Genomic DNA, 277,638 nt, shown 5'->3' with positions numbered 1-277,638 from the left:
TCTAAGAGTCGATTCCCCATAACTAAAAGTCAAATAGTTCCTGTTTCCACAATTATTTGAAAGATGAGAGTGCACATCCTACCTTTGGGTCTTCACCTCTGCTTTTGTATTGATCGTTGCTCACGTTTATGCCAAAATGATAAAAATTTTCCCAGAGATTTTTGAAGTTTTTCTGAGCATTGATTTCTGTCATTCTTCTTGTGTTCCGAAAATCTATTATTCTTGTACCATTTCCAGGGATAAATTTGCTAAAGCTTGCACGTGAAATTAGGAAAACCTTCTCATCATTGCCCTTTGTCCGTCTTTGTGCAATATCATGTTTGCAATTGTCTTTAGAAGTAGGTCCTACACTGATGTTGGAATCTTTCCTTTTCTAACTGCAATTCATGCCTCAATTTGCAACACTTTGACATTTCTAGCTATATGTAGGAAAGCAGCTCTATGTTTGTGTGATTATAGACATTTTAGCAGTAAGAAGGATCGGGGCGCTACTCTGAAGCAATATATGTGTTATACACAAAAAAGTAGTTGTGATATATATGCACTACATTGGAGTTTTTTGGGTTACTTGTATTTTATGCATGCTACTCGTGTGTAGAGGGAGAACATTTTTTTTTTCCTGGTCATGATCAATTAATTCTGGACCTGGCCTCTGGTGTGTACTTTTTAGGCTGTGGGCATGAACTTTGTGTTAGATGTGCACTCTATCTTTGCTCGACAAGCAACATTCCTTCCGAATTGCTGGGTCCACCTGGTTCTATTCCTTGCCCGCTTTGCAGACATGGTATTGTCTCTTTCAGTAGACTGCCTGGTACCCCTGCAAAGGAAAGTAAATTGCATCTATCTCTGGGCTTATGTACGCCTTGCATGCTACATCCACGAGAACAGGAGCAGTCAACACCTTCTGGGTCACAGGATATCAGAAAGAACCGTGTAGTTGCTGTTTCATCAGATCTTTTCTGTCCTGTTATGTACGCCTTGCATGCTACATCCACGAGAACAGGAGCAGTCAACACCTTCTGGGTCACAGGATATCAGAAAGAACCGTGTAGTTGCTGTTTCATCAGATCTTTTCTGTCCTGTCACTTGTAGTCCATTTCCTTCAGTTGCTATTCCTTTGTGTACATGCAATGATGGGCCTTGCCCTAATTTTGAAGCTGGAGAAAATCAAACGCAAGGAGATTCTCCTACTCCCTCACAATCCGCATCAGTTGATTCAGACAAATTGGAGGCTGTGAGATTGGGAAAGGCAACCTGTTCAAGCATGTTTTGGGGCAGAAGGAGCTGCAGCAGGGAGCATCGATGTAATGCAGAAATTAACGCTTGACTGGTTGATGACACCTGCCTTCTTCTCTGGCAATAAAATTTTGATTGTAGGATAGCGGTTCATCGTGGCAGCAAGGATGGATGTCGTCAAATCTCAAAACACTGATTCTTCTAAAATGTGTGGTTGTGGCCTCTATACCTTGTCAAGTTCGAGCTAGTCAGTCTGGCTTCATAATTTGTTATTGCCGTGGTTGTAAATGTAGATCCTTGGTTTTTTTTTTTTTTTTTTTTTTTTGGGGTGGGGTTGCCCCAAGTTTCCTGATTGAAGCATTGGAAAAAATGCGAGAGCCAGCAAAGATGTACCCATGTATTTTGGGAATTATGTGAAGGATGGTACTTCAGAAAATGTGTAAACTACAACAGAGAAGATTGGGAGTTTATATGTATCGTCAGAGATTGCCAGTCATCTTGGTTATAAACGTGCTTTCATCAACTGTATTGAACTAGTCTGCCCTGTTGGCCAAGTTAATAAGTATCTTCTGCTTGTGCTGTTGAAGTTGGCAGAGTTGTTCACCATGGATCTTCGGTCTTAGCAGCGGAGAATTGTCGATCAAGGGATTTCTGGCAATAGTATACATATATATATATATAAAAATAGAAAGCCTGCTGTAACCTTTTAACAAATAATGCTCTTAGGTAGCAAGCTCCAAATGGGAGGAACAAGTTCTTGCAGATAACATTAGGTGAAAACATTCCAAATTAATGACCAGATGGGAACGTACGCTGCCAATGAAATATATACCAGATGCAGTTTCCTACAGTGACGCTTAGATTGAGCTCGTCTTTTTCGTTAATGCGTTGAACAAAGATTTGGTACGTAGGGGACCACATTGCAATTTTTTTTTTTTTTTTTTTTTGGAGGAACCACAATACTGCAACTCCAATTAAGTTGCAGAGATCCCGATGATCATCCCAATGGTGATGGTAGTCTTTTCCCACATGTAAATAGCATATCAATAGTTGTGCATTAATAAGGGGAAGGGAGTTCAGTTGAATGATGGTAATAACAAAGCGCTAAAGGTGAGGATGACTTTTGTTAATTGGTACTATTACTGTAGTAGAAACGTGTAGAAAATCTGACACGCAAATTCTTCTTCAACAATAAGTACTCCCAGTGATACTTCCCCAGTGAGTGGAAAGGTTTATGTATATATATTATATATGTAGCATAGGAGCATGGCCGATGGAATAACATAAGATAATTTGCCCGCTGACTCTGAGGGAGAGGGGGGGGGGGGGGGGCCTTCAAATGAAGCTCTGCTGCTTCATCTCATCTTCTGTCTTGCTGCTGTTTCTCTTTGGGCGTTGGTAGAGAGAGCCACGGGTGTTCCCAACGCCATGCTTTCAGCCGAGCTTCTGGTATTGGAATGGCTTAGTTAGCTGGTGGCTTCACCGCCTGGCGGCCTTCTGCTTGTACAGGATAAACACATAGCGTATGGGGATCCGATGCGGGCGTTAGGGTGCTCGTAGCTCGCGATTTTCTCTTCCTGTTGTAGTTGTGTTGTTGGTCAATCATGCAAGTTAAACTAGTTAACTTACCTACCTATAACTACCTCTCCCGCCTCTATTGAGCCATCAGTACGGATAAAAGAGCAAAGGACTGATCTGGCAAAATGTTGGTTTGAAAAAAGTACCAAAGAGGTGTCAGCTGGTTCCAGGGGATGTCCAGGTTGACAATCCTAAAAATAAAGAGAGATCGATGCATGTAAAGCACTACACATAAAATAAGGAAGTTATATATATTGTTCGAAATGAAGAGAGAGAGAGAGAGAAAAAGAACTGTGAAATAAAAACGTTACTAACCAATGAAGATGTTCCCTCAAATATGGATCACTAGGGCCAGGAACATCGGGGTCGGTCATGATCTTTAAGAAATGCACAAAAGAGGCAAGAAAGATCAGAAACAAATAAGAGAGCACAATGCAGCTAGCTAGGACACATACGTAAGGAAAATGGGGGGGCATAAGAAGGACATATACGTACGAGGGTAAAAGCATCACGCATGTCTTGGCCACCAACCTCCACCCGAGGTTTAGCAACAATGACAGCAGGCATGAGCTCGTGCCCGTTGCACACTTGCTTGTTCCCATTGTAAGTAATGTTCATTTTCACGCTTGGAGTGAAGTTATCTACCACCTCTCCTATAACTCTCCCCACAGCAAGCGGTTCCAGGAGCCTCGACATGTCGAAGCTAGCAGAAAACGAAGTAGTACTGCTAATTAAAAGTAGACAGACTATATAAGGTATGTCGATCGCGAGTCTTTACCATGATCCTGTGGCCTTTTATAGATGAATGACGCACTTGAATGTGGAGGGCTTGGCTTACAAGTTTTCAAGATTCCGGCACATTTTAGCATTCCATGAATAGTTGTGCAAATTCTATATATAGCAAAAGAAAAAAGGGATTGAGTTTTTATATACGGCTCAAAATGAAACAACTTTCGAATTCAGACAAAGTCTTGTTTAAAATGGAAAGCCGAGTACCGCCTACAATTAATTTTGTTGCTTCAACAGTTCCCCGGTTCCACTCAGAGTTTGAACTCCTTTTTATTATTGTCATTGATAGATGATGCATCATTGATAAAATGGTCGGGGCCTCCTGCAGAGAATCTATGATGGCTTCAGCTTATTGGCTCAATTGGAATGAAGAATACTTGCTTTTTTTTTCTCTGATTTTAATACAATATCATGGACAAATGGGAATTAGGCTTTTGTGGTGCTTCTCTCAATACACCTGACCGGAAAACCCAAAAAAATATCTTATCAACAACTTCGGAAGGTGCACTTAACTCTTCATTCGATTAAGACAGGCCGAAGAGAGCAACTACACTGAGGCATTCCCTTGGAATTCTAGATTTTATTAGCATTAACATCTAATAATGTGCTAATCATCATCATGACTAGGTGATCCAATTCCTGTTAGCTTCATGAGATTCTTTGTTATAACCAATAAACTCATGATACTTAGGTTGTTGCCAAGTCAAACCAAGGAAATCGCGTGCCACCGTACAATAAAAAATCTATGCTCCACAACTCTAGTGCATCGCTTTGAGGGAAGCCATTCCTCTTTCAGACAATATGTATTCACGTACACATCGCAGATGGTTTTAAAGATCATCAAGAATCTTCCGTGATTGTATAGTAGGAGTACTTGTTTGCTTGGAATTGTTGTTTTGTAAGTCAAATTTGGATAACTATTTAAACTAGCTCTCAGAACCCCAAGGATATATATTTCTGCGCACTTGCATGCTTTAAATTCACTCGTAACTATTTGGTGATGACCAGAAAAATTTTGTTTAATGCTTATATCTTCAACCATCACACTAGTTTCAGGTGTAAATGTATAATTTTATAGTAGTAGTAACGTATTTTGTAATTTATGTGCGACTCTTTCTTTGTATTTTGGTGGAAAGAATATTGTAGTGAAAATAAATCGTGCTTGAAACAGGTGGTTAGCCACCGTATTGCTAATATTAATAAAAGATCACAAATTAGACTTGTTCATGTAACGCCTTGAAAAGTTTTGAGCAAGCCTTCAACTCCGAATAAGAGTCAAACTCTACGAGCGCCCCTATATATGCAGATTCAGATTAACAAATTTTTGTTCCTTTCCTCGAGAGCGGAGGCGCGGTTGTAGCTTCCTACCACCGCCCGGCACCCGACCGTTCTTTATGTAACATTGAACGAACATTACTTGTCATTTGCGAGTGCCTGAATTCTACCTTTGTTCAAGATCGATGCAGGGCCATTTTTAGTTTTTTACGCGTTTACTACTTTACATAATACTAGTTGAGAAATCAGGGTCCAAGTGTAAATTCCATGGGTATATGTGTTGTCTACAAATCACATCGTATATTCAATCAACAACCACGACAAAGCTTGCAAATCGTTTTCCTGGGAATTTTCACGACAGAGAAAGCACCCGGTGCCCATTATACAATGAGTCGCATATGCAGCATTAGCGATTGCCATGTGTCGTTGCGCACTAGAAAGGAATCCAAATTGCGGAGGTTTTATGCGAATCGCTGGCGGCCAACGAGGCTGAGCAAGAAGCTGTTATGTTGTTCTTCTTCTTCACCGGCTTGGTGGACATGTTTGGATCGGAGATTATTTGAAATAATTTTTTTTTAAAAATATTGATATATATGAAATAAAAAAATGATTGAAAAATATATTAATAATACAAGTAAATCATTAATTAATGTGTGTAAATAAGATGCAAGCAATCCCGGAGACTGCCTGCGTGTCGAAACAATGAATAGACACGTAAACTGCTGTCAAATCTGGCTACGACTTTAGTCGTGTAGAAGCACTTCCAACGCGCCTGACTTTGAAGTGGGGCGCCCGATTAGAATAGAAGCTCTTCGTCTCTAGTGTTAATCACAGCCCGCACATCCTCACTAGTGTTACTACGATGCTTATTTACAATTCATTCGTTCCTATAAAATTAAAAAGATTATACGAGTAAATTAACCATTGTAGATTAAATTATACGTATAAAGGAAAGTTCAAATCAATTACAATTAAATTAGGTACTACAAACAATTAAACAAAAAATTAACTATTTTCTATGTTACACATGCTAGATACTATTTCATACGCAGAGATATCTCAATTATTGTAGACAATTGTGAATTGATGAGTTGTAATATGTTAAATTTCAAATGAAATTTTATGGCATTATTTGATCATATTTTACGCTTTGCTAAAATCAGCCCTTAAATTGAGCTGATTCACTGCAACCCTTTCCTATTTTCAATAGTTTAACTTTGTGTTAAAAATACTTTCTCTCCTAACATTTATTTTTTGTTGCACTTTCCCTTTTTGACTAATGGCCTACACGGACAATTTATCAAAAAAGACATTAATGACCTCAAAATAACAATCAATAGAAACAACACTCAAAAAGAAGATTTTTTTTTTTTTTGTGGGATTCAGAAGAATGTTCTTAAAAATGGGATCCAACCACTTAAGAAAATCACATGCTTGGTGTCCAATTAATGGGTCTTTCTATCATTTTTTTTTCTTCAAACAGTCGGAAGAAACACACACACATTAATGGGTCTTTCTATCATGCTTTGTGCATTTTTGGCCCACAAACTCAATTGCATTAACAATTTACCTTACGTGTCGACTTCTTATGTCAGAAGACTTCCTACATCTACTATATTGGATAATTTAAGAAACTTCCCCTAAAGTTTCTGATTATTTCAGGAAGCTCCTCTCTAGTTTAAAAAATTATACTTGCCTCTCCTATAATTAGCATTTCAGTAACAATATAGATCTAATATGTTAAATTTGTCTTCAAAAATTCTAAAATACCTCTTCATTACTTAAAAAGGTGAAAAACTCACTAATAAACTTCTTCTACGTTGTAACTATTGTAAACAACATAACCATCATTCTAACGAACTCAATAAATCAATTTAACTTAATATCTATATTCTCACAAATTTGACAGTTTACTGCTGTCGCCCCAGAGTTCCCTATGCAAATCAACTATGACAATTAAAGTTTGCATTCAACCTAACCTTTATCCCATTTTTTCTACTTAAATTCAGTGTTTGAATTGACCAATGTCGCTTTTCAAATTCAATCTAAATGGCCGCAATATTGTTGATGCTAAAATAATCTCACCCACTAAGAATACCAACGTGAAGCAACCAAAAACAACACTAGAAACCACTTCTCATGTCTCTAGGCAAATCTAATTGCAATTTTTATATTCCAAAATTCTTTTTTATCCAACTGGTATAATAACGTAACCTTTCTCAATTTATGTTCCCTTTTTAGCTATCACTTTTGTTTTCTCATATGTACTATGTATTACCGCCATCTTTTTCATCTTCATTTAGTATGACAACAAATCTAATTCGGCAACTTGTCATTTGGCAATTTCAATTCAATAATACTTACAAAAAAAGGAAAACAGAAAAAAGGAGAGAGGATCTATTTCCATAATAATGAGGATTCGAGATATATTAAATAATTATGTAGATGGCAATTGTAAAAAAATAATGGATTATGAGATGTAGGAAGAAAATGGTAGGAGAGGGAGTCGAAAAGAAAGAATAAGAGTTTATTTTATGTGGTAGCTGTTGTTTTAGAATGAAAAACTAATTATAGTTGTAGGTTTTTTTTCGTAGCAATTATTTTTAAATGAAGGATATTATAGTTAGTTTACTACATGAAGGGAGGTTACTGTAATTATTCAAGCCTAAAAGGAGGTGAGTGAAATTGTTAGAAATCTCAGGGAGGTTTTTGAAATTATCCCCTACTGTATATAGGTGCTGTCGGACGATGCCTACAAACGAATCCGTTCTTCGCCAATTGCATTTAGCTGTAGCCTGTAAGTACAGTAGTCTACAGCAGAAGTGGCCGATGGGTCCCCGCCCCATCTCCATGGTCCATATGCGACGGTGTCTGATTCAACCAACCTGCGTCTCGGGTTCCCTGTTATCCAATTCTTTTCAGTGTTCTAGAAAGAAAAAGATAACAAGAACGTTCAATTAATTTAATAGAACATTTTTTTGTCTTCAAAATGTGCCGTATTTAAACACAGAAACATGAATAGCACAAACTTCTCTTTTTTTCTTTTCTTTTCTTTTGTTTCCAATTTGCACGTCGTTTTAAGTTGGAGATTGGAATCGCGTGCAAAGCTGTCTCCAAATTCTTTGTCAAGCACTAAGCAGTCAGTCCTAATCACGTGAGTTGACTCGCGTTGGGCATTGACACGTTTCACCACTCAACTCGTTTTACTTTTGAGTCAAATGGATCATGTGTCCTCTTCCTAGACGTTCGACAGCCAGCAACTATGCATCGAGCACCAAATAGCTGTACAGAAGTGTGATTTTCAAAATGCATCTCCGAAATTCTCTTCCTCGGTCGAAGGTAGTTACTATTTGCAACCTTTACTTGTATCTCGCAATGCTTGTACTTATATTATTCTCCCGTACAACTGTCAGTAAAAAAGGGCGGACATGAGTTCAATTCATTTGCTGGTGAGTGATGACACGTAAAGGTCTAGTTTGTCAGCTCAGGAGAGAGAAAAAGGAATTGAGCGAAATTTTTAGCGGAATGAAATAGTAGTTTGCCCAAATATCAAAAGTCCTTTGGCTTGTAAAAAAAAAAAAAAAAGAAATAGTAGTTTGCCGGGGTCGGCTTGGCTGGTGCTGGGGTTGATTCATTAGGTCCTGGCATTGTATGGTTGTGTTTCGATCCTTTCTACCGTCTTGTGTATTTTGTTGGCAGGTGCACAGGCACAGGAAAATTAGTTCGAAAGAATACTTTCTGTGATGACAAAAAAAAAATAAAAATTGGAGTAGTTATTCATTGCTTGAAATCGAGACACATATGGAAAGAAAAGATTCTGTAACAAGTTATCTCACGTAAGAGCCATTTTTGTTTGGGATCCATCTCACCCTTTCAAGAACAAAGTTGATGCTACTACTATTTTGAAAAAGTGCGATCAAACCGTTTTCCTTCCTTCGCTTTCTTCTCGCTCTTGGGAAGAAAAGTTTCAAGCTTCGGACAGACCTTAAACCCCTTCTATTCCTCCTTTTTCTTTCTTGCTTTGTGTCCCAAACAAAAAGGAAGGATCCAACTTGCTTTCATGATCCATTTTATTTTCTCTCCAAATTCCCCCCCCCCCCCCCCCCTAAATAGATTAAAGAGCTGTCTACTGAATTCATGTTTCAAATTACCCCTCTTCAAGTTTTTCATTATTACAAGGATGCTCTGTTCTTTTCATTCTTATCGTTTTTGTATAAATTTCGACCTTTTTTTTCTTTTTTTGGCTACAATTGTTCATTTGCAGCTATACAATTTCCGACATCAAGGAGTGGGTGATAATGTGCCTTGGGCCGATGAGGCCCCCATCAACTGCCCAAATGGTAAGTCTTGGGTCATTGGGCACTGCATGCACTATGAACAAGAATGTACTGGACTTAGTCCGTCGAGGGATGTGAGTTGCTATGTTTTCTGGACTGGGCCTCACTCGAATTGGAACAAAAGTGTTTCAGTGGCTGAACCCTCTCTGTGGGCCTTAAATGCTAAGGCCCTCAAACAGATAAAGTTTTTTTTTTTATTTTTTTATTTATGGTTCCTGTTAGACCATACAGCTGGAAATAGTCCATCCTCCACAATCGGGCACAAGTAACAATCCAGTTGCCGCCCAAAGATTTAGCTCAAGACGAGGAGGCGCTCGTTGTGGGAAATTGTGCTTCTAATATCATATACACGTATCTAAGGTCCTGTTTGATAATTTAATTCAATATTTAAATTTAATGAATTCAAATTTTAACAGGTTTAAATGCGTTTGATAAAAAAAAATTGTGTATTTGAATTAATTAAATGGTACTGAATTTTCTAGACAAAATTTGCTCTAAAAAAGAAGTTCTAAATTATTCACTTATTATTTAATGTGATATATACTCAAATATATTAATAATTCAATAACTTAAATAAATTCAATATATATTTAATGTATATTTAAATTGAACATCTGAATTAATTAAATGATATATATTTAATGTATCATTTAATAGTTACTTATCACTTAATATGATATATACTCAAATGTATCAACAATTCAAAAACTTAAATGAATTCAAATTTCAAAGTTAGATTTCAAATCCCAATTTGATCATATGCATCCTTCTAAGAGGTTTATGTTAAGAAATTATATGCATATATAGGATCAAGAAAAGTAGGTGTAGTAGTAAAGGCAAGCTTGGGTCTCTGCTGGGATGGGAGCACTCCTCTCATCGATCACCACCAATTAGTCATCATTATTGCCACTTTGCCTTCATTCCTAAACAGGAACGGTATTAAGATGACATAACGAAAGCAAAGCATCAGCTCATGAGAAACAAGAAACCAGCGCGGTGGTGGGGTGGGTTCTGTGTAGTGTAGTAAGTGCGGGCACTGCTAACAACTCAATAGGGTTAAAAGTAGCAATTGCTTCCCTTGGTTATGCAGAGTCATATTCACAACTCACAATCCTTCTACGTACATTTTCTGTTTTCAGTAAAATGTATTGAAGTAAATTTCTCCAAGAAATTAAACACCATGCTGTTTCTGTAAAATTTGCCACATTCTAGCACTGTTTCATCGAAGGCTGGAATCAGCTCACTGACGGACCAAATTAAGTACCAAAAAAAACCCAAGTGTGGTAATCACTCCAAACCCCATTTCATTTATTTAATATTATTACAGGGCAAGATACAATAGGGGACATCATGGACAAACAGCTATCGTCTCTCCACAGCTGTTACACTGCCACTTAATTGACAAGCGAAGTTTTACTGAGACATTGATACACTAAAATTGATGGAGTACTGTATTTCTGATTGTGATGTGGGCTGCTAATTACAACAAATGGCGAGTATTACAGGAGGATTGTTGACTTGGATACTAATGCATTGCTTGGATACAATACTATTAGCCCTCTGAACATACAGAATTCGTTCAATTTCTTTCTCCTTTAATGAATGCCCTAGTACTATGCTCTCCCTGGGAAAGAGATGAGATGAGAATTTGCTACCGTTAGTAGAATTTTAGTCCCCTGAAGTGTAGAATTGCCTGAATAAGAATCAAATAAAAAACAAAAGAGAACTCACACAGGGTGAAACAATTATGCCATAGCCATTGTTCAACTGATTTCCTTATGAACAATGAAGTATTGCTTCCAAAAGAGGGGGAAGAGAAGGGAAAACTAAGGGCCTTCCCCCATTCCCTTACGTAAGCAACGGTTGAGCATTCATATTGGGATTATCAAGCAAGGTCCTAAACTCCTATATGACAAGAAAAAACGTCCAAGAGGATAAGAAAAGTGACATGGGGAAGCAGTTTACAACTTTGTAATTTTGTGAGTGAGGCCATGGATGCCCCGGTGGAAAAGAATTCCGAATCTTTTTGTTTGTTTCCTATGGAGAGACAGCGGGTGCTATCAGGCCCGCCAGGCCCTTTCTAATGTTACTCTCTCGTCGTCCCGTCAAAAATCTCTACCCCCAGACCCTAGTGAAGTATTTCAATCGAAGGACAGAAATACCACTACGTACAAGTCCGAGTATCTAGGTGCAAATGAATCTAATTTAATCAAATAATCACAAATTTGATCAGTTAAACTAAAGGTTGAACTCGCGTTAATCGAATTAGAACTCAAGTTGGAGTAGCTTGAGCTGCTTGATGAGTCGAATTTGAGTCTAATATGTAAAGTTCGAAAGTTTGTCGAGTTTAATCGATCTCAATTGAGTTTCACACACACGCGCATATATTATTTGTTAGTATGAAATGTCAAATTTGTCTATTGTTTAAAATTATAAAAAAAATATAAATTATAGTATTTCCTAAATTCAGTTAGACACGATTTGCATGAATTCGTGTAAGGGAAAACAAAATTGTGGTCAAATTTGAGCTCAAACTGAGTTCGAGTTCAAATCCAAACTTTTTAAGTCAACTTGACTCAATTGTACCCTTTCAGGAGTAGCCTGTTAACCATCGCTTCTCATTTTCTTCATAATCTATTTGCATCCAGTTCTCAGGGCCTTTTCGTCAAACCAGATGCTGTTCCTAGACTGAAATTCGTATGTAGTATTAGTATTTAGTACTTAATGCATGGTGTACACCTCTATAAAGCTGTTATTGAGTCGAATTGAATTTGAATAGTGCATTTCGAGCTCAAACATTTGAGTTCGAACTCGTCGAGTTTGAATTCGAGCTCAAATTCAATCGATTCTAATCAAGCTTTCAAATTAGTTTTTTAGTAAATTTCATAATTTTATAATAAATAATTAAAATTTATGTTATAAATATGCTACTTGATGAGACTTAACGAGTCCTTGAGTTTTAATTTTTTTCTATTCAAACTCTGAATTATTTTATAAAATGGCTCCAACTTGAACTCGAAAATTTGATCAAACTACGAAGCGGTCTCGAGTAATTTGATTAATTTGCACCCTGCGCCGCGGGTATGAAGCATGGGCTTGGGGACTTGGAGCTGGTATTGTCCGAGAAAATCGAATCCTCTCCTTTCTTCTTCAGAGTTCAGATGTATGCGTGGTGGGCCCCAAAAATCTCCTAGCCCCCCACATTGCACCCGAAATGTTGGTAATCGAAAAGCCATTTGAAATTCCTCGTCACCCCGACTCTCTTCCTCTTCCCAATAACAAATTTGCATTTCTTCATCTCTCTCTCTCCCTCTCTCTCTCTTGCCATCTATGTGTTAAAGGAAAGACTGCAAAAAATAAGTAGTGAAGCGGACAGTCATCTCGTCTGGGAGTTCATTTACAGCAGCATCAGCCAGCCTCATGTTAAGATTGTGACCCCCCTGCCCTGCGCCTGCCACTTTTTCATTATTATTCTTCTCTCTACATGCCACCAACAACAGCAATGACCTTCGCCTTCAGGCTTCTGGGCTCTGTTTCCCTCCTCTTGCACCTCAGTTTCTTGGGCTCCAGAGCCATTGTACAGCAAACAGAGCTTGACCCTGACACATTAAGCTTAATTTCTTTCAAGGATTCTCTTGAAAATCCGCAGCTTTTGACTTCATGGACACTTGCCACTTCACATTGTCGTTGGCAGGGTGTGTATTGCCAAAACGGCCGAGTTATCTCTCTCGTTCTTCCGGATTGCTCGCTCAGAGGACCACTATCTCTCTCCATTTTCAACCTCACCAGCCTCATTGTACTTGACTTCTCGTCCAACTTGTTCTACGGAGAAATCTTACCCCAAATTGCTTCGCTTCAGAGGCTCAAAGTCTTAGACTTTGGCGGTAATCTGTTGTTCGGCGAGTTACCAAGCCAACTGGGTGAGTTGACTCGTCTTGAAGTCCTCACCCTCGGTCCCAACCTCTTCACTGGTGTCATTCCGCCGGAGCTCGGAAACTTGGCCAAGCTTCGTTCTCTGGACCTCTCCGGCAATGCACTCACAGGGAATATCCCAACCCAGATTGCCAATCGATCCCGCCTGCAAGTATTAGCCATTGGCAATAACCTTCTCTCAGGTTCTCTTTCACCAACTCTCTTCTCAAATCTTCAGTCTTTAACCTCTTTAGACGTTTCAAACAACTCTCTCTCCGGCCACATTCCCCCGGAAATTGGCAGGCTAACAAACCTCACGGACCTTTACCTCGGCATCAACCATTTTTCCGGTGAGTTACCGCCAGAAATCGGTGAACTTTTCAACCTTCAAATTTTCTTTTCACCCTCTTGTTCTTTCAGCGGGCCATTGCCCGAAACGTTCTCCAAGCTTAGGTCCTTGAGTAAGCTTGATCTTTCCTACAACCCTTTAAAGTCTTCAATCCCAAAATCGATAGGGAAGCTTCTAAATTTGTCTATAATAAACTTAGTCTACACCGAGCTGAATGGTTCAATACCCCCTGAACTTGGAAACTGCAGAAAATTTGAAAACTTTAATGCTTTCTTTCAACTCACTCTCCGGGCCTTTGCCAGAAGAGCTTGCAGAATTGAGCATGGTCTCATTTGCGGCGGAAAAGAATCAGCTTTCTGGTCCTTTACCTTCTTGGCTTGGCAGATGGACTCAGATTGATGCTCTCTTACTCTCGAATAATCATTTTTCGGGGAAAATTCCGGCTGAGATTGGGAATTGTACAATGCTTACTCACATTAGTCTTAGTAATAATTTGTTGACAGGCCGAATTCCAGGTGAACTTTGCAATGCTGTTGCGCTTTTGGAGATTGATCTTGATAGCAATTTTCTTACTGGGACCATTGAAGATGCTTTTGTCGAGTGTACTAATCTAACTCAGCTGATTTTGGTGGATAATCAAATTGTGGGCTCAATACCAGACTATCTTTCACGGCTTCCTCTAATGGTTCTTGAATTGGATTCCAATAACCTTACGGGTCCTATTCCGGTGAGTTTGTGGAATTCTATGAATCTGATGGAATTCTCTGCAGCAAACAATTTCTTAGAGGGCACTCTTCCAGGGGAAATTGGTAATGCAATTTCACTTCAGAGGCTTGTTCTAGCTAACAATCAGTTAAAAGGATTCATTCCAAGGGAGATTGGAAACTTAACTGCTCTCTCTGTCTTGAATTTCAATTCCAATTTGCTTGATGGGAGGATTCCCAGTGAGATTGGGAATTGCACTGCTCTTACGACATTGGACTTAGGTAGAAACAGGATTAATGGTTCAATTCCGGAGGATTTAGCTGATTTGCCTCAACTTCAATGCTTGGTTCTTTCTTACAATGATCTTTCTGGGATTATTCCTATGAAAAAGTCCAAGTATTTCCATCATGTTAGTATTCCAGATTCGAGCTTTGTTCAGCACCATGGAGTTTATGATCTGTCAAACAATATGTTGTCTGGTTCTATACCTGCAGAACTTGGAAACTGTGTGGTTTTGGTGGACCTTTTGCTCAGCAACAACATCCTCTCTGGCGAGATTCCCAGATCGCTTGCTGGTTTGACGAATCTCACAACTTTAGATTTATCTGGGAATTTACTTACAGGTAGTATTCCTGAGGAATTTGGTGAGTCGCTGAAGTTACAGGGCTTCTATCTCGGGAATAATCAGCTCACAGGAGAAATTCCTGAAAGCCTTGGTCAATTGAGTGGACTGGTCAAGCTAAATTTGACTGGTAATAAGCTATCCGGTTCGGTGCCTTCCAGTTTTGGGGATTTGAATGGGCTTACTCACTTGGACTTGAGCTCAAATGAGCTCAATGGTGAGCTTCCTTCATCCATTTCGGAAATGGTAGACCTTGTGGGCCTGTATGCTCAGAAAAATAGTCTTACAGGTCATTTGGACAGTCTTTTATCTAACTCCATGCAGTGGAGAATAGAAATCCTGAATTTAAGTGATAATCACCTTGATGGTCTGCTCCCAAGATCAATTGGGAGTATGTCGTATCTGACATCATTAGATCTTCACAGAAATGATTTTACTGGAGAAATACCCTCCGAGCTTGGCAATCTCCTGCAACTTGAGGATTTGGATCTCTCAAGCAACAAACTTTCTGGGCAAATTCCTGAAAGAATATGTGGGTTAGGCAATTTGATTTCTGCGAATTTCACAGACAATAGATTGGTGGGCCCTGTCCCTGAAAATGGAATTTGCCAAAATCGATCAAAACTTTTGCTTGATGGGAACAAGGATCTGTGTGGAGGAACTGCGAGCCTCGAATGCCATATCAAAAGGTTTGGGAGGAGATGGCCACTGCTAAATATTTGGGCGCTGGTAACAGTTATTGTCATAGCTATGTTAATTGCTCTTTCTGTGGCTGTTGTGCGACAGGCATGGATTAATAGGAGTACCAGGAAAAATGATCCAGAGTATGCTGAGGATAGCAAATTGAATAGTTCTACAGATCAGCATCTATGTTTCTTGAGTAGCAGCCGATCAAAAGAGCCTCTAAGCATTAACATTGCTATGTTTGAGCAGCCGCTCCTCAAACTGACAATAGTTGATATTCTTGAAGCCACCAACAACTTTTGCAAGACTAATATAATTGGTGATGGTGGGTTTGGAACCGTTTACAAAGCAACATTGCCTTGTGGAAAGATAGTGGCAGTTAAGAAGCTCAACGAAAATAAAACACAGGGTCAACGGGAATTTTTGGCAGAAATGGAGACTTTAGGAAAGGTAAAGCATCGAAATCTGGTGCCATTACTTGGGTACTGCTCTTATGGCGAGGAAAAGGTGCTTGTCTATGAGTATATGAGCAATGGCAGCTTAGACCTTTGGCTGAGAAATCGAAGTGGGACTCTTGAGTTGCTAGATTGGAAGAAACGCTACAAAATTGCTGTAGGTGCTGCACGGGGGATAGCATTTCTTCATCATGGTTTTACTCCTCACATAATTCACAGGGATATTAAAGCCAGTAATATCCTACTCAATGAAGATTTTGAGCCGAAAGTTGCAGATTTTGGTTTAGCAAGATTGATCAGCGCGTATGAGACTCATGTAAGTACCGATGTTGCTGGTACATTTGGGTATATTCCTCCAGAGTACGGCCAGAGCTGGAAGTCAACAACAAGGGGGGACGTTTATAGCTTCGGTGTGATTTTGCTTGAATTGGTTACGGGGAAGGAGCCAACAGGGCCTGATTTCAAGGACATTGAAGGCGGGAATTTGGTCGGTTGGGTTTTCATGAAAATCAGAAGTGGTCAGGCTGCAGAAGTCCTTGACCCGGTGGCGCTTGACGCAGATTCAAAGCAAATGATGCTTCAGACTTTGCAGATTGCTGCATCATGCCTGTCTGATAATCCTACAAAACGTCCTACAATGCTTCATGTGGTGAAATTCTTGAAAGGTATTAAAGAAGAGTAGATATGTGTTTAGTTGTTCTTCATGTGTTGGGATTACTTGTTATCATAACATACTTCGTACTGTAGTACAGTTACTGATCTTAATGAAGCTCGGGTAGTGATCTTTCCAATGTGCTCAGAAAATCCCAATAAATTTGTAGCCCTGAAGGCCTTAGTTATCAACTTGATTATCTCATGCTACTGCAAGAAGCACGCCGAATTCTGAACTTCTGATTTCCTGTCTAATCTGATGACAATGGTTGCTGCTCGTTACAATTGGGCGCTTTCCTGTCGCTACCATTTGGGACCACTCCACTAGAAAAGTCCCTCATTCTTAATCTACAATTCTTTGTTGCGGGTATTTACATGGCAAACGTAAAGAATCCATCCAACCGGTTTTCTGCAATCTGCAGTTCTTCTACTTGTATAAATATTTGAACAGCGATCCGGCCAGCGTCCATGGTCCACAAAACTTGTTAATTTCCTGAACTTTGGCTTCCATAGAATGTTGTCCAATGTTAATTTGTGAACAATAATATGATTTAGAGGGAATCTAGTCTCCAATACCATGTGCGAGTATATATATATATAAGTACGCATCTCCTAAATCCAAAAGTCGATCGTTTAATATGCCTGTCTGTTTTCAAGAAAGTAGAAAATGCTGCTCCATCTATAGCGTGCATCACTAAAAGGAAACCAAAAGGACTCTGAGCTGCTGCAAAGCTTCATTTTCAGATTCTATGATCCAACTTTTTCAATAATGGGCAATCTCAGGTTTTTTAAAGCGTAAATTCCCATATGTTCCACTGTTGTCTTTTTTTTTTTTTTTGGTGGTTTCAAGAGCTGCATGTTTAGTACCCATATCCATCGTTGATTTTAAATCTAGGATACAGGATATGCTGTAGCATTATGGTATAATAACCCTTCAAGTGCTTCCATCATTTTATTCATTCATGGCTTTCGTATCTAAAGTATACATTCATTTAGATTTTATGAGATATGCTAATTGTGCAGCGTCCAGCGAGTATGAAGTTTAGAAGTTACACGTATTGCTTTGAGCTCATGGCCTGTGAACTGGTTAGTTCGAAGGCCGTGCAAAGTTGCAATAAGCTTTTTTTTTCTTGAAAACAAATTTTTTTTTTTTTGGCTTTCCTCTAGATTGCTCACAAGCAAAACAATAAACCGGAACCAACAAAAACCCTGTTTTGAAAGAAAATAATGATACCGTAGCGGCGAAAAATTTTTAGGAAACTCCGAGATGATGCTCCGTTATATTTTCCCGCTTGACCTCAATTTAGCATTTCTTGTAACCGCGAGGAGCTCTCAATTAGAGGTGTCAAAATGGGCGGAATTTGCTTGGGTTTAATATGGAATCGAGTCATATGGGTTTGGGCCCAACCTTACCCATATGTGTTTTGGGACTAATTTGGACGGGATCACTTTGGGATGGGTTTAGATTGATCCCGCCCAATACCCAAATCTATTTTCTATATATATTTTTTCCTTTAATTCATTTTGAATTTTTATATAACTTTAATATTTTTTATTTATTAAAATTTCTTTTAGTTTTATTAAATAAACATGCAAGTGCTTTATACTCAGGATCCCACCAAAAATTGGATTAACAAATAAAGAAAAAGATAGATATAATACAGGCATATTCCAACATATATCAAGATGGCCAAGGCACTTAAGGTGTTGAATATTTATCCTCGTCATTATCCAAGGATGACAGGTCTAAACTGACTGAAATACTGGAAATTCTTGTGGATAATGACTAGGAAGACTACTAGATTATATTCGCTGGTATGACTATAACAATTGTTAAAGATAATTTTTGAATCTAAGACTCCGTTTGGATTGGCTATATTTTCAGAAAACAAATTTTTTAAATACAATGTTACAGTAATATACAATAACTCAAAAAATATCTCATCCATATTAGTATATCAAATATTTCAAAAAAAATTATAGTAAAAATTTTTCATATACACTGCGACAATAAAATATTTCAAAAATACCCCAAAAAATAGCTAATCCAAACAGAGCCCTTGCTATTTGAGCCAAATGGGTACCCAAGTATTTTCCAAAATTTTCCATCAATTAATGGGTACAATTGGGATTTGTCCCATTTTAAACCCACTATCAAATTCCAGTACCCATCCCGCCCAAAGTTCCTATGGGCATGGGTAACCCATTGAGACTTGGGACAAATTGCCACCTCTACTCTCAATCTAATAACAGGTAATTAAGGTTGGAACTCTAGGTTTTGAGTTTAAATCCTCTCATCTTTTATTTGTTTTTCAAATCTCGCGGCTCCTTTGTTAAAAAATTTTTTTTTAAAAAAAAGGTAAGAAAAAACATTTCTTGTAACCAAAAGGAAGAGAGAAAAAATCATATAAATAGCACTTCACATATTGGCTTTCTAACTTTTATATCTTTCACATACTAAAATGATGATTTTTAGTCCATAATCCCTCACATATTGGTTTTGTACTTTTTATATTTCTCACATATGAGATAATGATTTTTCATCTTTTACAAATTCAAAGCGCACATTTTTAGTTTCTCGTCTCAATTGGACTTATATTCTTGATAAAAAAAAAAAAAACATGTGTAATTTATGCCTCATAAATTTTAAGGACAAAATATTCAAAAATTGCATGGAAAAATGAAAAGAGTAGTACCACACGCTTCTTTCTTCTGTGCCTTATTTTCCTAATCAAGAATGTGACACCAACCATGGCTACCTTTGCCCACTGTGCAAGCGATGCTGCGGTTGGCCGCCGTCATTTTTCGTTAAAAAATTTTACCGAAATTCAAATCCTCACTTCTTCTTTTTTTTTTTTTTTTTCGTAGAATATGATTTCAATATTAGTTTTTGCAAACATATGTGGGTAAAACTAAAAGAATAAATAGTGGTAGGTACGATTGCAACAATATGTTTTCTATCAACTTTATTGTTTTAGAAAAGCTAATATCAAAATCAGATTCTATGCAAAAAATAAATAAATGAAGAGTTGAATTTTTGTGATATTTTGCTATTGAAAATGGTAGCGATTGACAGGAGACCGACCACCAGAACAGCTATGGGAGGCAGCCATGGCTACTGCCACATTCTTGATTAAGACTATAGGACGAAAAAGAAACAAATATGATGAATGTTTCTCCCTTTTTTTCTTTACAATATTTCAATTTGGCCCCTGAAGTTTGTGAGGCATGAGATGCACGTGATTTTTTTTTTTTTTTTGGCAAGAATATAAGTATAAACGAGTCAAAAGACTAAAAATGAGCATTTTTCATTTATGAGGGACACAAAATCATCATTTCAAATTCAAATTTTGCATAGTTATCACTCATCCAATGGTGACAGTGTATACTCTGTCAGTGTAAAAAAGATTAATCCTTCATTATATGTAAAGGATGTAAAAGGTACAAAGTCAATATGTTAGTATCAAAAAATTATCATTTAATACAATGATGGACATAATAGGTACATAGCCAATATGTGAGAGATTATTTGTATGATTTCTCTGGGGAAAAGGAATTTCTCTTGTACTAGACATTGGCATGTTAATCCAACAGGAAAGAAACGATCTCCTTCCATTTCCGTTGCTTTGCCCAAAATGTCCGCGGATTATATTTCTTTTTACGCTAAGGGTGGTGCGTTTGATAAAATTGAAATCTGAAAACTGAAATCTGAAGTATGAATCCATTAAAATATTGAATTGTTAATTTTTAAATCTAATAGATTTGAATTTATATCACATTCAGTGATAAGTGAATAACTTATCATTTAATTTTAGGAGTAAATTTGTCTAGAAAATTCAGTATCACTTACTTAATTCAAATGTTTAATTTTTTATTATCAAATGCGTTTGAACATGTTAAGATTTGAATCCATTAAGTTTAAGTGTTGAATTGTATTATCAAACAGGTCTAAAACTTAAAACTTCAATAACTGTAAAAAAAAAAAAAAAAAAGTCCAAAATCACTCAAATTTCACAATTAATTTTATGTACACCAGTAACAAACAGAGCGGTTTGCTTCAGATTTCAACACACCCCGACTTGACATTTTTTAAACATATTGTAACTGGAATCCCAAGCGACTGTTTTGTAGAAGGAAGTTGACAAATCTATATGGTAATAAACAGTAAGAATGTCCAAACTCTTAATCACGGAGCAGAGTTTCCTTCTTCCATAACCAAATACTGCAGGTCCAATCAAAGATAATTCTCACTCGACAAAGAATTTCGAGAAAACCGTTTGGATCTGTAGTTTGAAGTGCGTTTCATTTATTCTTGAAGTTGACACAGTTAAATTGTTGACAATGAAACAACACTAACCAATGATAACATCCCTTGGTGATTAAATACAGTAGAACAAGCATCAGAATAATAATAACAAATCTCTACTTCCACTCCGTCGTTTATTGACACTTTTTCGAACTTTTGGATATTTACGAAATTAAAAGATAAAATCTCTTGCTCTTTATCATTATGATCAAAATGGGCATCAGACAGCGGTGGAGTACTCGCGTTGGCATCCGTTGATCAAATCGTAACCAACAAAAATAGGTACTTGCCAACGTCACCGTTTGAAAAGTCGTCTGTAAAAGCCCGACGCATCATTTGGCAGCTTCGACACGAAAATGGACCAGAAGTTGAGCAAGCTTGGACCTTCACTACTTTTCCATGGTACTGCAACTGAATGGTGATTCAGGTCTGACAAGTGAAAATTACACTCTCTGACAAATCCCAATTTTTATTGCCACAACAATTTCTGACAAAGTGTGATACATAAAATTACACTTTCAAGTCAAAATTACATTTGAATTTAAAAATGGTAGCATTTTGTCCAAAAGGTACCTGTGAAAATAAAATCTGAACACTGCTGCTCCCCGCGTACTGAAGGGTTACCAGTAGGGCTGTCAACGGGCCGGGTCCGGGCCGGAATTCATTATTCCGGACCCGGACCCGAATTACTATGCCGGACCCGGACCCGACCCGTTTACCCGACGGGTCTTTTATTCTATGTTCCGGATCCGGGTCTACCCGAACAAATTTAGCAAAATTTATAATTTCTAATAAAAATGAAAAAAAAATATATTTGTAAACTAATTTTTAACTAATGCAAAGAAAAAACCAAATAAGAAAAGAAATCAAATTAACTTTATTAAAATACATCACTCTAATCAAATTATATTGATAAATATATATTTAAAATTATTAATTCATTTATATCCGGATCCGGGTCTAATACGGGCCGGAATACTATATTCCGTATCCGACCCGTTTTTTTGTTTGACAAAACGGATCCGGATCCGGATCCGGAAAACGGAATTAAATCCCTACCCATACCCGCAATAATTTCACGGATCCGGTCCGAATCCGGGTCTAGACCCGACCCGTTGACAGGCCTAGTTACCAGCCTGATGAAATTAAATACACCCAGAGCCTCGTAGTTTGCATGGTCGGAGCTAGAAACTAAAGCCTTGATTGGATTGTGATTTTCTTTTACTTTTTTTTGTAAACACTTGTTTGGATTGTGATTTTCTTTTACTTTTTTTTGTAAACACATTCTTTACCGCTCTACAAATATTTAATTTCTGTCCATTTCTCATTCACTATTGCATGATAATGGTAAATATCCCTTTTTTTTTTGAAGAAATACTAATGATAAATATCCTAGCTTCAAGTTGCCCTAAAGGGGAAGGCAAAAAGTACTCCTAAAGTTATAGTACTAAAGTACAAATTGTTTTTTTTTTGACCTAGAATATAAACTTCATAAAAAAAAAAGCACCCCAAAAAACTAAAAAGAAGAAAAGTAGTATTAGAAGGCAAATGACAATCCAAGAGAAGCTTCCTGAGAATGGTCCCCCACAACTATAATCCAACCTTGATCAACGCACAAGATCCGTTTATCACGTGCCTGACCCGGGACCAACAAATTCCCACCAAGTCTGGTGTCCGCCCGAGTTCAACCTATCTACTACTGACAGCTAATAATTCCAACTAATTCCTAATTACTTGATCACACACCTCTGATTTTGAATGCGGCACTGTCTAAGCCAGTGCGTTTGCTGATCATCACCATTACTATTCTCATCATCTATCGGCTCTGATTTAACGTCTGCAGTTCCAGGTTGCTGCAGCTGCAACTCCTTATCGTGCTCAGCAGCCGCAGCTTCTCCATTTTCTCTCCCGCGTTTCACACCAATGGACACCCCAAATATCCTAGCGCCAGCTTCGTCCACTGCCATCCGGTCCTCCTCACCACATTCCGTGGTTGCTCCGGATTCATCGAAAATCGGCTTAGGTGGCAACAAGTCCAGCGCCTTCAGCGCCTGGCAGCTGCTACCTTCCGCCTTACTATTGGCAGTGGCTCCGTTGCTATGGTTGGAATAATTTGACATCAAGACATAAACATTGCTACACATACTTTTCATATGGGACAACTCTTTGTTGAGCTGCATGTTCTCTTTCCGCAACCGCTCGTTCTCCCCAATTAGCTCGGCTGTGCTTCCGCCAGCCGTTGCCGTCTCACGAAACCCCGAAGGAGATGACGTGGAAGAGACGACTTGCTCTTCGCCTGAATCCGTAGGGGACACCGTTCGAGGAGGCGGAATGGCAGAAACAGCAGCAGCAGCCGTCGGTACTGCCACCGGAGATATTATAGCCCCAGCAACGGGAGGTGCCGCCAGCTTCCGCCGCTGTATATCACACAATAAGCCTTTCTCACCCCTCCGAAAACAATCGTTCGAGAATTCCCATCGATCAGGTACAACCTTCCGAAATCCCTGAAGGACGACGATATAAAGCCAGATTAGAACATCAAACTTCCAAAAAATCAATTCTGGTCACCTCAGGACGAATGAAACTTACATATGTATTGAGCTGGCGAACAAAGCTAGAGAAATTATTGTGTTTAAAATATTTAGGGAGTAAATCTCTGGCAAATTCAGTTGGATTCCAGACGATGAAGGCAGATCCGTCCTCGTTCCAAGAGATGACATCGTCGATGGTGCGGTCGTCAACCAGCTGGTATGTCTTGGTCAAAAAAGGCGTCGGAAGAGATCTTGGCGCGTCTCCGGGAGGCGGAGGCGTAGTCGTCGATTCCCCACCGTTCCGCTCCACCGGCGGTGGAGCCATCGCTCTTAAACCTAACAAAAATTCATGGAAAATCAGTTAAAAATGTAAATTTAACAGAATCTCCCTCCCAACAAAAATAATGAAAAGAAACGGAAGTTATAATATCGGATAAACGTACGAATATCGATACGAGTAAAACTAACTGCGGCAGATCTGATGGGAAGGTCTGAGGAAAAATGGTAATTCTAGAAGGTTCGTATGGAAGAAATACAGGGAGGATGGAAATGGAAAGAGAAAGAGAGTACAGAAGAAGATAAGAGAGAGAAAGTGGAAGGAAAGTTCAAGAATCGAAAAAACGGGAAAGAGAAAATACAAACAAAAAAAAAGGAGAGTGGATTGAAAAAAAAAAAGGTGAAAGCATAAAAGAAAGAACGAGAAGCTCTGCTCTACGGCTTTCCGTTTTCGAGAAGTTTCGGTCTGATTTTTGGTGGCACTTGGCATTTTGTATGAGGGGTCCGCAGGAGTCATTTTATTTCTGGAGGAAATTTCTTCCACTAGAAAATCATGAAATTTTATTTAGAATAATGACTGTAGCACTTTTTGTGATGTGATGTATGTGAGATAAAAAGATGATTGAGAATATAAAATGGTGGATTGAAAAATGTGTTTATGATGCAAGGGAAATAATATTTGGAATAAGTTGACTACATTATCTCACATATCACATATTCTAAATATATTTCTCTTGCATAATAAACACATTTTTCAATTCACATTTTTATATTTTTAACTACCTTTTTATCTCACATACATCATATCATAAAAAGTGCTACAGTAATTATTCCAAATAATATTTCAAATAATACCATATCCAAACAAACATGCTACCAGTGCAATCAAGGAAATTGCTCCACTAATTCTATAAGAGTCCGATTATTATTTAGAATAATTACTATAGTATTTTTATATTATGATGTATATGAGATAAAAAAGTATTTATAAATATAAAAAAATAGATTGAAAAATGTGTTTATAATGTAAATGAAATATTATTTAGGATAATTCAGCAATCCAAACACAATTGTGTCTCTTGATGGATTGATTTTGAAGAAACCCATGTGTTAACCTATTGGAAAAAAAATAATTAATAATTTTGATAGTTCAAATTTGCTAAATAATATTTGGTTTGTATCATAAACACATTTTTCAATACTACTTTTTATATTTTCAATCACTTTTTATCTTACATATATCACACCATAAAAATGCTACAATAATTATTTTAAATAATACTCTATCCAAACACGTACAATGTTGGAGTGTTTGGATAGCTAAAATATGTCAAATAATATTTCGCTTGCACCATAAACATATTTCCCAACTCACCATTTTATATTCCCAATTACTTTTTTATTTCACATATATCACATCACAAAAAGTGCTACAGTAATTATTCCAAATAATATTTCAAATAATACTCTATCCAAACTTCATGAAGGGCATGAATGCAATTACATGCGCTCAAACAATTAATTGCATGTTAATAACCAGTATCCAATTAGAAAAATCATAATTCCGTACTTTTTCTGGATGTCATTCTAGCGTCAAATGTTTGAGAAATTGAACTTTTGCAAAGCCGCGTCCATCTCAGTTGTTGTTTCTCGTGCAAAATTTTAGTTAAATAGAAAATTCCTCTTTGGTGTTTGGTCTTTTACCAATCAAAATTTTCATTAAAAATGAGGGTTTAAAACTATGAATTATTCTTATACATACTGTCAGTGTATACACTATCATCATTAAATATATATTACACGTGTAAAATTTGAATTTAAAATCTAAAATTCACTCATATATTATTCATTCAATCGTGATAATATATACACTGATAGCGTAAATAAAATTTACTCTTAAATTATCGGAGGTGACAAGTTGGCACATTTTTATAATAAGTACAATTTGTTCTCTGACAAATTTCTTTTAGCGCAATTTGATCCAACTCTTAGCACACAAGAACTCAAGTGCCACGACAAAACCAGTAATTTGGCTAAAAAGAAATCAATTATAATAAGTACAATCAATTTGTCAAAGAGTAAAAGGTGCATAATTTTGGAGCTGGTACGTTGTTGAAAAAGTTGGCAGACAAATTCTCTTTCAAAAGGGCGGGTTTCTCTTACCTGAGTTATTACTAATTGGCCCATATTAAATTGGTAAGCTATAAACGTCCTTAAACAGACTTAAGAACCAAATAATGACATTTAACAAACTGATGCAGTATCAGTTTGATTAGATGCCACTAATTCGGTTTTGAAAATAACACCATGGTCCATGTTGTTTTTTTAGATGCCTGCATCTGGTCGAGATAGATTTCCACAAACGGACATTAGATGCTTATAAATTTCTAGCACGTCTATTATATGTATCATTGGGAAAAGCACACCCTATGAGTGTGTAAATTGAGAAAAAATTAAGTTCTTTTTTTTAGGCCAAGGGAAGATATTAGGTTTTATTTTTTTGTTCCAAAAGAAAAAGAGGTTATGATTTTTTTATTTTTTTTATTTTTTACAGACAAGCAAAAAAATAGAAGTTATTGGAAGTGGAGGTAACTAGAAAATAATAAATTTGAATAATTATCTTTAGTAAATCCCTACTTTTATGAGGCTAAAATAAAAAAAAAATCAAAATATGACACAAAATTTTAATACCAAATCCCCTTCTCATGGCTTATATATAGAAAGATACGAAGAAAATAAGAAAAGCTAATCCATATGCACTTTCTCAAGTTCCACTTTGATAACAAATTCTCTTTTGTTTTCAGTAGAATTCATGCGAGAAATGAAATCTCTTTTTTTCCAATAAGAAGAAGAAAAATATTGGGAATCTATTTCTGTTATATGACGTTGTTTTTGTAATTATTTACATTTAAAGTACAAGTGGAGGAGGAGATGTGAAGATTGATTCAAAGTATTCACACTTGATTATGTCTCTACTAATTCCAAAGAATGTATAAAATTTTGCCCAGTAAATATTCTCAGCAAAATTGCAGCAACAATCTGGCATAATCATTATTAAAAGCTAAAACTAACTTCATAAAAGAGTGATGGATCAAACGTGAATAAATGTTAATTTTAAAAAGAGTGAATGGCTGAAATGGTCGCTCAACTATTCAAAATGTCATCCTTTAGTCATCAAACTTTTTTTGTGATAAAAAAGGTCACTAAACTCACATAAATGCAATAGCGGAGTTATTTTACCCATTTTTAGTGGTGAATCATTAGGTTACAAGGGAATGTGGAGTGAAGGAATATTTTTAAGGGGGTAAAAATGTCCAAAAAAAATGACAAATCTGTTTCTTCCTCGCAAGCATTGTCCTTAATCTACAAGTTCATTGATTCCTTCTTTCATTGACCAATTTAGAATATCTTTATTTGTCCTAACACTTCCAGAAACAACTAAATCTTTGCCCAGAAAATTTCTAGTTCCCCACTCAATTCTTGGATCGGCGTTTCTGGTGATATTCTACGATGGAGAGCAGGAAATCAACATTGGAGACATTCGTGTCCAACCAATGTTGGAATTCAAGACATTCCAGAAGATGATCAGCCAGAAGATCGGAATCTCTCCCAACCAAAGCTCCATTTTTCTCGTCCACCACGGTTCCCTGCTTAAAGAACGCCGGAAGACCCCCATCAAAGGGAAAGTGAATTTTGCCTTGATCATTCGGCAGGAGGACTGCTTCTTTCTTGTCATCTTGAAGAGGTCAAGAAAGTCTAGGAACCGGAAGTTGAGGCCAACGGCGTTGATTTTTGAGAAGGGTCTTGGTCAAATATTAAGAAATCCCAATTCCCAAATAGTAGTGGTTAAAAAAAAAAGAAAAATATATAGAGTTTACCTCAAACCCACATCTCGGAACCACCTTTCAAGCAGCCCTCTAGGATTGAATCATTGAATTAGTAGAACCATTACTGCTTTCTTCTCTCAAGTACCAACCTCAAAATCTCAGAATCATGGGAAATTCAGGCCGGCACTAACAAGACCCAGAAAAAGGGAAAAAGCAAAAGAAACAATAGAAACAACAAAACCCAATAACAATACTAACAATAATTAAGTCAGAACAGATAAACTAAAATGTGGAGGTTATTAGGTGACTCCATTGAAGAAGCAGATCCTCATCAAACTCAACAAAAGATTGCAGATTTCGTCTCCTGGGCCATTCTCCCCCCAGACCGTCCTCAAAGAAAGAAAGAAAGCAAAGAAAGAAAAAAAGAAACTTTTTTTCCCTCTCATTCTAGTCCTACTAGTCCTAATAGAGATAGAAAGAAAAAGAAAGAATGAATGAAAAGAAAAGATTTTAGCAGCAAGTTCGTGTTTTCTTTCTCAAAACTAGGAAACAGAAATGGAAATGGAAATTAAACGCGCCGGCTTGCGAGGAAAAAATAGGGGTTATTATCACTTTACGCCCTTAAACTACATAACTATTAACAGTTTATCCTTTAACGTTATCTTTTAGTCACTCCATAGATAATTCAACTTAACATGTTAAGAAATTTTGAACAAAAATACCCTTTTATTCTATAACATTACTACACTGTTATTATTACTTTATTCATTTAAATTATAATGATATAATCGATTTAATTCCTAACATTATTTTTTTAGCATTTTACTTCATCGTTAATCTAACTATTATGGTCAAAAATTTTTAAATATATTTACCGTTATATATATAATTAAAAATAAAATTTAGAATGATTATTCTTCTTTTTTTTTCACTTTAAGAGATCCAAAAATATAAAAATATAAAAATTTCTCAAATTTATTTTTTCACACTTTTTAATACTATGAAAAGAAAAAGAGATAGGAAAGAAGGAGACAGAAAATTAGATTTTGTAAAGAAAACAAAGTCTAATATTATCGTATTAATTTAAGGTTGTTGGGATTAGGATTGAAATCTGGTGGTAAAGTGAAATAATTTTAAAATAATAAAAGTATTTAATTCTTTCTTATTTGTATTTTCTAAAAAAGAATTGAGCTCTCTCTCTCTCTCTATCTCCCTCTCCCTTTCAAATTTTTTTTTTTTAATATTAATAAGATTGTCAAAAAGAAATAAATTAATATTTTGACTTTTTTTTCTTGATACTAAAGAGGAGAAGAGCCACTCTAAATTTTTTATTATTTTTATTATATAAAGAGGAGAGTACTTTCTTTTAAAGTTTTTTAACTTGTTAAGTTGGTTTAATGGTGGGATAAATTGCCTAAAAAATAACTCTATCGGGTAAATTGATATTGAGACTATAATTTATGGGGGTAAAATGATAATAACTTTAAGGGCTAAACTTGTCTTTTTACTTTAATTAACAAATTTCGTTAAGTTTGACCGTTACTTTTAAGAGTAAAGTGACTAAAAGATAGCGTTAAAAGGGAAATTGATAGTGATACCGAACGTTAATGGGGTAAAATAATAATAACCCAAGAAATAGGTTTGCCATATTTTGTTAGACATTTTTGCCCCCTTAAAAATATGCCTTCACTCCACGTTGCCTTGTAATCGGATGATTCACCGCAAAAAATCGGTAAAATGACTCCGTTGGCACGTTTATGTGAGTTTAGTGCTCTTTTAGGCCATAAAAAAAAGTTAGGTACTAAAAGGTGCTATTTTGAATAGTTAAATGACCATTTTGGCCGTTCACTCTTTTAAAAATTCTATGGGAAGCAGAAAGTTACAATACATATCACACATTCGCTTTCCACGAGAGCAGAGAGGAGACAGGGTGTTGGTCAAAACTTGAGTACTGACTGATAATAAGTTGCTTTCATCTTTTCCGATATGAGACGTACTTTTCATACTTTTCAGATGGTCATAACAGATGAGATGAGATGATATGTAATAATAATGGGGGTGTTTGGATAGTACAAAGAGTAACTGGAAAATCATATTCACCCAAATCAGACAGACTTTTCAGATGGCAATAACAGACGAGATGAGATGAGATGATATATGGCAAAGAGCTACGTGACATTCACCCCCAATCTAACTCCATCCAAAATATTTGCTATGTCTACAACTTGAAGCTGTCCATCCACCACGTATCTACACTAATAAAGCAAATGAATATCTTCAATTTCCTTCCAAAAGTTGTGTCTCGAAATACATAATCCACAGCGGTAATTTCAGAAGCTTCTCCTGAAGTTTGTGACAATATCATATGATATTTATGAATGTTGAGAAATCTCACATACCCCCTTATTTTTAACTTTTTATAATTTTATCAATCCATCTAAAAAATATGATTTAAAAGCTCATTTTGGGAGAGATAAAATATTTCTATTCCAAAATTTCTCTTTTCTTGTCGACCTTTAATTTTCATAACAAACCAATTTAAATCCTTCAGAATTATAACATATTAATGAGGTTGAAAGATCTTTTGCAATTTTTAAAGTCATCAATCAAGAAATGCAAAAGAAGAACTATTATAATTAGAAAAATAAAATTTGTGCGCTGAAAATACCTTGAATAAGTATCTTAGCATGTTGTTAGTAATTTCTCTCTCTCTTGTTTTCAAGTCGTCAATTTTGGACAAAAAGTTAGAACATTAAAAAATTTTAAACAATTTATAAAATTCTAAATTCATTCAAAAAATACTTTGTAATAAAGAAAGTTTACTTTTACATTTTTTAAAACACGTCAAGTGAGTCTGTTTCTAATATTGCCATATGAAAAAATTTAGAAAGTTTAAAATTCTTAAATTTGTAAAACTCTTCAAATTAACTAAAACACCTTATAACGTACAAAATTAATTTTTTTGACTTTAATCACCTCAAACATACTCTAAAATAGTAATATTTTGTACCTTCAAAACACCAACTAATATAATTTATTCTATTAGAATTATGCTTTCACACTATTTCTCTTTATTTTCAGGCTTTTAGTAATGTATGTTTACTTTTGGAAGAAAATAGGATAACACAAGGGCAATTTTGGCATGAAAACATTTTCTCTCTCCAAATTTGAGTTTTTTAATAATACATTTTTGAAATAGATTGATAATGTTACAACAGTTGAAAATAAAAGAGGTGGTAAGATTTCTCAAAATTTAGGGGTATCAAGTGATATTGTCACAAACCTCAAGGGAGGTTTCTGAAATTATCCCCAATCTAAGCCTAAGATGCTTCCCATCTCTCTCTTTCCCTTCCAATTCTTCTTCATATCGTGCATCCGTGCACAGGCACAAGCAGGACGACTGATACATCACTTGCCTACACAGAGCATCACATTCCATGCTTCACGCAGATTGGCATTTAGCTAGACTGCCGGGAAATCTCCCCTATTAAAGATGTTTTACAGTGCAAAAATCTCGTGTTTCAAAGTACAAAATTCATAGGTGCTGGTCCTCGTTGGTCCGTAGGTCCAGTTGAACCTCCCCGTAGTTAGATTTGGATAAAGTAAGAGTAGGGATATAACGATTGACCAAAAAAAAAAAAGAGTACAAAATTGGAGTTGAGAAGACAACAGAAAATTAATTGTGTTTGGATTGCATTTTTCGTCATTTTTCATGAAAAAATTACTGTAGCGATTTGATATATGCGAGAAAAAAAGGTGATAGGGAAATGTGATCACGGAAAACGACAATGGGTTTGTTTGGATACCTCAATTATCCCAAATAATATTTTGCTTGCATCATAGACACATTTTCCAACCCACCTTTTTATATTTCCAACCACCTTTTTATCTCACATACATCACATCACAAAAATGCTACAGTAATTATTTCAAATAATTAATATTTTCCGACAGAAACAAGCAATCCAAACAAGGCAATTTAGCACTCCAAATCAAGCCTTCAGAATGCTAAAGAGAATATTGAGAAAAAAAAATAAAGTCCATTACATTGCTTAAGTTCAGAGTGTTGCAGTTCAATTATTAACACACATGACACAGCAATTTAGCAATTGCTGATACGACATCCTCAAATTACTAATGAGCGGATAGTGTACAGAAACTAGAAAAAGAAAATCCTAAAATTTAGACCACTATTCAACATAGCAAAAAGTAGAGGAACAACAATTGGCAAATCCAATTCCCTCGTAGAGATAAGGAAAATACATGACAACTTCATCTATCATTTTTGCACGTAGCGTCAACTCAGTTTCTAGATTACTCTAGCACTTCCTTACTATGATAACGTTTCATGAGACTAATTATGTCCCCCAATCCAGACACAAAAATAGTCCAAGTAGGAAAGGTTATCCCATTCCATGATGGTGGCTGGTTATGAACACACGTCTACATTAACATAAAACATAATAATGAATCCCCTCTATTTGCACCCATTCCTAGTTTCTCTATGCTGTATCCAAGCTTATCACATGAACTGAACTACCATCTAAATCACCTACAAGCAGGGAGAAGAACTACCCAGACCTGAGATATCTTTTTGTTCTGACACAGAAGTCTGCCACTGGGAAGGATAACAGGATATGGTGGCACAGAGGCCAGACATGCACTGCAGAAAACCTCCCCAGTTTGTGGTCATTCGCTGTGGCGCGACAATACCAATCATATCCTGCACTCCAAGTCGTATTGAAACACCAATATTCACAAACTTATTCCTGAAACTCCTATGGCACCAGTCACAATGCCTCTACTTGTTTCCTCAGTCCAAGGCTTCTCATAATCCAGTAGAAGGAAAAGTACTGAAGAGTGGCTTTGAATAAAATTAAAAACCAAACTAAGTGTAGAAACTCGCCATATCTGGAACAGTTTCTGTATCATGCAATATGTCCGATTCAGTGGGTTCCTGGCTATTAGAAGGCAATAATAATGTGGAAACGGGTGCAGTATTTTAGCTTGTCCAGAAGCAAAACAGAAGCCTTATAGGAGTAATGAGGCAAGGCAAGCAAAGAAGGCAAATACTCAGAAAATCTCCACTTTCACGGACAATAGAAGTTCATTAAGGCTGTGGTTTAAGCAGTTAACTAATCCCACTTCATGTAGGAAACTAAAGGCCGAACACACATGCAGTAACTATATCCCCAATATCACAAGTACCAAAAGGCCAAGAAGCAAAGAAATCAGCATTATGTGATTATACCTTGTGCACGAAATTGGGATCAATAGCTTTGGGAACAGTTGAGCATGATTATTCAACATTGTGAATGGCTATGTAAACATGAAAGAGACTTATTGGAGGGTAAAAGTCAATTAGAGCATTAACTCCATGTGCAGCACATGGGTATAAAGATCAATATAAATATTTACCTATGATTAACATCTATTAACTTTAACAATAAGAACAGCAACCAAAAGAAGGCTAAGAAAAAGAGGTACTTTAACCTGTAATGGTACATTATTCAAAGGCCAACACTCTACATTTCCCTTTAATGACTTCAACACAGCTAAGAATAATTGTTTCTTCCACTCACCAGTCAACTTCTTAAAGCTAAAACAGTTGAAAAACCTACTTCTAAGCCCATGTTGCCATTAACAAACATTACGTAAATATATTACTGTAAGTCAGATAAGGATCAGATTCAAGAACCTCTAGCTTGCTAAAGCATTACCATAGTAGGACTATAAAAAATTTACCCTCACAATGCCGAGATCATAACCCCAAATCAACCATAATTAGTTATCACTTGAACATTAACATGAAGAAGAATATCAGAAGCAAGCGAATTTTCAATCCTAAATTATTTAAGAAAATTATGCATTGTCAAAGATGTCTTGCCTCATTGAATTACCCAAGCGGAGTGAAATAAAATACAAACTGGCATTATGAAGAATGTTGCAAATAAAACCTGTGAAAAATGTTACAGCTTGCCAGAAAATTGCAACTCATCAATGCAGAATGACAAGGCCATGGTTTTAATACAATACATGTTTCTACAAAGCTGTCCTCAATCTAAAAATAAGTAAGATTATGAATAAAACCTGTTAGAAATGTTAATGCTCATTGGAAAATTGTAACTAGTCAACGCAGAATGAGAGGGCCATGGTTTTCATATAACAATTGTTGCTACAAACTCTCCTTAGTCGACCAATCACATGGCTGCATATGAAACCAGAAAACAATCAACTCTGTCCTCAAGGAACAGACACAAAGCACACCAATGAAGAGCAGGGATTGTCAAGAAACGAACAGGAAACCACGCCTATAAAGAGTAAGGCTCACTGACGTAAATATAGCCCAAACAAAAGTTATCCACCAAGCCAGAAACAAGGCCATTTCTTTGACCAAAGCAGAGCAAGGCAGTAGATTACATGGCAACTTGAAATCTGCCAGCAAGTTAACATCAATATGGGATAATCCAAGAAGGAGAAGTGCAATCGCGGCAGGCGCAAAGAACTGCAGAACTACAAGAAACATGTAATGGTTGTGCAAGAAAACTTTTGCCCTGCTATAATCCAAGTCAGGGACCTTACTGGCATGCAATCTCTGGTACCAACACAGTACCGCTTCATTTAAAAACATCTGCACATTTGGCCGCAAAGACAAAATTTGCAAAATACCAGAACTGAACATGCACCAAACCCTGAACTTGTAGAAATCTGATCGCAACATGCCCAATCTACCTATCAACTCCTCAGTATATCTGTTCCTACCATTGGAATGAAGCCCTTTGATTCCATCAGATTTATCGCAGACGAGGAGTTCAATAAACGGGCCAACCCAAAGCGTGGAAGTGAATACAACTAACAAGTAATTGCCATAAAGAAGCATTCTTCCAAACCATCCACAGGAAATTATGGACAAATTAGAACGAATCTGATCAGTTCCAAGCCAAAAGGCACGAGCATTCCTCGTAGCTGGGATGTAAAAGAGACCCACAATGCAGCCCATTAGAACAGCAATAAAGAACTTCCCAAATCCGTCCAACGATTCAAAATCAAAATCAAGACCCCAACCGGGAACCATCTCCAAAACAATCGCGAGGCCCCAGAAAAACCCAAGAACCCCAAATACAAGACTCAACAGCCTCTCTGACCTTTTAGAAGCTGATCGCTCAAATGAAAGCTTGGCAATCAAAATTAACAATCTACATACCCCAACAATTCCTAACAAAATCGGGATCACGGACCCATTTTCTAAAATCCCAGAATCTTTTGATACTCTTAAAAATCTGTGAAGCAGCAAGCAAGAAATGGCAACCAGACTGGAATTAAAAGCACTACTAAACTGGGTATAATAAACCCTTGTTTGTAAGTGATCATCATTGAGCTTTAGCCTAAAGATCTGAGCTTTATTCTCATCAAACTCAAATTTATCTTTGGATTTTTTTCTGGGTTTGTGTTCAGAGTCGAAAGTACCTGGCCGCCGAATCGCAGCTCTGATACCTCCTCCGCCACGAGAAGAGTTACTGTTAGGGGGAGCGACATCATCTGGATGGACATAGGTGTGGAGGCCATAGAGAAAAAAAGCAGGGATCTTGAGGAAGGAGAGAAAAACCGTGAGGGAAAGACAAAGTGTGGCATGGAGAATGAGATTGCTGGATGACAAATAAAGCATGATTTGATTTTGTATTTCTGACCTTTTCTATGCACAGTGGCTAAATGCAAGTGAAATTGCGTCTAGTAGCAAAGCAGTAATCTAGCACCAGAATATTCCATAAACGAGGACAAACTGTAGAAGATTTCAAATGAAAGGGCGTTGGCCGTTCAGATGAGGAAGTTGCAATTAAGGACGGGCGTTAACAGTTAATTTGGATTGGTCAGTATCCTGGCTTTTTATTGATGAGATTTTGGGCACTTGGGAACAAATCTCTGCGTTAGACAATGGCGCCTATGGGAGGCGCTCAGACGATTCCTGAATGGGTTGGGCGAAATCAGAACTCCTCTCACATTGTCCCGACTCAGCTCAACTCCTTCAAATTCACGTTAATTGACTTGAGATTCGGGTATCACCCTCAATTTTTTCCTAATTCCTCATTTTCCCTTGTATAGTTTTGAACCAACCTGCCCAAGACAATTAAACTGAGTTTCAACCTATAAGACCCAACACTTTTTTGTTAAAATTCTAACAATGGTGAACTGGTATTCAAAAATAGATAGCTTATTATCTATTTTTTAGAGACACATTTTGTCTTGAAAATTTAGTATCACTTAATTAGTTCAGATATTCAATTTTTTGTTGTTAAACGAACGTGAACAGGATCTGAATTTATTAAATTTAAGTGCTGAATTGAATTATCAAATACAGTCTAAGTCCAAATATAATTTGTTTATCTTTTAAACTTTATTCCAGTTAAACTCAATTTTGAACATCAATGAATCAAGAAAGAGAGCCACCCAATCTCTTATTAATTAATAATCAAAATAGGAGTGTGTGTGGATAGTAGATTATTTGGAATAATTTTTGACAAAAAAAATACTGTAATACTTTTTTGATGTGATATATGCGAGATAAAAAAAATGGTTGAAAAATATGTTGATGATGTAAGTAAATAAAATTTGCCAAATAATCTCGATCTAAACAAACCCTCCAACAACATGTTATACCATTAAAACATCAAGCCAAATGCAAAAAATGTTTGGCTTGATTAGATATGTTTACATCTTAATCGTTCAATTACCATATTACCACTGTGAGGTTCTGATTCATTTTTTTTTTATCCTAATTGGTTTTGTTTTGCACTAGGTAATACTAAGCAACCCAATTAAAAAAAAAAAGGCTTTGATTTTGTTTTGTGACTAGGCCTTAACTTGTGCTCGCGACATGCAGGAGCCTGTTGCGCTTTTGCCAGAGACAAATTTTCACGACATCCAATCTTCCTTCGCACGCCCGACTAGTAAATTCATCATTGTCGTGAAAGTCATCTGTTATTTAATTGTTTCTAGTTTAATTAGATAGATTTACTTGTGAGATGCGAGCAACAAGTGTGTACAAGGAAAAAATTTTAAGCACCTGGTGAAATAAATAATTTTGGCAAAAATATTTTGCAATTAAAACAAGAAAAGAAATTAACACGCACATACATGTGTATGCAAAAACACGTCGCCGTCGGGAGGATTTTGCCTAATAATTAAGGTTGATATTTCGAAATTTAGAGGTTTTGATTGATGATTTCCCTACATTCTTCATGCTTTTGAAATTCCATTCATTCCTATTAGAAAAAGAATTAAAAAGAAAAAAAAAATTGTCTCACAAGGCATCACGGCGATGCAATTAGTTTCGAGACGCTGATGAGGCCATGTCATTGCGTGTAGGCTTGTCAACGGGTCGGGTCTAGATCCGAATCCGGACCGGATCCGTGAAATTATTGCGGGTATGGGTAGGGATTTAATTCCGTTATCTGGATCCTGATCCGGATTCGGATCCGTTTTGTCAAACAAAAAAACGGGTCGGATACGGAATATAATATTTCGACCCGTATTAGACCTGGATCGGGATATAAATGAATTAATAATTTAAAAAATATATATTTATCAATATAATTTGATTAGGGTGATGTATTTTAGTAAAGTCAATTTGATTTCTTTTCTTATTTGGTTTTTTCTTTGCATTAGTTAGAAATTAGTTTACAAATATATGTTTTTCTCATTTTTATTAGAAATTTTAAATTTTGCTAAATTTGTTTGGGTAGACCGGACCCGGATCCGGGACCCGCCGGATCCGGATCCGGAACATAGAATAAAAGACCCGTCGAATAAACGGGTCGGATCCGGGTGCGATATAGTAATTTCGGGTCCGGGTCCGGAATAATGAATTCCGGCCCGAACCCGACCGTTGACAGCCCTAATTGCGTGTCTATACCGATCAAAAGATCTGAAGCCCACAGTCAATCCAATGGGCAATGACAATGATCTGCATTTATGAAGTCGGACAGTCATAGGGTTTTCTTTTGAAATGGACACGGACCCGACCAAGATTTACGGCTCACTACTGCATATTAAAGCCCATAACCAACGATTCCAGGCAATCTATTTCCATTTTCCAGACCCTTCGTCCGCACCAAACGTGGGGTTAGTTAAACAACGAATTGCAACATTTCATAATTTTCAATTAAGGCCTTATTTAATAACTCAATTCACCACTTAAATTTAATGGATTCAGATCTTAATATGTTTAGATGCGTTGATACCGAAAAATTGAATATCTGAACAAAACTTGCTCCAAAAAATAAGTGATAAACTATTTATTCATCATTTGATGGGATACACACTTAAATGTATCAGATTTACGACTTAATAATTTAATAACTCAGTGGATTCAAATTTCAGTTTTATCAGATGCACCCTAAGATTATATAAATAATGCTAATACTCCATGATTAGACAAAAACTTCGTGATTAAAATATAGAGTCCAAAACATAAATAAAGAGAGGAAGAGATCGGCTTACAAGGATACTGGAGTAGGGTATGTGTAAAAGATGAAATCAGAAATTCCGAAGGAAATGAATGGGGTAGGAGGAAGCATTCATCACTGTGTTCTTTATGCGCTTTCGTGTCCGCAGAAACAGCAGACTGATGTTGATGTCACGCAGAGCATAAACTTTATTGTATTCCAGTTTTGGGGAGAGGAATAGGGCGGTGTTAGGGCGGTTGCGTAAATTGGGATTGAAAGCGTGGTCAAATAGGTAACGCGGAACAAAAAATCAAAAGCCACGATGACAGTCCAAATAAGAAGATATACAAAAGTGATCAGATTTTTTTGTTTTATAGCTTTGCAGTGTCCATAATTTAATTCAATCCCACAGGTCTCTGTGCTTGAGAAAAGATTCTCCCATGATATTGAACGACATAACCTCACCAAAATATCTCCTCCTTCCCCACCCAGAATTTAATCCCCGGCCTTGAGATATTTTTCACTCACCGGCTCTCCTGTACGCTATGCTATGCGCCTCGCTCCCATACCCTCACCAGCCGTCGTGAGCTCCACATCCTTGCTCCTTTTCATTCATTATAAATAAATATATAAAGACTGGCGGCTGTGGGGCACAGCACAAGGCGTTGAAAACCACTTGAGCTCTAAATCAAAATAATTCAGAATTTTCTAATAGTGGATCTTTCAAGAGAAAAATTTCTAGATAATGTATATTATACCTGACATGATTATTACGTGCTTATTCATGCTACTATTTTCGATCTCTTTTTTTTTGCGATGGCGAAGAGAAATATTAGGTTCCTTCACAAAAAGAATGATAAAAAGGGAAAAATATGTCAAACGATCTATGAAATAAAAGTACTGTATATATTTCGGCAATATCTACTTATCAGAAAATTTGACGTATTGAAGAAGGAAAAAAAAGGTGATAATTTTTCACCCAAATATATTTACTTACATCATCATTACAATTTTCAATACACTTTTTAATCTTTTCAATTATTTTTTTATCTCACATACATCATATCATAAAGAGTGCTATAGTAAAAATATCTCAAATAATTTACGATCCAAACACATTCATTCATTGTTGATTACGCGATACAGTAACAACTTTTGGATATTTAATGGAACAGCATTAGGATTTAGGCGAGATGAGCGAGCGGAAGGGAGCACGTGGCAGTCAGAAACAGTGAGAGAGAGTGTCTCTCGTTCGTTGGTCGACTAAAAATTATGCCAGCTTGGCTTCATCAGGTTGCTCTATAAAAGCCCGTACGACTCTCCATACCCATGTTATCATGTTTCTAGACTTATGACTTCCCTCCAACTCTCGCCCAACACAAGGACATAATAATACTACTACTGCTGCGGATTAGGACATTCACATCTGTTTTTTTAGGAATTTCTGGGGGAAACACAGCCAAGTCCAAGTCCAAGTCCAAGTCCATCGAAAACTAAAAAGCTTTTTTTTTTTTTTCTTTTCCGGCGAAGTTGTGATGGATATGGATGATAGCAATACTGCTACTAGGAAGAACAACGGTAGTAGTTGTGGAGGAGGATCGCCGAGTTGGTGGTGGACAGACGAGAGGCACGTACGTTTCTTGAACTCGATTGAGGCTTCCTTCGTCCGAGCCATGTTTGACCACAACAATAATGCCAGCAACCGTCGTCAGTGTCACAGCCTGCGCCTTGATCGCCCGTTACCTGACTGTTTTGACTCCACCCTAGATGTGGGGAAGGATAGACGACGGAGGCATTCTATTTCTACCTCAGGTATAATAATATAATTAATAGTAATTAATTATATTACTCCCCAGTTTTTCTTATATGTTTGATAGTATAGCAGTAGTATAATATCGCCGCTACTACTAACTAGTAACTACTACTTGCCAAGGAGGATAGACTCGAATGTAGTTTCTGTTCTGTTCTGTTCGGCGTAGACCCACATAATATGGTCGGACATTGTTGTCATAATTTACAATAATGATATGATGAAAAGTGTAAGTGGTACTGGTGGGTGGGTAAGAGTAAGATGATCGGGAGGCTTGTGAAAAACCACCATGTATTTCTGGCGCTGCAGCTTCTCTCGCTTTCTTTCTGCATTGTATTATTGATTCCCCCCGTTTGGCTAGAATTGTGACGTTTTACTGGCCATCCAAACAAAACACCTGCCTCATCAAAATGATGATATGTAATTGCAAACTACCGAATATGCCTCCCAGATATTTTGCTTCGCTTTTTCACTGTAGAATATGTATTTTTCCTCTCTCTCTTTTTTTTCTATTATTCTGGGTTCTGGAGAAATTACTACTATGATTTACATATAAAAAACATGTTGGTTTTGCTATCAAACGTGACAGATGCTGCGGAGTACTCATCCAGTGTAAGGACAGACAAGAAAAGTAGACGATTATCTTCACATGATCAGGTTTGCGCTGCTACTTTTATAGCTAGCTGTGGGAAAATACTGCTGATTTTTTCTTTTTTTTTTTTTAATAATTAGAGCAGCCATCCATCATCAGATGAGATGGTCCTTGATCTCCTCATCTTCTTCTTAATTGGGTGACTACTAATGGATGGATTGATTAATGATGGATGGGAGTGTCCTCGCAGGTGGTCCCGCAGCTGGAAGGTGATGATGATGGAATTAAAGATGAGAAAGAGAAAGAGGTGTAATAACCGTAAACGACCACCGGCACCGGCTGGAGGAATTCAGATTTATCCTCCTTCCGCCCCGACCCACTTTTATCTTCTAAGACTACTATTAATAGTAGTAGTAGTATTATTTAGTGACTTTTGTGCCCCGCTCTTTTTTTTATTTTATTTTTTTATTTATAAAAAAAATGTTTGTCATGTATATAATCAGTTCCTTCCAAGACTAGCATGAGTATCTTGCAGGATGCAGAAGACCAAAATCCTTTACTAGCGTTTTGTCCAAATTCGCTCATGGAATGGCATTTTGAGACTATCTGTCGTAGGCGCCCTGATACGTTATAGAAAACCCATGCCCTGATGGATGGATGGAACAATGACATCGAAATTCATATGGGTTCATGGGACAAAACAACAAACACCAAGTTGTAAAAAGTTGGAACTGTACTAATTGGTTTCAATACAGACCTTTTGAACATGAGACATGCAAAAAGCTGGCCCCCTTACGCTAGAATGAATGTCCAATCGACAGCGTTGATCTTGGAAGAAATCCTTTTCCTTCTGCAATGGCATCATTTTAGATCTTACCTGTAACGCAATGGATGGATTAACACGCAAGAGGCGAAGGGGTTAGCTGTTGACAAGCGGGCTTACGGTTTCTTTTTTCCTACTTAAATTTCTTCTCCAGTTTCCGGCCGGCGACATTGGGCCTTAACTATTCACATGCTGATTGTGTTTGGCATGATCTAAGTGCTAAACTCCGATGCTTGGACCCGCATGGAAACAAGTCTTATCTGTTCTGCTTCTGCGTCAGACTTTTACAATTCTGGACTCTTCCACCTGAGCTCCACCATTCATGTCAGCTCGTATATTGCAAAATTTACTACTGGCAGTGGCACACCTTTTTCTTTATCAGACTTCTGTCTACGACACTGCAATGACGAATTGCACCGAGCAATATCCTGTCGTCTTTGGAGCAAAAACTTGTGTAGAACGGTCTACAAGTCCACCCAAAGATCAAGTGGTATACATTGTGCCGCATCATCAACATTAATTAAAATGATGAGGCCCAGGCCCTCCAATGTTCTCTCTCAGTTCTTCTTTCAGTACGATGAAAATTCCATTTGCAGCAACATTCCAAATTAAGAAGGTTTCATTCCGCTTTCTTCCTCGATTTGCATTTTTCTTTTCCTTTTAACTTTGAGAACCGAAAGTACCCTTTGAATCAAATATCAAAGGGCTATGATCCGAGAGTCTTGTCGAACCAGGCAATCCGGTATTTCAACTTCAACCCTTCGATGCTTAAACTGATTGAACTCAAAATGGTTAGCAAGCTTAACTGAACTCAAAGCGCTAGGAACATTTTGACCTGAAACATTGTGCTCACCAAGCATCATGTTTTCAGCAACTGTTACAAGATTATTCCCTCATTCACCAGAGGAAGTCTGTCAAAAGATCCTACATATTAAAAATGCTTATATACATCTCAAAGGAAGAAAGCACACGTTCCAGATCAAAGCAGATCCGAGAATTGCAACAAAACCACCTCAATGAAAAAAAGAAATAAACATTTCCTGTAAATGTTTGTAAATGTTTGTAACATCAACTAAGTTCCATTGGCAGGCTTTGATGGTCCAGTGGCATCATTGTCCCCTTCTATCTCTATGTCTTTGACTCCATCAGCCAAGGCTGATGGGTCATTCTTACCCTTTCTCTCACCATTTTCATCCTCATCTTCAGATGCATCTTCAAGCAAAGAGCCCTTTCTTCGCAATTCCTTCACTTTGCGGAACTCGTCATAATGAGCCCGTCTGTGCTCCCGAAAGGTCCTGCTTCTTTCTGAATCAGAATCTGATGCATTTGTAGCAAATCATCTCTTAGAATCATATGGAACTGTATTGAAGAATTTATTCAAACAACAAAAATAAACATTAAGAGAGAAAATTATCATCCCCTTGAGTACTGCTAGCAGTAGCCTCAAACAGTGCAGCTGTCGTGTTGATCCAGAAAGAATTCTAACTGGTTTACCTATTTCATAAAAAGTGACTTTCCCAACAAAAAGCAAGCTTTACTTAAATTTCCACAAACAAAATTTTAATTTGAGAAACTACACAAATTTTGATGAAAATACAATTGGGCATTGATTGGAGATACACCTTCATCTTGATCCATGGCATCTGCTTCATCCTCAGATGATGTCCAGCCTGAGCGTCTTGAAGTAGTTTTACTGGAAGAAGCCATGTCATTCAATGCAAAACATATTGCTTCTGCATTCACTGGATCAGCAGCCAACCCATCATCAAAGCTACCTCCTCGTATAGGAGACAATGATCCTAACATGATAAAATGTTGACAAAGAACCAATTAAAAAAGCAACTGACAAGTAACGCAGCCAGTTGTCTCTTTTCTGGGGTGACGAACATCACTAATACTCAACTTGCATGTCATGCAAGATAAATCATGAGCTTAGCAATAAGTCATATTCACACCAAATACAGGAACAAAAAGTTTCTAGATAATTGCAAATGAGAAAACCACTTCAAGTTGGTCACAAGGGCAGTGAGATAAATAGCTTAGCGGCGATTGACATTTATTCCATGATTGAAGCTTAAGATTGACAGATAACGAATTTTGACAGTTCAGGCACAATTTAGTCCTCCAAACACCATTTTCCTGAAAGTAAGCCCACTGATTTAACAATCTTATCCACTTACTGCCCTTTATGGTCAACTACCACGAATGTGTAAACCTAACATACCCTTAGAGACCTCTTAGGAGAAAACAGAAAAGAAATGGGGAGGGAGGGAGGGAGGGACGGGGACAGAGAGAGGGAGGGACGAGAAGAAGAAGAAGAAGCATTGAAAGAAGCAAGAATACTCAAACAAACGTACCATCATCATCAATCATAGGATGATATGGCGTCTTTGGTTCTGTAATCTTCTGTCTTACAGGCTTATTTGCTTCAATCTCCCCAAGATTGGCTTCATCCCATCTCACACGTCCCCTGGCACCAGAATGAACATGCTCAGATCACGATATATCTTGTTTAATATTTGAGAGACGTCCAAATGATGCAGACTTTCTCTTGGACAGTCATGAATACAATTCTAAAAACATTAAAAATCAGAATGGAGAAAAGTAAATGAACAGAATAGTCAATTCTTTGCCAACAGTACGCCAACAACAAGAAAACCTCCAAAAGAGTTATGTATGATCATATTCATTAGCCAGACTAGTACTACTTCTTTAACATAAGTTTCTGTTCGTCATGCACATTTGACCAAACTCAATTGATTGAACACAGCTCCATACCGTACAAAACTCAATAACAGGCTTGAAATATGTGCAATCAACTCAAGGAAAATAACTCGCCACTTGAAATTGAATGGGAGAGGAACAACAAAAGAATTATGAAATCTATCTTTAGAGATTTCAAGCCTCAATCATGGTGATATTTGTAAGCATAAAATGCAGCCAATAAGTAAAAGATATAGGAACCCCAGTAAGCAGAAAGCATACGGAAGGGGGAATTACCTCATTTCCGCAGTCAAAAGGAAATCTTGTACAAATCCCAGCACGGGTTCAACAGTTGACCGTCAAACAGCTAGCAGTGAACAGCAAAACAAATCTGGTAATAAGCTTTTTTGGCTCAAACAAGTAAAATTTCCTCCAAATTAGAAGTTCTGTAGCAAGTACAGACAAATTCAGATTTTAATCTCCATCCACATCAAGGGACCATAACAACATTTTCAGGCTACGGTAAAACATTTTTAGAACTCGGCTATTCTATTAGATGAAAAATGACTAATCACAAACGAAGCCCTAATGGTTACTTATAAATGGAACCAGAACCCCCGCCCCCCCAAAAAAAAAAAGCTAAAGAACTACTTACCAAACAAGATAATTTATTCAAAATCAAGAACAGACAACAAAGAATATCCGATTAAGCACTTCTTACGAAACATTCAATTCATTGACAATTTTCATTCAATGTTCAGGGGCCCAGGTGCATGAAATTCGGAACTTCCCGATATTGCGAGAGGTTCGCCAAAGTGAAAAAAGAAATAACCAAGCTTATGGCATGGCAATGCAGGGGGGCGGTTGGAAAAAAAAATGGAAGAAGGAGAAGACAGAGATCGTACCTTTGAAAAGATGAAGGAATGGTAGCTGTTCCCTTGCTTCCTCTTGCGAAAACGTATTTATGTCAATTGTTTGAGGAAAGCTGCTTGTTCTACGATTCCTTTAATACCCCTGCCACTTAGGTGTATTAGCAAATCGCCCTCAACATCGCCCCATCACGACCGACATCATCCTGGGCTTTTCTTTTTACTCAAACGAATGTCCTGATTTAAGTTGCTGCAATAATTTGCAAGCCTTTTTGTATAAGAGATCCGATTAATATTTTCCTTACTTTTAAATTTTTTTATTTCAACACTGCCACACACACACATATATAATTATTTTTAATTGTGTAATATGCATGTATTTAATGGTGTTCATTTAAAAAAGAAACTAGCATTCTTAACATTGACCAAAGAGTTGGACGGATGAAAGGAAGCTAGTATCCCTTTTTTACTAGGATTGGAAATTTGACAAGAACTAATTATTTTTAAATTGTACATGCATCAACTTTTGTTTTTAAGTAAGAAATCCCAGCTACTTGACTTAATCATTCTCTCAAGTTTTAATTCCATTTATTTACTATTTATATCATATATTCATATGTAACGAGAGGGGAAGGAAAAAAAAAAGAAGAAATGAACACAATTGAGTAAGTTTGACTAACTCCGGATGGAAAGAAATAGAAGAAATGGAAATAAAGAAAGATTGACTTTGTTTCATGCACTTAATTAATTAAATGTAACTAGTTAGTGTGTTTGGATCGAAGATTATTTCACTTTATTTACACACATTGATTTACTAGCATCATCAAAACATTTTTCAATCACCTTTTTATCTCACATATATTATCTCAAAAAAAGTGCTACAGTAAAAAAATCTCAAATAATTTACAATCCCAACACACTCAGTATGGCTGCTAGGCTAGTGGGAGCGGGGGCCTACCTATATACTCATATTAGAATTTTGTTAACGTAATTAAGGAAGTTTGGAATTGCGGTTGTTTATTCAAAAATACTTCACCAATAGAATTTTTAATAAAAACACTTATTAAATACTTAAATATTTAAAATAAATTGTTTGAATACATAGTTGAATAAGTATTTATTGTATTAAATAATATGTAATATAAAATATTAAAATATATTTATCTCTTTATTTAATTCATAATATAAGATAAAATAATTAAATTTAATATTTTATTTTTTAAAACATAAAAGCTATTCTAATAATATTTTTAACGCTAAAAAGTTAACTCTAATTTTACAGAACCAAATGCCTCAAAAGTTTTTGTAACATCCAAAAGCGTTTTTTCACCGAAAGTACCGCGATGTCAAACGAGGGTGAAAGAAGATGACGTGCAGCGCACTCTGTTCCACTCAATACGGGTCTGGGTCAAACGTCAAAACTCCGAGTGTTCGAGATTGGCAATTTGGCAGTTGGCACAAACCAGGGAGGGCATTGTGGGAAATAGACATGAAAAGCAACATGAACGCGAGAACAATGGGCCGAGAAAATTATTATGAACAAAATTCCGTAATAAGCAACAAAACCGGTGGGGGATTTGAAGCTCTTCAAACAAGAAGGGAAAGGGGTTATTAAAGAAATTAAAAATCGAGCTGAAAGAAAATTCCCAGATAGCTCTATTTGATTTGCAATCTCGCTCATTCTTCTTTTCCGCATACAGTAAGAACATCTTCTTCTCTTGTGCAGTAGTATTATAGTAATTGATTCTTTGATCCTTGATCTGGAGCTTTTTTTTTTCTTTCTGTTTTCGGTTTATTGAATTTCAAGTATTTTATCAGTAAATAAGTAGTGGGGTTATTTTGTATCGAGTGTTCCGGATTCAAGATCTTGTTTTCCAGTCGCATTAGTTATTGAGCCTTTGTCGGTTCTGTATCACAGGCCTGGGGAAGATCAGGTCCTTAAACTCAGGGGAAGATTCATCAACTTAACTACGAAAAACTGAGATATACTGATTTTTTTCTCCCTATTTTCTTCGAAGGATATATCTAACCTAGATTGGTGGAATATATTGTGGCGAGGTTAGTGTGAGCATATACATATTGATGGCGTTTTGGACCCATCTGCTGTTAATTGTTGCTCAATATGGAATACAGATATGAATTTCATTGGAGGCAGCTATAATTGGGATTCCAGCTCTTTGCCGCTACACACACAGCATCTCGCAATATTTCTTTTATATCTCATAACTTTCTAATGATTTAATTCTTTGAAACTAGTGATCTCACTGACATTTAAGTTGTTCTAGGAGATATGCGAAATGCTTACTCCTTCATGGTACTGAATGGTGGGTTGAAGCAAATTGTGTTTCTTTCAAGTTTTCTGCCTTGGGTCTCTTTTTTTCTCTGTGTCTCTATGAACTCTTTCATTCGCAATTGATGCAGGAAAAAGAGTCTTACAGAAATAATTATAAAATAAAAATTTTGCCAATCAGCATGTTTTTCCCTTTCCTTTCTCTTGCTGACACCTGTTTGTCTATTTCTCATCCTTTTTTTTTAATTATTGGTTATTGTATCGATATCTTCCTTCTCTGTCTCAGGATATTTTTATTGATGGCTAGAAAATGAAGTTATCTGGAACCTACTGAGAGTTGAGTAGAATGCTTGATAGAGACAATATAACAAGTCAGAGATGTTTTCATTGTTTTATGGACTTTGGAAGTACATGTTCAGCAAAACAGAGTTTCATGTTCTTATTCTTGGAATTGACAAGGCTGGGAAAACGGTAATATCCTAACTAGTTTTCTTGCTTGTTGCATGCAGCTTAATTTTATACCTCTTGAATTCTTTATTTTTCTAATGCTACATAACGTTAAGCAAGCTAAGTTTTTCCATCTTACAACTGCACTTTGCATTTCTTCCACCTTTACATTTTTGTGATTGTATATTACCAGATTTCTTGAAGTTGAAAAAGTTGCCTCTGACTTCTACACTAAGCATCAGTGAGAAGTGTCTTGTTTATATTTTGTTTAAATGCAAAGGGAACTTCATTATGTTTTAAGAATTTTACCATAAATGTGCCTGAGTTGCCTTCTCCTCTGTGCTCTCCTATTCATTTATTAATACGCATGGACAATGTCTGCTTGTACTTTTGATGCAGTTTTACCCATACGAATTACTATGGATCAGTCTTATGAAATTATGTCTGATTATTATTAGTATTACTATTTATCTTTGATATGTTTAGACACTACTGGAGAAACTGAAGTCCCAATATTCAAATTTGGAAGGCCTTCCTCCTGATCGTATTGTTCCAACGGTGGGACTTAATATTGGTCGAGTTGAAGTTTCAAACACAAAACTTGTCTTTTGGGACCTGGGAGGACAGGTATTGAAACATAAGTTTCTGGTCTTCAATTGCATTAGTTTTCAGGCAAATGTGTATTCCACATTTTGAAATTTCTGTCTAGTAATAATAGAAGCTAGTTCTGTAGCACATCTCGCTAACTAAATAAAAAGCTATAACTGTGACAGTATTATCACTGTTGTCCCTGTGTGATGTTGCAAAACAGACTAATTGTCTTAAAATCTCCTTCTGCTGTATGATTATTAGGGAAAACATCTTTTCCCGTTGTTTTTGAACCATCATTTCTGGCATATAAAAGCCCTTTCTACTTAAACCACTTTGTGAGGTCCGTGAACTTGCCGTCTTTCAAACTGAGGAATTGGGTACTGATGTGTGATTGTCATGTTACATCAGCCTGGTCTTCGATCAATTTGGGAGAAATATTATGAGGAGGCACATGCAGTAGTATACGTTGTTGATGCTGCCTGTCCTTCACGGTTTGAAGATTCTAAGTCAGCACTTGGTAAGCAGTGTAGATCAAGTTAAATTAGTGAAATGTAACTTTTTGCATGTCATCATTACCATTTGTCGCTTGAGTTAGGATCTTCATTTTATGTTCTAATGTGCTCTGCTTCGTGCACAATGTGATGAACAGAAAAGGTTCTTAGGCATGAAGATTTGCAAGGAGCCCCACTTCTCATATTAGCAAACAAGCAGGTATTACTGTTTTTCACACCTTTATGCCTTTGTATAACCTCATTTGCAAAATGAAGAAAAGAACACGAAATATTGTTCACAAAAACTTTTTTCCCTCCTCCTTTGTGATGTACGTGTTACTGTATAGAGAATTAGTGCTGCATCACATTACCAATATATTTGTTGTTATGGGCTTTCCAAACATTCTTATTTCCTTTCTTTGATAATTGAAAAGGACGGAAAGGATGTTCTCGGTTCTTTCCTATGTGGAATGTTCTTTGCTCATTTGGTCGTAACCTGTGATATAAACATTTTGAATGCGCAAAAAGATAAATATTTATGATGATCTCTTTGTATATTCTTCCTTCACTTGATTAGTTGTGAAAGAAATTGAGGCATCTTGTACAATTACCAAAAGGTTTGCTATCAGTTCTCTTGTTCTTTGAAGCAATTGTTGCTAATTAAGATGCAAGATCTGCATTGCAGGATCTTGCGCAGGCAGTAACAGCTGAAGAAGTTGCGCGGTATCTAGATCTCAAGAAATTGGATGAACGAGTTTATACTTTTCAAGCTGTTTCTGCATATGATGGGTAAGTATAAACTGCTGGATTTAATTGTCCTAGAGTCCCAATTGGAAGCTTTGTGCTGCTTGTGGTGACGTACAAGAAAATGTGTACTTCGTGTGCTTCTTGTACATTAAAGGTTCTCATTCTAGAGTTCGTCATTGATTACAGGACAGGGATTAAAGAAAGCGTAGACTGGCTAGTAGATGTCATGGAGAGAAGTAAGAGAACTGAAATGTTAAGAGCTCGTGCTAGCGTAGGAATTTCTGGCCCTGCATAGAGATTAATTCTACCATTACAATTTATTTTAGCAATGTTTTGTAACTTAAGTAAATAGGGATTCAGCTCGGATCCTTCAGGGATTCGAGCTGGTCCTCACCAATTGATACATCTCCATTGCAAGCTGCAAATTCTTCTTGATGGAAGTTCCCATTCGCCTGGAATTTTGCTTCTTATTGTTCGTAAGAATGGCATACATGATTGTTGTGAAATTAGCTGTAAAACAACCCTACTTTTCTATACAGAATTGCTTCATCTGGGCTTTTACGGTTTTTTAACGATACTTTGCTATTGGTGTACCTGTCTGCGTTTAATTGGTGTCTAGTGTTGCTGTTTATGCTTTTCCTCTTTATTGGAATCCTCGGTGGCACCTGATAGTGCAAGTTGTATTTTGGTGGATTGAACTGTTATGCTTTCCTCTTTATTGGAATCCTCGGTGGCACCTGATAGTGCAAGTTGTATTTTGGTGGATTGAATTTGAAAGAGAGGTATCAATTGGACTTTTCGAGCTCTTGCTAAAGCTCGGCTTATAAATTATATGAATTTTTGGATTTCGAACTTTAGGGACTGTTTGATTTAGGAGTTTTGGTACTTGGAATTACAATAATTCCAATACTGTGCTCTTGGTCCAGTGTAATAGGAATTGACCAAAATCCTTATTAGTGGGGGAATTATTCCATTTTCCTTTCCAATTCCAAAGCAAGAACCAGGCGCCCCCTTAGAGTTTCAAGCTCATGTTAAAAAGTTCAAGTTCAATTCATATTATCATTTGAGTTTTAAGTTCAAATCGGGTTTGATGAAAATTCATAATTATATATAATATATATTTTATAATTATAAATTTATTTATGAATTATTAATATTTTATGTTGTATTATGGAGTGCTAACCAATCCGAGTGTTTACCGCCCCACTTTTTAAATTATTAAAGTCGCCAAAAAATAGAAATACATAATTTCTGGCTTATTCTTATAAAATTTGATCTGATCAAATGAATTTGTAAGAACACCCAAACCACCATGCACTTCATCCCAAACCCCCAACTTATCATGGAGGATTCTTGATAGTATATTTTATCAACAGAGATTTTATACTCAACCCAAGATGGATACTAGAATTCGAAACGATTAGTGTGGGCTCGAGGATTAATTTTATACTCAACGAAACATCAATACTAGATTTCAAAACAAATAGTATGGGCTCGAGGGAAAATAGGAAGTAATTATAGAGCAGAGCATCTTTCTTTTTGTTTTTATCATTTAATTCGCTTCATCGTATTCGTAATTTATATCTCTTTCCTTATATCAAACGGTATAAAAAAAAAAATGTACCATCCCAAACAGAAACCAGTTTATGACAAGAGAATGAACAGTTTCTGTGATGATCAAGAAGGAAGTTACATAAGCACTAGAGGATTGAAACTGAACTTTTGCCACTAACTACTCTTTTTTTTTTTCAAGTGCTTCTCAAGAAGGCAACAGGAAAATCAAATTCCCTCGCTTCTCCACGAGAGCGCAAAGCAGGATACGATGGTAATTCAGGCAAAGGTATATCCACAATTTGGCGCAAGGGAACTTGGCGTACTGATTTTTCCCATGGCAACAGTTTGAGGTCCTGAATTTAGCACCGAAGCATATGAGGAAAGAAATGTCAAACACTTTATTCCGTTGAATAGATTGATCTAGAATTCTGAGTTGGGCAATATTAGATAATGCAAGTTTGATTTATTACCAGAGATGAGCGCCTTTGGTCTGGTCTTGAACAATATCTTGTGGCGAATAATTCCAATGACAGCCAATTGTACCCTTGAATTTGACGGAGAAGCAATATCCCCTCCACTATCCTTCTCTTCCTCTCCCTCTCCTTCAACCACATCCTCATCTGAGACTCTAGTTTTCTTCAACACCAAAATAGGCTTCTTCAGGGGCACCTTCGTCCCCGTCAACTCGTGGTACCCTACTGTAAACGTGTAACTTTCCTACAAACCCCACCGAAACAAGTTTCACAGATATGCTACGAGAAGCGAGGGAAAAAAAAAGAAGAGAAAAATTCAGAAAATCGTCATGGTTAAAAATGAAGGCTGACTGGCCAGAAAAGGAATTAATTAATTGAAAAGGGAAACGGTGGGGAATTGGCAAACCTGAGACGAGGGTCGGCAGAGAAGGCCGATATGGAGATTGCGGAGGCGATCTTGAAAGGAGGGCTGGGCCTCAACCACGCCTTGGAGTTCCAGAATTGCCCATTCCGGGCAATTGCCTTGACCGCAGCTGCACTTCACCTTTATCTGCATCCCCCGTGCGATTACCCAACGGATGAATTGAATTCAAGCAGTGGGGGTGGATTTTTTTTTTGGGCTGTCAAAAAATGGCAGGTTGAAGGAGTAGTAACGAGGAAAGGTTGGAGGACAGACGGCTAGTGACCAGTGAGAGAAAATTAGGAGGGAAAACAATATGGATTTGGCGGCAAAAGGGCGGGCCATCCATCGATCTGGAACATCTTCTCTCAGCGGAAACAAAGGGATAATTTCGCAAAGCTCCCTTGAGTTTCGAACAATTTTTGCTTTTGGCACACTTTACGTGTGTACTATTTTTGAATGTGTACAGACAAAAGGATATATATATATATATATGTGTATATAAGAGTAATAATCATTTGGAGACATTTATTTGATGAATTTGAAGTCTTGCATGCGGGAGCAACAATCACTTGGCATAGTTGTGGAGAAAGGTTGAAATTTTTAAGAAAAAGTTGATTGAATAGAGAATAATCACAAAAGACTATTAACAAATGATTTGGAATGTTAAAACAAATATGTGATGTACTAGATGAACATCTAGGTATATAGAGACTTTATTATTGTAGAGATATCACATAGCATTTGAAAAATTATAAGTTTTTATTGGGATTGGGAGATCCTTTAAGAAAATTTATTTTATAATTTGGACAAAAAATGTAAAAAATGCACAACTTATGAATAATTTACAAAACATGTAAAATCATTCACAATAATATATAAATGACTTTTACTTTTCCCATCTTGAGAGAATTTCAAATTAATTTTTTTAGCCATCTCAAATAAGTTATAAATACAATTTTAAACACTTTTCCTTTTTCTTTTTAATTTCCAAGCTAGCCATATGGATAAAAAAAAGCAAAATGCTAAATAATTTATAAATTTTCTTAAATTGACTCAAAATAGCTTACATAAAAGGAAATATTTCTTTATTTGGTAACCTAAAAGATACCTAATTAACATATCAAACAAATAAAGGTGGATCTAACATTAAAGTTTTAAAATCATAATCAACCCTCTAAATTGCAACACCTTAGTAAAAGAAATCTACCCTTCCATCAAAATATTGATCCACTATTATATTTCCAAATAATTGAATCCTAAAGAAAACCAAAAAAATTCTTTTTCTAGTTTGAAAACATTGTAGATAAAAGTTTCTTTTTTTTTTGTATACATCTTCATACTTTTGTCTTTGCTTTTTACTTTTGATTAGTATACTTTTTATTTCGTAATAGTGAGGCAACCAAAGGGCAACGTTGGGGATAAACTATGTTCTCTTTCTTAAAATGAGTATTTTAATAGTATATTTTGAATTGGGTTTAAATATTACAAATATTTGAAAATAAAGGAGCTAACTGAAATTTTGAAACCTCAAAATGTTAAGTGATATTGTTAGAGGCTTCTGAAATTATCCCTATAACAAATGCCAAGGAATGGCTCTTCTTTTGTCCTTTTTACTCTTTTTGTTCTACATCTTTAATTTCTTGTTTACGTCACGAGTTCCTTATATGGTGTTTTTCTTGTTTATTTCACTTATTTTCCTTGACGAGTACCCTACCGGACGCGCAGTTGAACGTACAAATTCCTCTCACGTAGCAATTGATTTGAAGGAGAGCTTTAAAATTACTACACAAAACGCTTAACACACGATAATGAGCTTGGCTGAATACCATGGCGACATAACCACTATCTCAGTTATGGTAGATAGAAGTTTTCTCTAACGTCCTCTCCCGGGAAGGAGAGAAAATTGAAGATACAACAGTTATCAGGAAAGAAGAGAGCAACAGATTGTTTGTACAACTAAAGCTTTTCCAAGGTCACAACAGTCAACAACACAATGATCTACACATGCAAAGCAAGAGACCCTCCACATGATGCATCTAAGGTCTAAAGACACTTAACCATAACTACAGACCCAAGGGGCATGGCAAACGACATGACCCCCAACCTACCTCTACACAGACCCATTTAACTAAAGACGGACTAAACTAGAAGCCTTCAAAGCCTTTGCTTATGAACGGGGAACTCTGCTACACTAGAATGCCTAGATGAAACACTGGCATGGCTAACTCCAGCTGACATAGAATTATTTGTTAAGCCACTCTCTATGGTTTCTGATGAGTTATGTGGTGGCTGCCGCTGTATGGTCTCCATATTTGTATCAATCTCACCAGTTAGCGTCTTCACCGCAAACTCAAAGCATGGGTCTGACCATATGTCCTTAGAAGGCGAGTCCATACAGGAACCAGGAACTGCATCAGGCAAATTTGATGAAGACCCCTGATTCATAGAAACCTTGGTCTCATCTCCTATTGGTATTGCACCCATAAGAGTTTTGATGGCAAATTCAATGCATGGATCCTGGCACAAATCCTTCAGACAAATCCCAAGAGGCGCTTCTGGCTTCTCATCACCCTTACAATCAGCAACCCCCAGCTTCACAAGCTCTTCTGGGAAAGTAACATCTCTGGGAGGCAAAGCATCAACGCTGTCTTGCTTACTATCAGCAGCTTCGGTCCCAGTTGTCACCCTTTCAACTTGTTCCTGTACATCAGCTAAGTTGTCACCTTTGTCAGCACAATTGACTTCTGTCTCAGTCATCTGTCTTCCTGCAGCTCGACGAACTCGAGTATGTGAATTTGACTCCAGTGAGAGATTAACTCTAACGCCAGCAAGTCTTTTTGAAGTTCTGCGAGGCAAATCAGCCCCCTTCTTGTCATTCAATTTTCTCTTCTTGCGGTTGGTTGCTTGCAAACCAATTCCTGTATGTGAATTTTCAACAAGGACCTCAGTTACAGTAGTACTTTCAGAAGAGCTTTCCTTCTTTTCTCTCTCTTTTAACTTATTGGCCTCTGGCAGGTTATCATTATCGATAGCAGCAGTTTCTGCAGGATCAGCACGTTCCAAAAGAAACATATGGTTAAGCAGATGCAGCAAACGAGCTTCACATATTAAAGTGTCATAAAGACATCTATTTAACTGCTACACATACACAGCTGTTTTTCTAATAGCAAAGGTGGTGCATGCTTAATGGTGTATTTTACTCCACCCGTCCCCCCAACTCCCCACCAAAAATTAGAAAATAATAGTCAGAAAGCATTTGCACTACTTTAACTTAAAAGAGTAATGGACCATAAGAGGAGAGTCTACATGTCCACAATCAACAGATAACTCAGAAATTTTATACAGTCGGCGTTGCCAACTGTGAAACAAAAAGGAATGTGAAGCACCTGATTTCTGAATTTCATTCCCAATAAACTGTTTCTCTGCTTTGCTGTCAGCTGTTCTCTTCTCTTCAATTTCAACAGAAGACTGAGGCAAAGAAATACCACAAACTTATGACCATTTTCAAGAATTCACGCATCACTAAGGAAGAAGAAGAAAAAGAGCAATAAAGGTTTCACAAGGGGACGCTATTTTGAGAAATAATGCACTTTGTATGACAGTTTGATCTGTTATTATCCCCTACAGAAGGGAAGAGATCAAAAGTTGCTGCGATTTCTGAAGCTACAAATATACAGTGTGTTAAAAGATGTAATGAAGATCAAAATTCATCCACCATCGAACAGCTAGATAACCAAAGAAACACCACCAAATAGGGAAGCAGATGGATCCAAAACATCATTAAGCCCATAAATCAAAAGAAAATGTAGCCTTTTACTACCCATAAAAATTTTATAAGAAACACGTAAAATAAAAAATTAATCACCAAAAAAAACTCAGAGAGCTCTCCTGAGCATTTTACCATTAAAAGCAAGGAACCATTAAAAAGACAGCTCAGTTGGAGCCAAAATAGTGGAATGCAGAAAATAAATGCACCAGAACTTTAAAAGTGCTTTCTCTGCAACTGAAACCTCTTGCACCTAAGTGCGACTTTCAGTTATATAATCATTTACATCAATTTTCTCGGCTTGTGCTCTCAAGGAAACTAGCTAATTGTCTCATCAAACGGCATCTGTCTCTCCAATTCAAATGAACAAAGGTTTAATCCAGTAAAGAAAAGTACAGGAAAAGAAAGGGAGCAACTCACTGGTAAAGAATTATCTCTTGACTCCAGGTTGATAGAGCTTTGTTCATTGGCCTTTGATGCCAGCCCTACCATCTTTCCAGTATCCAGGTAGCGGAAAACTTCCTTCATAGAGCGGAAGAGATGACCACTTTCAGGATCAATGTAGTACTGGAGAAGTTAAGCATCAATGACAGTCAATACAATTCCCAGCATGAGTATAACTGAATACATATTAAGCCAAGAGTCAAGACTCAACAATGTCAAGAATAGCAAATATACCCGAGTATCTCAACAAGTTGAGTTGTTTAAGTCTATAGTAACTAATAAATATTGACAACCATCACAGCAACATTTCAAGCCAAGCATTTGACGTTGAAAAGGAGAGAGAGAAAGTTACTGGAGACACAGTACCGGATCTCTCCTGATTTTATTACCCTTCTGCGTAACTCTTGTTTCTTTGATCCAGCCTGCAGGTAATCCTTCTACAGCTTCCTCCTTCACAACAAACTAAATTTGGTAACAGTCAAAAACCTTGCTAAAATGGAGTAGTAGACTTAATAAGATCCATTAAATTTTAAGAAACAAGAAACAAAAACAGGGCAATAACGGTTTTACAAACTTTTATTGCAGGACGGCTGCTGATGCTTTTGTTCTGAGTCTCCTCATGTACAGGTTGGCTGACTCTGACATCCTTGAGATAGCGAAGAACTTCAGGCTTGGAATAGAATTTTCGTTCATTTGAGGGATCAACATAACACTGGAATAGATCAATACCACTATTTTCAGTATAATATAAAAGTTAAAAAGGAAAAAAAAAAAAGAAGCAAAATCTCTGATGGTTCTCTCTTTCAAAGATTCATCAGTTAAAACAGAGAAAATTTCTGCTATCATTAGGAAGAAAAAATAAATGGGACAAGTTTCATGCCAAGTAAGATCCTTATGAACTCAAAAATTTAGAATATAAAGTTCATAGAGCCATTAATGCAATAACCAAAACAAATAATCTTCATAGCTTGACATCTCAAGAGGAATTAATAATCAATAACCAACTCAGTTTTGATAACTGAAACTTTTAGCTCTGCCTTCCCTTTGTCCCTCCTCCTTCGAAACTGAGTAATCAGTTTACGCTTGTCTCCATTTCTATCATATGCTCTATATCTATCCTCACTCTTATAAATGGCAACTCAAAAGATTCCAAGACATGCCTGCAACTGGAAATTTCTTTGCTTACCATAGATAATGTAGCGCCTACTATAGCTTACATGGAAAAACGTGATTTCTAGGTTTTAAGTTGGGTGATCCTCAGAAATTGAAAATGACGGGCATGGTTTGCCACCCTTATGAATTGTCATGCTGTTTTTTGGTACAAATTAGCAATAGGTGAATCTGTTAGATACAGTGGGGCCTCGGGAATTTCGAACCAACGGCAATGTATTTCCAACGGTAACTGTAGCACTACATTAGGAGAAGCTCATGGGACACATGCTCGGGTTATCCTTTCAAGTAACACCACGAAGGAATTTCTCCTAAAGAAAGAGTATGTGAATGTTCAAAAGGGCAAAAGGAAATCCCTAACCTAGAACACTCAACACATGCATTGACTTCTGTCTTATGATATAACGAGTCATTAAACCAAAGCAGATTCCAGGCAAAGTAGATCCCTAATAATAATCTTTTCTGGAATAGAACTGCACCAAGACGCAGTAGCTCCAAACTTGGAGCTGTGAAAATACAAGTAACAAGCAGCTTTAGAACAAGAAAGCAAAGGCTAAACGCATGATACATGCAGCATTCCATCCCATAAATGATCTCTGTTTTTTTTTTCTTTCTTTTTCCGCCCCTCGTTCTGGTCATTGAATATAACGCATTTTGGGTACAAAATCTTTTCGATTGATTCTGCTGGCAAAATTTCCCTTTGGAACTTGCTGCAAACTCCTAGCCTATATTCTTGGTTTAGATTTCAACTTAAATGGAAGAACCGCCCAACTCAACAATTTAAATCTCGCTACATTGGTATAGGTAGGGCTATAAATCCATTAACTTGCACATGCAATCAGAGGCTTCAAGCAATCGTGGTTTTCTCTAACATGCAAGGAGGATCAAGCCACATTTGCACCAACTAATTCATCAGATTGATCAAATCAAAGCAGTAGGAGCCTAGGAGGGCTTAAATAACAAAATTGTACTATTTGTTATGTAGAAACAAATGTTTTTAAAAAAGAAAGGTCCAGAATTGCAGCAAACAGGCAGAATTATCAAAACCCCAATTTGGTGAACATATCAAGGCCAAGACAAAAAATGAACAAAAGAAAAAATGTGAAATATATATATATAAAGGCCCTTTTTTTTTGTTTTGTTTTTGTGGGGGGGGGCGGGGAGAGGGAGGTGTGGAAGCAGGTAAAACTTGAAGCCAGGTAGAGTAGTAGAAACCTTGTCTTTCTTTCCAGTCTTGCGGACTCTAACGTCGACCTTCCAACCAGCAGGGAGCCAGTCATCGGACGACTTCTCGTGCCCCATTCACCGGAATCTCCACCTCTCCTCCTGCAGTCCCCCAAAAACTGAAGAATGTTAACCAAAACTAAAAACCACCAAGAAAAAAAATAAAGGAAAAGAACCTCCCTAACCTCTCCTGCGCAGCGGTAATTGCAAAGGGAGGAACATCTACTTAGACGTATGAAGCGAAGAGTGTGATTATTATTATATATATATGGTGGGTCGGTGGGTATTATTGTGGGTTTCCACACAAATTACGATGGGGTGGGGGAGGGAAGGAGGCTGAGCTGGGCGATTCCCACTATCTTGTCTTCTTTTCTCTCGTCACAATCTCTCTCAGACACACTCGAATTGTAACTGAAACTAAAGCAGCAGCGGTGGAGTGATGCGAGCGGCTAAAGATGGCGAGGAGAGCGTGATGGCGTGGGGAGGGACCGTCTTTTAGTTCGTGTGGGCGGGTTGGGCGGGGGTGTCTGGGTTTGGGGTTTTGCAACTTGCAAATTTAACAAATGGAAGGTGTTCCCAGCCACGTGTTCCCAACCTTTGTCTGTTGCAAGTGCTCCCGCAAAACCCCCCAGACACATCAAACGTGTCTGTCAAGTGTCAAAACTCAAAACCCCCCAGTAAAACACATTATTAAGTCCTCCTGCTTTTGTTTCACTTCTAAGTTCTAAGTAGTGGAAACATTAACAAGTACCAAGTACTCCCTCACTCGTGCTTTGTTGTGCGTGCTTATCCTTCTGGGAGCTCCTCTTTCTTTTTTCACGCCTTCTCCACTCATGGCCCCTTTATCCTATTCCTTTCCTTGTATCCACTAGATTCAACAAGTTACCTGTTGGAGTAGTGCTTCATTACAAAAATATATATAGATTTAAAATGTGTACTGGAGTATTATCAAAATTAAGCGGTAGTCATTGATAAGGAACAACAACAACCCCCCAAAAGTAAAAAGTTAGTTAACTAATAGACTGCAATAGTTCAATTAGTTAATTGGGTATATTTTCTAAAGATTGAATTATCGCCAGGACTCGTTATCGTTGAGCAAGCACATTGAATTACAGGCCAATCGCGTCCAGAAAACAAGAATTTGCCTGACAGCCCGCCCAATAGACCATATAAATTAAGAAAAAATTAAAATAAAAGCTGAGTTGGTTGTAATTTTGTAGGATCTTGTGTATTGTAACTATTGTTGTGTGTGACACCTGGGATGCAGCTGCTGCTTCTTCAGTCTTGAGCCGAGAGCCCAGAGGAGCTTTATGAATTTCGGCTTTCTTAGTCCCAACTTCTCCTACGTCTTCTTCAACCCTTCCAACATGACTTCCAATACTACATTGCACAAAGGACGGATCGTACGCTGTAGTTCTGCACAGCTACTAGCCTATCTCTGATCTCTCCCAATTTCGAAATCCTACTTACAAGCCAAGTTCATGGTGGATTCTACACATATTATATATATACTTGAACTTGTGTTTTCGCAAGTTTTAGCCGTTGCATGAATTAGTACTTCATGCATAATTTGCTGTTAAAAAGTATTCGTCTATGCGAGAGAGAGCCTAGCTAATTAATTCACAAGTCTCTCTTAAAATTAGACTAGGCATCATGAGTCAGGACAAATGAATTAGGAAACCACTTAATTCCTAAACATGCATGATGCATGGCCTTTTGATATCCAATAACTCTTAATTTGTGCTTTCCATTTTGCTTCCATCAGTAATATTACTACTGTTGCTCCAGAAACGGAATTAGGTGATGTACGTGGACAAGTTATATAGAGCCCCCAGTAAAACCATGCATCTCCCTTGCTTTTTGTGAACTCAATAATATTTCTTTACATACTCATAATTAAGTAAAGTTTCTGCTTCAACTCAATAATCATTGAACAATCAATCACCTAGAGATTCTGTATCATCATAGTATATACAGCAATAAAAATGTCCATGGATGACAATAGAGCAAGGCCATCCGACTATTGCTTTCATGACTCAAATCTGAACACAACAAATATTAATTGTTCAAAACAAATTCATCTGGCATATGTATATATATTTATCCTCCACCAAATCTTCTGATTTTCCGCACGGCGCAAAAAGTATAAATACCCTAGCTACTTCTCTGGTATATATATATATATATGTATGAAGCATGTATATAATCACTCATCAAAGTATAAAATCTTTGATCTACTACAGTATAGTTTGGGTAGCTGACTTTCAAAACTAAGAACCGGAATATATATTCAGAGAGACCGCAAACAACGGAGTACTTGTCAAGCGTCTAATCTAATGGCTAGCACACCTTTTGAAACTTGTGAACATATATATATATATGCGCTGTTGTTAACGAAGGATCGCCAGTATGTGATATCCCTCAGAGTAGTGGATTTCGATGTAGAAGGGTGGCTGAGGAGGTGAATATTATGGATCTTTTGAGTCGAATAACCTTATGATCAGTTGTGAAGAGGGTTTGGTCCGCAGGGAACAAGGCGGCGGGAGACCACGTGAATCTCCTTCTTCTTGTCATCTGCATACTCGGGAATAACTCCAAAGTGCCTGAAAAATGTGGCCAGGAATTTGGTTCTGATACGTCTGGTTTCTGCTTCTTCTTTATCTTCATGTGCTGGAAAATCCCGGCTGCATCGGCAACCAGATGACAGCAGCAGCAGCATCAAAACAAGGAGGATCAAAGTCAAACAAGCACGACGACTTTGCATTGTGGTTACTCTTTCAGACTGGAGACCTGAGATGAGAGTACTGCTTATAATTAATTAAACCTTACAAGCTAGCTTTGGGGAGGAGTTTGTTAGTTAGGCAATTAACGATTGCAGACTAGAAGTTCAATTTATAGGATAAGAGCCAGCTTGCGGTGATCATGAACAGCTGCCACGTAACTATTATATCAGCCAGCAAATGCGGAATATTTAACTATGGTATCAAAGTCAAAACGTATTAACTATTTCAGAAATATTCAGGGAGAGCTGAGATCTCCAAAACAGGATGACACGTTATTTTATGGGAGGATTGAGAGGGATATATATATATATGTCCGGGTCCATAGAATTGTACTAGTAGCAGAGTATTTGTCATAGGTCGAAAGATATTCTGACAATTCAACGGACGGTGAGAAAGATACGAGGAGGAGGAAGAAGGGTAAAGAAAAAAAAATGGGAAGAAATGAAATGGTCATTAACGCACGGCTTACGGCTATATACATAGCCTGCAGGTTTTATGAAAGTCCACTACTACTAGAGCTAGACGTACGTGCACCGCTGACCTCGCTCCCCGCCTATTATTTTGTATTATAAATTATTAAAGAACAAGAAATTTATCGCAAGTCTTCTCCCCAAACGCTTAAGCATGATGCCACTATTGCGGTTCGATAGTCACAGCATCTCATCCCATTCTTTATTTATGGTTGCAATGCAGACATAAAACAATTGCTGGATCCGATCCTTTTCTGCCCTATTTTTCAGACTTTGTGCGCCTCCCCCATGTTATAACAAGCCCGGTTCCATTACCATTCCTAGGAGAATGAGATAGATAGGTAGGCGTTGTGTAAGATGGAAAGCAAGTCCTAATATATATATATGATTTGCCAACCATTTGAAGCGGAGCCGACCTGATGTCATCTTGCAGGCTTCTCCCTCACCTTACTCCATCACATAATAACCAATATACTAGCAAATCTAATATTCCTAGTTTTTGTTTCTTGTGTTCTGTTTTTTTTTTTTACCCCTTATTTTTTGCAACTGACAGTTCGACTTGATACAACTTCAACATCTTCTTTTTTTGCCCTTTTGGTACTGTAGAGGAGCAAATTCACCTGAGCCACGTGTCAGTTCGGACATGGTGACCTGTCAGTTCGGCCAGACTAGCTCGAACATGAAGGATGCTAGCTCGCGCATGGTTGTCGCCTCCCCGCTGGATGGGGCTGGTGGGCCGCGGCCTCCGAATCTTTCGGAGCTAGCCGATGGAGCCCTAGAAGGACTCCCTCTCCAGCCGGACTTCTAATCCTATAAGGAAATTACTACCCACAAGCCTATAAATACAGCACCACAAGGCAACACAAGGTACGCCATCAACAGTACTTCCCACTGTTACTTTATTCTCAAGCTCTTGCTGACTTGACCGTCGGAGCTGCTCCGGGAAACTAGCCCCTCTGTTCATTTTTCACTGCAGATAGCTCGTTCGGCTTCTCCCCATCAGCTCGGCCACCCTCTGTTCAGCTCAGATCGCGTTTTTGGCAGTCGCATCAGGTATATTTTCATGATGTTGTAATCCATGGTGGGCGCCATTTGGTCACACTGTAATGTAATATCCTGACTTGCTAAGGTTAGGGCGTTCCGGTCATCTTGTGAATCAGTTCCAACTTCCAACACTAAACATGGGAAATAAAAAGGAAAGAAAGAGTCAACGAAACTCCATAACCTTAAAGACAATCTGTCCTTGAAAGTTGTTTGAAATGAAATCCAACACAGAAACACAACGAAATATCCTCGGCGATGCTCAAATTGTCCAAACTTTATTCCTACGGATCATTACGGTAGAAATAGCTTGTCGCGAGGAATAAAGCTCTGTTGACTTGCCCCTTGAGTTGCCTGGCAGGCTTAATCCACCTGGTGCGCAGTCCCAGCCACCCCAAAAAAAAAAGGGTTAATTCCACTTTGTCCCCCCAAACTTTGGACGATTACACACTTCAATTCCTAAACTTTAAAATGGGACACTTAAGTCCCTAAACTTATAAATACCTCCCACTTAAGAAAAATTGTTAACAAATCCTGAATGCCGTTGGTGGTCGAAGTGTCCCATTTTATAAGGGTTTAGGGATTTAAGTATCACATTTTATAAGTTTAGGGACTTAAGTGGGAGGTATTTATAAGTTTAGGGACTTAAGTGTCCCATTTTAAAGTTTAGGGACTGAAGTGGGTAATCGTCCAAAGTTTGGGGGGACAAAGTGGTATTAACCCAAAAAAAAGGGTCATGCTTAACAATCTACTTCCTTCGCTATGTCCACCAATGAAATCATGACATGACAAAGCAACGGATGGGTACAAATATGAAAATTCCTAAAATCAAGAGAGTAAACTATCTTTTCTTTTGTCGTATAGTACGACATTTTCCTTTTCCATGTTACACGAACAATAGGTTAGAAATCAGAATAATGCTTATTTAGCATTTTCCTTTTTTTTTGTTTTATCTACTAGGAGGTTAGGAGCTAGCCTCACATTGCAAGACTGACATGTCAGCAGGATTTGCATACAATATAATAACTTTTCATGTCGTACAAGATTCCTAGTCTTGTCTTTCAATTCCCACCTACTTAAGTAGACGTATTATTGTAGAGTTATTAAAAGGTCAGATTTGGAGAACTCTTTTATTTCCAACGCTTCCACCTTGCCCTTTCTTTTCACAGCCGTCTCAGTACCAGCGGCATTTGCGTATATCAATTGCCAAACGCATCCAGTTTCTATCCAGAAATATGTAAACAACGCAGCTAATGAGGCTTTCTTGCCCCAGTGAATTGTGGACTAGTCGCAACCATCAGCTTCTTTATCTATAGATGGGATATCCACCCGTCGTATAATTTGCTCATACGACTGCAGGAAGAGAGACTTCAGAAATAAGATTCCATGCGTTTACAGCTTTCTGTCTAATTTGGACACAGTTGCTGTAATAAGAGTTCCAAAGTCCAAAGACAGCAAATTAAGTAGCAATGAACACAGCTTCAAGTTTGCACGTCTTAAGTTGATTGTGATGTATGATATGACGTCTTAAGTTGATTGTGATGTATGATATGACTACAAGCAAGCACCAAATTTAATTACTGCGGCTCAAAGTGGAAGAGAGGCTTATTCGCTTGTGGAGCTTGAAAACCACTTGGCCATGGGAAAAACATCATCATCCCCTGTGAAGTGGATTTGTCCTGCCCCACGGGGAGCAATGTGGTGTGTGAATTGTGACCGACCTTGTTGCTGAATGTGCAGGAATAGGGTTGCAAACAAATCAAACCGCTCACAAGTGACTCGAGTCAAAGCTCAACTCGGAGCTAGCCAAATCGAACTCAAGGTCAAAATATTAAACTCGTTAGTTCGCGACCTGAGTATATATATTATTTATTTTTTAAAAAATAAAATAATTATTTTTTATTTTTTTCAAGCTTGAGCTCGATTTTAAATTGGCGGTTCGTCGAGTTCGAACTTGATAAAATTAAGTTAAGACTCGGCTCGATTATCCCAAAACTCGACTCGATGACTCGGCTTGTTTGCATCCCTATGCAGGAGCTGTTCGACTCTTCAACCCAAATGCGCCTATAACACTTTCATTCGATCACTAGCTTCAGCAGCAGCCCAACCCAGGGCCTAATATTATTCAGAGAGCTTGAATTGAAGAGCTTCCAAGCTCCATCGCCACTGGAAACCCGTTGATGTTAAACTTGATAGGATAAGCCCCCTCACCATAGTCAAATTAAAGGAGTGGATCATCAGAGACCAGGATGGACACAGCAGCATTATCGCTAGAGATGAGATCATGAGGACACTGATTGAAGAGAGAGGAGGAGGTAGATGAATGTCAGAAGAATCAATCGTACTGACATCTGACGCTGACATGAGACTTCCATTTTCCCATTCATTCATCTACTTCTTCTATTAATAATGCGCCCATTTTTGCACCGCAGACGTGCATGGCAATCATATACTACACATTCCTGATAGTCGTCGGCGCGGAGTAGCGTTCCGGGCTTGGTACAAACTATGCAAAATTACCATAATATGCCATAAATGCACCAAACCAATCATAATTTGTGAGAAATGATATCAATACTCTTCGGAAAATCTCACACACCCCATAAACTTCATCTAATGCAAAAAAAAAAAGGGGAAAGAGTGCTTGAAATTTTTTGAGGATTGATAATATCATGTCCCTAATTTTTTCTCGTGCTGTCCAAAAAATCAAGGAGCCCTCATATGTAAGTTTTGTTAAATTGGTGGGTTATCTACCACACCGCAGTCCTCCAAGCACTGAAATGGCAGTCTAAAGAAGTTTGTCACAAAGGCCCATCGTAATAGATTCGACCAATTTCAGGACTGGTCCTGTAACACATAAAAGAGTTTAAAATTTTTACAAAGCTATACGAGCCCAATTGGAGTTTCTGATGAGCCCAAGACATTTCGCTGTTAGGGCTTTGCATGACAAACCTCGACGTCTTGAAAGGATGAAATTCTTCTCATTACCGATCACCGCCAGAAATCCACATGAATTTCAACTTCCAACATATCCAAAGTGAGCTGAACAAGCAAAGATATGTAAGTTCAAAATGGGCAACTCAGGATTCAGGTGTATTCTGCCTGATTATTATCTTAATACAACAAACTAGACATCCAGGTTTGAATGTAAGGAGCATCCTACTAGGAAATGTTTGCAAAACAGGATAACAAGTTGATACAACATGTAAACCTCTTCTTCTACACATTTATAGAAACTGGAATCCCTTAGCTGCCCATTCAGGCCTCGGTAATGCGCCGCCGCACTTACTCTTTTTTGTCAGCATCACCATCAGTTTTGCTTTCAACAGCTTCTGCAGCAGCACTTTCTGATGGACGTCCCTCTGTGGCCTCTGCAACATCACGATCAGAAGCTTCTGCAGGCTTCTTATCATCAGTTGTAGCCTCACTGGTACTTTCTGCAGCTTCACCATTCGCTACGTCATCACTCACAGGCACGGTCTTCTTCACAGTTCCTACTTTCACGTACTTGCTCATGAACTTGTACTCCCAATCTTGCAAGGCCTCGAGCTCAAATACACCAAGGTCAGAGATATCACCAGTGAGATCCTTTTCATCAAAAGACATCTTTGCAAGGGCTTTACTAGCATCCTTTCCTGCAAAAAGATGATAAGGTCCACCAGGTCCATAGAAAACCCTGCCAACAGAAAAGTATCCATGAAAAGGAGTATCCGTTATAATGCTTTTTGTACTGATATGACTTTGATGACATCTAACATAACACTAGAGAAGATAATAACAATAATTTTGGAGCATACGAATGAGAAAGTTGGTGATCTAATCTTAATTAAGGAGATTAGCAGATGTGAAAAAAAAAATAAAAGATCAGAGTATATTCAACAGAAATTCCTCCGTTGGAATCTTTTATGAGTAGGGTGCAACTGGAACAGAAAGGGAGAAGGGTGGATTCAAGTGCAAAAGAAAGAGACAGGCAGCCATCAGATGAACTAAATTGGCTAACAAATCAAGTAAACTAGTATGCAGTCTTCACATGCATTTTTCCAGCTAAAAACTTGATGTAAGGATACAAGAGAATATCACTTCATGTAGGTATGATGGCAGTAGATAACTCTCAATACTTCGTCTCATCAATGGAATTTCTCAAGATGATGGTAGCCCTGGCATGTTTTAATTAGCTGGTTCTACATTCGGTAAACACATCAAGAAGTCAAAACCCAGCCAAAAACCAAATCTACTCCCTTCTCTTTAATATCACAAAGTCTTTGTCACATTGTACATTAAGAAAAGAAAACAGTAAATCAACTGAAAGATAAAATCATTGGAACGGCAATGCTCCGTTTGGACGCTTAGAAGACAGTTCGTTAACGATGAGAAAGCTCTTTGTACCCAAATACCAAGACATAAAAGAAAACCATGCAATACACAATAATATTGCAGAAGCTTTTCCGGACAGCCAGAAAGTTGGGGATGTGAACGTAAGGATATACCAAAAAAGTACCCTAAGCAACACAAGATCCAGATTTCGAATAACGCATCCCAATATCCAGATTTCGAATATCATAAGATCAAATACGTGACAAGTATTTTAAAAACCTATACCAATGGCACAAAAAAGAACGCGTGAAAACAACTTAAAGATGTTAGGAAAACCACTCAAAGGAAGTTCAGGAATTTCATGTCCCACAGGCAGACAATCACCGATGAGTGATAAAAGAGTCACATAAGCAAAATTTCTCCTTTCAGTTGCCCTCCCGTACCCTTTTATTTTTCTTTTGACAATTTCTATCTAGTTAGAAGGCCGAACAAAGTTCGTGCTTCATCTCTTAGGACTAGTCAATTTAAATCAGAGTGAGTGCACGAATGAAGCGGATCAATTTGACGAGGAACAGTACAAAGAAAGCAAAAGAGAATCCCAGAAAAGTGAAAACCTCTATCTAAAGAATCATCACATATATGACCATTCCAAAGTGAACTGAAAATCAGTGCAAGATTTAGAAAAATCAACCGTAAAGCTTCAACCTTTTTCATACCGAGAAAGCAACAAAGCCAAAAGAACTTTAACATCAAGAAGAATTGATTCAAACATGCGAGGTCAACCCCAACCCCCCCAAAAACATCCCCAAAAAAAAAAAAACACTTTACGAGAGAGAATCGGGAAGCAACAGAGACCTTAAACCCTGCAGAAAAGATGAAACAGAAAAATACCTGCTCTGAGAGACATCATAGATCTGACCCTTGATTGCCATGAGCAAAGGCTTCTTGGGATCAGCCCCATCATACTGCTTCAACACCTCCTCGGTGACCTCTCCCAGCTGAACTGGAGGGGGCAAAGGCTCCACCTGCTCCTCAAACTCCCTAGGCCTGGGGTGATGACCCTGATCAGACGACCCAAATAATCCCGAGACCAAGTAATAAACGGCAAGACCCAGCGCAACCACTGTAAAGAAAGTTGCTGGGGAGAGGCCAGTGTATGTGACGATCGATTCTTTGAGGGTCTCCCATAGTTGCAGGGCCATGGTCTTCGGTCGGATAGGATTTTGACAGAGAACAAAGAAAATATCTTCACCAGGAATTGGGCTATAGAACAGAACTGATTAATATTTGTAGTGTGTATTGCTTTTTAATATTCTCAACAAATTAATTTTTATTGAAAAAAATGGGGGAAATTTTGCAGGTTCAGTCAAGTGTTTAATTATTTTCCAAATAAGAAAAAGAAAAACATTTAGTCCCATATATCACCTGGCTGGCATAGCTAAAGGGCCAAAAGATTTTCAGTTTCGATCAGGACAAATTAACAGGTAATACTACTAGTATTACCCTTTTTTCGGGTATAAATACGAGTATACTGCTACTATAAAGTATAAACACTGCAGCTGCTGCTATTAATTGCCCATTAATGTTATATATTTACGATTTCTCTCTTTTGCCCTGGGTAGGTGGTTGGGTCGACCTACTATTTTTGTGTCTTTTTCTTAGGGGATAATATCAAAACCTTACCTAAAATTTCTCTTAATATCACCTGATACCTCTAAAGTTTTAAAAATATCACTTACTTCCCTTACTTTTCTTATTTGTGCAACAAAATTTTAAAAATTCTAAAATACCCATTTACTTGCTAATTAAAAATATTCCTAAACCACTTTGTTTACTTCAACAAAACCATCACTTAAAAAATAATTTCTAATAGTACTGCCACATCATAATGCTATATAACCCATAAAGATATAAATTTAAAAAATAAAAAAGATATTTGCAGAGCAATACAATTACACCAATTTAATTCTATATACTCGAAATCAATTTCTTATGGACTTTATATATTTTTTTTCCAACTTCTACTCAACCCATGCTCGAACCTTTAAATTGTAAGGATCATTATAAAAATCAGCTCAAAATAAGTAAATAAATCATACCCCATTCTATTACACTCATAAAAAGTAAAAAGATAGACAAAAGTCAATTTATTATAATTTATAAATGAAATATTGCATTATTTTGTAGTGAAAGACGCGAAAGGGAATAGTTTCATTCTAGGGAGTAATAATAATATGTTTGGTAAGTACAATGAGAACGTATTATTCCACATATGTCTGTCACCTTTTCCTTTTTCAAAATTTCCCCTTTCTTTTCTTGTGTTGCAACAATTTCGCAAAAGAATTTCATAAAAAGAGAAATTAACTTGATGTGTGATATTGGTTGAAACCTCAAGACATTAGAGAGGTCCAAATTCTGAAATCCCACCCACCTCCTGCTATAAAAAATTTGATAATAACATGTCATGGGTGATGTAGGTAGGAAGCATCCAAGCAGAATAAAATCCTTCACTCTTTTAATTTATTTATTTTTCTGCTATATTTTCACTTTTTTTTCTTTTATTTATTTGAATACACGACAGAGGAAAGTTGTGAGATTCCACGTCCTAGACATAAATTAATTAGCTGTGATATTTTTATTTTGTTTTCTTGTACCAAACGGTAGGAAAAAATTTGTCATAGGCTACTAGGGTAAATTATGGTCATACATTACTTACCCATGAGAACAAACTAAATGTTCCGGTATCCTACCTAAATTATTACTTAACCTTCCATTCTTTAATCATAGTACTCCCTTCGTCCCACTTTGATAGTCCTGTTTCCTTTTTCGTCTGTCCCAAATTATAGTTCACTTTCCAATTGAAGAATGTAGTTGTATTTTAATTTTTCTCAAATACCCTTATTCAATGTAAGTTGTTGTTACTATAAACCTATCCCATTTAATGAGAGTTGATTCTTTTTTTACCATCAATTCAAGTTCCCATAAGGTTGTACTCTAATTAATGTGAGGGTATTTTAGGAAAATAGTTACCTAAATTGATTGTTCTAATAAAATTAATTACTTTTTATTAAACTTTGTAAAAAAAGTATCAAAACTATCAAAATGGGACGAAAGGAGTATTTGATTTCCTCGACAAGCATTACAATCATCGTTGTGATATGTTAAACTAGAAAAGAGAGACACGTTTAACAAAGTTACAAATGTAGCGTACGTCACGGGGCCCAAATTAAAAAACATACAAATGCATGCGATTCACGATCTTATTTGCTTCTTCTACCATCTATCTGCAGTCTGAGTAGCCGGTCAATCAATTGGTGGACCAGTCCCCAGCCCTCGGAAGGGAACGCCGGTCATCCTGTCCTGTTCTCCGTGGCGGCCACAAATAGTCGTTGCAATGACAGGCGGATCAGCACCAGCAACCCAGCGGCCACCACTGAGGGAATTTCATTTTCACAGCAAATGAATCCAAGAGTTGATTAAATCAAATTCGAGTTTCAATTCAAATTCAAAAATATTTAATTCGTTGATTCGTGAATCGGTTCGATTATATATATATATATATATATATATATTTAATAATAAAATTATATATATGTCTAATATTTTATTATTTATTTAAAAAATTATTATTTATTTATTTTTTAAAAATAAAAATAAATGTTTTTATCTTTTTAAAGTCGAGCTTGAATTGTTAAGTAAGTCGAAAGTTAGTTCGATTAAACCAAATTTCAAATATATATATATATATATATATTTATTCTTATGAGGTAGCAGTTTTTTTTTTTGGGAGCAAAGTAGCAGTTTTACTGAAAATTAGTCAATTGTTCTTTGAGTTATAATTTAGATTTGTCATAATTTTGTGTAAATTTGTTGTTGAATGTGGGTAAATATCAACTGTTTTCATTTCTAAATATATTGACATATCCAAAATGACAAAATTTTGTGCCTATTAAGCGTTTGAGAAAATGTTTAAACCAAGTTTTAAAGCCATTGATGTTGGCGTAAGAATTTTAAACTTTGACAGCTAAAATTATTTGTCATCCAGTTATCAAGTCATAATTGGTGATTGAGCAACTTATAAGTAATCCTACAAGTTAGTGAATGACCATCATGATCACAGCCAACAAAGATGTTTACCATAAATTGACAAGGATACAACAAAATTAATTGAAGAAATGCCTGAATTTGGACGTCCATGCCCTCACCTATTCCCACGGACCCCATCCAATCCCAATGGAGCAAGCCAAAAAAAAAAAGATGTATACCACCGACCTTGAGAAGGGAATATAGAAAGTTCATTCCCATTTGTCTGATACCTAAAAAGAGCAGAAGTGCCGGCTACCATCTGCCAAAACAGAATCGAGACGAGGCACTACTATTTTTTTCCACCAAGCAGCTGTACTGTCTTTTTTTATTTTTCCCTTTCTCCCTTGAAGGCTGTGTGTTTGATAAAATTTTAGGGTGCGTTTGGTAAATTTGAAATTTGAATTCTAAATCCATTAAATTATTAAATATTAAATCTAATACATTTGAGTACATATCAAATTCACTGATAAGTAAATAACTTATCACTTAATTTTGGGAACAAATTTTATCTAAAAAATTCATTGCCATTTAATTAATTCAGATGTTCAATTTTTAGTTATTAAACGGCCTGAATATATTAAGATCTAATTCCATTAAATTTAAGTGCTAAATTAAGGCCTTGCTTGGATTGCTGTTTTTCGTAGAAAAATTTCTTCATTTTCCGTGAACACATTTTCCTATTACCTTTTTTCCTCACATACATCAAATCGCTACAGTAATTTTTTCATGAAAAATGACGAAAAATGTAATCCAAACGGGACCTAACTTATCAAACAGGGCCTTAATCTGCTACTGCATTCTAGAATAGGAAAAGCAGTACAAATAGTTCAAACACCCTTGCATAGAACGATGCACAGGAATAACAAAACCCAATGCACGGATGCAGCACCTGCATTACAAGCGGCCTTAGCAAATGAACACTGGTTAGGCCTAAAAAAAAGTCAGATATCGATAAACTCAGGGGCTAGGGAGTGTTTTACCCCTACTGGGGTAGGGATGGAGTGAAAGAGCTAAGTAACATGTTTAGACATGAAGCCCTGCAGACTTCAATAGACACAACATGAGGTATACATTTAGTACGAAGTTAAAAACACGATCTGAACATGAGAAAAACGAAATATCTATGTACAAGGGTGATACAGATCAGTACAACTTTTCTCTTCTTAGAAGTTCACCTGGAAAACCAGCTCTCACAGCAGACTGCTACACGGTCAGATGATGCATCCGTATCCAGTGATTGGATAGATGGCTTATACAAGTTTATTTATATGATTTATTCAAATATGTCGCAAAACTACAGCAAGGCATCCCTAATCTGACCTACTTCTCAGAGTGCCATATATAGTCAGATGGCAAGAGATTTCACCTCATCTACTTTCCAGAGCTCCTCTTCATACTTGTACCACCTTATCAGCCCTTCATCATTTCTAGTGCGTTGACACATAATGCATGACTGATTCATGCAGGTTATAAAATTGCGTAACCTAGAAGCCTTCTGCAGAATTAACTCGTCAATTTGACTGACAACCTTTTTCGGTGCAGGAGGTGTAGGAACTTCAATAAGTAGGCAATGGGAGATGTTGAGCACTTCTAATTGTTGTAAGCCATCCAGAAGTATGATCAGGGCATCCCTAACTAGTATTGAGCACCGAAGACTGAGGACTTTCAAATTTGGAACAAATGTGACTAGCGACGATGCAAAGAAAATATCACAGGGACCCATAATTTTGAGTTCGGAGAACTTCTTGCAGTTCTTCCCAATTTCCTCCATGAGATATGGGGGATTTGCTATACTAGGCATCGTTAGTGACTCAAGATCTTTCCACATACGAACTGCCTTACAGATTCCGGTCTTTTTTATTCTATTCCAAGCAGGCATAACAAGGCGTTTAAGACGAGGGCACCTACAACACAGGATGTGACTACATTAGACATGTCAGATGTGCAAATTTTAATAGAAGTAAGGTTCAGTGAAACTTCTTAGCTAGATAGCCCTATTGCTCTGATGAGATCTGTTACAGTGAAGAATTCCACCAGATGTATTCTTAAGGAGAATCCCCAGTCCAAGTGACTCACGAGGAATTCATATACAAAGGCAACAGAACTTGAAACCATAATAGTGACATTGTTATGGCATAAAAGGAATTTAGTACCACTAAAAAGCATAGGATGCGCAAAGCAAAGGATCGACTTGGGGCAAGTTTTCATTTCAGAACTAATTTTACATTTTGAAAGAGCAGCCTAACATATGTCTGCTTGCAAGCCGATGATTTCTACCTAATATGGTTTCTACCCATTATCTCATCCTTCACCCTATCCTTAGCTTTCATAATCTTCTTTCAACTCGTGTCTGCCTCCTTTGTGCCTGTTCTAAACTAAGAAAGAATTTTGACCTTTCTGGTGGTTTTCTAAACAAAAACCAATATGCAGTACCCTCATACTTTTCTGTCTCAACAGATAAAGGCTGAAAGAAATTTGACTTTCCGGAAACATAAGATACTTCACCTTACATTCAAATCAGAGCATAATTCTCCAATCACTAAAATAATGTTTGCTAAGGATGTAAAGAGCAATGAAATCATCAAGGCAAGAAATTATGAATAATAAACTAGCATATTGGTGAACCAGGGTATTATATTCTAAAGAATAGCAATTATTTGGATTATACCTTTCAGCAGCATAGGTCAATTGATCATCACTGACATATAGATTGTAATGGAAAATCAAAGTCAGTATATTTCCACGACTGAGGTTCAAGGCAATCTTCAAAACTCGGGTTAACGTTCTATCAGACCGACCGTCCACGTACACATAAGGCTCTAAGGGAATCTTGATGAAATTAGACTTCAGCATTGACAGATCAAGCATTTTCCACAGCAGAGGGTCACATGCAGCTAGGCGCCATGTGCTACAAACTTGACCAATCCCAGAGGTCAACTGGACAATGTCAAATGTCTGAAATATCATCACGAGTATATCTATGTCCAGGTCCTCCCATCTCCTCACATCAAGCTCCCCATCTTCCATTTTTCAAATTTGTCAAAATTGTTTCAGTGGCGTACTAGCATATTACTGGATCAAAGACAAAGAAAAGACAGTTAAACGGTACCTAGTGCTGTCATTTTACCCTGAATCTTTAAAAAAGAAACCAATCCACAACATTTTTATCGAAGATATTCCAAAAATTAGACAAATGCAGCTTGTTGTCACTAATGCAAGAATTACAGAGGTTCTTCAAATATTTAGCACACAACGTTAAGATTAACGCATAGAGAGATGAGAACTACCAGGAAATCAGATTTACCAGCAGCCAAGCACTCAATTAAATTGAAATGTTATAACGATTCTTACCTCCGAATATTTAGAAAGATTCACATGCCGCATTAAATTTGCACAGTGGTCCTTTATGACGCGTTACAGTAGTCTCTTCAAATCTTTCTGATCCTCTTTCATGTCCATCAAAAAAATTTACAAAATCTTGGTGATCAATATTTCCGGAGAGAGGGTTCAAATGGTGGAGCAGTGACTACAAAAAAGCAAAAATCAGGAAGTGCTGATGATCACCTGAATCAAGGAAAATCAAGAACCAGCATAAATAAGTTAATCTTTACATGAGAAATGCTTTTCCGATTCCATGTATCGTTCACAAATGATTCAAATTCGCTTTGCTCCCAATCATCATATAGAAAAAAAATTATAGCCACCACCGATATCCTAATTGAAGAAAAACCGATAGCATGTCAAAACTATAATTCCTCAAAGAAGGATCTGTCACTGATTAAGCTAGATGCATGATAATTCCCACAACAAAAAAATTCAAGCACAACTGAACCCAACCAAAATCAAGAAAGACAGTTACATGCATCAGACATTTTCAGCTGTCAAGAATCTCATACATTTGCAGAAGAAGAGTTCTCAATCAAGTTTCTCCGCGATCTAATCTTCAAGAACAGATCCAGGAAAACAATTCAATTCTGTAACAAGCATTGATAGAGGAGAGAATACTTCTACTAATGAAAAAGTGAAGAAGAAAAGAAGTGAGAGCAGAGGAATAGCAATACCTTTCATCAAAGCATTTGAATCTTGGCTGCACCAGGGGTGATGTCGAAATTTCTTTTGTGTCCGAGAACGCACTGACCAGTTGGTGTGAATGGTGAACCACAGTGGGAACGGTGACGAGGAGAGAGCACGTGAAATTACCTGTCAAAGCCTAGACTTTTTAACGAACCAAAGTGTGTTTGAGGATTATTTGTCAAATTTTATTTATTTATAAGATTAATTTTATATACACTAGTAATATACACACTTAGTGTGTTTGGATTGAGAAGATTTGAAATAAAATAATTTATTTCATAAATTTTAATCACTTTTTTATCTTCTCAATTATCTTTTCATTTCACATACATCACATCATAAAAAGTGTTCCAGTAATTATCTCAAATAAATTATCTAAATAAACTCATATCCTAACAAACTGACTATCACCGTTAGATATATGACACATATATAAAATTCAAATTTAAAATTCAAAATTTGTTCACATATCATCCATCCAATCGTATTAGTGTATGCACTGACGGTGTATATAAAATTTACTCTTATTTATATATTTCATTTCAAAAAAAATATAATATTATAGTATATTTTTTAAAATATTATCTCAAATAATTTACTATCCAAATACACCCAATTTTCACTCTTCATGAGAATGATTACGTGTCAACTCAACGCTTCATTCTCTTTATCCGCATTTCCTTTCTTAATTTTTTACAATACATTTTAGGGTATTTTTCAAGTCTAAACAAGTATGGCAGTAGACAAAATATATAATAAGGGTGTGTAAGTAACTTAAAAAAGCGTTTAAATGCCATTGTCCCATCTGAAAATTGAAAGATAATACTGGACATCTACTTGTTTGGTACATTTATAGAAAGATAATATATTAAATGATGGTGATAATTTTAAACGTTTAATAGTTGTCTTACCTTATTTTTTTGTATATTTATCTGGTGCCTTAAGGACAATCAAATTAAAAGGAAAAACTTTTTGACACGTAGATTAGGACATCATGTTAACAAATGGAATTCGAAAAAATAAAGAAAGATACCTGAAACAGCAGCTCGAAGGTTTTTTGGAAAAAGATTGATGTACGATCTTCATAAAATCCTATTAAATGTAATTTTGAATATATGATGCTTTTTTTTATTAGATTCACCCGGTTTAGAATCCAAAAATTAGGTCGAAGATGATGATAAGTCCCAATAGTTGTGTTGATTTTGCCAAAGCCAATATAAAATTTAATTAATTTACTACACGTATATTTCTCCTATTTTTTTTATTCAAACAATGAATAATAAAAGATGCACTAGTTTGCTTTCAAATTAATTTGGATGTTGTTATTCAGACAAATTTGTTTTGGTCCGCTGTGATTAATGATGCCGTGAAAGATCAAGAAATGGATAAACTCCGTGGCAGGTAGCTCAGGCAGTCATGCTTTGCGAGTTTGTAATGTTTGTTGGGTGGAAAATTCAAGTTTGTTGCTGGTCAATTGGTGACTCGGTATCACTTAAGTCACTTTTTTTTTTTTTTTTTTTTTTTAAGGGAACGGAAGACAAAGGAAAGGAAATAGACAGATAAAATTTTCGATGTTTGGATTAGATTTTGAGAAAAGACAGGAAAGGACAAGGAGGGAAAAAAAGAGATAATATCCAATTATTTTTTTATTAGTTTGATTTTGCATTCAAAAGTGGGCGGAAATGGAGGAAAAACACATTAAGAGGTTAATGAAAATTTTAAAATTTTCTAAAAACCTAACATATGTTTATAAATTAGACTTTCAAATTATGAATAAAAAAGTAACTAATAGTTTCATTTCATTCCCTTTTGCAATCCAACATGATACATTATTGACTTTGATTTCTTTTATTCTCCTTTCTTCTCTTTTACACTAGAACCTCTCATTTCCTTTATTGTTTTTTTCCTTCAATCCAAACGGCATCTTGAATTTATGCAAAGTTTTATTCTATTTGGACAAAAATGAAAAGAAAAAGAAAATATCTTAGACTTGCGATCATGTTTTCTTGGTTTCTTTTCAAAATGCCGTCTTACATGTTCTTTTTCTTTTATCAATTACTATATATATGAATTTCCATGTGGAAAGGCATCAAAACAGTGTGTTTTGATTGTAAATTATTTGAGATAATTTTTCAAAAAAGTATTGTAGCATTTTATTTTTTTTTATATGATGTATGTAAGATAAAAAGATGATTGGAAAATGTGTTGATGATACAAGCAAATTAGTGTGTGTAAATAAGGTGTAATAATTTACAATCCAAATAGTTTTTTCAGTAACTTGATAAAAAATACAAAAATGTGCTTAATATTATACTATTCTTGTATATTTTAGCATAATTTGGAACCATTTAGATGAAAATGATAATAAAAAATTGTTTAACACATAAAAAAGTATTTTCTATAGTTAAATTTTTAAAAATTAACGTACATTAATCCCCAAAACACATTTGATTCTCAAACATAGCAGTTTTTTTCAAAAAAAAAAAAAGTAAATTCAGTGGGAATAACTTCTAGAAAACTTTTGAGGTGTTTTGAAATCTGCTGGTTTGAGAAGCGAAACCAATCCGACTCATAATTTTGGATAGGCTTGATTTCAAATAAAAAAATGTACTTCACAAATTTCAATCACCTTCTTATCTTTCCAATCACCTTCTTATCTCACATACATCACATCACAAAAAGTACTACAGTAATTATCTCAAATAAATCATCCAAATAAACTCTTATCCAAACAAACTTAGGTGGCGTTTGGTTCGTACATCGGTATCGGATTCGGATTCAGAATCGGATATCCTGGGTTTGGAATGAGGTCATTCATTCCAATACATTTGTTTGGTTCAAGTACCTGGAATGTGTATCATTACTATAGTTGATGTTTGGTTCATCGACTCTTTTCGGAATGGAATATAATAAATATATTATAAATCTCATCGTAAATGATAGTTACTGGCTCTTTGTAAATGGGATACAAGAAATTTTCACTAATTAAATATATTAGTATAAATGTATTAGTAAATTTAATCTAACTAATTAATAATTTCTATTAGTCAACATGTGCAATTATTAGTATAATTGATAATATTAATTATATTACATAAATTAATATACATTATATAATACATATAAATAATAATAATATTATTATAAGTTTGTAACTAATTAAATTAAATATTATATATAATTAAATTAAATATATAAATGCTATAATATAAATATAACTATATAATTACATAATACATACAAATTAATTGTACTAATATTTTATATAAATATAATGCATATTAATATTAGATATAGTTATTATTATATATTATTATGTTTAAAATAATAAATACAATTATAATTATATAATTTATTAATATTATATATATGTATATATTATAATTATATGCAAATATAATAAGCATTTATAAATATACATATATATTATAAATATATTATTATATAATATTAATAAATTTATAATATATATTATATAAATATAATTATATTTAATTAAATAATTATAATATATATTTATATAATATATTAGTATTATAATAAAATATTATAATAATAAAATATTATATATATGTAAATATTATAATATGTACATATATATAATATATATAAATATTAATTATACTAAATAATATGTAATCGGTAAAGAAATCTTGGAATCACACTTGGGTTTTGGACAAAACCCACCCTTCTACTAAGGAATGGAGAGACACCAAATTTTTAGAAATCATTCCAAGATTTCAATTCCCATTCCAGTGAACCAAACATCAATTATGGATTTCATTCCATTCCTTCATTCGTATTGATACCCTTTTCCGATACCCTGTATTCGTATTGATTGAACTAGCTTTAGTTAGGGCTAAAACGGAAAATCCCCTGCAACAGAGTTTAGACTCCGTAGCTAACACCTGACAGTCCGACCAGACTCCAGATTCCACACATCAGTATTACCGCACTTCCCCAACCCCGCTACCCCCCAAGCCCACCAAAAAAAAGGTCCATATCCATACAGCCCTTTTGGATCTCAATTCTCCGTAAAGAAATCCTCCTCCTACACACTCCGTGTGATTCACACTACAGCTAAGGACTAGGCAGAGTGCGGAAATGGCCGGCGGAGGAGATCACCACCACGTTGATGGGGCCCACGGGCACGGCGGAGCGGGCGACTTTAGGACCAAAGTCTGGAGCATGCCTGGTGGGCCTTACTGCCGCCCCAAGCACTGGAAGCGCAATACTGCCATCGCCATGGCTGGCGTCTTCCTCCTTTGTATCCCCATCGCCATGATTTCGGTCGAGCTTGAGGTCGCTTCATTTACCTTCTTACCCCTCCCCCCATTCATCTCCCCTCTGCCCCAAAATGCACACTTTTCCGTTTTATTAGTATGATTTAGGTTTGGAGAATGTGTTATTAGTATATGATGAATTTGTTAATGGAAGTCGTGAATTGGCATTGTTTTATTTACTATGGTGAAGATATGATTATTCTTGGTTAGAATTAGGTTTCAATTGAGGATGTATAATTCAACAAAACATTTCAATATTATTCTAAATCTATGACTGCTGCTCCGTTTTTGAATACGGAATGAAATTCTTAAACTGAACAGCTTTGGCCAAATAAGCTACAAAAAGGTTTTTATCAATTTTGAATAACGTTGGGCTGATTGAACTTACTAAAGATGTCTTCTTATGTTTTGAACTGCTGATACGTTGAGAAATGCTGTGTGAGTTTCGCTATGCTACTCCATTATGTTTTAACAGCTAATTGCTGTTCCTACTGAAAGTGACTGGTTATGTCACTTGATTCATTGCAAGTTAAGTTGGGAGGTATTTTAGGTTCAATCTGCAAGAGATGAACTTGTCATGCTGGAAAGTTAGTATGATACTTGTCTGAGGAAAGTCATTTGGCAGTTGATACGTGCAGCAGATTGAGTACCTTCTGTAGATTGGGTGATTTGTTCTCTATGGTTTTCATTTTACTCAGCCTTGGAATTTGGATGTCTTGGATATTGTTCTACTGAATTTTCCTCTACTGGATATTGCAACCTCACGGTCAAAGCATCTTTCAAATATTTTTTGCCCACCGCCTTTAAATTGGATTTCATATTAAGTGACTTTGAGGACTATCTTAAGTTTTTCTTCTTTTCCACTCTTCCTTTTGTCTCCATTTTCTTATTCTTTCTTCTTCTTCTTTTTGGGGTGGGTCCAAGGGGGTTGGAGAGACTGAGGATCAGGCCTATTGCTTCCATCTCCTCTCTCTCTCGGATGATCATTTGTTCAAGAATAATCATGGTTGTAGATCCTATCAAATTCACATACACACTTGACCAAATTTCGTTTTTAAGCCTCTTAAGTTCAGCCTTAGACAAGTATAATTTATTTGGAAATGTAAACCAGTATCAGTTTTCAGCATATAGAGATTTTGTCCAGTTTTAAGTGTGCTATTCATTTCTGGTTTGAAGACCAAGTGCAAGCTGCCAAAGGACTTTCAGTTTCTGTCATGAAAGCGTTTTATTTTTTTTCAGAACTTCTTGGTGGACTCGGCTACAATTAACCTACTGTAAACATTTTATGTTGACAGTTTACAGATGATTTTGCATGCTAATGGGATGTCCATACCATGTTTGTGTTTGTTGTCTTTTAACATTATTTTTCTTCTTTTGGATTATGACTCCCTTCACTAGGATGGAAGATGCTAATGTGTCATTTATCAGCGTTACAGGCACAATTATGTGTTGATAATGTAGATTGACTTCCCTTGACAAAGTAGATGTACCCATCCATACATGTTTTCGTTTGCCTTAGCATACTGATAATTTATTGCTTTACTTGCAGCAACGGCCGCATATGCCTGTTCGCCCAATTCCATCTCAGCTTTGGTGCAAGAACTTCGGGAAAAAGGACTACTAAATTGATGAATTGTAATAGTTTGATAGTGATGACTACAGTATTGTGCTCTGAAGCCAGGAACAAGCTTGCTTTCTGTAATAGACTCTGAATTTCTGGGTAATTCTTGGATGTTTCTTGTTCTGAAAGAGTGGATATGACATTCAGTATGATTGATTGAATAAGAAGAATGACTCTGGGGTACTTTCTGTGTATTTGGAGTTTTACTTGGTGATAAGACTTCACGTTTTATTGATTTATGCTGGATTTATAGCAGAGAGTAGCATTTCGTGATTTCGAACCTGGAGTGAACGAAAATGAAGCTTTAGTACCTGATATTTGCGGTTTTACGGGATAATCAGCTGAGTACTAGACACAGCTCATTAAGTGGATATGTTATTGTAGCCTCATTTAGGCGGTTCCTATTTCCCTTCCCTTGTAAATGGGACCTTTTCAGTTTTCACAAAGTTTCACACTGTCACCTGATGCTATTGTAAATGGTACGGTCATTCCCGCGCTGCTGACGATAAGGTCACTTGTTGTTTTATGTTACGGAATACTTATTTTTGGGACCGAATAAAAAAAAAAGAGAGAGAATACTTATTTTATTTTCACAGAAATATAATGGAAAAAGCGTATTAGTACTTTTTTTAAACAGTTTTTCGGTGTTTATAAGAACTAATGTATGTGGCCGGAGAATCATATACTACTACTTTGCCTTGATCCTTCAGTTATAAAGGACCTCGCTTAGTTCATTCTTGTCAGTCACCATTAAACATTTACATTTCGAGAAGCGAACCAACGTGCGGATGCGGATGGCTAGCTAAGTTGGGTATGGAACTTTCTGATGATTTTGTTTCGATTATTGCTCATTTGTAGTTTGCTAGAATAAGATGTTGGAGGGCCTCTCGCGGTCTCGTTTTGTAATTGATATTCGTTTTCTATAATATATGCTTCGTATGGATTAATATTTTTCTATAATATTATAGTATTATTTATGAAATTTTTTTTAATATAATTAATTTTTGAAATATTTTTAAAATTTAAAATTTTATTGAAATATGTTATAAAATATTTAAAAAAAAGGTCACTACTCACCGGCACCTACCAACCCTCCCCTCCTCCCTCCTCCCTCCTCCCTCCTCCACCTCCATTGCCACCACCGTCCCTCTTCTCTTGCCCCTAAGAGGGAGGAGAAAAGGTTATAGAATTTGTTTTTCTTTTTAATTCCTTTTGTGTTTTTGTAAGTTATATTTGATATGGTGTAATATTTTTATATACAATATTCTAGTAATATATATTCCAAAAAATAACTATCCATACATATTTCAAATACAATTGGAAAAAACAACAAATAAAAAAAAAATCAACCATCCACCACCACCCACCGCCCCTCACCTCCTTCCTCTTCCGCTCTCCTTTTCTTTCTTCCTCCTAAACCATCCTAGACCTCTCTTCCCCTCCCTTCTTGGTGGCGGCCAACTTCACAACAAAATGAGGAAAGGAGGGGTGAGGAAGAAAGGGAGGGGAGAAAGAGGGAAGAGGAAGGAGGCGGAGAGAGAGAGAGAAAGAAGAGAGGAAGAGAAACAAGGTGGAAGCAGTGGGAGGAGGGAGAGAGAGGAAAAAGGAGGAGAGAGATGGTGGTGGGCTGGTGGCGAAGGACCCGAAGGTGATGGTGGTTATTTTTTCATTTTTAAAAAATATTACAATAACATTTAAGATTTTAAAAACACACAAATAAACAATTTAAGTAACAATTTTTTATTGTTATAGTAAAACTTTTGAAAAACACCCAAAACAATTGGAATATTGTAATATTTTATATACAATATTCTAGTAATATATATTCCAAAAAATAACTATCCATACATATTTCAAATACAATTGGAAAAAACAACAAATAAAAAAAAAATCAACCATCCACCACCACCCACCGCCCCTCACCTCCTTCCTCTTCCTCTTCCTCTTCCTCTCTCTTTTTCTTTCTTCCTCCTAAACCATCCTAGACCTCTCTTCCCCTCCCTTCTTGGTGGCGGCCAACTTCATAACAAAATGAGGAAAGGAGGGTTGAGGAAGAAAGAGGGAAGAGGAAGGAGGCGGAGAGAGAGAGAGAAAGGAGAGAGGAAGAGAAACAAGGTGGAAGCAGTGGGAGGAGGGAGAGAGATGGTGGTGGGCTGGTGGCGAAAGACCCAAAGGTGATGGTGGTTATTTTTTCATTTTTAAAAAATATTACAATAACATTTAAGATTTTAAAAACACACAAATAAACAATTTAAGTAACAATTTTTTATTGTTATAGTAAAACTTTTGAAAAACACCCAAAAACATTGCAGTTAAATTTTTGAAAAATACCCACAAAAATAAATCCAAATCGAAGCAGAGCAACTAGTCGCCACTGTTTTCCGTTAGTATAATGCCGAAGCCAGCGTTATAGTCTAATAGTCTTGTCTCTCACATTCAAAATCTCCCCCTCCCAGTGAGACCATCCCCAGTTAAGAAAGGAATTTCCAGGAGAGGGTTGTTTATTTGTTAAAGATCCCCTGATGCTACTCGGGAAAAGCAACGGCTACTGCACTTCATATTGAATTTAAGCTTGAAAATTCCATTGTTGAAGAAGCTTCTACTCTCTCCCGTGAGTGTGTAAAATTGAGCTCTATCCGCGACTACGGTTTTCTCCTCCTCCTGGAGGGAACAGGGGCCATATATGGGGGTGAAAAATCTATGGGACATCTTAGAATCTTGCAAGAAAATTCTCCCTCTTCACCATCTCCAGTAAGTTCTTTTTACTGACTACGAACATATGACCGAGCCTCTTCTGCTAATATTTCTGACAACCCATTTGTAATTTCATTTTTTCTGGAGGGGGATTGTTCTTGAGTTTTGATATGTTGCTGCTTACTACTACTGACACTACATGTTAATTTGAAGGAACAAGAGGGTGTGCATAGATCTGTCATGCTGGATGGTCCAACTTCAGAATGTGAACAGAACCCACTGTGCTATGACCAGCAAACTCTATCTCCAGTGTCTCTTCCACCGCCTCCGAGCCCTCATTGCTTTAAATTGTAGTCTCATTTTTGTTAGTGGTACTATAATTATACAATCATTACTCCTCCTCCTCCTATGATTTCTTTCTTCTTGTAAAATTTGTCCTTTGTAATCGCAAATAATTTTCATAAAGATTAAAGATCGATCCTTTCTTACGTTACATCCCATTTCTTGGTGAAATTTGGCCCCAGATTTTGGAATTGTATGTAGTAGTATTTTTCTCCTGATATCTGCTTAAGCACCTGTACTAATGAGGGTGCCAGAATAATCTGATTGCAAGTTTGATCTCAATTATTTAGAACTTAGTATGCTAGTGATTCATCTATACCTTCTAACGGATTGCATGGGGAACAAGGGTTCAGCATGCAGTCGTTAATAAGGTTTATTATTTTTACATATTACCTACTGAAGGAAGACACTTCCTCACTGAAGAGTGTGCAGCATATGAAATCGCCTCAGCATGAGTATGCAATTAGATAGCTCTCAGTAGATGCTGGAAATTTATTGCGAGTCTTGTTAGGCTGCATTCTGCAAGACTACGGATTTATTCTGCCAAATTGCTTATCCAACAGACTTGCATCTTTTTGTCGTTTTATGACTGCATTTGAAAATTACAAGTTTTATTCCCCTGACTGTGTGAACCATGTTATTGTACTGTATGGATAGGATTTCCCCAAGTACTTAAAAGTTGTAAAGAACTCTGATGCTCAAAATTTTTCTGACAGATGGGTCTATTCCTTCAATCAAATTATCTGCATATAGACGGCGATTAAATGTTGGGAGTGAGGTACCATCTTCGTAGTTAACCTCAACACTTCTTTGCTTCCATTATGCTTACCAAGCAACTGTTTGCATTGTACTTTATGATGGATTTTGCAAATTCAGGTAAATGCGGAGGAAACAAATCCTAAAATAGTATCGTCACTAAGAAGGAACATGGGCTCTGAGTTTTCATGCATGATAAAGGAGGCTAAAAGTCTTGGCAAGGCACTTGGAATTCCTTGCTTAGATGGGTAAACTCTATTCTCCTACTTAAGTGCTATTTATCTTGGATGTAGCATTGAAGTTAGAATGTAGATGGTAAGATTAATCATCAAATCCATACTTGTCGTCTTCTTTAGGGTTTTGTAATTATTTTTTATTTCTATGCCTTCTGTTGGGTCCACCATCTAGTTGTGACTTGCGAGATCTTTAGAACATTATTATATCTAACTTTGAAAATCTTCTTGAGCTGAAGTAAAAATGGTCGATATAATTTTTGGGGTCTTGAAATAGGGAATAAACAGAGATCTACTCATAATATGATCAGATACATATATTTTTCTGTTGTAACTCTTCAAAGTTAATAGCAACTAGTGTGTTTTTCTAATGGCTGCCTGCTGACTTCCAGGGTAGAGGAGGCTGAAGCTCAATGTGCATTGCTAAACTCGGAATCATTATGTGTAAGTGGTGGGCATCATTTCTTTTCTTTACCTTTTCTTCCCTTCCATTCAGTGCGTGTTTGGGGGTAAATGCAACATAGGATCTTTAAACACCATCCCTCCGAATGTGTTTCTCCTACCACAGTCATCACTTTTACCTGTAATGACATTTTCTTAACCATCAGAAATAGTCATCATTATTGAGTTGCTGTGGTAATCCAGTTTCTTATGATGATTCTAGGATGCATGTTTCACTTCAGATTCTGATGCTTTCCTGTTTGGTGCTAGAACTGTGTATAGAGATATTTGTCTTGGTAAGTATTTTGGATCTTTTTTCTGGGATAAGCCTTAATCTCCCTTAATGAGTCATTATACTAACATTACAGAATATTTTCCTGTGTTTAGGCGAAGGTGGTTATGTTGTTTGTTATGAAATGGCTGATATTGAGAGGAATCTTGGCTTTGGGAGGAATTCCTTGGTACTTTTTTACTTCTTGTTTACATTATTGGTGAAATGATGCTTTGAATCATGCTACTTCTTGTACCTAAGCCTTTGAGTTTGAGGTGTTTCAGTTTAAAACAAAATTGTGATAATTAGTGATGATAAAAATGAAACACTAGGATTTAAGATGGGAATTACCATTGTCTTGAGAAGAAACTTTCTATTCTTGTAAATGAACTGTTTTGCTAAGCTGCAATTGGAATGATATGAAGACTTTATTGTTAAGTAAAGCTTCATTTTTCCCCCCCAACAGGGAGGAAAACTATTTTAATCAGCACACTCTATGTTGAGTTAAAATGACTGGACTCTCAGATTTTATGTTTTCTTTTTTTATAGGAAGGTTTTCTTCTAGACAAAGGTTGTGCATGATTTTTTATGTATTCTGTTGTAAATGGCTGACAAAATTTTTCTGATTTCTTAGCCAGCTGCATCTTCTTTTACGACTACTTTTGGTTTAAAATCTTACTTTTTATGGGCTGCAGGTTATTATGATTTTGTATTGTATTCTTAGACTTCCCTATTAACAAGTTTGGTCTCATCTTCAGATTACTTTGGCTGTTCTTCTTGGTAGTGATTACTCCCAAGGGGTGTATGGTCTCGGTCAGGTAAGCCTGAAAAGTTATTTAATGACAAAAGTCGGAGCGTCTATATCTTCCTGAACTCAATATATTTTTGCTGATATACAAGTAATATAAATAAATATGAATTCTTATCTATGCCTGAAATAGGAGTCAGCTTGTCAGATCGTTAAGTCAGTTGGTGACAGTGCTGTTCTTCACAGAATTGCATTGGAGGGGATATCATTTGCACAGAAGCCAAAAGTTTCAAAAAAAAAGGCGCGCAGTTTGAGTGCAAATCATGAAAGGGATGCTAATGGTGAGTCAAAAGAAAGCTACACTTTGTCTGTATTCAAAGACGGTCAATCCTTGACTTATATATTATGTAATATTTTTTGACTTGTTGGAAATTAACATTTATTTCAAAGAATCATCTGTATACATCTTGCATGAATCTCTTTTCCTTGTTAATTTGGATGTAGAAGCCACACTTCAACTGATGTTATTGCTTTTTCTGTAAGATGAATGAATGATATTGAATGAGGACATAATCAGTAGATTCTCGACTATAAATGCTTCCTGAAGTCATATTTGATGGCATCCTTTGATCCTGCAGACTCTATGTCTTACTGCAATAACTTGTGCAAAAATTTGTTATGCCTTAAAATATCAGTTACTGGAGATTTTCATGGTTGTCTGGCAATATAATTTGTAACTTAAAGGTTTTCATTAATAAGCTATTTTCGAATAGGGGCTGATTCCAATTTCCAAAAGAATACTGAGTTCATGGAAGTGATCAATGCCTATTTGAAGCCAAAGTGCCACCCACCTGACTCTGATGCTGTGTATAGGTACTGTTCCATGATCCTGGCTTGTTACTCAGTTTTGCTTATTGCTGTTGAAGTTGTGCGCGTTTTTGTGCCATTTAATTATTTGACCATCATACCCTAGACTTTTCCTGATATTAAGTGTTTGACGATCTTTATCAAAAGTGAGTCAAGAAAGACCAAAGTTCTGCTTCCTTCATTTCTTTCTTACAGGGTACTGGCTATTTATCCATTTAATCGCCACCAACTTCAGCAGATATGTGCCCAGTTTTTTGATTGGCCTCCTGAGAAGACAGGTTTTTTTAAATAATATTTAAACATAAGTGTGCTCATCTATGTGCGTATGTGAATGTCTTTGTTGCTCTTATGGATGCAACTATGAAGATCCCAAGCATTCATGCAATTTGGTTTCTCTTAATCCTGCTTGGTTTGACTGGGATATCACTAGTGGACTCCTATGAACACGCCTCAACACTGTCATCTTAGTTACCATTGTTATCCTGTATCAAATCCGGTTGTAGTTTGTTTAACAGTCAAAATCTTCTATCCGTTATTTAAAGTTGAATATTGTTTAGACATCAGTCACCAAAACTCCACAGGTATTTTATTTAAAGTTCCGAATTAGATTAATGTTGTTCTAAACATAGCACTGGAAATAATATCTTAATGCAGGTTTAGCATTAGCTTCTGAACCTAATTTTGGCATAATGTAGCAGCACTATTAAACTTCCTTTGTCTTCCTTTTTTTTTTATTTGGCTGTGGTACAACATGCATGCCATTGAGCTTTGCTTTCTTTTTCACCACTGAAACATATCTCATTTTGTTTCTTAGATGAGTACATTCTTCCGAAGATAGCTGAAAGAGACCTAAGGCGATATGCTAGTTTACGTTCCACTTCATCAAACCTTGGAGTCAAAGTTTCAATGGATGAGGTATTATTTTCTTTAGGTTTTTATGGGGTTCATGCTTCTTTATGCCAATGATTACTGGATTAATTTTTGTTAATTAATTGTATTAGATGATAGAATGCTAGTGCTGTAGTGCTACTTGGATCTTCCCGACCTTTTCTTCCCTTGGAATTGGATTTATTTAGTGAGCACTATGGTCCTCAACATGAACCTTCTCTCTCTTTGAAGTACAGATGCCAGTGAAGTGTCCTATATCAAGTATTATCAAGCAAAGAAAGCTTCAAGGGAGAGATTGCTTTGAGGTTTCATGGGAAGAAGTGCATGGACTAAATGCATCTGTTGTACCGGCTGATCTAGTAGAAAGGTACAGGAGTTCCTTTGTTAGCAGCTCATAAGTGGTTTCATTGTATAAATGTCCATCATAATGTGTCATCGTTCTTGAGTTTTGGTGAACTTAAGTGGGAAGAGTGGTTGCTCCAAAAAAAAAGGAAAAGAGAAAAAAGGTGGGGTATAGTGTTTACGTATGAATGTTTTTTAGTCTCTCATTTTAGTCCCCCTCTCCCATATACACATACAGGGTGCGAATTAGGAAAAACATCTTTGACAAGTGTATTTGTTAGATGTAGAAAAGATTTACAATCATTGGGCTAGTGCTGACTGATTTACAAAGAGAGTTTCAATTTTTAATGGGTATTCAAATCTTCTACAGATCCTCACGACATCGAATCCTAGCTTGCCAGTAATGCCCAGATGCCCCGTAATGCAACCATCTGCAATAGTCTCCTACTCTTAGCTGACAAGAATATCCATGACAACCAGGCGACCTAATTCATCTGATTTTCCAGCCCTTTGTCATATCATACATGCTTCACTCCTTGAAGATAAACATTGACTTTCACCCTGCATTTGTTAGATAGTCAGAAACCTGTTTACCAATTTATAATTTCTTATTGAGTATATACATAGCCTGATTGTCCTATAGAGCACATAGAACTTCAATGAATAAGCACTTCTGTTGCCCTATCTGGTGGGGAAGGAGAGTAATCATGCATCAGTTTCGCCTTCCTTCAACTTTACAGTTACTCTCCTCTCCTCCCTTGTGTTCCCTGCTACTTTTCCTACTGTTGTTGTGCGATGACAGGATCATTGCAATGACTTTGTTCTCTTCTTCCTTCCTACAGAGCCTGTCCTGAAAAGATAGTGGAATTCCAGGAGAGAAAAGCTCAAGGAAAGAAAAGAAGTCATTGCGTATCTAGACCAAAGAAACTTGGAAACATGCCATCAGCAGAGGAAATTGATCTTAAGCTTCAAAAGCTGCTACTTGACATAGAAAATGAGAGCAAAACCACCAGAGGTGCCAGCTTATCAGGACGATCCAAACTGGAGAAAACTAGTGCTTTAATCCAAGCTGATCTTGCGATCCAAGAACTGCACCTTGAGGACAAGTTGGAGAAAGAGGCTGATTCTGTTACTACTACGGGGTGCAAGTCAGTCGCTCCAGGTCCTGGTGGAACTGAGGTCATTGATCTAATGAGCCCTTTGCCAGTGTCTGCTCCAAGTTCGACACGTCAAGGTGCAAATGTGGAGTGCATCGACTTAATTGAGTTGAGCGAGTCAGAAACCGAAATCTCTCCTGATCATGCAAGAAAAGCTAGAGATTTAAGGTTGTTTATAGCTAGTATTAAAGATGATTGACCTATGAATACAAGAAAAGGAAAATTAATAATGTCTAGATGAGGGGTTCTTGTAAGGGAAAACACGGTGGGCTGAGAAGTTAGAAAAAGAAAACACCTTTCATGTATGCATAATTGCTATTTGTGTGGGGAAGTTAGGAATTTTAGATGTAGAAATGATAAGATGTAACATCATACTGGTCGTACGAGGGATCTGATCTTGCTTTCTCAAACATATTCGCATGGGATAAGACACTTTCTTGTATGAAAATTTCCTATTTGTGTGGGAGATTAGGAATTTTAGATGTAGAAACGTTAAGATGTTACATGAATTGATGATCAAAATCGCATCGCTCATTTTTCATGCCAATTTTTTTTTTCGATTAACGCAGTGAGACAAGTTGTCGACAGGTTTAGAGAAAAAGTGGTTAGATAGAGAGTCCAAATGTTGAAAACTATAGCAAATGAAAATAGTAGAATTGTAAATAGGAAAAATGGCTAATTTCGTCCCTGTACTTTTATACTTGTGTCGATTTAGTCCCTTTATTTTATTCTTGGCCAATTAGATACCTTAACTTAAAGGGAAAATCGCCAATTTAGTCCCTAAACTTTTTTTTTCCGTCAATTTAGTCCCTATACATTATTTATAGCCAATTTAATCCCTAAACTTATATTTCGATTCCAATCAAGGAACTTAGCGGCGGCGCCACCTCATAATTTCCATCGGCTTCCAGATCTAGGAACCCAGAAGGGGTATTTTAGGGACTTCCATATTTTTCATATTTCCCTTTGACTTTCATCTTATTTCTATATGGTCTTCACCTTCAACGACACCTCCCTCTCCTCTATCACATCAGAGCGTCTACTCCGGGCTATGCAGAGCGTCTACTCCGTCCTCTGCTCCCTCAACCTCCAGGACAAGGTCTCCATCACCACTGCCCACTCCCTCGCCGTCCTCCAGACCTCCTACCTCCCCTTCGCCTGCAGGTTCCACCCGGACCTCACCCCCTGCTTGACTGCCATCCTCAACTTCCATCTCAAGACCGGCTCCCCTTTCCTCATCAATGCCTACCCCTACTTCGCCTACAAGGCCAACCCCAAGCAGGTCCCTCTGGAGTTCGTCCTTTTCCAGCCCAACTCCGGGATCGTCGATCCCGCCACCCCTACTGTATTTATTCCAGTGTAAACAATTATAATAAACCCCAGTTTCCTCGAAACTTTGTAAAAAAATTAAAGAATTTCCATCTTTGCCTCCTCATCATCGGGATGAATTATGCAGAGTTATCTCCTTCAAAAGCTTGTTAAAGTGCTGGGAAGAAGATCAATGGGGTGCGTGCCATAGCTGCTTTGGCATTGTATAATGTATAGTTCTAATATATAGTATATCCAAAGCCTTACTCATCATTACGCACCACATACAATTTGTCTGGTGCTCAGCGAAGAAGGGCCGGCTTAGATTATGGGCGCACCAACTACGAATGCTTTGCAAAGTTGAATTCCTTCAGGATTCCGCTATAGGAAACCCGCAAGCGGGTTTCAGGCTATTTAACAAATTACTTAAAAAAAAAAATTTTTTTTTACATGCAAGCTGCGTTGAGTTGCACATGCCCATCGGAGGGCCCTAGGATGCCCAGCAAACCTCCCCTCTCATCCTCACCCTTCAGGTGAGGGTTTGAGAGTATGTGTTTGATATAAATAGAACAGAAACGCAGCTTTTAGTCATTTTACATAAGGGGGAAACCCGCAAGCGGGTTTCAGGCAGGCTATTTAACAAATTACTTAAAAAAAAAAAAATTTACATGCAAGCTGCGTTCTTCAAAAGGGTATTTTCGTCTATTCACTCAGGAAACCCGCAAGCGGGTTTCAGGCAGGCTATTTAACAAATTACTTAAAAAAAAAAAAAATTTACATGCAAGCTGCGTTCTTCAAAAGGGTATTTTCGAGACCGGCTGGCCCTCCAAGGGGGACACCGACGAGGCCGGAGCCACTCCGGAGAATGCCAAGAAGTACAACGGCAACCTCATCAACAAGCTGGTGTGCGGGAAGAAGGGGACGCCCATGAGGCCCAACGCCGACTTGAACATCTATGTCTTCGCCCTTTTCAACGAGAACATGAAGTCCAGCCCAACCTCCGAGAGGAACTACGGCCTCTTCAAGCCGGATGACTCCTCGGCCTACTACATTGGCTTCAACAGCACCGGTCTCCTTTCCACTTCCTCCAATACCTCCACTACTCCTAGTAGTACTGGTAGTAGCAGCAGCAGCAGTAGTAGTGTTCCTCTTGGCTCCTCCTCCTCCTCCGGTAGCACCACTTCTTCCACAGCAGTAGTAGTATCATAAGATGAAAGTCAAAGAGAAATATGAAAAATATGGAAGTCCCTAAAATACCCCTTTTGGGTTCCTAGATTTGGAAGCCGATGGAAATTATGCGGTGGCGCCGCCGCTAAGCTCCTTGATTGGAATCGAAATATAAGTTTAGGGATTAAATTGGCTATAAATAATGTATAGGGACTAAATTGACGGAAAAAAAAAGTTTAAGGACTAAATTGGCGATTTTCCCTAACTTAAAATGCAAGTGCAATTGAGGCCCTTTGCGGCGGCGCCGCCAGAAAATATCAAGCGAGCGTGAAATTGACCACATAATAAGGGTTACTTTTGGAACATCACTTATGAGACTCTAAGAAAGCCAAATAAAATCATACGGTAGCAGAATTAAACTCTGAAATCATACCAAATTGAAAGAGACTTATGTAGAAAACAATTAGAGTTATAATCCAAGAGATATTTGGGCAAAATTCCAGTGATTGATGATGGACAAGAAAGAGGAGGCCGATGGGATTGCAACAACAGACAAAATGGGGTGCGAATCGAGCATGAAAGGCAATTTCGATGAAGGTTGCAGAAAAAAATGGTGAGAAGGAGGAGGAGCAGCAGCAACAGCTCAGATTTGGGGATGACAGGCTCTTGCGATTGGGAGTGGTGGGTGGGTCAGAGAGCAAACCATTGGGTACGAGGTTGGCAATCCATTTGTTTGCAGCCTCAGTATAGTGCACTCCGTCCCAGCTGATGATTCCCCCGGGCTCTGCACAGGAACCTCCGTACACTTCACCGCCGTTCACAATCCCTTTGTTCCTGCACCACACATCATTCTCCAACCCATGAATGCCGCAGCAGACCTTCGAAGCCTCCTCAAATCCTGTCTTGTCTTTTCCAATTTCAGTTTACTCTTCTTTAGTACTCCTTCCTAATTCGATTGGTCCTAGCTACTATACCCCCCATATGTATATATATATGCATCATCTGATATGCTTGGGTTTTTCACTTGTAATGTCCACTGGGGATCCCCCCTTTCACTTGTAATGATGGACAAAATTCCAGTTTGGTATGATTTCAGAGTTTAATTCTGCTACGTATGATTTTATTTGGCTTTCTTAGAGTCCCATAAGTGATGTTCCAAAAGTAACCCTTATTATGTGGTCAATTTCCCGCCCGCTTGATATTTTCTGGTGGTGCCGCCACAAAGGGCCTCAATTGAACTTGCATTTTAAGTTAAGGTATCTAATTGGCCAAGAATAAAATAAAGGGACTAAATCGACACAAGTATAAAAATATAGGGACGAAATTGGCCATTTTCCCTTGTAAATAAATATAGAAATGACATATATCCCGCGCACTTCCCGAGTGGGATTCAAACATTTCTTAGGCATTGATCAGTGATCGATTCTCAGATGGAGCTTGAAGTCATGGGTAGACCAAACCAGCTACAGTAGTGGATGGTCAAAGATTCAAGAATGAAATACTATTTGTTTCAGAAATATCATCTGCAGTCTATGAATCGGGGCCCCTTGGGAAAATTTCATTGGTGATATTGTTCGTCATATGTCACTATCGATACTATAATACAAGTACCCACTCGTAATGATAGCCACTTTCGCACTACATAGCTGATGATATTAGGTAATCTCGAAGCATATATACATACAATTGGCGAATATTTCAGCAGGCCCAGATGCCAAATTGCTCAACAGTGATATTACAACATCAGCAGTCAGAGCTGCGGACTTTTTAATCCATGAATCGTCAAGCAAAGCGAGAGGTTGACCAATAAGCATCAGAATTCTGATAGGAGAAAGGAATGCTGCTTGTATCAGTTGAACCAACAACAGAGGGAGAGAGAGATCTTCAGAATCTCTTTTGGAAAATCCGATGCCAGCCAGGCCCAGAGCAGGTTGAGGAAAGAGGAAAAGTTAGGCCTAGACAGCTTACAATGGATGATTGAGTTTGTGGCAGCATCCATGCAGCTGGGAGTGGTAAACAAGAACTTGCGATTGGCTACAGGAGAAAGCTGATTGGGGCCCAAATCAGATAACAGGATTGCTTGACGGCACTTTATCTGCTACTGCTGGATGTGGATGCCCAGCAAGCCTTACAGCCAAGTCCAAAAGAGTTCCATGACGGCTTGTATGATTGAGATGACATTGGGCAATTTGATGTCGGATGGCAAAAACTTCCACATGAGTCGCAAGTAATCCCCCTAAAAGTGGATTTTCGGAAGGGGCAGGCGTATTCTCTGTGTCCTTGCTCCTTGCCGGTATTGCATGTATTCTTGTCCTTGTAAGTTCCCTCCAATCTGGCAAGCTCGGCTAGTTGAGCTCTTTTATGAACATTGACTCCATCAGCAAAAGGAATCAGAAGCTTCTCTATCATTGCTACTGCAGCATCCAAGGATCTTTTATTATCAGCTTCCACACGGACATGCAAATCTTCATTGCCAGCTTGTCCTCGTTTCTCCAAAGCTTTTAGAGCACCTTTGCCCCTCAAGTAAATTTTTGCACCAGTTTCCTTCTCCATTTTCTTCTGTGTATTTCCTCGTGGACCAATTATAAGACCAATAAAATTGTATGTTGGATACTTTTTCACTGGAACGTAAAGTTTCTTAAAAAGCTTAGTAAGCTTTGGCTTCAAAGGACTTTTAAATGTAGGGTTCTTCTCTACTAACTTGGAGATAATAAGTGTACGCTCATCTGAAAGTCTTCTGCGCAGCCTCACCTCACGTGTATTTATTCTTATGCCAAGGTTGTTGTACATAGGCTCTGGGGAAGGAGATCTTTCTTCCTCGGGCCTATCATCCTGAACGTCTGAGCTTTGGAGCTTGCTATTTATCTCCACAAGTTGCATTTTCAAATCGTTAATCTCTGGATCCAATTCAGACTCTTTGCACTTGTTATAAAATTCAGAAAGATGCATGGGACCAAGCAATTTTATCTGAGCATCATCAACATCCCATCTGGTTTTCCTTCTTTTATTAGTTCCATCACTTTCACCTATTTCACATGATTGTTCAGAAGCCAAGCGAGTACGCCTCCATTTTCCAGAACTCCCAGCACGCTCCTCCAGCAGATTACTTTCACTACCATTCCGTGTACTCTTCAAAGCTCCAGTTCGAGAACTCCCAGCACGCTCCTCCAGCAGATTACTTTCACTACTGTTCTGTGGACTCTTCAAAGCTCCATTCCCAATCTCAGAGTCTCTTATAGCATCCGTAAAATCTGATTCACATTTAATATCTCCCTGGCTCCGAAACTTCTGTTGTAATTGATCAGATGGCTTAAGTGCCTCTACATTCAATGCCCTCTTTTTTTGGTTCAAGCAGCCATGATCATCCCCATAAAGGTTGGAGAAGGACTTGAGCCTGTGCTGTTGTGAAGCGTTTTCACTTTGATCCTCAATCAGTTCAGTAACATCTTTATCATGGCATGATAGTAAGGGAATAAAAGATTGCCCCAGAGATTTTGTCTCTGTTCTGTTGCAGAATTCATCTTTTGTATCCCATTCAGGTTCCTCCCCAACAATATTATCCTTCCCGAGAGAAAGTTCTGTTGTTAGTCCATGAATTGGTTGCACATCAAGTTCTGGAGATGGAGGAAAAGATGCCATTGGAAGTTTGAATGTTGTCTATGCACTCAAATGATCCTCTAAATCTTGGTCTGGATCCTCTTCAAATTCCTGATCATCTCAGATCATCTTTAGATTGTAAAATTTAGCCGAAATTGCCCTTCGGGAAAAAAGCGAATTTCAGAATCAGCTCGTTTTAATCACTCAGCGCTAAGTTCAATTTGCTCTATTTGTCGGCTACAAAAGCGCAGATCATTTGGCCGGACCTGCAATTTTGTGGACAGGAAGTATGCATCACTGCCTTAAGTCCAACTGAACAATCATCACAATCATTTTCTATTTTGGGTGGGGGAAGGGTAGAGCAATCAATCACATGGGAATCAACCAAAATTATCATCTAGATTGCATCAAAAAGGAAATGAGACATCAGTAGATAATACAATCACAGTACAAGAAATCCAAAATCTGACAAGAATTAAAAGCAATGTGATTTAAAAAAAAAAAATTATCATGCTTGGTCAAGAAGTCCTTTCGCAGACAACAAGAAACATCAACCATCATCAAATTACAGTAGAAGCAAAACACCGGGGAAGCAAGCCCAAATAGCCTCATAATATGTACTAGTAACATCTAGAAGTTAAAGAAATACCAGAATCATTAGAACTTGGTTTTAGCCATTCATCTCTTCACGTGTTTTCCTAGTCCCTCATCAAGAAACAAGAGAAAAAGTAGAATTAAGAGTCCGAGCTCTCTCTCTATAGATGAGCAGACAAGACAATGGGCTTTAGACAAGTAATCATGGATCCACGCAATTTATTTCAGATATACTATTTCATATAATTCGAATCAAATACAACGCGCAGGACACGCTCACCAGTCACCAATGCCGTGGAATCAATAGGAGTTTGATGGTTCCAAAGGAAGGAGGAAAAAGGCCCAGTCCCCTTCACTCCTCAATCGCCGTTAACACGCTTGATCGCCCTTACACCGTCGTTTTTCGGCTGTTTGTCAATTGTCGTCAGCTATATGCAGAATGGGTTCGAATTTATATTCCATTTGGTAGTGTTATGGTAGATGTCGACCAGGGGCGGTATGTCATGTAGGGAGGAGCAGTTAGTAACTAACTAGTTTCTGCAGAAGCTAGTTGCCGGCTTTCTTTCTGAGTTTAATTGGGATTAGGTTTAATTAATCTTTTTCTCATAATTAAATATAAATTTGAAGTTCTATGGATGGATTAACTTATTCTCGAGGAGGTTTGTATGTCTGATTGATAAACAAGCCTAATGTAATTATGTTTAGTTTAAAACTGAAATCCTTTCCCAAAATTCAACAATAAAAGTGAATGCTTTCTCTTTTTTTTTTTTTTTCATTTTAGAAATAATAAAATTATGTAGTTCAATTGGCAAAAATTAGTCAATTGAACTAAAATGTGCTTAGAAATTAAAAACATTTAGAACTACATTTTCTTTTATCCAAACTTTAAGAACTAAAATCACACATGCTCCAAACATTTGGGACCAAACTATAATTCTCTCAAACTTGCATTAAACTAAGACTAGTTTTACTTTTTATGTTTTTAAGACAAATTATTCCGCACCCTTCATGGACTAGTGCCTTGTACCATCAGCCTTGAATCTGGTATCTGGGTGTAAGAGTTTAAGATGAAAGAGCGTAGACTTAGGCTCTCACAGCATAGAAATCCTCTTTTAACTGGGCCAAAATGCAGAAATAACTCATCAGTTACATGGGGAATTAAAAGACAACGGACAGCACCCAAGCAAGGATTCCAGGCAACCGCAATTGCAAAGACTATTGCGGATTAAACAATAGATAACTCGCAAAACAATAACTTCGGTACACATTCATCTGTTTATCCACTCAAGTGCAAGTCTTTTCGCAAGGTTCAAAATTTGGAACCTTTCTGCATCATCACTTTCTCCTGAAACTGCAAGGTTCAAGTATGGAAAGAACTCCCTCCAAGCATCGCAAAATACTCTTAAGCTTTCGATCTTTCCAGTATCCAAGGAATCAACAGGATTCAAGATACTCTCTTCTCTTTCTTCATCTTCTCTCGCCTTTGCTTTATCGCTTAAATTCATTTCACTTTCTGTGGCACATTTCATCACCAGCCTTTCTCTCTCTCTGTTGCATACTGCTGCTTCCAATCTTGTAGCCATTTCAATGGCTCGTCCAATACAGGACGATGGCAGCTGCAATAGAAAAATGGCACGCCAATTATTCTTACATGAGAATATGTTAAGGATCTAAACCAACCCCAGCATTCAGCCGGTATGGCTTATTGAAAAGAGAGGAACAAGAAGATTATACTACCAACGACTTTGCTCTTTGTGTCCCTTTGCCAAACAAGATATGCAACTACTATTGACAAGCAACAAAAGGAAAAACATCTTTCCAGACGTTTCAGTATTGACTATAAAATTTTTATAATCTTAGTACCAAATTCTGCCACTGAAAAGTCAGTTTTAAGTGTTATTCACCGATCTGGCAAGCCACTAACCTCTGCAAGCTGAGCTACCTTGAAGCCAAAGCTCCTTTCTGAAACACCAGGCACAAGTTTGTAAAGGTAAGTGATATGTTCTTGATTCATGCCATCCATAGTCAAGTTAGAGTCTAAACCCAGTTGATCATCTTTCTGCGAAGTCAGATATGAAACATGATATGCTGCCACGGAGTCTGGAAATTCATTCTTGATATCAGCTATCTTAGGGTAATGGGTGACAAATAGGACCATACATCTTATATTCTCAAGAAGATATTGCAATGTAGCATAGGCAATTGCTACACCATCATGTGTACTTGTCCCTCTGCCAAGCTCATCGATAATAACCAGCGAGCGGGTCGTGCAATTCCGCAGTATGAGAGAAGCTTCACTCAGTTCTTCCAAAAAGGTACTTCTTCCTCGTTGAATACTGTCAGAAGCTCCTATTCGAGTATAAATACTATCTACCACATGCAGCTTTGCAGATAGTGCTGGTACAAAGGAACCGACCTATGAGGATGAGAGCAAATTTTGGTTAAAGCAGTAATGTTAAAGTTCTCTTTATCACCACGAGATTCAGCAAAACAAATCTTCAATTTGTAATAGAGAGTGGGAGTTTCTTTGATTCTTCAAAGTTTAATAGCGGATAAGTTATTAACATTCAAGGGAATGTAAAGGAAAAACTATAATCATCATTTCATCTGAGTGTACAATTTGTAAAGTGGGTATCTCCAGAAAAAGAAAATAGACTATGACCTACAGCAAATACACTTTACCCAGCAGTCAAGTCACAGAATATAGAACTAAACAGAAACATAATTCTTGTGCCTCCAACACCCATATCTCATGCGTTACCAAGTTGAAACAAGCCCCATAATGTCTTAAATTAAACTTCTTGACCAGAAAGATCAGAATTAAAGCTTGAAAAAAACTTCATGAATGGCAATGATTTGGAAAACCAGCTTGTTACTTGGCAAAAAAGAACCATGGAAATTAATAAAGTACTGAAAGTTGCTTCTACCTGAGCCATGATAGCAATCAGAGAAACTTGGCGAATATAGCAGCTTTTTCCACCCATGTTTGGTCCAGTAATAATTTGACAGTACTCTCCTTCAGCATGCAAATTTGTATCATTTGGGACAAAATTATCTTGTAATACGGTCTCCATAACCTGGTAGAATTGGAAGACACTATAATATTATATTTTATAGATTAAAGTAAGCAAGTGTGAGACTATGAATCATATCATGTATTAAGGATATCTATGACGCAAATATATTGAGACAAAGAAACAAAATGGATTAATCAATAATAAATGATTGATAAAACAGGAAGGAGCAAAAAATATTTGCAAAATGTGCGTGCAAACAAAAAAAGAAGAAGATGAAGAAGGAATGTCAACTCTGTTATTTCAGAAGAGCTGACAAAACACTGCACATACCAAAGTGCAAAAAAGGACGGTGATAAACACAAAAATCTAATGAAATTAAAAAAGAATCACGGGCTATAAGATGATTGAGCAACATAGTGAGGCAGTGCTGTTAAATCTGACTAGCTGCAAGCAAAGCAGAACAGATATCAGATGGAACATAGGCAAAGAATTCCATAAGCTCAAGTTCATAGACTATACAGATCATAGAGAAAATCAGGATTCTCCAAACTGAGTTCAACATGTAATGCAAAACAATCAAAAGTACGTACAGGATGACGGCCAGAAGATATCTGTATCTGAACTGGCTCATTATCATTGACAAAGACTGGACGAACATAATTCTGCAGCAGACAGGTTGAGAAGGTTACAAACATCAAAAATTTTAAAAGATTATGAGCACTTCAAAATAGTATCCAATAGCAAACCTTATTCCTCGAAAGAATGGAAAGTGAATGCAGGCAATCCAAGGCAGCTAGAGCGTGGACAGCCTCTTGGAACTCAGCATAATATCCACCAAAGGCCTTCAAGAAACCCTCCCAAGCAGCTTGGCAAACAAGAGTAAGCTCCTCTTTTGCCAAGGATAACTGGTCCAAAGCCATCAAAACCTCAGGAGGGTGATAGCGAGTTGTTTTTTTGGTACTATTTACCTTCACCCAATTTAGAGGCGCCTTCACGGTTAGTGGCAACTGCAGTCGATGTTAAATATAAGTAGGGAATTCAAACTGGTGCTCTAAAACAGCATAACAGTTCAAGATTAGACAAATGAGTTTAAATCCTTGATTGAATGAAAAGATACGTATACCTCAAAATATATTACATGGAATACTAATATCTTCATCTAATAGTCAACCAATTATTATGCCGAGGAACAATTTACTTCAGTCCCTGATTACTTCACACAAGAGGTAATAGAAAAGTGCAACATCAAGTAGAATCAAGAATATAGAAAACCAAGAATAGGTCGCTATAGAAAAAAAAAATTCAGAATGAGCTGCTATATCTCATCATACCTTTAACAAATAGCAACTATGAAATATTCCAATGCAAAACTTTCTCATAATTCAGACATCCAGTTACTATTCTGAGCTTTTGAAAGGTCAATGTGGATCAATTTACATCAAAGTACCTCTATCAAATGAGTAATACCAGCTACACTCGTGAACATCAAACTGCGATCTTGCACTTGTTTACGATAAATGCTAATCATCGAATCTAAGTTCTCATTAGCCAACTGAACTTTTTGCCTTGCTTCGGCAACCTGGGGACAAACAGATCATCGAAAGAAGACAAATATCAATAAAGCAACATCACCTAAGAAAGTAAAACATCAAGATTTTGCGCATAAGACAGAACTCTTCATTGGAAACCTCTGGGAATTGTCCATCAGAGATGATGAATAAATTGTGAAGATCTTTTTGATCAGCAGCTTCTTTATTGAGCCCAGACAATAGTTTTGCAGCCGTACCAAGGATACTTGATGATGAAGCCGCCATTATTAACTTCCCCAGCAGGGGCGAGTGAACTGTTGTCTGCAAATTCTTGTATTCCATCTCCTCCTGACCATGAAGTTGCTGAAGCTGCTTCCCAGCAAGTAGAATAGCTTGAATGACAGCTATAAACTGTTAATCCGGTAACCGAGGAAATTACATCAAATGCTGTCTACAAGAGTTCTACTGAAAGCAAATATTGGACTACATGTATAACTTATAAAACTAAGTTGACTCATAATAATTTATTAAATCTTTATCTGATTATTTAAAATGAATAACACTTATATGTGATTCAACAAGAGGCTTTGAACAGGAATGCATATGATTTCGTTCAAGCACTTAGACAAGCCACTAAGTTCAACAAATTTACTAATTCAGGAATGTCCAAGATCAATGAAAGTTCTAGAGTCCATGCATTTTTCACTGAATCAAGGTCCAGAGATCAAAACCACCTTCCCCCTTGATCCCTCCTATTCAAGAACAGAAGAATATCAGAAAACATTTCAAGAATCAAAACAGTCAGTAACACTTCGAGAGAGCGAAAATAAAATGCAAACTTATTTGTTATCATGTTCTCCAGGAGAGAGAATTAGATTGGGCTTCACGAGAAGTCCTTGTAAGGTATCATTTGGATTACAAAGTGTCACTAATCAATGTAATCTGCACAGACATGGTGCAACAGCTAAACGAGAAGTGAATAAACAAAAGCATGAGAAGAGTGCTCATATACAGTAAGCTACAAAGGTTTCTCCATAAAGACTACACATCGAAATGCTAGACAAGCTAATCTGTTTTAATACCTCTGCTGCTTTGGCTGTTCGATGGAATATTCTTGTTATCCCACGTTGAATATCAGGTGATCTAGCCAAAGAGGTCAATACCGAAGAAAGAATATCATGAACTTCAGGCTGCATAGTAATGATATCGGATTCTTCACCGTCACTTTCACAATTACTAGAAGCTTTAAAAGCCCCCATAGATTCCACAATCTCAGAAACTGCATCAAGACGAGCATATATCATGCTTCTATCGCATAAAGGATGAGCCACCTGTGCCAGAAAAGGACTTGACTTGATCATGCGCTGACATTTGTCTTCATATGTATATATCAGTGAAAATAAATAGATCATGGATGATGCAGATCTATTTTTGTAGAGAAGACAGAATACTGAAAACATTAAATAGAGAATAATTGCTGCATACCCAATGCCTAAGAAGCCTTGAACCAAATATTGTAAGAGTATGATTCATACACTGCAGCAAGGTGCCAGACTCTGAACCGTCAGCATTATTCTTCAGAACCTACAAGGAGGCATTGCATCAATAAGAAGCTTCCTGTCTACATATTAAAGAGTCTTTTTCTCACACTTCCTGAAATACTTCGATTAGATTATGGGCACTCCTATCCACATGCTATTGCATTTTCCCTTAAATACTCTAATAGCACACCATGTGTTTGAACGTGATGTCATCTCAATATTACTTACAGGGCACATGCATGTTAGTAATAATGACAACCAGCAACTAGCATGGAAGATTGATAGCACTTATGAACCCTCTGAAAAACTAACAACTTGGTCTGACACTGACTTCATTAATTATCAAGTCATTTGAAATATCACCAATTACCTCCAGTTGTTGAAGTGCATTGCCAGTAAGGGTCATCTCCAATTTGGTAGATAGAGGCCGGAATGAAGCTTCCAAGCAGAGAACTCCTTCAAGACCAAATTGCTTGAGATGACGAATGGTTAGACCTAATGCTTGGATTACCAAATCAGGCAGTGCCATAATTCCCTATGGATTGAAGCAAAATTTAGTGGCAGGAGAAAGGGTAAACATAATAAATTAGATGTAGCAGTGATTTTCTTTCCATTCGTGGACCAAACAAGAATTTCATGACATGCATATTACTCACCCAACAAGCCTAATCAGCAATAATACTTGGTATGGGTTAATAGCTCATTAAGTATCTGAGAGTAATAAAAGATGATCAAACCTCAAATGGAGAGCAGTTGCTGTCATTTTCTTTGGCCTCTACATCTCCCTTGTGATGGGAATCTCCTAGCTTATTTCCAGTCATCCCCTCAAACAGAGACATCACTTCAGCAAGTGCACCACCTTCTGTGAAGCAATCTCGTGAGGTATGTTCAACACGGATATTTGAGGCCGGTCCAGCATATGCTACGAGCAACTACAATAACAAGATTTCATTCCAGTGACCAATTGACGTGATTGAAGTAGGAAATACAAGAGGGACAGATAGATGAAAGTTAGAGTAATATCTGTTCAAAGTGAAACATAATAAGCGCTGCAATCATAGTTAAATACTGGCAAACTAGACAACACTTAATTTAGTAAGATGCATCTCATTCAAGAAAGTACCACTAGTAAATGGGGTGAGAAATTAGAGACAGAAAGGAAACATATTTAGAATTAGGTACACTACTTGCATGTTTTGAAAATGAAGGCACGATCAAACAGGATTATGTTTCTATAGTAATAGAAATGCTTGTGAGAGACGAGATTCATGCCCTTAAAGAGTTAACAGCAGAAAGAGAGAAAATCCCACCACATAGAAGTACAAGACTTTCAGCACATGCATTTTCTTTTCCGTACAACTTCAACTGCAAGTAAGATTACCTTCTCAGTCTGCTTCGATAGTGGTTTCCCCAGAAGTAACTCAGCAGGAGACAAGTTTAAAACCATAGACTCCAGACCACTTCTCAAAAAATTATCACTGAACTCCCCATACAAGACATCCCCAGTCGAAATTTCAACTCCAATAACGCCAATTTTCACGTCAACCCCACTCTCAAGGGCAGCCTTCACAATCTCAACCTCCTGCTCCACAACGCAAACCAAATAATTATTACATGAACTACACCCCTCCTCACCACCACCCAAATCTTCGGCAGCCTCCAAGGTGGCCTTGGTGTACAATGCTGATAATCCGCGGCAAAAGGGTCCCAGTTTATTGGTCCCATGAGCCTTAATTGCTGCAGTTTCAGTCTGTTTCACCACGCCAACTTTGTACCCTGCACTCACAAGCCTCCGCACGTGGACATTCAGCCGAAAAGTGGGTATACTTGCAGTCAAGAAATTATGATCCATATGAGCATAAATCCCCAAAATCCTTGCAGCATTCTCCGCATCTTCACCAAAAAACCTATATTTATACCCGACTTCGACCATCAACAGGACATCGGGGTACTTGGCCTTGAGCTCCACCACTTGCTGCTCCAATGGGGTGTACTTCGGATTCACAATCGGCTGATTCTTGGAGGTCTCTAAAAGCTCTTGAGAGGGTTCCAGGAGTTTCTTTAAAAACTTTTCGTGAAGAGTAGGATTGGAGAGAGGGGGTATAGGATTATGGGTGTGGGGTGAAAGTTTGGGTTTTTTGGAGGGTTTAGGGAAAAGGGATTGTGGGGTGTGACCAGATGATGCTGGAGATTGAGAGAGGAGCCGGGAAGTCCTAAGGCGTTTGGCGGGTGAAAATGAGACGGTGGACAAAACTTTCGGAGGTGGGGTTGGCGGTGGTTGTGATTGGGAGGGGGACGCCAAAGATGAGGATGATGATGGATCGTTGGGAAAGGAAGAATCTTCTTGGGTTTTGGGTTTGGGTGCAAAGAAACGAGAAATTACTTGTTGCTTCTGCTTCCCCATGGCGACAGCCCCCTCAAAGCTCCCGGCGGGGTGTGTGGAGTGGCATCAAGTGTGGGTGCGGTTTTTGGCGGTTTGGAGCGCGGGGGAAATTGTGTACCATGTACTCTACGGGTGCCTTGCCGCCTCGGTACAGGATTCTTAAATTTTTCAACGGGAACTTTTTTTTTTTTTCTTTTTTTTGGATGGAGAATCGAGTAGTCTTACATTAATCACAAATGATGAAACTTTACCGGCTACTTATGTCGGATTTAATGATTTAGATCACTCCAAAGTCCAAACTACACCACCAGGCGGAACCATCTCTTCCTCGAGGGAACGAGGAACGAGATCCCAATAGACATGCCCAAACCAGTCCATATGATTTTCCATTGTGGAATTTGTGGATCAAATCTGTTGTTTGCATCGGTGCAGAGGTTTGTTGGAATCTTCGAATTGCAAGTAGGATTGCATTTTATATTTTGTTTAGTTATCGACTCACCAAAATGAACATGATTTTTTCACATGCTTGTGAACTCTATAAAATATATAATAAAAAAGTCTTTGATAGTTGGAGGTGTAAAGGATATGGAGATGAATGGGAACATTAAAAATTATTATAATTTTTTTATACACTGATAATGTATATATCATCACTACTATTTGATGCATGACAACTCATTTAAATTTAAAAATTAATATCTAATTTTGCTCATGTATTATATATTTAATCGTAATAATATATACTCAAAAAATTAATAATAATGGTTAGCAAAGGACATGGACATGGGCAGTTTGCCACAGACAGCCCACCACAGGTAGAAGGATTGATAGTGCAACGTTAATGGGCTTTCCTTTCAAGAGATGCTTGAAGACTGGGGGCTTTTTTTTGTGATCCGGAACAATTCAATTTGAAAATTCCTGTAACTTGGCCCTTGTGGTAGTGTACTTTTTCGTTTTATATCCACTGGACCCAGGATGCAGGATCAAATCCTACTGCCTCGGATGGGCTTTTTCTATTCAGTTTTGATATGCTGATTTGGTTTAGGATTATATTTAAATGAAAGTGTATATAGATTTATTCCCATATTCTTTTTGTTATTTGTGTTTTGTTTTCTTCTGATAAATGTTAATATCTTTGAAGTCAGCTTATGATATATGAAGAACCTTGAAACGACGTGGATACGGAAGAAGAGAGTACTTTATGATGTAGAATTGGAGGTGCAGGAAGCAATTTTATAGTAAGGGCAAAATATGTAATTACATTTTGAGAAATTTCAACAGCCATGAGTTATCTTGAATTGATGGTATAATGCCCTAGCAGAACTTTCAAATATCTCTTAAGACCATTATAATAATCAATTTTTGTAAGGTGTGGATGTTCACAATAGTGAAGGGATCTCTTTCCTCGGACGCTATGTGACAGGATTAATAAAATTCGATGGAGAATTTTTTTTCTTTAATTTCTTTAAGAAAGAGTGCAATGATTTGTTTTTTTTTTTTTTTGAAGAAAACGTTCTTTTGGTGGGTTCTTGGAAGAAACACGATGGTTTCATTTCTTTAAGAAATAAAGCAATGATTTGTACCTTCGAAGAAAGCGTGCGATGGGGTAGGCTAGTATATATGACCTACTTAACCACCAGCTCTTGGGCTAGTATATACGACCTACTGAACCCTTGCTTCCCACCAAAATGTCACTCTTGTGGCTCTGCTTCAAATCCAGTGCACTCGTCTGGTCCGGTTGTGGTTCTGTTCCCATCGGTCCCCATAGGTTCAGTTGAGCCTCCCCCGTAAATAGAGTAGGAGTATAAATTTTAGTGCTACTTAAAAAATTCAAATATTATATTTTTTATTATCTTTAACACGTTTGAATATATTAAAATTTGTAACCATTAGATGTAAGTGTTTAATTAAATTAACAAACAGGACTTTTTTCTCTCATTGTCTCTACTATTTAGTGCAATGACGATTTTGAAATTTCTTGGTATGTAATGTATGGCACAAATACGGCTCATCTAGACGTATTAATTACTCTATTTTTGGTTTATAAACGAAATTACATGATTCGCCTCCTGCACCATATTAAAATGTACAATCGGAGGAATATTGTCTAGCGATTTTTTTTTTTAAATACTGTAGACTAATATGATAAGTCTCAGTCCCACCATGACTTATACGTTTAACATCTGTCTTTTATTTTATAAAGTTTATTTATTTATTTTTTGGATAAGGTAGGTGAAAGGTTACTCATGTTTATACAGCCATAATAATAGCACTGTAGATATGACTATGTATATTTTTTTGGTAGACATAATGCATTGAATACAATATGTGAAATCTATTGGGAAAAAATGATTTATAATTTTCTCTGACTCAAATGTGATTGGTTGTTTTGGTGCGTTGACAAAAGGCTTGGCTTAGACCACGTAATTCAGTGCCTGTAATCAACCTGTATCCACAGCATTTGGTCTATTGAATTGAGGCACAAAAGCAACCACCATTTCATTTCTCCCTCCTCCACTTGCGTAAAAAATAGCGTCAATAAATACAATCCCCCTCGTAACATACACCCTCCGCCAATTTGAGTCTCAACCACAAAATGTGCCATAATTTCCATATTTAATTTCATACTTACACCAAGAAAAGATTTGTAGGTTTTGAAGACATTTCCGGTATTGAGGAATTGAACGATATGACCAAACAGCATAGTTGTCAAAATCGCGATCCGGATTGTAGGATCGTACGATCCTACGATCCGGATAACCAAAATCGATCCGGATCGTTTTCAGAGTCGTAAATCATATTAATCTATGTAGGATCGTGTAAGATCGTACGATCCTACACTTTTTTGTAAATTTGTGAAATACGAAGCTCCATTTTGCAAGTAAATGAAAATATTTGTGGTATATTTGTAATTTATCAAAGAATTGCAGCCTTTAATTGCAATTAGGAGCTTTTGGTAGGATCTTACGATCCTACGATCCGATTCTGTGAAACTAAAATCGATCCTACGTAGGATCCCGATTTTACAAACCTTGCCAAACAGGCTTAATTGGGCTTTGCATAGTTTTAATTTCACACTTCCGCTGAACTGATGTATGCTATCGAATAAATGTATTCATTCTTTTTCAAAAAAAAAAAAAAAGTATTCATTTAACAGGCGTAATTGGAGTTGCATAGTTTGGCTCTTGAATCTTGATCATCATATATCTGATCTTCTTCTGTCTGGACATATCACATTGTTGTCTTTTTTTTTTTTTTTTATGGTAATGATAACATTTTTATAATCCAATCTATCATAATCTAAGGGAGAGGAGAGCCTAAATAGCCTAAAGAAATTGTATATAAGGGGACATAATCTATCATAATCTAGAAAGGAAGGGGAGTTTAAAGAGACTATATATAAAGGATTAGTAAATATAATAACCTATTAGATCAAAGAAATGTTATGATGCTTTTTTAAAAAATGTTCATTATAGGTGCAATTCGAACCTCTGCCGACCTTAGTTCTTGTTCTTTGGCGACCGAATCAAAGCTCGGTGGTTACATATCACATTGTTGTCGCTACAAAGATGATGTGGAGAGATGTGTGTAACATATTAACAAAACATATTTCGAGTTTTGGGCCACAAAATTGGCAACAAAAGAATGTCTGAAAATGGCAGTATTGTAAATACATTCGGTAGAAAAGGGTCATTAGAACAGAAGAACAGCGGCTGGTATTTTCATGAGAAGGTGGACGAAAATGAAATGTGCAAGCAGACTATCTTATCCTTCTTAATACCCACCCTGATCATTGCAGCAGCCGGAAACCTAAGCAAGAAGAATCCCACAGGATGATTTTGATTGGCTGCGAACTACAAATGAAAAAGTCCAACAACACTTCCACCACAAGACCAACATTCAAAGATCTCAATCACTCATTCATATGAATGGGAAATGAAAAACTTGTCATCCCACTGCTCTCCCCTCCAAAACCAACGACAGCTGCCGAATCCCCGAACCCCAGGATCAAGACAAGAAGAAGAAAAAGAAAGAAAAGAACAAGACGACGTCGAAAATCATTTACATGAAGTGGAGGATGATAGTGAAGCCAGGTGCGAGTGGGATTTCAATCTCGCCACCGTTGTTTCTTCTTCCAGCTCCTCCTCCTCGATCGGCGGAGCTGCTTCCGATACACTGGGAGTCATAGAATTTGACCCTTGTGATCGGTTATTGGCCACCGGCGGCATCTCAAGAAAAATTCGTATATACCGCACCGCGTCTTTGTTGCCCCACGAAGGATTAAGTTCGTCGTATGAACAAGTTGCGACGGCCGCGCTAGACCACGCCAATGCATGCGACTTCTACATTTGTACCCCGGCTAAGCTTAGCAGCCTCCGGTGGAAACCGGGGTCGGGCGGAGGTGTGCTGGGGTCGGCGGACTACGACGGGGTAGTAATGGAGTATGACCTGGAGAGAAGGTTGCCGGTGTTCGAGCGGGACGAACATGGGGGCAGGCGGGTATGGAGCATGGACTACTCCCCCTCTGATCCAGTGGTGGGTGCGTCAGGGTCGGACGATGGCACCATGCAGGTGTGGGACCCACGGTGCGAGGGAGGGGAGTGCTTGGGGGTGGTGCAGCCCAGCGCGGGGAGGAGCCCAGTGTGTTGCGTGGAATTCAATCCATTCGGTGGCTGCCTGGTCGCCGCAGGATGTGCTGACCGAAGGGTGTACGGTTACGATGTGAGGAGGATGGGGGACCCGGTCCTGGTTTTAGACGGGCATCAGAGATCCGTGACCTACATCAGATTCCTGGATCGCCACACAATGGTGACAGCCGGCATTGATGGGTGCTTGAAGACGTGGCACACTGCAGATCATCGGCTTATTCGGACGTACACGGGACACGTCAACGCCAGGAGATTCGTCGGGTTATCCGTTTGGAGGGGCGGCGGGCTGCTTAGCTGTGGCTCCGAGGACAATCAAGTTGTTGTCTACGATAAGAGATGGGGCTCGCCTGTTTGGGTCAAGAGATTCGAGCCATCCTCTGCTGGAGCTCCGGCTCCAGGTCGAGCTGAATATTCCGGGGGGGAATATTGCGAGCCTACAGGTGCAGGGTTTGTGAGCAGCGTATGCTGGAGGCAAATGGGAGAAGACCAATGCACACTCGTCGCCGGCGGCTCAGACGGGGTCCTGCAAGTTTTTAGCGGTAGCAGAAGAAGAATAAGCCAATAATAAGGTGATTCTTCTTATAGAGTATTACTCCTACGAATTGACTCGTGTTTCTAACGTCCGCTAATTACTTCTCACACAAGATGCTAATGCGATGTTTTTTGTAGTAGAATATTTACATCAAACTCAGCAAATCTTGAGGGGTATATCGTGCTATTGTCTTCGTGATGATTTTTATGCTGAATATACAGTCTTAATTCTTGATGTATTTTACGTGCTCATTTCCTTCTACCAATATACTTGACAACAATATTGATCCAGACTCCATACCTGATTCTTTATTAGCAATATACGGTGATCCATACTTTGATCCAAACAAATGCTTCCAACTTACAGTGAAACCTCCCTCCCGCCCGGTGTAAGTTTCATGCACATTAATTAGCACAATCCCACAAGAAGCTCTACGTACGCTTGCTCATTGAAATGAAAAAATCTCCCCAAATTTCAGCAGCATTACGGTGACAAGCGTGCCTGCAGCTAACGGGAGTCTGCACAGAATTTGATGCAATTGTTGCCTTCTTTTCACTGAGTGGTTATAGTGGACTAGGATCCATTTTATTAATTCTGGCTTCATAAAATACCCGCTAGAAATATTTTCCTTCAAACAATAATATTATGTCTACGACTTTTTATGCGATGTGGCTGGTAAAAAAAGAAACACTACAATGTACATGGCTTAGGTGATTTTTTCGAATGCATTAACAGCATCATAACCAACGGCCTTTTGGGCGGTTGGCCACCACCATAGATTTTAAATCTTTATGGGGGTAAGAGATTAAGGGTTCACCTCTCATCAATATACTACTATATGTGATTTCATTTAAATCCATACAAGTTCATAGTGCACTCATCAACTCCGATAGTGATTCAGTTCTCGTTAGTTTCTCTAGTCCTATTGGATCTCTTCAACCCTATGTAGGTTAGAGTAGAAGTAGGAGTAAACTAGATTATATATCTGTTGCTATCTGAAAAAAAAAAAAAAAAATCTCAAGGACAAGAATAATGTGGAATTTAATCATATGATTTTTTGTCCTAAAGGTAACTCTGATGTTTGAGAAAGCAGAAGTATGATTTTTGGTTCTAAAGGTAATTCTGATGTTTGAGAAAGCAGAAGTATGTTAAATGTAACAAGCACATTGATATGTATGAACATATATACAAATGAGCGCTTTAGTAGGATTAATTATACTCAGTTTATAAGGTTAACGACTAACGAGAGAAACAACTGACTTATTCTTTCCTGTTTAGCATTTTCTTCGGTTACTTCAGGTTCAAGGAGAAAGATAGGCTTCTCAAAAAGTAAACAATGTGGAAAAAATAGATAACCACTGCAGAAGAGCACATTAATTGCTGGCACTAAAGATGCGACCATTTATTATCCAAAAAAAAAAAAAACATGGAATTGTTTCCATCGAAATTTTGATGCTCTCTTAACTCTAGCCCAAGCAGTTACATAGTCAAATTTGAGTATGGAATAGTAAAATTCAAATTATATGAGCTTGACTTAATCTCCACTTGATCAAAATTTATTTAAATTAGGTTTAAAAAACAAATAAACTGAGTTTATGCACAATTTCAAACTCGTTAAATTAAAAAAGTAAAAAAGAAAAAGTTCTCATGCTTTATATATGTAGAGATGTCTTAAGATTAATTCTAAGCATTATCCGTCAATCGAATGGATATAACGTTTCCTTGTGGAAAGATTAATCTTAAGGATTATCCTTAATTCATTGTATGGCAATGCAAATTAACCAGTATAGAATTAGACTACAAATTTTTTTTCATTATGAGCACGACTACTAGTGATATTGAATTAGCTAGCTTCACTATTCCAAATGACATGCAACATTATTTTATATCATAATCACTAAGTGAAAAATCCAGAGGTGTTTGGTTGGAATTCAGGAATTGGAATTGTAATGGAAATGGTATAAACTTCACCATCTGTATGGATTTTTGTTGTTCCATCGAGTTTCAATAATCAGTCTGAAACCCAGGTTTTCACAGTTTTTTTTTTTTTCTATAAAATGTTTTAGATACTGATATGCTAAACTATTATAAGTTCAAGAACCAGTGACTTGGATGTATCTATAAACCAAGCACCACCTTTGTTTGCAGTAGAATGTCGTGATTTTAGGATGTACTACATATTATGAGCTTAACCTCTACATTAAAACCCTACATTCCTCACTTTCCATGCACCCTTATCCATCACCTTATCCTACAACGTGTGGTAAAGCTATTCACTGTCAAATATCATGAAACTCTCTTTTATTTTTTTTTATTTTTTAAAGGTATCATGAAACTTGAAAAAGGAATGATGTTCTACATCCACTAGTTGTATCTTGAGAGCAAAAATTGATTCAAAAAGTTGCTCACGTCGGCTACTATATGCCAAGTTTAGAGGTCTTGTTTACCCGTGTTCCTCCATTTATAGTATCGATAATGTTTTAGAAGGAGACATGCAATTCTCATAATCGGCTTTTGTGGGCTTTTAGCACCCTTCCCCATAATATAGAGATTTTGATCGCCGTAAAATAAAAAAAAATAAAAAAAAATAAAAAAGAAAAAAAGGAAAAGTGATTTATCTCGTGGAGCAGTCAATAGAAGTCCTTGGTCTGATCCTCCCAATGGCAAGTGCAATTTTATGGCAAGAGAAGGAAGGGGATTTTATGGCAAGTGCAATTTTATCATATCCATAAATGAAAGCCAAAACCTGAGAATGTCCAAGAGCGCACCCAAAAAAAAAAAAAAAAAAAAGAATTTAAAAATAAAAAAACCCCCATGTATGGGCCAATGATATCCACCTGGGTCTGGCTTAGGCCCTCTTAGGTATTGGGACCCAAGTTATGACTAAAGCGGCCATTATAATTCTGGTCCGACATCCAACCCAAAGCCCAAGACACAAAACACTTTTTTTTTTGGTGAAAACACACAAAACACTTTGAGATGCTTCGACAAGACACCGCCTGCAAATTCCGGAGAGGGAAAAGATTTTGTGATATGTCCTAAGCAGTAGAAGTGGACTTGTTATAATCTCTGCAGAGCCAAAAGAGAAGAGGAAAAAGCAGGGCAAGGGCTGTCAGCCGGGGGACGGGGAGAGAGAGAGATAGAGGGAGATCGAGAGAAAATGGTGACGTCATCGGTGGTGAACACGTACCCGCTGTCTAGTTACACCTTCGGGACAAAGGAGCCGAAGATGGAGAAAGACACCTCCGTTGCCGATCGCCTTGCTCGCATGAAAGTCAAGTACGTCTCTGCTCTCTCTTTCTGATTTCTCCGATCCATTTTGTACGTTTCCTTTGTTTTTTGTTTGATTCATGCGATTTATCAAAGAAAAACCCTAGTTAAACCTCGTCTTAGCTTAATTCTTATTTATGCAGTCTAAAACCCTAGATCACGTACCAGCATCTTACTTTCTTCCCTTTTTCCTGGTGCAGTTATATGAAGGAGGGCATGAGGACTAGCGTAGAAGGAATTTTACTGGTAAACATTTTTACTCGTACTGCCTTTTTAATTCTCCCCTTTTCTGGTTATATATGGTTGCCGCTTTACTCAATTTGCAAGGAACTGAGCAAATCTTTGATGCTGATTACTATAGCTAAGCTTTTTGCTTGCAAATGTATCGGATAATATGGATAATCATATGAGAAAGAGAGGTTTCCCATTCTAGGTTTTCCCTGAGAGGGTCGGGTCCCGAGTTCTCTATAGATGAGTTTCAAATACATATGTTCGGGTAAACAGCTTTTCGTTTGACTGTTAGGAAGTTTGAATTTAATTTTGACCCAGACATGTAAATAGCATGGAAATTAATATGATTTGAGCATGAATTTATTTGTAACCTAGTACTAACCCGTGAATTTAATATCCTAAGTTGCTTTTTTCATGTTGCACTCTTTGTGGTAATCTGTTGACCTGCTTCTTCTAGTATCATGCTGTGTATGATTGCGTCAAAAATATTGCTGCCCTAGGTTCTTTGACCTGCTTCACCACTCTCTCTGTTTTTTGTCAAACAAATTCCATTCCTTGACTCTTCAAGTTGAATGTGCTCCTCTGTGAACTAACTATAATGCTCCTTTTCTGCTGAATTCAATGCATGTAAAACGTTTACCGTCCAATAACTTGTTTATGTATCTTTTTTTTATTTGAAACTCGTAAACAAACCCTCCAACCCTCCCTTCCCTCCCCCCCCCCCCCCCCCGGGGAAAAAAAAAAGGGAAAAAAAACCAAAGCCAAAAAAAAAAAAGAACTCATGCTGTATGAAGTAGTGGTTGGTGTTGTCTTTATTGCATAGCATGATTGATATTCTGGGTAAAAGTTTGACATTATTACAACCTGTGGTGCTTTTACTGACTTTCGATGCCAGCGAATAGTTGGTCTGATTTGTTGTGCCCATTTTTTTGTACTTTAATGATGAGAATCCCTATGAATTAGTAGTTATTTTTGATAGGTAAACCATATTGTTATGTTAAATAATAGCTTTTGATGGCTGTGACTAACAGGTACAAGAGCACAATCATCCACACATTCTTCTTCTTCAAATTGGTAATACTTTCTGCAAACTTCCTGGTGGGCGGCTGAAGCCTGGAGAGAATGGTATTAGCCTTTAGCTTCTTCTTCCTCCTTTTTTTTTCAAGTATATAATGATAATTAATGGGCCTTTAATCCTGTAATGTACCCCCAAAAAAATTGTATAACCGATATGGTAGTATTATTAAAATGATTGTTTTTTATCTGTCTATATTATTTATTATAGCAATTTTTGTCACTCTGAGCATGATGATAGACCCTTCTACTTGTCTATTCGAATGGTTTTGAAATTTGAGCTAAAGTCCTAGAAGCACCCCCGTTGGATCTGAACAGTACCATTAATTGTTACTTTATTGAACTTGAAGAACTTGTTAATGTGCGATGCAAGTCCAACTCTTAGAGATGATGGACAATATTCTGAAATGGACATGCCATAGAGGACTATTGAAACTTCATTCATGCTTATTGTTAAAATTGCAGAAATCGAGGGCTTGAAGCGGAAACTGTCGAGCAAACTTGCTGCTAATTCAGCAGCTCTTCAGCCAGATTGGCAGGTATTTGTTCCTTCACTTTCCCTTTTTGTTCTTGACCTACTTGATTGTGAGGCTGTCCTTAAATCTTTAAATTAGTATATTGTTCAAGAACAGTGTGTGTGGGAAACACTGCCAAATTTGCATGAGAGGTTGCCCAGAGATGAGGAAAAAAAAGTATGTAAAAGAAGAATATAGACTCAAGCCACAGTTTAGTATTTTGACACTTCAAATCTCTCATTACTCGATAGAGATTTGATTTTTTTTTTTCTTCACCTTTCTTTGTACTTATTTACTTTTTTTTGAATGATTTGCCTACTTCATGTGCAACATTTCATTTCAGATTGGTGAATGTGTGGCCATATGGTGGAGACCGAATTTTGAAACAATAATGTATCCATACTGCCCTCCCCACATAACAAAACCTAAGGTAAGTTGGTTTAGCCAACATGTTTCCTTAATCTATGCCTTAGTCTTTTGTTTGCAGTGATCATTTTGCTTACCTATTCCTGGCTTTGCAGGAATGTAAAAAGCTTTTCCTTGTTCACCTTTCCGAAAGAGAGTATTTTGCTGTTCCAAAGAACTTGAAACTTCTTGCAGTTCCATTGTTCGAACTCTATGACAATGTTCAGGTATAAAAGAGAGAGAGTTATATTGTAGTATGGAAGCCATTTCTATTGGATTACCGTGAGCCCACCTTGTTTCTTTCTGATTTATCAAAGCTCTGTGCATATATGGAGGAGCTGATTGACTCATTTTTGTAATTAGTTTTTTGTGGTTACGCTTATATCGAAATATACATATCTTTAGGTGCACGTGCTTTTTAGATTTGCCTTAATATAATTTTCACAGTTGTTATTTTTCAATTGATGACAGAGATATGGGCCTGTGATCTCCACTATCCCACAACAGCTGTCTAGATTCCAGTTCAACATGATCCATCCTTGATATACATGTTGATATGCAGGTTGCCAGTTTGCTGTGACTGAAGCATGTCCGACTTGATGGTATGATCCATCCTCAGTTGGGCCCAAACTCTATTAATCTCTCATGGATATTTAAGTCATTTCCCGTTTTAAGATACTCTGGACCTGCTTCTTAGATGTAATGTAGCAGCATTTGATCAAATCATAACATGGTGAATCAAAGACTATCTGGTTAAGAGGCCGTTTCCTTTGGGCTTCATTTGACAATTTCCAGACATCATTTTTTATGTTTTGTATTTTCACTGTGTTTGCCTATTGATATTTGTTATTGTGCTTGATGGATGTAAGTGGACCCATTATGGTGGAGGTTCACGGTAGTTCCCTCTGGTGTTAACCTGATTGTAAAGTATGGCTAGAGTAGATATTCAGACGCCAAATTCCTGGTTGAATCTGAAAATCTTTTTATTTATTCTCTCCTGGAAAGGAAGTCCCTCGATGTAAACCACCTTTGACCCCCACAAATAGTCTTCGGATAGGTGCCATATTGCAGTTCATATGTATTGAATAGTTTCAGCTTATTTGTAGTACCATAACGATTGTTTTCGGAAGGTTGTTATTACTCTCCTGTTCTGCTTATGGTTCTCTGTTTCTGTTCTTCACTCCTGAACTCTTCAAGTAATGGGCAAACAAAAGTAACTGGCTTTCATTCATTAACATCAGCCAGAACCAGTGGCAGCACTTCAGTAGCAGGAGCATGTTGTGTCGGTATCAGAAGGCCTCATTCAACTGTTATGAATATAACCAGTTGTTTTTATATGGCAAACCGGCCAAGTGCGGGATAAGAGCTAAAGCCTTCGAACATGAGGGACTGAATGCGCACTTCAATTGGTCGTCCGCTTGTAGTGGCTTCAGATGAATAATGGCTCAAGACTGCTTTAGATGAATAATGTGCACTTCCGTAACATTTTATTTTCTACATCCTGCAATGTATCATCATTTTTTATCTTTATTTGGGTACAAAAGAGGGCCAGAGGCCCGTTAGATAGAAACAAAACGCGGCGTTGCTACACCAGCTTCGTCATGATTCAGGAACCCTCTCAGACTCTCCGCCGGATCTTCAAACATGTTAGATCAGCATACTTTTAAGTCCCAACTTTGCCATCCAATAGCAGAGACATTTTTGTTTGTTGGAGAAAACATTCCCAAGTCTTTTGAGTCCAAAGCTTCACCTGTTGAACTAGATTGTTCTTGCGGGCTGTTTTCGTCTGCATCCTTTGTTAGGCTTAAAAGCTCACTTGGGACTTGGGAATCAGATTCTAAGACAATCCTCTGTGCTATTATGATCTGCACCCCTTGCTAGATTTCGGCTCACTTGGTAACCAGATTCTAAAACAAGGTTCCTCCATCACCTGCGCCACACTAATTGTAAGCCATGAATTGGCCCTCCAAAGTTCGGCAACTATGTTGGTGGCAAACCCAAAAAACTCCTTTCTATCATCCCATGAAGTAGAAGCATTACAATTCAGCAGGGTCCGAGACCTTGTAACCTAAAATTTGGCAATGGTCTTTTTTTTGTCCGAAGGGGACCAGGGCTTCTCTCTTGCAGTGAAGCTTTTGCTTGTATGCCACTTTACTCGTAATGTTAGGCTCTAAATTACAAGATCCTAACCAAGCTAAAACACACATCTTGGAATAAATGGAAGACATCAATTTATTAGGACCTAACCAATTTATTAGGATGCTAATACAAGATCCTAACCAATTTATTAGGACCACCCCGATCAAAAAAGGAAGACGCCATTGCAATGCTGAGCAACTGTTACAAGTCGGTATCACCATTGATTACTAAATTGCTGATCCCTGTTGTCTTCCACATGTTCTGCTCCTCCATCTTTTCTCTTGCATTAAAGGCCTCCAACCACTGACCTGCTGATGCATGAATATTTGATACAGTCACATAGACTCCGGATTCATTTGACTCCAACTTGTCAGCATTACAACTTGTAATACTCTCTGCTAACTTTAGGTCGCCTCTTAACTTGCAACCACCCAACAGTGCACCCCAGATAGCAACATCAGGTTTGAAGGGCATCTCCTTCAATAGAACCAATGCTTCCTCGAGCTGGCCCCTTCGGCACAGTAAGTCTACCAGACAACCATAGTGTTCAAGCTTTGGACTAACCCTAAACTGCCTATCCATGCTATGAAAAATATTCTGGCCTTCTTCCACTAAACCTCCATGACTACAAGCAAATAACACACTGGTAAATGTGAAGTCATTTGGCTTCAATCCCCTTTGTTGCATCAAATAAAAGATTTTGACGGCATCTTCTACTCTTCCATGAACAGCCAGAGACTTGATCATAACGTTAAAACAGAAAACATCCTTGTTCCCTGTTTTAAAAAAGATTGTAAATGCTTTATCAATATCTCCACAGTTGGCATACATTTCTACAAGGGCAGTCCCAACAATAACAGCTGCATTACCCCAATCTGTTATACAGGAGTGCACCATTCTGCCAAAATCCAGAGCATTTAGGTGAGAACAAGCAGAGAGAGCTGAAACAAATGTAAATCCATCTGCTACCACACCTTGTTTACGCATATGCTCAAAAAGGCGCAATGCATCCTGAAATTGTTTATTCTGTGCGTAGCTCGAAATCATACAGTTCCAAGAAACCAGATTCTTCTCGGGCATCATCTCGAAAATCTTTCTTGCTGTTTGGAGATCTCCAGCAGCAGCATATGCCTTGATCATTGTAGTCCAGGACACCACATTCTTCTCTGGCATCTGCATAAATAAATCTCTCGCATTTGCTACGTCCCCAGTTTTAGCATAACCTGAAATCATCGAATTCCATGAAACGACATCCCTTTCACTCATCTGATCAAAGAACTCTCTCGCACATTCAACGTCACCAAATTTCACACACCCAGAAATGAATCTGTTGCACAATTCTGCTGGAACTCCACAAATTCCGTCTAAAGTCCTCCTAGCATTATTTAACATTTCTTTTTTCGGAAAACCCATATCAGAAGAATCACATGTATCTGCATAGAAACTAAAAAGAGCATAAGCAGCCGAAAGCACGAGCTGGAACCCAGTCTTTATAATCTGACAGTGCATTTTTTGGCCTAATCTAAACAAACCCAGTCGAGTGCAAGAGTTCAAAACATATGGGTACGTGAATTTATTGGGTTTAAGTCCTCTGTGAGGCATTTCATCAAACATTGATATGGAATTCCGCTGGGGACCATTATAGGCATAGCCTCTGATCATAGCGTTCCAAAGAGTAATGTCTTCGATAAGAAAGCCACCCATTTGGGAGAAAATGAGACTGGGGTAGTCCATGTCTCCAAATTCCGTGCTTCGCCTCAAAAATTTCAATCGAATTTGGGGGTTTTGGTGGAGGGACGAGGTGACAATGATGGCGTGAATTTGTTTCAGCTGTTTGAAAGTGCATACTTGCAATTGGTTTGCGACTTTCTGCTGCAACGGACATGACATCGGGTACGGAACAAAATCAAAGGAGATCCTCCAGATTTATTGCTTAGGATTCGGTTTTCTTGGGCCTCTGAGCCCAAATCAATGTCCACTGACACTGTGCAAGGTTTCTTAGTCTCCATAGACAAAGCCCAAACGTTCAGGCTTGGTAGTTTCTGCTCTTCCGGGTAGTAGTGTGTTGGAGTTGTTTTTGGTGAGAGAGAGGTTGGTTATTTGGAGTTTTTTTTTTTTTGAAAAGAATTTATTGGAAGTCAAAATAAAAGAAGTTATAGGAAGTTGTTGAAATCGAATAAATATTATCAGTTTATTTGAAATTGAGGAAGGATTAGGTGCAATGTAGAATAAAAACGACGATCGACCGTTACACGCCAATCCGCAATAACCATCGTTCTTCCAAGTGCTGTTGTTAATTCCGCTTCCTTCGACTGATCGCCGACAAAAAAAAGGGTTTCACATATTTGTCAATGATCAACTGGAGATGAGTTGAAATATATGCTATGGCAATTGGCGGATTAGTTGTGTTGTTGGAAGAAGAAGATTGGCTGGGGGATTAGAATATCCTGATGTGTTGTGTTTAAGATGAGAATGGTCAGATTGATTTATTTTTGCGGGTGGGTTTTGGTAAAAGCGTTATTTTATGTTAGGAATGACAGTGATTGTTGGCGTTGTTTATAATTGTTGACATTCGAAGCTTCTGATTGCTTGACTTGTGTAGGTGTCTAAAGTGGTTGAACTTGACTAATATCATTAATTCTGTCACTATTATTTTAATTCCCATGAAATATGTTAACCAATTTTATTTATGATTTTGACAGTAAGTAGAGTATAGCAAAGGTATCATAATCATTGGCAATTTAATTATGCACTCTTTCACTTCCAACTACTTAAAAAAAAAAAAAAATCAACCACTACTCGTTGCAATTGGTCAGAACGAACTGTGGCCAAATCCCTTGAGGCCAGTACGTCAAGTAAATGCCCTTTAATTTTGTTGGTAATCTTGCAAGGGAGGTTTTAAGTTTTAACCCCATAGACGTTGGTAATCTGTAGGCATATTCATCTACGGTACAGGCCCCCCTGGCTCTGGCACCATTTTTAGCCGTACATCTTTGCTAGTACCATGCATCTTGATTGATTGGGGGTTGGTTTAGGACATTCTTTTCATTTTTATTTATTTATTTTTAAGGAGCAGTCTTATCTCTTTTTTTTTTTTTCCAAGAAAGGAAATAGTTGCGGGTATATTCTACTAGTATTTATTTTGATAGAAAAGCACAAAGCTTCCGTCAAATCAAAGAACTAAAATTTCCTACTAATCCAGCATATGAGCCGTTTTGATTGCAAAGCTCTAGGTCTCCAAAGCAGCTCCATCTGAATTAATTTCCAGATGCCTTGACCCCACCGCACTTCATTCTTTCATTCATTCTTAATAAATCTTTATTCATTTTGGTTGACGAAAAAGGCTCGGTTTTTTTCCCGAACAGTAGATATAGTTACCGGCTTCTGAGGACTCGCACCACACATGCAAGGGAGAAGAAAACACTCTCACTGGACAACTGTAAGGAGAGAAGAAACTCTCACTAGAAAATTTTAAGAGAGATTTTATTCACACAAATGAAAAGAAACCATTGAGAGGGCTCCTCTTATAGTAAAAGATCAGAAAAATCTGATCTCTCTTCCATGGGGGGAGAGTTGAATGAATGAAAATTTAGTTGGAGAATTTTTTTTCTAGAGAGAAGGAGGAGGGATAGGGTTTTGGCTGTTGGAGTGTGTTTGGGGGGAGTGCCTCGTAGCATATTTTGCAAACAAATAAAGACGAAGACTAGGGCTCAGGACCAGGGGGATCGAAGAGAACCAAGTTTCCACCAGTCTTTAAAAGTATTTCTTCTATCTAAGCTGGTTATGTATATATACATTTGTTGAGAACAAAAACAAAGAGGTGGTGGTCCTTTAGCTGTGTGGCGTGGTCTAAGTTGCGTCACCTTGCATCTCGTATTTGGACGGACATATAAATCACCCTTCCAGCAGCGATCCACATACTTGTGCTCAATGTTATTCTTTTTTGCAGAGAGGAGTACTTTTTTGGGTTTAACAAATTGTGATTATTTTGGAAGGAGCGGAGCGGCCTGTGTGCTTTGTCATGTTCTCATTTGTTAAACCCAACTCGACTTGTTAAGGTTACTACCGATGACTTCTTGATATATACCAAAAAAAATAATGTAATATCACTTGCCCCCAGCTGGAATTCGTTTTTGATTTGCAACAAATTGCACCGCCAGCTCCAGCAGATTGCTTGGTCTTGTAATATTTTATCAATGTCATTCCCTTATCTAAAAATTAACCCATTTAGTTTTCTTTCAATTTTATGATTCTTGAGGCCACATCATACGCATTATGTATGTCCTCGGCTAAGGAAGCAGACCTAGGTTTTCATTAAGGGCAAGGAGTATGATGTAACGAGAAAGCCTCCAGAAAATGGCTTTATATAGTACATACCAGTTTGTTTTTTACAGAGTCAATTATGGTAGCCATATTCTATAATTTTAAATCGAGATGGAAGCTGATGTCACATTATAATTAATTTGAAGGTGATGTATTTTCGCTTGTCTGCATTAGGGCCGGTCAGATAAATCTTTCTGCTAATTAACAGTTTTAATCATCAATTATTGAGGTTAACACAGCAAATTTGCTTTTAAATTGTCCCTTGAGTTGGTCGAGATGATAGAGTGGATGTCATGCCTTTCTAACAATCCTGGTTCGAAACTCTCTTGGAACGTCTGCTTATCGCACAGAATTTGTCTAGTGTGTCTTATCCTTTCGTATGGTTGGTGGGCTATTATTGCACGAGGTTAGATTTATCCGGTGCACATTATAGGGTAGCGGCTGCGAGTTCCCTTGTCAATAAAAAAGCCTTTTTCCTGAGTTAGGTAATTCTTCTATTCCATATTCCACTTTAGTTTCCTAAGCATGACTTGAAATCTAATCTTCAGCAGCAGTGAGTTGAAGACTTGGAAGTTTTTTTTTTTTTGAAAACGAAGACTTGAAGATTTAATAAGCTTTGATGTATAAAATAAATACAATAAAAGCCATATTTTAAAACACAAATTTTTATCATGCTGTGGAGAGAATATATGCAGTAAGACAATCATGTGTATATGACTATATGAGAGCAATAGCTCTTCCACCTAATCACTTTGACTTCACAATAGTTTCCTGCGCAATAAAACTGCACATCAGAGCTTTCGCCACTTTTATATGAATTCGGGCAAAGCCCATCGTCGTAGCAATGGTTTAAAAGGCTCCTATAGTCTTGACTGGCTAAAAAAGAATACACTGTTCAGATTACAGAATATACGTCAATTTTAATAATATGCATGAAGTTGATAAAAAAAAAATGTACTAATTAAGTTGTTTAAATTGATTTATATCTAGAACAAACAAACAACTTATTACTTTTTGCTTGAAATACACGATACCAATCCTTTGACAAAGCCATGCGGGCATAGTCAAAACGCAATAAAAACGAAACAATAATTGTTTCACCTTGAAACTTTACGCAAATTTGTCAAAGGTTACAATATCCAACTGATTAAACAGCGCAATTTGTCTTCTTGATTGAGCTTGAGTATCGTTGTTCATGCATGATAACTAGCTTCTGTTTCAGAATCTATCCTGTCCTGTCCTGTGCCGATATATATCGATCGATGTAAAGGCCAACCCGTTCGTCGTCTTCATCCAATTGTTAGTTGTAAATTCCATATATAGTTTCTTCTCCATGCTAACACCGGAGGCATATTATTAATTGCACCTAAGCTAGATGTGGAGGATAGGATGTTCACTTTGATTGACGACTTTCGATTTCAAATACTTTTGGCACGTGTTTTATATTAAAAAAAATAAAAGCTTTTTCCACTCTCTCTCTTTTTTTTTTTTCTTTTCCCTTTCTTAATTTGGAGGTGGCGGGGAGTGGTTGGGGGGGTTTGAATTTAACCCAGTGCAGATAATAATAATTGTTGTATTAAACGACTTTGGTACTCAAATTACTCCAACTGGGCAGCCTTTGTATATTCTCCACGTTATTAATCCAAAGAGACAATTGGAGGATTTGGGTTGACATTCCCTTAACGATCCGTCCCAAAAATTTTTCCAACAGGTTTTTCACTTAATTTCTGCGTCCTTCTCTTCTTAAACGAAGACGAAGGAAAAAAGAATTCCATTAATTAGGTATATATATATATAAAACTTGATTTTACACTCTGTCAATATGTTTTTTAAAAAAACAGTTGTCATCTTTGCTTTGCCATTTTAAAAGGGTGCAATAATGATTGACAACGCATTAATAAGAGTACGTATTAGACCCTATGTCCATCTCAACAAGTTACCTCCTAACATTCGATTATTGTTGCCAAATCCTTTGAGCCAAGATTTTAGTCAGAAGATGAAATTATAATTGCTAATGCAACCATTAGTTTAATCGAATCATTAGCTCCTGGTTGCTCGATCCTATGAATCATATATACCAAGTACTTGTTGCCAGGATTCTGCCGTTAGCCTGAAAGCATCAAGTTGACATGGTGCTAAATAGTTTTTGATTAGCGTTAAATGGGAATCATCAAATCTGATTTTCATTATATATACATAATTGAGCTCTCAAAAAAATATTTTTCTTAAAGAAAAATAACTTCGGAAAACCTATGATTAGCACGAAAAGAATATAAACGCATGACAAGCACGGGTAAAATAATAGTTTCCGTGAAGGTAATCTTCATTTGCTACTGCATCCCTACATTTTTATTGCACGGTAATCCAACTTTAAGATATCTTTCGAAGTCACAAGTAAAAAAAAAATCACTAGAAATTGATATCCAGTTAATGAATATACAACAACTTCTCTCTATTGCACATCTTCTCCAACTTCTCTCTACTACTCTTTTTTTCTGAATCCCTTTCTCTTCGGCAGGGAGATCACTGTGGTCTCCGTGGTCTCCCTCTCATAGATTTCGTTTTTGTTATTTTCCTAATAAAGTCTCTCCTAATTTTTAGTAGGAGATCTCTATTTCTTTTAGGGTTTCTAGTGAGAATTTTTGTTCTCCTAAGAGTTCCTAATGAGATTTTGTGTTATTTTTCTTTGTTTTGTTGTTTAAATTTGAATTTACTTCAAATCTGGTTGTCAGATTTGAATTCATTTTAGATTTGGATATATGTCAGCAGATTTCATCATCTTTATTGGAACTTACAATTGTTGATTAGCAGATCTGATGATTGTAACATACATAGAGTGGTTTGCAGCAATTTATTCTATGAGGAGATGTTTTTAAAATTGATGGTACTTTTTAGATATGTTTTTAATTTTTCAGATCTTTTGTATCTATTAAATTGTAGATCTATAATTTTAGTGTATGTTTTATTTGCTATTAGGGCAATGATGTATATCAATAGTATTGGACGATTTCCAGTAATTCGTTAATGAAATATGTTTTGTTATAAAAAAAAAAGTTAATGAACATACAACATAAGACCTTGCAAATATATAAATAAATCACAAGACTTAGCGAATATCAATGCAGTTTCATCAAATAAAGGTGATTGTTCATCAACTACAATAAATTCCGCCACTATATTTTCATGATAAGTTTACGTAACTTACTTAATTTCATGTAAGAGACGCAAAAAATGACCCCCATTTGTTACTTGTACATGTCCAACTGGTATAATTTCAGATTGAAAAGCCAAAAAAAAAAAAAATCACAAGAATATCGATCCATCTGGTTGGCTCCCGTGCGTAATTTTCGTCACTATATACGTCGTCTAAGACCGTGCATGATTTGATTTCTGAATAAGAATCACAAAAGAGACAACTTAATGATTACTACTTATTAAGAATTAAAATAATGTTGAAAAGGAGACAGGCTACGATTACTTAATAAGAATTACAAGCGGATAAAGACGCCAGCTGATGCCACTCAAGTTAATCCCCAGACTGAGATGCTGCACTGCTAACAAGTTCAAAAAGAATACGACTAGTTAGTTGGTTTTGTATTTTGGTACACTAATGACTGGATGATGATAAATTAGGAGCAAGCTAGCTATTTTAAAAGATTAAATTAGTCCCACTACCTAGTGCATTTACAAGTTAAGTTACAGTAATATGAAGCGCAAATGTTTCCCTACTGTGTTTCAGGCTTTGGGTCGTGAGGATTGTTAGATTCATGAGTAAGGATTATATTCCACATTAGTTCGAGATACAGAGAAAGAACAATTATTGATATGTAAGTAAGAGTTCGAGACCTAATGGTTTAATAAGTTTTTGAACTCTAGCGAAATCTTCCTCCCTAACAAGGGTGAAATTAAAAAATGAATGGGACCCCGAAATTAAAAGGAATGGGTTGAAACAGATATACGTAACTGGTGTGGCGTCTACGAAGTAGGTTGAAGCCTGCTTAATGACACGGCTCCCGGTTGAACATATACAAATGTATATTGGAATGGACTGACTATTATGTTTCCAGTTCTTTTTTTTTTTTTAAAATTTTAATTTTGTTGTTTTCTCCTTCGCCTCCTCTTTCTTCGTTCGTTTGTTTTGTTCTATTTGTTGGTTTTGGTCCCCGAATCCTAGCGGAGGAAGAAAGAGCATGAGCATGCCTCTATATAATTTTGGATCATGCTGTCGCGATCCTTCCTTCTTTTATAATGGCATGCAAACCTACTCTTTTAGCTAAGTCACGAATAACAGGCTTAATTATTTTGTGACAAAATTTACAGGTCAAGGATTCAGTCGGTCACAATGCCGGATACAGTAACTCGTCCTGCTAATAGATTGGTCAGTGGTAATTTGGAAGTAACCGTAAATTTTCCCTGTGGCTTTGCAAAGGTTTGGCAAACAAAAAAGACATTACCAACAGGGGTTGGTCCGAGTGGTAAGCGGCTCGGATTCTTCTTAAGTAGGTCTCGTGTTCGAGTCCTAGTGTATGCAGACACTCCTGTTGGGAGACTCTCCCACCATAGCCAGTGCGCGACGCGGGTCGGGTCCGGATTAGTCGGGACAAAGCTTCGGATACCGGGCGGGCAACCAAAAAAAAAAACAAAAAAGACATTTTTGTAATAGGCAAAAAAAAAATCATTACAATATGATCTTTTCTAAGGCAGATATCTTTACTAGTGTACAAGTCTACAAGCAAAGCAAATCGACCAGTCAAGTACTACGATTAAATAAAAAAAGGGTTAAAAACTCGGCCCGCAACTTAATTAATTCCACAACAATCTCACATCCCCACCACCCGAAAAGAAAAAAAACAAATTAAAGAAGAAAAATATATTGAGAAAAATCTCAGTTGCTGTAAACATGAGGGGTGTTTTTATTGAAATCTTCACCTAATCCCCATCACACCCCTTTAAATTCCAAAGCATCCTGTAGGTCTGCTAACCTCAGCACCAAGCTTCCAATTTCTCTTGCGTCTCTCTCTAGTCTCTTCCCTCCCTCACGTCGCAGAGAATCAAGCTTGTTAAAGTAGCAGAATTGGAGATACGACCTGATCTCCATCATCTTCGTATCCCTCGAAGTTGAGGAGAAAGGAAAATGGTGTGTAAACATGCAGACAAACCAAAGCAGAAGCACAAGAAAGGGTTATGGTCTCCAGACGAAGACTTGAAGCTCAAAAGCTACATCCTCAAACACGGCCACGGCTGCTGGAGCTCCGTCGCCGTCAATGCTGGTTAGTTTTTAACTCACCAATATCCTTATCCTCCTCTGCCGCCCACTTTTCTCCTCTCGCTTATTGTACGTCCCGGCAACCATGAAGCCCGCATTCAATACTAGCTCTCACATGTTTAATTCTCGTCCTATTCTAATCATTTCCAGCATGTAAATTTTGTATCTCACGTTAACCTGGTCTGTACGACGTCAATGTAGGCTCCATGTTAATAGCGTATAACTATATCTGCATGTTAAGTAGTGCCGGGAAAAAATGGAGCAAGCTTCTCTCCATGGCATAGAGTACAGGTTTATTGATGACCTTAAACATTGTCAAAAGGCGCTTATTAGCCTTTGATTGCACTGGTTAATGCTGTTATCTTAGCAAGAAAAACCCTTTCTATATTAAAAAAAAAATCAAATTGCTGGTAAGCAGTCATGGTTTACCTCGATATTATTACATTACTAGCGGCCGCTCCAGTTTAGTAAGTTGACCATAGCGAGGTTTTAGAGCCATTGGCTGATTACTCTCCAGATTAATGAGTTTGATTTTGGCCACTATATTGGGTATTAATTTAAAAGTGCAAGTATTGAAAACTGTGTTCTCACAGCTACAAGTCAAAAGACGAGGGAATTTTCCGTTAATATACGAGATGTTCAAGTGAAAGAGATTGACGGATGACACGTTCCATATTATTATTTCAACCAACATTAGTGGGCACGATGGTTGACTTGGTGCTTTTCTCTCTTACTTGCAGGTCTGCAAAGGAATGGAAAGAGCTGCAGGTTAAGGTGGATTAATTATCTTAGGCCTGGACTGAAGCGAGGAATGTTTAGCGTAGAAGAGGAGGAAGCAATTCTGACCCTCCATGGCATGCTCGGCAACAAGTAAGAAGCTAATTACTTTTGCATGCTTTTGTCATCTCCTGGATGCCCCTGATTTTAACAAACTATTTCCTTTCTGCATGCTAGACGAGATAGGTACTGACCTAAATTAGTGTGTCTATGTTTACGGTGTTAGTTAGATTGTGGTTGACTTCTGAACATTCAAGTGATAACATTGTTATACTACCAAGTATATATTACTAGCACATTTTCACCTACTTGGCAGCATAACTGATTGAAATTGATTAGTTCTACAGTTTTTTTCTTTCTGTCTTGGATAGAATAAAGTTGATTCCATTAGCATTCTATTTCTGACAGGCCCCAACTGCTCATATAATTTAATCACGTATGCTACTTCGTATTCTTGCATCATGTAACAATATGTCTGAGAAGGAAGGATTTCACAAGGATAGTACAAATACAATTTTTTTTTGGGTAGGAAGCAGTGTTCTTAAGGTGGTTTCTGGGCGAGTCCTAGGGCAGGACGAATCTCAAATGTCCTGGAGCGATTGAATGGGGTATAAGTGTTGTCGGGTGTTTGCTCCATGCTGCTACGGGGTGTATGCCTCAACGTTGGGCGTTTGGAGCATTTTTTTTTAGTTTCACCTTTGTTTTTATTTTTCTTTCATCCTGTCTTTGTTTCCTATCTCATTATTATTCTTTAGTAATCTTAAAAAATGATTTCATTTGTTTTTCTCTTTGAAAATTGTTTGGGAAAAATACAAAGTAAAAATGTTCATGATTTTGTTTCTTATTCATTTTTCCTTTTCATTGATGTCTAGATATAGTTATTTTTTACTAACATGACTAGATGATTAGCATATGATTTAGCCGTGGTTTTGAGTAGTGCAGAGTGAAACATTGAAGAATTTTCTATTCATTCTATTCGGATCTGTATTTTTCAGGTGGGCACAGATGGCACAGCATTTGCCTGGAAGAACAGATAACGAGATAAAAAACTACTGGCACTCTTATCTGAAGAAAAAAGTGGCCAAAATAGGTGAAACTGAAGCTCAGGCCAAAGCAGAGAAGTCAAGTTCGGCAAGTTGTTTGGAATCTTCACCTTCCTCGATGCAGTCAAATCCCCCAACTTCTACCATCGAATCAATTGAACAATTGGAGAGCTCATTGATGTCAGACGCAGAACAATCTGTTTCTCAGTCTCAGATGGACCTTCCAAGAGAAGCTTGCAGAAGCAACTTGCCCAGGGTACTATTCGCCGAGTGGCTTTCATTAGATCAATTTCGAGACCAGAACTGTGAGAGTTCAGGAAATCCAGTGGTTGCCAAGAATAATTTGGTTTACTACAATTCCGACTTTCAAGATTCTTTCATGCATGACTTATTGCTCAACGAAGGAACATTTGGCGGGGGAAATCACCAGGGGCTAAGTAATGGCGCCGTGGACGACATCCTGCCGCCAGCTCTCAAGTTTGAGGACCAAATTCTAGAAAACAGCTTTGTTGATTTTATAAATGGGCGTTTCAGTCTGACCAGTGATGACCTATATTTGTGAGGTGATGTTTGGTAATCCGGGAGCTGCTCTGGGGAAAGAATACAGCAGCACATGAACTTTCGTTTAGCAATTTAGTCTGCATGCACAGAAGCAAGAAAAACAATAAAAAGATTAAGGATTCATCATTTGGCCGACAGTTAGGAACATGAAATAGCTCCAATTGGTAGTTTTTGTTCCCACGAATTTGCTTTCCATAAGAACATTTTCTTGTAATTGTTGTACATGTACAAATAAATTTTCTACGCACTAATTTCAAACTCGCTTTCCTATCATTCATACAGAGACACTCCTGATACAAAGTGGCGAAGAATAATTTCCTGGACGGAAACAAAAAGCTGGTCTCCAAAGCAGCAGCTAAATTTGGATCCAAAAATGTTGAGTAAGGTGCTTAATTAAATAATTAGTTGACGAGGTAGTTGTCTAGAATTCCAATGAATCTAGAATGATGTACTCATAACTATTAATGGCTCTTGTAAGTACCAAATAAATATGAGAGAAATGAATCCAATAAATGAGCCTTTACTCCAAATATTCTTCTCAATTCTTGGCCTAATACCCACAGCAGTAAAAGAAAACTGACACATTACTCCCAAAATCCAGCAGCAGCACGGAGTATTAAGCTTGTCACTTCACAATTACACGCTAATATGCAGAAAAATTTTAGGTAAATGCTTTGCACTGCACCTTGTTAGGCTATACATGAGTCGAGCTGCTCGGGAGTAGTTCGAGTTAAGGCTCAACTCGAACTCAAATTCAAAGATACTCATTTTCATTTGCTCGTGAGCCGATTCGATTATATATATGTATATATATAATTTTAATAGTAAAATTATATGGAGCCATAATATTTTATTATTTATTAAAAATTATTATTTTATTTATTTTTTAAAAAATAAAAATAATTATTTTTATTTTTTAAGCTCGAGTTTGAGCTCTACTCGACTCAAATTTGACTTGAGTTTGAGTTCGAGCTTTACATTAAGAGCTCATCGAGCTCGAACTCGATAAAATTAAGTCGAGACTTAATTTGATTCGGCCAAAACTCGACTCGATTCAACTCTTTTGCAACCCTACACCTTGTTACAGGTGTACTAGTTGCTCTACTTTGAGTTTCTGCCAGTGTTCTGTTGGAATTTGGAAAGGCATCAGACTGACAATAGACCTGACTGATCTCATTTGGTGTTCAGGTTGTTATTATGGCTAATAAGTGTACAACTTCATTAATCACCGAAACTGTAAACAGATACTCTAAGTTGCTAAATCTGCAATTGCAGATTGCTAATACAGAATCTATTATATAGTATATACAACAAAGTTAATATGAGAGGACTTCAGGGTAAATGTCTTAAGGGGCAATGCTCACTCAAGACATACTGCTTTATGCATTTGTTAATACTTCCATCAGTGTTCGTTGGGTAAGTAAGAGAAAAGAATACGCTTCTATACACAAACATGGCAGTATGAGGAGCCATCACGGGGTACAAGTTACACAAATCATGATATTGTCTTCAACTGCAATCCCCCAAAGCTTTATACTTGCCTGATCAAGGATCAAACCCAATGGGTTTTATTCATCAGAATATGGTCGTAGACAAAATCAATAGTAATGAAAGATCTTGAATTCAAGGCAAATAAGCATTTAAAAGGAATACCTCATGTTAGCACTCCTAGTATCCATACACTCCCTGGTCGTCTCTGGCAATTAGGCTGGTCCATAAAAGAATTGCACCAACAAAAGAGAGAATCGTAATTGGCGTCCATTTCAGTGCAATGACCTGTGGATTTTAGAACCCGGAGTATGAGTGTCCCAAGTAATAAGTATAGCTCTGTCCAACATGACAAGCTTCTTACACCACGGTCTTATTAAAAATTCGTTTCTTTTCTATTCTTTGTTTTTGTTCTATTGGAGATTATATCCATACCTCAAGTTTTTTAGAACCCCAGATTTGTGAAACCTGTTCCGATGATTCCGTTGCTCTTTCTAGCAGGTCTGATAATACAGAAAATCATTGCAGCTAATGGTAAATAATCCATTTTGAATGCAAATGAATAGGAGAGGAGAGAACATATTCAATAAAAATCTTACAGGATCTTTTCCTTCTTTTCACTATCTGCGAGAAGTCCTCTGTCACGAAATCCACATTTTGCAGAGATTTAGCATTCAGCTTTGACAAATTTGTCTGCGTCCTAGTATCCACGTACTGCCTTCTAATATTTCCAATAATAGTACCTGCTAGCAACAGCATGCAGAGACGGAACAAGTCATCCATCAACTTTAGCTCAATTTCTTTTATTCTTCAGGGAAGCAAATGAATAGGATTCATTGTGCCCTGAAATGTCTAAGAAACTTTAAACAAAATGGAATCTGCTGGAGATTACCAAATCTAATGAAGCTGTATGGTTTTGTTATTCTTTCTACAAGGCTGGTATCAAACTTCTCAAATTCTTTAGCCAACTCCTGCAGATAGCAGTGTACCAGTTTCCGCGGATACGATGAATCGCAAAGGGTCATGAAACAAACTCCATGCCCCACTATATAGCTGCCTCAGATCAAAATACCAATAAGAGTTGCTCCGTGCTATATTTGAATGACCAACTAATACTACTGGCAAAACACTCTGATGTGCAATCTAGTTTGTCATGAGAAACACTGCAGAAAATATCTACTACACACTAGAAAACCCGAATCAAATCCTTCTGAAAATGTAATCGTGAAGTTCTTTAAGAAACAAAAAGAATTCAAATCTGCAGTGTTTATGTCCATTTAGTTCTTTCATTTTTACCTCAGCCCTTGTGACAGAGAACCAGTTAAATTGTCAGAATGAAGCTGAAAAAGAGCGAATACTTTTGGGGAAGAAAGGCAATTGGGTTGCTTATATATAATTAAAGTAACACCCAAAAAGAGGGAAAATGCAGAGAAGAGAAGGATACGTACTAGAAGCAATGGTGATCAATGCGAATGTTGGTATTGGAAAGGGGGAGGGCAGCTCTTGAGATTTCCTCGAGAATGAACTCTCCTTGTTGCTTGTACGTTGAGAAGCTGTCATTCTCTTCTTCGTTAACGTACCTTGGGCCTTGCGCAAGAGGCAACCCATCACTCACCCTCCCAATTATGGTCAGCTTCACCATTCCTCTGGATATAATATAGTAATTGGAATTGAAGAAGAAACTAGAAATAGAAGGAAGGAAGTGAAAGAAAAAAAAAAAAAAACGGGTAGAAGGGCCTTTCTTGCTTTTTGGGTTGGCCAAATTCTGACGGGCTCTGATGAATGGAGAGCTAAAGAGGAGTTTAAGGAACTTTTTATATGTGCTTGGGGATGGATAACCGGATAAGGGAGGCGCAGAAGTTGGGCAAATTTTGAGACGACTTGAGGAAGAAGTTATCCTTTGTTTGCTATCAAGATGCCCTTACGCGGTGGAGAAATGCTTTAGGAAGCAAAGGGCGGCGATTAAGTTATACATGGAAAAGCCCATACTATAATGGTTTTGTAATGGGACGATGAATATATTTAGTTGTACGATTTAACAAATTTTACAATTACACTGCTTTAGGAAAAGTCTGAAAGTAACGATCGTTATGGTAACGAAACTGTTTTTACCTGATATAACAGGTAAAAACACTTTTAGCGACCATTTGATTACATGTTGTACTGATCATCTAAATAAAATAGTACCTAAAAATAGGTTAGTAAGTTTTACATTAAAAATAGTAAGTTAACTCAAGAAATTAGTAACTTTTATGTCTCAAAAAGTAAATTTGAATAAATATGGAACTTACTTTTTTTTTGAAGTAAATAACTACACTATATCTGAAACTTACTTTTTGAGAGTAAGTTTAGTTCAAATAATAGTAAGTTTTTATAGATTAATAGTAAATATTGTTGATAGAATAGTAAATTTGGTTAATCATCAAAACTTACTAGTTTGTGGCATAAATTAACTATTTTACTTAATGAAACTTATATGAAACAAGTATTAGGAAATTTATTTGAAATAATGCTAAGATTTTTATTAATAATTGAAGCTTATTATTATAGTTAGTAATTGCTCGTAATGTAAATGTATGATACACAATTGTACGTATCATTTATAAATGTTATATGTTTTAAACATTTTAAATATACTATGAAAACTTTTTTTTTTTTTTTTTGCATATACGTCATAAAAATATGTAAGAATAATTTGTCATATTATAAATTTTGAATTATTTTTGAATTTTTGAAAGGTTAGAAAGTTTGGATGATAGTAACAACAAATCTTTCGAGTTATATATAGAATTGCACTTATCTGTACATCACAATTTCCATATATGGACACCTATGAATATAATAAAATGGTACGCAATTTTCATATATTAATGCCTATGAATTTTATGAAATGGTAAAGTCTTAATAAATTTTTGTTTGTTTGGATAGGGTATTATTTGAAATATTATTTGGAATAATTACTGTAGCACTTTTTGTGATGTGATGTATGTGAGATAAAAAAGTGGGTTGGAAAATATGTTTATGATGCAAGCGAAATATTATTTGGGATAAGTTTTGTATCCAAACACTCCCTTTTATTTTCTGGGTCACAAGTATAAAAATTAAAGTTGTATTAACATAGCATAATCTTTGAAAATTATAGTAAAATTACCCATATGTTAAGTTCTGTGACTTTCAAACATACTTTGTATCATTTACATTATGGATTTGTATCCATATGTTTTCTATTAAACTCCTTTTTTTATTGGCAAATGGTAAGTGAATTATTATAAAAGGTCATTTTATAATAATTATAATTTTTTATAGATGAATTTTATGTAAACTGTTAAAATTATGAATTCACAATTGACTAAATCTGACTACTTTTATTGTTTAAAAAATCTCAACTTGTTGACTAAATTCAAAATAATTCTATTGTCAAAAATATTTTTTCTCAAATTAACTTTCATGATTAGATGTGAGATACAAATATGGTAAAGTATCCCTCATACGTATGTCATGGATATTTCAGACTTTTAGTAAAAAAAAAATTTTGTTGTTAAAATAACATTGTATCATAGTGTACTAATTATTTTAGGACCATTTTATACGTGAACTAAATGTAATTTAAATTTTACAATAGATTATATATGCATGTGATTTTCATTTATAATTATTGGATCCTATCTTATGAACAATCTCGCAAGGAAAAAAAATCCAGATCATACTGATTTTCTTATATTAATTGTTATATATTTTGTCATTTTTATTATTATATTATTTCTCATTTGTTTAGGCTTTCACTCTTATTATTTCTTGTGTCTCAGATGTAAATTTATTAAAACTTTATCATCTTATTATATTCATAGGTGTTAAATTATAAAAATTTTGATATATAAACAAGTAATATTCTATATATAACTAGGAAGATTTGTTGTTATTGTTATCCAAACTTTCAAACTTTTCAAAAATTGAAAATGATTAAAAACTTATAATACGACAAAATTTTATTACATATTTTACAAGATTATGTGAAAAGTCAAACTATTTTTCATAGTATTTTAAAATATGTAAATAAATTTTTTTTAAATGATAACTATAATCATGTATTATACAGATATATTATGAGTACTTACTAACTAAGATACTAAGAATTAATCATTAATAAAACATCTTATCGTTATTTCAAATAAATTTCCTAATACTAGTTTGAAATATGTTTTAAAGTAAAATAGTACATGTGTCCCATAAATCAGTAAGTTTTGATTATTAATCAATTTTACCATGTTATCAGTAAGAATTACTATTTATGTATAAAAACTTACTATTACTTGAGTTAAACTTACACTCTAAAAAGTAAGTTTGGGATATAAAGTAGTAATTTATTTATTTAAAAAGTAAGTTTAATATTTATTCCAATTTTTATTTTGAAGTATAAAAGTTACTAATTTATTACTGTTAACTTACTATTTTAGATGGGAAACTTACTTTCTTATTTTTAAGTGTTATCCTATTTAGGTGGATAGGCCTATCAAATAATCAAATGGCCGTTAAAAGTAAATCAAAAATAAATAAAAAATGGTCATATAAGTGTTATCCTATTTATGTCTCATAAAGTAAATTGAAATAAAAATGAAAGTTACTTTTTTTAAAAAAATAAATTACTACTCTATATTCGAAACTTAGTTTTTTGAGAGTAAGTTTAGTTCGAGTAATAGTAAATTTTTATAGATTAATGGTAAATCTTGTTGATAGAATAGTAAATTTGGTTAATCATCAAAACTTACTAGTTTGTGGCATAAATTTACTATTTTACTTAAAGAAACTTATATGAAACAAGTATTAGGAAGTTTATTTAAAATAGTGTTAAGATTTTTTTATTAATGATTGAAACTTAATATTATAGTTAGTAGTTGTTGGTAACATAAATGTATAATACATGATTGTATGTTTCATTCATAAATGTTTTGTGTTTTAAGCATTTTAATAAATGTATGTATCATTTATAAATGTTATGTGTTTTAATAAATTTATTTTCTAGGTCACAAGTATAAAAGGTAAAGTTGTACTAATGTAGCGTAATCTTTTAAAATTATAGTAAATTTACCTATCTATTAAGTTTCGTGAGTTTCAAATATATTTTGTATCATTCACAATATGGATTTATATGCACATTTTTTTTATCAAACTTACTTTTAATTGCCAAATAGTATGTAAATTATTATAAAATGTCATTTTATAATAACCAATTTTTATAGTGAATGGTATATAAACTGCTAAAATTGTCAATTTATAAATGATCAAATCTTACTACTTTATGGCATATATTAGTCAAATCAACTAAAAAATTACCGTAATTAAGTGTACGTTGGTTGTTGATTTGAAATTTGCATCACTGTCACTATTTCGTTATTACTACCACAAGTTTTTCTAATCAAAGTAAAACAAAGTCAAATATCTTTTCCTTTTGTATGCAGTATTTATGTTTAGTAAAAACTTAGTAAACCATGATTACATTTCATAATTTGTAATGAAATTAGTAACATTTTCTAAATAAATTGGAATAATTTGTAAAATATGTCTTTTTTTACCAATATAATTAGGGGTGGCAATTGAGTCCAAATCGGATTGGCGGGTCGGGTTGAGACCGGGTATAATAGAAAATTTATTGATCCGAACCTGACTTGCTAACCCGAAACAGGTCAGGATATCTGACTCGAACCCAAAAATTTCAGGTCGGTGGGTTGACGAGTCGACCCGAATGACCCGAAACTTAATTTTAATTTATTAATTTACCACTGTAATTTCTAATAAAACCAATTTTGCACAATACTAATTACATAATCAAATAATAAAAATTTAAATAAATAATCCCAAACCAAATCAAAAATAAATTAAAACACTGTAAAAGTGTTTTATCCAAACAAATATAAAATAAATTAAAACAGTATAAAAGTAAAAAATAATATAATACATTATTTGTCCAAATATAATAATTTCAACTTCACACAAGTTAAATAAATTCATTTAGGATTAAGTGATTAATGCCTTTGAATGTTTAACCACTAACAAAAATAGCAACATGAGATTTAATATCATTTAGTAACTTTTAATAACTGATACTTACGCACCAAAATTAAGCTGGCAGGACACTAGATATAGATATCTAAGCATGACAAGATTACATGGCCAAGAACTGAATTTAGATCACAAAGACTTTGGGTTCAGAAAACTGAAACAATCAAAAGGCTAGTAACTTGATTTGAGAACAAAATCACCAGCGTCAAGGGCGCTGATATCACTATCAAAAGCTTCAGTTTGAATTGAAATTTCTGGTTTACAAACCCAAGAGCACTTGGATGCTAACAATATCTGAAGTGACTAAAATGATGGAAAATATGGAAGTGTACACAGGATTACTGGATCTTAAACCTTTTGTAAAAGGTTTAACTTCTCGAGACTGCCACAAACAAGGTTAACTTCCAATTGAAATTTAGAAAAATTGAATGTTCTGAAATGCCAATTCTTGAAATTAAACGCCATCATTAACCAAACTTTTTTCCAAGCAAGCTGAAATTATTCACATTAAAACAAGTAAACACTAGAAATTGCAAACTAAGGAGATTATGTTCAGATTTACAATCAAAACGCATTAAACTACCTTCCAAGAAACTTAAATAATCCTAAAATTTTAGAGCAAAGACGAACAAAAAAATTTGTACCCTCTCAAGAATAAAATTCCTTAATGGTCTTGGCTGAAATTTGGTTCATTCACTACAAACCATCACAAGATTTGTATTAAAAAAAGGCCACAACAACACATAATCATAGCAAAGATTGAAACCACTTCAAATCATAGAAACTGCAGTTTCAAGAAGAGCAACTAACATTTCCAACTGGTAAATAAGCTTCCTAAGTAATCACCACGTAAAGAGAAGTCCATGACATTTGATTATTTGAATTTATTCTTTCTGATCTAAATCATGCAAGCAAAAAGTTGCTGAGCACAAGACTGAAACTAAGTTATTAAAAAATAAAAAAATAAAAAGAAGGAGCGGTTAATACTTTTGGGGTTTAATTACATTTACCTCCTTTATAGTTTAACCAAACTTATTGTAAAATTAAAGTATCAATTCTTACCAATAAATGATGAAGTGCATTTGACATTTTTGTTTCCTAGTGCAAGTTGGCTGGCGTAACTGAAATTCGTCAACGTGGTTTTAATCAAGTTGTTCGGTGCTTTCTAACCCCGTACAGGCATCGATCATATCATACAAATTTCTTTTGGACATTTCACCAAACACCTTATATGCATTCCCAAATTAACCACTTTTCACATAAACGACAACATACTACTACCATCATTTTGTTTGCAACTATACCTTGCTGGAAGGGCCTTTAAACGGCATCCAGTGGGAGTCATTGCCAGAAGATGTATAAAACTTAAATAAGAAGGAACAGAAGATGCACAAAATACGAAGGGTACAATTTTCAATTCACTAGCAAAAGCCTCTCCTTCATTGTCATCTAAAACTACGATAAAATCAAAACAAAAACAAAACGGAACAATGAATATGCAGAAGAATATTCAATTTTCAGTGGAATAACAAAAACACAAATCATTTTGTTTGCAACTATACCTTGCTGGAAGGGCCTTTAAACGGCATCCAGTGGGAGTCAGAATCTTCGTTCTCGAATCCGTCCGGCGATTCTCGATCAGAACTTTCGTAATCTTGCCAGGAAAATTTTGCCAGGAAAAAATTTCTATTCCATCATATCGTGAGGTGAGAAGAAAATAAAAAGAAGGCAAGCAACTTTAGAGAGATGTGATAACCCAAAACCGTTTTCAGAAACCGGTGATTTTTTTACTTAAATATGTAAATTTTTTACTTTTAGTATTAGTAAGTTTAATTTTAAAAAAAGTAAATTTTGTCAAATAATAAGTAAATTAAATTACTCAAAGTGTAAATTTCTATTTCTGACTAAAACTTATCTTTCAGGCATATACTTACTAGTTTTAATTAAAAACTTACTAAAGTTAATATTAATTATTTTAATATAATATTTAAAAAAGTCGCTAAAAATTTTGATCTGTCATTAAAGGTAATAAAAACCTATAATAGCAGGTTTCCCTAATATCGTTATCATAACTATAGGCACTATAGCATTGTCCGGTGGAGAAATGCTTTAGGAAGCAAAGGGCGGCGATTAAGTTATACATGGAAAAGCCCATACTATAATGGTTTTGTAATGGGACGATGAATATATTTAGTTGTACGATTTAACAAATTTTACAATTACACTGCTGAAATTATATAAATTTGTACCAAATATTATACTAAGAAAGATCTGGATCAAACTGAATGATACGTACATCCCCAATGGGCCGATTCATTGCAGAAACATCAAAAATCGAAGGGAGAAGTGGCCCACGGTACACAAGGACACGGACCTAGGAAGCAACTTTGGTGGCACGAATCAATAATCTAAAAATCTTGGGTGCGTTCTGTGCGTCAAAGGAAAGGGACTGAACACGTTAGTACCCAAACATTTAAGGTAGTGAACGGTGGTACAACTTTTGGTCCACAAGATCCTGAATTTATTTATTGGCCATTTAACATTGTCAGGGGACAAAAAAGTCACTGTCCCTGTCGAATACAGTTAGTGCTTCAAAAAAAAAAAAGAATTAACAATGGTATCAAAAGCTCTTTTCACAAAATGATCTGCAATAATTCACTTACGTACCCGATTTTATACAAACCACCGTTTGATTTTACATACTTAATTCCTTATTAGAAATGATTAAAATAAAAGATTAATCTTTTCTACCATCACATTGTCAGTATTGGATGAATGATAACTATGTAAAATTTGAATTTAAAATTTAATTTTTATATACATGTTATGAATATAATAATAATAGTGTATGTATTATTAGTATATATAAAATTTATTCTAAAATAAATGCATAACAGATACGTATACCTATGTAAAGGACAACAAAAGATGCCCAAAAAAAATGGCATGTTTGGTCATCATATTATTAATTAGGAAAGAAAAACAACAAAAGGAAAACAGAAAACTGCTTGTCCCCCGAGGGATATGTTTTTGTACCGTCTGGAATCTGAAACCACGGCGATTCTAGACGTCATTTTCACTGTCAAGTCTGTCACCTTTCAAAAAAAGAACTTCGTGGGCCAATTGGTAATTCAGCAATAATTTAAGGGTCAGTTTGGGATTTTAGAAAAAAGTCACCTGCCATCTAATTGGAGGGAAATTAGCGCCACGTTGACATTTGTTTGCCTCCTCTGGCGTTAAAAAAGTCTCGTCTCATCCAAGTAATGTAAAGACACGCAAACAAATGCTAGCTGTTTACTAGTAGCAGTACTTGACCAACAGGAGGAAGAAAAAGAAAAAGGTCAGAGCCAAGCCAACAACACTACCCTCTTTTCGTATTTCCCCAAGAAATAAACCAGCCACTACTGTATCATCGCCCCCCCTTTTTTTAAAAAAAAAAATATTTATACCCCATTAGTCTATTTAGTCTAGTCACGAAATTAAAACACAGGTGAGGTGAAAGAAACAGTAGGAAAACACATGACACGTGTAACAAAACCACCGACTTTGTCACGGTTGCTCCCCGGAAAAGTCCAAGTGGCCTTAGGTAATCTCATCAAACCAACCAGTCCCCCTAACAAAACTAGCGTCGGCACTCTGACGTCTGTGGAGCAGTGGTGTTTCACAATCTTTTTGCCATCTTTTCTGCTGACTCGAGTCATCAGCATTTTCACTACTATGACAGCTAACAGCAAAAACCAACACAAGACCGACGTCCAAACCAATCACCGCTCTCCTCTTGCTGGATTTTCCGGTGAGAATTCGATCATCTTCTTTCTCACACGCTAAAACAGACTCGAGCACAGGACATGTTGTTGTCATGTAATACTCTCTGCGTGTATGTATTAGTAGCAGCATGCGTTCACATATTTGTGCTATTTGTTGAGATGGGATTGCATTAAAATTTTCTGCTTTGACCAAAGGTTGAAACTTTATAGTCGTAATTAGTCGTCAGTAAGAAGAATTCTTTTGCTCCTTGAATCATACTTAGTAGTTAGAATGTGGCTCTTGGAAATAAATTGATGTAAAAGTATTTATTGGCACAAAGGAAGGAGTAAATGCAGAGGGGGCAGAAATGAAAGAGATAGAAATGTTGGTACTCTGTTGCAGTGGTCGTCTCTGGATGTCTGCCATAATGACTTCCCTTATTGTATGAATCTGATCCTCATGCATTTATAGTCTTGAGATTCCATTCTTGTGCTTTAAAGTCCTTTCTTTTTTCCCTCACAATTTATATCATCTGAAAGCCTCTTGTCCCTCTTTCCTTTTCTCACTCTCTCTTTTTCTTTCTTGTGCACAAGAAAAAACAATTTTTTTTCTTTCTTTTGTTCAAATGAACCAGTGGATTTTTGAAATGTTAAGTAGTGGCAGTAATTTGTTTGTGGGATTTTTTTCTGCGGTTGTAGTTGCTTGAATGAGGAACATGGAAAAGAAGAAGAAACGAGAGACGAAGCAAAAGAAGATGGGAAGATCACCATGTTGTGATAAAGAGGCAGTGAAGAAAGGGGCATGGAGTCCTGAAGAGGACAAGACTCTTGTTGACTACATCAACAAGAATGGGCATGGTACCTGGCGATCCCTCCCTAAACTTGCAGGTTGTCTTCTCTTTCTTTCCATCTTGTAACTTTTTCTTTCTTTCTTTCTTTCTTTCTTGTCTGAGTGTTTGTGGCATCTAAGCTGGCATAAGGCATGGCCCGCATGGGACTGTTTGATGGATCAAGTTGCATCTTGGAAATTTTCTTTTTGGTTGGCTACTGATCCTTCCAGCTTATTTTGCAGCCCAGATTCATTAGACAAAACATGAAAAAATATGTCTAGTTGGTCAGAAGAGGAAAGGTCCATCTCCTTTTTTTGTCTCCTGTCTTTGTGGATCAGCTAGTGAGTAGCGACACGAAGATGAGCTACTCTTCTCATGGACTTTCCCTTCTTTTGCTCACGAATTAAAATTGACACCATGTTATTTACATAAATTCAGGACCTAATTACCAAGAGAAGGCAACAGTTAAATTAGTGTGTTGGAGTATGTTAAATGTTTCAATTTTGTGCTGCTATAGCCATATTATCTATCACCAAGGGCTCTAAGACATGGTAGGAAAAACTTCATGTTCCACAATGGCACAGTTCCAACCTGACGGTAACACCGCTATTCCTCATGTTACACCTTACTATGGAAATTTATCAAATTCGAGGACATTTCTTCCTCTTCATAATACCAATAGTTAGCTCTCGATTGCATCACTTAGAGGTACTTGATGAATAGAGTTGAAACAGTAAATGATGCATTTGTTTTCTAGACTACCGGATTGTTACTTTCTTGGCCTTCATTTCTGGAGATTTAATAGCCACTAGTCAGCATAAGTTGCAAAGTAACTTTTTACATTCACCTAGCCAAATAAAGGCCTAGAACAGGACACCCACGTCTATAGATGGTGTAAATCTCAATGAAATGTATCTACAAAACTGAAAAGTGAATCTTTTTCTGAATCTTTTATTTAGGTCTCCTTCGATGTGGCAAGAGCTGCCGACTTCGGTGGACAAATTATCTCCGTCCTGGTATTAAACGTGGTCCATTCTGTCCCGAGGAAGAAGCTTCTATCATGCAGCTGCATACCATGCTAGGCAACAAGTAAATGATAAATTAAGTTAATTACTCCTTTCTACATGCAGAGTCAATTATATTTTTATCCCATTGACTGGTATGTTGGTTAGCAAGTTAGGCTAGTTGGCTACAATTCTTTCATTACTTTGATGTTTGACGTGCTAAATTTTCTGCCACATCTATATGTTTGTTCAGTTTAATTACATCTTGATGCTACCGTGTCTGTTACTTTATGTCTTTTGCTTAACATTTTGAGAATTTGATACAAATCATTCCTTGCATGATACAACTATACTGATTAACAAGCCAACATGACTAGCAAGATTTATATACTTGTCGTGTTTGGAAAGCCAATACTTAAAAGCTTCTTCTCCTCTCTGTACCACTTAGATCTTTTCTCGGTGGACTATATTGATGCAAGAAACTGGTTAACAGGCTTCTTCTCCTCTCAGTGTTCTGCAATCTTAGTTGACTTGCATTTCTGGTGTTACAAGCCATGTTTTTGTCTCATGTAACTTTGATTATCCTTTCTTAACTGAAACACATAGGTGGCATGATATTCTTGTGGATGATTTAGCACTACAAGCTTGCTGATGGATATTTTTCTAAGAACCATGATAAGGATGACCTCAGTACACTTGCTGCCCTTGGATATGAAAATTTTCCACTTATGCCTCTAATTCCAGTAACTGGCGCCTATTCCTTTCTATGCCTTTTCCTGAATAGCAAAAATTATTGATTCAGTTATTTTGCCTGTTTGATTGGCTATTTTTGTTAGCTTTATGTATCAAATTGCTTGACATTTTATAGTTTTGATATTCTATTCATCTTCTCAAATTTAATCATAGATGGGCAGCTATAGCTTCTCACTTACCTGGAAGAACAGACAATGAAATCAAGAACTTCTGGAACTCGCATCTAAAGAAGCGTGTTAAAGCAAGCCTCGACCAGCCAGAGTCCATTTTAACATCTGATGACTTTGGATTGGAAACTCCATCAACTCGCCACATGGTGCAGTGGGAAAGTGCCAGACTTGAAGCAGAGGCCCGGCTATCAATGGATCCTTTACTCCTGAGCTCATCATCAGCAGCTAAAACGGAATGCGACTACTTCCTTCGTCTTTGGAATTCTGAAGTTGGAGAATCATTTCGTCAAGGAGTCGCTTGTCAGAGTCCTTTGTCTCAAGTGTCATCATCCATAAAAGATGAATCAACTTCTGGAGTTACAACACAGACTGATTCTGCAAGGATATTTGGCTCTGCTGATGCCACTGAAAATCAGAAGCAGGAAGAGCATATGAGCTGCCATAATTCAGAAGAGCTGCTTACTGGTTCTGATTCCTCAAAGTCACATGAATTGGATAATTCCTCAGAAACAAAGATGCAGCTACTGCAAGATTTACCGAATGGTAATGATATGGAATTTCTGCAAGAACCTATTGATGATGTCTCCATGTACCTGCAAGAACCAATTTCACTGACTGACTGCTATCCTTGGAAACAATTATAGTTGTGGTTATAGCAACTTACATCTGAAAAACTGCTGCAGTAATTATTTACATGTTTTGCTAATTACAGCCGCTGGCTGTTTAAAACTCTAAATCAAGGAGCTCTAGTCCCAGAGGACAGTAAATCAGGTAGCAAACCAAACAGTTTTGGCAATTTGTATATGTACTGGGTTTTGGAAAAGGCAGAAAAACTTCTTTCTTTTTTGTGTGTCGTTATTACTGAATACACCTTCTCCGTCATTTTCCATAACCGGTTCTCCTCGTCCTCCTCCCCCTCCCCCAGGGTGAGTGCATAACCAATTTTGTTAGGCTTCTTGAGCATTAAAGCCTTGAAGGACGTGCTCTATTTTTCTCTTATTAATGATCTGCGTACAAAATGCTTAACGAGAAATGTGCCAAAATCCTTTTATAACAAGAGGTAGATTAGTCGACAAAACAATATTAAAGTGGACCTGTAACATTCAAATTCTCGATGCAAATTCCTGTATACGTCCGTTCAATACGTCTTCTCGTATGTGATCTAAAATCTGTATCGCTTTGAGCAAATGTAGAGAAAGCTTGTCGGTAGACCTGTCAGCATTTTTTGTTCCGGATCAGCCAGCATTTCTTGTTTCTTTCTGAGTAAAATATCAAAAAAGCCCCTTATGATTTCAAATCATATATTTCGACCTCTCATAGTTTGAACCTTTCAAAGCATTTGTTTGGATAGTGTATTATTTGAAATATTATTTGGAATAATTACTGTAGCACTTTTTATGATGTGATGTATGTGAGATAAAAAGGTGATTGGGAATATAAAAAGATAGATTGAGAAATGTGTTTGTGATGCAAGCGAAATATTATTTAGAATAATTTTGGTATCCAAACACTTTTGACACCAATTATCCTAATATATATAAATAATAAAAGATCTTCTAACAATCATCCTATTAAACAAACTTAAGGAAAAACCCCCTATACTTGAGCCAACCAACGTAAATAGGAATAAAGTAAGTTGTGTTTAGAAGTTCTTATTTATTTATTTTGTGTATAGAAATAAGGTGACTTTTATTTTATGTATAGAAATAAAGTGAGTTGTATTTGGGAGTTTTGGATTTTTTTTAAAATTTTATGAGTTCTAAAGGTTTTGATAGATATATCATCTAACAATTTGATTTTAAAAATTATTTTTCATATCAAGCAACCTCAAACTTGTTAATTTAGATGATTTTTATCTATTTTTCACATTAATTCAAATCACGAGATATTGGATTTTTTTTGTATGTTTGCTTAATCACAGCGAATTTTTTTGTATTATAACTCTAAGGATATAATAGATATATCAATTAAAAATTTGTTTATTTTCCGCATAAATACTTACAAAAGAAGCACGTGTATTTCAAATCCATTAATTCAAACGATTCCTGTCACTTTTTAAATTAGTTCAAACCACCAGATTTAAAACTATAGGGATTTTTCTATATATTTAATCTCAAGAAGCTCTTCTATATTTTACACTTTCTTTTTCTTTGGTTTGTCTCCAGGAAAATACATAAAGAAAGGACTAATCTATTCTGAAGACATTTGTGGCACTGCCACATCTGGATTGTCTATCTAACCTAACCTTATCAAGTTTGCAGCGTAAGGATTAGGTTGAAGCTTCTAAGCAATAACAACCCAATCAGCACAGTTCCAAGAAAATGTCTTGGGAAATTTTGGGACCACAAAAAAATGTCAATAAAGGAGGAAGAAGGATAACATTATAGTTGCAAGCACACTTCTAAATTTTTCCGGCAAGCTTTCCAGGACAATTTACTGTTTGCATTCATATCCTACCGAAGATCGACCTTAACAGCTTCGACTACAAGGAACGGTTTCTTCCAATCTTTCTTGTCACAAATGCACAATTCTGTCATCCTCCACATGCTAAAATACATAATTATGCACACCCAACAATGAATGCTAATTAACGTGGCACAGTTTTTGCAAGCCAAACACATGTATTAACAAATAAAGCAATAAAATGAAAAATTTACAACGCAGATTCCAACAGTTTTCATGTAGACCTGATAATTTTCAGCTTCAGAAACATCCTAGGAGTTTCTTTGGAGCAGTTCCAGTGGCACGGTATTTTGCTGCTCCCTCTTCTGCCTTGAGGAGATCTTCCCCGCGTTTGTACTCAATGGCCGCCTTCTGTTCTTCTGCTGACTTGTGGAGGGCAGCGATCTTATTTTTCATTTTCTCTACATATTCTGCCTTCTGTTTCTCCAGCTTTTCCTACATACCATAAAACCCATGTGTGTCGATAGAGATTGAAGCTTCTTAACTGAAGTACCATTTACTTGCAATGGTGCCAATGGTTTACATACATCTAGACAAGTATGGGATCATCAACCTGTTAAAAATTAAAATGAAGTGGAAAACAAGAGAATGCCCCGCTTGTGGAGTCACATATAATATAATCCTTTGCAAGATTAAATATATGAATCACTTAAACGCAGAAAGTGCTTGAACCTTGACTAATATTCTTGCATTTAAGTAGCCATTTTCTTCAATGGTTCACAGAACTGGCTAGTAAAGCTTTTAACACACTCTATTAACTTCTAAAAAATGCCTTTGAATTATGATTTGTCCCACAAAGGATGTGCTAACATGGAGACTAAAGGACACCTAATGTTACAGTTCTACTTCGGCAAAAAAAAATATTAGTGAGGACTTGTTACCTCAATCTTTCTGAGTTCGGCTTCTATAGATGCCTTCATGCTGTTCTCCCAGGACCCAATGGCTGATATCTTTTTCTGAGCTCTGTCAACAAAATTCAGATTGAAGGTTGTCAACATTGTCAACTACCAGACCTTCAAACCCCTTCCCACCCCGTCAAACAACAAACAAAAAGCAGTAACTGGAATGAAAAAAGCCTTTTGGTTATGTGGTTTGGTTGATACCGCATATGGTTTTGTGTGGTAACATATAGGCATTGTTCAAATGTTAGCAGTCAAAAGTTTCCTCAGAGTTCCAAAATGTTAGCAGTCAAAGTTTGCCACCAAGGCCAAAGAAGAGAATTGACCAAAGTACTCAGTATTCTTAGACATCTTTAGTAATAGAAAAGGCCATGAATAGACAATAGATGGTGAGTTATCAGGAAAGCTTCTTACTTGTTTTCAGCTTTAGATTTCTCACTTTCTTCCCATGCCTTGATCAAAGACAGCCTCTTCTCTGTTGCCACTCGTGCTAGCACTGCATCTGAGGGTGGATATTTCAAGCAAAGTGAGTATATTCTTTCCAGTTCCGCATGGTGGGAATCAGAATAATACGTGTATCAGTACCACACATGCAAAATTATGTTACCTCGGTTAATAGAACCCTCAGCAGGTTTCTCTTCAGCAGGTTCTGCCACAGACAGAAAAAAAAAGAACAAACAATTAAAGCGCAAAATAGAGGAAGAAATCTGTTCCAATCATTTGAAGGCTCCTTACGTCCAATTAGGCGGGCGATGAGAGATGGTATCAACCCATATGGATATGAGGATTAAAAAAAAAAAAAATCACACAAACAGAGAAAGACAAAAATATTATAACTAGTTTATCTCCAATTTTGGTGTATATTCATTTCGATATGATCAAGTCCCCCCCCCCCACCCCAAAAATAAAAAGGATCAAGTTTAGCATCATGCTTAGCAATTAAACAAGACTGATAAAAATCAATCAGGAATACACCCAAAAGTAAATTTAATTCCCACCCCAACCATAAATTAGCAACTTTTAACCATTAACTACACGCTACCAACATAATACTTTACTCCTTGAGTTGGGAGAAAAATAACAACTATCATATGCTACTAGCATATCCTCCTTATAATTCAATTTGGATAAATAAGATAGTAATTTCATAGACAGTCAGTTTGCTTGAATTATGATCGAGAATCAATTAAAAAACCAATCTTGAAGAATAAGTATGCAACAGAAGTGACGTATTTCCACTCCACCGATGAAAATACAATCAAGAATTGTTTCCAAAATTACCAATCTTGAAGAATAAGCATGCAATATAGGTGGCTTATTTCCAAGCAAACGCAAACTTACCCCAAAATCAAGAATCCAATCAGCTGAAAATACATTTTGTCAGTATTACTGCACTACATACTGATGTCATCCCGAGAATTGTTCCAGAAAACAAAAAAAAAGGGAAATCGTAAGGTGAATTGTACTTTACATACATACTTTCAACGATGCCAAGAGCTTTGGAGTCATCATGTTTCTCCTCAGGAACTGGGACTAGTGGTTTCTCCTCAGTTACTGAGACTAGTGGTTTCTCCTCAGCCACATCTTTAAGAGCTTTAGCGGATTCTGGTCCCGGAGGCGGAGGCTCAGAAGAAGCGGTCTCGGGCTCTACTTTTTTGGCTTCCTCTTCTGCCATGACTAGCAACTAGTGTTGTGCGAGCCTAGCAGCAGAATTAAGCGTAGAAGAAGATACTACTAGCACTGTAGCAAACGAAAATACTAGAAGAGCGGATTGAAGATTTGTGGGACGGGGGGGGGGGGGGGGGGAAGAAAGAGAGGAGAAGGGGATATGGTGATATTATTGGGAGTTGGTTGGAGGAGTGTAACTGTCTCGCTGAAATAGTGAAATGAATTGGAACAGAAACGATGCCATGCCGCTCCTTTGAATCATTTTTGGTGGTGTCGGCCCTACTCTTAGTTGGCACTTACACACCTAAACAAATGCTTAGACCATCTTCACTTGATTGAATCGGGAGAATGATTAAGAATCTTACTCCTCTATGATGGGGTTGGGTAGACCCTGAGTACGATGGTGGAACTTGGTAGCCCTGAGTTCAAGGCTATATTTGCTACTAAAATTACAAGGATCATTAATGTACAATCAATGCTCATTTGTCGTCTACAATGGAGTACTAGTAATGTTCAACCGTATTTAATTTTGGAGGGCACCTATCTTGATAGGAAGAGGCGTGTGAGGTTAACCTAGGATCCTATGTGTTTGGATAGGTTTTATTTGCAATTTATATATATATATATATTATTTAGCTACATTAGAAATACATTTTCTTACATACATTCTTATTTTTTTAATCACTTTTTTAATTTCATATATATCCTCATTTCAAGAAGCATCACACTGATCATTCCAAATAATCTCCTATGCAAGCACACTCAATTTAAGCCAACAACCATTTGGTCTGTTGGACATCACCAATATTTTAAGTCTCGATTGTGGGTCGAATGTCAAGGGTTCAAATTTTACCTCCCACCAACTATTATTTGTGGCTTGTCACTTACAGTGACTTCCTCCAATGGTGTTTCCCATCGATTAGGTTTCCCTCTAAAATAAGATAGGGGAGGTCAATGGTTCAAAACTTGTTTCCTACCGGTCACTATTTGTGATTTATCACTTTCAGTGGCTTCCTTCGACAGTGTTTCCCGTCGATTAAGGTACAACTTTCCTAATCATTTGATCCATTCTTTGTATCAAGAGAGTTTAGTTAATTTGTTCGGACTATAGTCTAACAGAGGCAGCCTAAGCCAAGGGCCCAACATGTTTGCTTTCCCAACGTCTGTTTACTTATCAGCTGGACTATAGTGGTAAATTCAAAAAGTTTACTAACCTTGGAATAACGGTCCCTTGAGGCTTTTCCTTTTCTGCAAAAGCGATATTTGACACTTGAAACCAGAGAAAAGTTGCCTTTTTTTTACAATTGTGGAGGATGCATTGGGTCACCTCTTTGCTTGTAATGCGGTTTTAGTGCTGGTGTGGTTGTTCTAAAATGCGGATCAACCTTTTGCTAATTATTTCGTTGAATTCTAGAACTGCTTAGTTTCGTGTCCGCGCGATTATTTCTATTGAGGAATGGAATTAAAGGGCAATCGTATCATTCCAAGTTAACGGATCCTAGGAATTGGTATACTCCGCCTCAAGACCTAAGCTTACAAACACGGATACTAAATACACCCTAATGGAGATTTAGGGGCAGGAGGGGCTTCACTCATGAACCCTAAAGTAACATTATTGTCATCATCATCCTAAATCCTGGACAGGGAGACCCAAAATGACATCAAAATTGAGTTGTTGGGTTGGCCTGACAACCCTTGCCAACCACAAAAACAGATACTATACCTTTTCATCATCCTCAATTCCTGAAAGGAATAATAGGGACGCCACTGACCAAACTTGTGGATGCGCATCCATGATGATCCATCAATCCACAAATAAGTACCATAATCCCAGTAGGCAGCTACTAGCCGAGTCCGTCTTTTCCTAGCTCCACAATCTTTTAGAATGCGAGCATGCACCGTTTTTCTTCTCTGCCTTTTATTTCCCCACTTTTGAGTTGTATAAATTTCTGTGTCGAGAGTAGGGATGTAATCGAACCGAGCTGTTCGCGAGCAGCTCGGTCAAGAGCTTGACTCGAACTCGGTCAAACCGAGTTCGAGTCGAGTTTCGAGCAGCTCGATAAGGTTATCGAGTCGAGTTCGAGCATCCAGAAGTGATGCTCGAAGGCTCGACGAGCCTTATCGAGTATTTTAATTTTAATTATTTAATATTTTAATTTTAATTATTTAATATATTATTATTATAAAATTACCCTTATACCCAAAAGAATTGTCGAATTTACGAAATGTTTCAAGTCATATAAAAATTTTAAAAGGGTAATAATGTCTTTTCGCTCAAAAATTATCAAAAAAATGAAATTTAATAACTCGAGCTCGATAAGACTCGAATGGACTCGAGCCCATACGAGTCGAGCTCGAGTATTGCGAGCAAGTTTCGAGCTCGAGCTTCAATAATACTACTCGCTCGAGCACCCTATCTGTATGTCGAGTCGAGCTCGATTACAGTTAGTCGAGAAATGTGTGAGTATAATCTTTCTTGGTGGTTTAATGGTCGTTCTCACGTTTCAATATAAAAATGCTAGTAGTGAAAAAAAAAAAAAAAAGAAGGTTCCTTGCTATTTTCACCCCTTCTTTAATAAATTAGTTGTGGTGGTTTTATGAGATGCTTGGAGAACTGCCTAGGGATTTACTCTTTTTGGATTCACTAGTTTTTTAAAAAATAGTTTTTCAAATAATTATAAAAAATTTTAAAAATTACTCTAAAAAATAGTTTAAATTTTTTTAATATTTAAAAAATATCCTAAAATATATTTTAAAAACTCTACTACTCTTAAATATTTCAAAATATTTTCTAAAAATATCCAAAAATATAATCTAAAAACTCTGCTATAGTAAAATTTTTCAAAAACACCCCAAAAATAGTTAATCCAAACTAATAACTAGATGTTGAAGAATTCTGACACAAGCTGGAGCCAAACTTTAACGTAAAATAAAAGTCTATTACCCATTATGAATTCATCTATGAACATTAGAGGACAAAATTTGCTACCGTAAAATGGGACTTGGGGTTCCAAAACTAGCCAATTTTTAGTTAGTTGGGACACTCGCGAGATACCGGTGAGGTCCCCTAGTTTGACTCTCAAGTCAAGACACTTTTACTTTCTCTTGTAAGAGTGAACTTTAAAATAAATAATAATAATAATAATAATAAAAGTGGGAGCAGGGCAATATCTTTTATTTTATTTTTTTATTTTTTGTATTACGAGCATGTTATTTTGAAAAAGAAAAATTAAAAGAGACGAAAAATCTGTTTTTTTAGTAAAGGAAGATAAACCATTTGCCTTTGGACGGTGGATAAACTCTGGGGTAGAAAAGACTTCTTCTATTTTCCGAGTGAAATGAATGGCTCTTCATTCACATGTTGACAGGTTTGAAACTTCAAACTTGGGAGGCGAGAGAGCGGTGTCTGCGCGCGTCGTTGGTTTTTGGAAATTTTTATTTTAGGGCGATGTTTTTGTCCAAGGGACAGTCAAATGTTAACGCTACTACTTCAAGGGCAAGAGAGAAACAGCGAGGACTGGAGGCCCCGGGAGTGGGGACCCAAAATGGTTCTTTTTGTATTTTCCATTTCTGCGGCTGTGATCCGGCAATGCTCCCAGCGAGAAGGTGTCATTTGCGTGCATTTCACATTTCTTTTTTTTTTTAGCAGATAAAGTCAGCAAGTAGTGGTGCCCTAATGTTCCAGCGATTCATGAAGATGCACGTACATCCCCTTCCCTTTACCCATTTGGTAAGATGTTATTCGTAGCAGCGTGTTGCTATTGTTGTGACACCGACAAGTTTGACTGATTGATGGTGTATGACTATGATTGAGGCGCTCACCGCCCACACATAGACCATCCACACAAGACATAGGGAGCCATTGTGCCAATTTTAAACATTTATTTACATATGTTTTCAATGCCTATTATTTATATTATCTTTTTCTAGTGGTGAATGGTGATGGCGATTGTTAGGGGTGTGGATTGAAATCGAAATTGAAATTTGGAACTTTAAAATCAGAATTTTTCAAAATTTTGGTATCAGAATTTTCGACCAATTTTGATTTCGATTTCACCAATTCCGATTCGAATTCATTCTGAATTCAATTCGAAATTCGGTAAATTTCGATTTCACCGAATTCATGAATATAAAAATTATTATTATTATATAAAAATTATATTACATATATATAAAAAATATTATATATATGTGTGTGAAAACAAAATTGAAATCGAAATAGGAACTCCAATTTTACCGAATTCATGAATATAAAAATTATTATTATAATATAAATGTTATATAATATATATCATATATATATATGAAAAACATATTTGAAATCGAAATAGGAATTCCGATTTCGATTTCGAATTGTGAATTCGAAATCGAAATTTTTGATTTGAAAAATCTTATTACCGAATTCAACCAATTCGAAATCGGATATTTCGATTTCCATTCCGAATTATCGAATTCGAAATTCCGAATTCAATCGGTAAATCAAAATTTTTCGATTTTGTACTCCCCTAGCGATTATGATGAGGAAAGATCACGCCACGCACATCTCATTGCTCTTCATTGCTCCCCACCTCTATTTGAATTTATATTTATTTTTATTTTTATTTTAATATGAATTATCATTTAAAGTTATATTTGACTAATTAAGTTGCATTTGTTAAAATTCGTCGAATTGCATGAATTTTTTTAAATTGTTGTATTCTTTGATATTTTGTTAATGTAACGAACTCATCTTCTTATAAAGAAAAAGACTATCGCCGCTGCTTAATGTAGTGTACATTTTTCTATTTCTAATTTATTTTAATTTATTCATATTAAAATATTTGGCAGCATTTGACTTTATGTTCATATATTTTTGTTATCAATTTTATTTTATTTCATTTATACCTTAATATGTGTTTTTTATTACAATTAATTTTTTCCTTTCTTAATCAAAGGAATGCATTAACGTCTAAATGACAAAAATATGTGTATCTTTATTATATTTCACTAAAATGCTCTTTGTTGTTGTTTTCATGGTAACGGTTAGATTGCATTTTTTCTTATTTTCTATGCTATTAGATTATTGAATTATTCAATAAAGCTTATATTTATTATAAGTTCTAATTTGGTGAGAAAAACGTTTTTCCAAACTTATTGCATTATTAGATTATTCAACAAGTTAGCTTATAGATTGCTTGATTCTCCTATTTTTCCTTTGCTTTGCTTGTAATAAGTCCTAAGTCATATAATGCAATCATTTTTCAATTACCTAATCAGATTAAATACTTGCATTTTCTTCAATGTTAGGTTGTCTTTCACAAAAAAGTCATCCTTTCAATGAATTATCAATCGTACTTCATCTGTTTATAACCATTAGATTGAAAGACAAAGTACTAGCTTAATTTAGCTTTTATAGACTATCTTTTTAGATGAAATTATTATCAACAAACTAACCTCGAATAGTACAGTGCAAACCTTACATACACTACCAACTTTTATTGTGCATCATTTTCTTCATGTTTTATTTTCTTGTCATTCTCGCGTAGCAGAGGGAAAGCTTGCTTCCCTTTCTTGTTTTCTCATATTTGGTAATACAATTTTTCTTATTTTTTACTTCAGCAAATCTATGCATTTACATCTTGTTGTAGTAACACATACTTTCCTTTGCATGTTTTCTGTTTTCCTTTTGTGGCATTACTTTCAGTACTCAAAATTTTTGCTTTGTCTGTCACTTTACTCCAGGTTAGTTATTTTATTTATAACTAGAATGCCTAATGTTTGATAAAATACTGGTTAAGTTTCGTTCATAATCATGAGTTTCATTAGTAAACTATTACTAGTTGCTTAGTATTGAATTATATGCAGTGTATAACTTGTGATTGGAAACTTTGGTGATGAACATTATTGAATCCGATTAAAACTCAAGTTAATTTGTCAAATATAACTTGAAATAATCATGTAAATGATACTCCAATTGAATTATATCTCTCCAAAATTTAGAGTTTGAAAAGTCTATTAAATTATTTCAACTTTATATTATTGCATATAAATAAAAGGGGGATGTAATTTCAAAAACAAAAAAAAATATTTAAAATTGAATACAACTTATTAAAAAAATAAAGATTATTATTGCTACCAAATGTACTGTACATTATTCTCTTTTACTTTTATTCATTAATAAATTAATATTTAACGACATTTTAAATTATTATCTTAAAATATTTAGCACCGGTCAAACCTATAGAAACCAACTAAAATTGCTACCAACCATAATATACACTTTTCCTATCTATTTCATTGTGTTTTATTTATGTGTTAATACTTGCTTTTTATTACAATAAATTTTTTTCCCTTTATTAACCAAAGCAATGTATTAAAATGTTCTTTATAATATATTTACACATGACACTCAATTTATAAACAATCCTTCAAATTTTGTTACCCTTGAACATTTTAGGATGGGCATTGCACAGCCAGACCTTACTAGCATTGTAAATATATATATACTCAATTGATGCTGCTAAACAACTAGAGGGGAAGCCCACAGCCCGCGTGAAAAGATTAGTGCACTTCAGTCACATAATACATAGTACAACCAACGGTACAACTTATGCAATTTCCCATTAGAATCGTCCCCTACCAATCCTCATCCTGGTTTATTTCGAGGCACCATATTTGTGATGTACCACATCTATTCTGCTTCGCCAATACCACAAACAACAACAAACAACAACAGAAGACGGGCCCGAAATGATAGTACACGCTAGACGTCAAAGCATACAGCTACCAAGTGACGGTGATACTACATCTAGTTTATGGCCGAGTAGCTATATTCATCCTCTGCAACAGGCTTAGAGAAGACGGTCAAGACAACGAAGGTCCCAAACAATATCGTGACAAGGGCCGTGAAGTTGACCAGGAATGCTTCAGCCCCATATTTCTCTAGGCCTGAGTTCTCAAGGAATGTAAGCTTCTCAAGGTACCCTAGTGAGGCATTCCCAACTGCCAAGATGTACACAAACAGCCCAAACACCACGTGCCATGGAAGTGATTCGTGCCTGATTTCTGATGAGCCACCGGGGTAGAAGAACACCAGGAAACCATAAATCCACTGCAACAAAATGTCAACAATAAACAAACAAACAAAGCATCAAATGGTTATTTCCAGGACTGAGCAAAACTAGCGGAATGCTCTTGCAGACTTCGAGAGTTCTACACAGAACAGCCAAGCTGTAAGACAGATTGAGTAACAAATTACGATTACAGTCCACTAATTCTTTCCAGGCAGAACATTGTCCAACTACAGCGGCCCAAATACAATGAGGTCTAGAAGCAAGCAAGCAACCCCCCCCCCCCCTTTTTTGCTTAATTCATACTAGAATGTCACCACCATTCAAGCTCAAAGAGAACAATGAGGTGTAGCAATAGACGAGCTAGCAAAGCAAGGCCTCCATAGCTGGAAATATATTCGAGTAATCTACTCTGATACTTTTGAGGGCGTGGAGAGAAAATAAACCAAAGAAAAGAAAAAATGCGAGCAAGAGCTTGAGATAATTATTGAAAGATAGGAACCGAGAGAATTAATAGAGCAAAAAATGTTAAGGTATAATACACGATGATTATCGACAACAACCAGTGTAGTGCAGGAGAAGAATTCAAGCTTGAAGTTACCTGGATGCCATAGAGAACAATAATCCCAATTCCAAGCCAAGAATGTAAACTATACAAATTGGCAATATTGCTCTCGTTATGAAACTTGAATGCCGTGTATATCCCGATGATACCAAGTATGAGGGCAATAGCATGCAAGACTAGATGTATCAATTTCTTCAGTTCCTTCCTCAAGGGAAGAGTTTTATAAGTAATAATGGCTGCATTAAAAGAAAATGGGAAGATGAAGAGAACATCATAAAGGCTATTCAATACCCCAAACAAAAAAAGGAAGAAGAAGAAGAGGGGGAGTACTTATCTTGATAAGACATATAACTTACCTTCACCCCCAATTACAATCAAGCCAAGGAGCATGAGAACAGGATGAATCTGGAAAAGAACAAACAAAAACCATAATTAAACCTTAAGCAAAATTTCGTTTAATGACATTCCATGCTTACATTGGCAAGAATAACCTCAAAATCTACCCTGCCGTAAAAACTCATATCTTAAAAGTGAATTACCAAACCTCAACTAGACCAAAATTTCTCTCATCAGATGACAGCAATCAATGTGAAGGGACCACATAAAGATCACTTTATGAAATGCTCCTATAACAGACAGGACAAAATGTCTTAATCCCTTCACAGATGTCACTGATAAACTTCCAGTCATCTTAATCTATTTAGAGAAAAGCATATGGACACTTCAAAATGCAACCACCGTTTCATACCTCCAACAGAACTTTTCCGTTGGCTCCATTTAATGCCGTTTATTTCCAACCACACCCAGCCAGTGTGCCTCAAGATTTAATCCGAAAGTCCAAACCTAGATAGCTACCTATCTTGAACATCTTTCTTTGAATGAGCTTAAGGAACAATCAAGAGTTCAAGACATGCCATCGTACTAAAACAAATTAGTAGAGCATATGTTTGAAACTTTAATTTCTGACTGAAAAAAAAAAAATCATTAGAAGCGGTTTAGATATGCCAAACTTTGTTCAAAATCAAATGGAAAGATCCACGCACAAACAGCCCTTTATCTTTTTTTTTTTTTTTTGGGTATAATCCACAGGTATCCGTATCTGTTTTATGGTCTGTGATTAATTCTATCCGAGCAGCGTCAGACCCCTTGCAGGGAAAACTCTCCCAACGTTGTCTTTTGTATTACCAAGGGTTTCGAACCCGAGACCTCGTGGTTAAGAGATACAAGAAAGGAAGGTTGGCCATGTGAAGATCTAAAAAATAAAATGGTAAACAATCAGTCAACCACCAAATCCCAAACAATCGCAACATCTACCAACCCACCCAGTTGCTAGCGTTAGCAGGATGACATATTTTGGACTTGTATTTTCCTATTTCAACCAAGAAATAAAAATCATAAAAATAAGTAAGTGTTTGGTTGCATAACGATCGGATTTTTAAGCCAATCCCATGCGGCATATATCCATCAACTAAAGAGACGCAGCTCATGGCGGAGTTGATACCTGAATGGCTCTTATATTGTTGTCCAGCTATTGTATGTCTTCCCGTGAGCATAAATGTTTCAAGAATCAATACTCCTAGTCTTATAATTTTGAAAAGGTCCAAAAGTAGAATGTGTAGTGCCAAGGAGAATCAACGAGAAGAAACAGAGAGGTGGAAGTCAAAAGTACCGAATACCACATGAAAAGTATGGCTCCATTCTCGGCCTCCCTCCCTCCATCCCCGAATCATGGTGTATAGATAGAGGTACTAATCCACAACTAAAAGCTCAAATTCAACATGTCTTAAACATTCCGCCGGACCGATACAAAGGTATACCCAAAGCTTAAAGCTTGAAAAGTGACAACAGAGAGTAATCAAACCTTGAGTCTCGAGGGTTTGGTGCGATCATATTCATGTAGCAAAAGAAAAGTCTAAATCTAACAGTCCTAAAAAAAAAAGAAAAGAAAAGGGTAGACGGGAAAAAAAATGAAGAGAAAAGGGGAAAATAATAAGTGACAAAACTAATCGTTTCGACAAATTTTAAAAAAAAAAAAAGAAAGATAAGTGACAAGAAGTACATACATTGAAGATGAGACTCTTGTTGGCGGATTCCCAAGCTAATCCACCCCTGAAGCTTATGTTCCATATCAGCACCATAATAATCCCCGCAACCCCGAGAACTTGGGCTACCACAGCAAAAGGCACCGCCTTTATCCCAATCGCCATCCCTCTCTAATTTTGGTTCCGGAAAGAAGTGGGATTTCCTGATAGCTAAAACGTTACTCAAAAATTCAAAATGAACTGGCTCTTTTATCAGCCATTAACATTTGATATGATAGAGAGAGAAGGAGAAGAAGAAGAAGAGAGGGCGTCCCGCTCCTGAGCGGCGAGTGCTGGTGATGGGTCCTCTTACGTGCAGTTGTTACTGTACAAGAGGATCTCAATTCTGTTTATTCGACTGAGGTGAGAAGTCGTCGCTTCAGAAAATTTTTGTGGGTTGTGGGGATTTGCGTCGCCAAATACCAGCGTACCGTATCAATATTACGAGTAGTAGCGTGTGGTTGTATAACGTGGGTCGGGTTCCACGTGTGAAAAGGCGATAGGGATGAGGATTGAAGTCTACGTCGTTATTGGATTTTTAATCGTCGTGTCTCATGTTCCACCCGTTGCCATAGGACATGACTCCTAGTATCATATCTTATCTTACATATATAGAAAAAGCTAAGACTTCTTCTCCCACATTGATCCACCTGGCGGCATTAGAGGAGGGAGAAAATTTTTCTTCCTTTTTGTCCTGGGAATGTTTACTACTTCCGCTAATAGTATATCACTGTTGAGGGCATTTGCCTTTTTACATGAAATTACTATCTTGCCCAAAGAAATCTTACATATATAGAAAAAGCTAAGACTTCTTCTCCCACATTGATCCACCTGGCGGCATTAGAGGAGGGAGAAAATTTTTCTTCCTTTTATGTCCTGGGAATGTTTACTACTTCCGCTAATAGTATATCACTGTTGAGGGCATTTTGGCCTTTTTACATGAAATTACTATCTTGCCCAAAGAAAAATAACTAGCCACAAAACAGTAACAAACTATTGAGGGTTATGCCTGACTTTTTGCGCATATTCTTTTGCTTTACTTCTCAGTCTTTCACGTCTCTTCCGCGCATATTCTTTTGCTTTTACTTCTCAGTCTTTCACGTCTCTTCCCCTCTTTCCTTAGACCAAAGAAACCGGTAGTTGGCATTGGCTCTGTTCTCCACTTATTCTTTGTCTCCATTATGAAAGACAAGAAGCCAAAAAGTCAAACAACTTTAGCACCGATGGCAGGGAAGGAATTCATGTTCATTTGCACTTCATTTTACAACTTTAGCCCATCATCTTTGTTTTCTTCTTCGTTTCTTTCTCTCTGTTTCCCGTTTCTTTATTTCTCCTTTTTTTTCTTGCTGGTTCAACGAAGAAAAGTACAACTTCAATTCTTCCATCAGTAGCCAATTGTTTAGAAGTGTTTTTGACTTTTTCCCTAGCATTCTTGCCCTCTCTTTCCCGTTCTTTCCGTTTCGTTTTCTTTTTGCTTCAGAAGAAGCATATTTGCAGATTTCATTTTCTTTTCATGTTAAGCTCTACATTTTCTCCTTCGTCCCTCCCTCTCTGTTTCCATTCCTTTGTTTCTCTTTTGTTTTCTTCCTGGATCGGACAAACAAAAGTACCAACTTATCTGCTCCAACACCTGGTCAATAATTTGACCATCTTTTCCCCCAAAATATGGCCGCTCATCCATATCCCAATCGTGCTATTGTTCCAGAAAGAGTCAATTGTGGCTGCTCATCCATATCCCAACTATGCGATTATTCCACAAAGAGTCAGGTATGAGCTATGATTTCCACCTATTATTAGAGATATAGGGTTTGTCCTTTTGCCCTCCTTTTCATTTGCCAGTTCACAAATTATCGAAAGTGAGAAGAAAAATCTCTAACAACTCATCAATTTTGTGTCTTTATATACATTAGGAACACAAACACTGCTCACAAAAAAAATCAACGCTTCTTCCTCCTTTTGCTCTGTAACATCTCCGAGTAAAGGTAACTACTCATATTCTGTGCCTAATATTTTTCCCCACCAGTCTTGAAGAGATTGGATAATTTATATACTTTCTATTTTCGTTGCCAAATTTCTTCAGGGGTTTAATTGCACTTTGAAAGAATTGGTGCAGAAGAGCTTCTGATTTAGCGTTCACAGATTTCAGTTGTAAGTTCGTTTGCTTTCAGTTATTACTTGTCGACTGAATTTTTTTTCCCTTACTTTTTTTGTTATCACTTTTAAGTTCCCTTGCGAGTATCAAGTCCATAGATTGTAAGTTCTCCTATTTTTTTCCTCCAATTCAACGAATATGGTATTTTTGAGTGGTGGATAGGATGGGATAGAAGGTTGTGTAGGTGAAATAGATTTTGGTTGTTGATAGAGCAAAGGAATGGTCTGATACTTGGTAATTACTTGTATCCATGTTTTTGGGGTCTAAAGTCGTGGATTTGCAAGTTGGACACGACAGTGAGTGAGACGGACAGAAGTTGTGGAATAGGCGGACATGCATAATCATATATATATGCAAGTTGGACTTTAGCTTTCTATGTACGTAATATATATTTGGCTTTCTAACTTCCTATAACTGCTTTTTATATATGTATAGGAAATGGAGAGAGGTGGTAGTTGGAATAAATATTGTGTCATTTTATGAATTTTTAATTTTGTCCTTAAAAATTAATTTTTATTCTTCTAATCAGATTTGCTAACATAATCTCCCATAACACTCTTAAATATTATAACTACCAAATAAACTATAGCTGTTTTTAAAGAAAAAATTACTAATAAATTACAAATTTTTATTACAAAAAGGATTCCAACAACAAAAAGGATTCTTGGTGGTCAAAAACAAACGGAAACACCTATACTATACAGGCACAAAAATTGGATTAGATTCATTGTATCAGGTTTATTAGAAAAATTAATAGTTAGTGTGTCTATCATTCCTCTAATTGGATTAGATTCTTGTGCTTGTTGTTGTTCAGCTTCTAATATAATATTCGAAATCCTCAGATACAAGCTTGAGGGTAGGTGTAGGTGGGTGGTATTTCTTAATATTTCAGCTACTTTTCTCCTTAACAGATTCACATTCATTTAAAGTGTGCCTAATTATATTTTCGCCTCTGTCTAATTTTTTCTCATCTGAGTATAGTTTAAACATATTGGATAATTTGTATAGTTTTACATTGATGCCTTTCTTGTACAATTTATTTTGGTTGCCAACCTTTTTCAGGGGTTTAGTTACGATTTAAAAGAGTCGGTGCTAAAGAAGCTTTGGTTTGGGGTTGGCAGATTCATATTAAGGAATTGCTTCAATTCAAGGTTATTCCTTCTATTCCTTCACTACATCTTACAATTTTCGTGCTTAAGTTTTGTTCTGCTTGACTACACCCTGGAGAATATCATAACTGAATCTCTATGCTGATATGATTTTTCTTTCTCAGATTTTGCCTCTTACTATTTAATCACTCTAATTCGTTGAATATGACGGTCTGAAACAATTAATCTCATGTTTGTATCTCTTGGTCAGCTGCTTGTATCTAACAGTTTGGATTTCATATGTATAGAAGTTAGCTTTACTCTCTTCATTAGCTATCATTAGTGACATTTTATTACTCCTACTTTCATTAAAATGAAAAGAAAAAAGAATGTAAATAAACCCTTTAGTTTAGTAGATGAGTGGCTCGATGAATGTTACAATGCTGAGGTTTCATTAAAAAGGAACGCAAATAGCTCTCATACAATAGAACAATCTGAAGAGCTATCAACAAACCTCCCATTTTCTCAGGCTCATCCTGCTAATCCAATCCATATGCATTCTGATACTACATATGTCAATATTCAGACCTCAGGAAATAACGCTCATCTAATTCGTCCCACCTTCCACTTTATGACAGACCCAAATAGTAACATCATTAGGAAGGATCATGACAATTATACTAATGAAGTTGTCCCTGTTTCTAAACATTTATCCTCTTCCAATGTCGCATCTATGCATGGATTAGATAGTTCTCATTTAAGGACCTTAAATCAATCAAATCATAACCAGCTCCTATTAACCTCTAATATTGACGAGGTTTATGCTCACTCTCACAGTTCGCCTTCCATCAATTTTACATGTATCCCTGAAATCCATACTTCTCATATCAAGAGCTGCCCTCAACCTAATGATATTGATCTTAGATCAAGCTCAAATAGAACATCTTCTTATCAAGACAGCTTTAATGAGAACTATAATCTCACAGTCACTCGACTTCGTGGTATAAGTGGAACAGCAAATGTTTCCACTTCTCAACCAACTTCCTCAGTACTACCTCTCTCTGCTATTCTTTCTCATCCTTCTGCATATGATCTTGAAGAAAAACGCTTCGAGAAAAAGAATTATAGAAGACAAGCATACATAAAGTGGAAATCTAAGAAATTACGTAGACATGGTTGCACTAAAATCCAACATGTACCAGCTCTGAGATTGGAAAGGATTGAGAATTGCACAGCTGCTACCAACTCTGCATTACAATCCGATGTACAATCACTAACCCAAAAAGGTAATGAATTCTCTATCTGAGATTTGTCTATTTCCACTTTCTTTTATAAATTTTTTTATACAAAAAAAGGTTTAAAACACCTTTTCAAACCATCTTTTCTAAATTCATAAAAACTTTCAGACCATCTTTAATACAGTCAATATGAAATAAACACTATCAATAATTCTTCTGAAAAATCATTGATTCGATCATCAAAGAAATCCTCCAATAATAACCATTCAGCTTTATACTCACTTCCCTTCAATTTTAGGATACAAAAATTTGCAAGATTTTAGAATTACTAATCAATGAATGCAAATCACCTTATAGGTAAGACGCGTCCGAGTGGAAGAGATTTGCTAAGGTTCATACCTGATTACCCTGATAGGTTACCATTGGAGCCGCAGTGTCAGCATTGCGGAGCAAAGAAATTCTATTCTGAGACAATGAATTTCTGTTGTTCCAGCGGTGAAGTAGTTCTCTCTCAAAATAAACTCCCTAATGTTCTAAAAGAGCTCTTAACTTCAACTTCAGAAGAAGCAAAAACCTTTAGGACTATGATTAGAACTTATAACAACCACTTTGGTGTCACCTCTTTTGGTGTTAAATATGACAAGAAACTCTGTAGAAGAAATAAAGGAATCTATACATTTAGAATTCAAGGGCAAATTTATCATTTTTTAAACAACTTAAACTCAGCCAATGATCATGGCCAAAACCTTCAATTATATTTTCATGATCCTGAAATTGAGTTAGCCAATCGAATAGCATCTTGCCCCAGGTTATCAGAAACTTTAGTTAAGAAACTCATGTGCGTGTTGGAAAACAATCCATACGCTAAATTTTTTCGAACTTTAAGTGGAGTGCCTAATCTTGATAATTATCACATTGTCCTAAAGAGCATTCCTGGTCTAGACCAGAGAGTCTATAATAAACCTACAAGCTCACAAGTAGCAGCTTTGTGGATTGAAGGTGAAGACAATAGTCAAACAGGAAAGCGAGACATTAGAGTGCACACTCATAGTGGGACCTCAAAAAATATTCAATATTATTATGGATGTTATGATCCACTTCAATACCCACTAATGTTTCCTTTTGGTGATCTAGGATGGCACCAAGGCATTCCGAAAAAGGGAATAAAGGCACAAACTAAGAGATTGAGAAAAAAAAAACTTACAACCGAATCTATTTGCCCCATCAATGTCTCTAATGTAGATGAATTACTTGAGAATGAAGAGGCTGGTAAGTAAATACAAGTTTATTAATCAGCACTCTTTAATGTAAAATTTCACAAAAATATCAACTAATAAAAAATTTTCTTCTCACTTTACACAGTAATGAGTAGCTTTCAAGAAGATCCAGATTTCGTTTCCGTGCGAGAGTATTATGCTTATAAGCTCCAGAAGCAGATACAGATTGGATCATAAAATGTTCATCATGCAGACAAGAAGCCAAAGTGGAACTAAGGTATTGTTTCTCATCTAGCCTGTTTAAAATTAACTCTTTTATACTATACATTGTACAATAAACTAAAACTCGGACATTGCACATAAGGTGTCGCATTGGAATAACAGTGACCGATCCAACTGCAAGCATTCAATGCTTAATATCTGGAAAAGAAGCTGAAAGACTGATACAATTGACTGCTGCGCAGCTTAAGGATGCAGAGGCACATGTACATCAGCACACCTAACTTTCAAGTTTTCGTTCAACATTTATATACAGAAATACTAATATATAAACACTCACATTGATGCTTATCATTTCAGGGAATAACAATGAACCAAGAACTCTCTGCCATCATGAAAAAGTACAGGTTGATCTGTTTTATCAAAACATATGAGACAACTTTTCAAGGACAACTTCAAAGAAGAAATGCAATCATCAAAGCCTACCCAACAGCTGAAGTCCCCAACATATCATTGGCTCTATTAGATTCACCACCAACTCTCCAAGCTTCAGAAACTGGAACAACATCAAACACCAAGCAAAAACAAGTCATAGAACAACAAACGTTCACACCAACAGCCAAGTTGCTCCTTCAAGAAATAGCCGAATCCACTGCTACTAAAAAAAGCTTCATCACTAAATCAACAACTGCTGCAACAACCAGCCACAAACTGCTTGAAGACACTGCTACCTCAGCTTCACCAAATACCACCCCAATCGACGAAACTGCTGCCAGCCCAACAAAGAAACCAAAACAGGAAGGAAAAGGGAATTGAACACTCCCCAACCCTTACTAAAACCTTTTGATATTGCTAGAGAAGAACTTAGCAGGTCTATCATGCCTAAATTGTAGTTTTAGAATCCATTGCTCCAATATTTTTTGATAGAGCAATGCATTCTAATACTTAGAATTAGTACCTCCTCCCTCACCTGCTAACAACTCCTATTACCAGAACCATAAACCTGTAAAGCCTAGGTTCATGACTTTGTCAAGCTGAAAATGCAGTATTAGAATCCATTGCTCCAATATCTTTTGATAGAGTAGTGCATTCTAATACTCATATGTCATATAAGCTTCTCTAGCAATCAATAATATGTGCAGTACTTCTATACGTTCCAAATGAGCGGTTTACTTTTCATATAAGTTAAAAATTTACATATGTTTCTCCATATATCTACTTTATTGCATTCATTTAATTACAAGTTGAAAGTGTTGGTGCAGAAAAGCCTTTTATTTGGGGTTCACAGATTTGCACTAAGGAATTGCTTCAATTTCAGGTCACTTTCTCCTCTTCCTTGACTACACGCTATAATGTTTGTGCTTAAGTTTTGTTATATTTCATCTATTATTCATAATTTTTTCAGTTGTAGGTTCGTTTGATCTCACTTATTAATTGAACGTATGCTTTATACGATTATGGTGAGGTTGGCTAATCAATAGATTTATATGTACTGGAAGCAAACGAGTATGATCAAGGAAGATCACCTACTTGCTGCAATCAAAGTTGCTGCTTCTATCAGGGGACACAACCTATCAGTAAGCTTTTCTTCACATAATTGGCCTTAAGGTCAACGAAAAGACTGCAGCATCATAGCATTATCTCATCTTACTTCACTTTACCTTAACTTTGTTGGTAAATCCAGGGATCAGGAATTTGATAAAATGAAATTCAATGAGTGAAAATTGAGATGTCCCTTTTTGTGCTATATAAATTCTTATGTTCTAAATTATTGAATTTCGCATATACTGATTATCTATGGTTTACATTTCTAGCTGCATGGTTTTGTAAAGAAAGGGAAATTGCAGGATGCCCTCACTAGCATCGACCTTCTAATCATTCCTGTTCGAGTTCATAGGAAACTAGCAATGACTAAAGATGACCTTTTTAATATCAATCCTCACATTGTTAGGACTCTATGAACGAATTTCAAAGTGCTGTGCGAAAGCTATTATTCGCATGGTGCCATTTGGGGCTGCAATGAACGTCACATCTTGCCATCAAACATTTGGGCTGCAAGGAATTTCAAAGTGTTTGTAAAGTTACGCACTATTGTTCTACGATTCAGTTAATTTTGTTTTGGTGTTGTCTAGATATCTTTATTATCAATATTTGGTAATTCAAAGTCCAACATGCTTGAATTAGCCAAAGATTTGAATTTTTTTTGGTCATAATTCTTCTGCAAGCTGTACAAATTATTGTAAAACTGTGGAATTGTATGTGATCGAGCTGTACAAATTATTGTAAAAATCTGGAATCATACGTGAGTGTGTATCTTTCTGCATGAAAGAAACATTGTGTGCTGTGAGTTAATTAACTTGAGTTTATTGTCTTCTTCATTCATGTTTATTTTTCATATTGCATATGCGCTCATTTCTCCGAGTTACGCATTTGCATAGACACTACATAAAACTTGCCAAGAATTTACATGTTATTCTTTAAAGAAATGAGAATACCAGCAAATTTCTCAATATTTTTGACACTATATATTGGGCATTGGCTGTGCCTTGCACAGCCAGAAAATCTCTAGTAAGTATTACTTATTTGCTTTGATTGGTGACTGCTTTTCCTCCTCTTTCTTTTCATTTGTTTGTTTTCTTTCTTTCCCTATCATATTCAATTCACACTGACTGAGGGACTCTCTAGTACTACGTACCCGTTCATTAATGTAACAATAGTAGGAGTAATATACAAATACGACACCGCCTAATAACACATTGGAATGCTTATTCATTTGCCAATTGACAGAAAATAACACATTGGAGTTCCCGGATCACGTTTCATGCTCATGGTAGTTTGTCCTGAAGGGATTCGGTTAGAATTAATAAAATTGGTTGCCTCCCGGTTTCAGCTATTTATTGTTTTTACGAAATAAAAAAAGTCCCTCAAAAAAAAAAATTAGAAAAGTTTTTAAACGAAAAAGCGGATGAGGTAATCTCTGACGCAAATGTTTCAATTATGTGGACCTCAGTAATTATGATGATTGGAGAATCCAAAAGATCTCTATTGCAAATTCTCTCCACATTCATCCTATCTGCCTCCGGTGTGGTCACTCTACATCGGATTCGTCTCGAGTCTGGGGGGTTTTCAACACCCCGTACCAATCGCGTCTTGAACCGCAGAATGACTCCTTGCTGCGCTGTAAACCGAGCGACAACTTGCCTACAAAATTCCGGCCGCATTTGATAAGTGTGTTTTTTTGGTGTTTATTTAAAATTTTATAGTAATTTATTGAAAAAATTATAAAATTTTTTTAGATATTTTGAAGTGTATAATTTTTGAAAAAGTTTTTTAAAATTACTGTAATTAAAGTTGTTAAAAAACTTACAGGAAACAAACTTAGCCAAAAACTTGTTTGTCAAACAAAGCCTCCATTACTCGAATAAGTCCGGAGCGTTACCTTTCAACTCGAAAGTGAAGATGGAACTGGAATCTTCTTTATTCTCCAAATATCAAGTGAATTCTTTGTCAATCAAAGTGAAGTGCTATGGATAGTATCCAACAGCGCTGGATCAATTAGCTGAATTCCCAGCAAATAAAGAAACCCCGTATCCTTCTCATACCGACGAAATGCGTAATTTTCAAGGCAGCGTAGTGCTGCATTATCACTTTCAGCCAGCGATGATTGGCGTCTTCTGCAGCCACTGGCAACCAAAGGCCACCCGACTCAAAACACGAGAGGCCGCTTCAATTAAAATGCAATTTAAGTTCGTCATTAATGCCGTACCCAGAAGCAAATTACCCGACTATTGAATCAATCAGACATTTGATCAGCCCGAGTGTAATCGGGCCAGATGACTTCAACTCCAGTCTCGAGTTCCATGCTCATGTTAACCCCTAGACTCGTCGAGACCAGAGAGCCACTGATCCTGGCACGAAGCTCACGCTGTAAGGTTAAATTACCGAGTGTAGATATTAAACCAAAGTCAAAAGTTCGGAAAATTCAAAAGAAACTGGTTGAGCAGCGCGCATTGATTCCGTTTTAGGCCACCAGCTTTTAAAAATTCCAAATCGTAATAATTACTCGTAATCCAATATGCCATTTTCTCTGGATGTTATATTTTAGTACATTAATTAATCATTATGGTCATCCAATAAAATGTAGCATTCATTATAGTTAATTTCGTGTTCAAGAGATAAGAGTTAGTACAATACTACTGTTATTTGCAAAGCCATTTCGTGGGGTTAAATTGTTGATAAATGAATAATTTCGAAGCTGTTTCTTTCTTTCTCATTTTCTTTGCCATCCATGCTTTTTCTCCTGCGTCAACGTAGAAGACCTTTTGCAAGGAAGATGATGCGATCATGTGCATCATCTGAACTGAAACCCGTACTTTGGTGAAATATCATTAGGAAATTAATACTTCAAGGCTGCTTTGATTATGCGCATTCTGCAATTCAGCCATATCCAAATACAATTTACAACTCCGTCTTACTAATATATTTACGTCTCAAGCGGCATACGTTCTCCCTCGCACGTACATGTACACATGAGATGGCACATGCATTCACGTGAACAATTTAAAAGCGGGGAGGGTGAAGTGGCGACAGGCGGTGGTGGGCCGAGATTGGAGCGACCGCGGCGAAAATGAAAATGGTTAGAGAGGATGGTGGTAGAAAAGGAAAATGGGTGTATGTTTTTTAATATTTTGGATTGTGTTTTTTTGTTATAACTTTTAGGGTGTTTTAACAAGTTACTGTATCTAAAGTTGAAGAAAAACTTTGTCTGAAACCAGCAAAAAAGCATGGATGCCAAATAGCACTATTCTCTAGTGTTAAAGATTTTTTTGTCTCATCTTTTATCTCACTCCCCATCTCACCTTTCATTATATTATCATTTTTTCTTCATAAACATTCTATTTCAATTCTATTTTGTTTTCTTAAGTTCCAATAACTAACAATAGGGTAAACAACAAATTATAAATGACTAAAAAATATATAAAATGCCAGAGTAAAATAAAATTTTTATGAATTTTCTGTTGTATTTTTTGTTTTTTGGATCATATACCAGCAAAAATGCGTTGTACCATAAGGCCCATTACTGCAATACTTCATTCCATTTTGCTGCCAATGAAAAGTTGGGACATAGCCATTACGTTGACACCTTCCCCAGTGACAAGGTTGCCAGCTTTAGCCCCCACCACCGACGTTTGCGCACTGTTCGGGGCCTGCCTTTCTTCTTTTTCTAATTTATTTTTGTTGTTTTACTAGAACTTTTGGCTTCTGCAGCTGTGCTGGTGTATTGTGGCAGCTCATATGTAGGAGCCGCTCGACTTTCAAGCCACAAATAGACATTTTAAGCACTCTGTCGTCAGATGACTCATAAGAAAGCTCTACTTTGGAACCAATTAGAATTTAGAAATCAACACGCAAAACAGTTGACTTAAGATGATCAGCAGCAGCACAAGAAATAATCTTACAGCTCTCTACGTCAGTACCACGTGAAGGCAAATAAGGAAATGCTCAACAAATATTTTAAGTAGTTTTGTACCTTAGATCTTTTTGGTAACACTGTGCATGAAATTTGAGTGCCATTGGGATACATTAATTAGTGTGTTTGTAAGCAGACGTATTGACTTTTCATAATGTTGCTTCTAAAATTTCAGGCAATGCAAGCCATTACATTTTATTCCAGCATTTGACTCTTTGTTTCCAACTTCCACCCTTTTTTCATTTTTATTTTTTTTATGGAGGTGTGGAGTGGAGCGGAATTATACGTGCAAACTTCCACCCAAAGAATAGCATCTGACCTCTTAACTCAAAGGATCGCGCACAGTTCTATTCACGGTACAAGAATAACATAAAGGGAGATAATCAAAGTTACACTAACCTGACAGTTGGGGAAAATGTTCAAATCTGCAACATGGAGAAGTGAAAGGAAGATCAAAACTGTCTTCAAAATGCAGTTTCAGGCAACACAGGTATGTTTTCAAGAAAGTGTAAACAGATTCTTCTACTTTTCTGTTTCTGTCACATCTTAGAGAAGAAGTTCTTGTTTGACTGTATTCTAAAAATCTCACCATCCTTGCTCAATTTTGATTAATATTCTCAGGTGCCACGTCTAAAAGCAAAAACGCTGGCGATTTCTTTGGTTCCAGCTGATGTCGGAAGGCCAACTGTGAGATTAGGAAAATCTTCAATTCGTGAAGGAACCTGTTCATGGGAAAGTCCTGTATATGAGACTGTGAAATTAGTCAAAGAGACAAAAACAGGAAAATTCAGAGGAAAAATCTACCATTTCATTGTCTCAGCAGTAAGTAAATACAATTTTCTTTCTCTCTATTGGAAATCTTTCACGAATTACCCACATCCTTGCAGGGATCATCCAAAGCAGGTCTCCTGGGAGAAGCATCAATTGATTTTGTGGATTTCTTGGAAGCCACATATCCTGTAATGGTATCTCTACCCATTGAAGCGACAAATTCAGGTGCAATTTTGCATGTGAGTTCTCTCTCTGTGTTAACATGCCACAACTACCACTTTCAATCCCTGTTATGATGAGAGCCTGTGAAATCTGATGATATCAGCGCAATTCCCAGATCCCACACCACAAACAAATCCATGCAAACATGACCGTAACACTAAGCTCATATACTATAGTACATACGAATTCCACGCACCATTAAACATTGTGTCCATGACAGGTTACCATTCAGAAGCTGGAACGAACTCTTGATGAAAGGTATGCACATCATCTTGTCTTCCACTTGAAAATTTATTTATGAAGTCAGATTAGAGAGTGCTTCATCTTGGAAATGCAGATACATAGAGGAAAACGAAAGTCCAACGACCGATTATCACAATGGGATTTTGGAGATGCAACTTCTAGACTCTGAAAACTCACAGAAGACAAACCTTGAATTTACTGAAGTAAGGTCTCAAATACTCCACCCCATCTAAGGTCACATAGTGACAGAGAAACATATAAGAGTACAGAAGTTAAAACTTCATAATCATCAAACTGGAAAGAAAGGAAAAGGTATCTTTTCCACAATGTCAAGATCATAAGAGCTTAGATAATTTGCACATCAACTATTTGATTATGATATGAGGTCACTTTGATTGAATAAATGTTGCTCTACGTTGACATCAACTTTGATAAATAAAACCTACATAGTTGGGAATTCCTAATTTCGCTCAATCATGCTGAGGTCCAGTTTAAGAGTATAAGCAAAACCATTTGTTATCTAAAATTTTCAATTATTCCACAGGGGGAACAACCCAACAGAATAACATCTCAATACCCAGAGCAAAATGGCAGTGTTGAGGATACTCGATTTGATGATGCTAGTGCTTATCCGGTATGCTTGAATACTGCAGATAATTGGCCTGAAAAGTTCTCCTTGGATGCCGATCCCCCAGGACATGTGTACCAGAGATATTCAGATAAATTATTCAAGGACACTTCAGATGAAGGTGTAATTGACACTACAACAAGTCTACGGGAGAAATATGCAAGAGACAGAATACAAGAAGGTTCTAACGATGTTGGAAGGCTGAACACTAGAATCAAAATGTTGGAAAGGCAGGGAGAAGTTTCAGAACTGGAATTACAATCCCTAAGAAGGCAAATGGCAAAGGAAAGCAGGAACGTAAAGGAATTATCGGAACAAATTGTTGCCCTGAAAAAGGAAAGGGACATACTGAAAAAAGAATGTGAGCAGCTCAAGTCTTCACCAAAAGGCATAGATCAGGAGGAAATCTCAAACAACTCAGGCACGGAAACCAAAAATGTCAGTGAAATATCTGAACAAATCAAGCAACAACTACATCGTGAGAAGCATTTAAGTAAAAAGTTGAGGTCTCAGCTGCAGAAGACAGAAGACTCAAATTCAGAACTGATTCTTGCTGTAAGAGACCTAAAAGAGGTCTTAAGTAGAAAAGATAAGGAAATAGCTCATCTGGCAGGCCAAATACAGGCCAACCAAAATGAAGTAACATTAGAACTTGAAGAAACTAATGAAGAGCACAATAAAGCGGATGAAGTAGAACTCCTGAAACAGGAAAGAGCGAATCTATTTGTTGAAATGGAGATCTCCAGGAAAGAGAAAGAAGAACTAAAAAGGTGCATTCAACAGCTTACATTGGACTATGAGAATCTAAAGAAGGAAAAGGCGGCTGTTTACTCTGATTTGGAGCAAAAACAGGGAGCAATGATGGAAATACAACACGAGTACTTGCTTTCCACGAGAACTGTGAAGCAACTCAAAGAAGAAACCAAAAACCAGGCAATACTGTACTCAGAATATTTGACTATAATAGATGAGCTCAAAACCAAAGTTCAACGTCTGGAGGAAGAACTCGAGAAGGAGGCAAAGTATTTTGAAGATAACTTGACAGCAGCTGGCAGGGCCATGGTTGAGCAGGAGCAAAGGGCCATACAAGCAGAGGAAGCATTAACAAAGGCTAACTGGAGTAATACCAAAGAAACAGAGCATCTTAGGGAAGAGCTCAAAAGAAAATCTGAAGAATTGATATCCAAGATCGATGAGAATGAGAAACTAACTGCGCAGGCAGTTGCCGAAGGCAACCAACTTCGTATGCACAGCAAATTTCTTGAGAAATTACTTCAGAAAGCGAATGATGAGATCCAACTAACCAAAAATGAATATGAAAGAAAACTCCTAGATCTTTCGAAAGGAATCCATCTGGAAGCACAAAGCATGGGGATGGTATCACAAAGAGTTGATGGTGCCAAAGCAAATGATGTGAAAGCAAACAATAGGGAGGATGGAGGGTTAAAACATGAGAAACCTGCACACTCTCAAGCAACATATGAGATAGGCACAATGATAAATGACAAGGAGCAAAGGAAGAGGGAATATGGTGACTCAAAGATGCTGCAGAAATGGACTGAAGAAAAAGAAGAGTTGGAAAGAGAACTTCTTCTGGTGAAGATGGAAGCTGAAAAGTTAATAGAGGAAAATATTACCTTGAGGAATCTGATTGATGAGAAGAGGCAAAGAGATGAGATCTTACATCCAGAGGTGGAAAAACTAGTAATTCGGTATGATAAATCGAAATGTTCTTCACAAGAAATGAAGTTGGAGAATAGGGACTTGAAGAAACACGTGTCCAAACTACAGGGAGACCCAAATAAGAAGAAGGTAAAGATTAGCACAAATAGAGAACTAAATAGGAGTAGATATGGACTTATTCAAATGTCTAAGCATGTACACAATGTGAATGAATCAACTAGGTCCATAATCAACTAAGACATCCTGGATTATGAAGACAATAATTGAGCGTGAACCATGGCTTAATTAGTAGCCAAAAAGATGAAGACTGCACACATATGCATCATAAATAGGTACAATGAAGTTAAGAACCATAGCTATATAAAATTCCTTACCGCAAAGTACAGCACTAAGGCATCTGATATATAGGTTCACAACCACACAAGCACTGTTTAACATATTATACTTTATAGCTTATTTGATTAGGTTGCATTGTATTCCAACAAGTGGTTTGAATAACTAGCAGATAACAGGCTCTAACAACCCAAAATTGAGATTCTTACTATTTTATCCATTTACTGAAAGTAATTAGCATGTACCAAGTATTCACATTTTTTTGTATGTATTCTGGCCTTGTTTTACAACCAACATACAAAACTGCAATCTGCGAATTTTTAAATGGCAGAAATGATGTTGCTATATACACTGGAGAACAGCAGAATCAAAGTAAGGATGCATCTATTAGATCTATTCAAACAGATTATTATCTTGGTTACTTCACAACTATGCCAGAAGTATTTTTTGCTTTTGTTTATGTGTGGACATACCTGATGCTTATATGGAAACATGCAAATTGGTGAACATATAGATAAAAACACGTACACCCACACATACATACACCCATACACACACAGACACATATATGCACATAAATTCTAACTAGTAGCTAAAAATTTGCTGAAGTGAAGGTCATGAAAATGTTCCTTCAGGTTTAAAACCTGGATTAAGAACTGTAGTCCAGGGACTTCCAACAAAAGAGTTTTAAGTTATTTTAATAGTTTCCTATCAAAGAAGTAACCACTTTCTCAACGCAAGCATTGTCCAGGAAACTATTATCAATTGTTGGACAAGATTCTACCTGGGTAATCAATTGCAGTCACAATCCATATATAGAAATCATAATTGCTTAATCATCTAGTCTGAAATCCTCATGAGTAATTTCCATTATCTAAGGCACCAAAACATCAGTGCTTCTTCATACAGGATCTTGAGATATGTGGTAGTAATCCATGAATCAGAAGGTAACTAAGGGCACTGCTGATCTTGATGTACAGGAGACTAAACCAGTTAAGGATGTTGTCATGTGTGATAAAACACCTGAAGAAGGGATGCACAGTTTGGGCATGTTAAAAAGCAATGAGTCAGAAATTGCAAAATCTCAAAGGTAATTTGGCACAACTCATTGACCGCAAGATTTAAAGCTTTTTATCTGAGATAATTCTGCCTCCCACCATGCATTCATGAGTAAGACATGCAACTGAAGATATTGAACTACCTGCCTTTTCCACAGAGATCAAATTAGCTCACAAAGAGAGCTGAACCTGGGTAATCACCATGCCAACCACATCGCTGATCTGGCCGAATTTTCAAGCGAAGTAACTTTCCTAAAGGAACTGAACACACATATGGCACTTGAACTAAAAGAGATGCAAGAAAGATATTCAGAAATGAGTCTCAAATTTGCAGAGGTAGAAGGAGAAAGGCAACAACTTGTTATGACATTACGCAACCTAAAGAATGGAAAGAAGACATAGTGTTCTGTCATAGTAAGTCTTCTATGTAACTTATCCCTGAGTAAGAAACAATAATTAGTAGGACGCATCTACCAGTTTCTAGGCCAGGAAGTATGCATACTGAGGCACATTCTTTCAGCATTTTCCTCATCTATGTCCATTTTCCTTAACAGACAGGAATAAAGCAATCCTAAACTAAATGCCTGAATGAGTTAGCCACAGAGTTTTAAACTTTTCCTTCTAATATTCAACAAAATCAGGACATGCATCAGCATCAACTCCCAGAGACAAATTAGATCTGTACTTGCAGGTAAAAATGTATAGCGTATTTAGAACTGGATATAGTATCAAAGATCAACTTAGATCACACTATAAAGAAAAGGACAAAATTTAGATCCAATTAAAGTTAGAATGAGTCTCGTTCTCTCCAACTCTCACAAACCAGTGGCTCAAAAAACCTAAAAGAAAATAAAATTCTTAAATAGATGATGAGCATGGGGAGCAGAGACAAGGATCAAGCACCCAGTTTAAAGATAAAATTTATCTTCTCAGAAACTTCCAGTTCCTTTAAACTCAATGCCATTAAGCATCTTATAGTGTCCAAGAAAACAAGGGATACTTCATCGGGAGGGTTGTACGAGGCCAAGGACCAAGAGTGCTACTGAATTTTGAAATTAACTGTCATTCCTTTCTTTAACTGACCTTCTCAACTAAGAAACAAAATAAATGCAAAAGAAAAACACCAAGATAAAAGGAACCACACTTCTGCAGATTTGCCTTTGATAAGTGGGCCCTCTACCAAACCCTGAGTTGGTTTTACCTGGGACAGAGTAGAAAGGTGTGCCAAATAAATGGTCCAACAGTTGAATCCAATGTATTCTGCAATTAACCTGATTCTAGTAACTGCTAGCACTGAGTACAGCATCTCTTCATTAGAGCTACACACAGCCTACATGCCCGTCAACATTGTGATTCCTTAATAAGCTAACCTGTTGTCTAAATACCCGCATCCTGTCAGTACTTGCCATTGTCATAGTTGCTGCATAATTTTTCTGCTCAAAGTAGAAGAATTCTTATCACTCCAGGTAAGCTTACTCTGCCCTCCCTTACCAATTGTTGTGAAAGATAGAGTCTGCATCAGTTAACTAGTTAGGAGTATTACTATGCAATTTAGATGAAATCCACATACTTCAAAGTTAACTCACTCGCTTTGCTCTCTTGTCTACTGGAGTCCAAGCGGGAAGGATTGAATGTGAAGCTTTCTCATTCTTGGGTAGAGATGATGGTTTTACCAATTGCTTTTGTCTCCTTTGTTCAATCGATTTTTTCGAACCACCAATATTTTGGTACTTGTAATATTCAAGAATAGATGGGCTTTTCCTCTTACTGGCATTTGATTTGTTCGTGGACGACCCAAGAGGAGGAGGAGATATGCCGGGTGGAAGAGATTGCTGACGTGTTCTACTTTTTTCCTTGATTCTATTTAGGAACTCCACAGTCCAAGGCGACTCCCTTAGTGGTGTTTGACCAGAGTGAATGGCATCCCATAGAGGTGTCCCACCACAATGAGCACTATCTTTTTCTTGCATTCGCTGGTTATAGGAATCTATTGCAGTTTTTTGTTGCATGCTGTCATGCAAGAGCCCCTTTTGGTGCATAGGAGAAAACTTGTGGATGTCAGGACAGTAGTCTGGAGCATTTTTATTTTTTCTCATTGAGTTATATTCATTAGTACTTTGACAAATCCAGACATCCAAGTCAGAGTCAATTTCAGCAGAAGTTGGGAAGTTAGCAAGGCCGCTTGAACCAAATGATAGTTTTCTTGTGGTTCTAGACATACCTGTTGCCCAGTCCTTGTTCACATCATGAGGTGAGAAACTTAAAGAGTTCAACTCTGGAATTTCTTTTCTCAACATTGCAGCGAGATTAGTATCAATAACTTCACCTTTTAAATCCTCCTGCTGATTTCCGGATTTCTCTTTCCCAAGTCTATGAGATCTGTTCCTTGCAGCCATATGCAATATCTCTTCTACACCAAAATTCATGTTGTGCTGAAGATATTTTGGTTTTTGACTCTCTTCTAATTTAGGAGGACCTTCAGTCATTCCAAATGCATAATTCCTCATCATATTTGCCTCCACTTTCTTCCTTTCACAAAAAAATTTATCATCAAAGGTTAAACCAGGTTTTCCACACTCATCAATTATCTCAGAATTTTCTGACATCCAAATATTGCGTGGGGCAGATGCTCTTGGAGGACTCAATCTAACATCTGGAAATAGTGTAGGGGACTCAAAATGGCATAATTCATTTTCATAGATGTTAAATTTGGGATGATCGTCAGTGCATTTCCTCTTCTTTGTTTCAGAGTTGCTTCCTGGTTGAATCCTACCAGGAACATATGATACTGATGAGGAGCTATCAGTCATTCCAGATTTAGAATCCTCTCGCTCCCCATATTGACACAAAAGACCAAGTAAAGCAACACTTTCATGAGGAATTTTATGCTTCTGAACTGCATGAATCCTACAGTCATGTGACCATTCTAAAAAGTCAATTAGTGAGCTGCCAGAAGTCAATATGGCATGAGCTGAAAGAGGATTTATTGAAGGAAATGCAGTAAGAAAGGATTCTGCTAGACTTTCTGAGTCAGGCATTTTGGGATACAGGCCTCTGGTGAGCTTGATTACAGCTTCAATGCAGGATAGTATAATCTCATCTGTCATAACAGAAGAATAAGAACAAAAGATCTGCAAATCAATTCCCAGGCTAGCTGCAGCAGCATACAGCTTGTCTGATGATTCCATGACGCCAGCCAGGAAATGTCTTTCCCCCTCAAATACCTAATAAAACAAATAGAAAAGAACAATATGTTCAAATGCATTGTTAGACGCTATAACAGAATATTGCGGAAAAAGGCCCAACAATATATGAAACATATATAACAATTCACATCAGCCTTTTGATAATTTCGTAATATATAATAGAGAAGAACAGAACTAAATTGTAAGCTCTTAAATTGTTTTTGTGACTTGTCATTACGAGTGACTTATTCTTGTGAGACAGAATATAAAGTACTTGAAATACAATGAGATATCATCTCTCACTAAAGTCTTTTGAGGTATAAGCAAACAAAGTCACCCACTAAACAGACAAAATATGCTCTTAAATAAGAGTATACTGTTTGATCGAAAGATTTGCATTACCTGTAATAATCCTGTATTTTACTTTCCTTTTATGATAGATGTGATGTGTTAAACTTTTACTAATGCTTGAACATTTTTGGCTTCCTCTTAAACTGGATTGAGCGTAGTTCACTACTTCAACCCATCGTTGCTTGAAGTTTGTTTAATTAGTGAAGTGCGCAATGGCATTCAACAAAAAAGATGTGGTTAATAATATGTATATTGCTAGGTTTCATAACATTGCATAATAGCACCTACTGTAAGTCTACTTCCCCCAACACTCAAAGGAAAATATTTCACAAACAGAAAAGCTTGATGAGCAGTGTTTATTTTTTTGGTCACAGAAAAGAAAAGTTTCAAAAAAACTGACGAAACAGTTAAGGAAAATTCAAGCAGGTTTTGAACCTAGAATTTGGGATGAAACACAATCTATGCTGCTATTTATCTGTCTCTTGCATGTTGGAAGCTCAGCTCAAAAATCAATTGATAAACATGTGCCAAACTTGTTTAGCTAACTTCATATCCAAACCAAGTTGTAACTCTTACGGAGTACAGATTTTAGCTCATGAAATCAACACTATAGTACAAATGTAAATAATGATAACATAAACACTTGCCAACATTTTATTCCTATAATCATAAGCTAAAACTTCAGACAAACAAGCTAATGTTCCAAGATGTTTATAGTTGGTTCCTTGTCAAGTTAGTGCAGTATTTATCCTCAACTCCATTCATTAATCAATCAGAAGAAAGCTAAAACAAGCAGAACAGTGTCATCCAGATCACTTAAATGCTAAAGCCCTTCTAGTTTGTTGGAAGTGGCGTTGGGGGAAGCCTAGCAAAGTCAAATGCATTTTTCATTATGAAAATCCAAACAAGTAACCAATAAGCCATCAAGCAGCTAAAGGTGTATTTAGAGGTGATGCCAACATCATAAGCCCTCCAACAAAAATCCTGCAGCCTACCTTGGCTCCAGACTTTGTAGACTATCATAAAGACATTTGAATAAGAAAGTATTTTCAACATTGTTGATACCTAGAAGAGTTAACTGGAACCAGCAGAAATAAAAGAAATAGTGCACTGAAAAGCTCATTTATAAATGTATATATCTGGCATGTAATAAGCTACCTCTTAGTGCAATATGCAATTCATTGCTGATATACAAGCCCATTCTGATCAGATTGAGATGATTAATATGTTCATGATGCAAAATCCTATTTCATGGTACATATCCTTCATCTGACAAGATATGCAAAATGCCAGATCCTATCAGTGTACAATTAACTTATTCTCCGACATCAAATCATGAATTCCTGCATACTGTCCAACAAACAGGTGTATTCTAACCCTAAATAGCAAATACTTAATGAAATGTATCTACACAAAGCAATAGTTTCCAGTGTTCCTAAAAGCATAGGTAGGATACTTACCAGAATGCAGCTGCTGAAAGCATAACTTAATGATGTTAAAATACTGGCTGCTATATTCTCAACATATAAGGATAGGCAAGAAAATGCCTCATCAGGAGCAGAAGATTTCTTTCTAATGTTCTTTAAGTCGTACCATGCAAGGCAATTTGCAGCATCAAGTACAACATCAACCGGTAGATTTAGGTCACGCTCTACAACTTGTGCTCCCCCTTTCTCCAGTGCAAGAATCTTTTGGTATGTGCTTCTCCTGGAAATTACCATTTCCTTATCAAAATTTTTAGTGTTAACTACAACTATGTCAGGAAAGGAAGGTGCGTTTGTGGGGATCTCTTTTGATTCCATAGCCAATGAGACAGAATGCAAAGGCTTCAGATGGCACTCTTGACCTCCAACTACAGCTTCAACTGGGACTTTGTTGTGGTTCTCCTCAAGAGGTACAAAATTCAGCAGGTCCTCCATCTTATTGTTGCTCTCATTCAACACCAGATTAACATGAAGATGACCTTTCTGGCAATGAGATCAATATGAGAAGATAACTATGTGAATCTACAATGTTTTTATGATATAATAGAATTACAATAATGAATTGCAAGGAGGTAGCATCCTGACAACAATGATTTTAAAGACTTTAACATAATAATTTACCGTCACTAAAATGAAAAGATTATACACGCTCATCAAAAAAAGAAAATATAACTTTAGAGTGAATCAAAGACATGGCAGATCCATGTGATTCCAGATACAATATGCATGCCAACAATTACAAATTCATCAAATGGTTATGTCAAACCCCCAGCATGACAACCTCAAAGAAGAATACACCTCCTTAATTCTATTTTCCAGCTACCAGCAATCATATAGCAAAATACCACCAATTATGCAATTACTCATTGACTGCCAAAAAGAACACCCAGACCACTGACAATAGTGATTTCACATGTCGGATCAAGTATCTAAATGTAAGCCAAACAAAAAGTAACAAGTTCTTGAAATTTTTCATTGCCAATCAACTTCTAGTGGTAAGTCACAAATCTCTTTTCTACCAAAACAACATATCAAGCACTGCTTATCTAGCAAAGTGAATTAGAAAGAAAATTATAAAAGCATTTTGATATGGATCACTGCATTATATCAAGAAGAGCATGGGCTTTCTTATTAAATGACATCATGCTAGCTTTTCTGAATGCCTATATCATATCCTCTTCGGAAGATAACTAAAGAACAACTACATGTGACAGAGAAAGATCAGTCAAAGAGATTAACAACATCTTCCCAAGCATCAAAAAAGAGACTTGCCATTGTACTGCCCCTGCTCTTGGGCATGTCAACACCGCAACAAATTGCTTTAGGAATTCCTGATTCCTCCAGCTTCACCTTGAGGAAATAAAGACAAGGACCACGATCTAATTTCGAGGAGATGCTGCTGACTCTAGATGATTCATGCGAACCACCATATTCCAGGATAACACCAAATTTGTCATATGGAAATGATGCAGAAAAATACCTAGAAGGTCCACAACAACATATTATCTACTGCTTTAAAATTCTTTGCAAGTCTATGACATTTCTTAGTGCCTTGATCCAAACCAAAAGAACTATAAACTTCAAATATAATAGAACAGAAACATGATTGCTTTATATATGATCTCAGATAAAACAGCAGGTCTTCGCCCAGTGCACCCATTAGGTTCCATGAAGTTACATAAGATTAGTTACACCTGAACAACTTACAACACCCCACCTTGATCTGCTACATCTGACATTAGCATTGCGTGCTAGGTCTAATTGCTAGACTACAAATGCTTCAGCCACCAACAAAGCATTAGGGGGAAAAAATTCTAAATGCAGTGAAACTCATGGGCCTATTTCCATTATGGCAATCTTTTAACCCTTCTACTTCAAGTTTAGAAACATCCTGGCAATATTTACAAACAAAATATTTTGCATTACAAAGAGGGATAAAGAACTCTCATGATATTGATGAAACCAGTTCTTATTAATACTATAAATGGTTTTATCATTGAACTGCAAAGACAAGCAACTTACAGTATTATTTTGGATCAAATGGATCTTCCTCCCCTGTCCTATTAATATAAACTTCAGGAACAGATCTAGCATGAGATGTCAAAATACCGTTAAACACGAGATGATGGATCTTCTAACACCTAGCAGACTGTTACACAGCATTGCTATGATGAATAATCTATTCTTTAATCACCTATGGACAATGGTATACAATAACCACCAAGCTAATGATGCATAAATATCAAAAATGGGTGACATTTTTGTTATCGCCTGAAAATGCCCTGTATCTATGGTTATTTATGGAACTCATTACTCAGTTAAGCACAAGCTTATCTTAATATTAGCCTAGTCATGTGCAGTTTGAGCCATTAAGACTGAACTTAAAAAGATAGTAATACAGATGCCAAATACTTCAGCACCAAGGAACATCAACTTGTTATCATAGTAAGTTTATGGAAACATCTATGGTACCAAATCTTGTTCATGCAACAACATTACTTACTCGTGAGATACTAAACAGCAATCTGCTTGAGAGATCATACTCGTAGGATCAGCAAAGCCATTTATTTTATCCTGTTTGCAAGTATTTGTCCAAAAATTTTGTGATTCATTGTATGATATCTTCATTGAAGTCAATAATCTCTTTAATGGCCACCAATAAACTGGCTCTGCAACAATTAATACTTTGAGACCATTCTCACTCAAACTTGACTCAAGTACTTGTTGAACAACAGAAAGTGATGGGTGGAATTTGGTTATTTCTTTTTCCGCCTGTTCGCACATATTCTGAATCAAGTTCTGGAGGAAGCTGAATCTTGATTTTAAGCCCTGAAGGTTAGTAGACAAATTGTGGATGTATAGCTGAGCAGCATGCAAACCATAGTAGCACAAGTACCAAGCCATCTGTTTAATTGCACTGAGAGCCACCAATGACATGATATTTTCATTAGCAAGAGAAGGAGTTCCTGGCGCACTGATCTTCTTAATGCGGTCCATTATTTCTTCTTTCCGCACCCGAAGGAAAGAAATGTCATCCAGATCTTGATAGGGGTAGAGATCCTTTATCAATTCAGCATCACTCAGTAAGATTCCCAGAAAACTTTTCTGGAAATTATCAATAAGTGACAAAATTTCATTTGACAATTCTACTTGGAGCATCTTGATATTCCATTTCTGCAACGGCGCCTGATTAACATCACGTGCAGGAAGAGAATCACCAGAATGAACCACAGGTAGCACTGTGTCTTTAAAAATGGAGCTTTCATGAGGTTTACACTTTTTCCTTCCTCCACCACACTCATGATGAGAGTTCAAAAGGAAATCCATTTCATTAAATTCTGTTGTAGTTTCAACATTAACATTGACCTGTGCAGCCCCGTTCTTAGATTGTATCTCTCCAGTTATTCCCTTTCTTTCATCTTCATTCAGCTGTGTTTGAGAAGCCACTTCTTCATGAGAGATTGGAGGTAAAGAAATGCCATGTAAATTTATTTGCAATATTTCCTTGTTTTCTCCCAAATTTGGTTCATCAATAATGCCACCTGAGAGGACACAGTCCAACTGTAGCATCCTGTTATCGATGCTGTCCAATGTAAAATCAATGCTGTATGTGTCTATCTCTTCAAATGCCTTCCAACAGGAAGAATATCTACTAGAATTCCAGTAATCTTCCTCGAAAAAATGCCAGTCTAAATACAGACAGTCAAATGTAGAGGCTGATTCTGGCTCCAAGGCAGAAAATACTTTCTCAACCACTGACACCACTGAAACCGGCTTTTGGCAGTCCAAAAGAATGGGCACAGGCAATGATCTAAAAGCATCATCAACAAGAATGAGATCATTACAAGCAATTAAGTCATCAAAATTCTTAAACTTCATTGCTTCACTAAACATTAGGTCACATTCCTCTGCTGTGCGCTTTATTGCTAAACAATAGAAGACTTCAATGAAGTTATACAGATCTAAGTCAGTGAACTGAAATTCCTCAAATAGAACTAAGTTCCTTGAAAAATTGGATATATCCTGAGAGGTTTTGTGATGTGATAACAACATATGCCCAACATCTGGATCTTCTTTGTCAATAACGAAATCAATTTCTTCAAGGAAATTTGAGCACCCCACCCCTATTTCAGGGTGGTGCATTACTGAACAATGATTTGACAGATACACAAGTAAGTCAAATTCTTTAAAATCCAAATGCACCTTGTCGTTACTTGCTATCTCATCTTCTTGTATCCATTTTTGAGACTCAATATTTTTGAAAATTATAAGTTCATTCTTCATGGCTATGTCATTGAAAATACCCAGGCTTGCCTCATCAATTTCGAAAACAGGAAATTTTTGTACACAAGAACCAAGTTGTCCCCTAGTAGAACCAGAATCTTCCAAGAGATCAGCTTTTTGTTCCATAAAGTACTCTCTTGAGATATCATCAACTGAATAGACTGCTTGGTGAATTTCAAAAAAATCCTGCATCCTGAGTTCAAGATTGGGCATATCCTGAAAGAATGATGCAAATGCCAAGGCATAATAAGTATAATTTGACCAGACATTCAACTGTCAGACCTCCAACTTTGTCCACATTACATGAGACAATTCTTAAATATATAGTGACAAGAAGGAAAAATAACTGCAAAACCTGGAGTAGACCTTCCTATTTGTTATTCGACGTTTGTCAATTATACCCTTATAATTAACTTCGGGCGCACTTAATGAATAACAGCTTTTCTATTAAAAGTTAGTAGAGAGCAAGGTCCTACTCTGCTTCTCCACCTTCAAATTCTCTAGATAAAGCTATAACGCACCCATTCTAAATAACACAGCCACACATGCAAAGTGACCATTCCTACGACAAAAAACAGACTATAGTTTCCTGAAGATTCTATTGCCTAACCTGCACTAATGTTTAATTTGCCTTTGCGCCACCCAAAAGTGAAATTACATAGCTCAAACAGATGCAGAAAAAAATTATATACCTATACACCGCTATCTGGTAATGTTTAATTTGCCTTTGTGCCACCCAAAAGTGAAATTACATAGCTCAAAACAGAAGCAGAAAAAAAATTATATATCTATACTCAGGTATCTGGTAAGGGAAGAAGTTTAAATCCGTACCACATTACTCACAAGCTGGGGAATATCAGAAAAAATTTTCACGTTCTCCTTCTGAGGCTGAAGATCATATTTCTGATGGAAATAAACCATAAAAAGAAAATAGAACATTTCAATCACTTTATATACATATTACAGAAAGTAAGCAGCGTGCCAAATGGAGAAATTAACCATTTGAAAGAACAATTTGACCTCTGGAATTTCAAACTGGAAGATATTGAGATTATTGGTTCCCTTAATGTCAGAAGCGATGTCATCTTTCTCCTGAAATAACATGAACCATTCTATAGATAATGTCTTGAACAGAATTAAGTAATGAGGAAAGCATCTAGTAATTTTAAGTACATCAACCTTTAATAATTTATCTCCAGGATTATCCATCCCCTCCTTTCCATTATACAACACATTGTTGCATTCTTGCAAATCAAAAGATATGTATAGGATTAAGTTCATCAAACAAAAGGCAGTAGAAAGTTGAAATAAGCTTTTATGAGTTTTAGCACATTGAAATGCTTCGCCGTAGAAGATCAAAAGTGGAAAGCATAACTCGTAGTCACAAAATCTACTTCCCCGCAAAGATAATCAATTTTAACAGCGAAATACACAGCATTTTAAAACATTAGTTAATATGAAGACTAATAAATCCACTTGAATAATTCCAGTAATTCTATAACAATTCATCATGAAGAGATCCACAGAAGCAGTTAAAAAAATGAAAAAAAAATATTTCATGTGCCAAATGAGCCTTTTCTGAAAAATCTTTTAATCAGACAAATCATTAGAAGGCATAAGACCATGTCATCATGCTCCAGAATTCGTAAGAGAGAGAGAGAGAGATCGCAAATTTTATTTTAAAAAAAAGCTTAAAAAATGTTATTGCTGCAAATCGCAGCATCACCACGGGAAAATCCTGTTGTAATATAGTAAGATTCCCTTACACTGCATAGACATTTGCTCATCACGCTTCAGAGCTTCACATCATTATCAAAATACCACAAAAATACAGTATCACATACTTCAACAAGAAGAGAAACAGCTGATCGTGCTTGGTGAATAATAGAATTCACCTGCGAAGCATCAACCTCGAGCATAAAATCAGCACAAAAACTCTGCGGTTCACGAGAGCAAGCTGTTCCAGTGAAGGATAGATCATCTGTGGAATCTCCGATTTCTGCAGCATTGATCAATTGCGGAAGGACATTGGATAAGAACTTGTTGAGAGAGGTTCCTATCGGCAATTTCTCGATTTCAAGAGATACGCTGAGGGGGGAAATGTCGTCGAAGCACCGCTGAAGGTGTTGGTGAATTGAGGTGTAGGACGGAGGAAGGTGTGGGGGAGAACAATGGAGAAATTCTAGGGTTTCGGTGGCGGAGTTGAAGCAATCGGCGGGGAGGAATCGAGTGCGCATGTCACGTTGTTTACAAACTACGAGTGAAAAAAAGAAGGAAAAAGGGAGTGAGAGTGAGAGAGAAGTAGATGATGCAGGCCTGCAGGGTCCTGAGCCTAACGGGTGGGGTTCTTTGATTTGAAAATGCTTTTGGCGGTTAGATGAGCGGGTCTTTTATACTGGTGAAGCGTGGGCTTTCATCATAATTGGGCACTCTAGCAGGAGGTTTTGAAGCCGGAGTTCCGCCCAAAGGCCAAAACGAGCTCTGGTAAACTTTTAAGACTGCAGCAAAAGATGGTGTTGCAACCGTCCAAGCTTTTGACTTTCAGGGTGCGGAATGCAAATGAGGTGACTTAATTCTAATACGAGCATGATTCCTTTTTTTTTTTGGATAAAAATAATAATTTCATTAAATATCTTTTTACAAAGTTGTACAATTTAATTTATAATGAATTACAACATATTTAAAAGAATGTATATTTCTCATCAAAAAAACAAAAACGAAAAGACTGTTTAGCATTCCTGCCCCGCCAAAAATTTGGGATAATTTCAGATACCTCCCTTGAGGTTTCTGACAGTTTCACTCCCCTCCCCTGTGGTTTCAATAATACCACAAACCTCCCTTGTCAGATTGTAAGGTCCCATTTCTTAAGTCATTGGTGCCAAAAAGACTTAAATACCCTCACAAGTTTGCTAATATTTCGTGATTATCTGAAAAAATTTAGTTAAGTTAGTTATAAACACAATTAATGTAATTAACGAAAAATTAGAGTCCTAACAAGCAATATAGAAAGGGGCCTTCAGCAAAATGGCACCAAACTTAGGCGCCATGGTCTGATTGACATAACAGCTTGATAGGCACGGAACATATAGAAGCAAGAAACTTACTTTGTTCCCGCCATTGTTGAGATATAGCAACTGAGGTTGATGGTTGACAAACAAAGCTCTTGATTCTCGTTAAGAAAGCTCTTGGCAAACAAACTGAAGAGTCTCTTAGCTCATTAAGAAAAATTTACCAGGTAAGTGTTTAAGATTTCATACTCTGTTTCAATATGATATTGGCAGCTTGTGATGATTTGGTTGTTGTTTGTGTAAGCTTGATACATGTTTGCTTATGATTTTCTGGTTTGTCATGTGACTTGGTTTGCTAAGCCTCTACCAGATTATGCTTACTTGATTCTAAATTTCTCGTCTGACTGGGGTTGTTTGATATAATTAGATGCCAAACCTCAGTACTTAGAAAGCTTATGCTTGCTCTGTAACTTCAGCAACCAATGTTGCAAGATGGTTAATATTGTAGCTAATATTTTCTGTAACTTCAATAACTAATATTGTAACTTCAGTAGCTTTTGATTGTCTATTGTAGGATGGTTATCACCGATGTTCATGATATTGTGCTCCATTTTATGGGAAGAAAAGTAAGAGTGGCTAAGGTAGATCCCAAGAGTTACTTGTAACTTTTTATGATTGTCTTACCGGAGGAAGGTAAATTGTCTCACAGTTCATGGCTGCTTGATACATTGTAGAGTTATTGTCGCCTTCTTGAATATTTTATCAATTCTTCTTTGCTGTTGTCTCCAACCTCAGCATCCCAGGCACAGCTGCTTGTGCAACCTGTTGCAGTTGGTCTGTCTATTGGGTTGTTTCCTGTTCCTAAGGACCCTGAAGTGTTTGTTCGTATGATGCAGTCTCAGGTTCTGGATGCGATAGTTCCCATCTGGAATCACCCTTTGTTTCCAAATTGTAATCCAGTTTTTATAACTTCTATTATTTCACTAATCACTCATGTATATTCTGGTGTTGCTGATGTTAAACAAAATCGTAGTGGGTTGTTAGGGAATACAAACCAACGTTTGGTGGCTCCACCACCTGATGAAGCTACCATTGCTACCATTGTTAAGATGGGGTTCTCAAGAGCAAGAGCTGAGGAGGCATTAAGAAGAGTGGAAACTAATAGTGTCGAAATGGCTATGGAATGGTTATTTAGTCATGCTGAAGATCCTGTGCTGGAGGATGATGAATTGGCTCGTGCACTTGCTTTATCTCTAGGAAATTCCTCAGAAGCATCTAAAGTCGATAACAGTGAAAAATCAGTGGATGTTTTGGCAGAAGAGGAACAAATTAAGACCCCTTCTGTTGATGACATCCTTGCTGCAACAATGAAGTTGTTTCACAGTAGTGATTCAATGGCTTTCCAGTTGACAGATTTGCTTGTGACTCTTTGCAATAGGAACAAAGGAGAAGACCGTGATCGGGTGATTCCTTATCTTGTAAAGCAGCTACAGCAATGCCCCATGGAATTCTCAGAGGATAATAGTGCATTGTGCATGGTTTCACATACTTTAGCATTGATTTTATCTGGAGATGAAAATGCTCGACAAATTGCTGTGCAGAGTGGCATTGTCCCATTGGCAATTGATATCTTGATGAACTTCAAAGCAAGGACTACTGCAGGAAATGAGATTTTGAGCCCGAAATGTATTAGTGCCTTACTTCTAATCCTAGATAATTTGTTGCAATCCAGGCCCAAAATCTCTCGTGAAAGTATAGAAGAGACTGCAGCAGGACTAATACCTGACTCATCAGAGGAACATGTTGCATCTCCAGTTCTGGAAGATGTTGCTGAGAAAAAATCCACTCCTCTTTTGCAGGATAAAGAAAGTAGCACCATCTTTGAGAAAACATTTGGAAAACCTACAGGCTTTTTGACGATGGAAGATTGTGGTAATGTATTGATTATTGCTTGTGACTTGATAAAACAGCATGTACCAGCTTTGGTTATGCAGGTCGTTCTTCAATTATGTGCTCGCTTGACAAAACAACATGCTCTGCCAGAAAGAGCCATTGCCTTCCATTTTGTTCACTACTAACGTTCAGACCTTAATGAATGCATTGGTCTCACTTACACCCCCTCAAGTTTCATTCTTCTTAAATTCCCTGTGTTTTCTTCACATGAGATTAGTTCATTAATGCAAGATAATGAGGGCATTTGTGGTATACACTTGTTTCTCTCTCCAGCTACTAATTTTTTATTATTTGTATTTTTAAATTGGGCCTATTTTGGCATTGCCTATCTAGTTTTAAGGGAGGTTTGTGGTCTTATTGAAACCACAGGGGAGGGGAGTGAAACTGTCAGAAACCTCAGGGGAGGTATCTGAAATTATCCCCAAAAATTTCACACCTCCTAGCCTGTTGACATTTGATGTTTGGACAGAAGTGTTATTTCACATCTCCTTCTCTTTTCATTGAATTTTGCTTGCTATACCTGATGTTGCATTCCCTCAAAATGTCAGACCTTGTGGATTATTTTGAAGAATCAGCAGAGTTCAGCACTTTCTACTCATAATTGTGTAAAATCATAATCGTCCTCAAGTTGAGAACTCAAACATATTTTTTGGGAAGTTGTTTTAGAGCATTACGGCACTTGAATGTTACACGGCAATACGGTAAAAGCAAGGCACAGCGGGGCTTCAATTATGTGGAAATATATGAAGAATAAGCAACAGCCGGGGGCAAATAAAGTCCAACCTACCATTGACCGAAACAATTCATCGCTGAAGATGTGAAACAACGTAGGGTCTGTATGAATTAAATATTTTTGGGATATTTTTTGAAAAAATTTATTGTTGTATTATACATGAAAAACTTATAGGATAAAAAGCAAAAAAAATCCTCTATGAGAAACTTAATATACAGAAAGTCTTTCGTGATTTCAAAATGTACAACATGACATGTTTTGAGCTAAATTATAAAGGTGACGGAATCCGTTAAAATTAACGAGAACAAATTTGGTTAAAATTAGGTATAAAAAATTTGTTTTTAGATTTCAATAAGTCATTTTCGTTAATTTTAATGATTCCGTCATCTTTACAATTTAGTTCAAAATATGATGTATCATTTTGTATGTTTTGAAATCGTGTGGGACTTTTCTGTATATTAAATTTATTACAAGAGATTTTTTTTTATTTTTTACCCAAACTTTTATTGTAGTTGTTTATTGAGGTGTTTCCAATATTTAAAATTTTTATTGAGATTTATTTAAAAATTAAAAAATTCACACCTCACCATCACTTATCAACCCCCCTACTCCACTATCACTACCGCCAGTCACCCTTCATTCCTTTTCCTCTCCTCTGTTAACCACCCCTTCTTTCTCCCCTCTAATTGTGACCAGAAGGTCGCAGCCAAAAGCTACGACTAGATGGTGGCTTGTGGCCACAACCAAAAGATTTGGGACCAAATCTGGTCACGACCATGTGATTGCAAACCAAAGTGCAAAGGGAGAGAAGGAAGATAGCGGAAGAGGAGGAAGAAGGGAATAGGAGAAACAGGAAAAGGAAAGACGAGAAAATAGAGGGTAGAGAGAGGAGGAGAAGAGGTGGTGGTGATGATGGAAGAAGATAGGGGTGGTAGCATGGATGGTGATGCGTGGTTGGCGGTGCTAGTGGGTGATAGAAAAAAAATGTAGTAGAATACATTTTTTAATTTTTTATATTCTTTGTAAGTTATATTTGGGATAGATATGTGTTTTTTAAGTTATTTTTTAAATTTGTTAATGTAGATGTCAAAAACAAAAACAGTTTTTCACAAAATTTTCAACCCATATGTACTCGTACAAATTGGTGGTTGTGTACATTTTCTTCGGGATTCCTTAATGGTGTACAGTGACGAGTAATTTTTGTAATTTTATCTTTTCTTCTTGAGCATGGCATTTTATCTTACGAATCGTGACACGAGCAATTGCATAAAAAAAGATTAGTTGTTTTTAAAGATATTTTAAAAATATTTTACTGTATATATAAAAACTTTTTATTATCATTTTTTTTGAAATATTTAATATATTATATAAATAAAATATTTTTATTTACGTATTACTATAACATCATATTTGAAAAATCTGTTTACGGGCCTGTTTGGAACTTAGTTTTTTGAGAGTTTGTCTAAAACTTTACTGTAGTGCAATGTATAAGTTTTTGAAAAAATTTTGTAGAAGTTTTTTGTAAGGAGAAAAATTTTGTAGAAGTTTTTGTAGGGTTAAAAACTTTTTTTTCTTTTCTTTCTATTTCTATTTCTCTTTCTCTTTCTCTTTCTCTTTCTTTCTTTCCTTTCTCTTTTCTTTCGTCTTCTTCTTCTTCTTCCCCCTTCCCCGTTACCTCTGCCTCCAGTAGTGCCACCTCCCGCTACCCCCTGCTTTGCTTCTCCCCCTCTGCCCCGCCACCCCCTTCTCCGCCCCGCCTTTCCCCTGCTTTCCGTCATCCCTTCTTCCCCACCACCCCCTCCCTCCCCCCGCCTTCCCCCTGCTTTGCTTCTCCCCTCTACCGCCTTCCCCCTCCCCCGCCACCCCCTCACCCCGCTTCCCTCTACCCTTCCTCCGCCACCCCCTCCCCCCGCAACTTCCAAACAGGCCCACATTCCCCCTCTACCCCGCCACCCCTCGCCACCTTCCCCCTCCCCCGTCACCTCCTTGGCCCTTCCCCCTCCCCTATTCCCCTTCCCGTTTACCACCCTCAAATCCCGCCACCCGTCAATTTTTTTTTTGTGTTTTGGATATTTTAAGTGTGTAGGTTAAAAAACTTTGATAAGTTTTTGGGGTTCCTGTAGCACAAGTTGTTAAAAAACTAGTATAATAAAAACTTGGTAAAAACTTGTTGGACTTCCAAACAAGCCCGTAGGTATGATTAACAAACGTACGTAAAGCAATCATGGGAAGTTGAAACCAAAACTTTCTATCAGGAGTACCACAGCCTACTCCGTTTATTGGGTAATCTACAGTCTACACTATGCAGGTGGAAATAGGCAGTGGCCATACGCCGCCTGCCTAATTGAACGGCTAGACAGTATACAGAGGCGTGTATCTTCTTCCGACAGGTATGATTAACTTTTCCAGAAAGCCAGGCCCACCTCTTCTGATATTAATCTGTTTATGTTATTGACTGAAAATTTGAAGGCAGGCTCACTCCATTAGCGTGCTAATCATTCTCATCAGCCTAGAGAATAATCGCACAGACAGGAATTAGAACAACCGGGCTCGATTTATTTACTTTCTTCTTTTTTCTCCTCTTTCTTCGGTTCTTTCTTTTCCTCTTTGGGAGGCTCTTCCTTCTTTTCTTCTTTCTTCTCCTCCTTCTTCTCCTCTTTCTTTTCCTCCTTTTTCTCTTCCTTGGCGGGCCCAACTGATATTATGTCTACCTTTCCCAGCTTCTTCAATTTCTTCACTACTGCAACTGCATCCATCTGTCCTATCACGATTAGCTTTTGGTCTTTAAGATCGGCCGCGATAGAATCAACTCCTGGTGTGTTATCAACAAATACTTGTTTTACTATTAGATTTAAGTACTGTACAAAAATTTCTTATGCCTTTGTAAACTGAAATTGAGGGGGAGCAAAAAAGCAAAAAACCATACCATGTGCTCATGAAGTTCAATCTTAAACAATAAAAGAAAAGGAGAAAAAAGAGCTTGATTCTAATGCTCATACCATGGATATCCGCTGCAGCTTCAATGGCCTTCTGCTTTGTCTTATCATCATGCATGGTCATGACCTTCACGACCACCTTCTGTTGATTAGGATCCAAGTAAAGAAGATAGATTAGAACTCAAAGTAAAATTTGATTCGTGCAAACCATCCATCCCTTATCTTCTTAACTGGTTTTCCTGACCGTACTCTGTGTGTGTGCGTGTGTGTGAGAGAGAGAGAGAGAGAGACAGCGAGATCCGTGAAATTGAAGCATTAAAGACTACCTGAGCCATTGGCACTGTGGAGGGATGGAGATTGGACTCTGAAGAGGCAAGAGGAAGTTACGGAATTTTGGAAAATGAGCGAAACAAAAAGAAAGAGGAGATGGTGAGTTTTGAAGGGAGCGACTTAGCGAGCCCGTTGTTGTCCTGTCATGGGCTCGCTCCTAAAAGTGTCCATTCTGGAAGAATTGCACGGATAGTCCTGACGGATTTAACTTAATTAGTTATCTCAAATAGCATTCAAAAAGTAATACTAATTTAATGTCAGAATCCCCCCAGTGTGTTTGGATAATAAATTATTCGAGATAATTTTATAAAATAATATTATAATATTTTTTTAATATAATATATATAAAATAAAAAATTAATTAAAAAATATGTTAATAATGCAAGTAAGTCAGTGTAAATAAGGTAAAAATTTTTAAAAGCCTCTGGCGGTTTTGGGATATTTTGAAAAAATTTTGACCCCTTTTTTTTTATCCTTGACGGCTATGGCACTCACTACAAAAATTTTTTTTTTTTTTTTGGTTAAACGACTTTTTTTTTCACAAAATAGATGCACCGGAAGGGTCAAGAGCATACAATCGTTCTTTGAAAAGAAAGGCATATCTACATGATCGCATACTTATTTCAACCTTTTTTTTTCCTCCTCACTCACCAGAAATAACTTTATGACAAGTACGTCGTTAATATGTTTTCAGTTCTTCACAAATTTATAATGATATGCATTTTGGTGCTTACCAAAATATTCGAAATGTAATAATATATAATTACACAGCCCCTATTTTTGACCACTTTTTTTTGGGCTAGGCGGCTATACTTCTTTCAATATAATATATTACTTCTTTCAACAAAAAATTTTGCAAGAAAGGGTCCGAGGGCAATTGCTCATTTATGATTGGTGGAATATAGAAGAAGATCTTGTATTTTGTAAATCGGTACTGGGACAAACTAATTAATAGATCTTTTTTACTTGCGGAGGTATTTCAGAGCTGCGCATCAAGTAATTTATTATTATTATTTTTTTTGGAGCCCAATAGCAATGAATTTCAATGGGCTGAAATTAAAGTTGAAAAGCAATTTGGGCAGGCCACTCTTTGCAAAGGCTGTTCCGTCTGGTTATTCTCCTTTTCAAGATTCTTTTCTTGCAAAGTAGCAATTTTAGAAGGGACAAAACTTTCCCTCAAAGTACCATCGTCAAATCACGCCACTGAGATGGTCAACTATGAACAGGGACCAAAGCAGCTAGTTATCTGGCAAGCCACCCAGTAAAAGACAAAAAAATTACTTCAATTTTAAGAGCAAAGGAGGATTTGAAAGACAAGCAGGGGTGGAAAAAAGAAACAGAAAAAGAAGAGAAGCAGATTGAAGGAGCGGCAGTATCACATAATTGCACAAGCATGGGGATTTTCATCGCTAAAAAGAGAGGCGACAGCCTCATCAGAGGCAACTGCGACCGAGTAAACCGCCGGAGTGTGGAAAAAGCTATATACACTGGGAGCGGCTACATTTTTGGTGGTGTCGTAGTAATGGTTGACTACGTGCGTAGGGTACTTGTAAAACGAAGCGAAATACGAGTACCCTGCTGGATATGGCCAAGGCTCTGCTGCTTTTCCAGCTCTCCTAATAGCTTTCAGCACCCTCTTCTCCTCCAATCCGAACCCTCTGACCGTGATTTTCTGCGTCTCCATTTCCACATCTACCTCTTCCACTCCTGAATTTTATTTGCCAAAAATTACTCATGAGCGCTGATCATATACACCTCAATTAACATCACCACATTGAACAAATACGGGCCAGTCTAAAACATTTTTACAATACTACAGAACGTAATGAAGCAATAACACATATCCCGTCTTCCGGCCACTACGTACTATTAACTTTTTAGGTAAATGAATAAAGGCACTGCGAATCAAAAGAGTTTTAAAACTTTATTTGGATGTAGATCAAGTGATCAAATCTCTTAGCTTGTATTATAAATTTATAATATCCAGACATTCCTAAAAATTTATCGCGAGAAGATGTTTAACGCGAGAAGATGCCTACGCATTTGTCTGGATCAGTGGTGACTCGTCAGATTCTTTTTTGATCTCTTTAGGTCTCCTTTCTCTGATATAGAATAGGGGTAGGTATAGAATAAAATTTACAGAGTAGATTAAAAATAAAAAAACTACCGGCTTTTCCTAAAGCAGCCCAACGCAAAGCCAGCACCCAGTTACACTGGGACTGGGCATATGCAAAAGTTTCAGTAATCCTCGACCACACTTCACGATCCCTCTCTTGGGTTTTAATTCGCTCCAAATTTCATCAAAGGAAACTTTGCACTATAAGACTCCTACGCAAGTTTTTATGGCAAATAGTAATCTCTTCCAGACCAGGCCCAAGAGAGACGCTAGAATGTTTTGCGGACAAAAGACAAGAAAACAAACCCAGTAGCTTCAGAAAACAGAAGCCCCATAAATGCAACAAGTGCAGACAACAGAGAAAATTGATTGGTACCCGGGATCCCAGCGTAGGTAGACTGTTTTCTTTTATCCATGAATGAATGAATATTGCTCAAAGTGCATATGTACGAGTAACTAGTAATTATTCATAACCACATTTGCAACCTTGTACGTTGGCAGCAAGATCAAGTTCACTTGATCTTTTGAGGACTGTGAGGGGGAAAACCAATGTGCACTGATCAGTGCCTGAGCAGATGGAAGAAGCGACGAGCCAGCGATGTGTTAAGCGGGATGACAACAAGGGAACACAGGGGCGTTACCATGATCGACTAACCTTTGAGCTTGAAGATAGCTTTGCGTGTCTTTGCTGCACAACCCTCGCAATCCAGGTTAGGGACTCTAACCTCCACCATCTGCAATTGAACAAAAAAAAAAAGGCATTCACATTTTTTTTCCCTTCAAAATCTCACTCCATTTCAACCCTCCATCATGCATTTATAGTTAGGAAGACTGAGAAGAGAACGAGAAAGACAGAGACAGTACTTACAGACATCTTCGATTCTTGGTATCGATAAATACTACCACTACGCAACTGCTGCTTAGTAGCGTTGTGAAGACTCGAGACTGAGAGACCTCTGGTTTCCTTTTGATATGAAAAAGAGAGCCCTATCGTTATGGTAATACCTGTTTGTATTTGGTTTACGTGCAGGCCACAGATATATATATTCATGAAGGTCAATTTGTTGGAAGGGCTGAGAAGAAGCATTGGGCGTTGAAATCGCAAAAACCAAGCGGGGTTGTTCACGCGTGGACTGGGATGGCGTGATCACTTGATGGCTTTATCCCCCACCTCGAAGCAAAATATCGCCTTTTTTTTTTTCCTTTTGGTCTCTGCACTCTGTTTATTTGAACAACTGATGAACCCAACAGCTTTACAACATCATCCATACTCGAAGAAAAAGGGTACCAAGAACGCAGGTATCCTCTGACATCGCCTGACAACTCTTGACTCGTAATTTTCTCCCCCTGGCCGGTCCCAACACATGATTTACGACAACCTTTTTTTTTTTTTTTTTGCATTGCATGCACACTCATTTGTAGCACTATCGCGTATATAATGAGGGAGGCTTCATCATGATCGATGCACTAATGAGGGAGGCTTCATCATGGATAATGGGCTGATTGTAGCCGTTGATTATAACCGTTGATGGTCAGCAAAATTTGTGATTGGAAGTTCTGCGAATCTATTGTTGAGTGATGGCATCAGCAGTACAGAATCACCATTCAACACTTTATGACGCACTCGTACTGCTGAAGGCTGCAAAATTTTAGAATATGACATAAATACAAAGTCTATATTATGAATATTTTGACTCCACAATTAATGGCACTTTTCAAATCCTAGCACGTGCTACATAAGGTCATTTAGATCAATTCTTACAGTACAATTTATTACACCGTATCATAATTTGAAGAGTGAAACTTGGTAAGATGGCTCCATATTGAGGCTAAGAATTGAAAGTGTATTTAAAAGGGAGCTGGAGAATTTTGAGGCGTATTCCTACCTAACCTTTCCATAACAAAAAATGGGGAGAAAATTGCGTACAAGAACATTATTGTTACTTCTTTAAAAAATTTCATCTCATGAAATTTTAGTAAGACGAGTCTTGGTTTTCTATATACTCATGTAATAGGTGCTGAAAAATTCAAAATCTTGGAGGTCTCATTACTTTCTTCTTTCGTGCTTCGTTTTCATTTGTCCCTTCATTATGTGTTGGGCTTATTTGGGAGCATCATGATCGCAAATGTGATGATTGTTGGGAGACTGTCACAACAGAAATTATCCTGCCGTTACAAGCATATTTCAAACTGTCATTGAGTTGAAACTTAAACAGAAAATTAACCAAAAGTTATCGAGCATGGCTAACAATTTTATGGATTACTTCTTAAGACAGCTGTTTCCGTGAAAGAAAGAGGACAAACTCAACTAGGACGTTTGGACAAGTTCGAAACCCTAGCATCATCCACAGATTTCGACCCACGATCACCTTGCAACACTTTCTTGTAGAAACTAGAAACTAGAGAGCACCTCTTCCATAGTAAAGCTGGCTGATATTTGACAAATGAAACCAAACCTTCACTGCTTACGCGTATGGAACTTCGCTAAGGCAAGTAAACTAGGCAGTATTTGTTTTGGCCGGTCGCTTTTTCTTTTGGTAAATTCCGCATGCACTATCTTAATATCCATGATTTGTGTTAGATATCACGAGGAACCAACACCCCGTAAATAATGCAGCTTACCTTTTCTCTAAAAGATCAAACAAGAAAATGGTGACTAATTTGTATGTGCTAAACTAGTACCCTTTAGGACAATCCTATTCAAAATTCTACTTTTTTTTTTTTTTTTTTTTGAAAAATTATACTTTTATTTGATGCCATATCACATGCCTAATTAATGAGTGTGGAGATTTTGGCAATTCAATAGTCTTCCTTTCATGCCATGTTGGGTAAATTGATATGACATCTAAATGCTAGCAATTAAGCTACGTTTGGTAAAGTGGTACTATTACCGCAGCATCTAAATGCTGCCCATTAAGGATTGATAGTTGCTCCTATCACCTATAGACACGTAGTATATAGGTCCCGTTTGACAAATGAGTTTTTTGGATATTTGTCTAAAATTTTACTGTAGTTTACTGTTGAAATTGTAAGAAAATTTTTTGAAGTGTGTATATTTTTTAATATTTTGAAATGTAAAGTTTTAAAATTTTGAAAAGTTTTTTAAAGTTACTGTAACTAAAGTTATTAAAAAACTTTATCAGACAAACTTGATCAAAAACTTATTTGTCAAACAGGCACATAGTCTGGCTGTTCACCTTCTTCGGAGTTTGTAATCGTAATAAACCCTTGGCCGCGAATAATTAACCCGTATCTGCACGTGCCTAAAAATGAACAACAGCCCCATCCTCCTCAAAGGCAGCATTAGGCAAGTATTGCAGTATAATGGCATTTCAAGATTTACATTGAATTTAATTTCACTTTCCAATCTCCAGAACCCGATAACAATTTTGGTTCCAAACAGAGTACTGACCTAAGTTTATTTTTATTTCCAGCATCGTAAATCCAAACAGAATCTACTACTGATTGTTAATATTTCTCCGAACGGAATTGGTTTACATTTCTAAAGCTTTTTACAGAGATTTTATAGATAGTATAAAGTTACAACACGATACTCTTGCTCCTAGGCATGCAATACTTTTTATATGTGGCAAAGGCTATTAGCAAATTAATGGATAACAAAACAGAAAGCTAAGGATGACCTGAAACAATTTGTTTTAACAACAATTTAATGAAAGGATGGACGCATTATGGATACCTTATTCCAGTTCAACTCATTTTAATGATGTTTCAAGCTAAATCGTATGAAATACTTGCACCTTGGTGAGCCAGAGATATCTAATGGAGCTAGAAATATGCACAATTCCGGAAATACATAATACTATAGAAGTATTAATTAAGTGGAGGAGTTCAAACTTCTGATTCATGAAGTTTAATTATCTACTTTCAACGTCCTTAATTGCTTTTTCTAGCCATCTATGCGTACTAATTGAAGTCCGCACCTCTAGAGGACTAAAACCTCTCTGGTCCCTGTCCCATGCCATATTGGTTACGGCAAATTCATCTACGATTTTCTTCCAATTTTTTGAGGGTTAATCTCTCGTTGAATTAGTGCTCATGCTGCTGTGTTTGGCTCCATCTTCTTACTTTCTGCGCTAAACTGGAAACAAGTTCTCCAGGAAACACTCTTTGAGTTCTGCGACATGTGATTCAAACTCTCAATATTTCTTATTTTTTGTATCCCAGTGAGTAGTTTTACGAAGTGCAAATTGATCGGATCCATATTGTAGAGATATAAGGAGGACAGAATAAAAATGAGGGAGCCAGGCTTAGGCAAGAACAATTTGGGGAGATCTTCCGTAGCCATACTTTTCTTGGTCCTTCTCTGCATAGGCGCCTTCTTGACTACGCATTTGCTTGATTCATCTTCAAATGTAAGTGCTCAAACCTTGTATACATGTTTTATCGAAGCGATTGCTTATTCTAAATCCGAGACTCATCTTAATAAGTGAGCTAAAACGCAGGTAGACTCGTTAATAGCGTACCACTTTGTTGTTAGCTCGCATTCCACGAATATTTACATTTCAGTCCATCAACTACAGAATTCAGATCACATCAGGCGAATTATTGGGTCCAAATAATTTTTTTTTTAAAAAAAGCAATTGACGTGAGGTTTAACATGCAAGATAAATCAATCACAGGAAAGTTGTTCCTGGAGCCGATTTTGGCTTCATAAAGACATCAAAGTTGCGTCTAATTGTAACATGCCAAAGTTGCGTCTTGATCAGCGCTGAACCGAGGGACGAGGCCGTCTTTTGGGTTTGGAAGGAAATCAACAGTAATTCTAGTTGATTGCTCATGTACTCGGACGATTGAAATGGAATACTAATCTCCATATTCAGCAATTTAATCTAATCATGGCTCCCTACTTGTATTTCTTGCTCAATCTGCAGCTGATTCCCGGAAGTTCCCGACAAGGATCAACATTTTCCGCCAAAACATCTAAGACACCGGAAGAACCCCTGAACCAGTCTAACAAACTAGAATTCCAGCTGAATTGTTCACTTGGTGACGAAACTCGGATCTGCCTAGGCAGTTACTACCCATCCAAGTTTATGTTACAAAACCCTGACCCTTCATCATCAACACCGCAGTCTATGTGTCCAGATTACTTTCGTTGGATCCACGAAGATCTATCGCCATGGAGAGAGACAGGGATTACAGAAGAAATGGTGAGGATGGCTGGGAGGACAGCCAATTTCCGATTTGTTGTAGTTAACGGGACGGCCTATTTGGAGACTTTTGACAGATCGTTTCAGACTAGGGATGTATTCAGTCAGTGGGGAATATTACAGTTGTTACGGAGGTATCCTGGTAAAATCCCTGATTTGGATCTAATGTTTGACTGCGATGACTCTCCAGTTGTGAGGAAGGAATTCCAACGTGGCCCCGATGCCCCGCCCCCGCCGCCAGTGTTCCGCTATTGCAAGGATGATGCCACCTTGGATATCGTTTTCCCGGATTGGTCGTTCTGGGGATGGTACAAATGTCTAATCCGAGTTTAGAAGTTGCAGTAGACTTGCAACTTAAATTTATGCAAAGAATTTAGCTCTCTCTCTCTCTCTCTCTTTAAAAAAATTCTTTCGTTTTGGACAACATATTTCAGGGCAGAAATCGATACAAGGCCATGGGCGCCTTTGTTGAAGGAAATGAAAGATGGGAACAAGAGGAGTAAATGGAAGGATAGGAAGCCATACGCTTATTGGAAGGGCAACCCTCATGTTGCGGAAGGCAGGGTGGATTTGCTCAAATGCAATGTTTCTGACAAAGAGGACTGGAACGCTCGTCTTTACGTTCAGGTAACAGGCTTCATAATAAACTCTCACTTGATTTGGAATGTTAGTATTATTATTAACCAAAAGCATGATCAAAGTAATAGTAGCCTTTATAAGCTCTTACAATCGCGGTGAATTCCCTATACGAGTATATTTTCGGTGTCGTTCTCTCCTCTAATCGCTGGCCAACGTTTCAAAAACTAACCTCACTTGTTTTAGTGATTGATTATGGTGGAAACCGATGACTACGTTAAATTAACACACTGTAGATTTTCATGATCACTTTCGCAGGACTGGAATAAAGAACAAGAACAAGGTTACAAAGAATCTGTCTTGGCAGACCAATGCGTCCACAGGCATGGTTCTATCATACTCTGCTCGCTTTCTAGGCAATTTATTCAATTGTTGCTCCTTTCCTCTTCCTATGTGCCTTGATGATGATGCTATATGCTTCTTTGTGATAACTTCATTGTAAATCCCTCACCCTGTGAACCATACAGGTATAAAATCTATATTGAAGGATCCGCTTGGTCGGTCAGTCAGAAAAACATTTTGGCCTGTGATTCTGTAACCTTACTAGTGAAGCCACAATACTACGAGTTCTTCTCGAGAGGTTTGATGCCCCTGCAGCACTACTGGCCTATAAGAGCCGATGACAAGTGCAGATCCATTAAGCATGCTGTTGAATGGGGCAATGACAATGAAAAACAGGTGATTCATTCATCAACTTGACAACTAAATTCAACCCAATATTTGATGGAAGCTTAGTTTTAATAAAGACGGTCGAATGTTTGCATTCATGGCTTTGAAAGTTGTCTCCTGCATCTCATGGTTGCATTCCAAATCTTCAATGCATGCATGTTCTTGTTCTGCCAAGTGCCAACCAAACCTCGACGAGACACAGTTAATTCTATTTGTATTTACGCCTAAAAAAAGAATTCGTTTTTACTTGATTGATATCACAGGCAGAGGAAATAGGCAAGGCTGGGAGCAGTTTCGTTCAAGAGGAACTGAAAATGGATTATGTTTATGATTACATGTTTCATCTCCTAAGCCAGTACGCTAAGCTTCTGAAATATAAGCCAAGTATTCCTCCAAAAGCGATTGAACTTTGCTCGGAGTCGATGGCTTGCCCCGCACAGGCATTAGAGAAGAAGTTTATGATGGAGTCGATAGTTGGAGGTCCCAGCAGTGAGGCTCCATGCATCATGCCTCCTCCGTATGATCCTGCAGCTCTTCATTCTATTCTAGAGGAAAAACAGAACTCAATACAGCTAGTAGAAGAATGGGAAAAACAACACGGGGATGGTGAAAGGAAGCATCCTTAGGTATGGATTACCGTGTTTTCTGAGTCCAATTTATTGTTTGTTATAAGCAAATAGAGAGCACAGCGAAAAATAAATGTACATTTGTACTGTCACGGTGTTAAAAATTGCCTTAAATCAAAGGAAGGAAACCAAAACTGAAGGTTTCTACGGTAAATTGTACCCCAATTAGATCAAATATTGAAAAAGAATGAGCAAGCTGCTTCTTCTTCTTCTTTTTCCTTCTTCTTTTCAACATAGAAAAAGTGATTCTCTAGGGAAAAAAATTGCGCAAAAATCCTCTTACCTTCTTTTTCATGCGAAATAGAAATTCTCTCCCCTCCCCCTCCTCTCTCTTTCCAAGAGATAAAATACATGAGACAAGGGAGGGTTTGAGAGTTCAAAAAAAACAAAAGATTCTTATTCATTTACATAATATGCGATCTCAGTTATTAGCTTTTCCAAATTCAATAGAGGCTCTAAATGTTATAAAGAAGGGATTAAGAATTGAACCAGGAATATTTTAATTACTTAATTTTCATCATTAATTATCAACCAATTGAATTTGGAAGGCCCACTAGTAACTTTGGTTGGGCCTCGCAACTTTCTGAATTTTCGCTAAGGTGGACAATGACATATATAGTTTAGTTAGTAAGATTTTTGATCACGGATCAATCAGTTAGGAGTTCAAACTATTTAAGGAAGTACTGAATTCTCACTTTTAATCATTTTTTTTTTCTTTTTTTAAAAGAATAAGTAGACTTCAAGGTGTCAATGTAATTTAAAAAAAAAAAAAAAGACTTCAACGTGTAAATCATTTTACTTTGTATAAAACAAAAAGTCTCTCTAAAATAAAACGAAAAAAGAATTAGACAATGTTATGAAATCAATGAAACGTGGATGTTTATGCATCCCTTTAGGTTGCATTCGATCAATTCATATCCTTCTACATTCATTAGTGCATTGATCTCTTCCAATGACTTATTGACACACTCATTAGACTTAAATTTCATTCCTTAATAATTAATTGTACACGTTATCCCCTTTAGGTGGAAGGCTTTGAAGTCTCATTTCCACATAATTGAACCCACCGAGAGGGGTCCGATGAAATAAGAAAAGAATTCATTTCCTTGTTCTATTCTTTCCATTAGTCTACAATGTTAAGCTTACAACATCTTTTTATTAGGTTTACAAAACATATGATCAAGTCTACATGATATACCATCAAATATACAAGAAGAAATAGATAGTACAATTTTTCTTTTTATTTATTATCCGTTTGTTTTTCAAAAATAATTTTTTCAAATACAATACTACAGTAATACACAAATTAAAACAATTCAATTTTTTTTTTCATATACACTGCTATAGTAAAGTTTTTCAAAAACGCATCCACAAATAGCTAATCCAAACAGTTTATTGGATTAACTGTTTTTGGGGGTGTTTTTGAAAAACTTTGCTGTAGCAGAGTTTTTAGAGTATATTTTGAAATATTTTTAGAAAATATTTTGAAATATTTTTTATTGGCACTTTATTATGAGATATTTGGTAAAATTTTAAAAAAATTTAAACTAATTTTTAGATTATCTTTTAGAGTACTTTGTTGTAACTTTTATTGTATTTGAAAAACTAGTTTTTAAAAAACACTCCAAAAACAGGAGATCCAAACAGAGCCGGGTTAATACAAAAGTCTGGTGTCGACACGAAAGTCTTTGTCCCACATATTTCGTCTCAACTCCGTCTCTCGCTTGACTAATAAATAGGGTGGGAGATTTTGTCAATAGGAAAGTCTTCTATGTTTGGTAAATGCTACTCCATTACATAATGAACATCTGGTCATTAAAGCAACAATTACGCATTCATAGTTCTTCCATTCACATATGCAGCTAATCAGCCTCTTTCCGGGAGATCGTTAGCAACAGACTCTCTATTCCAGCAGCGAGGAAGGGGAACAGGAGTAAAGGCCATATCCAGTAAGTCAGTTTCTATTATTAATAAACTCCATCGCTTTCCAGCACAGAGGCCATACTCGGTGAATTAGCATGAGTAGATTTCGGTAACCAATTTATTATTGTTAACTATCAACGATGCAAGTAATGCAGTTTTTAGCCATGGTAAAATAGAGGATGGAAATGTTAAAGAGGCCGGGTTGAGTAGAAAACCGGTGGAGTTTATAGATTAGCATTTATATTTTCAGCTCATTAGAGATGACGCATTTCGAAAATTTTCCATTACAGACATTAGAGGACTCTAAATAAATGCTTTAAACACTCGTGTAATTCTCTGCGCTGTCGTTCATTCTTTTGTACTTTCTGGATGCTAAACAAATTCATATGAATTTCTGATTCAAAAATGTAGTAACATTCCATGATAATTCTAGTACAAGTTGGTTATCTAGATAATGAATCTTTTAGAATTTGGACAAAGACTGTTTAATCTGTAATGGACATTAACAGAAATCCCCAAAATTCGATTGCACGCCTCAGTTCCGGAGGCGCATTACTCACTCAATCGAAGCAATCCTTCCCGCTTAATCCTCTTTTATAGCAGCAGATCTTTTTCTTTCTGGCTAGTGTCTGTGTATCTGCTGCTTATCGTTTTCTTCTTTTCCTTTTCCCCTTTTTTTTCCAGCTTTACACAGAAAACCGCTGCAGAATTGTTATTGGCTTTTGGTGGTCAACAAAACTCTTTTCAGCTAAGCAGCTAGGTTGTTAAAGTAACCTGGCAGAAGGTTTGGAAGCTGAAAGGTTGCAGTGGCATAAACTAAAGGAGGGAGGTAAAGATGAGGGAGCAAGGGCAAAGCATGCTGAATGGATCAGGGGTACATAGGCCTTCCTGGGAGAAGATTTGGCTTCCAAAGGTGCTAGCTAAGAACACTATAGGGATATTTCTCTTGATTCTTCTATGCATCGGGGCCTTCTTCTCTACGCGTGTGCTGGATTCTTCTGTTATTGTAAGTACTAGACCTCCCTCCTCAGCACTTCTCATAGTTTGTGTTCTTGATGCTGCGCGCGTTATGTACCAGTATCTCATACTCAATTTCAAAACTTGCAGTCACTCTCCATAAATTCCCTAAAGAAATCAACTTTTTCCGCCATAACATCACATAATCAACCCGGGAATAAACAAGTCGAAATCCCGCTCAATTGTTCACTAGGTGATGCTACCCTGACCTGCCCAGCCAATTACTATCCATCACGGTATTCAGCACGGAATCCTGACCCTCCATCGGCAGCAACGCAGCCCACGTGTCCGGACTTCTTCCGTTGGATCCACGAAGATCTATCGCCCTGGAAGGAGACCGGGATTACAGAAGCCATGGTGAACATGGCCAACAGGACGGCCAATTTCCGACTGGTAATAGTGAATGGAACGGCGTTCGTGGAGACCTATGAGAAAGCATTCCAAACCAGAGACACTTATACTCTGTGGGGGATTTTACAGCTGCTAAGGAGGTACCCGGGCCAAGTCCCTGATTTGGACCTCATGTTTGACTGCGTTGACTGGCCCGTCATCAATAAAGATTCTCACTCTGGGGCCAACGCCACGGCCCCGCCGCCTTTGTTCCGCTACTGCGCTAACGATACCACGTTGGACATTGTTTTTCCCGATTGGTCATTCTGGGGTTGGTACGGACTTCGTTTATTTATTTTAGTTATTTATTCATTCTGGTTGTTGTTTGACAGATTTTATTTTTCTCCTCTTAATGGAACGATTTATTTTCAGGCCTGAAATCAATATTAAGCCTTGGGAGGCTCTGTCTAAGGATCTGAAAGAAGGGAATGAGAGGAGTAGATGGGTGGATAGGGAGCCGTATGCTTACTGGAAGGGCAACCCTCAAGTTGCAGAAAAGAGGATGGACTTGCTCAAGTGTAACATTTCAGACCAACAGGATTGGAATGCTCGTATTTATGCTCAGGTAATAACCACGATTTTACATACGTGGCAACAACTATTGGAGTATTATGTAGCCATAAATATGCTTTTATTTAGGTGATGAGATAGATCGCATTATAGTAAAGACTGGAGGCAGTTTGTACTTAGCACTAGTTAGTTATTAAAAGCTTTTTGGCATTTCTCCACATTCACAGGACTGGGGTCGGGAACAGCAGCAAGGTTACAAAAAGTCCGACTTGGCAAGCCAATGCATCCACAGGTATATGAGAGTAACTAGTTTAAATTATGTCTCCTTCTTGACCTGGAAATTTGTTGCTCTTTTTTTGTCATTTCCCAAATTCCATGTCTTCTATTGTGATGCCTCTTCCTTTCGTCCTTTCTGGATATTACTTGTGTAGTTGGCCCGCGCTTGACGCATATATGCATCTCTAGTATCTTCGTACGTTTCTTTGTGCTCACTTCATCCAGAATTGAATTCATTCCTTCCTTGTTTGAATTGTACAGATATAAAATCTACATAGAAGGATCTGCTTGGTCGGTCAGTGAGAAATACATATTGGCCTGTGATTCTGTAACTTTGCTAGTGACGCCACAATATTATGATTTCTTCACTAGAGGTTTGATGCCTTTGCAACACTACTGGCCCATAAGGGAGGATAACAAGTGCAGAGCTATAAAGCATGCTGTTGACTGGGGAAATAGCAAAATAGAAAAGGTAATTTCTTGATCCATATTATTTGCAATATTCAGACTACAACTTGGTTCATCATTGCTTATATGGCAGGAAAGTATTAATCGTTGGCTTCAGATTCTGCTGCACTTTGATTGATCAATCAGGGGTTAATCTCTTTGGAGATTTATCATCATCTGAAATCAGGGGTTAACCTCTTTGGAGATTTGACATCTTGATACATAACTCTCAGAATTTTTATCTAATTGGCAGTTTTGCTTGAATCTGTCAGTGAGGATAAATAATCTGTCATTTCTTTCTTCACCTAATGGGAAGAATTTTAAGTTAATGGTTTCGAAACTTGTGTGCTTTGTGCCAGTGTTGCATCTCTATATAATAAAAACGTCATGATAACAAGCTTGTCAGTTGGCTAATGTTGAGGCCCCAGGAATTAGACGTCTTGGATTCTAATTCCCATGCCCCTCCCCCTCTTCTTAAATCCCACTTCTCTGCTAGGGGGAAAAAAAGGGCTCTTGAGCAGATATATTGATACTATTTTTGGTTGATGTATATAACAGGCGCAAGCCATTGGCAAGGCAGCAAGTAATTTTGTTCAAGACGAGCTGAAAATGGACTTTGTCTATGATTACATGTTTCATCTCTTGCGTGAGTATGCGAAGCTTCTAAAATACAAGCCTAGCGTCCCTCCAAAAGCAACTGAACTTTGTTCTGAATCGATGGCTTGCCCTGCTCAAGGTCAGGAGAAGAAGTTCATGATGGATTCCACAGTTAGAGGTCCTAGCAGTGAAACTCCTTGCGTCATGCCGCCTCCTTATGACCCTGCAACTCTACATTCTATTATTGACAGAAAGCGAAACTCGATAAAGCAAGTAGAGACATGGGAACGACATTACTGGGATCAAAGAAGTAAGCATGTTTAGGAGTATATTATCTCGTTTTCATCCTGTTTGTATAAAAAATGTGCATGACACTGAAAAAGGTGTGTATTTTCAGACTTATAGCAAAAGATGTGCATCACAAAGGGAACCAGGTTTCTTTGTTCATTCAGCTCTCCGCAGAGATGGATCTTAATTACGATGGAACGCTAGATAGCCAATTCTTGATCTCATACATAAAGTGCAGACAGAGATATGGATGTCCTTATTCTCTTTATTCACATATTGCCTTTCAGAAACAAAAAAGATAGAAATGTGTGAGCCTGCAAGATCTTGGATCCTTCCTGTCGGATAGTTGCTGGACAAATTGAGGGTTGAGACAGATCAAAAGATCCTTGTGCAAGTGCAAAATATAACATTCTCGCTCCGCTCCAAGTCCTACCTGCAACATGCTCACAACTTGGCTTTGGAAATCAATGGCAGCAGCACATTCACTTACAGATTCTTCCATGCTGACCTTGCCAACTGAGATTTCCAACAATGGAGGTACATCCTCTCAGGTGATTGCGTCCAAGATCCAGCAGCTGAAGCTGAAAGAGCAGGCGATGTTCTGGAGGAATAGTTACTTGGAACATATTTTATTATTTTTATGTAGTCGTGGCAATATTCTGGAGGAATAGTTACTCGGAACATATAATTTCTATCGTTTCGGAAAAAAAAAAGTTACTCGGAACATATATTATTATTTTTGTGTAGTCGTAGTCCCGTCGAGGTCTCAGAATTTCAAGTCTGCAGTATCTCTTTTGGTAGTTCTCCCGTACGCTATTTTCAGTCAAAGTGAAATGAAAGGTTCAACGAGGGAAAATGCAGATTTATAGTGTAAAAAGTGCCATAATTAAACGAGGAAAAATGAAATGAAAGGTTCCAAAGCAAATTGTACGCTATTTAGGGATTAAATCAAATACGGGAAAACAATGAGCAAACTTATTTATTTTATCATTTTTTTCTTTGCAACACAGAAGAAGTGCTTCTATTTAAATTAAAAGAGAAATTGTGCAAAGTGCAAAATATATGATAAAAAAAATTTTCTAATCTTTTTGATGCGATATAATTTTTTCACTTTTTTTGTTAATTTTGGAATAGTGTTTAAAACTTACAAGATATAAATGAATCTAACTTTTTTTTTTGAGATGATAACTGTTATATAACCTATTTTATCTTATAGTAAGAGGAGATGGTCTGAAGAGGCCCAACGGTAATTTGAAAGAAACTAAACTACTACCGGATCAAACGGATGCACTATATATTCGTTTAGATTTATTAAATAGAGCCGCTTAAAGTTACAATTGATGGGAGGTAAAGTTTGAACCCTTGACCTCCTACCGCACCAAGCTTTAATGCTTTGGTAGCGGTGGTTGAATCTAATTAGTTAGTATATATTTTTTTAACGTTAGTTGACCTAGCTCGTGGGGACTCCAACAAAGACTGTGGGAATTGGAAGGCCACTCGAATGTAACCTTTTAAAATTTTATTGCCGTAGTTTCACTTTGCTCTTTTCATTTTATTTTTTGAGCAAAACTGTTCAATTTTATTGATAGAAAGAATAAGCGCCTACACGGTAGAGGGGCCATCTTTACATTTACTCTATACTCGTACTGCTCCTATATGTACATACTTTGCTGTCTATCAAAACGTGCATCCGGGATTCCCCACCCAGCCTACAATCAATCTCCACTTGTCACGAGCTTTTGACAGCCGTCTCCACGAAGCACCAATAATACGTTTCTAATAATAGTTTCGCTTTGCTCGGAGGGAAAGAAAACATTCTTCGATTGAGTTGATTTTTTTTTTTTTTTTTTGTCATCACTGGGGTATCCGGGCCTACACCCGACTAGTCCCACAGCGCCCCAGCAGAGCGGACCCGACCGATGCTGAAGAATTTAACAGCTGGGTTGCTGCCTGGGATCGAACCCAGGTGAAACTCAGCTAAGGAGCCTCCTTCCACCAGCAGACCAATCCAGCGCGGGCTTCTTCGATTGAGTTGATTGAGATGATAGAATTGGTGTCACTTTTTTTACTAATTTAAATACGAATCTCTCCTGATACATCAAGTGCAAAATCCCCCATTGTGATTAGTAGATTATTACACGAAACAAAATTTATTCAGGATACACTCTTAGATAGTAGTTACGAATTTTCTTGTTAAAAAAAAAAGAAAACATTCTTCGTTTCCGGCTCCAAGTCACATTGACCTTTTGCATTCACACTTTCTGCCTTTACCATTTTATACTTCTCTTGTTTAAGTTTGATTTCTGATTTTTTTTTTTTTTAACAGTTGCTCACACCAGTCATAACTTCTTTTTTTAGAGTTGTCTCGAAATCAGACAAGTGGAGATTTACCTTGTTTGCAAAATATCATCTGAAATACATTTTTAATTTATTTTTTATTTTATATATATATTACATTATAAAAAATGTTAAATTAATTATTTAAAATAATATTTTAAATACGCTTCATTATGCTTTCTTTTAATGCATCAGACGAGATTTAAACCTCATCATGTGCCAAAGAATTATAAGACGCTCTGCTCTTGATGACTATCACACCAATGACCAATTAATTACACCAATCATAAGTCATCCCACCCACGCTTGTTGCCTCTTGGTCTTGGCTCGTTTTCCTTTATCTTTTTTTTTATTTTTTTGCCCAATAGTCTTGTAGACACCAAATTCAAAAAATGGGTCCCATAATTTTTGTCTTGCCTCCATCTCTGACAGATCAATAAATGAGTCAGATTTGGTGAATATGGAAAATCTTCAATAATGTGTTTGGTAATAATTACCCCATTACGGGACTAACATCTGGTCATTAAAGCTGTTAAACACTTTCAACAGTGTCGATAGTTATTCTCAGTACATATTACAGCTGTTCATCTTCTCTCCGGGAGATTGTTTTAAAATACTACTACTATATGTTTTAAAATACTAGTATAAACGATTCCAGCGATAGGCAAGGTGAACAGGAACAAAGGCCACGTCCGGTAAGTCGTTTCGTCGGCGTTAAGAAACTCCGTTCCTTTCCAGAGCACACGTCATACCCACCCGGTGAGTTAGCATTATTAATAGATTCTGATGAACAATTTTCTAGTGTTAACATCCAATGATGCAAGTACACTAGTTCCGTGAGAAGCAGCTCATCCATGGTCAAATAGATGAATTTTTTTTTTTTTGAACAAGTCAAATAGAGGATTCAAATCCTGTTATAAGTCTAGGTTGAGTAGAAAATTTGTTCAGGTGATATTTTTTCGGTACACTGTACTGTTTGAAATAGTTGTGAGTGTGTTTGGATTGTAAATTATTTAAAATAATTTTATAAAAAAATATTATATCACTTTTTTGATATGATATATGTAAAATAAAAAAGTGATTGAAAAATATGTTAATGATGCAAGCAAATCAGTGTTTGTAAATAAGATATAAATAAAATGAAATAACGGACCATCCAAAATTATTCGCTTTTGTAGACATTTAGATAGATGATCTTTACCTCCCCGAAAAAAAAAAGACAACTTTCTGTACTGCAATAGAGTGTAGTTTACGCGGCTGCCTTTGTCATTTAATTTTGTTTATTGTCGGGATGCGAAACAAATTTGGTATCTTCCAAATAATCTCGGGTAAAATTTATAAAAATTCGGAGAAACACACAATTTAGCAAAGTATTAATAAACTAGTCCTTAGGATCTCGTCGGACACTACTTTAATGAATGGATAAAATATACTAATAATAGGAGTAGTAAATTAGTAGTATTATAAATCCTATAATTTGATTGCACGCGTCAGGCGCCGAGGCGGGTTACAATTTGATTGTTGATGTGAGAAAAATCAAAGTCGCCAGGAATCACGAGACTCGCACTACGTCACGTTTTGGGTCCCGTGTTGTTTTTCTAAGCTACCCTCGAGAACTTTCGCCAAAACGCATCCTTTTTTTTTTTTTGCTTAATCCTCTCTAATCCCTTGAGTTTCCGAACGGCAATTTTTTTGATCAATACTTCTCTTGTCTTCCACTGTTTTCTCTTCTCCGCTGTACAGTTACTTAGAGGGTTGGCCTGGTAAAGAAACCACAGAGTTAGGCAATTGGCTGGGCAGCATCATCCTTCATCATATGCTAGTAATTCTTTTCTTATCACTTTTTTGCCTTCTGGGCCAGTGTCGGTGTAAAGCTGCATCTCAAATTCAAAGTCTTCTTTTTTCCCTTTTGTTGCACGCTAATCTCAAAAACCATTGCAAATTTTTCTTCGATTGGTGGCTAGCAAGGCAAATATATTCAGCTAAGCAGCTTAAAAAGGGCAAGAGGACGGGAGAAGTTTTGCCGGCTGAGAGGTTGCTGAGATAAAACTGAGGTGGTAAAGGATGAGGGAGCAAGTGCAGAGCATGCTGAACGGATCAGGGCAGTATAGGCATTCCGCTGAGAAGATCGGGCTTCCAAGACTGCTAGCTAAGAACACTGTAGCCAGATCGTCTCTGGCGATATTTTTCTTGATTCTTCTGTGCATCGGAGCCTTCTTCTCGACGCGTTTCCTGGATTCGTCTGCTACTGTAAGTACTTATAACAGATTTCTAGTGCTTCTGCTACAGTAAGTATAACAATTGACAAGCCGTCAGATTTCTAGTCTTCTGCTACTGAAGTACTATAATTCACTGCCGCAGAGTACATTGTGCTCATCTGTCTCTGACGCCTATCACCCTGCAAGAATAACTTGAAAATTTTTGGAATTTGTTGCATCGTACTCGTATTTATTACTGTACCTAGAGTTTTTTACTTTTTTATTTTCCGTACAATTTATTGGACAGTAAAACTGTAAAAACCTTTTTGCGGTGCTAATTCATCACAATTTTTATTTTTATTTTTTTGGTTAAATAGAAGTTAACGCATTGAACTGATAACAAAGTAAATACGGTATGCAGGTTTTTTTTTTTTTCAAGTTATAGTTGTGAAAGAGGTAAGTTATTCATATTTTCATGGTTGCATTTGAATATTGCAAATTTTGAGATTAAGGTTCTGTTTCATATCCTATTTCGTCACTTAAACTTAATCTATAAGAATTCAGATCTTAATTCAGTCATGTTTGATAATAAAACAAGAACATATGAATTAATTAAGTGATACTAAACTTTCTAAATAAAATTTGTTTCATGAAATAATTGATGAACTTTTTAGTCATATATATTCAAATATATTAGATTTAGTCCTGGTTTGATAATCCAATTTAGCATTCAACTCAGCGAACGTGCATTAAATTTTTTAGACAAAATTTGCTCCAAAAAAATAAATGATCAGTTATTCATTAATGTGATAATATACTGTTGATCTTTATTTTTTTTCCCATTTCACTTATAGCCTTGGTTTCTTCTTCCGGTGTCTGTTTTTCCCATTTTCTAGTTCTGTTTTTTGAATTGTTTTGACGTGGAGTAGGATTTCTCTCAATGTTTGTTTTATTCACTTGCTACTACTATCTCATACTCGATTTCACTATTGGCAGTCACTCTCTGTAAATTCCCCAAAGAAATCAAGTTTTGCCACCATCCCCGTAAACCCCAAAAACCATAGACATAAACTTGAAATCCCGCTGAATTGTTCACTGGGTGACGCTACCCGGACGTGCCCGCCCAATTACTACCCATCAAAATTTTCAAAACCAAACCCTTACCCCTCTTCAACCACAACACAGCTGACGTGTCCGGACTACTTCCGTTGGATCCATGAAGATCTATGGCCCTGGAGGGAGACTGGGATTACAAGAGCCATGGTGAAGACGGCTTCCAAGACGGCCAATTTTCGACTGGTAATACTCAACGGAACAGCTTATGTGGAGACCTATCAAAAAGCATTTCAAAGTAGAGACACTTTTACTCTATGGGGGATTTTACAGCTGCTAAGAAGGTACCCGGGTCAAGTTCCTGACTTGGATCTCATGTTTGACTGCGTTGACTGGCCAGTTATCAAGAAAGATACTTACCATGGGCCCAATGCTACGGCTCCGCCCCCTTTGTTTCGCTATTGCGGGGATGATACCACATTGGACATTGTTTTTCCAGATTGGTCATTCTGGGGTTGGTACGAACTTTATTTTGTTCCATTGCATTGTTGTAGGCGTTTCTGTGGTTACAACAGCACAATCAATCAGGATTCCTGGTGAGCTAATTTTGATTTTTCTTTAATGGAACAACAATTTTCAGGCCTGAAATCAATGTAAAGCCTTGGGAGGCTTTGTCCAAGGATCTTAAACGAGGGAATGAAAGGAGTAGATGGGTGGATAGGGAACCGTATGCTTATTGGAAGGGCAACCCCCATGTTGCAGAAACCAGGATGGACTTGCTCAAGTGTAATGCTTCAGACAAACAGGACTGGGGTGCTCGTGTTTATGCTCAGGTAATGGTTTTAGTTTTTGCATACCCGGACAAATTTTACATCATCGAGAAGCTTGCATTGCAAAAACTAGTTAAGATTTTACACATCTTGTATAAGCAGTTCTGCATTGTAGCCATAGTACAAAAATATTCTTGATTTGTTCTATGATCAAATGCAAAATGGCACACTCTAAAGTTGAACAGTTTAGCTATGTAACTTAATTCTGGAAGGCTTCGGTTAAGCGAAGGTGTGTATCCACGAGGAAAGACACGTTATTTGGTAATATTTCTGGTGGATTTGCCATTTTCTAAAATTGGCCTCGCCTCTCATACATGGAAGACCTCAACTTGCACTTGTTTTATCATATGAACGAGGAATCATCACCAGATTTTCCATAGAAAGCACCATTCTTTAGTTGCTGCCAATTTGCATCTAAGATGGATTTTTCCAAACTTGTAGAAGAGATCTAGAAACTATTACTGACAAACTATTAATTCTAACAATTATGGCATTCTATACTCTTAACAGGACTGGATTCAGGAACAGCAACAAGGTTACAAACAGTCCGACTTGGCAAGCCAATGCATCCACAAGTATGAGATGATTTAAATTGGCTTTGATGTCTTCATTTTACCCGGGAACTGTTGCTCATTTTTCCATTTCCAAAGGCCCCCCCTCCCCAAAAAAAAACTTCTATATGACATCTCCTCTTTTTAGTTATTATTTATGTGGTTGGTGCGCGCTTGAATAGATTGCTCAAACATATGCATGTCAAGCATTCGCACAATGGTTTTATCACTTATGCGCTGCTTTGTCTACTTAATCCAGAATTCAATTGATTCCCTCCTCCTCTCTGAACGATGCAGATATAAAATCTATATTGAAGGATCTGCATGGTCTGTCAGTGAGAAGTACATTTTGGCCTGTGATTCTGTAACTTTAGTAGTGAAGCCTCGATACTATGATTTCTTTACAAGAGGTTTGATGCCTTTACAACACTACTGGCCCATAAGGGATGATGGCAAGTGTCGATCTATAAAGTATGCTGTTGACTGGGGAAGTAGCAATGAGGAGAAGGTAAGCTCTTGATTCAGAGCACTTGCAAGATTCAAACTGCATCTCTTTTTGTCCCATTATAGCTTATATGGGAGGAAAATTTATATTCATCGGCTTGAGGTTCTGCTGCATGTTCATTTATCACTATTTGAAATCAAGGCTAGCCTTTTGATAGTTGACATGTTAATTGATAGCAGTAGTTTATCAGTGATTGTGAAAATGCTTAACTAATTTGATAGTTTTGCTTGGATCAGAGTATAGAAAATTAGTTACTCCCTCCATTTGCTTGTGGAACTTGTGTGTTTTTATCTTACCATTGTTGTGGTCATTCTAACAGAATCTTGATAACAAGCTTTTGAGCAGATTTATTTAAGGACTGTGTTTTGCTTGACATATATCACAGGCGCAGACCATTGGTAAAGCTGCAAGTAAGTTTGTTCAAGATGAGCTGAAAATGGATTTTGTCTACGATTACATGTTTCATCTATTGAATGGGTACGCAAAGCTTCTCAAATACAAGCCTAGTGTTCCTCCAAAAGCTATTGAACTTTGTTCAGAATTGATGGCTTGCCCTGCAAAGGGATTTGAGAAGAAGTTCATGATGGATTCCACAGTTAGAGGCCCCAGCAGCGAAACTCCTTGCGTCATACCGCCTCCTTATGACCCTGCAACGTTTCATTCTATAATTGACAGAAAACAAAGATCAATAAAGCAGGCAGAGACATGGGAACAACAGTACTGGGATCATAGAAGCAAGCGTGATTAGGGTTTAGAGCAAGTTTTCTTTGCATCCTGTTTATATATAAAAATGTTCATTAGCATAGAAAATGGTGCACATTCAGGTTTTTAGTCAAAAGATATACATCCCGAAACCAACCGAGCAGATGTCTTTGTTCAATCATTGCAGCAGCAAGTGTATATTTTACAGTTTATAGAGAGTATTTGGAGCATGCAGGCCGAATTGAAGTTCCATTAAATAGCAGACGAACGTGAAGTTTGACTGTGGGATGCGATGTCAGTCACAGACGATAACAGATAACAGGGGAGGGCTTCGCACGCTTGAGCAATGCTGTGTCAGACAGACGGAGGCCTTTTTTTTTTTTTTTTGTCAATTGTCAACCCTACTCCTAATCCTACTCTATCTACGGGGAGGCTCAACTGAGCCTATGGGGACCGATGGGGACAGAACCACCATCGGACCAAACGGGTGCACGACGCACCCGTCTGGATTTGAAGCAAGCCACAAGAATGGCATATTGGTGGGAGAACCCTTGCCTCTCACAAGGTTTAAGGGCTTGGTGGTGGCCACCAGCCCAAGGGCTTGGTGGTTAGACAGACGGAGGCCTTGGTGGTGAATTATTTTTTGAAATTGAGACTTTTAGGCCGGAATTTGGTGGATGGATCATGGCCCATGGGTAGCGAGGCTTATGGCTGTGGACCACGCGCACATCTACGGACGTTACATGAAAGGCCCATCTTCAAGACCCACACGGCTACGGGCAATCCATTTCTCAACAAGCAGCAACTTGGGTAAATGCCGGTAATCTGTAGCATCATTACTCAATTATGTTACGTGTGAGATCTCTGTTCGATTCGAACTTGAAAACAGAGACAGCTGTATTGATGTTCTCCCTCTCTCTCTCTCTCTCTCTCTCTCTCTCTCGTGGCTGAAGCATTTATTGATACTCCCTCCGTCCCGTTTTGTTAGTGTTGATTTTTTTTTCACACAGATTAAGAAAGTGTAATTAATTTGGCTCTCTCTCTCTCTCTCTCTCTCTCTCTCTTGTGGCTGAAGCATTTATTGATACTCCCTCCGTCCCGTTTTGTTAGTGTTGGTTTTTTTTTCACACAGATTAAGAAAGTGTAATTAATTTGGTTGGAAACATAAATTTAGATTAATAATTTCCTAAAATACCCTTATGCTAATCACGAAGAGTGCCAATTAATATCAGTTACAGCTAATGGTGCCAATAAATATCAGTTACCGCCCATAATACACCCTGATTGTTTCAATTACCGCCAATAGTGTCAATAAATAATAAAGATAGACTTTTCATTTATCTATGTATTGGAAAAGCTCAATGTATTCAATGTAGTGAGTTAGTATTTAATAACAATGGATTAATAACAAGATATTTAATAAGAGTATTTTAGACAATTTAAAAGATTACTACATTCCTTAATGAGAAAGTGGACTACAATTTGGGACAGACGAAAAAGGAAAACAAGACTAACAAAACGGGACGGAGGGAGTATCTTCTATTTTTTTCCGGCAAATACTGCCTGCCATATAAAAAGATCACACGAACAACTTGAGCACACGGGTTTGCCTTGGCTAGGACGTGGGTTTTTTAACCTGGGATTAAGGTCTACAGGTTTGCCTTCTAATTATCAATTGGTTGGATAGATAAGTTTTGTGGGTCCCTCTTAGATTACCTCTTAGGTCCTCTTAACTTTAACCCTCAGTCAAATTTAATTAGTTGGGTGTGTGTGTCTTATATCGTATTCGATAAAAAAAAACAACTTGAGCACACGACGAAGGTGAGACTGAGCTTTCGATGATGCCGTAAACTAGAAAATACTAGAGAATGGCTGTTTAGATGTCATACCCTGAAAAACTCAATCCAGCTAACGAGGAAGAGCCTTGTATTAGTTCTCTTTCTTATTTTGCCTAGGAGCCTAGTACTCCTCAGTTTTCTTTCTTATTTTGTCCTGGATATTATTTCATAGCTAGATTATTAGTTCTAGTGGCTGATTAATCACTTTTCCTTGTCTGTGCATAGGCCTTGTTTGGTAAGCAAGCTTTTGGCCAAGTTTGTTTGTTTCAAATTTTTTAATAATTTTAGCTACAATAACCTTTAAAAATTTCTTAAAAATTTTAAATTATATATTTCAAAATATTCAAAAATTTACACACTTCAAAATTTTTTTTTACAACTTCTACAGTAAATTACAGTAAAATTTTAAACAAACATCCAAAAACTCACTTGCCAAATGGGCCTTTGTTCGGACAAAAGTTGGATTTTGAGTCCTCTCTTATATTTTTTGGGTATTAAACCATTGTTTTCCATCTAGATCATCTTTTTTATGTTTTTCGTGAATATATTTTTTAATAATTTGTTTATTTTATATATATCAAATAGTTACAGTACATTTCTGTATAAAAACTCTAAAAACTAGCAATACAAATGGGATCTTATGTTTTTTAGTGTTTCAAAACAAAAAGGAAAAAGAATCTTTTCTTCAAGATCACGAAAATGATTTATTCCATATGTTCGGTACAGGCTACATGAAAACTTGCTTGACGAGAAACGATAACTAGAGTGAGTGATGTATATTTGAACATAGAAACGGGTCAGCGTGGACTAGAGGAGGTGTCAAATTTTAAATCCCAATGACAAAAGCAGTACTAAAATAGAAAGTGACAGATTTTTCGTTTGTAAGATACCAATACTATTCAGTGCATCGACTCAACGTGAAGCTGGTTTCTTTTTTTTTTTCCAACAAACGGCAATAACGTGAAGCTGGTTCCTTACTCAAAAGTTTTTCTTCAAATTCAGGCCTTTTATTGTTTTTTTTTTCCATCCTTTGCTTTGTTAAGGCCTTGTTTTTTTTTTTCATAATTTTACAAAAAAAAGACTGTAATCTCTTTATTTTTTTTCATAATTTTACAAAAAAATTATTGGTAGTGATATACTCGTAGTCATCAATCCGATGACATATCATTTTCTTTGTATGTCCTCTGCCCTGCCATTAATCATTTTCTCTGTGTGTCCTCATTCCCTGCCAATAATTTGATTCTACGTCCCGCATAAACCGGTAGACGATAAGCTGGAGCTGCAACTAAATCAAGTCTGAAGTTCCAAGAAGCTCTTTCTCTCTCTTTTTTTTTTCTCTTCTTCGCGCAGTTCGGATTTATCTCTTTGGGCGTCGCGTATGGCTTCTTCTTCCAGTTCGCCGTTAGCAGCAGTATAGAATTCCAGATCCAGCTTGTTTTCCCCAAAAATTAGTTGACCTCGCAAAAATTCTAAGCATGATGGCTCTGTTCAAATCTAAATCTTAGATTCCGAAACCATTCAAATTATTGTAGAATGTCGCAAGCATTATTGTAAGCTGCGGATCGGTCGGAGTCGGAGTTGCAGAATGCAGGCAATTAAAGACAGAGCACATATAAAAGAGCATCGTCTTCGCAATCAGCATTATTGGCGATCTTCTGTACTGCCACTTTTGTTCTTAATCATTCTCTCCATTGCCGCAATTGTTTACACGCGCCTGCTTGACGCTTCCGTACGTAACTTTCTCACTGCATACTTTACTCATCTCCTTTTTGTTGTTTGTGCTTTCACTGCTTTGTGGTCGATCCCCCCATTCCTTGTGCTTGTACTTGCACTTTACAGGGATTTGTGTTGTTAGACTGATCATTTTCCTTATCATACCCAGCCTTATTATTATAATACAGTGGTACCAAACGTTTGAGCATTCTTTTACTCACCACAAGTTCTTGAGTGCGAATTTTCCTTCCTTGTTATGCAGAATCCCAAATGTTACCACAATTACCAATTACGGTTGCCTTTTTTTTTCTTTTTTCAGTTGTACAAGCTAGCTACGTAAAGAATTTATGGTGGTAAACTTAATTAAGGTTCAAGTTAAACCATTTGTTTTCCATGATTTAGATGCTAATTAGAGAACGCGAACAAAAAATTAAGAACTCCCTTCCAAAAAAAAAATAAAAAATTAAGAACTTAGATTTTGACGCTACAATTTTCTTAACCTTGTGCAGTCGATTGCTCAAAACTACTCAGAGCATTCCATATTCACAGGCATAACATTTCACAACTACCACAGTAGAGAGTATACCAAGAAAACCACCCAATCTGATGAATTCCCCGTAAAGAAAATTGAAATCCCGCTTAACTGCACAGCTGGAATCTCGAAGCGGACCTGCCCAGCAAATTACTACCCATCACAGCTTCTCGTACAAGATCAGAACATTGCTACAAGTCCTCCTCAACCTACGTGTCCAGATTACTTCCGTTGGATCCACGAAGACCTATGGCCATGGAGAGAAACAGGAATTACGTTGGAGATGCTGAGCATGGCTAGGAAGACAGCCCATTTCCGATTGGTTATAGTCAATGGAAGGGCTTACGTGGAGAAGTTCAGGAGGTCGCATCATAGTAGAGACACCTTTACGTTGTGGGGGATTCTTCAGTTATTGCGCAAGTACCCAGGTCAACTCCCTGATCTGGAACTCATGTTTGACTGCAACGACCGGCCGGCTATCATGAAGGAAGTTCAAAGCGGACCAAATTCACCGGCCCCGCCGCCGTTATTCGCTTACTGTAGAGATGATGCCACCTTGGACATTGTTTTTCCAGATTGGTCATTCTGGGGATGGTACGAATTGCTTATACTTGGCATGCATCTACAGACATAATCAGATTCTTTAAATTTTTTTCCTTAAAAAGAAAGAAGAAAAAGCTATATACGTACGATGCAACAGATTCGTCTAATGATCACTACCCCTCTATTTTATTCCAGTACAAAGATTCTTGTGTGAAAATTCATGTGGGATCGAAGATGAGAAATGCATTGAGAAGACTTTAACCGCCGAGCATTTTTCTTTTAGTTCTGAGTTTTCATTCTAGGCTTTTCTTTTGGAAGAAAAAAGAGGAAGAAGAAGAAAAACTTTTTTATGAGCTAGCTTTACCTGTATCGAAGAATGTGGGGTTTAAGTTTGTTTACTCGTGAGAAAAAATGTTGCAGGCCAGAGCTGAATATAAAGCCATGGGAGTCATTGTCAAAGGATCTAAAAGAAGGGAATGAGAGGAGTAGATGGGTAGAGAGGGAGCCACATGCTTACTGGAAGGGGAACCCTGCAGTGGCACGAAACAGGTTGGATATGGCAAAATGCAACGTTTCAGACAAACAGGATTGGAATGCTCGCATTTACTCTCAGGTACCACAACCTCATTCTATTCGGCGATGCATTTTTAAGTGTTAAACTGGAGTTACACGTTTCTAGAATTAAGTCCAATTTGGCAGTGTCACTAAATTATCCTTCTTTTTCATTATAATTGATTTTAACATAAAGGTCAATTGCATAAAGATCTCACAGATTATACTTTGTATAGGACTGGATTCGTGAGCAGCAGCAAGGTTACAAACAATCTGACTTAGCAAGCCAATGCACACACAGGTAGAGTAGACCTTTACGGTGATTACTTCTTGCCATCTCTTGTCTTCGCTTGTGGTTGATCCCTTTTCTGGCTTTTTGTTACTCTGTACATGGTAATCATTAACTCTAGCCAATCACTAGTTTAGTTGGAATATAACGGGCAAAATTCACTCTTATTAAGGTGTGTGATATGATGTGTAGCATTGTTTTATTTTTATTTTTATTTTTTTACACATGACCCTTTTTTTTCAAGGTTTAATGATAGCTGCTATTTGCCTACTTTAGTTGAACTTTGATCTTGTAACTCCTAACTGCCCGAACCATATACACAGATACAAAATCTATATCGAAGGCGTTGGATGGTCTGTGAGTGAGAAGTACATTCTCGCCTGTGATTCTCTGACCTTACTAGTGAAGCCACGTTATTACGATTTTTTTGCAAGAAGTTTGATGCCTTTGGAGCATTACTGGCCGATAAGAAATGATGACAAGTGCAGATCACTAAAGCATGCTGTTGACTGGGGCAACACCCACCCGCAAGAGGTAATTGATGACTTAATTTGCACCATTGCCAACCTTTCTCATTTACAAAGATTCATATACACGACAGGCACAAGCCATTGGGAAGGCAGCAAGCAGTTTCATACAAGAGGAGTTGAAGATGGATTACGTGTATGACTACATGTTTCACCTGTTGAGCGGATACGCTAAGCTATTGAAATTCAAGCCTGGTGTTCCTCGGAAAGCGGTCGAAGTTTGTTCCGAGTTTATGGCTTGTCCTGCACAGGGATTGGTGAAGGAAATGATGATGGAAACTTTTGTTAGAGGTCCATCCGATGCACCGCCATGCACAATGCCTCCGCCTTATGATCCACAAACTCTTCATTCAATTTTGGAGAGAAAAGAGAATTCAATGAAGCAAGCTGAGACGTTGGAGAAACAGTATTGGGACGCTCGAAATAAACATAACTAGTTATGCATTTTTACCTTTCTGCCTGCTTCCTCTTTTTGTCCATAAGCGTTAACCAATTTTTAACGTTTTTAATCCACATAAAAAATGGATAGACCTTTTTTAATTTAATTCATTTTTTGCATGTGGTAGAAGTCTTTATTAAAATTTGAAAAGGTTGAGGATTTCTTCAAAAAAGAAGCAAAATTTTTCCTTCAATTTAAAGAAAAATAAAATTTGTCAAGTAGTAAGTGAGTTTGATTACTGAAAGCGTAAATTTCTATTTGTGATTAAACTTACTGCTTTAGGGACATACTTACTAATTTTCCTATAAATTTATTAGCACTAATATTAATTATACTAACACGATACTATAAAATCCGACTTGTCACCAATGTCAATTGAACTGAAAAATTTACCCCATTAGCGTGACTCACGAACTGTAGCATTGTCCCATGAGAGTGGAAGTAGAGGATTAGTGGGCTAAACACCTCTTCATTGCAATGGAAAGAATTTCTCCCCATTATATCCTAATAAAATTAATTTAAAAATTATTTTCAAAAATCAACACCATGCATAATATATTTCATCACTGGTATAAGTTATACATAAAATTGACTAAATTTTGTTGTTTTAATCATTATAAATTTTGACTCGTTCTTCATTGTTCAAATGTTTCATATAAATTGAATGTCAAAATATTCTCAAAAGAATATCAGTTTTTAGTATGTTGATCTAACAATTAAAAGAAAAGTAATGATACAATCGGATGATTTTATAAAGTTATAGTAATTTAGATAAGGTAATGTTATTTGTACTCTCCATATGTTATTTGCACTTCCACTATTCCATTTTTATTTTGATAAGACCATATTTTCCTCTCCCTAATTTCATCTCTTTGTTTATGAGTTAACTTTACTAGATTTTCTCTTACATTCTAAAATCAATTAATTATTCCATTACACATTAAAATGGCTAATTTAAAATTGTCACTAATATGTATTATGTATTTTTCTATAAAACTTTTAGAAATTATATGATGTCAAAAATCAATCTAGCAATGTAATATGAATAGAGTCCAAACTTCAAGCCCCAAAAAAAAAAAACAAATAAATAAAAAAATTCAAGTGTCAAAGATGACCAAAAATTGAGTATAACTACAACGTCTTATAAATAGGACAATTCTTTAAAAACTCTACTGAGAATAGATCATATAGCCACCATAGAGAGAATGAAACTTTCTAGCATATTTCAACAAAAGCATAACAGCATCTAATATCAAAATGATGCAATAGAAGCTCAATCGTGCTCATCAAAAATCTGCAAAATTGAAATTCAAATAAGAATATGAAAAATAAATTAAAAAACAGTTATTTAGATTTAGAAAAAGAGAAGCAAAAATTAAATTTTTTTTCCTTTTGAACACGTACGCAATTGTACCTAACTTCCTTGCATGCGAACACAAGATAGGATGGGAAAAGAAATTAGGGCAGGGATAATATGGTCTCATCAAGATGAAAATGTGATAGTGAAAGTGCAAATAATATAGGGGAAGTGCAAATAACAATACCCTTTAAATAAATTGAAATAGAGAGACCAATGGAGAGAAATCCAATGTAGAGAATTCCAACCCGAGAATTAGTTAGGGGCCGGGTGACTTTCAAGTGCCTTCTCCCACCGGATTTGAGTCTGAGTTACCTGCTTGACGAGGAAACATCACCAATTAGCCGTAGTTTATCTTTAATGAGCCCCAAAGCTGCAATGCAAGTCAATAGAGCATTAACAGCTTCCATCCCTATGTCACCAACCTATTTTTATAGCTTAAAGTTGATTTAACTTCTTGGCTTTACATCCTTCCTTCGTGGGATATGCATACACGGGTTCATCTGCAACCCAACTGGGGAATCCCAATTCCCAAATCCTCGCTCGCCCAAAAAAAAAAATAGAAAAAAACTTACTAAAGACTTTCGCTGCTTCACCGTCTTCTAATTTTACGGAACTCATACGTAATTTATGTTATATGAAAGTTGAAGCAATCCAACGACGAAGGCCGTTCAAGTGGGGAACACAGAGTGACCAACAGTGGTAAGCTAGCCGGTGATCTAACGGCGTCTTAAACGGAAAAAAAAAAATAAGGCGTATAAGGAGGACTGGACAACGTAAAGATGAGAGATAAAGAGGTGCATGGATTTGGGCATCATAACTGGCGATCTTGGCTTCCTTTGTCAATCTTCGTCATCTCCTGCATGGCTGCTTTTGCCTACTCACGCTTTATCGACCCATCCGTACGTAAAACCTCTAATAACTCTCTACTTAATTTCTGGTTAATTATGCATGCCACGGTTTCCAGTTTTGTGCCCAACTTCCACCGTAGAACTACAGTGAATGTTTTATGATGATACCAAACTTTGATGTCTATAAATAGAGATTTATGTGATCGGTCATTGACTAGATTGATCGTTAGTTATTGATGATATATATATCAAGGGAAAAGAATGTAGGATTTTCCGGACCAGGCTGAATGGATGTTTTTTGATTTGTGATTTCATTTGTACAACTCTCTCAGTTACTCGTAAATGTGCAGAACTACCTGCAAAAATCAACATCTGCTAGCATGATATTTGAGAAGAAAAGTCCTCACAACTACTCGCAAAAATCAATATCAGCACCTGAGACTAAGAACAAGATTCATGGAACCCAACTGAACTGTTTGCCCGGTAACAGCAAGTTGACGTGCCCTGGAAATGAATCCCCATCCGAACTTGGTCACTTTGAAAATCAAGAACGTCCATCAAAACCACAGCCTACCTGTCCTGATTTCTTCCGTTGGATCCACGAAGATCTATCGCCCTGGAGGGAAACCGGAGTAACACTGGACATGGTGAAGAAGGCTAAGGAAAAGGCTGCTTTCAGATTGGTAATAGTGAATGGGAAGGCTTACGTAGAGACCTACTCAAAGTCGCGTTACAACAGAGACATTTATACGCAGTGGGGGATTGTGCAGTTGCTACGGAGATATCCCGGTGAAATGCCTGACTTGGACCTAATGTTTCACATGAGGGACCGCCCAATTATTAAGAAAAATCTTTATCCTCAGCCCGGTGACAAGGCCCCGCCACCACTCTTCGGCTATGATGGAAACGATGCCACCTTCGACATCGTTTTTCCAGATTGGTCATTCTGGGGATGGTACGATTCTTTCTTTCTTCTCTTCTTCTTCTTCCTTATTTTTTTTTTTTTTTTGGTGGTCGTAATTGCAAATTACTCCTTGGATATGAGGCAAGTTCCAAATTCCATAGAAATGAGGCAAATTTACATTCTAGAATAAATTGATGGGATCCTGTTTGTATGTTTAAATAATTTTTTCTTTTTCTTTTTGTTTTGTGTCAAACCTAATGTGATTATTATTTTTTAAATCAGGAATTAGCGCTTATTATTTGTTTATATAAATGTTGTAGGCCTAACACTGGTGTAAAGCCATGGGAGGGGCTGTTAAAGGACTTAAAAAAGGCAAATGGAAGGAGTAGATGGGCGGACAGGGATGAACATGCTTACTGGAAGGGATCCATAATGTCCGCAGACAGGATGGACTTGGTCAAGTGCAACGATTCAGACAAAGAGGATTGGAATGCTCGTATTTACGTAGTGGTAACAAAGCTTCATAAATTTCTCTACATACAAGTGGTGGCGGAATTTGGAATTTTCGCTAATTTGCAGCATATATATAAACTCTCCTTCTTATAAGTGATTAAGAGGAAGTTATTTAGTAAAGATGTGTTTGATAAAATTGAAGTCTAAAAGTTGAAATTTGAAGTTTTAAATCTGAAATTTGAAATCAGAATCTATTAAATCAGTGAATTGTTAAGTACAAAATTTGATACATTTAAGTAAATATCATTTATTTTTTAGAGAAAAGTTTGCCTAAAAAATTCAGCGCTACTTAATGAATTTAGATGTTCTAGTTTTGGTTATCAAATACGTAGATTTGAACCAATTATATTTAAGTGTTGAATTGAATTATCGAACAGGTCTAAGTAAATAGATGATGTGCTAATCCTCCTTCAAAAGCGATGAAGCAGGACCTTGATTGCTAGGCTAAATACTAAAGTAAAGTACTCTTAAATAAAACTAACACATCCAAATTTTTTTTTTCTTAATAGAGTAATCTTGTTCTAGTTGTGAACGATTCATCGTCTTCTTCATTAATTAGAGGTTCATGTTTAAAAGATTTTTGCAGGATTGGGGTCAAGAATCGAAGCAAGGTTTCAAAGGAGCGAGTTTTGCAAATCAATGTCGCCACAGGTATATTGCAGCTTCATATACAAGCAGTGCTGGTACTTAAAGAGTTTTGCAGATCATTGTATGGTGTTCTAAAATTTTGGAAGTGGCTGCTGGGACTTGTCCCTGTATTATATTGTGAATGCTAAAAGTAAAATGCTCAGCGCAAGTATTGATTTGTCTCCTCCGTTGCTCGAACCATGCATGCAGATACAAAATCTACATGGAAGGAATTGGGTGGTCAGCAAGTGAAAAATACATTCTTGCCTGTGATTCTGTTACTTTACGAGTGAGTCCCCGTTACTACACCTTCTTCTCCAGAGGTTTGATGCCTTTGCAACACTACTGGCCTATAAGAGGTAATGACAAGTGCAGGTCTATCAAGTATGCTGTTGAATGGGGCAACCACCGCAAGGATGAAGTAATTTAATCTCTCCTTTAATCCATTCCCAACTTCTCCTATGCGAACGTTTTCAGATATTCAACTCAAAGACAGTTTATTAATTTTTTTTTTAAAAAAAAAAACTACTTCCAATCACGCTTGCACCAGTGCAGGCACAGTCCATGGGCAAGGCAGCTGGCAAATTCGTTCAAGAAGAAATGAAAATGGAAAACGTGTACGATTACATGTTTCATCTCTTGAATGGGTACGCTAAGCTTCTCAAGTACAAGCCTGTTGTTCCCGCAAAAGCGGTTCGACTTTGTCTGGAGTCGATGGCGTGCCCCACGGCCGGATTGAAGAAGAAGTATTTGATGGACAGTATGATCAAAGGTCCCTCTGATTCCCCTCCCTGCTCCATGCCTCCTCATGATCCTCAAACCCTTCGTTCAATTTTGGAGACAAAACGGAACACAACAAAACTAGTGGAGGCCTGGGAAAAACAATATTGGGAGACTCAAAAGAAGCATACTTAGTTGCACTTCTTCTTTTTTTTTTTTTTATTACCTAAACGTATGTTTGTCTTTCTCTCTCTCTCTCTCTCTCTCTCTCTTATGCGTATCATGTTATCTTATGTGTTATATGCATTAGGTTTATGCGTATTATGTTTTCTTTCTATCCTTTCATGAAATGTCTATTCTTTCTATCCTTTCTATCACTTTTTCTTTCCCTTTTGTTGTCTAGTTGGATTAATCTGGCCAGTAAAGTTTTTAAACTTGAAACTGGATTCGAGTTAATTATTTTAGATTGCAAATATTGCCCAAAAATGACATATCATGTGCCATTAATGAAACCAATAATTAGGGAGAAAACACGAAATTACACATATGTAGATATAAACGATATAACCTCCACAAAATAAATAAGAATTATGATTTGCGGATAAAGATTCCATCAAGTATTCATTTTTTTAGCCAAAATAGTTGAATTATCTATTTAATTTAGCATGCTGAGAATGTTTTGATCTAATGATTAAACCGAAGGTTTCAAAATTTAGAGGTTTTAGGTTGTAATCTTCTTTCCCCCGCTCGACTTCTTAAATTATATCCTTTCCTTATTAGGAAATTTTTTTAAAAAAAAATCAGCTTAATTTAAGGCAAATTTCTCATTTCCTTGTAATATATGCACCTCACGTTACAAAATCAAATTCAATTTGTGTTAGAAGTAAATGCATTCTAAACTCAGGGCATGCTACGGGCTCCAATGGGACCTGTTGTACTAATTTATTAGTTACCACTACAAGAATTTGCGACCAGGTCAACCTTTTAGCCCTAAAGGTTTGGCAAGGGCACCTCCCTATGCTCGGTCCTCACCGACTAACGAGAAGCAGCGGCAACGCGACGCGCGCTGGACCGAATCAGGTCTGGCAAAGTTTGGCAGTTCCCAGTCAAAGAAACTTTCCTCTTACCATTGTTGATGAGTAATTGAGTAATCTTTCATCATTTTCTGAATAAAAAGAAGGAAAAAAAAAAAGAAAAAAAAGAGAAGAGGGTAGCTGATTAAAATTTGTCGCCAGGAGTTTGGTTCAATTGTTTTCAATGAACTAGAATCAAATTCTTCAAATACAAAATGAGTAACTATAACATCTAGAAACTTCAAACTAGCCTCCCCTGACTTTGTTTGCTCTATGATCTGCTTAGCTACGCTTCGTGGCACAATAGCATACCCTACCAAAAATAATAACAATAATTAGAAAAAAAAAAGCATAAGAAAATCAAGAGTGCATCACAAGTTGGCAACTTATAGTGATTTATAAAGCTTTCACGTTTCCATCAACAATTTGATATCAATAGTAGTATTATCTTGTCATGCCCCTTGTCCAACAACTTTGTTAAAATTTTATTCCACGCCTACCACTGGTTTGACCAGAAAAGCTTCATCAGTTTTTCAATTGCTGGTTTGTTTGGGTAGTAGATTATTTGTCAAATTTTATTTGTTTGTATCATCAATATATTTTTCAATCACATTTTTATGTCACATACATTAAATTAGAAAAGTGTTGCAGTGTTTTTTTTTTCAAAAAAAATATCTCAAACAATCTAATATACAAACACAGTACCCTTCTCCAATAAAATTATTTACTTAGTTATATTCTTAGAAAAGTTTCAGTGTCCTCAAAGGAAGCTTTTAGGATCAAAATATTTTTCCTCCTCCTCCAATGGCCAGCTTTCTTTTTCTTCATCCTGACAGAAAGAAGTAGATAGTACTACTGTGTTTGGATTGCATTTTTCTGGATTTTTTTGTAGAAAAATTACTGTAGCGATTTAATGTATGTGAGATAAAAAGGTGATAGGAAAATGTGTTCACGGAACGAGAGGGAGAGAGAAGCTTTCGCCTTTAAGGATATATATACTTCGTCAGATTGAAGTTTTAAATTCTAGAGAAACGAGAAGCTTCAGAAAGAAGTGTCAAAGTTGTATATCCTAATGAAAAACCTCAAAATAGGCAAATGCTATACTTGGATTGATAACGACTCCTAATCCAACGTCTGATTTGTTCTTGCAATTTGGTGATTGCTGATAAGAAAATTTCCTAGGGGTCCACTCTGAAGTGTGTAACTACATCATGATCTCTTCCATTTCATTTGACATGATAGACAAAAACTGGCGAACTAAACAGCTGAAAGTTTCGATCATAAAATAGTCAATTTTTTTATTAAAAAAAAGAAAAGAAAAGAAAATCATCGAGCCAATAAAATATTTCAGGAAAATTTAATGGCTAGTTCATCAAGTTATTGTGAAATTCTACATAGTTAGCCCGCACTTCCAAGCAATGCGAGGTCAACGTGAACAGTACACTTTACACAATATTCATTTGCTCCTCCCTCGTTCACGGCGCATTTGTTTGCTCCATCTTCAGCTCTGTTTGTTTAATTAGCAACTCCAAAACCATGCTTTCTGCTCAAGAAACGCTTTGGCCATGTGAAAGCTAAGGCTTTCTGTCTTTGCAATCAAAACAACGACTAGTCGAATTTCTTACTAATAGTTGCCAAGATCAGCTATCGATCAGCTGGTATTGCAATGCTGAATCAGTGCCTTCTTCAAGAGCGGGGCAGAGATGCATCTAGTCAATGCTCTCTAGGCTAGAAGAGGAAGTTGGAGACGCATTTATTTGGCCAATGCAAAGATGAGAGATTCGGCAGCATTACTGCAAGGGATTCTCCAACGTCGCTGCTTATCTTATCTGGCTACATTATTCTTATTCATTCTGTGCATTGCGGCTTTCTTCTCGGCACGCTTGCTCGACTTCAGGGTAATTATCTCTGTATTAACTTAGTACATGATTTTCGCACTTCTGGATCTTTTCATTCTTTTTCTTTTTTCAAGAGAGAAACTGATCCTGCTGGACATTTTAAGCTTTTTCTAATGTTCAGTAAATTAGTCCGAGTTGAATCAGTACAGTACAGCACCAAACGGAAGTCAGATCCTTGCAGCCTCTTCTGGGATAACACACACAGTCTTCCATTTGGGTGGAGAAGGTGGATTGCCAGAAGAAGAAACTTAGCGAAGAAATTCCCAAAATAATTTCGGAATTTACTCTCGTTGTTGCCACTTATTTTTCATTTGCTATGGAATTCTAATCTCTCATGCACCTTTTTTTTTGGTTTTCTGTTGTAAACATTCTCTCGTATATATTTGACTCTCAAATAGAATTTCCGCTTCATTTCTAAAGCGTTTAGGAGCGTCAAGAGTGAGAGAAGGATTGTGGAAGTAAGCATTAGAAATCAAGTATATTCTCGTACAGGTTGCCGCCGACAGAAGAGAAGAAGCGGACATGGCCCTGGCTGGCATTTATTTAAACCATGAGATCGTTCTCAACGAACAGGACAGCCCATCCCGCCTTTTGTTGTTATTCATGACCTCGCATTAATAATATTTATTTGACAGAATTGTTATTGTCATAGTCGGCAAAGGTCATAGTACCATACTGACTATTGTAAGTGTAAAAAATTAGTATGAGTTCCCTTGATTTTTTTAGTACCATACTGCACCAAATTAGAATGAGTATTAATGTAAGAATTTGACCCATGAAGGTTCGACTTACAAGCTTTTTTTTGTTTTTTTGGAATTAAACGTATCTTGCAAGTATAAACTGATATTATTACTGCCAAGAAATCCTAGATCGGATGATTCGTTTGTTTATTTCAAGTACCTTTTGGCTTGTGATATCTCTCGTATTTGGTAATTTGAAAATGTGTTTCAGTGGAATGCAGGGAATTACTCTCGAAAATCAATATTCAGTGGCGTCACATTTTCAAAATACCCTCTTCATGATCCATGGACAAAGCCCAGGAGGAATCCGATTGAAATCCCATTGACTTGCGCTGTTACCAACAACACACGAACTTGCCCAACAACTTACCACCCACCAAGTCTTTCAGCACGAGACGAAGACGCGGCCGCTCCCGAGGCCTGCCCAGATTACTTCCGGTGGATCCACGAAGACCTGTCGCCCTGGAGGGAGACTGGAATTTCACTAGACATGGTGGAGGCGGCTAAAAGAAGGGCAGACTTCCGACTGGTTATAGTGAATGGGACGGTTTACGTGGAGACTTATAGAAGGTCGTTTCAGACGAGAGATGTTTTCACGCAGTGGGGAATTTTACAGTTGCTACGGCGGTACCCGGGTAAATTGCCCGACTTGGATCTCGTATTCAGCTGCGCGGACCGGCCGGGTATTGTTAAAGAATGTTATCCCAAATCCAACGCCACCGCCCCGCCACCGCTGTTCGGCTATGACGGAGATGATTCGACCGTCGACATTGTTTTCCCGGATTGGTCATTCTGGGGATGGTAAGCATTTCAAGTTTTAAATTATACTACTAACTTGGCTTAGAGTCAGAAACACAGCATTGTTTTTGTTTACAGTCTACCGTTTGTATATGTATTGGAACAAATAAATGGCTAGGCCTGAAATTGTTATAAAGCCATGGAAGCAATTGTCCGAGGAGCTAAAAGAAGGGAACCGGCGGATGCGATGGGTGGACAGGGAAGCACACGCATATTGGAAGGGCAACGCTAGACTTACGGCTTCAAGGAGGGATTTACTCAATTGCCATGTCTCGGGCAAGCAAGATTGGAATGCCCGTATCTATTATCAGGTACTGTACTGTATTTAATTATGGTTCTTCAATTCTGGGTAGAGAATGAAAGGTGGGCCTGACGTTTAATTATCTATAAATTTAAAATTTGTTACAAATTTCCTCCATTCGGGGATAAGAAAAGAAAGAAAAGCTAACCACCAATCTGTAGAATCTTGTGTTTCTTGAATACGTGGGCAAAGGACTCAACTCTGATTATTAATATTTACACTGAATCAACAGGACTGGCATCGTGAACAACGACAGGGTTTCAAAAATTCTAACTTAGCAGGCCAATGCATTCACAGGTAAGAACAAGTAAATCCTTCGACTAAAACAACAATGCATTCATTTAGTCATTTATTACCATGGTTCGCCGTCGCGAGTCGCGATTGCATCGCGGTCTCGATTGTTCCACATTCGTCGCGACATATCGGTTGATACACACATTATAGTACATAAAAGTTTCCAAAATTTTTGAAAAAATTACTACAATTAGAAAATATCAAAAAATGCACAATTTGAAAAAATATCTAAATCGACTCTGAGTTGACTCGGATATTTCGGCCGATATCATGTATCACGGATTCGAATCGGGCAATATCGGCCGAGTCAGAACGAGTTGTCGCAGATATTACCATATCCGCGATTCAGAAATCAGTATCGTACCAATCCCTCCGTTCCGAATACGACTCGGCCGATACGTATCGGTATCGGCGGATATTGTGAACCATGTTTATTACACTATCTTGTAAGTATGGTTAGGTAAGTAAACTTTGATTTAGTTCCATCCTTGCACGAATGATACAGATTTAAAATCTACATCGAAGGAATTGGGTGGTCCGTAAGCGAAAAGTACATTCTTGCGTGTGACTCTGTTAGTTTAGTGGTCAGGCCACGTTACTACGATTTCTTCACAAGAAGTTTGATACCTCTGCAACACTATTGGCCCATAAGAGAGAATGACAAGTGCAGATCAATTAAGTATGCTGTTCACTGGGGCAATACCCATCAGGAAGAGGTAAATTAGTTGGCCCTCTATTCATTTAAGGCCGCCATTCTTGCTGTGCTGATCATACAATCTGCTAGTCAATTTCTAGGCAACAAGTTTTATCATCCAACTCAAGAGCAAGGTTTTATATCACAGGCACAGGCCATTGGCAAGGCAGCAAGCCATTTTGTACAAGAGGAGCTGCAAATGAAATATGTGTATGATTACATGTTTCACCTCTTGACAGAGTATGCTAAGCTTCTGAAATACAAGCCAAGCGTTCCTCCGAAAGCAATTGAACTTTGTTCCGAGTTAATGGCCTGTCCGGCTGATGGACTGGTGAAGAAATATATGGTGGATTCCGTTGTTACGAGTCCCTCTGAGGCAGCTCCATGCACCATGCCTCCTCCTTACGACCCTCCTAGTCTTCATTCAATTTTGGAGAGAAAAGAAGATTTAATAAAGCAGGTAGAGACGTGGGAGAAACAGTATTGGGATACTCAAACCAATCACAATTAATTAGACGGGCCGACATGTTTTTCTTCTTCAGCTGGTTAATTTGTCATCATCAATTTCCCTGCATCTATCAAAAATTTTATTAAAAAAAAAAAAAAAATTCCTGTGCAAACGTGCACAATACAAAGAGGATTTGCAGAAACCGGTTTTGCCAAATAAAATGACTGCATCTGCCATTAAGGGCCAACTTAACTTTATATTTCTATGCGGTTTCCAGGTCCACCCTGCTACTTCCGTTCCATTTGGGATGCTTCCCTTTTACTTTTAGTCATAGTGAGAGATGTTTCCACCGTTCAAATTTTATATCTACAGCTATATATAATATTCTTGTAATAAATGCTCAAACGTGTCCTCCTTATTAAACCAAAATGCAAGTTGGACTTGAAAGGCGTAATTTTATCATTTTAATCAACAACAAACATAGCTGCAGATATAAAATTTCGGCTGTGACATCATTTGCCGTTGCAACGTGGTTTTAATCTTTAATCATATTTTTATTTTTATTTTTTTTGGTCAAAATCTTTAATCATTAAGCATATTTGATGGTGGGGCTTTCATGTTTCAATTGTTTTGAAAATGGTGCCCTCTTCTGTTATCCTGCTTTTTAAAAAAAATAAATAAATAAATTGTGTGATTTTACTACAATAGGCGTCGGTAGCATGTCAAATATTCAATAGAAACACCGGGATGAGCGTAAAAATTACTCCCTCCGTCTCACTTTGATAGTCCTGTATTCCTTTTTGATATATATATATATATATATGTATGTATTATTACCCTGCTAAATCAAATATCAAAAATCGATTTCTTTGAGGTTATTAATTAAAGGACTTCTCTACCTATAGAGGCGCTGCAGAATGTCAAACGTGTGTTTTCAATAAGAGTGGCAGAAAGAAATACTACATATTTTGTATGCCTTCTCTACCTAATGCCGTCATGATTTCGGTATGCCTTCTCTACCTGATGCTGCCCGATGAGTTTGTTCATAATTCCATCCTAATAAAGAATCTCGTCGCTTTATAGAGTATTATTTTGATCGTGCTGTGCTGTTCCACAATTTTGTACGTACTAAGTTTATTCGTATATCTAAAACTACAAGAGCGATCTGCCTAACGAGTGTCCATAAGATATATTTTTTTAAAAAAATAATGTTAATTTGAAAAAAATATATATATAAATGCAAAGATACTTGTTAGTGTATGAATTTTTATGGTAATAATTGTTAATGTGTCAATTTATACGAATTTTTATGGTAACACTTGTTCCTCCTAAACGACCTTTTCCCTTGCTTTCTCTCTAGTTCTAGTTGCCGTTTTCATCCCTTATCAAACGGCCACAACTCAATTCCTTCCATCTTAATTTCTCTACCGTCTTAATTATTATTTAAATAAAATCAGTCAATAAGACACCGTCTTCCTCTATTAATTTCTTACTCTTACCAAATAGAATCAGATTTTTTTCTTTCTATGACTGTCGTCGTTATCTCTCTCCTCCTCCATAAATTTCTCAATGGACGCAGTTTTTTCCTTGTGTGGAAATTGTATGCATCCCCTCCTCCTCCTCCCCTAGTTTCTCAATAGACCCAGGGTGTTTTCTTTATTGTAAACAGTTTATAGCTCTCCTCGATCCAAGGCTTCGTCCCAACTCTCTTGTGTCTGTCACTGCTTAAAGTTAAAAGCATCTCGCCATGCGAAGCAGTTGACAGCATATGGTGTTATACGTACCCCCACCAAATATTATGGACCTGCAGGTTATCAGGTTCACATACATCAAAGCGGTGTAAAGCAAAGGTAAACCAGTTCATTCGGTAGTGAGCAAGTTATACTTGGTTGCGGAGATATACGTAATAAATCCAACAAGGACGAAAGAAGAAAGTGAAGATGAGAGAGGAAGTTGCCGGCCGGATGCAGGGTATTCTCAAGGGATTAGGGGTATACAGGTACTGCACGGAGAAGATATTACTTCCATGGAAATCCGAAGTTACTCTGGTGAGATCTTCGTTGGCCATGCTGTTTTTAATCATTCTCTGCATTACCGCATTCCTCTCTACGCGTTTGATCGATTCTTCGGTGAGTGCCTAAACTTCTTTCTCACTTTTACGGCTTATACTCTTTGATCTCTTTCTGTCTTGCCCTCCTCTCACACCTGACACCACTCTCCCATATTTTCTTGACTTGAAGGAACCCAAAAAAAAAAAAAAATTAACGTGCTAATTTAACGTTTACAAGTTACAACAAGATTACATTTTAGTCAATAATATTGACTATAATATACATGCCGTCAGTTTACAATTACAATTATTGTCAATATTGAGATTATGATCTACAACTGCGTATAAGGGAAAGAAAATCTACTACATGCGTATCCTTTTAAAATCGTTAATCAAGTCTTCCACCAATGGCTCATAATTAAACCGTACTTTATTTCATTTTGCTAAGACTTTTAAATGATTTATATCTAATTCGAAAAATTAAGAATCTAAATATAAGAGACAACAAATATGAGTATGCGGATTTACCTAATAACTTAAGTTATATATACAAAAAGACTTGTTATAGGAGTTGTGGTGTAACACCACAGTATCTTGGAGTTGATTTATGACTTAACTATACTCTTGTACAGATGCTTTTGGGGATTTATATTGACTGAAGTTCATTGTATCTTAAATTATTGGATGCCTTTATTCACTTCTTGACTTTTTATTCAGGTTATTCCTTATTTTAAGAAATAACTACATCTAAACCACACAGGGTTTTTCTAACAGGTGGGTGCCGTTAGGGCACTCGTTAATACACCTAGTATTCAACTAACTTATCATATATATACACATTCTATAATTATTATCTTCTCTTGCATTTATATACTTTTCATATTTAATCTTGTCTACCTTGTCTTGTATTTATTTATTTTCTCTAATTAATCATATATTTTCAAAAAATATAACACCTAAAAATATCTTAACGAGTGCTCTATGGACACTCGTCGGACAAACCGCAGACAATAACTATAAGTAGAAAATAAGGCAAAACCCATAACGGGTATGTAATTGATTGAAAATAATGGCCTCAATTTTCTTACCATTGATGAATATTTGTTTTTCTGTTTCCTTTTGCTATATCCACTCCCTTTTTCTTTTCTTTTATTTTTTTGTGCCACTAAAATTTGAATGACATTTGCCACAACTCCAAAGGAACTGTCTGTGGAAGTTCATTCTTTTATTTTTATTTTTATTATTATTGAATAGACAAGAGCATTCAAAATAATGAGCGACATTTGTCAGTTGTCACAACTACAAACAGAACTGTAGGAGGACTTTATCATCCCTGTGAATTAAATACTGAAATCATTCAATATATGGAGAAATATATTTTACTTTTGGCATCTTGGTAATTTGAAAATCAATCAATATATCAATTTAATGAGTAAAAATAGGATATAACCAACTTAGACATACAAGAATCACTTATTATTAGGTGATTCTTAAGTGTTTAACTTGGTGAGAAAATTCCATAAAATTATGTGGCATGCACATATAGCCACTAATATCTACTTTTTGTTAAAACGCCAATAATATATACACATTTTGGATACCAAAATTATCCCAAATAATATTTCGCTTGCATCACAAACACATTTTCCAACCTATTTTTTTATATTCCCAACTACTTTTTATCTCACATACATCACATCACAAAAAGTGCTACAGTAATTATTCCAAATAATATTTCAAATAATACACTATCCAAACAAACCCTTATCACTAGTATATGCATAATCAATATATACAAAATTAACTCATATAATTAATAATAGACAACATTATCCAAGAGTTGCAAATAGTACTGAAAAAGATAGCAATCGAGGATCTTTCCATTGATATGTCTTTGACAAATTAGTTTTGTACCTTAATGAAAATTCCACAATGACATAACATCATTCAAAGAAAGAAAAAAGATTGGAAGTAAATGCGAGAAGGGAGTCTTTGGTCAATCGCTCATAGCTTTTGAAAAACGGTGCCCTGTACCTTTCCTTGTGTCTTATCCTTTTAATCTATTCTCCACACGCTACCTTTAAGATTTTGATTGATTGGTACTGACTTTTACATTACATTCAATATTATATTCTGCAGTCAATTGCTGGAAATTTCCAGCAGAAATCAATACTCCCCCGCATACCATTTTACAAATACACTCATCCCGCGGGGAAAAAGTTGCACAGGAATAGAACCGAATTCCGCCTGAATTGCTCGCTTGCTAACGTTACAAAAACTTGCCCAACAAATTACTACCCATCAAAATACTCATCACAAGATTTTTACGAGAAGTCAGAAGCAGTGGCCCAGCAACCCCAATGCCCAGAATACTTCCGTTGGATACACGAAGATTTATTGCCTTGGAGAAAGACGGGAATCACGCCGGAGATGGTTGAGGCAGCCAAGGATAAGAATGCTGCTTTCCGGTTGGTGATAGTGAATGGCACGGCTTATGTCGAAACGTATAAGCATTCGTTTCAGACTAGAGACATCTTTACCCAGTGGGGGATTTTACAGTTGCTGCGGCGGCACCCTGGCCGACTGCCTGATTTGGACCTCATATTCACCTGCGGTGATCGCCCCAATATTGTGCAAGAATATTACCCCAGTGCCAATGCTAAGGCACCGCCACCTTTATTCAGTTATGACGGGGATGATGCCACCTTCGACATTGTCTTTCCAGATTGGTCGTTCTGGGGATGGTAAGCATTTCCTCCACTTTTTAGTAATCTTAACTAATGGTGTTAAGGTAGCATGTACTGGATATGTACTGTGATTCGTCAGTCGCGACAGAAACAGAAATCCAAATGAATCATTCTTCTGGTCTCTCTTCGGCTCCCCGCCCCGAAACTGACCCAAAAGTGTAGCCGCTGCTTCTGATTTTGTTTCCCAAGTATGGCGAGTCGATTACTTAACGCAATTGAGAGTTGGAATATATCTCTAAATCTCTTGATTACCTATAAATCTAGCATGTTGCAACTACATGCGGTGAATTTTTCATTAAGGACTTCACATCCTTAGAAGTGCTCTAAAGAGAGCAGATTTAATGCTTATTTAAATTGATACGAACCTTTCCTTTTTATTGATACTGGTAAAAACTTTCAATGTTTCAGGCCAGAAATTAATATAAAGCCATGGGAACCATTGTCCAAGGACCTAAAAGAAGCGAATGAAAGAAGAAAATGGATGGACAGAGAACCGTTGGCATTTTGGAAGGGCAATCCTCATGTTTCACCAAAGAGGATGGATTTGCTCAGGTGCAATCTTTCGGATGAACACGACTGGAATCTGCGCATTTATGCTCAGGTAATAGATACTGCATATATTGTGTATCCAAAACCATTTTAGGCAGATGATACATGTGATGGAATCTGGTTCATCCTTTTCAATGTTGGATTTTGTCTCCCTCAAAGATTTACCTACTAGGCCGCAGGTTCTGACGGGTATTAAAATCCGATGATCTTTACTATAGCTGACCATAGCCACATAATTCTTTGAATATTGCATGCTATCCCACATTCTACTTTTGAACCTAAGTGTATATATCGTTTTCAAGATTTCCGTTTCATCTTTGAATTAGAATTTAGGTGCCCAGATTTTCTTTTATCCCGTAATTCATAAGCATTATAGAAAGAAAGAAAATACAAAAACTTATTAGCTGAATGGTACTCCTGCATATGAAATTTATGGCCCATTGGCAGTCTGTAACAAGTTATAGTTTACAGGACTGGCATCGAGAACAAAAGGAAGGTTTCAAAAATTCCGATTTAGCAAACCAATGCAAACACAGGTACAAGATGAAAATGAAAAGCGAACATTTTTGCTCATTTTCTAGCTCCTCAATCATTCCAGCTGTCATTTCTGTGGAAGCTGGGCACTCAGGCTCTCCATTAATTTTATGCTGCTCTATGCCAGATCGAGTGAATTTTGATTTTGACCTTCTCTCCTTTTCCCTTGAATGAACCGAACAGATACAAAATTTATATAGAAGGAATCGGATGGTCTGTGAGCGAAAAATACATTCTTGCCTGTGATTCTCTTACTCTGATAGTGAAGCAACATTACTATGATTTCTTCACAAGAAGTTTGATGCCATTGCAACACTATTGGCCCATAAGAGATGATACCATGTGCAGATCAATCAAGTATGCAGTCGACTGGGGCAATAGCCATCAGCAAGAGGTATGCCCTTAATTCTCATCATGCTGATCAACAGTAATCGGCCTGTCGAGCTACATTGCCTCAATGGACAACTGTAGCATGTTTATAATGCACCAGAAAATAGCTCTAAGTTGGACAGCCTTTGATTATGAACTAATTCCAGTCTTGACATGGTGTTTGATCAGTGTATCAAGCTTCAAAGTTGATACGCTTTCTAACAGATACGCGTCTATGCATGGATATTACAGGCACAGGCTATTGGCAAGGCAGCAAGTAGATTTATTCAGGAGGAATTAAACATGAAGTATGTGTACGATTACATGTATCAGCTGTTGGCAGAGTATGGTAAGCTTCTAACGTACAAGCCAACTGTTCCTCGACAAGCAGTAGAGCTGTGTTCAGAGTCAATGGCCTGCCCAGCGGAGGGATTAATTAAGAAGTACATGATGGATTCTTTTGCTGCTGGACCCTCTGGGGTGCCTCCATGTACTATGCCTCCTCCTTATGATCCTGCTACTCTTCGTTCAGTTTTGCAGAGAAAAGAAATTTCGATAGAGCAAGTACAGAAGTGGGAAAAACAGTACTGGAAAACTCAAAGATGAGCACGTACAGTTAATTCATGCCATCATCTTGTTTGCTGGCTCTGCGTCTCGAGGCATAGATAACAATTGTTATGCATCACTCGCTTTTCAAAATACATTCCCAAAATTTGGCTTCTCGTTCACCAAAACCACTCGGCAGTTTGTTCTCGTTCATTGTCGATTTTGTCAAAATTGATTAGCAAAATCAGATCACTTGAAACTACTTTTGGGTATATTCTAGAATTTATCTTTTTAAACTGTTTAAAAAAACTATTAAAAGATGCAACAGCAAAGCGGGGAAAAAAAGTTTATCCTAAATCCAAATCTAAATTCAGTCAAAATAATTACACGGGAATAGGCCCACGGTCAAACTTACAAAAGAAATTTGTCCATATAGGATGGGTTAATCATCTCGCCCCGCACGCATTGAGGACAACTTTCAAACCTAAAGATTGTGACTGTAGTAGTACAAGGAAAATCAGGAGTATTTTGCAACGAAGAATGTTTTGAAACTTCAAATGAGATCTTTTGCTCTCACTGCTTTATATATATATATATATATATATATATATATATAAAGTGTGTGTGTGTGTGTGTGTGTGTGTGTTAAACATTCACGTCCAGTTAATATCTGTTTATCGTTCTAAATTGTGCTCTCTCTATAAACAAGGCATGAGTTGGTAATTTGATGTGTTCCTCCGTAGAGAGCAGGTCAGGAATTCACAATCAAGTGAGCTGATCAAGGCTGTTACAAGCCAATGTATATTAGGCTAAGACTGTGAATCTCAAATTACACAGTGGTTGCAATAATATTACATTACACTACACGTTTTAGTTTTGAATTGAGGGAACCAAAACAAAAATAAGAACAGAAAGAAAAAAAGGGAAGACGAATCGATAACATTGCTTGGGAATTATAGTACTAGAAAAAGAGTCCGAGTCTCCGTGATGGCGATCAAGTGAAGGTGATATATTCAGAGTGCTCGTCCTTTTATAATGTCAAAGCTCATCTCACTAGGATCTGTTGCCTGCAATTCCACTTGAATCCCATCCAATTCTCTCTTGAATCTATCCCTTGAGCTCGCATAAACCATCTTCATTCTCACCTTCGATGTGTCTGGGGACCTAATTATTGCATCACGCCATACAACTTTTGTAACTTCAACACGTCAAAAAAAAAAATACTAACAAGATACGTGCGTCTGAATTGTACTGTTCAATGAGTGACAATCAAAAATAGTTTATGGAAGTTTTCAGGATCGAAAGATGTATTTAGCAAATGAAGTCTTGCGGGTTTTTGAAATGGCTTCGAACGAAAAAAAGGCAACGAGGTTGGCTAAAGACCTTACCAAGCAATGAAGAAAATCTTGCTTTTCTGGCAGTTCTCGTCGGTGATGAAATCGAAATCAAACACAGCATAGCGACACTCATCGGCTGGCAGAGAAGCAGTGAAATCGTCATAACTTTCTTCAGGACTCCCAAGCTTCTCCACCACCACCTGTTGACCCTCTATCTTGAAAATAATAAAACGATAGTTTCTCTTGGCTTTTAACTCCAAAAACTTCAGCTTACACTCATCTTCCACAGCCATTCCAGATGTAGCATTCGCCTGTCAAAAATGTTTTCATAATTGGAAAGATTACGAAACGCAACAGCTCATATTAATTGACAAATGTTGGAGAAAAATCACATTTGATAACGGTATATCATAAACTTTTCTTTTTTTTTTTGATGAACAAAGTAATTTCACTGCCATAAATCTCAACAGATACGAAATTAGCCTGATTTTGGGCTCTAATTCTGAAAAAAAAAAAAAATAGCATAAGAAACAGGACGTGTTTACATGAACAAATCTCCATTTTCTTTTTGTTACCTCCTTGAACATCGCCTAGCCATTCTTATATGTCCCTCTCTTCTTATTTTTAACAAGGAGAGTGAATACATTGGTAGCTTCTTTCACATTTCTAGGGGATCGTATCAAACAATTAAAATGTGGTTCACTAATGATCAATCTAGATTAAGTCCTTTAAGGGCCTTTCAGAAAGTTTATTAATTGGATAGAGTGAATGATTTGCGAATGTCTACACATTGAACATGAAATTTTTTATTTTTATTTTTACATACGATGATAAGAATTTCAAAATGGATTTAAAGATCTGGGTAGATAGAGAAACAAATTAATTTACCATTCTGTGTTCCAAAGGAAGTTTAAGTTGCCAAATATAATATGCATGAGAATGAGGGGATAGAGAAAGATAGAACGTACCATGTTGCAATCTTCAAATAATGGGTAAAGGAACCCTGCAATACAAACAAACGAAAAGAAGAGAGGAAAGAGGAGAGGAAAAACAAGAACGATGAGACAATAGGAAGGAGAGATCCTTGAAAATTGAAATGATGAAGATATTGACAGTTTTAATAGAGGAGAAAAATGCGGGGAAGAATAGAATTTCCAGGAAAAAAATAAGGGTTGAGAATTGTCTCGCCTCTTGGGCTGATCATGTCCACAACAAACTCTTTATTTTGTTTCCCCACGTAGCCATTGCACAAATTGCCATGCATGACCGTCGGCTTTCCTCTCCCTAATCGTCCCTTCCCTTGTCTCACACTAATTACGCCCCAAAAAGAAATTGAAATCATGGTTACGGGTTACGATTTTTTTTTTTTTTTGGGGCCCCCATTACGGTTGGTTTCAATTTAACTTTAGCTTGGAACTTTCTACTTAATATTTTGGATTACCTACTTCAACAGCATAAATTACCAATGACCATGTTTAAGCATTTTTGTTACTCCATTTTACTCTTCCATTTTATTCCAGATTTCTTCCATCCCAGAAAAGAAATGCCTATTTCATTGAATATCGTGATCTTGCTTTGGTAAACCATGATCTATACATATAGCTGAATGTCGTTCTCTAGTAGCATAACTTTCACATAGTAACAGGTAACAGCACTCGACTGAAAAGAACGGGAGACGCTGCTCTTATCTCTCTCATGTTTACGAGTTACAACAAAATCTTGGGAGAGTAGTGCATTTTCAACTCTCAACTGTAACACATACAGCAAGTTCAGCAAAATTTTGGGAGGTGCTATTAGCCTCCTTTCAAAGTATATACCCATTCCATACAAGTCGTATCCAATTAGCTAGCTAATAATGGGGGCAAAAGAACATGTCTTGTCACCTGCATCTGGCCAAAACAGTAGCAATCCCTTGGTATCATTCAATTCGACCTTTTATCAATAACATACATATGATGTGCACGCCTCAAACTGAGTGCTCAGGTAACCACAGACCAAAAAGTGCAGGCTAGTACCATATTTGTGGGAATCTGATTAGCTGCCTCTCAAACTTGGTAAAAGATGGAGTAACTGACTTACGAACTGCAAGATTATGTGGCCCTATTATTATCCAAACCTTCCTAGGTATTAACCTACAAAATTCACCACCTTGGTTCCTTGTTTTGTCTTCAATTTTACGTTCTGCTTTGAATCAGGTGCCGGGGTCATGGGCTCAGAGGACGTGTCTTTGTTACCACTAAATGTATCCCCTGCCAAGAAGTCATCTTCAAGATCATCACCGCTGATAAACCTGGTGATTTGTCCTCTAGGCCTCTCTTCAATTTCAGCTGCCCCTGAACGAAAAATTGAAAATATCAGTATTTGTTAACCGCAAAACAGTAAATTAGGTTGCATCAGAACAGAGAATGAACCTAGCCATTTATCAGAACTTAAAAGCACAATATAGCATACACAACGCCCAAAGTGGCATCAATTTCCTCCCCCACAAAAGTTCACAAGAGCTTGACTTTAAAGTCATGCACTCACAAAAGGAATAGCCAAGGCCAAATTCAATACAAATCATCTATACACAGTTCCCGGCAGTTTTGCTCACTGCATATTATATTTCTCACTTGAGTGGAAAAAAGCACAAGGTCAAACCTCGCTATTCATTAGGCTAACGAATCATCCCAGTGGCAGGGGGTCCCCTTACTTGATACTAAGACTGCTTTATTCCTGTCATATTTTTCTATGACTAAGTTAACTACTTGATTCATCTCTTATTAGACTTATGAAACAACTACTCCAGAAGAGGTAAGCCTTGTAGAAAAGTAAGGTTGCTGGGAGTGAACTAGGAATGCAAAGGTTTTATACATGCAAATGACCATTTTAATGGCAAGTAAGGTTAGAAACCTAAGCCGGCAAAGGATTTGCCTGTTTTTTCTTAATCACATCTGGAAGAAAACATATGGTGAACTTTTGTCCAGGAATTTCCAAATCTGGTAAATGCATTTACAATTAAGCAAAGCCAATAGGCTAACGAAGGCATGCTCATGAAGATGCTGATACTAGTTTAGTGAATGTACTTTAACAGTGAAACAAACTTTTTGAAGTATTACAGCCTAGACATCTTTCAATTGACCTCAACCAAGATCATTCTCAGGGAAAGTTATGATAAACAAATGAAACAGAGTAGTTGTATGGTACATGATTTGTATCTGTATTAATCAAGACCACATTGATGAATCTCATGGTTTAACATTAGATAGTAATAAATTAAAGCACATTGCAACACAATGAAGTTTAAGCACGAGATTAGGTGGAGTCCAACTACTCTAAATCATGAGGGTTAACAGCTCACTATGGGTGGATGATTGTCATATAACATGTAGCAATACTCTAAAACATGTCTATGTTTTATTTATTTTCTCAATTACTAGAACAAATTTTGAGAACTGACCCTAGTACACAAACACACACTGAGACTTACAGTATCTCTAATATAATCTCAATATATGCTGGAAAACAGGAACCAGGCAACAGCCACCATCATAGTCAAGGTATATTGACCCTTCATTGAGTGTAACCAATATTGTTGAATAAGTGGAAGCAAAATAAACTTTTTCAAAATACTAGCTCAAAATGAATGTTTGTGATACAAAGACAACTTACGTGCTTTGCCAGCTACTCCAACTGCATTAGAAGCTTTGCTGCTTTTATTAGGACAATCTTTAGCCAGATGTGTGACACCACCACAGATTTTACAACTGCCACCCTACAAGTAAAAGAACTTTATAATGTTGGCTTTTAAGACAGCTATTTGATCAATCAAACACCAAGCCATCATACATGTACCTTTGGGTAAATTCCATGGGAATTTTGTGGACAGTTCTTACTCAAGTGCCCTTGTTCATTACAAATAAAGCAATTGGCAAATCGTGTTCCTCCTGCATTTTTAAGGGAAGAAAATCAAGAAGATAGTCAATGATAAGACCATGGCAGGACTCTTTAGTTTGATTAAACCATCGGAACAGGTGAAAAAACTTAGGAACTAGGTGACCAAAAGCTTACTAATTGAATCCCCCTACATTAAAAGCCATAATTCTAATCTTCTAAGTTTGTAAACTGACCAAGATATAATTTTCCTCAAAATATTTATGAGTTCACAAGAACCTCTTTGAATTTACTCGGGGAGTATATCTGATGCAGCATACTAAAAAATGCACTAAATGATTGAATGACAACCTCCAATACAAGATTCTATTATCTTGAAATCACGACTCATAATCGTTGATACTGCATCGTGTACAACTATGCATATCCACATATCTTTGTTTCATCTCTTAGTCTCTAATTCCCATTTCTAGGTGTACAGGCATGATTTAGGCTTAAAAGTTCATCCAACTGCCCAGGCTGCGTTGGAGAGAGTGAAAAATCAGACGCTGAATGAAATATCATCAACCGACTAGTGGTAACCTCCAGAGTTGGACAGAGATAACAACTTGGAACATAATGTCATTAAGAAGCAAATTTAAGTACCAATAATAAAACAAGCAATGACAATGAAGAGTAAGTCAAAACACATAAAAATGCCACTAGTAACATTGAGTAAAGGGCTATGGAAAAATAAAACTTTCGTCAAATAGAAAATACTACCATCTTGAAGAGGCTGTGGACACTTAGCAAGAGAATGCCCCGTCTGCCCACAATTATAACAGAACTTGTTATCGGTGGAATCGTCCTTCTGCTTCGAGCAATTTTTAAGACTGTGACCCCGTTGCCGACATAACAAACATATCTACAACCATCGAAAATCCCATCACAGATTGTTCCGGACTACATGAATACTTAGTTTATATATATACACACGCACACATGTACATTCATAAGTAAATTGAAGATAATAGACCTTATTCTTTTCCCACTGAGCTTTCTGAGGGCAGTCCTTGGCAATGTGGTCGGGTGATTTGCATATGAAACAGCTGTCGCCAGGCTTCATACCTGGAATTCTAAGTGGGTGTTTTTTCCCCATAAGGGATTTCTTGGGATTACTTGGGTCATTGGAAACCGTTTTTTTCCTCTTGAATTTGGATAACTTTTTCTTCTTCTTGGTTGGGTCTTTGGGAGGCGTTGGGTCTGGCTTTGGGAAGAGCTCAGGGTGCTCTTCTTTAAATCGATTGCGGGCCAATTTCTGCCTCTTGCTCACCATTGGTTCCTATACTAGTATAAGAGAAATGCCTCAGGTAGTGAAATTTTAGCAGTGTAACAGTAGTAGAAAGTGGTGGAGATAGTTGGGAGAAAGAAGAAGAACGATGAAAATAGGCTACAGGCAGGCAGCAGCCAGCAAGGGCAACTTCGCGTAAACGGGCGGTCAAGGGTTTTTGCCAAGCGTGGGCTTCCGCGATTTCCTCAGTGAAAAACTTATGCTGTAGCGCTTTCCTTCAAAATCAGTTTATTGATATATTTTCAGGAACCTGCATATCGATGCACCATTTTTAATTGGGATAATTTCACAAACCTCCCCTGAGATTTCTCACAATTATAAAGAGCTCCCCTCAGATTTTAACAATTACATATACCTCCCATATTTTTACTATTTAGTAACAATGTAGATCCAAGATTTAGATTTTCTTTCAAAAATTCAAAATTGCCCTTTCATACAAAACTAAAAAAGAAAAATATAGTATACTCAATCATTTTCTTTCACACTTTGCAAAAATCAACAAGCCAAATCCCTAACAACCATCCAATCATAAGTTCTAAAATCAAGTAGTCATAAAAAAAATCTCATATTGCATATGCAGTATCAATACTTGTCACAATAAAAAAAACACACACGCAAAAAACCCCTCATTGATAACCAATTTTATACTCTCAAATTAAATATCAATACTCAAATACCTTTTCAATATAAGCTAATTTGACTTAGAACCACCATTACAACTCTCCTATGATTTTAAAAACTCTCTAGAGAATAAATTCCACCTCTATAATAAAATCATAATTAAAAAAATTCTAATCCAATGAAAGAAATCATAATGTAATTATTGATATTTTATAAAAGTTTTTCTCAACAACAAACAAAAATATGAAAAATTCTACATCTTTAGCTCTTTTTCCTACTTTAATCATTATTTTCATTATTTATTTCTCTATCATTGTGAGCCTCTTTATTGCCTTTTAGTTTGACACATAATTTACTCTCTTTGTAGATTTTGTAATTTTAAATTGCTAATATTCACAAAACTAAAGATAATAAAAAGATATTATATTAACTAGAAAATAGACAAGAGATAGAAAAATATATTTTTTTTAGGTTTTGTAAATTTATTGTCTTAAATTTAAAATTGTTTACTAAATTGAGGGTATTATAGGTATTTTACTATATCAAGAGAGATAAGTGTAATTTCTTAAACCTAAGAGAAGCTGAGTGAAATTGTCAGAAATCTCAAGGGAGATTTCTGAAATTATTCCTTTTTAATTTCTTGAACGCCTGTACGGTTTTGATATTAGTTTTGATTGTCTACCATATCATGCATGGTTTTCATCTGGTCTACAAAACATTCAAAAAAAAAATGCAACAAACTAAAAATATTACTACAAAATTAATTGTTTTCCTTTGCAACGACATATTTCTCCTTTGACCAATAAAATAGACCTATATATATATATATATATATTGTATTTTTGTAATAAAAATTTTGGATGGATTTAACTCTGATCGTCACAACCAATCAGAACATACCCTTAGAACCACAAGTTTCCTACAATGATTCTTATAGCTCGTCCATCATTGCAGTTCTCACATTAACAGTGAGATTTGAACACACGAATTTTTGTAAAGAGGTGATTCGTTCTTACCAAATTAACCAACTTATATTGACATCCTCGGTACATAAATCAATAAGAGTTAAGAGATCAAACTCACTACATTAACTAGTGATGCAACAGATTTTCAAGATTTCAAGATTGAGATAAAATATCCTTAAAAAAAAAAAAAGATTGAGATAAAATAAATGGAACAGGCCTTGTGGGATGGAACCGGCCTCGTGGGATAGAACAGCCTTTGTGGGATGGAACATGGATGGCTCTAGCTCCATGATACATAGATAAGGGCCAACACTTAGGTCAAAGTGTGTTTTGAATGCACATTATTTACATACACTGACTTGCTTGCATTATCAATATATTTTTCAATCACCTTTTTATCTCATATAAATCACATCAAAAAAATTTTACAATATGTTTTTACAAAATTATCTCAAATAATTTACTATCCAGACACACTCAGTGTACTTCCTGAAAACTAGCTAATACTAATACTACCAGTATAAAAAAGAGTACAAAGACATTAAAAGGATGATAAAATTTTGTGTTAAAAAAGAAAATGAAAGAAAAAAGTTGAGGAATTAGCAGGAAGGTGAACATCAGCACGTTAAAAGAAAGCAAAATGTGACTTGTGGATTGGGTATTCTTTTCTTCTTTTTGCTTGGTTCCGAAGGTGGTATGATGGTTACTTGGGCACTCATTTGATGACTCATTTGCTTCTCTTCAACATCAAATCCAGGCAGGCACCCATCCCCAGTGGAGACCACATTATTGTGATTTTGGAATTTGGACTGATTTTTTTTTTTTAAGGTTCCGAATAATAATTGGATAAAGTCTTCAACGTGCGTACATTCATGAATAATCAGAGATTTGAAGCGCGTGTATTTTTGGTGTGTGTTTCGATTAGATTTGAGTTGCTTCTTCTTTTTTTTTTTTTTTTTCCCCTTTTCCTTTTTTGGGGTTTAGATTTGAGGGCATTTTAAAGCAAGCCTGGGTATCGTGCATTCTGCAGAATTTGTCCAGCCACTCGCCATCGGGACCAGGAACGGTCTGGCAATTATGTATACTTTGCACACGACATAATTTTATCTGTACATAATTTAATTTACTTTTAATTACGTGTAATTTTAGAATAAAATTTTATAAATTTCACATATGTTATTAAAATCGAAATACAAAATGAAATCTGAATCATATTTGTTTGGATTGTAAGTTATTTGGGATTATTTGGGATATTTTTACTGTAGCACTTTTTGTGATGTGATGTATGTGAGATAAAAAGATATTGGGAAGATAAAAAGGTGTATTGAAAATTGTAAGATGATGTAAGTAAATAATTGAAATATGAAGCCCAAACATTTTTATCGTGAACTGGCAGGGACGGTTGGTCCCTCTTCCCTCGTGATCGAGGTTCCTGACTGTTCTGTCAGGTGACAGCTGATGCGCTTTTTTTTTGGACCCTTCTGGAGTCAGTATAACGAGTGAGACGCACGTTTGGTATGGGACCTATGGGCCAAGTCCTAAGTTACGCTTCTGCTATACGTTCGTTCTTCTGCTACACAGCTATATTTCCATGGGCCTGATTAAGACTTCCCCTCACCGCAAAGTATTTGGATTTGTAGGGACTGGTGTAGTAGGCCTATTTAAAAAAAGAAAAAGAAAAAGAAAAAGAAATTCTACATCCACATTAATCCGCAGCTGTAAACATCCACCTGCATTGATGACGGGTAAATAAGAGATGTCGGGTTAGACCGTGGAATGTCGTCAATTTCCTTGCAGAAACGAATTACTTCTTTCTCATATACGTAAAAATTATTTTGGGTTGGTACCAAAATTCGGCATATAACGAGCATGAGGTTTTCGGGTATATAATCATGATAACACTTGCACTCTAGTTGCGTCGTGGCATTTTGGAAGCTTTTTGAAGCTCCAACATTAAGTTCAACTCATTTCTTAACATGTGTAGATTGATAGAAGTCAATCATCTCCAAATATTGGGCTTTTGTGTGTTTGGATAGTATATTATTGAGCTAATTTCATTAAAAAAAAAACACTGTAACACTTTATTAATGTGATTATGTAAAATAAAAAAGTGATTGAAAAATATGTTGATAATACAGGTAAGTCAGAGAGAGAGCGTGTAAATAAATGTGTAATTATTATTATTATTTTGGAGATAGCATTGGGCTTTATCTTTTACTACTACAAAAGCTTTTTACCGCATTCTTTGTTTAAAAAGGTGATTGTCCAAAGTCCAAATATTTCGCAGTTGGTTGTTTACTAATGAATTTATCCATTGTAATTATCATATGGTACTCTTTTATTGTAATGCTTGTGCTGATATAGAAAAAGCCTTACCTTTTTTCAAAGGAAGAGCCAATTTGTTGGAGTCTCTACACTGAAAATACAAAATGCCAAGCAGCATGATCAGAAGCTGTAAGGAAGAGGAATGAGGGAAGCTTTTCTACAATTGTGAGGACAATGAATGTGGCGATATTAATTAGGAGTGCTTCTTTGACGAAACTAGGAACAATTCTTATAAATAAAGAAAAAAAATTATTGTTTAACCATCTACTTTTGCGATGCTACAGCACGCTCTTTCTTCTTCTTTTTTTTTTTTTTTTGGTGGTGGTGCGGGGTGGGGTCTGGTTTAGGGTGCGTGTTTTGATATCATTTCAGTGCTAGTCACATGCCCATTTCCCAGATCACGTGCCATTTTACCGCATCAGCATCATCAGACATTTGCACTGTCACCCAGTTCTGCCATTCCCCCAGTTTTGTGCTCTCTCTCTCTCTCTCTCACGCTCCATTTAAGCGCGTAAACGACCCTCTTAAAAGTACCAGCGAGTTTGTTTGTATTACAAATATATATAAGGTTTGTTTGGATACCAAATTGTTTCAAATAATATATTTCATTTGCATCATAAATACATTTTTTAACCCATCTTTTTATATTCTCAATCATCTCTTTTATTTCACATACATCATATCACAAAAAGTGTTATAGTAATTATTTCAAATAATATTTCAGATAATACTTTATCCAAACAGATCCATTATTTACACTTTATTTACACACACTGACTTGCTTGTATTATTAACACAATTTTCAGTTACATTTTTATCTCACATACATCACATCAAAAAACGTTTTAGTTTTTTTTCACAAAATTATTTCAAATAATCTACTAACCAAACATAACTAGAAGTATACACAGTATATTTTAGACTAGGCAAAAAAATTATGAATATGTTTAAAATTACTATTTTTTGGAAATTTTGTAAAAAAAAAAGTCTTATAACTGTATGAGATAAGAATGTAATTAAAAAATATGTTCATTAAAAATACAAATAAATTTTGATAAAAAATGACACTTCTAACAAAGCCTTGTGCTCATTGAAAACATAAATTTTTTTAAAGGAAAAATGATTTTCCAAATAAACAAAAATTACTTTCTTCTATAATCAATCTCACACAAAAAAAATTGAAGGCCTTGTTTGATAAACAAGTTTTTTGCCAAGTTTGTCTGCTATAAGTTTTTTAAAAACTTTAACTATAGTAATTTTAAAAAACTTTTCAAAGTTTCTAAACTATATATTTCAAAATATTCAAAAATTTACACACTTAAAAAATTTTTAAAAAACTTCTATATTAAATTACAGTAAAATTTTAGATAAATATTCAAAAAATTTATTTACTAAATGGGGTCAAAGTTTTAAATAAATATCCAAAAAAATTCACCTGTTACACGGGGCGAAAATTGGTGTTCAGTCTCTGCCCGAAAATTCAAATTTCAAAAATTCCCACTTGGGTCACAGCAAACACCATGATCCGGCGCCCCCACTCATCCCTTAATACATATATATATATATATAATCCCCTCCTCACTCTCCTCTCTCCAACTGAGAAAAGATACCGGTTCTCTCTTCAGCCCTGCTTTCTCTCCTTACAGTCGAGCTTTCCTACTCTCTCCCTCTCTAGTTTCAAATTTTTGAACCCAAAACAAAAAAAGATGCGTGAAATTTTGCACATTCAGGGAGGGCAATGCGGGAACCAGATCGGAGCCAAGTTCTGGGAAGTCGTGTGCGCCGAGCACGGCATCGATTCCACCGGCAGGTACAAGGGAGACAACGATTTGCAGTTGGAGCGAGTAAATGTCTACTACAACGAAGCCAGCTGCGGGAGGTTTGTCCCGCGCGCCGTCCTCATGGACCTGGAGCCCGGCACCATGGATAGCGTCAGATCTGGGCTCTACGGCCAGATTTTCCGCCCTGATAACTTCGTTTTTGGGCAGTCCGGTGCCGGAAATAACTGGGCTAAGGGTCACTACACAGAAGGCGCTGAGCTCATTGACTCCGTTCTCGACGTCGTCCGCAAAGAAGCCGAAAACTGTGACTGCCTTCAAGGTACTTCACCCTTGTTTCTGACAGATTCTTTTATGTCTTACCTTCACGCGTTATTTGTGTGTGATTTTAGTGGATCTGTTGATTTTGTGAATTCATTAGTCAGTTTTGCTACTCTTAAGTCTTGGTTGTTTTTATTCCCTCCTTTACTCGTCGTGGCTTCATTCTGATTATCTTTTAGTAGTATGTTTCTGGTTGTTTTCACGACTTGTTTTAAGTATGCTTGCTTGGTTTTCTGGAGACGGAGAGGGAAAAAAAACAAAAAAGATGCAAAATAATCTAGATCTGATGAAATATACTCATAGTTCTCCAGGTTCTTAACTCGTAAGCCTGGTTGGCAATGGCCTCTTTGTTTAACTTGAAATTGCTGTGTTGATTCGATTTTGTGCTGGCAAAGATTTTCTGTGCTTTCTGGGCGATTTTATTGGATGGGTAAAACCCGACGAGTAACCTATTTGTTGATGTATCAGGATTTCAGGTGTGTCACTCGTTGGGAGGTGGAACTGGTTCAGGAATGGGGACCCTTCTCATTTCTAAGATCAGGGAGGAATATCCTGACAGGATGATGCTCACCTTCTCTGTTTTCCCATCTCCTAAGGTGTCTGACACTGTTGTGGAACCCTATAATGCGACCTTGTCTGTGCACCAGCTGGTTGAGAATGCCGATGAGTGTATGGTTCTGGATAATGAAGCTCTTTATGACATTTGCTTCCGCACCCTTAAGCTCACCACCCCCAGCTGTAAGTCCATTGCATTTGTTGGCAACTACAGGTCTGATTATGACTATTTGTTCCTCCAAAGAAAATTTTACATCGTTGCATATGCAGATATGGTGATTTAAACGTTTAGTGGTTTGCTTGTTTGTCAATGAATCACTATTTAACTGATGACAGAAATTCATGCAATGGGAGACAGATGAACGATTTCAGAATCTATACAGAAGTGTATATGAAGTATCATTTGGAGTTCATGACACTCCATCTGAATCATGAAGTATTATGTGTTGTTTAGCACAAGTGGATCAAATTCAGTTTCTTTTGTAGCTTTCTGTGTCATTTGAACTCAATTTTGTTGATTAATAAGATTGTTCAGAGGTTTTGGTTGAGAGTTAATTTTTTGCATACAAGCAATGATTTTAAATGAGAGTTCCATACTTTTACATCCTTTCGTAAGTATGAAGTCTAATGCTTAGATGCTAGCAGATGGCTATGTATTTTCAAGAAATTTGTAAGTGACAGTTGAGCAAGTGACTAAATTGATATTGCTTTCTGAACAGTTGGAGACTTGAACCACCTGATCTCAGCCACCATGAGTGGTGTTACTTGCTGCCTTCGGTTTCCTGGTCAGCTGAACTCTGATCTTCGCAAGTTAGCTGTCAATCTTATTCCGTTCCCTAGATTGCACTTCTTCATGGTTGGGTTTGCTCCACTCACATCTCGTGGGTCACAGCAATACCGAGCTCTCACTGTCCCAGAACTCACTCAGCAGATGTGGGATGCAAAGAACATGATGTGTGCTGCTGATCCTCGCCATGGTCGATATTTGACTGCTTCAGCTATGTTCCGAGGTAAAATGAGCACCAAGGAGGTTGATGAGCAGATGATTAATGTGCAAAATAAGAACTCATCCTACTTTGTTGAGTGGATTCCAAACAATGTCAAGTCTACTGTCTGTGATATTCCTCCGACTGGTTTGAAGATGGCTTCAACTTTCATTGGAAATTCCACCTCAATTCAGGAAATGTTCCGGAGAGTCAGTGAGCAATTCACAGCTATGTTCCGCAGAAAGGCTTTCTTGCATTGGTATACTGGAGAGGGCATGGATGAAATGGAGTTTACTGAAGCAGAAAGCAACATGAATGACTTGGTTTCTGAATACCAACAATACCAAGACGCTACTGCAGATGAGGAAGGTTATGATTACGAGGAAGAAGACGAAGAGGGTCAGGAAGCTTAAGTAGTTTTAGCATTATATAACATGGATTTCAGTGGTTTTTATGTTGCAAGGTTTCTGTGTTTACCCCTTTGAATACCTGATTTTCGATTGCTGTAGTCTTGCCACTGTTGTGGCAAGTCTCTTGTTTGCAGATTAGTGCTTTTCTTAATTCACCTCTTTTCTGGCTTTGGGTGTTATGGTTACTATCAGAGGTTACAGGTTTTACTGAAAGTGATGTTCATGACACAAAAATTGTTGCTCCTGTGATAAATGATATGCCTAATCTTGAGGGTTATTATGAAGTTGAAACTTAAATCTGTTTTGAGGGAATTTTACTTCTGAAATCTTGGGAGTTGGTGAAACATAAATAAACCACACGAGTCACCGGTATCCTGGAGTCGGTGTCGCATAAAACACGCTTCATGTAATAGTTTGACGAGAGTAATTTTCTCTGGTTCTGAGTCTCTTGGGAATCAACTCCTATAACAAGCTTGGATTGCCTGCTTCTGCCGTTTGGATTTACTCCTATAAACAAGATTGGGTCTGTTTATACGTAGTTTTGGCGACAAAATCCCACACAGTGACCAGACTTGATATGGAGTCTTATTTTCTGTACCGGTGGCAAAAGCCCACAGAATGACCAGAAGTCTGGAAGTTTCAGACATTCAGTACTCCTGCACTATATGTTCTTATTTTTTTTCCTTATTTAAGAAATCAATCAAAAAAAAAAAATTTATCCTCAAGAACCTATAGTAGAAGGTCAAGTTTACTTTTTAGATTAGTTTATCGACTAAATTGGTCAAAATGATCTGAAAGGCTCATTTTAGAGAACCAAGTGACCTTTTCAGTCAAAAAAATTCGATAACTAATTTGTGCCATTTTTAATAGTTCAATAACCACTTTTAACGATTTACTCAACAATGTATCAAGCCTATTGACCCCGTCAAAGAGCTTGATTTACTAGTGGCAGTTGTACGACTTACTCATCATATTCCAAATTCTCATTGTTAGGAAGTAAAATGCATTGTATTCCTCCTATCCAACAAGAATAACTCCACCATCACAATCCGACAAGGTCGGGCATGATTACATTAGAAATTGCCATTTCTCCGTCTTAATGCGAGCCAGTGCTACGTAAGGCCTACCCATCAAGCAACACCCAACCGAAACCTTTGACAGCTGAGAATAAAAATAACCTGGACAAAGCTAAAATGTCTTCTTCTTTTTTTTCACATTTTCTTCCTTTGTACAACAAAAAATTTTCATTCTATGGCGATCTTAATTGGTTCATCAACGTATTTGTGAGGAAGGAATTTGCGTTCTGATTTCGGTACTCAGGAGGGATATTAGCCAATACAACATGAATTTCTTTAGGCTCCAAACTTGGGGACCTTAGCAGTAGAAATCTGTGCGAGGAAATGCTCTGCCACAATTCGCCTTTGGATTTTGCCTGTGGCAGTTTTGGGAAGAGAATCGGTGATAAAAACCTTCTTCGGGACCTTGAACCCTGCAAGATTCGTCTTGCAGTGCCTCGACACCTCACTCTCATCAATGTTAGCCCCTTCTCTGGGGATAACCGCGCAATTAATCTGGAAACACCAAAAAAAAAATTAGAATGTTATCAAAAGAATTAAGACAGAATATGAACAACTCAACAACTATAGAGATGGAGGAAGCATGAATTACTCTACTTCTGTATTAAAAAAAAAAAAAGGAACAATTGGAGGGAAAATTTTGCGTGCAACCAAAAAATTGGAGTTCAATTGAACCTTCTATACAAATACATGTCAGACATTGTATGACTAGCAGATGGCATCTTTTGATTGAAGCAGATATATGACAGACAACCATCACAACAACATCATTCTAATAGCAGACAAATCAGGCTTCCAGCAGAGCCAAATTCATACCGACTCAACCTCATAAATCCGCTCTCAGAAAAGGACAGGTTTACACAGTAAGGAAAGGAAAGACGGATGTTAGATGTTCTACGATGGAGGGCAGATGTTGACATTGTAAGAGACATGCTAGACAATCAAAGAGTGGGTAGTTACGAGGCTTCGCTAGCCTATGACTACAACAGTGACTTCTAGTATTGCTGAAGCATATTCAGAACTTCACAGGAAACTATAAAACATACTCAGATGACAAAGGAAATTTGACAAAGTAATCGTTCATGAACGCAACCATAAGTCAATCCGAGTATTTTGACAAAAGACTTCCTAGGAAATTCAAATAAACTGCCAGATGGAAACCAGACATCAGACAAGTGCACACTTTTTCGTCCTTGGCTAGCTATAGACAACAACAATTAGGTGATTAAAGATTAAAAAGTGACTCAATGACAAATGTCTGACATTACCTCTTCCCCATATTTGTCATCAGGGACTCCAAAAGCTACAGCTTGCGCAACATCTGGATGAGATAACAGGACGGCATCCACTTCAATTGGTGAAATTTTCTCACCTGAAATTGTTTATGTGAAAGACCTTCAGTTTCTTTTCTTTAACGGAGTCATAACACAATCAAGTCAAAATTTCCAGACACCGTATATCGTAAGAAGGAATAGTGCTGTAACAACCATAAGCTAATAAGAACCGTGACACAACCATTAGTTGCATGCTCCATCAGTAAGCTACCAGATCAGGACAGCGGTTAGCAGGTCCAATCTACAACGTAAGACATAACGTCCTTAGTTTTAAACCCCCTGTTACTAATTCAGTAATCTGAAAAATCAAGGCCACCATGGGATGTTAAATTTTAAACTTCACAAATCACTGTTCTGTTAAGGTGACACGTTAATCTTTACACCAACTGAATTTTGCTAACACTTTTTAACATTTCTGCCAAGCAGAAATAGATATAATCAGCCACAATTGTCAAGGTCTTTCATGTCGGGCCCACCAGCACTAACTATCCCACACCTCCAGCCTCCCTAAACTGATATTAAGAAAGTAGCGGTCAAGCTTTAGCAATCACTATCATATGCACCTGAAGTGGCCAATCTTCAACAAAAGCTACATGGTTTAAAAATGAAAATTCTCCTCCTTATAAAATACTACTCTATAATGCATCAAATTGCAAGCTTTGTCTAAAGTGCAAACGTAATAATTGCTTTAACTTATGCTAAATACCAAACTAATAGCACAAATAATGTATTATTTGCAAAATTTTACCTCCACGATTGATTAACTCCTTAATCCTGCCAACAAGATGCAAATATCCATCCGAATCCAAGTATCCGAGGTCCCCGGTGTGGAACCACCCGAACTGGAAAGCAGATTTATTGGCTTCGGGGTTATTCTTGTACCCTTTAGTTACATTTGGGCCCCTGATACACACCTCGCCGTTGGCATTGGCCTCTTGCGGTTTCCCATTTTCATCCAATATGGCCATCTCTTGACCCACGGGTTTCCCCACTGACCCGGGCACATGCGGGCCATCCTGGGGTAACGGGTTGGAAGCCATCAAATGGGAGGCCTCAGTCATGGCATACGCCTCCAAGACAGGAGCCCCGAAGGCTTCCTCAAGCCGAGCAAGAATGCTAGGAGCCAGAGCCGCGCTGCAGCTCCGTATAAACCTTAACCTTGGGTAAACGGGTTCGGGGCTGTTGAGGTGGCGGTCCAGAATGATTTGGTGGATAGTAGGAACAGCCGTGTACCACGTGGCATTGTAATTCTTCATGTCTGACCAGAAAGTTGAAGCTGAGAATCTCCCAGCAGCCGGGAGGGTCACGGCTCCGCCGGCTCCCACAGAACTCAATAACCCGGCCAACAACCCGTGTACGTGAAAGAGGGGCAAAACAATCACTGTGGAGTCAGACTCAGTGATTCTGTAAACAGATTTAATATTGTTTACGGAGGAAACAAGATTAAGCTGGGTTAACGGAACGCCTTTGGGCCGGCTGGTCGTGCCGGAGGTGTGGAGAAAGAGAGAGATGTCACTGGGATCATTGATGAGTTTGGATGACAGGTTCGGATCCGGCTCCGAATCCGACTCGTACTGGGAGAGGGAGGAAGAAAGAGCGACATCCGAATCCGCATCGGGTAACGCGACAGTGACGTGAGGAATGTTGAGCTTAGACGCGGCGGCTTGAGCCGGAGCGCTGCCTTGTTTTGAGGTGAGTAAGATCTTTGAGTCGGAGTCGGACAAGTAGAACCGGAACTCGTCAGCCGTGTAAGCCGGATTGAGCGGAGCCGCCGTCGCACGTGCTCGAATTACGGCCAAGAACGCAATCACGAACTGCAATTAGTCAGAAGTCCCCCAGATTGATACGTAGTTAATTATTTAATCATAAAAATCGGAAACGGCAAACTAATCAATGCTAATAATCAGCAGAATATACGCGGTCAATCATAAAAACCGCGAAACGGCAAATGAATGAAATAATTGCCACCAGCCTATAAGCAAGGGGACAAATATACCAACAATTCTTGTCTGCGGAGAATGAACCGATGGAAACAATAGAATTAATTAATTAATTAAATGTTTGGGCGAGATTTTTGAAGCCTCGCCCAACAATTTAATCGTATTGTAACAGAAATAAAATAATTAATTGTTCTCGTTCTTATACTGGTGCAACTTCCAAAATCAAATACAATATGAACTTTCTAGGATTTTGTCAATCTTTTAGTTCGTCGATTTCAAACTTAATCTGCGACGAGGAAAACAAGAAGTGGGAGTGAAAGGGAAAGGAAATGGACCTCGACGGAGTTGGGGAAGGTGAGAGCAATAACGTCCCCGGGTTGAACACCGGCGGCGACGAGGCGGGTAGCAGTACGTTCAACAAGCTGATGAAGCCTTGCATGAGAAAGATCGAACTTGCCTGGAACCGATATGGCGCGGCGGGAGGGAAATTTTGCGGCAACGTTTATCAATAATCCGGAGAGAGTCAAATTTTCCATCGACAAAAAAGGGCACAAAAAAAAGTCGAAAATAGAAGTGATCAGAATGATGATGAGTGGGGAAAAATATATGGCAAATAGCGTGTTAATGGAATTGGGGGAGACGATGGTGGCAGTATTTATGCATGGGTATGCTGTTCAATAGACTTTTATGTGGACGGGGGATGAACCTTCCTGTAATACTCCTCTACTATTCCATCCGACTAGTGCTAGCTGTTGGGCAATATACGGAGTATTTGCACCGCGGTGTGGAACTGAGGAAGGCGAAGCCCGGGTATGTTAGGTACCACACGTGGCACCATCGGGAGGGTTTCGAAGAGTACATCATTCTCCGGGATGTGTGAATTAGTTAAATCCTAGGTGGCAAAACCAACATGGACGCGTGGCCAACGTCACCCACTTGTCTCGTGTGTTGGAGGTTGTTGATTGTATTTGCGTGGATTTTCCTGGGACTTCCCAGCCGACTAGAGAGTAGAGACAAAATAGAAGTGCTGGGGGGACGGTTGTGATTTTGCTTCTGCGGGCCTCCATCCGCGTTTGCATTGGATTAAAAAATTAATTTTTTTTATATTATCATTTGACATGATAATTAATTTGAGTCTTAAATTTTAAATTAAATTCTAAATTTTGTATATGTGACATGTATACCAACAAGATTTTGATGGAGACGAGCTACTTGCCTACAAGTAGAACAGAGAACAAAATAAGGTCAGGGCTTATCCCAAACCTACGGAATGAGCTTCGATACCCAAGTCAATAGACGAGATAGAGATGTAGGTTCGAGAAATGAGAGTAAGATCGTTCGATTATCTCATGACGTAGAAAATGGAGTGTAATTTATAGTCCTTAGATTGTTTATGAGCAAGTAAGCCATCTTAATGATATTAGGAGAATCCATAGGTCGACTCTACTGTAGATTGATTTTTTAATGTTGTAACATCAAACAACGCTAGTTACATCAATCAGCATTGTGGGATCCGAACTTAGTCTCGACTAGCATCCAAGATAGATTCGACTCATCCACATAAGAGTTGGATTCAAGGCATTCCTAAGAGACCTGATATAACTAATACGTGGTGTCGAACTACTATACCTATGAATGTCGACCACAAGCTCTACTCCTAATGGTTCTAGTGAGGATGGTTGTTCCGACTCTGATAATCAGGAGTCTCGCCATGTGGTACCTCTGGAAGTGTCACCTCGGGTACCTTCTCGACAAAGTGACTTTGACCCGGTTATCACCTCGGCTAGGATCTTCTGTCTTAGAGCCGATGTGACGTCTAAAGACCTGACCACCGGAGAGGTGGGATATGACATCTGACACCTCTGACAAAGCTGCTCTGACACATGCGCCGCCTGACTCTGACAACTGTTCCGGCGCGCCTTTTCGCAGGAACCCATCAAATCAACTTGATGCACTGCCCATATCAAATCTTTAGGGACCCGTACCAGCAATCCCTCTTTCTTGTCCATCATCTATAAATACTCGACACTTCTACTGAGAAAGAGGAGGATGACCAATTTTCTGGTAAAATAACATACACTGATTCTCCCAATTATTATACCACTTAATTCCGAACTAACTTAAGTTTCGGAGTTACACCGCGGGATTCAGCCCCTCTTGCAAACTAAGCAGGTGACCTTGCCGCTGGGACTTTTCTAGCCGGGACATTTCCCACTCTCGATTCAATCCAACTGGTCAGAATTCACCTCTTCAGTTCTCAGCTTTCATATTAGTATAAATACTCAATTTTCCTCGACTATTGATGTAACTGAATTTTTGCTTACTTTTAAGCAAAACTATCTTACACTTTGAGAATTAACTTAAGTATCAAAGTGACACTGGGAGGAAAAGCCCTATCTCTCCGTATTTTCCTTTTGTGGTCACGGGACTTTGGACCCCCATTGTCAAGATATCGGCTTGGCGAAGTTCTTGGTCGCATAATTAACGCCTTCTGTGGAAAAAATAATTTTCAAACACAGGCCTTATGCAATGACTCCTACTACTCACATCGACTGTTCTAAACCTCTCCACTCCTTGACATCTCCTTGCAATGATCAAGAGAAAATTTAGGAAGGGTCTCATGAAAGAAGGGAAAAGGCAGTAGCCCGAATAATGAGGTTTGTTCGCGATAATATGCATTTCTTTGAAGAATTGGTTAGGCAAGTGAAAAAGAAAAACAAAGCCGATAAAACCTCCCGGAAATTGAAGACCCGGAATTAGGACAACTCTTTTTCTGAGAGTAAGTCCGAGTAAGAAAGAGAAACCTCGTACTATGTAAAAGGATCAACCATTAAAGGCGACCTCGATCGCTTGAGTGCTATATCCCAAAGTTTTTCTAGGCTAAGGAATAGGTCTGATGGTTTTCGATTATTCACCTGTGGCCCCACCGACAATGTGCTAAAAGAGTTCTCTTTTACTTAAGAAATAGATAAGTATATCCTACCCCCTAACTTCAAAGTTTTCACTTGAGCATGTATGATAGCTTGAGAAATCTTGAGGGCCATGTATAAGCCTTCACCATGGCATTACGCTTATATAGCGTTTTCGATCCTGTGATGTGTCAAGTCTTTTCTTTGTTTTTACAAGGTAATGCTCGAAAGTAGTTTGGCCAACTTATGTCGGGATCAATAGATCCTCTTGCCGAACTGATGAAAAATTTCTTCTTCAAATTTGCTTCATTTAAGCTGATCTCTGAGGGTAGTTATTTCGGCTCGACCCGACTCAAATTATGGGCTCGAGTAGCCTTGGCTCATCATCTCGTCTATGCGGCCGAGGTTGGTCTCCCAACGGTGGCATTACCTCGGCTCGGCCAATGTTCACGTTCTGGTGCCTGACATCCTTATGAGAAAGATGACTTATACATGATAGGTTGACAAGGCATTGACACGACATGACTACTGCTGCGTCCTGTCTATTAAAACTGGACATGTCTCAGACGGTGTCAGGTCATTGGGAATTGAAACTCATCATCCTTCACACCAACTTGTCTCCTATAAATACCCCTCCTCCTATCAAGGAAATGGGGATACAAAAATAAGAGTAAAAAATCTATACTATCAGAAGGTACTCATATATCTGAGTCACGTTGTCTTTAAACATAAACGTGTATTCGAACTAATTTTATCGTTGGAGATAGAACGAGGGATAAAGCCCCGTCAAAGTGAATTTCACAGGTCGATTCCTTCAACCCGGTACCCCATTGCCCAGAAAATCGCCTCATCTAGTTACCTTAGGTTGTCCTGGAAAAATCTCGTGGTAGGCATTTTCAACCCGACTTCTAATTGATCTGTGTAAATAGCTATTCTCACCTTAGGGGGTAGTTCGGCCGACTGGTCAGCCCTGAAGGGATAAATACCGTAACCCTGTCGGAAACGATACCTCCGTATCACAGCATTCGTTTCGGCCAAGCCAACTGTACTTCTGAAAAGAGGTAATTGGCCGAAATCTACCCTGGTGAGATCCGGCCGGGCCGCTGGCTCCATCACTCTCTCATCATGTAGTATTTTGGATTCGAGACCGTCATTATATTGGGTCTCAGATTCCTCTTCGCCGGCATATTGTGACATCCCGGCCTCTTGAGATATCTGAGCTGTCTCCTCTCCTGGACTATACGAGGTACTTTTGTACTCTTTGAATAGGTCGGGCCTCTTAGCTCTTCCGAAATCTGGTCTCACCGTCTCCTTATGCGTGGAGCTACTCAGACCATATTTAAAAAAGAAAAGGGATAATTTCACAAATCTCCCCTGAGGTTTCTGACACTTGCACTGAAACCCCTCCAGGTTTTAAAAATTACACCTAGCTCCCCTGGCAGATTATTGTGGCCCAAATCTGACATGCAGAGCACTGAAATCACCTATTTGTCCTCAGAGGATACATTTGCACTGACGTTAACTACCTACACAAATGCATTTTGAGATTTCTAATTATGTTTAACCAGAATAACAGAAATTTAATGTGTAATGAAGGTGATTAAAAAATGATTACTCCTAGGCGCCAATAGAAGATGTAATTTGACGCCAATTTCTGATGATAAGTGATGTGACTAGGCTGATTGAACATGTCTTATATAACATGTCTTATAATTTGGCGCCAATTTGGCAGATAACATGTCTTATATCTAAATGCTAAGAAACGGGACAATGAAGAAGGCAATGGAACTGGTGTGAAGCTGTCTTCATCTGGTGGAAGTTAAGCTTCTTAGAAGCAGAAATTGAGGTACCAATTTTCATTTTCAGATATGCAGTACTATAATCTCTTCCGCTGTGATGAATCAGTTTGTTAAAAAAGTGCATGTTATCTGTTAAGGTACTAATCTTGATCAGTAGATGTGTCAAGAAACTAAAGATGTTTGTTGCTTCATGCAGTACTGCAAGTAAAGATGTTTCTTGAAATTTCATGCACGATGGATGCATGGAAGATGTTTTCTGGAAATTTCATTAACTTCTATTAAAAATGTGCATGAATGTATTAGCAAATATTGACTGTTTTGCTTGATCAGTAGTTTCTGTAATGCTGAAGTACGTTGATATGTAGTGAGATGTATGCTGATGTGTTTCTGAAAATTATATGTGTTTATGTAAGAATGTAAAGGCAGGAAGCATGCACTTTTATTTAATCACTACTTTCATCCAAATCTGAAAATGTAGGATGGGGAGTATTGCTGCTGCATATGACATTGTTGTTCACTGTAATGCAAACAAAATCAGGATTCCAAATGTTGATCCAAGTGGCTACTCGTACATTAACTTGTTGTTTGATGTAACTGAAAAGGCACTGAGCAAGATAAGTGGGAATGTTAACATGATTATGCAGATGAGATGTGAAATTCCTGGAAAAAATTGCACGATGGATGTTAATGATGATTATTCTGTTAGTGAGATGTTCAAAATACATCAATCTAAGCCAGTGATTAACTTGCATGTCTCTGATATGGAAATTATCCCTGTTGATGAAGAGAATAACTTAGTAAATCCGACTACTGTGAACATGCAAGATACTCTGGTTATTAGTAAACAGAATAAGAAGACAGTAGCTATAGATGTTGATATCTCAGATGATCAGTATGGAGATTCTAGCTCTGATTCTTCATGGAGACACAATCCGTATAGTGACAATGAGGATGAATTAGTTCTGGATAGGGTCTCAAATAATGATAGTGAAGAAAGTGATACTAATTTTTTTGATTTTGAAGACAATGAAATGGAAATTGTGGTGCCTGATTCTGAAAGTGAGGAAGGGGATAATTCTAGGAGACAGTTAATAAGATCAAAGATGTGGATTTACAATCTTAAAGATGACATAGAATTTGAGAAGGGTCAATTATTCACCAATGTGGATGCATTTAGAGCTGTCTTAAAAGATTATGTTATTCAAAAAGGTTTTCCACTTCTGAGATTGAAAAATGAGAGATCGAGAGTGACTGCTATATGCAATGCTGAGGGATGCCAGTGGAGAATACATGCATCACCAGTGGCTGATAATATAACTTTTCAGATTAAAAGTTACCAATCACAGACACTTGTGTGATGGATAAACACTGTGCTGAAGCCACTTCTGATTGGATGGCCAAGAAGCTAGTTGGTGTCATGAGAGATCATCCTAATATGACCAGCAAAGGTGTAGAGGCAGAGTTGAGAAAGTATGGTGTGAAGCCAAGTAAAATGCAGATTTTCAGAGCTAAGAACAAAGCACTTAATGAAATAGAAGGCACACATGCTGAATCTTATTCTAAACTCCCCTCATATGCTGAACTGTTAAGGAACAATAATCCCAATAGCATTTGTAAAATACATTATGATAGGTCAAATCTGTTAATTGAGCCTAAATTTCTGAGAATATTCATTAGCTTTAGAGCTCAAAAGCTGGGATTCCTAGAAGGTTGTAGACCTTTTGTGGGATTTGATGGATGTTTCTTGAAGGGTCCATTTGGAGGTGTGCTTCTCACAGCAGTTGCTTTGGATGCAAACAACAGCATTTTTCCAATAGCATTTGCTGTAACTGAATGCGAGAACAAGGATACTTGGAGATGGTTCTTCTATTACTTTCAAGAGTTCTTTGGACCATTAGACAACAACATCCCTTTAACTTTCATGAGTGATAGGCAGAAGGGACTGAATCTTGCTTATGAGGAGATATTTCCTGATGCAACTGGTAGGCATTGTTGTAGGCATATATGTAGTAATTTCAAGTCTCAATTTCCAGGAATATTACTTAGAAGTTTCTTTTGGAAGGCAGCAAAAAGTTATGATGTTGTTGGCTATAATGAAGCAATGGCAAGTATTAAAGATATTAACATTGCTGCTTGGAGATATCTGGACAAAATTCCAAGAAGTTCCTGGTGTAGGCATGTCTTCTCATCTGAACTTAAATGTGATCATGTAACAAATAATTTCACTGAATCCTTTAATAATTGGATTGGTGATCTTAGAGGAAAGCCTATACTGACATTAGTGGATGGTTTGAGGAGAAAGTTCATGAAAAAGTTGCACAAGAGGTACCAGAAAGGTTGCATTTTGACTGCTAATATCACTCCCAGGATTGCTGAGAAACTCACACAGATTAGCCAAGCATCAATAAAATGTGAGATACATATGGCTAGTGAAGATACATTCGAGATTGGTGATGGTGACAGAAGCTACATAGTTAATCTCAGCAAAAAAATCTGTGATTGTGGTGCTTTTCAGATATCTGAAATTCCATGTAAACATGCAGCATTGGAAATTATTTACAGGAGAGAAAAATTGGAACATTACTGTGAAGCCTGGTTCACGAGGGACATGTATTTGAAGGCATACTCAGAAATGATTCATCCTATTCCTGATGTGAAAAGGTGGCCTGCGATGCCTGATTTACTCCAAAAAACTGTGTTGCCACCTCCTTTGCGAAGAGCTCCTGGTAGACCAAGAGTAAATCGAAGAAGGGAAGCTGATGAGGGAGCTTCCTCTCACAACCAAAAAGGAGCAGCACTCTCAAGTGTGGCAATTGTGGAGCTTTTGGTCATAATAAGAGGACCTGCAAAGGACAACCTGTGCACAGAACGACTGCAAACAAAACTACAGCTGAACTGGTAGTTTCTCATTTTATCACTGAACTGCATCATCTTACATTGATTTTTGTTATGTGCTACTCATTTGAAGTTGTTATCACAGATGACAAATAGGAGAGGTAGGCCAGGCAGAGGAATGGCCAGCACAGGCTTATCAGGAGCTGTACTTTGGGTATTCTGCTGCCAGTTTTATGTTTCATTTTTTATCTATTACAATTATATATGTGAAAAGGTTTCCAGGGACTCACAAGTGCTCTCATTTCACAGGATTATGCAGAAAGAGCAGTACCTATAGTTCACTCCAGTCAAGGGAGCAATCCTAGTCCTACTGGTCATAATGGAGGTGTTAACGTGCAGAATAATTGTCAAACTACTGCTGCAGGCTCTAACAGAAAGGTAATAACTTGTATATTATAGCTTGTGTAAGAGAATAACAAGTTCTATGATCTAATTTTTGCTCATTTGAACTTGATTTTCATCCTATTATGTTTACAGAGAGGAAGGCCTGCTTCAAACAATCATTCTACTTCAACAGTCAGAGGTGCTGGTAGGACCAAAAGTACTAGAATGTACTCCAATCCTCAGGTTCCAGTTCATTCGACTTCTGACATAGCTGAAAATGCTACATCTGTCAGCATGAATGCACCACCAAATATGAACTCCAATAGCATTAGCAGTACCAGCACTTTCAGTAATTGGTTTTGAGTTGCCAGTTCAGACTAGTTAGCATGTAATGATTAGTTTAGCTTCTTTTGAATTTGGTGCTGGTATTTGGAAATGTACCAGAAGTTATGAATGCTGAAATATTTTGTTAATGGGAGCTCACACTCTTTTACACTATTAGTGGTGCAATCCTCACCATCTATTCTAGAAACTGTCTTGGTAGATGGTGTTTTGTAATTCTGGATTGCATTGATGGAAATGTTATATGTTCTGTTGGCCAGAAAAGTTGCATTTTAGCATGTGTAATGTAACTGCTGCTATTGTTCAGTTGCTATTGATCAAATTAGCATACTGGTGCTATTCCCTTTCACATACAATGACTGTAAACTACTGCATACATGGATTTTACATTAGTTTATGTAGCATTCTAACTGACATAGCTGGATAACTTTTATTTGGCTTTCACCACAAAAGGCATACTACAACTGCTACATTGTTGCAGCAGATTTACATGAATTCAGGAGCTGATTGATTTTACTATTTGAATGAAAATATATATAGCTAACAGTAGCATATTGGTGATGAGCAGCACGTTTCCTAAGACACTTTGAGCTGGCAATTGTCGTTGCAATTCCACATTAGGTTCAGATTGCCTTTCTGAAATGCCAAGCACTCTAGCTCTGCTAATATCCCTTTCCCTGTTTGTGTCTTGGTTGCTTCTTCTGCTATTAACTTCTTCTTCTTCTCCTCCATCATACCATTTGAAATATCTGCATTTTGAGCAGCAGAAATACAATTTGTCTGGATTCTTTTCGCTCTCTGATATCTTCACTGTGGCCCTGCGATTGCAGTAGCAATATCTATTCTTAATACTGAAAGTTATTGGTGAATTCCAGAATTCTGTTGGTTGGCTTGAAGAGGCCATGTGACTGCTACTCATAGTCTTTTGGCTCTTGAGGATAAAATGTGCTTTCCAAATTTGCATGAAAAAATTTGGCTTGAAGAGGCCATGGAATCTGCTATTGAGGATGTTTATATGCACAATCTTTTCCAAATTTTTGGCCGTTGGAAGATTGCATCAGACCGTTGCCTATTCCCGTGCATCAGACCGTTGCCTACTGAAGAGTGCTTGGTGTAACAAAAGAACTTTTCCTAAATTGCATTTATACCCCTTCAACTTTGATAATCATGTCTACCTTGTTATCAACTACCAATCTTGTACTAATAAGTTCCATTGAGGGCATTCATGGAATATAATTATCAACTCTGTCATGACAGGAATATTGGATTGCTAATTGGACTGAATTGTTACCAAAATATGAAAAGCAAGGGAGCTAGGTGTAATTTTTAAAACCTGGAGGGGTCTCAGTGCAAGTGTCAGAAACCTCAGGGGAGGTTTGTGAAATTATCCCAAAAGAAAACAAACTTACTTTTTTCTGAGGCGAAATTGATGTCGGCTACTACGAATTAGTCTCGGTTGACTGCTCTTATCTAACTACCGTAACTTTCTATCACCGTAAATAAATGGTGAAAAGATTCTCTGTTTATAAGGGCAAAAAAAAATGAATGGGCGGCAGTTTTAAATTTCAAAAGATGTGCCTCCTCTCTCTTCATTCATGCTTGACTGTTCATCTGACAACCGTTCCGTGCTTCTCTCCACATTCTAACACCATGTCATTCAGTCTAATAACCGTCCCATCATCCCACGTCCTGCTAACCAACGTGTCCACATTTGGCGTCTCATTATTTTAGAATATGCCACGTTCTACAGTTACTCCATAAGAGAGTCTCAGGTCAAGAGACAGGATGAACTTCCCATTCCTGAGGCTTGAGAAGCTTATTGAAGGCGGTCATTTCGATTCGACCCGACTCAAACCATGGGGCGACTTTCTATGGATTCGAGCAGCCTCGACTCATAGCCTCTTCTATGTAGCTGAGGTTGGTCTCCCAACGGCAACATTACCTCGACTCGACCACTGTCCATGTACTGGTGCCTGACATTTTTCTAAAAAGACTGATTTATACATAACAGGTTGACAAGGTATTGACACGACATGACCACTGCTGCGTCCTGTCCATGGGGATTGGACATGTCCCAGACGGTGTCAGACCCTTGGGAATTGAAACCTATCATTCTTCCCACCAACTTGTCTCCTATAAATACCCCTTCTCCTATCAAGGAAAGAGGGATACAAAACTAAGAGTATGAAATCTATACTATCAGAAGGTACTCTCATATCCAAATCACGTTGTCTTTAAATATAAATATGTATCTGAACTGACTTGATGGTCGGAGATAGACCGGGGGATAAAGCCCCGTCTAGAGTGAATTTGACTGGTGGGTTCCTTCAACCTGGCACCCCATTGCCAAGAAAGTCGCCTCATCCAATTAGCGGGGCTTGACCGAACGGGAATCACCTCTTCAATCTCTAAGACCTCATCCTATAAGCTTTGCTGCCAATGACTCACAACTTTCTTATACTAGTATAAATACTCCATTTTCCTCCCTTATTGAGGTAACTGAATTCTTGCTTACTCTTAAGTCGAACTGTTTCATATTTCAGAAACAACTTGAGCATCAAAGTGACATTGGGGAAAAAGCCCTGTCTCTTCATGTCTTCTTTTTGTTGGAATTATAGGACTTCGAACCCGTGTTGTCGAGATACCAATTCAGCGAATTATAGGACTTTGAACTCTTATTCAGCAATAAGAGGATTTTGTCGAGCTCCTATCTATTGAATATCCATATCAGGAAGAAATCTTTATTGAGATAATATTTCAAGTGCTCACAACATGCATTGTTAGTATATACATTGTAGGAACGAATAATCCCTTCTTTTTTTTAATTTGATGGATAGATGTAGAAAACAAATCTTTTTTTTTTTTTGCTTATTCTTCATCTATAACCGGGCAAAGAAAAATTTTAATTGATGATCGAAAGGGAAAATGATAAACTTGCCAGTAATAGCATGACTATGACATAGGGAAAGACTATAATAATCTATCTTGAACGCATCACGACTTATGAAACATTTGGATTGTGATTTTTAGCAAAAAAATTTTTATGTTAATATATTTTTTAATCATCTTTTTATTTTATACATACTAAATTATTACAATATATTTTTTCTAAAAAATTTTTAAAAATGACAATTCAAACTGTCCTTATTTAATTGCATGATTTGAGTGACTTGAAGCACAGTATAGCTGGGCTGTGCTTGACGAAGTGTTTGAATTGACATTGTGCAGTCATTTCACCTGAAATTGGCAAAACTCATAGAAACGTCTTTTGGTAGGATTTTTTTTTCTTTAGTTAACGAGATGAGATATTTTAAGCCTTCGAAGCTTCTTTTTTTTTTTTCTCAAGATAAGTGAAAGGATTGGGATTTGAGAGTACACAACCTTCACTTGTACTTTCTCTTCCAAGTTTAATAGTAATCCATTTCGTTGAACAAAGAGCATGACGGTGTTTTTGGCGGGCGTGGCGTCAAAGTGCAACATGGCTGGCGTGAGTAAACGCGTTTGATTCTCGTGAAGCGAAGACCAAGTCGGATTTGGTCTCTGGCTCTCAGCTTTACAACAAATTGCAAGTCGTCTGTGCTTGCGTGTGTAGTTAGTGGGCGATTGAGGAGTGGTGTATAATTTGCCACAGATCTTCACCTGAACAACGAAACCTTCAGGAAATGACAGTTGCGTTGCAAAGACTAAAAGCACCTCTAGGCATTGGCACCGGGTTATTGGGCTTTGGCCTTCCATCAAAGAAATTTAACAATTGTAACCCAGAGCAGTTCTGGGCCAACTTTCAATAACCTAAAGTTTTCATTTAATCGTCCCTTGACCCATACAATGAACTTTCACTAAAGAGTAGCCCAAATTGAACTTTTCTTTTCAGCCCAAATTTGAACTTGTCCTGGACTGCTACAAATAAAAGGATGGGTAAAATCACCTGAATGATTTCTCACATTTCTGGAAAGTCTCTTTTTGGTCCCGCACGTACGAATAGGGCAAAATCATTTCTTACATATTCAAGGTGCAATTATTATTTTGGTCCCAAATCCCGCCTACTTCCGGCCACAATTCGGTGAACAAAACGCAGTTCCACCTCACGTGCCTTCAAATATAGGAGAAAAACAAAAAAAATTTGTAGTGGACACTGGATCTTATACGCTACAATACAATGGATCAATAACCTTTCATAACTTATCGTTGTAATAATTGTTGTACAAGGATTGGGAATTATGAAGTAAAATATTTTTTAAGATAAATGATTCTGTATCTAAATAGAAAAACTATGGTAAGAATCTAATCGAAGTTTAACATGTAATCCTAAAAACAAAAGTGAGAAACAAAAAAAAATTGGATACGTTGACTCCATTTAGATTGTATTTTATAAAAAAAAAATTTAAAAATTATTATGATACTTTTAAAATATGATGTATGTGACATAATTTTTTTAAAAAAAAATTTCAATTCCCATCAGAAATTTATAAAAGTAGGTTTATCTTGGTACTATCCTTTATTATATGACAGCAATTGCCCCTACTGACCTATCAATTTTTGCCCGGCCCCGGTAGTTAGAGAATATTGTAGTTCCTTTTTTTTTTAAAAGATATTTAATTAATGTTATTCTTTTTTTTTTTATCCCTTTGTCCACGCCAAATAAATTGATTAAAAATAAAAAAGAAATCCATTTCACCTCTCACGGTTAAATAATAACCAACCAACAAGGTGTCAATTTTATGCTTATTTTTATTCTCCTTCTTAAGCACAAATCTATTCGAAAAGTTGTCCACGTTTTTTTTTCTTCTACACATCGAAATTCACCAAAATTGCTTGCTTTCTTGTTATTTCACCTTCACAAAAAAGAGAAAATATATTATGAATTTGATAGGAAAAGTGACAAAATCATCTACTAGGGATTTAGAATTTGAAAGTGGGACAATTTAACATATAATTTAACATGCTAAATTTGTTCCTACTGAATTTTTTTCTAACTCCACCCCTATCCCAAAATCTACCTCATTTCACTAGATACATGTATCTACAAGGATTTCTATGGACATGTTAACGGATGTATATGTCCGTTACTCTCACAACATACGTATGATAATATTAACATTGTAAACTGTTAAAAGGCAAACGATATTACTCAATAAAGAATTTTCTTAATAGTGATGATTATATGCATACTGTGTAAGTATGGATTATTTAGTAGTTCTGAGTAAAATACTACCCTTTATGGTATGGACCTGTTTATTATGTTTGGATTCGATCTCTGTTCTTTTGGCAGAGCTTTACGACTTTAACCAATGTCAATTTTTTTTATATATATTTTTTGAAGTTTTAAGGCATTGTAGTAAAAAATGTAGAGGTTTTTCACAAGAATAATGAAAAATTATAAGGATTAATCTTATATGTGTTGGCACTATATATACACTTTGAATACCTGTCACTTAATTTCAACTTGAATTTGAATATCAATTTTTTTTTTTGCATACGTGGCATATATCTAACGATAATAATATATACACTATAGTGTATATAAGATAAACTCTAATTATAATTTACAATGCACTAAAAGTAATTTGATTTTGGCATTTAAATGTTCCTAAAGTCTAGGTTATAGGTCTTCCTTTCATTTTCAACAATAATGAACAAGGATGGAGTGCTTCATCTTTTATTTATATTTTTTTAATGTCGATATCTTCAGTAGTGTTGCAAATGGTAAAGTAGTACTAAACTACTAATATAATATGGCTGCGTCTTACTGGGTGCATGGTTAGCGCCGAAATCATCTCCTCCCCAGTTACCGTGTATTCAGACGTCAGATGTCCCCGAAGGGACCAGCTGCCGCGTGTGGAGACAGGCTGATGAAATTACCTCCTTTTTTGTCGAAAGATTTTACAGCTGAAAGATAGTGGTGGAGGAGGAGCAATCAACGCTGAGAGAAAAAGGAACGATGGTCTTAAGCCATCAAAAGAAGAGGAAATGCTTTGCAGGAGGAGACTGACGATTTTGGGTTTGCCAATAGGCACCTCAATTTTGGGAAATGGGGCAGGAACCGTTCCTGGCATCATGATTTGGTCAAAAAATTTTATACAATTCAGATTACATTTTGTAATTTGATTTTTACGTTGTATGTGAAACTCATAAAAATTTATTCTAAAATTACGTCGTATACAAAAAAAATTACATGATGTGCAATCAAAATTACGCATAATAAAAAATACACACAATTGACAGAAACGATTGCACCTGGGTGCAATCATTCGTGCCTCTTGTCCTTTTGACAAAGTTGTCAATCTTTGCTTTGACAGCAAAGATTATAATAGTACTTCGGATTAAAATTGACAAATATTCTAATTTTAAAAGAAGAGAGTTCAAATTTTGACGGTCTAACGTTTCTTATGCGACATCAGGGGTCAAATTTTAGAATCACCTTACATATTTGATTTGATTTGATTTGATTGAGTAAAATTAGAAGTAAACTAATTGACCGTTGAACACATGAGAGGAGACCAAGTTTCGCGTTCCCTTGGATGGTGAGAATAATGGATCCCGGATTGACTGAAATCTAAAATCAAAGCAATGCTCCATACTCAAATATCATGACTTTTTTTTATTTATTTCGTTCGACGAACAAAATAGTCAACGTGCGCAACCGGAGTCCAAATCTACGGTACGTTTGCATCTAATCTACTACGGTACATCTCATAAGAGTACACTCCATGCAAAAAAAATACGCTACTATTCTCTCTTTTAGTTTTATGCTTTTAACGTTGTACCATTACAATACTCAAGAACGCAGAGAAGAGGATGAGCTTCCAACCCATGCAACAACTTCCCTCTATTATTGGTGTGGTATACACTGCTGTGTAATTAATTATCCATCTACGACTACATGTTCTTTATTGTGCCTCCCATCTCATGATTAATAAGGAGGGGGTGCCGGGGCAACAATGTAGAAGCTCACAGGCTTCCCACCATCCGATTCTGGTCCTGGTGCCACCATTCCGGAGCTTTTGATTTCCGCCATTTCTCTGCGCCCATGACCCCTCTGCGCTTCACACAGTTTCGGAAGATACACACCTACATTTATGTAGATGGAAAACATCATCATCAAATGGCGACGCATTAATTAATGCAGGATGCTGGTATTTTCACAGATTTCAGTGGCCGGCCGGGTAATGGGAAGAGGGAGGAGATCTGGACAGTGAAGTATTACTTACCTTCACCGGCAGCGAGGTTGAAGTAGAGATCAACAATATTGGGGCAGCTGCGGTAGCAGGCGGAAGAGCAGAGCTTGTGGGTAAACTGAGGCTCCAAAAGAGAGTCAGATGAAATTCCAAGTGCGTGCCTGTCAACCCCGCACGCTTCAATGCATTTGTCGGTTTCGATCCAGTCTTTCAGTTTTTCGGCTTCGATATCTGATGCGCGGCACGTGTACTTTTCCTCCCCGCTTCTGCGGACATGCTTCTCCAGCACGCAGCGCTTTCCCGACGATGACACCGCATAGGCGCAAGAGTCCTCCTTCAGGTCCTCGCAAGCTATGTTTCCTGCATGCAATACCCCATATCAATGCAAGAACTACATATGCATATCAAATACAATATAATACGGAGTAGTATATTTATTGTGCAACGAACGAAGTTTGGATTGTGAATATCATTGTATATTCCAGGAGATGAACTGACCACTAGTGCTTTGCACGCAGAGGGCGCATGCAAGAGCAATGAAGGCGAAAACAATCAGGCTGCTACTGCTTGGAGCCATGGCAATAACTTGCGAAGTTATTAGGTAGAGAAATGGAAGGAGGGGTGGCTTCAAATATTGTTGTTGTGGTGAGGACTGGTGAAGAGATTCTTCGGTTATTTATAGGGGTTTAGATTGTAACCCAATACTGATCTCTGTTTTTGAGTTCTTTTTTTTAACTGAATGCGGTCAAGCATTGAGCAGTTGAGTTGAGTTCACACCACTTCTTGTGAAAAGTACAAGACTCGACTCTGCTTTCAGAAATCGTTGAAAGGAAAATGCTGCGGGACCCGGAAGAATAGTGCTCATGACTTTAGTCGACTGTCCCCGTTGAGAATAGACTACGGTTGGCAGTTAACGGGTTAATAGACACCGCCATTAATGGCGTACTCTACCCGCCCGGCGTGCTCAATAACTACCCACTGATCTAGCCTGCCAGATCAGATCCGGGGGGGGGGGGGGGGGGGGGGGGGGGCGGCCTTGCCTACTTATTGTGGAAATCGCAGAATAGGATGACACACCAAGAAAAGGGAGTTTTGACCTTTAGTTTGATGATGATGATGATACATGTGACTAGAATTCAAAACCGGAGACCAAAATTGAAAATTTTTGCGGACTCTCTCCTATTTTCCGTAAGCTCCGGCTGATACGTTGGGAGGACAGCATTCGAGTTCTTGAAATGAAAACCCTTATTCCCCGAATCAGGATGACTTTGGCATGGCCCGACTCAGGCATGGAGACCAATTTGCCACGTTTCTGGTTACCAACGGGGATACGCCACACGTCCCTCATTCAATAAGATGCTGCTATAATCAATTGCCGTGGTCGGGGACTAAGTTAGTTGTGGCAAGGGATTATTACGATCTCTTCACTATAATGGAGGATGGAGTGAGTATCCTTAATTAGCGGTCATACTTCCAAACATGTGAATTTTCACATGAAGATGGTAATCCTTAATAATTCAAGTAATAATTGAGATACCATTGTCTTGTATTTTACTAAAATTTAAATGGATCATTATGTACCTTTGACACATAGTACGTAATTGCATCTTCTTCTTTTTTTTTTTTTTCGACACAGGGATGTCCGGATCAATTCTTACGAGACCCGATTAATCTCTTGCGATCCGGACCCGACGCCCCAACCCGGCCCGAACACGTTAAGTAATTGCATCTTTTCGATAGACTAAGTAACGTTGGGGACATATTTTCCCATCAACCTCATTCATTATTTTTGTATAAATGACTCTCATTCATCGAGATAAATATTTTCCCATCAACCTCGCTCATTATTTTCATATGAATGACTCGTACATCAAGATACAAATGGGCAAATGAATAAAGAGAGAGCATTCATCAAGAAGTTTGTGTTTAGTTAGTGATAACAAAAAAGATGGACGAATGAATAAAGAGAGAGCATTCTTAGAAGCCAAATCCACGAGTACATTTTCAATTTTGAAGAGGAAAAGAAAACTTTTTAATTTGAAGATTTGACTGCAAAATGAGTTGATTTGGTCTAGAACGGTCAACAATGACGGGACGGCCAGAATTCCAAGATCGTCGGTGATGCGACTGCCAAAAACCGCGTCCGAGCTGAGCTAAGACGGCCGACCTGATTGGACGAATCGAGCCGGGGCCGGGCTAGGTGACCTGAGAAGAAAGAACGGAGGCGGGACTGAAGTCCCTGAGATAACTCCGACGGTCAAGTTAGTTTGGCCGTAGAAGGATGTAGTAATAGTAGAGAATACTTGTCAGCGTACCTTGCGTAACCTTGGTAGCGTAGTATATATAGGACCGGAGGAGGGATAGTTTCCTTATAGGAGTCAAAATCCCCTTAGGGTTCGGAGTCTTCTTAGGGTTTCATGCGGCGGCCCCTACATGTTCGGAGGCGGCGGCCCATCAAGCCCATCACAGGAGGCTCCCGACACACCGAGCTGGCTTTCTTATGCCGAGCTGGGCCGTGCCAGCCTCGAGGTACCTATGGCCGACCTGCCACGTGTGATCTGCCGACCTGACACGTGTCATGCGCGGATTTGCCCCACCCTATGGCCGACCTGCCACGTGTGATCTGCCGACCTGACACGTGTCATGCGCGGATTTGCCCCACCACACTAGCCCCCCTTGAGTCTAGAGTCACCGAGGGGTCGCGTGAATTTAGACCAAATTTCGAGGCGCCAGGTCTGCCAGGGATGGGACCCACGATCCCACGACCGTGCACCTTGCCCAAGTAACTGCCACGCAGGTTGTCATAACCGTCACTTCAAAGATCACGTCCTCTCATGATGACGGTTGTCAGTTCGAACGTTTTTCCAAGATAACCGTTCAGTAATAAATTCAAATTCTCAACTCGGGACTCTTCGGCTTCCCTCCCAGGGGCCTATAAATAGGCCCCACAACACGTCACTTTCACGCTTCCTTTCTCATTTCTCCTCCTTCG

General features: G+C 37.2%; 38 protein-coding genes, 1 long non-coding RNA gene and 1 pseudogene across 49 annotated transcripts; 20 read left to right on the top strand and 20 right to left on the bottom strand.

Moving 5' to 3' along the window:
* Positions 1-2,591: 2,591 nt before the first annotated feature.
* On the bottom strand, positions 2,592-3,510 carry LOC113762972 (annotated as a pseudogene).
* A 9,207-nt stretch (positions 3,511-12,717) lies between these two features.
* Positions 12,718-16,811, top strand: LOC113762949 (leucine-rich repeat receptor protein kinase EMS1-like). Its single transcript, XM_027306600.1, is given in 2 exon segments — positions 12,718-13,725; positions 13,727-16,811. Coding segments are annotated over 2 exon segments (3,906 nt in total). The 3' UTR covers positions 16,625-16,811.
* A 5,605-nt stretch (positions 16,812-22,416) lies between these two features.
* LOC113762167 (heat stress transcription factor B-2b-like) lies at positions 22,417-24,053 on the bottom strand. Its single transcript, XM_027305476.1, has 3 exons — positions 23,874-24,053; positions 23,489-23,766; positions 22,417-23,403 (listed from the first exon to the last, which is right to left on the bottom strand). The coding sequence occupies exons 2-3, from the start codon at positions 23,753-23,755 to the stop codon at positions 22,630-22,632; spliced, it is 1,041 nt and encodes a 346-aa protein (XP_027161277.1). The 5' UTR covers positions 23,756-23,766; positions 23,874-24,053; the 3' UTR covers positions 22,417-22,629.
* Positions 24,054-33,819: 9,766 nt separating this feature from the next.
* On the bottom strand, positions 33,820-35,199 carry LOC113762931. The gene has a single exon (XM_027306574.1). It carries the CDS (start codon positions 35,197-35,199, stop codon positions 33,820-33,822), a length of 1,380 nt encoding a protein of 459 aa, XP_027162375.1.
* Positions 35,200-39,325: 4,126 nt separating this feature from the next.
* On the top strand, positions 39,326-40,945 carry LOC113763262. The gene is made up of 3 exons (XM_027307022.1): positions 39,326-39,787; positions 40,375-40,442; positions 40,628-40,945. Exons 1-3 carry the CDS (start codon positions 39,511-39,513, stop codon positions 40,688-40,690), a joined length of 408 nt encoding a protein of 135 aa, XP_027162823.1. The 5' UTR covers positions 39,326-39,510; the 3' UTR covers positions 40,691-40,945.
* Positions 40,946-41,996: 1,051 nt separating this feature from the next.
* Positions 41,997-44,844, bottom strand: LOC113763261 (protein phosphatase inhibitor 2-like). 2 transcript variants are annotated; one of them, XM_027307020.1, is made up of 5 exons: positions 44,809-44,844; positions 44,201-44,349; positions 43,558-43,670; positions 42,823-42,999; positions 41,997-42,517 (listed from the first exon to the last, which is right to left on the bottom strand). In XM_027307020.1, exons 2-5 carry the CDS (start codon positions 44,203-44,205, stop codon positions 42,273-42,275), a joined length of 540 nt encoding a protein of 179 aa, XP_027162821.1. In that variant the 5' UTR covers positions 44,206-44,349; positions 44,809-44,844; the 3' UTR covers positions 41,997-42,272. The 2 variants fall into 2 exon arrangements, with proteins under 2 accessions (XP_027162821.1, XP_027162822.1); XM_027307021.1 differs by having other exon boundaries at positions 44,201-44,270.
* A 1,482-nt stretch (positions 44,845-46,326) lies between these two features.
* On the top strand, positions 46,327-49,908 carry LOC113764175 (ADP-ribosylation factor-related protein 1-like). The gene is made up of 7 exons (XM_027308256.1): positions 46,327-46,471; positions 47,349-47,533; positions 47,996-48,136; positions 48,509-48,617; positions 48,750-48,811; positions 49,277-49,380; positions 49,525-49,908. Exons 2-7 carry the CDS (start codon positions 47,441-47,443, stop codon positions 49,631-49,633), a joined length of 618 nt encoding a protein of 205 aa, XP_027164057.1. The 5' UTR covers positions 46,327-46,471; positions 47,349-47,440; the 3' UTR covers positions 49,634-49,908.
* A 1,062-nt stretch (positions 49,909-50,970) lies between these two features.
* Positions 50,971-52,023, bottom strand: LOC113763671 (putative uncharacterized protein DDB_G0287975). Its single transcript, XM_027307564.1, has 3 exons — positions 51,772-52,023; positions 51,363-51,609; positions 50,971-51,245 (listed from the first exon to the last, which is right to left on the bottom strand). Exons 1-3 carry the CDS (start codon positions 51,919-51,921, stop codon positions 51,169-51,171), a joined length of 474 nt encoding a protein of 157 aa, XP_027163365.1. The 5' UTR covers positions 51,922-52,023; the 3' UTR covers positions 50,971-51,168.
* Positions 52,024-53,686: 1,663 nt separating this feature from the next.
* On the bottom strand, positions 53,687-58,882 carry LOC113762409 (methyl-CpG-binding domain-containing protein 13-like). 2 transcript variants are annotated; one of them, XM_027305853.1, is made up of 7 exons: positions 58,558-58,882; positions 58,364-58,474; positions 56,553-56,690; positions 56,345-56,440; positions 55,955-56,101; positions 55,155-55,236; positions 53,687-54,809 (listed from the first exon to the last, which is right to left on the bottom strand). In XM_027305853.1, the coding sequence occupies exons 2-7, from the start codon at positions 58,448-58,450 to the stop codon at positions 53,923-53,925; spliced, it is 1,437 nt and encodes a 478-aa protein (XP_027161654.1). In that variant the 5' UTR covers positions 58,451-58,474; positions 58,558-58,882; the 3' UTR covers positions 53,687-53,922. The 2 variants fall into 2 exon arrangements, with proteins under 2 accessions (XP_027161654.1, XP_027161655.1); XM_027305854.1 differs by having other exon boundaries at positions 56,345-56,428.
* Positions 58,883-65,676: 6,794 nt separating this feature from the next.
* On the bottom strand, positions 65,677-68,308 carry LOC113760537 (membrane steroid-binding protein 1-like). The gene is made up of 2 exons (XM_027303163.1): positions 67,872-68,308; positions 65,677-66,342 (listed from the first exon to the last, which is right to left on the bottom strand). Exons 1-2 carry the CDS (start codon positions 68,180-68,182, stop codon positions 65,952-65,954), a joined length of 702 nt encoding a protein of 233 aa, XP_027158964.1. The 5' UTR covers positions 68,183-68,308; the 3' UTR covers positions 65,677-65,951.
* A 3,760-nt stretch (positions 68,309-72,068) lies between these two features.
* Positions 72,069-75,235, bottom strand: LOC113763814 (F-box/LRR-repeat protein At3g48880). 3 transcript variants are annotated; one of them, XM_027307760.1, is made up of 5 exons: positions 75,128-75,235; positions 74,678-74,780; positions 74,418-74,592; positions 73,735-74,138; positions 72,069-72,970 (listed from the first exon to the last, which is right to left on the bottom strand). In XM_027307760.1, exons 4-5 carry the CDS (start codon positions 74,091-74,093, stop codon positions 72,412-72,414), a joined length of 918 nt encoding a protein of 305 aa, XP_027163561.1. In that variant the 5' UTR covers positions 74,094-74,138; positions 74,418-74,592; positions 74,678-74,780; positions 75,128-75,235; the 3' UTR covers positions 72,069-72,411. The 3 variants fall into 3 exon arrangements, with proteins under 3 accessions (XP_027163561.1, XP_027163560.1, XP_027163562.1); XM_027307759.1 differs by lacking the exon at positions 74,678-74,780; XM_027307761.1 differs by lacking the exons at positions 74,678-74,780; positions 75,128-75,235 and adding an exon at positions 74,963-75,106.
* Positions 75,236-79,075: 3,840 nt separating this feature from the next.
* LOC113761247 lies at positions 79,076-81,261 on the top strand. Its single transcript, XM_027304142.1, has 2 exons — positions 79,076-79,442; positions 80,973-81,261. The coding sequence occupies exons 1-2, from the start codon at positions 79,245-79,247 to the stop codon at positions 81,045-81,047; spliced, it is 273 nt and encodes a 90-aa protein (XP_027159943.1). The 5' UTR covers positions 79,076-79,244; the 3' UTR covers positions 81,048-81,261.
* A 2,193-nt stretch (positions 81,262-83,454) lies between these two features.
* On the top strand, positions 83,455-90,155 carry LOC113760486 (flap endonuclease GEN-like 2). 2 transcript variants are annotated; one of them, XM_027303082.1, is made up of 14 exons: positions 83,455-83,795; positions 83,952-84,109; positions 84,797-84,858; positions 84,957-85,084; positions 85,462-85,513; positions 85,734-85,806; positions 85,898-85,971; positions 86,540-86,599; positions 86,723-86,870; positions 87,303-87,402; positions 87,592-87,674; positions 88,211-88,311; positions 88,521-88,651; positions 89,469-90,155. In XM_027303082.1, exons 1-14 carry the CDS (start codon positions 83,728-83,730, stop codon positions 89,980-89,982), a joined length of 1,752 nt encoding a protein of 583 aa, XP_027158883.1. In that variant the 5' UTR covers positions 83,455-83,727; the 3' UTR covers positions 89,983-90,155. The 2 variants fall into 2 exon arrangements, with proteins under 2 accessions (XP_027158883.1, XP_027158882.1); XM_027303081.1 differs by having other exon boundaries at positions 87,544-87,674.
* A 3,638-nt stretch (positions 90,156-93,793) lies between these two features.
* On the bottom strand, positions 93,794-96,905 carry LOC113760642 (splicing factor-like protein 1). The gene is made up of 2 exons (XM_027303298.1): positions 96,730-96,905; positions 93,794-96,121 (listed from the first exon to the last, which is right to left on the bottom strand). Exon 2 carries the CDS (start codon positions 95,895-95,897, stop codon positions 94,350-94,352), a length of 1,548 nt encoding a protein of 515 aa, XP_027159099.1. The 5' UTR covers positions 95,898-96,121; positions 96,730-96,905; the 3' UTR covers positions 93,794-94,349.
* A 638-nt stretch (positions 96,906-97,543) lies between these two features.
* Positions 97,544-105,047, bottom strand: LOC113760548 (DNA mismatch repair protein MSH3). The gene is made up of 12 exons (XM_027303177.1): positions 103,918-105,047; positions 103,274-103,468; positions 102,907-103,071; positions 102,481-102,579; positions 102,078-102,326; positions 101,155-101,406; positions 100,914-101,045; positions 100,213-100,473; positions 100,057-100,128; positions 99,377-99,526; positions 98,374-98,865; positions 97,544-98,065 (listed from the first exon to the last, which is right to left on the bottom strand). The coding sequence occupies exons 1-12, from the start codon at positions 104,938-104,940 to the stop codon at positions 97,718-97,720; spliced, it is 3,438 nt and encodes a 1,145-aa protein (XP_027158978.1). The 5' UTR covers positions 104,941-105,047; the 3' UTR covers positions 97,544-97,717.
* Positions 105,048-108,558: 3,511 nt separating this feature from the next.
* LOC113760904 (WD repeat-containing protein RUP2) lies at positions 108,559-110,392 on the top strand. The gene has a single exon (XM_027303654.1). It carries the CDS (start codon positions 108,856-108,858, stop codon positions 110,131-110,133), a length of 1,278 nt encoding a protein of 425 aa, XP_027159455.1. The 5' UTR covers positions 108,559-108,855; the 3' UTR covers positions 110,134-110,392.
* Positions 110,393-113,087: 2,695 nt separating this feature from the next.
* Positions 113,088-116,752, top strand: LOC113761231 (pre-mRNA cleavage factor Im 25 kDa subunit 2). Of its 2 annotated transcripts, none has more exons than XM_027304117.1 (7): positions 113,088-113,379; positions 113,571-113,616; positions 114,633-114,726; positions 115,141-115,214; positions 115,534-115,620; positions 115,712-115,822; positions 116,158-116,752. In XM_027304117.1, exons 1-7 carry the CDS (start codon positions 113,261-113,263, stop codon positions 116,173-116,175), a joined length of 549 nt encoding a protein of 182 aa, XP_027159918.1. In that variant the 5' UTR covers positions 113,088-113,260; the 3' UTR covers positions 116,176-116,752. The 2 variants fall into 2 exon arrangements, with proteins under 2 accessions (XP_027159918.1, XP_027159917.1); XM_027304116.1 differs by having other exon boundaries at positions 113,091-113,379; positions 116,067-116,752.
* A 1,183-nt stretch (positions 116,753-117,935) lies between these two features.
* On the bottom strand, positions 117,936-119,468 carry LOC113762899 (pentatricopeptide repeat-containing protein At3g29230-like). Its single transcript, XM_027306529.1, has one exon. It carries the CDS (start codon positions 119,466-119,468, stop codon positions 117,936-117,938), a length of 1,533 nt encoding a protein of 510 aa, XP_027162330.1.
* Positions 119,469-127,191: 7,723 nt separating this feature from the next.
* Positions 127,192-129,705, top strand: LOC113762888 (transcription factor LAF1). The gene is made up of 3 exons (XM_027306514.1): positions 127,192-127,327; positions 128,064-128,193; positions 129,096-129,705. Exons 1-3 carry the CDS (start codon positions 127,192-127,194, stop codon positions 129,703-129,705), a joined length of 876 nt encoding a protein of 291 aa, XP_027162315.1.
* A 1,305-nt stretch (positions 129,706-131,010) lies between these two features.
* On the bottom strand, positions 131,011-132,834 carry LOC113754316 (25.3 kDa vesicle transport protein). The gene is made up of 6 exons (XM_027298700.1): positions 132,641-132,834; positions 132,085-132,245; positions 131,792-131,935; positions 131,628-131,695; positions 131,358-131,480; positions 131,011-131,245 (listed from the first exon to the last, which is right to left on the bottom strand). The coding sequence occupies exons 1-5, from the start codon at positions 132,832-132,834 to the stop codon at positions 131,373-131,375; spliced, it is 675 nt and encodes a 224-aa protein (XP_027154501.1). The 3' UTR covers positions 131,011-131,245; positions 131,358-131,372.
* Positions 132,835-140,891: 8,057 nt separating this feature from the next.
* LOC113762479 (transcription factor MYB41-like) lies at positions 140,892-144,593 on the top strand. The gene is made up of 4 exons (XM_027305944.1): positions 140,892-141,042; positions 141,695-141,883; positions 142,785-142,914; positions 143,736-144,593. Exons 2-4 carry the CDS (start codon positions 141,703-141,705, stop codon positions 144,394-144,396), a joined length of 972 nt encoding a protein of 323 aa, XP_027161745.1. The 5' UTR covers positions 140,892-141,042; positions 141,695-141,702; the 3' UTR covers positions 144,397-144,593.
* Positions 144,594-146,105: 1,512 nt separating this feature from the next.
* On the bottom strand, positions 146,106-148,994 carry LOC113761942 (remorin-like). Its single transcript, XM_027305139.1, has 5 exons — positions 148,594-148,994; positions 147,722-147,763; positions 147,529-147,616; positions 147,097-147,178; positions 146,106-146,650 (listed from the first exon to the last, which is right to left on the bottom strand). Exons 1-5 carry the CDS (start codon positions 148,787-148,789, stop codon positions 146,456-146,458), a joined length of 603 nt encoding a protein of 200 aa, XP_027160940.1. The 5' UTR covers positions 148,790-148,994; the 3' UTR covers positions 146,106-146,455.
* A 6,296-nt stretch (positions 148,995-155,290) lies between these two features.
* Positions 155,291-158,893, bottom strand: LOC113763865 (transmembrane ascorbate ferrireductase 1). The gene is made up of 4 exons (XM_027307842.1): positions 158,460-158,893; positions 156,753-156,801; positions 156,433-156,632; positions 155,291-155,872 (listed from the first exon to the last, which is right to left on the bottom strand). Exons 1-4 carry the CDS (start codon positions 158,601-158,603, stop codon positions 155,570-155,572), a joined length of 696 nt encoding a protein of 231 aa, XP_027163643.1. The 5' UTR covers positions 158,604-158,893; the 3' UTR covers positions 155,291-155,569.
* An 838-nt stretch (positions 158,894-159,731) lies between these two features.
* LOC113760636 lies at positions 159,732-166,722 on the top strand. Of its 4 annotated transcripts, none has more exons than XR_003467084.1 (9): positions 159,744-160,244; positions 160,388-160,459; positions 160,558-160,625; positions 161,692-161,780; positions 164,090-164,224; positions 164,318-164,449; positions 164,537-164,657; positions 164,752-165,968; positions 166,206-166,722. It is a non-coding gene; the product is annotated as an uncharacterized LOC113760636 (long non-coding RNA). The 4 variants fall into 4 exon arrangements; XR_003467086.1 differs by having other exon boundaries at positions 159,745-160,244; positions 166,343-166,722; XR_003467083.1 differs by having other exon boundaries at positions 159,732-160,244; positions 164,752-166,722.
* A 3,466-nt stretch (positions 166,723-170,188) lies between these two features.
* LOC113760542 (trichohyalin) lies at positions 170,189-175,475 on the top strand. 2 transcript variants are annotated; one of them, XM_027303171.1, is made up of 8 exons: positions 170,189-170,351; positions 170,483-170,683; positions 170,749-170,871; positions 171,075-171,112; positions 171,192-171,300; positions 171,642-173,516; positions 174,722-174,831; positions 174,958-175,475. In XM_027303171.1, exons 1-8 carry the CDS (start codon positions 170,277-170,279, stop codon positions 175,199-175,201), a joined length of 2,775 nt encoding a protein of 924 aa, XP_027158972.1. In that variant the 5' UTR covers positions 170,189-170,276; the 3' UTR covers positions 175,202-175,475. The 2 variants fall into 2 exon arrangements, with proteins under 2 accessions (XP_027158972.1, XP_027158971.1); XM_027303170.1 differs by having other exon boundaries at positions 171,642-173,537.
* A 335-nt stretch (positions 175,476-175,810) lies between these two features.
* Positions 175,811-186,340, bottom strand: LOC113762877 (protein SHORTAGE IN CHIASMATA 1). The gene is made up of 8 exons (XM_027306503.1): positions 185,948-186,340; positions 185,103-185,195; positions 184,935-185,006; positions 182,323-184,319; positions 181,088-181,299; positions 179,796-180,298; positions 176,386-178,023; positions 175,811-176,312 (listed from the first exon to the last, which is right to left on the bottom strand). Exons 1-8 carry the CDS (start codon positions 186,338-186,340, stop codon positions 176,211-176,213), a joined length of 5,010 nt encoding a protein of 1,669 aa, XP_027162304.1. The 3' UTR covers positions 175,811-176,210.
* Positions 186,341-191,943: 5,603 nt separating this feature from the next.
* On the bottom strand, positions 191,944-193,198 carry LOC113762494 (heavy metal-associated isoprenylated plant protein 39). The gene is made up of 3 exons (XM_027305967.1): positions 193,060-193,198; positions 192,797-192,875; positions 191,944-192,609 (listed from the first exon to the last, which is right to left on the bottom strand). Exons 1-3 carry the CDS (start codon positions 193,066-193,068, stop codon positions 192,353-192,355), a joined length of 345 nt encoding a protein of 114 aa, XP_027161768.1. The 5' UTR covers positions 193,069-193,198; the 3' UTR covers positions 191,944-192,352.
* Positions 193,199-194,076: 878 nt separating this feature from the next.
* Positions 194,077-196,350, bottom strand: LOC113762758 (heavy metal-associated isoprenylated plant protein 31). Its single transcript, XM_027306340.1, has 3 exons — positions 196,048-196,350; positions 195,835-195,913; positions 194,077-194,770 (listed from the first exon to the last, which is right to left on the bottom strand). Exons 1-3 carry the CDS (start codon positions 196,264-196,266, stop codon positions 194,439-194,441), a joined length of 630 nt encoding a protein of 209 aa, XP_027162141.1. The 5' UTR covers positions 196,267-196,350; the 3' UTR covers positions 194,077-194,438.
* A 3,145-nt stretch (positions 196,351-199,495) lies between these two features.
* On the top strand, positions 199,496-202,281 carry LOC113762855 (protein O-glucosyltransferase 1-like). The gene is made up of 6 exons (XM_027306471.1): positions 199,496-199,556; positions 200,136-200,658; positions 200,785-200,977; positions 201,245-201,309; positions 201,454-201,664; positions 201,919-202,281. Exons 2-6 carry the CDS (start codon positions 200,234-200,236, stop codon positions 202,279-202,281), a joined length of 1,257 nt encoding a protein of 418 aa, XP_027162272.1. The 5' UTR covers positions 199,496-199,556; positions 200,136-200,233.
* A 2,492-nt stretch (positions 202,282-204,773) lies between these two features.
* On the top strand, positions 204,774-208,404 carry LOC113763191 (O-glucosyltransferase rumi homolog). The gene is made up of 7 exons (XM_027306935.1): positions 204,774-205,252; positions 205,312-205,886; positions 205,984-206,176; positions 206,349-206,413; positions 206,659-206,869; positions 207,403-207,751; positions 207,839-208,404. Exons 1-7 carry the CDS (start codon positions 205,040-205,042, stop codon positions 207,844-207,846), a joined length of 1,614 nt encoding a protein of 537 aa, XP_027162736.1. The 5' UTR covers positions 204,774-205,039; the 3' UTR covers positions 207,847-208,404.
* Positions 208,405-211,681: 3,277 nt separating this feature from the next.
* On the top strand, positions 211,682-216,272 carry LOC113762380 (O-glucosyltransferase rumi homolog). The gene is made up of 6 exons (XM_027305816.1): positions 211,682-212,316; positions 213,261-213,835; positions 213,958-214,150; positions 214,658-214,722; positions 214,996-215,206; positions 215,589-216,272. Exons 1-6 carry the CDS (start codon positions 212,131-212,133, stop codon positions 215,949-215,951), a joined length of 1,593 nt encoding a protein of 530 aa, XP_027161617.1. The 5' UTR covers positions 211,682-212,130; the 3' UTR covers positions 215,952-216,272.
* A 2,601-nt stretch (positions 216,273-218,873) lies between these two features.
* On the top strand, positions 218,874-222,448 carry LOC113761989 (O-glucosyltransferase rumi homolog). The gene is made up of 6 exons (XM_027305214.1): positions 218,874-219,472; positions 219,966-220,582; positions 220,952-221,144; positions 221,320-221,384; positions 221,696-221,906; positions 221,974-222,448. Exons 1-6 carry the CDS (start codon positions 219,329-219,331, stop codon positions 222,334-222,336), a joined length of 1,593 nt encoding a protein of 530 aa, XP_027161015.1. The 5' UTR covers positions 218,874-219,328; the 3' UTR covers positions 222,337-222,448.
* A 2,029-nt stretch (positions 222,449-224,477) lies between these two features.
* On the top strand, positions 224,478-227,505 carry LOC113762849 (O-glucosyltransferase rumi homolog). Its single transcript, XM_027306466.1, has 6 exons — positions 224,478-224,597; positions 224,879-225,501; positions 225,771-225,960; positions 226,550-226,614; positions 226,801-227,011; positions 227,146-227,505. The coding sequence occupies exons 1-6, from the start codon at positions 224,478-224,480 to the stop codon at positions 227,503-227,505; spliced, it is 1,569 nt and encodes a 522-aa protein (XP_027162267.1).
* Positions 227,506-229,902: 2,397 nt separating this feature from the next.
* On the top strand, positions 229,903-233,685 carry LOC113763401 (O-glucosyltransferase rumi homolog). Its single transcript, XM_027307201.1, has 6 exons — positions 229,903-230,281; positions 231,233-231,822; positions 231,938-232,130; positions 232,353-232,417; positions 232,920-233,130; positions 233,257-233,685. Exons 1-6 carry the CDS (start codon positions 230,156-230,158, stop codon positions 233,617-233,619), a joined length of 1,548 nt encoding a protein of 515 aa, XP_027163002.1. The 5' UTR covers positions 229,903-230,155; the 3' UTR covers positions 233,620-233,685.
* Positions 233,686-235,306: 1,621 nt separating this feature from the next.
* On the top strand, positions 235,307-240,564 carry LOC113762901 (protein O-glucosyltransferase 1-like). Its single transcript, XM_027306531.1, has 6 exons — positions 235,307-235,685; positions 237,746-238,350; positions 238,762-238,954; positions 239,374-239,438; positions 239,620-239,830; positions 240,058-240,564. The coding sequence occupies exons 1-6, from the start codon at positions 235,497-235,499 to the stop codon at positions 240,409-240,411; spliced, it is 1,617 nt and encodes a 538-aa protein (XP_027162332.1). The 5' UTR covers positions 235,307-235,496; the 3' UTR covers positions 240,412-240,564.
* A 572-nt stretch (positions 240,565-241,136) lies between these two features.
* On the bottom strand, positions 241,137-247,055 carry LOC113762829. Its single transcript, XM_027306447.1, has 10 exons — positions 246,577-247,055; positions 246,324-246,465; positions 245,523-245,614; positions 245,340-245,442; positions 243,825-244,021; positions 243,285-243,437; positions 242,946-242,998; positions 242,657-242,771; positions 241,740-241,999; positions 241,137-241,515 (listed from the first exon to the last, which is right to left on the bottom strand). The coding sequence occupies exons 1-10, from the start codon at positions 246,874-246,876 to the stop codon at positions 241,365-241,367; spliced, it is 1,566 nt and encodes a 521-aa protein (XP_027162248.1). The 5' UTR covers positions 246,877-247,055; the 3' UTR covers positions 241,137-241,364.
* A 5,338-nt stretch (positions 247,056-252,393) lies between these two features.
* Positions 252,394-255,149, top strand: LOC113760914 (tubulin beta-1 chain). The gene is made up of 3 exons (XM_027303664.1): positions 252,394-252,902; positions 253,370-253,639; positions 254,176-255,149. Exons 1-3 carry the CDS (start codon positions 252,509-252,511, stop codon positions 254,853-254,855), a joined length of 1,344 nt encoding a protein of 447 aa, XP_027159465.1. The 5' UTR covers positions 252,394-252,508; the 3' UTR covers positions 254,856-255,149.
* Positions 255,150-255,820: 671 nt separating this feature from the next.
* Positions 255,821-259,951, bottom strand: LOC113760913 (oxalate--CoA ligase). Its single transcript, XM_027303663.1, has 4 exons — positions 259,538-259,951; positions 258,011-259,076; positions 257,197-257,300; positions 255,821-256,423 (listed from the first exon to the last, which is right to left on the bottom strand). The coding sequence occupies exons 1-4, from the start codon at positions 259,736-259,738 to the stop codon at positions 256,205-256,207; spliced, it is 1,590 nt and encodes a 529-aa protein (XP_027159464.1). The 5' UTR covers positions 259,739-259,951; the 3' UTR covers positions 255,821-256,204.
* A 5,316-nt stretch (positions 259,952-265,267) lies between these two features.
* On the top strand, positions 265,268-266,812 carry LOC113762808. Its single transcript, XM_027306410.1, has one exon. It carries the CDS (start codon positions 265,268-265,270, stop codon positions 266,810-266,812), a length of 1,545 nt encoding a protein of 514 aa, XP_027162211.1.
* Positions 266,813-274,046: 7,234 nt separating this feature from the next.
* Positions 274,047-275,304, bottom strand: LOC113762485. The gene is made up of 3 exons (XM_027305949.1): positions 275,145-275,304; positions 274,680-275,006; positions 274,047-274,539 (listed from the first exon to the last, which is right to left on the bottom strand). Exons 1-3 carry the CDS (start codon positions 275,221-275,223, stop codon positions 274,382-274,384), a joined length of 564 nt encoding a protein of 187 aa, XP_027161750.1. The 5' UTR covers positions 275,224-275,304; the 3' UTR covers positions 274,047-274,381.
* Positions 275,305-277,638: the final 2,334 nt, after the last annotated feature.

Source organism: Coffea eugenioides, chromosome 2 (genome assembly GCF_003713205.1).
Source record: "Coffea eugenioides isolate CCC68of chromosome 2, Ceug_1.0, whole genome shotgun sequence".
In the NCBI taxonomy this organism is placed as follows: Eukaryota; Viridiplantae; Streptophyta; class Magnoliopsida; order Gentianales; family Rubiaceae; genus Coffea; species Coffea eugenioides.
Note: the sequence above shows the minus strand (reverse complement) of the source record. Positions and strands in the feature narration are given on the sequence as shown.

Coding starts and splice junctions, on each gene's coding strand:
- LOC113763261 (XM_027307020.1), bottom strand. Junction 43,000..43,557: donor TCCTATGATTGATGATGATG/GTACGTTTGTTT, acceptor TTATCATGTTAG/GATCATTGTCTCCTATACGA. Junction 42,518..42,822: donor TGCCATGGATCAAGATGAAG/GTGTATCTCCAA, acceptor CAAATGCATCAG/ATTCTGATTCAGAAAGAAGC.
- LOC113761942 (XM_027305139.1), bottom strand. CDS start 148,789: ATGGCAGAAGAGGAAGCCAAAAAAGTAGAGCCCGAGACCGCTTCTTCT. Junction 147,764..148,593: donor AGCTCTTGGCATCGTTGAAA/GTATGTATGTAA, acceptor TGTCTGTGGCAG/AACCTGCTGAAGAGAAACCT. Junction 147,617..147,721: donor TGAGGGTTCTATTAACCGAG/GTAACATAATTT, acceptor ATCCACCCTCAG/ATGCAGTGCTAGCACGAGTG.
- LOC113762899 (XM_027306529.1), bottom strand. CDS start 119,468: ATGGACTACCCCAGTCTCATTTTCTCCCAAATGGGTGGCTTTCTTATC.
- LOC113761231 (XM_027304116.1), top strand. CDS start 113,261: ATGGTGACGTCATCGGTGGTGAACACGTACCCGCTGTCTAGTTACACC. Junction 114,727..115,140: donor GCTGAAGCCTGGAGAGAATG/GTATTAGCCTTT, acceptor TTAAAATTGCAG/AAATCGAGGGCTTGAAGCGG. Junction 115,215..115,533: donor CTCTTCAGCCAGATTGGCAG/GTATTTGTTCCT, acceptor ATTTCATTTCAG/ATTGGTGAATGTGTGGCCAT.
- LOC113760642 (XM_027303298.1), bottom strand. CDS start 95,897: ATGGCATCTTTTCCTCCATCTCCAGAACTTGATGTGCAACCAATTCAT.
- LOC113760914 (XM_027303664.1), top strand. CDS start 252,509: ATGCGTGAAATTTTGCACATTCAGGGAGGGCAATGCGGGAACCAGATC. Junction 252,903..253,369: donor AAACTGTGACTGCCTTCAAG/GTACTTCACCCT, acceptor TTGATGTATCAG/GATTTCAGGTGTGTCACTCG. Junction 253,640..254,175: donor TAAGCTCACCACCCCCAGCT/GTAAGTCCATTG, acceptor CTTTCTGAACAG/TTGGAGACTTGAACCACCTG.
- LOC113763671 (XM_027307564.1), bottom strand. CDS start 51,921: ATGCAGATAAAGGTGAAGTGCAGCTGCGGTCAAGGCAATTGCCCGGAA. Junction 51,610..51,771: donor TCTGCCGACCCTCGTCTCAG/GTTTGCCAATTC, acceptor TGGGGTTTGTAG/GAAAGTTACACGTTTACAGT. Junction 51,246..51,362: donor ACCAAAGGCGCTCATCTCTG/GTAATAAATCAA, acceptor TGCTAAATTCAG/GACCTCAAACTGTTGCCATG.
- LOC113762931 (XM_027306574.1), bottom strand. CDS start 35,199: ATGCTTTATTTGTCATCCAGCAATCTCATTCTCCATGCCACACTTTGT.
- LOC113760542 (XM_027303170.1), top strand. CDS start 170,277: ATGTTCAAATCTGCAACATGGAGAAGTGAAAGGAAGATCAAAACTGTC. Junction 171,113..171,191: donor GAACGAACTCTTGATGAAAG/GTATGCACATCA, acceptor TTGGAAATGCAG/ATACATAGAGGAAAACGAAA. Junction 173,538..174,721: donor GAGACCCAAATAAGAAGAAG/GTAAAGATTAGC, acceptor CTTGATGTACAG/GAGACTAAACCAGTTAAGGA.
- LOC113764175 (XM_027308256.1), top strand. CDS start 47,441: ATGTTTTCATTGTTTTATGGACTTTGGAAGTACATGTTCAGCAAAACA. Junction 47,534..47,995: donor TTGACAAGGCTGGGAAAACG/GTAATATCCTAA, acceptor TGATATGTTTAG/ACACTACTGGAGAAACTGAA. Junction 48,137..48,508: donor TTTGGGACCTGGGAGGACAG/GTATTGAAACAT, acceptor ATGTTACATCAG/CCTGGTCTTCGATCAATTTG.
- LOC113762409 (XM_027305853.1), bottom strand. CDS start 58,450: ATGGGGCACGAGAAGTCGTCCGATGACTGGCTCCCTGCTGGTTGGAAG. Junction 55,237..55,954: donor CAAGAGATAATTCTTTACCA/GTGAGTTGCTCC, acceptor TCTTTGCCTCAG/TCTTCTGTTGAAATTGAAGA. Junction 54,810..55,154: donor GAATGAAATTCAGAAATCAG/GTGCTTCACATT, acceptor CTGATCCTGCAG/AAACTGCTGCTATCGATAAT.
- LOC113760537 (XM_027303163.1), bottom strand. CDS start 68,182: ATGGCCCTGCAACTATGGGAGACCCTCAAAGAATCGATCGTCACATAC. Junction 66,343..67,871: donor TATGATGTCTCTCAGAGCAG/GTATTTTTCTGT, acceptor TTCTGTTGGCAG/GGTTTTCTATGGACCTGGTG.
- LOC113762808 (XM_027306410.1), top strand. CDS start 265,268: ATGGATAAACACTGTGCTGAAGCCACTTCTGATTGGATGGCCAAGAAG.
- LOC113762877 (XM_027306503.1), bottom strand. CDS start 186,340: ATGCGCACTCGATTCCTCCCCGCCGATTGCTTCAACTCCGCCACCGAA. Junction 180,299..181,087: donor CAGGGGCAGTACAATGGCAA/GTCTCTTTTTTG, acceptor ATTGCCAGAAAG/GTCATCTTCATGTTAATCTG. Junction 178,024..179,795: donor CTTTCAGCAGCTGCATTCTG/GTAAGTATCCTA, acceptor TTGTTTTATTAG/GTATTTGAGGGGGAAAGACA.
- LOC113761989 (XM_027305214.1), top strand. CDS start 219,329: ATGCAGGCAATTAAAGACAGAGCACATATAAAAGAGCATCGTCTTCGC. Junction 219,473..219,965: donor CGCGCCTGCTTGACGCTTCC/GTACGTAACTTT, acceptor AACCTTGTGCAG/TCGATTGCTCAAAACTACTC. Junction 220,583..220,951: donor GATTGGTCATTCTGGGGATG/GTACGAATTGCT, acceptor AAAATGTTGCAG/GCCAGAGCTGAATATAAAGC.
- LOC113760486 (XM_027303081.1), top strand. CDS start 83,728: ATGGGGGTGAAAAATCTATGGGACATCTTAGAATCTTGCAAGAAAATT. Junction 85,514..85,733: donor TAAACTCGGAATCATTATGT/GTAAGTGGTGGG, acceptor TGATGATTCTAG/GATGCATGTTTCACTTCAGA. Junction 88,312..88,520: donor TCAAAGTTTCAATGGATGAG/GTATTATTTTCT, acceptor TTTGAAGTACAG/ATGCCAGTGAAGTGTCCTAT.
- LOC113763865 (XM_027307842.1), bottom strand. CDS start 158,603: ATGGCGATTGGGATAAAGGCGGTGCCTTTTGCTGTGGTAGCCCAAGTT. Junction 156,802..158,459: donor ACAAGAGTCTCATCTTCAAT/GTATGTACTTCT, acceptor GTTCTTTTCCAG/ATTCATCCTGTTCTCATGCT. Junction 155,873..156,432: donor TTGTTCTCTATGGCATCCAG/GTAACTTCAAGC, acceptor ATTTTGTTGCAG/TGGATTTATGGTTTCCTGGT.
- LOC113762167 (XM_027305476.1), bottom strand. CDS start 23,755: ATGGCTCCACCGCCGGTGGAGCGGAACGGTGGGGAATCGACGACTACG. Junction 23,404..23,488: donor TTCGCCAGCTCAATACATAT/GTAAGTTTCATT, acceptor GTCGTCCTTCAG/GGATTTCGGAAGGTTGTACC.
- LOC113754316 (XM_027298700.1), bottom strand. CDS start 132,834: ATGGTGAAGCTGACCATAATTGGGAGGGTGAGTGATGGGTTGCCTCTT. Junction 131,936..132,084: donor ATACAGCTTCATTAGATTTG/GTAATCTCCAGC, acceptor TGTTGCTAGCAG/GTACTATTATTGGAAATATT. Junction 131,481..131,627: donor GGGGTTCTAAAAAACTTGAG/GTATGGATATAA, acceptor TAAAATCCACAG/GTCATTGCACTGAAATGGAC.
- LOC113762758 (XM_027306340.1), bottom strand. CDS start 196,266: ATGCTTCTTCTCAGCCCTTCCAACAAATTGACCTTCATGAATATATAT. Junction 195,914..196,047: donor ACCAAGAATCGAAGATGTCT/GTAAGTACTGTC, acceptor GTTCAATTGCAG/ATGGTGGAGGTTAGAGTCCC. Junction 194,771..195,834: donor AGCTATCTTCAAGCTCAAAG/GTTAGTCGATCA, acceptor AATAAAATTCAG/GAGTGGAAGAGGTAGATGTG.
- LOC113762479 (XM_027305944.1), top strand. CDS start 141,703: ATGAGGAACATGGAAAAGAAGAAGAAACGAGAGACGAAGCAAAAGAAG. Junction 141,884..142,784: donor ATCCCTCCCTAAACTTGCAG/GTTGTCTTCTCT, acceptor TCTTTTATTTAG/GTCTCCTTCGATGTGGCAAG. Junction 142,915..143,735: donor CATACCATGCTAGGCAACAA/GTAAATGATAAA, acceptor ATTTAATCATAG/ATGGGCAGCTATAGCTTCTC.
- LOC113760913 (XM_027303663.1), bottom strand. CDS start 259,738: ATGGAAAATTTGACTCTCTCCGGATTATTGATAAACGTTGCCGCAAAA. Junction 259,077..259,537: donor CCTTCCCCAACTCCGTCGAG/GTCCATTTCCTT, acceptor GACTAATTGCAG/TTCGTGATTGCGTTCTTGGC. Junction 257,301..258,010: donor GGAGTTAATCAATCGTGGAG/GTAAAATTTTGC, acceptor AAACAATTTCAG/GTGAGAAAATTTCACCAATT.
- LOC113763191 (XM_027306935.1), top strand. CDS start 205,040: ATGAGGGAGCAAGGGCAAAGCATGCTGAATGGATCAGGGGTACATAGG. Junction 205,253..205,311: donor CAGCACTTCTCATAGTTTGT/GTTCTTGATGCT, acceptor CAAAACTTGCAG/TCACTCTCCATAAATTCCCT. Junction 206,870..207,402: donor GAAATAGCAAAATAGAAAAG/GTAATTTCTTGA, acceptor TGTATATAACAG/GCGCAAGCCATTGGCAAGGC.
- LOC113762855 (XM_027306471.1), top strand. CDS start 200,234: ATGTTACAAAACCCTGACCCTTCATCATCAACACCGCAGTCTATGTGT. Junction 200,659..200,784: donor GATTGGTCGTTCTGGGGATG/GTACAAATGTCT, acceptor AACATATTTCAG/GGCAGAAATCGATACAAGGC. Junction 201,310..201,453: donor GCAGACCAATGCGTCCACAG/GCATGGTTCTAT, acceptor TGAACCATACAG/GTATAAAATCTATATTGAAG.
- LOC113762849 (XM_027306466.1), top strand. CDS start 224,478: ATGAGAGATAAAGAGGTGCATGGATTTGGGCATCATAACTGGCGATCT. Junction 225,502..225,770: donor GATTGGTCATTCTGGGGATG/GTACGATTCTTT, acceptor TAAATGTTGTAG/GCCTAACACTGGTGTAAAGC. Junction 226,615..226,800: donor GCAAATCAATGTCGCCACAG/GTATATTGCAGC, acceptor CCATGCATGCAG/ATACAAAATCTACATGGAAG.
- LOC113761247 (XM_027304142.1), top strand. CDS start 79,245: ATGGCCGGCGGAGGAGATCACCACCACGTTGATGGGGCCCACGGGCAC. Junction 79,443..80,972: donor TGATTTCGGTCGAGCTTGAG/GTCGCTTCATTT, acceptor CTTTACTTGCAG/CAACGGCCGCATATGCCTGT.
- LOC113763262 (XM_027307022.1), top strand. CDS start 39,511: ATGGATATGGATGATAGCAATACTGCTACTAGGAAGAACAACGGTAGT. Junction 39,788..40,374: donor GCATTCTATTTCTACCTCAG/GTATAATAATAT, acceptor CAAACGTGACAG/ATGCTGCGGAGTACTCATCC. Junction 40,443..40,627: donor GATTATCTTCACATGATCAG/GTTTGCGCTGCT, acceptor GTGTCCTCGCAG/GTGGTCCCGCAGCTGGAAGG.
- LOC113763814 (XM_027307760.1), bottom strand. CDS start 74,093: ATGGAAGATGGGGAGCTTGATGTGAGGAGATGGGAGGACCTGGACATA. Junction 72,971..73,734: donor TTGACCTATGCTGCTGAAAG/GTATAATCCAAA, acceptor CCTGTGTTGTAG/GTGCCCTCGTCTTAAACGCC.
- LOC113762494 (XM_027305967.1), bottom strand. Junction 192,610..192,796: donor AGCTGCAGCGGATATCCATG/GTATGAGCATTA, acceptor ATAACACACCAG/GAGTTGATTCTATCGCGGCC.
- LOC113762829 (XM_027306447.1), bottom strand. CDS start 246,876: ATGGTGAGCAAGAGGCAGAAATTGGCCCGCAATCGATTTAAAGAAGAG. Junction 242,000..242,656: donor TATTTGAAGATTGCAACATG/GTACGTTCTATC, acceptor CATTTTTGACAG/GCGAATGCTACATCTGGAAT. Junction 241,516..241,739: donor AAGATTTTCTTCATTGCTTG/GTAAGGTCTTTA, acceptor TGCAATAATTAG/GTCCCCAGACACATCGAAGG.
- LOC113763401 (XM_027307201.1), top strand. CDS start 230,156: ATGAGAGATTCGGCAGCATTACTGCAAGGGATTCTCCAACGTCGCTGC. Junction 230,282..231,232: donor CACGCTTGCTCGACTTCAGG/GTAATTATCTCT, acceptor AATGTGTTTCAG/TGGAATGCAGGGAATTACTC. Junction 233,131..233,256: donor GCAATACCCATCAGGAAGAG/GTAAATTAGTTG, acceptor TTTATATCACAG/GCACAGGCCATTGGCAAGGC.
- LOC113760548 (XM_027303177.1), bottom strand. CDS start 104,940: ATGGGGAAGCAGAAGCAACAAGTAATTTCTCGTTTCTTTGCACCCAAA. Junction 101,046..101,154: donor CTGATGGACAATTCCCAGAG/GTTTCCAATGAA, acceptor GTTTGTCCCCAG/GTTGCCGAAGCAAGGCAAAA. Junction 99,527..100,056: donor TATCTTCTGGCCGTCATCCT/GTACGTACTTTT, acceptor CAATTCTACCAG/GTTATGGAGACCGTATTACA.
- LOC113762901 (XM_027306531.1), top strand. CDS start 235,497: ATGAGAGAGGAAGTTGCCGGCCGGATGCAGGGTATTCTCAAGGGATTA. Junction 238,351..238,761: donor GATTGGTCGTTCTGGGGATG/GTAAGCATTTCC, acceptor TCAATGTTTCAG/GCCAGAAATTAATATAAAGC. Junction 239,439..239,619: donor GCAAACCAATGCAAACACAG/GTACAAGATGAA, acceptor TGAACCGAACAG/ATACAAAATTTATATAGAAG.
- LOC113762485 (XM_027305949.1), bottom strand. CDS start 275,223: ATGGCTCCAAGCAGTAGCAGCCTGATTGTTTTCGCCTTCATTGCTCTT. Junction 275,007..275,144: donor CTGCGTGCAAAGCACTAGTG/GTCAGTTCATCT, acceptor TATTGCATGCAG/GAAACATAGCTTGCGAGGAC. Junction 274,540..274,679: donor CAACCTCGCTGCCGGTGAAG/GTAAGTAATACT, acceptor ACATAAATGTAG/GTGTGTATCTTCCGAAACTG.
- LOC113762888 (XM_027306514.1), top strand. CDS start 127,192: ATGGTGTGTAAACATGCAGACAAACCAAAGCAGAAGCACAAGAAAGGG. Junction 127,328..128,063: donor CTCCGTCGCCGTCAATGCTG/GTTAGTTTTTAA, acceptor TCTTACTTGCAG/GTCTGCAAAGGAATGGAAAG. Junction 128,194..129,095: donor CATGGCATGCTCGGCAACAA/GTAAGAAGCTAA, acceptor TGTATTTTTCAG/GTGGGCACAGATGGCACAGC.
- LOC113762380 (XM_027305816.1), top strand. CDS start 212,131: ATGAGGGAGCAAGTGCAGAGCATGCTGAACGGATCAGGGCAGTATAGG. Junction 214,151..214,657: donor GTGCTCGTGTTTATGCTCAG/GTAATGGTTTTA, acceptor TACTCTTAACAG/GACTGGATTCAGGAACAGCA. Junction 214,723..214,995: donor GCAAGCCAATGCATCCACAA/GTATGAGATGAT, acceptor TGAACGATGCAG/ATATAAAATCTATATTGAAG.
- LOC113760904 (XM_027303654.1), top strand. CDS start 108,856: ATGAAAAACTTGTCATCCCACTGCTCTCCCCTCCAAAACCAACGACAG.